This window comes from Ctenopharyngodon idella, chromosome 21, assembly GCF_019924925.1.
Source record: "Ctenopharyngodon idella isolate HZGC_01 chromosome 21, HZGC01, whole genome shotgun sequence".
Taxonomy (NCBI): domain Eukaryota; kingdom Metazoa; phylum Chordata; class Actinopteri; order Cypriniformes; family Xenocyprididae; genus Ctenopharyngodon; species Ctenopharyngodon idella.
Genome location: NC_067240.1, coordinates 17636249 through 17870954, shown reverse-complemented (window position 1 = coordinate 17870954; position 234706 = coordinate 17636249). Strand labels below are relative to the sequence as shown.

Sequence of the window (234706 nt, the reverse complement as noted above, 5' to 3'; positions counted from 1 at the left end):
ACGTCTGGGGGTTTTGGGGGTGTTGGAGTGCTGAAATAGTACGTACAGGGTGGAAATCAACCTGCGGAAAATTGTTTTACCCACGGCAACAACTTAAAAGTAGCCCAATTCCCGCGGACTTGGTAACACTGCATAAATGAATCACCCCCGTAGCAGATCTATACAGGTGGAGCTGGGGAAGGTGGCTAATACAATGGGAATCAATTAGCTGTGCCCTAGGGAATGATGTAATTGCAAGTAGATTGGGTTAGGGATTTATGAGCCTGCACCATCTAGAGTTTCATGACAGAACTTTGTAATGAATCCCACTTCAGTAAAAACTGTCTGTGATAACTGAGTCATTAAAAAATACTGAAGCTAAAAGTAGCTAAAATAGCTGTAGTAAATGTGGTATATTTAAAAAAAAAAAAAAAAAAGTTATGAATACTTTAAAAATGATCGTGACAATTCTTACTATCTAAATATTATTTTAATTAATAACTCATTACTAAAACTGTGATAATTTGGTATATATTAAAAAAATGAACGATTTTGCAAAAATGATTATAGTAAATATAGATATAGCTTGGTTTAACCTTTTTGTTGTTGTTGTTGTTTTCCTAGCAGGGTTATGGACAGTCAACCAAAATTGCAATGGTAACCATTGTATCAGCCATAATACAATGATATAATTTATTGCTGCTATTGGTACTTAACATAAAACTGTGATATTAAACAAAAATTGCATAAAAAGCCAATAAACAAAATCACAGAAAGAATGGACAGAACTAACAGTATTTGTAAATTTTGAGAAATAAAACAGTTAAATAACAGCTAAGGCTGATAGTTATGTGAGAATATGATCATCACATTAATAGTAGGCTATTTATCCTGTTATGTTGACGATAATAGCCTATTAGTTGATTGAAAGTCAGTTCTCAAATGGACAACTTTTTGGTGCATCTAATGTAACATTCAAACGCCAATAGCTTTATTTGGTATTCTGTGGTGTTAAAAGATATATAATTTCATTTTCTACTTTTTTTTTCACATTCACGTGTAAATCTTAAATCAAAATTCAGATTTATGAGAATGGCCAAAAGGCACTGTACATGCCCCAGAGCGACACTGACCAAGTTGAACCAGCTTAATCGGTGCAACAAGCAGCCAACTTTGAACTGACACTGTGGAAAGACATTAATGCGGCTTTTTCCTTACTGATGAAAAACACAGCTGCAGGGAACTCCCATTGGTTCAGAGGGCTGAACTGTTTTTGCATTTCTAGAGTTATGCAATACCTCATTCTTCCCATAGAGGTCAGGGCAGGCTAAAGTTATGCAAGCACAAACTCAGTTGCTGCGTTTCAAGCCACGTTCACCACAGTACAGTAATATTCATATACCACATTTAAGATGATTTGTACTCTGTATTGCTGATTAGAGCATACATGTGCGTGTAAGTACAGTTTATTAGAAATTTGTCTTTTTCTATAAAATGTGCTACAAACACCAGCTAACATCGAAAGCTGCAGAAGTAGCCTACCAAACAGTAGTCGTTTTTGGTTATGAGGTAAGTCAGTAAAAATGGCATTTGGACGGGTGTCGCGGGCTGATATTGAGAAATCAAGTTTGAATATGCGCAAGCAATATACACGTGTAATAATGAAATATTATTACAATTTAAATTACTGTTTACAATTTTAGCAAAGCTGAATTTTCAGCATCATTACCTCAGTCTTCAGTGTCGCATGATCCTTCAGAAATCATTTTAATATGCGGATTTGCTGCTCAAGAAACATTTCTTAATATCAGTGTTGAAAAAACAGTTGTGCTGCTTAATATTTTTGTAGAAACTATTTTTTTCAGGATTCTTTCTAAACAGGATTCTTTCTGAACATGAATAAATTATATATATATAAATGTAATTTTCAGGTTGTTTCTCACACATTTATGTTGTTATTGTTTTAGAGCCTGAGAGTTCGTCGCATGGAAAAGAGTTGTATTCTTCAAAACATACCCTTTAGTGTTCCATAGCAGGAAGTCATACCGGTTTGGAAAGACATCTGAATGAGTAGGCTAAATGATGACTGAATATTCCTTTAAAAGGTTAGTTCACCCAAAAATGAATATTATGTTATGAATATTAATTACTCACCTTCATGTTGTTTATCTCTTTATTTACAAAATATCAATCTCCAATGCACGGTCACGAGATCACCACGATGCATTCGTGTTGTGCAGACGCGAGACCAGACGTTGTTGCGTGAATGTGCGTTGGAGATTAATATTTTGTAAATAAAGTGGTAGGTTTTTTTTGCGCAAACAAAAAGCACTCTATAAAATTGAGGTTAAACCATTGGAGTCACATGGATTACTTGAATGATGTCTTTACTACCTTTCTGGGGCTTGAAAGTGGTAGTTGCATAGGCAGTCAATGGAGGGACAGAAAGCTCTCAGATTTCATTAAAAAGATCTTCAATTGTGTTTTGAAGATGAACGAATGTCTTACGGGTTTGTACGACATAAGGGTGAGTAATTAATGATAGAATTTTCATTTTTGGGTGAACTAACCCTTTAATTTGTGCTAAGACAGAGCAACATTGATAAGCATAAATTGTGTGACTTCAGAATAATCATATACCATATCTAAATCACTTCTGGATTTATGACTCGTGCGAAAGCGTACATTTTCTGTTAATACATATCAGTGAATGGCTTACTTATAGTTACCTCTGCATATTAAACTTTGAAATAAGTGAAAGTAACAGAAAAATAGGCACACTAACATTCTACAGTTCACCCCAAAATAAAAATTTTGTCATTAATTACTCAGCCTCATGTCATTCCATCTCATCTCTTAAGACTTTCGTTCATCTTCGGAACACAAATGAAGATATTTTTGATGAAATCTGAGAGATGTCTGTCTCTCTATTGACTGCCTTTGAAACCACCACTTTGATGCTTTAAAAAGTTCATAAAGATGTCGTAGAACTAATCCATATGAATTGAGCGGTTTAGTCAAAATTTTCTGAAGAGGCTTGATCGCTTTTTATGATGAAAAGATTTAATTTAGGTTTTTACTCACATGTAAACATTGATCAGCGCACATAAGCAGAAGTTCAGCCGAACATGAATGACGCACAAGAACAAACCTCTTCTAGAAGCTCAAACGTGCCGCGTAACACACGAGAATAAACCTCATTGGTTACACAGCACATTTCACATTTGAGCTTCCAGAAGAGGTTTGTCTCGCTCGATTCATGTGGATTAGTTTTCCGATCTCTTTATGATCTTTTTGAAGCATTAAAGTAGTTGCAAAGGCAGTCAGTGGGGAGACAGAAACTCTCAGATTTCATCAAAAAGATCTTCATTTGTGTTCCGAAGATGAACGAAAGTCTTACAGGTTTGGAACGACATGAGGGTGAGTAATTAATGGCATAATTTTAATTTTGGGTTGAACTAACCCTTTAAGTACGCAATATAGCCAGATAACCACTAGATGGTGATCTTTCATTGTATGTTTTTCTCATACGTTCTTTCTCTGAATGACTAGAGAAAGCTAGATTCCTTCTTTCCTACATCATTATGCATCTGTTCTTTGTTTCATAGTCATTTTCGTGGTTGACACTTAAACATGTGCTGTTGGGCTGATGTTTTGTGTTTAGGAATCCCTGATGAGATCCAAACATTTTTACATTGTACCCTAGTGGATCTGCCTCATCAGCATCTCCTGTGAAAACATGAGTATTAGACCACACCTGTTCCTCTGATGACAGTACTAGTCATTTGGCTCTTGAGTTTCTCCTCCCCTAATTCACTTTTGCCTGTCAGTGTTGAGATGGATCTCTGTGCAGCAGGGCTCAGATGGAGCTCACTTGCTCTTATACTACAGTGTCAAAGGCAGAGAGATAGCACAAGCTTTTCACTGTCATCCTTTCAGGGACAACCATATGCTCTTGAACACAGAGGGAGACTCAAAGAAGTGTGTTCCAATATCCAACACGTTAAATGAAAAGGGCAAGAAACAGTCTAGAGGATACAAGAGATGCATTAAACAACAATGCAACTATGAAAAACAAATGACGCATTAGTGAAACAGATGATCCAGAATGATGGGAAGCTTGTTGTGCTGAGGCGGCGGTGGGAGGTGAGCATGTGAAGGAGTGCTGGGCTGTGCCTCGGGGCAGAGAGGACAGAGCGCCACTGCGGTGTTTGTTTGGAAATCTCACACAGCTCGCAACATTCCTGAGCGTCTGCGAAACCGGACATCTTTCTCTGTTCGCTCTCTGGCATTTCTTTTTTCGGACAGTCTTCTGGGGCACTCCTGCGGTGCTAGTAATATATGCAGCTGGTCTGGAGTGGGAAGCAGTGGGCAGCGTAAAACTAATACTTACCCCCCCTCTCTCTCACACACACCCACAGAGAGAACGCAACAAAGATCTGAGTGTGGCCATAGCCCCGGGGCAAGCGCGCCCACCACCACTCTCCTGTGTCACGCATTGCTGCTCCCTGACATAGCAGTAGCACTCATTCTTTTTCAGCCAATGTTCAGCCAAACAGGCAGCTCGGTATTTTCCATTTGGCCATCACTTTTAGGACACACATTTAGTAACTTATTTAACACGTGGTAAAAGCTTAAATTTTATATCGTTGAATAAAACTTGAAAATATACTGAGCTTGTGTTCACCACAGACCTTATTTCAAACATTTAACCAAAAACCTATTAAAAAAAAACCATTGACTTCAGGACGATGGAACCAGAAGTGCTAAAATGCTAACTCCTTTTTGTGTTTTGGCCTACAAAAATACGTAATCCCTGCACCACGCTATAGCAAACCACAACCATTCAATGATTCAATCAATTCCCCATGGACAAAATCAAGTCCTGTCCTATGTTTTGTTCTTGATTGAAAGGCCGTTTTTTTCATTTTGCAAACTTTAAAGGTAGGGTAGGCAATTTCAGAGAGGCTAGTAATAGCAAGTTATAGCTTTGAAAGCGTGAGATCCCACCCTTGCTTCAGAGCGCTCTCCAAAGCCACGCCTCCTTAAAAATACATGAGCAGAGTGTAAACTCAAATGCAAATGGCTGCAGATTAATTTCGGCGTTAATAGTGTAGACATAGATGCACATAAATCTGAGTCTGAGGCTAGTAATAGCAAGCTATAGCTTTGAAAGCATGAGATCCTTCAAGCCACGCCTCCTCCAAAACACATGAACGCACACAGCCAGGGCAGAGTCTGCAAAGCGACACGAGAGACGGTGTTAAAGTACCTCATGTTAGCACATAACATTACAATAATAATGAATGTAAATGGCTGCAGATTAATTTCGGCGTTGATAGTGTAGATATAGATAAATCTGAGTCTGAGGACGTGAACAGCTCTGGGTAAAACGTCATAGGTTGCCATCTCGTAATTACGTTTACATCAACGCAGCATAAGCTCGTTGTTTTAAGTTAAGGAGGAACTGTAAAAGCCAGCTGCTGTTTGTTTGCGGCGCTTAGTGACTTTCTGTGTACAACTCTGTGTAGCTTTATGGAACGTGTGATGTATGCATGATCAGGGTGCGCGGAGGTATGGGAATAAATATGTTGACAGCCAGCTAGGACATCGTTTCATTGCATGTGGACCGAATGCATTGATTGATTGAATATTTATTGGTCCTGAGACTTCCACAGAAGATATATGTACATGTTTAATATTTAAACCACTTCTATTATTGATTGCTATCAGGATGTGAAGAGTTTCGACCAGTATAACAATAAGTTTTTTGCTTACCCTACCTTTAAGTGTGTAAGTTGAGTAATAAAATGCTGTTGTTACTCTTGTTAATAATCAACTGTGTGTGAACATAACCGTATCAATTTAACAGGATAATATTCCGCTGCTGAACAGGGCCAGTGTCATTTGATGTCTAATAATCTAGATTCTAGAACAAATAAAAGTGTGCTTTAGTCATATCCAAGCAAATGTTTAATAATTTAAAGGCTTATTCTTGGCTTGGAATTGAATTAGGGGTGAATTCAGGTTGATTAGGACACTTTTTGCCATTGAGATGACTGGGGAAAAGTGTCTGAATCAACCCTATAGGTTTAAAAAAAAAAATACAAAATTGACATTTTTGTAAATTTACTTTTTAAGAATTGAAGAATATTTTGTAAATAAAGTGGTAATTTTTTTTTTTAATTCTTTTTTTTCTGCGCAAACTGGCATCGCTTCATAAAATTGAGGTTAACCACTGAAGTCACATGGAGTACTTTAATGATGTCTTTACCACTTTGCTTGAAAGTGGTAGTTGCGTAGGCTGTCAATGGAGGGACAGAAAGCTCTCAGATTTCATTAATAAATATCTTCATTTGTGTTCTGAAGATGAACAAAAGTCTTACGAGTTTGGAACAACATGAGGGTGAGTAATTAATGACAGAATTTTCATTTTTGGGTGAACTAACCCTTTAATGTTTAATGCATTTCATTTTGTTCATGACAAATTTTACATACTTTTATCTTCTCTTTGTAATTTTATGTCACTATAGTACAAGATTGTCCTATTCAAATCTATGTGATAAACAAGTTAAAGCTAAAAGTAAGATCAAAAGTAATCCCAAAAGTTGTCAGATTATATTACCTAAATGTAAGACATTTACCAACCGTTTTTCCACAGTTCTGAAACAGTAATATACCATAAAAACAAAGCATTCTGGGTCATATTTGTCATTTTCGAGAAAGTAGCCTATAGGTTGTTTTTACAGTATATTACTGTTTCAAAACTGTGGAAAACGGTATTTTACTGTTTAACTTTGTTTCGTTTTTTTACAGCTATTTTTTAGAGCGTAAGTGTTTTGATTAAAACTTCTTTACAGCTGACGGTTTCCTCGCGTTATTATAGGTCACGTAAATACTTTGGGTTGCACGAGGAACAAAAAATCCTATAAAAATAATTTGCCTACGCTAGCGTTGTACACACTTATATGTTAATAAATTGAATTTCAGTAACCAATGTCGGACGGTCGGATAATATTTTCTGTCCCCTCCCCCTCTTTTGGACCTGTTTCTGGAGGACTTGAGAGTTGGCGGAGCTCAGGCACAGAAAGCGGTCAGGCACTTCGACATGGAAGTGATTTTCAAAAGCGAAAGGAGGACGAACGGATTGACGTCTGCTTAATGTAAGATACGGTGAGGCCAGGCACTTTGCCAGAGCCATAGAGACACTCAGGGGATTACGAAGCAATGCGTGTCCAATTTATTCACGCCAGCCCGTCAGTGAGGGACTGGATGCGTCCATTGTGCGCTTATCTCTCTGACGAAACCCGTGCGTGTCAGCCCACGACCACGAAAATATGTCAGCAGTGAAACAAAAGCTAATTGTCAAACTTAGACAACCCGTGTAACGCAGCACAAACCTGGATTAGAAAACAGTGGCCTCTGTACATGCTAGATATTTTTTTCTGAACTGAGAAGAATCTGTATTGTTGATGTTCTGTATTTTTGACAGCTAATAATGAGAACTGTTTCTTATGTCAAAACTTTTTCCTTTGCAACATCTTATTAAATAGGCTAAATGAGATTTAATATTAACATAATAAATTAGACATTAATTTTAACATTAATATTTTGGTTAATGACATTTTAGCATTTCACAGAGTTATTGCTGTGCTAGTGTTGTGTTTTCACACAACTTGTAGCCTATATGTCAGTAGTACTGTGTCAGACAGTTCCCATGTAATCACTATAGATTTACCAGAGCTTTTTTCATTTTTGTCATTTCTTTCTTGGCAAAAGAGATTTACCAAAATGCTTTTATGGGAACGTTACCATGGCATCACCACACAGTTGCTATGGCATTACCAGAGTGTTACTATACCAAGATGTTTTGAATGTTACCCAAAGACATTGGGTCTCTCAACGGTCTCCACAAGAGATTGTCTTGTAGATCAATTCATAGCCTGTTTATCTTGGTGATAATATGCATGCAGTTGCTGCAGTGCACTGAAATACCAAGAATATATGTGACTGGTATTCTTTATTAGCTTTTTTCCTTTGTCTTGTCGTTAAAGTAGTCCATATTTACATATAATTATTTGAAGAGTATTGTATGTTTTATATAAAGAAAAAATAGCCTGCATTTAAATGAAATTCCAGAATCGTCAGCAAGCTGACTATCTAGATAGCACAATTAATATGGTTGTCAATAAATGGGATGCTAAATTTAGGCTTTAATAAGATTTTCCCAATAAATAGGCTAGAATAAACCTGGTGTCCTCCATGATTCCTGTTCTTTCCGAGAACAAGGCATTTGAATGCGACAAGCTCGTAATCACGACTTCAGAGGAAATTTCCAATAGCACATGAAGGCAGCATTAAAGACTTTATACACTATAGCTACACTATATAACATGAGATCTTCTACGAATGCCATCGACATTCAATCAATGTTGAAAATGCAGCAATGTCTAAAAGCAACAACAATGGAAATCTGGGATCCAAAATCAAGTATTTTGAAACAAATAAAAATTATGATTAAAATGAATAAGAAATGTGCAAGATTTTGAATAGGTCACTAACCAAATAAGCAAATTGTGTCACTGATCATGTGAACCATTTTTGGATGGTCAGATGTTCTTAAAAGGATAGTTGGAATGTCGATAACCAATCACTTGATAGGCCCCATTGACTTCCATAGGATTTTTTTTCCATATATATAGAAGTCATTGGGGCCCATCAACTATTTATTTACCGACATTCTTCAAAATATCTTCTTTTGTGTTCAGAAGAAGAAAGAAATTCATACATGTTTGGAACAACTTGAGGGTGAGTGAATGATGACAACATTTTTAGCGCAAGATTCTCTTTGGAACATTTCAAATCATGCTGGAGAATGATCATCAGGTTTTACACAAAACTACGAAGTTCATGCAAGTGACCGCCCGCTCTAAGCGGGACTCGAACCCGGGTCCACTGCCATGAGAGTCGGGCCCTCTAACAAGAAGGCTAAAGACTGCAGTCACTAGTGTCAGTCCTATGGAGCAGCTTGAGATCAGGGGAGTGAGGTTTACATGCACAGCTCTTACTAGCTGGCCTCCTTTACACAAGCTCAAGTGATGCTGTCATTAAAGCAAAAGAGATGTAGGGTGAATTAAGGGTGATTGGGACATGAGGTCAAATGAGACAGTATAACTTTACAGAGATTATTTTCTCACCTATTAATGAAAATAAAAACTTTTTTGTTGAGCCTTAGCTGTGCGACCACAATCAAAAAGAGATGCCCTCATTAGTGTGACATGTCGGTGGGCGGGGCAGGCATCAAACAATTTTGTCCCATCCACCCAACACAATTTGGGTGGATGGGACAGCTTTGGTGAAGTAATACACCATATTCACGTTCCCATCAAAAGTGGTGCAGGTTAAATTTGTCAGACAGTTTATTGGGGATGGAGCCACCCAACATTTCATTCATATGTTACCAAAAAAGGAAAAAAAAAAAAAACAACCTTTTTTTACTTTGTTTACTTGATTTTTAAATATTTTCAATGACTTTTGGACTTCAAGCCTTCTTTTACCTCAATTTCATGTGTTGTACTATATGAATTGTGGATGGAGAGAGTATAAACAGAAATAATCATGAGAATAAACAGAAATAATCATGTGCTCTTAATAATGATGAACTGAAAAAGGAATGAAAGTATGAACTTGTGCAGTAAATATGCTTACACGAACCTAAATCTGTGTGTTGTCCCAATCACCCAAATGTTTCCCCAAAAAAGATTTTGGCTCAGTTTATATAAAAAATTATGTTACGCATTCTTTCATTATTATATAACATTGTTTCCTACTCAAATGGCTAGGTAACATCTTCAGTATTACAGAAATGTATCGTATGTTTGGCTGATTTTTTAATTTATGGAAACTTGGCAAGAAACCTTACACAAGGTGGAAATCACCCTTAATACGCCCTACTAAATATTAATAAATTCTGAAATTCATGTTAACTTTTAAAATTAAACCTTACATTCAAATTATGAAAATATTGTAATTTCTAACAGGAAAAAAAATAATAATAATTTATAAAGATGCAAAAATGGATGCCTTTTAATAATGGTCTCAGACTCTTGGACTCAACTGTAGCCTATTTATATTAAAGTATTGGCACACTTGCTAATATAAACCTGTAACTGCAGCCAAACCACATAGTGGCGTGTCGTTTGGCTAGCTTTGACAGCTGAGGAAAAACAATATCCTTTTAATGCTGATGAATATGATAAAATATCCTTGCGTCAGGAGTAAACTGTCTTTGATGCGCCTTCAGTGAAGTGAAGGTTTTAGTAAAGGCGATATTTGTGTGTGAGAGAGGCGAGTATTGGTAGCACATCCCCTCCCCATTCTCTCGCTCGCTCACTCTTTCTCTCTCTCGCTCGCACGCGCGTTATTTTCCAGCTCGGAGCCTCAAACCCGCGCGGCTCGATCGATTCGCATTGATTGTCCCTGACGAGCTGCTCCACTTTCTAGCCAATGTCAGCCCGTCTGCGATCGGGAAGGAGAGAAATGAAGGAAAATCTCTGCCGCCCTGGCGGTGTCATTTCCACACACTTCGGTTGGCCGCCTGCCAGCAGACAGGACATTCAAAAGAAGCGGAGTGGACTGAGCGAAACCAGGAGCCGAACGACCACAGCTGACCCCTGTTTACCATAGCAGACCTCTCAATTCATAGCGGAATAACGTGTGTTCTGCGTCACTAATGTGCACGGACATTTAAAAAAGCGTTCTTTAATGTTGTTATTAATGTGTTATTAATGTTGTTATTCATATGTTTGCATTTCATTTTCACACTCTCATGGGTCAAGGATAAAAATGTCCGAGTTTATAAAAAAGGAAATACTTTTAAAAACTTCTAGTTCTAAAAATTTCAAATTGTAAAAATCTTTTTTAGAAATGCAATTTTTGTATACATGTTGGTTTCACATTTTTTTTGAATGTTCATCCCACTTTCTATAAAATTATTTAATATTTTAAATTATTCATTAATAATAGTATCTATAAAAATGTCAGGTGGTGTAATCCTTGAAAAGTACCTAACTGAACACACTACAACATATATATATATATATATATATATATATATATAAAATTGATTAATCACGATTAATCACATCTAACATAAAAGTTTGTGTGTGTGTGTGTGTGTGTATATAAAGTGCTTTCAAATCGATTAATCACATATATCACACATATATATTTACATTGTGATGCGATTTATCGATTTATTTCTAACATATCTAAAATATTAGATAAAAATCATGAGATTTCTGAATTTTTTTTAAACTGAATGACACTGACAGTCATGATGGGTCTAAATGAATCCTTTATTTTTTATGATTTTATGATTTTTTATGATATATGAAGTGCTGTTAAATCGATTAATCGCATCTAACATAAAAGTTTGTATATAGGCCATATATATATATATATATATATATATACACACACACACACACACACACACACACACACATATATTTACATTGCAATGTGATTAATCGATTTGACAGCACTAATATATATATATATATATATATATATATACTAATATATATATATATATATATATGAATGTTTCTAATATATCTAAAATATTTGATAAAAATCATGAGATTTCTGAAAATGTAAAAAAAAAAAGTTGAATGACACTGACAGTCATGATGGGTCTAAATGGGTCCTTTATTTTTTATGATTTTCTTGTCACATGACAACAAAATGGCTTTGTGCATGTTGGTTATGTCACACTGACTTTGATTTGATGTTTTTTTTAAAAATATTAATAATGCAACAATGCTTAATTTTAAATAAATAATATTGAAAGATTATGTAAGACTACGTACAATATTTTTATTTTCAAGAATTTCACATTTTTTTCCTTATTTGCAATCACAGTTTAAGCCTTAACATCAAAATCATAAAAATGACTTTTAATTCACAAATTATAAACATGTTAATCATAGAAGAGTCTTTTTTAACTTTTGAAAAAAACAAACAAACAAAAAAAAAACTGAAATGCATTTTAAATGCTTTTTTTTTTTTTTTTTTTTTTAATAACCTCAGATCTGGACAAAAATGAGCATCAAGTCATTGACCCACAATGCATAAAATTAAAATGGCAGCCAATAAGGTGTGACTAGTCTAGTATCGCTGAAGAATTTGCTCTACTGATACTAAATCTTAATTCATATAAAATATATATTAATATTATATTATTTGCATAACAAAGTTTCAAAAAGTGCAAAACACGATTAAAACTTTTATACTTTATTATTCCATACTAATTTATTCCTTTGAGTAATACAAAAATATCTCAAAATGAAAATAAATAGTAGGATTACAAAGTCATGCAGTCACCACGTGCATCCTTCTGACATTGTTTGATGGTAAATATGAATGTGTTGAAGGGAAGTTCAGTCTTAAAGCGGTATGACGACATATCAACTTTTGCTCCTAGAGAAAAAAAATCACAGGCAGCACAGTGCATAGGGAGCCAGAGCCGACACAAATCTCCGTCAGCAACATCAACCCTCAAATCTTTCACAATGTACGAGCACATTGAAAAACACCCAACACTTTACGCTTCGACATTTAAAACGTCGCCAAAAAGAGGCGCTGCGTAACGCGAAATGTCTTTGTTTATCTGTGTATTTTCTCCGTCTCAGCGTCGCCGAAAGTCCAGTTCGGTTTTTACGTGAAGCTCCAAAAATCTATGAAATGTGTTTGCATGTTCTTCTGGATGTAGAGGTGGGATTGCGAGAATCGAAAGGTTGGTGAGCCCACACGCTCAGCTTCCCAGAAAGTACGTTTAGCAATAATTCACTATTCTCTTCCTCACGCGCTCGGCTCGGTCGAAGGCTACATGATTTCTGGAAGTGGAGAATAAGCTTTTTCTCCCTTCTTTTTGCCATCAATCTCAACGACAGGCTTGGAGAAGGGGCGCTCGGACAGTGGAAGCCCTCCCCTCTGCTCGGATCTGCCTTGGTAGGTGCGAATAAAAAAGGGGCCAGTGTTTGCAAATATGCAGATACATCGAAAGGGGGGGAATCATACTTTGTTGAAGTCTGCTCAAAGTTGGGATGTCATCTTCCTAACGATCTTGTTGGCTGGGAGAACGGGAGAATGATTGTACCGTACATTGTCAGTCGTGCTGCTGCAGACCGTACACTGGCACCGCAGAGACCCAGGTTTCAGATCATTGAGTCTAGACAAAAGGTATTTTTGTGCTGCTTTAATGTCAAATTAAATTAAGAACCGACACATATTTTTAGGGACTGGACAATATTGACTCGTTCCCGCAGATTTTTTGCTTCATTTTCTTATGGAAACACGATCACGCTTCCCAGGAAGTAATATTGCTTTGATTCTTTAGAACGCAAGTATCACATTTAATCAATTGACAGAATATATACATTGTAATCGTATTTAAATGCTATGGTGGGCTGTACAAACTTAACGCTCTCTTGAATAATTTGCTAGTAAAATTATGATTCCGATGACGTTTATGATAGTTGTTCCAGCATGTAACGACAGGTGGTATTGTAGTTATAGTGATGCGTAATGTTATAGACGCGGAACTTTTGGTCTTGCAGCAGCAGCAGCACACCTGTGCTATTACTAAAACGCGGTGGTCGTTATTATGACGGTTTATTGTAAAATAAAAAGGGCTTTTTAAATGTATTTCAGTTTGCTTGTTTAGTCGCTCGTGATTCGTGGTGATTAGTGCAACTCATCGCGGTGGGATTGGGCAAAAATGTGCGCTTCATTGTTCAATGAGAGGATATTATCTGGCTGATGTCGCCGCGGAGAGCGCGCGGGGATTTACTGCTGCAGTCCGCGGCCGACAGCGCGCGGCGCTCATGCACGCACTGTTTGTGTGATTGCCAGTCATTAACTTTCACTATGACGCAAAGAGTTGGGAGAAGTTTTCAAGCGCATTTAACTTTGAGCTATGGAAATGCTCAGGATGCCGCTCGACACATCTGGTTGAGCGAGCTCTGAAAACATGAATTATTGTCAACGTCCTCTGGATCTAGTGCTAGTGTGTAGTGCTTGCGTGTGAGAGCGTGCATGCGTGAGTGAGTGAGTGTATGTGTGTGTGTAATCGTGAAGCGGTGTGAGGAAGAAAGACAGCGGCAGGGGGAGATAGGGGTGTGCGTGTCTTGAGGGAGATGTTACGTTCGACTCCGCATTACCTGAATTACTCGATATATGCCTGCGTGACGTTGCGAAGTAATCTCACAGTTATTTTTTTAGAGACTTCATTTTCTTAGTGGCAATAGATTATCAATTACTTTAAAAGTGTCTTGAAAATTAATTTTACAAATGTTAGAAGTTTAGTGTTCTTGATTGGCTGACTGTAAAACGTTTTTTTTTTTTTTTTTTAAAGTAAACTGGTAACAAATAAATTAGACGAACACATTATGTTACAGATTAAGTCATATATATATATATATATATATATATATATATATATATATATATATATATATGCGCATGCTAGGGATGTCAATTTACATAAATTCTATAATGGATAGTTGTTTAAATTAACGATCAATTAAACGATTAAACAAACTCTTAAGGGGGCGTTTACACGACAACGATATGGTTAAAACGGAGAAGTTTTTCCTTTGAGTTTTCCGCGTACAGACGACACCATTGTCAAAATTCCCATTCATACTAATCCGTGAAAACGACTAAAAACGCTGTATGCTGCTGGCAGGCCATTAGATGGCGATGAAACGTTACAGACGGAACGTGTAATGCGCATGTGCATGACGTAATCGTTTTCACAGATTCGCGTTTTTGTTGTTTACACGGAGACCGTTTTCAAAAACGTGCACTTTGAAGCCCGTTTTTAAAAGTTTGCATTTTCAGGCCACCAAAACGCCATTGGCATGTAAATGAACGGCCAAAACGCATAAAAAGTTTTCCGTTTTTAGTTGAAAATAGTGTAGTGTAGTTATCATGTTACTTAATAACCTCTTGTTTGACCAACACAAAATAGGTGTTGTTTTAAAGCTTAGAAGCTTGGCTTTACAGGAATATGACCATCACTTAACAAGTGCTTTTAAATTTGCTGACATATTAGAGCCTGTCCACACAGAGATGCATTTAGATGTATACGTAAAAATTTTGTATTGTATCAGCGTTTTGTCCAGACGGATCCGGCATTTTGGGAGCATGAAACCTCTATTTTTTTAAACCGGGTCCCAAAGTAGATAAATCTGAAAAGGATACCTGTGCATTTTCTTGTGTACAGCCAATCCGTATATTTATATATATATAAACGATAATGTCATCACCCCACGTTTCAACCCTAGTCAGACACTGCTACGTCACGTAACAGCAACAACAACAATATTGGACTACAGCTTGTGTTCGTGCCGCAGAAGCTACTGAGCCTATTAGTAAAGTAAAACTTTATTACTAAGATTTACTAAAGTTTGTATACAGCGCGCAAGGTTTATGCATGCTCCAAGTCTTTTTCTACGTTTTTAGTGTATCTCTGTGGCAGAATTACAGCGCCACATACTGGTCTGGCATGTATACTACATCATTTTGAGTCAGTTTCAGTGGTTTGTACGCATATATTTTTTTTTGAGGCGAGGAAAAAAAAAGATCGGATAGGGAAAGCTCTGGCTTCTGTGGATGTGGCCTTAGTGGGTTTTTTCATAGCGTGAAAAAATAACTACATGAAAATGTGATCTGTAAATAATCGTATATAACAGATAAGACTTGTCACATTGTTGAAAAGTCTCCACTAGCAGAATACAACAAGTATATTTGTTTCAGTAAGAGACCAAACTATACCCAAGTATTTGCAGGAAACAGTAAACAATATACACATTATGGTTTGCGGCACGTTTTTGTTCCGAACTTCGCAAAACATTAAGAAACCATAGTAGATCACATATCGTTTTTATAGCAGGTTGTCTCGAACAAGCCCAGGCACATCATAAGACAATGTGTAGATAATGACATGACATGACTTGCTGCTTAGCTAAAGCTATAGGACTTCTGGGATTTGATTGCGTTGTGATCATGGCGCAGTGTTTTCCAGTGTCACTTGTAAGTTCAACTAAATCTTGGTGCGGTGGGTGAATATAGTAGGTAGGGACGATGTGTGGAGTCCAATCGGACTCTGTTTTACTGCTCAGATTGACAGGTTTTGATTTACCATGTGTCATAGATTAGGATTAGGAGCGCACAGCTGAAACAGCGCTGGAAGGTCATCACTCATCCACCAGGATCTTATTAGGCCTACTTGTTGTTTATTCTTTGTACTTTTATTGTGACGTTTACACAAGTAGTTCTTATGTTTAGTAAATTCACTTGTTTGGAAGGTTTTTTGGACCCTTGGTTAAGTATGTTTTGAAATAAATGGCTAGCCTACCAAATCCATTGCATGGCTTGAAGAAATGAATGAATTTAGAATCCATAACTACGCCATGCTTGCTTAATATTTCCTCGTGTGTCTGCTGCACGTGTTTTGCACATGAGCCACACACACCTCAAAACTATGCACTCTAATGATGACCTTGCTTAATCAACCATCACTAACTTTTATCGATTAAGTTATTATTGGAAATTAATCGATCATCGATTAATTGTTAGTATCCCTGATATACACTGAAATATAAAATATAAAATTTTAACTACTCAGCATTGGTGATTAGTGACATTTGTGACTGCATTAGTGTCAGATTGTGTATATATATATATATATATGGGGTGTAATGGTACACGACATGAATACAGTCGGTCACAGGCAGTCCACACTCCAATCCAGAAGGGGGCGCATGTGGTAATGCAACGCTGTTTGCTACCAGTAAAATGCGCAGAATCTCTCAATCAGTGTTTCTAAAAGAGGGAATAAAACAGCTTAAGAATAATATCTCGTAGCATTACATTTACCTCAGGCATTTAATGTCGACAGTGTTAGTTCGCTTGAGAAATGAACTCTAGAGAAGAGCATTTCGTATATACACTATATTAGCCTATTCATTATATTCACTTAACCTGTTAGTAGTGTCTTGATTATTAATATAAATAAATAAATAAATTGTCATGAAAACCACAGTTTAATTAAAAAAAGCAATTTTATGTTTAGTTTTCTCCCCCCCTGCTGTACCGAACCCGTACCGTACCATGACTTCAAAAACGTAGTACATACCGAACCGCCATGTTTGTGTACCGTTACACCCCTAATATACATATATATATATATATATATATATATATATATATATATATATATATATATAAAACTAGAGAAACTAAAAGCAATTATTTTCACAGTGGAACAATTGTTTAAAAACAGTCGATGGTCAGGGCCGCTTATATCCTGTCAGTCAAAAGGGGGTGGAAAAAACGTGTCAGACTGCAATTCATACTGTGTGTGAAGAAAAATACTGTTGTGTTGAATTTAAGTTAACAAGGCAAAAACGCATTAACGGTCAAAAATAGTAACATAAAAGCAGGCTCTATTTGACCCTATGAATCACCCATATTCAAGCCAGGGTTGCCAGATTCGCAGTTTTTCCCTACACCAAACATTATTTGTAGTGCACCCTCCCATCCAATAATTGGAAAAAACTTTGTTCTTTGTTACTTCTGATAAGAAACAAAGTCTCAGCTTTCAAATTCTGTCCATTTTATCACACAAGTCTTTTATAGCATTATATAAGTTATAGCATGAAAAAACATGAATAAACATCAAAAGATATGTTGAAAGATACAGTACAACTTACCGAATCATATCTCATGTAATCGCTCAATTTGTGTTTCAACCGCAGAAAGACGCCAATAGAACAGCTTGTGATCAATATGTCATGTAACATTCTATTTACCTCAGGAAAGTTATCCAGCATTCACAGTTTGTTAGTTAGCTATCAAAAAACACTAGAGAGGAACTTATTTACTGTTAATTATATATGTATGTTTGAATAAATTTGCCATGAAGGCAAGTGTTTATGAAAACTACCTTATGTGCGACTGAGTTCTATACAAACATTTCCATTTTTAAATGTAAATATTATTTCTGAAAATAAATACCAGTTGAATATAATTCATTTTAACCTCTAATATTATAGTAATATACCAAATGAAAGGGTTCCCTGTGTAATTTTTCAGCATTAGTTGGGAGAGTTTTTTTTTTAAATCGGTATCAGCAGATATCATTCTTAATAATCGGCTATCGTATCGGCTGAGAAATTTAGCATCGGTGCCTCTCTATTTAAAACATAAAACTCTTGTTCACTGCAGGATTGTATGGTTGGTATTGAATAGGCGGAGGACCAATTAGTTGCGTGTTTGTCCCTAGGGAGGAGGCACGAGGTCTCTTTGTAAACAGCTTCACATGACATATTACCATTAGAGGCCTTTCAAACCTAAATATGCATATATTAATACATTTTGTCAGTAAACATGAATGTTTAATAGTCTGCTGAGGAGACATACTGAATGTTTCTTCCAGTTCATTCATTCATTCATTCATCTAAAATGAATGTCAGTGTGTTCTAAGACACATTGCAACTGTCACATATGAACAGTAATTGATGAATACAGCAAATGGAAATTAGAGGAGAAACTATGCCTATGATTTAAAGATTTTAAGGATTTACAGGAAGCAAAGTTTAATATTTCCAAACCATCTTCTCAAATTGCTGTTTGGGTGTAATTAGCCATTACTAGACTTCCTTCCTTTTAATGTAGCAATATCAGTCATAAAATTCTCCAGACACGTCTTTATGTAGCTATTATCCTGTGCTTTAGTACATTAATGATTCTGCTGAATATGTGTGTAGCAGCTATCATAGCCGCACTACTTTTATACTTTTTGACACTCAGGGTATTGTAGTTTTCCAAATCAATATTATCAGATTAACTTAAAACATTTCAGACACATTTTTGCCTTTGGCATGTTGATATTTTAGCAATTATTATTCTTAGTGTCCTTTTGACTCCAAGGACATTGAGAAAGGAAGAGCCCACAATTGTTGCTCTATTCCATCGTGTCATTGTGTGACAAATTGGTTCAATTGATCAGCACATTAGCACAGTTTCAGTCGCTCAAAATTTATGAGCTCCGAAAGTATTAGCATCTGCAGTGATTGATCATATCCTGTAACATTATACCAATAACAACATTGATGTCTTGCTAGTCACATAGAGTGTCCAAAAGTGGTCTAGTTAGTGTTTAGCTAGTTATACAATAGTTTAACTCTAGTGCTAATTGCTAGCATCAACACTTTAGCTGTCATTATAGCAGAACTAAAACGGCAACAGTGTCTGTTTCTCTCAACTTTGTGTGCTTTTTCCACGCTGTCTGGTCGGTGTTGCCTTTCCTGTTCAGCTGTAAGTTTCTTGACCTCTCAACCTCTGTTTGAAAACGAATCCTCTCTTGTCAGTCCAATTCACCAAGGTCATTGCTCATTCTTCCCCTTTGATCAAAGAATAATATCCTCAAAGGCTAATATCTTACATTTGTGATACATTGGACGTGAAACAAAATAGGATATTGTAGTTAACTTAATGACAGCTTTAGGAAAGAGCTATTTATATTCCTTCCTCACTTCTTAATGGTTTCATTTCTGTTTTTAGATCATATGAGGTAACGCTGCTGATTGCCGTTACAGCACAGTCCCGTTTTGTCCTTTGTCACCCCTAACCAGTCAGACATTATTGATTATGAAGAGTAAAGAGGCGCTCTGGAGAGCTGAACTGATCAAACTGGTGTATTTTGGCCATCTCTGACACCAATTTATTATATTACTTTCAGTTTCAGGATGGAACAAAAATGTGTTTGTTACATTCATATCTGCAATTCGTGGGAAACGACTGACAGAAGCAACCAATGAATGATTAATCAGCTGAACTGATTCTGACCATATGACAGATGAGATCGGTCTGTGAATGATGGTCATGTTTAAGACAGTTTGTTCTCAGTCTGATTATTCTTTCAGTTGGTTTATTTATTGACTCATCTGACTTCATGCCTTTTTCTCTAATATTTTGGAGCTTTGACATTCCATATTAGCTATAAATGGGTCATTATGTTTCCTCTACTGAGCTGCTGATTACATGGTTAAGGGTCTGATTACACAAGCTCTATTTGAATGAATACAAAGCATTACAATCATTCATAACCATGTTTTTGAATAGGGCTAGGTTAATTGCGTTGGGCTCTGGCTTGCCGTCTTTACAGCGGTGAGTGAGGCATTGTGCTGCCGCAAAGAAAAGAATGCGGTGTGTGGCCTGAGGTACGGTGCGCACCTCTTAAACCCCAGCACATAATCAGGTACATTAAAAGTTTTCAACACCTCAGCTGAGCCTGAACTGCACGACATCTGCGTCAGCATACTGCTGTACTGTTGAGTCATCTGCCCGTTTATTTGAAGACAAACCCCAAGAAAAGGACAAATATTTTCACAACTTCATCAACGACGTTTGGATATTTGTAATTTGATTGGCTTCTACTTTGGACCGTAACTACCACAAAATCAGAGGAACACATCCCACCCAATATTCAGATCAGTAAATAAATATAGTTCTTACAATGTATCTTAAAAGACCCGATATGATAAAGGGACAAGTGATTAAAGTCTTCCATGTAAATCTTTTTGTTTTTGTCCTAACCAAAGAAGACTGATAGGACATTTAGTCAATTACTTCTAATTTGGGATGCATCTGTTTTGGCCAAAAGTCATCCTTATTGGTCTGATTAGTAAAAATGATAATATATAAGACGATAAATTATAGCCAGACGACCATAGGACCCCACATTACCTACCTAATTTTGAAAAACAAATAGGCTATATGTTTACTCAGAGCCTATAAGCTTGTTTCCACCACAGAATAAAAATTGTGACTTTTTATCTCACAATTCTCAGAATTGTGTGATATAAACTCACAATTGTGAGTTATAAAGTCAGAATTGCATGATATAAAGTCGCACTTGAGTGTTATAAAGTCAGAATTGCGAATGATTTTTTCCTCAGAATTGGATTTTTTTATAACTCGAAACTGCGAGTTTTTATCTCACAATTCTGAGAGAAGTCAGAATTGCGAGACATAAACTCACAGTTGCAAGAAAAAAGTCAGAATTGTGAGATATAAACTCACAATTCTGATTTTCTTAGTTCTCATTTCTGACTATAACTCACAATTGCTAGAAAAAAGTCTCAGAATTGCGAGAAAAAAGTCAAAATTGCGAGGTATAAACTTACAATTGCAAAAAAAGTCAGAATTGTGAGAAAAAAAGTCAGAATTGCAAGATATAAACTCACAATTGAATGAAAAAAAGTTTATATCCTGCATTTCTGACTTTATAACTCGCAATTGTGAGTTTATATCTCACAATTCTGACTTTATAACCCGAAATTGTGAGTTTATATCTCACAATTCTGACTTTATAACTCGAAATTGTGAGTTTATATCTCACAATTCTGACTTTATAGCTCACAATTGCAAAAAAAAAAGTCAGAATTGTGAGATATAAATAATTGCAAAAAAAAGTCAGAATTGCGAGAAAAAAGTCAGAATTGCAAGATATAAACTCACAATTGAATGAAAAAAGTCAGAATTGCGAGTTTATAGCCGGCAATTCTGACTTTATAGCTCGCAATTGCAAAAAAAAAAGTCTGAATTGCGAGAAAAAAGTCAGAATTGCAAGATATAAACTCACAATTGAATGAAAAAAAGTTTATATCCTGCATTTCTGACTTTATAACTCGCAATTGTGAGTTTATATCTCACAATTCTGACTTTATAACCCGAAATTGTGAGTTTATATCTCACAATTCTGACTTTATAACTCGAAATTGTGAGTTTATATCTCACAATTCTGACTTTATAGCTCACAATTGCAAAAAAAAAAGTCAGAATTGTGAGATATAAATAATTGCAAAAAAAAGTCAGAATTGCGAGAAAAAAGTCAGAATTGCAAGATATAAACTCACAATTGAATGAAAGAAGTCAGAATTGCGAGTTTATAGCCGGCAATTCTGACTTTATAGCTCGCAATTGCAAAAAAAAAAGTCTGAATTGCGAGAAAAAAGTCAGAATTGCAAGATATAAACTCACAATTGAATGAAAAAAGTTATATCCCGCAATTCTGACTTTATAACTCGCAATTGTGAGTTTATATCTCACAATTCTAAGAAAAGAAGTTGGAATTTCAAGATAAAAAGTCGCAATTTTTATTCCGTGGTGGAAACAACTTCCATAATTATTTTTATATTTAGCACACAGGCTTTTTTGTTTTGTTTTATATTGTTTCATGTTTTACATAGGCATATATCATTTCTTTTCTTTGTTTGTAAAATGATTGTGGGATAAGAAAGACAGCTTTCTGCAGTTGCACTATTTTTAAAATGAAAAGAATTTAGGTTTGTCATAAACAACTGGACTTTTATGGTGAGCATTTCTTTTTGTATTCAGTCTCACAAAAGGAAAATTTATATATAATATCTGCCAATAAGTAGTTTATCAGCTTCAAAATATAAATATTATCTGTTATAAGTGTCGGATAAAAGTCACACATTGTGCATCCCTATTTATTTATGTGGCGTTACACTGAGTAACTTAGCCTATTATGAAATATAATTGGCCCAAAATGTAGCTTCACAACTGTGAATTAAACATGAAATATGTTATGAGTTTGTGTCACATCACACAACAGACAAATTGCTGATTATTTTAAGTCCTTACTATTATATGCAAGCGTACTGGACATTGAAACAGCATAGCTAGTGAACAGCAATTATATGTGGCAGAAAAAAATTACACTGTCAAGGAGGAATGAAGAAAATGTTGCAATGACAATAATTTGACTTAATTTGAAAAATCTGTGACTTAATTAGACAAAAATGTTGGAAGAGCGTGAAGTTCTTGTGTTTGACAGAATGTGGGATGAGTTGATAAAATCAGAGGGTCTGAAGAGGCATGATTTGACGTGAGTCCTCAGTGAATACTGTGACACAGGTGCAGAGAAGCTGCAAGATAGTTTAACTTAAAGGTGGACCTGATGTTGAAGAGGTTACAATGATTGACAGGAACCGATGTGGAGGCAGCGACAGACAAATTCACTTATTTCAGCTTTTACGAGACATCAGCAAACACAGGTCATGTGTTACGGGAGCAGACAGTGTGTGATGCTTAGTAACCATCACACACTGTGTTTGCATTTTATTTGCTGTGAGATCAATGGTAGCATATTACAGTCGATAGCATCCGGTTCACTGGGAAGCCGTGTGACTGAATTTACTCGTAACGGAAAAAAACTTCTCAAAACAGGAGGAAGCAAATCGATTAATTTATGTCCAGTGGGCTTATTTGCTTAGTCATTTTGTGGGCCCATTTCCATCACCCTAATGGTTACTTTGGGAACAGTAATTAAGCAAGTAGTGCTAACATTGAGCCACCTGTCCCTTGCCTTTTTCTTATCCCATCTGACTGACCGCACTGCTTCTTTCGCACACGTTGTCATTCTTAAGACTTTTTCAGAAAATTGCACTACGGTTCAAAAGTTTGGGCTCAGTATGTTTTAATGTTTTTTAAACAGTATCTTATGCTCACCAAGGCTGCATTTATTTGATCAAAAATGTAGTAAAAACTTTTTAATATATACAGTATTGTGCAAAAGTCTAGGGCCACCAACAGCTTTGTTGTTTTCATAATATTTTAATGACCATCCATATTTATTTTTCACTCTCTTTATTACGATACAAACAGAAAATACAGGAAATATGTACACAAAATGTAAAAAGAAAAAATCTGAACAAAATTGTTTCTTTAGGCAAAAATTTATATTCAGTGTACACACAGTATTAAGTGTGACCTCCTGGACTTCTTCCATTTTCTCAAAGAAGAAAATCTGAGAAACTTCCCATCAGATTTTGAAAGTTTTCTTGGCCTTCCAGTCCTTTTCCGTTCCATTTAGGTTTAAGAGAGCCAGGTTCCTGCTATTGCTCAAGTGTAAGGGGAGGTCACTAAATACTTGCCACTTTAGCCTATAGAAGCTGTTTTTTCTGATGTTTTAATAGTGCATACAAATTTACTGTATTTTTTGGTTATATTCTAATAAAGAGTCTGCGAAATAATTATATATGGTCATTATATCATTGCTAAAACACCATCTAATGGTGGCCTAAGACTTTTGCACAGTATGGGTCATTGACGAATAAGGTTTTTAAAAGTGTAAAAAAAAAACCCTAATGGAGATATAATTAATTTTGAAGTTTTATTAAGTGTTAACAATGAGATTATGTGGTTTTTATAATCAGTTAACACTGCTTTTGTCATCTTTTTTTACTAGATGGACAAAATTTGTCACCAAAAAAGTCATTCGGTTTAATCAAAATTTCGGTTTTACTGAATGATACTTTTAGTTATACCGAATGACGATATTTTCAAACAATGCTAACAGGCTGATATCTAGCTAGCTAGCTGGCAAAAGGACAGTCAAACATTTTATATTTAGTATAAGTTTTTAAAATATTACAACATTTTCCATGTTTTATAGCGGTTGTACCGAATGACCTGATGTTTCGGGACATGCGTATGAGCAAGTAAAAACATGAATTTTTCAAATAGTTAAGAGAGACTTACTTTGCTTCACGACCATGTGGTCCTTTGCAGGTGTCTGAATGATGTCACATCCTGTCACATGATATTGACCGCATGACTTGATCCAGTATGGTCCCTTTATATTGGTTACTCTGAATGACATCAATGAAATTCATTTTTCCGGACATTCTCATAACAAAGCAACGACTTCTACACATAATTTTAATACCATTTTGCACTATGTTAATATATGATGTTATAAAATCATGCCAGAATAAAAATATATATACATTTATTACATTTTAAGATATTTTAATCACAAATGAAATGGCTGTATTGGCCTTTGTACGGTTAAACCGAATGACCTTTTGACACTTCAAAATCTTTAAAATACGTTTATATGTAGCAAAATATAATTAAAACCTTTGGGATTCAATAAAAGAGATCTAGTTGTACTACCTTACATAATTTGGATGGCATATCTTTGTTTTTTATTATTATTAAGGCCTTTGGACAAAAAAAATGACCCGTCACGTCATTGACCCATATAAAAAATATTTTAAAATATAATTACAATTTACAAGAACTGTTTAATATTTCAATATATTTAAAATGTAATTTAATTCTGTGATGGAAAAGCCGAATTTTCAGCAGTCTTCTTCAGTCTTACTCCAGATCCTTCAGAAATCATTCTAATATGCTGATTTGGTGCTTAAGAAATATTTCTTATTATTATCAATGTTGAAAACAGTTGTGCTGCTTAATATATTTGTGAAAACTGATACTTTTTTTTTTTTTTTTTTTTTTTTTTACAGGATTCTTTGATGAATAGAAAGTTTTAAAAAAGCAGCATTTATTTGAAATAGATATCTTTTGTAACAATGCAAATGTCTTTGCTATCACTTTTGATCAATTTGATGCATCCTATAAATAAAAAAATAAACTTTTGAATGGTAGTGTACACTGGTCTGGCCGTCTGGGATTACAGCATATCATAACATAGAAACAAAACAATAACACAGATAGGAGTGTATATTATCATGGGGACGGACTACGAAGTGCTGCTAGGATAACGCTTGGTGTGTGGTAGTGTGTGGCCAACTGTTGGCTTGGTGCAGCAACCATAAGAGTGGAACGGATTTGAGATTTGCCATATTGCCATTCCAAGCCAGGATAAAAGAGAAACCACGGGCTGTCCATCGCAAGCAGGCATGGTCGGTTAGAGACATGTTTTTCTCCTTAGCTTTGGATGGGAAATGAGTCATTGCTGCTAATACTGAATAAAAACGCTGCTATGTAATTTCAGTGCTTTTGGGACGTGAAGGTCGGGTGCTTCCATAGTCCCAGCAAGAGATGTGTGTGGCGGGGAAGGTTTGGCAGGCGTGAGGTAAGGCAGCCTGGTGCAGTGTGGCCCCTGGTTTGGGAAGGAGAACGAGAGGAGAGACAGAGAGAGAGAGAGAGAAAGAGGCTGGCTGTGGTCCGCTGGCGCCACAGACCCCTGAGCTGGGGAGAATGCGGGGGCTGCGCTCCTGCCTTTGAAGCTTTACCTCCCACTAATTCTGGCCTTCCAATTTCCACACACTGCGTAGATCCCCTCCACCACCCCCTATCCTCTCCTCTCTCCCTCCCTGTCCCTTTGTTTCCCTTATAAGGACTGGCCCGGCCATTTCCTCAGCTTTTCTCAGTGGGGTTGTGTGTGTGTGGGTGTTTGTGGATGTCTCTGTTGTGGACGGGGGGCGGCCAATAAAAAACAAGAGTTGAGTTTTTGGTGTTTGGATTCTGTCATGAGGTAAATTTCTGTGTCTGGAAGTTCAACAACGTTCTGTCATGTTTCATATTTCACAGTGTGACTGACAACAGGTCTCTTTGGATTATGTTACACCAAAAAAGCATTTTTTCAAGTTTGATAATGTGATTTTTGAAGTAAATTTCTGTAAAAAAAAAAAACATTCCAACTGATTAAGTGGAAAGTAATAAATTCCTTTGTGCCATCTTAAAATATGTTAATACATTTGAATTAAGCTGAGATAAACACTCTAGGATATAATTAGGTCATCAGGGAGGTAACAAAGTTGACAGTTGTACTTTTTTTTTTCTTGACATTACAAGCCTTGCACTCAAGGTCATTAACTATATTATAAAAAAATAAAACATGGTTGACATTTTAAGATGGGCACCTACTCTCAAATGTACCAAAACACAAGCTATAGTGCTAAAAAGAGGAGACATTGTCCTTGGAAAGTTCCCTTCTTGAAAGGATGAAGGTTTTTGTTTTGTTTTTTTGGATTTATAAAATAGTTCATTAGTTTAAAAGACAAAAAAAAAAAAAATGATGGTAACAGGGTTGAAGCATAACATGGGGGCTAAAAACTAAAATCGAAACACTATACAGAGAGAACAAAAACAAAATAGCTTTTAATTCTATTTATTTTGATCAAAAATATGGATATTTGCTAATACATCAAGAAGTGGGGTCATGCAGAAAAACAAAGTAAAAATTATGGATTTTGTCTGTTTAGAGAAATATCTACATTAGCACATTGTAAAAAAACAGAGTACTTCATGTGCTTGGCCCTTCAATATGAGTAGTACAGTATTCACTCCCACTATTACTGCAATGAATGAAAGAACAGACGTGATCAGGTTTATGTTTGCACAGGTGACATCGCACTTTTAGAAGTTATGTTATTGACTTTATTCATTAGAAAACTATACTGAAGTTTGACTTGCATTTGCCAAAGACATATTGATTTATTCTCACAAAAGTTGATGTTATTCATTTTCTCTAATACATGTGCTGATAAAGGGAAGTTAAAGGTGCAGTAGGTGATCTGGGAAAAGCTAACTTTTCATTGAAAGCATATGCTCCCATACGATCCAAAGCCACGCCTCCTCCAAAACACATGAAGGCACAAACACACAGCTGCTCTCGGCCAAGCGTCACAAGAGACGGCGTTACACTACCTCATGTCTCAAAGCAAAAAACATTACAATAATAATGAACGTAAACAACTTAGAGAGCTTGTAACTGACTGCTGCAGATTCATTTCAGTGTTGATACTGTTGACATGGGAATGCATAATTCCGGGTCTGAGGACATGAACAGCTCCAGTTAGAACGTCACGGGTTGCCATCTCTTAATTGACCATTCGCAAAGACCCGCCCCCTTTAGTTACTGTTGCTACGTCCGACATGCCACGCCTCTCTCACGCCACACATCATGTTCTCACGCAGTGAAAAATACATTGCGGAGCAAAGAGGACACTGACAATGCATCAACAGACAAGACAGAGCAGGTTACTTTTGATATGAAACAAAGTCTCAAATTTCAAATTTTGTAATTTTCAAAGAAATTTAAACAGTAAATACCATTTTGTGGCTCTTTAATGTGTCGTGACAGATCGCTGTAGCGCCTCATTTCAAGCGGCTCTTGAACCAATCATCTCTTCCTACTAGTTAATTTGTAGCATCAAATAAACATGAATGAACATCAGAAGGAATGTTGTTTCAACCGCGGAAAGACGTCAATACACAGCATATTTCAAGTTCAAATCCACCGACGTTAATCTACTAACTCCCCTGACTGTTTTGTCAGACAAAATGGCGGATTCAGAGTTACGATTGGTCAGATCGCCTGTCAATCACACTCCCGGCGAAGGGTCAATTACTGTAGTTATGGTGTAAAAGAAGCATAAGCTTGTTGTTTTGATTCAGTAGGAACTGTAAAAGATGGCTGCTGTTTGTTTGTGGTGCTCCTTGACTGACGTCTGTCTACATAAACTCTACATAGCATGAAACGCCCTGATGACATGAGGTCTGCGCGAACAGGGTGTGCGAGGGTATGTAAAAACATATGCTGACAGACAGGTGGGACATCATATTATATCATTCAGAACGAATATAATAATTGGATGAACATTTTATGGTCCTCTGCCTTCCACAGACGATATATATTTTTAAAAATACATTTAGACCGTTTTACATAGTGATTGCTAACAGGATATGAGGAGACTTTAACCAGCATAACAAAAAAAATTTCTGTAGAGAATCACCTATTGCACCTTTAATAGGTTCATTTAAGCTTACTGTTCAGTATGTTGTATGCCAGTATGTCTGATGTCTGAGCTATGACTATGTCACATCTTTTACAGAAACAGTGAGTCTTGCTTTTCTTAAAAGCTAATTGTGAAACAATGATTTCATGGTTTAGTTTTTTACTTTTTTATTATTCAAAGTGCTTTTTATCACATCATCTGGCCTTGCTACCGTTCATTTCTGTCTCATTTTTGCTTTTACTCCTTCTACATAGCATTTGAAGATAAATGTACATATTGATTTCTCAGGCACAGCAGGGGCATCAGTACAGCACTCAATAAAATGTTGGAGCCATGCGAAAGAAAGGTCCAAATCGCAGCTCACTGTTCACAGCCACTGTTTTTTTTGTTGTCAAGGTCACTTTTAAGCATCAGAATGCTTTCAACATCTTTCTGTCTCTCTTTCCTTCTGTCTTTCTGTCTTAGTTTACAGGTTGCCGGCGGAAAGATGTGGATGAGGGCTGAAGTCTAGAGCTGAGGGCATCGGGGTCTGCCTGCCATTGGCCGGCCATTTCGCCCGTTACGGGGAGGCACCACCCTCACCTGGGTACTGAGCGGATCGCGAGACCTGCCTGGCTCCTCCCTCGGCAGCCCCCGTCCCCTCCCCAACCCCGCCCCCCCTCCCACGCTCACACCCCGGGGCTGGACCATGTCTGGCAGACAGCCGGAGGGCAGCCGGACACCCAAGGCCCAGGACCAGGACACGGACCAGGACTGCGGGGAGGACAGCCCCGTCATCGAACGCCGCAACCGGAGCGGCATCATCAGCGAGCCCCTCAGCAAGAGCCTGAAGAGGTCTCGCACCCTCTCGCAGTACACCGCCGCGTGCCCCCAGACCACCAACGGACTGAAACACAACGGCCAGGCAAAGAGCCACGCGGCCAAGCCCCAACCCGCCCAGCAGCAGCCGCAGCAGCCTTCCGCCTCGGCCTTGGTGCCGAGCAAGCTGGATCGGACCCTCGAGCAGGTGTTGGAGGGACAGAACGGCCTGTTGCACTTTGCCCAGGCAGCTGCGCTGCTTAAGCGGGCGGGCATGGAGCACATGCTGCTGCCAGGGGGAATGGGAGTGGGCGTGGGCGGGGGCGAGGTTGGGACGGTTGACCTGGAGGGGGCGTCGGTGGCCGACACGGTTGGGGGTCACACAGACTTCCCGTACGGCGTGGGCGGCGGCTTCCCCTTCAACCCGGGGCTGTTCATCATGACGCCAGCCGGAGTCTTCCTGGCTGACAGCGCACTGCACATGGCCGGCTTGACGGAGTACCCAGTGCAAAGCGAGCTAGCCTCCGCCATCAGCTCCGGAAAGAAGAAAAGGAAACGCTGTGGGATGTGTCCACCTTGCCGGCGCAGGATTAACTGCGAGCAGTGCAGCAGTTGCCGGAACCGCAAGACGGGCCACCAGATCTGCAAGTTCCGCAAGTGCGAGGAGCTCAAGAAGAAACCGTCTGCTGCACTGGAGGTAAACGATACTGAGACTCTGTGAGCTTTATAAATCCCTTTAGTTGCTTTTGTTCACTAATATTACAGAGGGAATGTTTTGTGGCCAGAAAGCATAATAAGATTGGTTGCTTCAAATTCGGGTGAACTTTGTACTCAGTGGCGATGTTGAGAGAGCCTCTGCTGAGGGTTAGGCTGGGAGATGAGGCTTTGGGGTGACAGGTGGCACTGACAGTAGAGGGGGAGGGAGATACGGCCAGACATGCACCATGGGGTTTGTTCTAATCTGCCCCCCACTGCGGCATCACGTCACTCTTCCCACATCATGCCTCTGTGACACTACTAGGACACTCCTCAGAGACATGACGCCCTCCAGTATGACTGCTTTTATAGGTCCCTGCATTCATTAGACTGGTTTTATAGAGTGATGCGGTTTGAAAGATGCTACTTTTGCTAAGATCAAGAATCGTATCGAGGTGGTTTCATCAACCCGTTGGTATGTTTAAGGATGTAGCGGTGGGCATGATGTAGACGTATTTGTGTATGTGTTTTTATGTGCGACGTAATCCATCTGGCTACAGGGCTGTCATCTGGAGCACCAGGTGTCAGTGACGAACAGCCCACCCCCTACACTCTTTTATCAGTGGGGGCTGATGGTCCTCCAAACTTCTTGCTGAGGTCATTCCGAGTTATTCGGATTGTACAAATGCCCACATTTCAATAGTGTTTGAAGTCATTATGAAATCAAAATGAAGCCCATTTACATAATGCACATTCCTGGTCTGATTGTGAATGATCAGTGTATGCTATTCCAAAGAAAAAATAGGAACACTTTGCAATACGGTTCAATTTATCAACATTATTTAATGCATTTGGTATAACGAACTAACAATAACAATTTTACAGCATCCATTAGTTACACCAGTTTATATCCAACAATGTTCATTTATAAATATGCTATTGTTCATTGTTATAATTTTTTGCATGTTAAAAATGTATTAGTATGTAACACATGTACATTAACCTAGATTTAAAAATGCTATAAACGTATTTTTCATTGTTAGTTCATGTTAGCGATTGCATTAATTAACCTTTACTTAATGAACCTCATTGTAAAGTGTTTCATATTTGATACTTTTTTTTTTTTTAAATGGTCTCTTATGCTCACCAAGGCTGCATTTATCAAAAGTACAGTAAAAAAATAAACCAGCAATATTGTGAAATATTACAATTTAAAACAAAATAACTGTTTTGTTTTGTTTTTTATTTTAAAAAATCTTAAAATGTAATTTATTCCTGTGATAGGAAAGCAGTCATTACTCCATTCTTCAGTGTCACATGATTCTTCAGAAATCATTCGAATATGCTGAATTGGTGCTCAAGAAACATTCTTATTATTATCAATGTGGAAAATAGTTGTGCTGCCTAATATTTTTGTGGAAACCATGATACATTTTTTTTATTATTCTTTGATGAATATAAAGTTCAAAAGAACAGCATTTATTTGAAATAGAAATCTTTTATTTTACATTATAAATGTATTACTGTCACTTTTGATTTAATTTACTTTTAATTTTAATGTATTAATAGAAGCACATCACAAAGCTTTACATTAATATATTAATATTTCAATATCTCACTGTTTTCACCGGTTACGTTTTTTTTTAATGTAATTAAAAAAGATTTCCACAAATTAAGCAATTCATAAAAGTTCATAAACATTCTGAAATACATCAGTAGTTTAAATTTTATTGGTAGAGTTTGAAAAGAATTGATCTGTTGAGACACAGCTTGACTTAGACGTGTATCCTTGTACTGTCTGGTTGGGGGGAAAAAAACATCTATTCATTTGTGTCTCCAGTTTTATAATATTTCTCTCCTTGCGTTCTCATGTTTGATGTTTTTGTGCCTAATATGTATTAGGCTCTCTTTTAGTTAAAAAAGGGACAAATGATTAAATTAGTTTAAAAGTACTCATGCTTCCTTTCAGTTGATGTTTGCTAGGTAGAGGTTTTGGATTTGTCCATTTGATGTCTTCCACAGAAATAAAACCTTTAAATCAATATTTTTTGGTTGTTTTGTTTGCTGATTACAGACTCATCATTGAAACACCATCCGTAAGAATAATAATGGCAGGGTGATGCTGTGTTGCTAACGTTTTAGTCATTAAAAATGGTCTGATAATTCCACGCCACGTCTGCTCCCCCAGCTGTCCAGTCAGTATGGAGTCAAACAAGGTCACGTCTGATGGCTTCTCAGGGAGCCCCTGTGATTAAAATGTGTCTAAAACATAAAGCGCTGCCGGTTTATGGTTTCTTAAATAGATGTTAATTTGAGCGCCTACCATGATGGGAATAGTTTTGCGCTAAGCATCTGAGATGTGCTACACCTGCTGTTTTATTGCTACTAGATGGAGTTGAAACAGCACTGTGGAAACCAAATCAAGTACAATGTATTGATTTCTTTTTTGAAAGTGAATTTGTGAATACAAGTTAAATTGCTAGATGTTGTGTGTTGTTGACCACAGATTATTGCTACGTTAGAGTCTTTTGGCTAGTTTTGCATGTTTGCTAAATAGAAAAGGTTGTCTGATTGTTTGAGTTTTAATTTTTGAAAGTGAATTTGTGAATACAAATTATATAATTAGCTGTTGTGTTGTTGGTTAGTCTAGAAAGTTAGTCTAGCTAGTTAAGTAAGTTAAGAAGTCTGGTGGGGACACTAGTACACCAGCACTGCATGATGTAATATGTTTTGTATGCTGGTGAACTGGTGTCCCCACCAGACTTATTAACTAGCTTAACCAGCAGATTTACCTGGTCAGTCAGCGTCATTCTGGGGTGCGTTTCCCATACAACAATGTAACTCGCTGCTTCACTACCATAGTACAATGCATCGTTGAACAAATCAAGCTAGTCACGACTATCCCTGCGTTCCATTCAGAAGGGCTCATCCCTATGCCCTAATCCCTTCAAAGGGTTTACCCTCCGGAGTGAGAGCTTCGAAGGGATGAAGGGTGTAGGGGTCCAAAAACTGTTTTTTGGAACACACTTCTGCGTCATCTTAGCGAGACAATCAAGGAGACGCCTTTGTCGCACATTTTGTACGCTGGTTGACCCCCCTCATCTGAACGATGAGTTGGTTGTGCAAGCTTGGCCTTTTGTTTAACGTTAGTTTATTTTTTTTTTTTTGGTTTATCGCACCATTGTATATTGTGTCTATGTATTTTAAACATTTGAATGGACTGATAAAGGTAGCTGTAAAGTATTTTTGTTGAAGTACAATGTCGTTTTGACCATAATAATGTACCAAATCTAAGTCGTATAAATATTACAGTAGTATAGAAAAGTACTATACATACATTTATAGGTAAAATCGAACTCTGAGCCTCCTGTACCCATTCTGTGATGTCAAACAACTTCCCTGTGCAAAGGATAATGGGGGCCCGAAGTGTCCATCAGTTGTACCCTTCGAAATCCTTCATTCCGAAGGGCCCTTTGAAGTGGCCAGTTTTGAGCACATAAAACAAGAAACTACGCTTCTAACCACAGCTCGAGAGCTGTCGTCCCAACCACACAAGTTTGCAATGCAGTTTGCGAATGTTCATTTGAACTATGGTTTCGGGAAACACCAAATTGCTGACTATGTTAGTAACGACAGAAGTTGCGATGTTAGTTGGCTAACGATGCTTTTGGGAAACGCAACCCAGGCTGACTTTCACCAGTACAATTTTGCCATTTGACAGTTTAGGGTATGTTTACACGACAACAATGTACTAAAAACGTACAGATGGCAACATTATCAAAACTATCCCTGTTCACACGGAGCCGCGCAAACGTCTAAAACCTCTGTATTTCGCATGCCAGACAAGTAGTTGGCGATGTGACTTTGTAAAGAAAGACTACGCGCCTGCGCATACGCATTCCTTTACAGAGCACTCGCCTCGCGCATACCTATCCACCTTATTTTTTACAGTTTTTTGCACTTTGAAATTCTTCTCATTATTTCCCTATAGCGGCTAATAAATCGGAAGTCTCGCACATTCACAGAAAACACCTTATTTCCACATTGAAAAATAGACTAAAAACATAATACACATGTGCATGCCATCACCGTTTTCACAGATTCACGTTTTTCCAGTTTACTCTGAGATGACAACGGTATCGTTTTCAAAAACTTTTCAAGTTTTCGGTTTTTAGTTGGAAACGATGTTGTGTAAACAGCCCATTAAAATCCCATCATCATTGTTTAGATCATGAAATCCAGTCTATCAGCATCTTAACTAACTTAACCAGCAAGACTAACTTGGCCAACCAGCTTCATGCAGGCTGACCAGTAAGGTTTTACAGTTTAGATCTAGCTCTTATCATCTCATTAGCTTTAATTACAACATGAAATCAATTAACTAGCTTAAACAGACTAGACTAACTTCCAGCTTCAAGTAGGCCATCCAGTTTCACCAGTAAAGTTTTGGCATTTAGACCGCTTAGCATGTCCACCATTAATTAGAACATGAAATCCTACCCATCATCACAATGGGATTCATAACTAATTTAACCAACTAGACTATTTTGGCAGACCAGTTTCACCAGTAACTTTTTCCTGTTGCCTGCACTTGCTTTGAACTTCTATTCAAGTTTGTGTTTGACAGTTGTATTTTATTGGTGTGTGTATATGGCAAAGTAACTGCATGTGCTTTGTGTGTGTTTGAGAGAGAGGGTACAGATAGGGAGTGATCTTGCAGTACTGGGTGTTTTGCAGCTTTCACGGTGCATTGCTGGCATCTCAGAGAGAGCCATAAAAACAGAAGGGAGAGTGAGGGGGGAGGTAGTGTGCAGACCGTCAAGGCCTTTGCCACCTCACACCTCACTGACTGGAGATGTGGGGAATTATTTTAGGAAGCCTGCGTCTGAATGGAAATAAAAGAAGCACGAGAGAATTAGGAGCGTGAGGCTCACTGGACCAACATTCACATTCAAGATCTCAGAGCTGTGTGTGAGGCTGCGTGACTTTGTTCATTTCAGCTGTGTTAATACATGTAAATGAGTTAGCTTGTTGGTATTTGTTAGCTATTTGTGAGGATACTGCAAGGAATTGTTCTTAAATTAAATATTTTGTTCTTTTATATTTTGTACCTTGAAAAGTGTATTTTATATATATATATATATATATATATATATATATATACATATATATATATACATACACATATATATATATACATACATACATATATATATATACATATATATATATATATATATATATATATACATGTGTGTTCTGTCAGTTTGTTTATATATAATTTTTTTAAACTTTAAACATTTTCTTCTGCATATGAATGTTAGCTTCTAGCACTGAAAGAAGGTTGAGTCTGTGGACAAAATTAGTTAAAAAAATTAAGATAGAATAGATTATTATTTATTTATTTACTTATTTATTTATTATAAAGTTACAAAAAGTTTCATTTAGGGCAAAGTCCCTTTCAAGGAAAGTCTGTTCACTCGGCGGCCATATTTCCAACGCCTCCGGGCAGCTATTTCGGGCATCCAAGACCAAGTCCTATCTACTTGAATGGGGGAATCCTGAAATCTCATAAACTGCTTGCCGAACATATTTCAAACCAGCAACAAAATCTGACTTGAACTGTTCCATAAATGTTGTTTCTTATGCTCAAATAGCGTTAAAAAATCTTATTTTTCAGGCTAGACGAGCCAATGCGCATGTGCAGTCCTAAGCGCGAGTCTCAGGTTTCTATGGGAATCTGAGCTTCTAACAGCAGCTGCAGTGACGCGATGACTTTATCAATCAGCGATTGGCTCTTTTACTTAGGCCTCGTTTACACTAGTGCGTTTTTTTCATTTTAAAACGCATACGTTTTGCTACGGTTACACTTGTTGTTTACACTACGCAGGTGTTTTCGAACCTCGAAAACGGAGCCTTTGAAAACGCTGCAGACCCCATTTTAGTTTGAAAACGCTGGGGTTGCGTTTCAGTATAAACGGATCAAAACGGAGACTTTTGAAAAGATGGCATGGCTGCCCATGTTTGCTCTGCGTATCCTTGACGACCGTGTAAACAATAACATGGAGACTGAACTGCAATCTTTGCTGGCTTTGTTGTCATTTTTAGCAGCCATTGTGCAGTTAAACTCTGCATTTTTTTTAACACTGCAGCTGCCTACATGCGCAAGAGGCAATTGTTTACTCTTGTACGCGCATTCTCAGTGTGCTTGAACGGTCATGTGACATGTGTTTTCGGCTGTGTAGTGTAGACGCAGATCGTTTCTGAAATGCCAGATGAGGATCGTTTTCATTTTAAAACGCCATTTTAAAACGAAAACGCACTAATGTAAATAGGGCCTTAGAAGGCGGGACATATTCCGGCATATTGCGCGTTGCAATTTCTCCCATTCATAGCTAATAGGAGTGAACCATCTTTCTATATCTATAGTCTTTGTTTAGGGTTAGTTTGTACTGTTAAAAGTGTTAATATATTAAAAATATCTAATCCTATCAATGACTTCTAATGTACTCAAGTTGATTCAATGACACAAAATAGCCTAATATTTTTGACTCAAATCTACTTATATATTTATTTTTGCCTTTATTATGATAGGATAGTATAGAGTGGACAGGAAGCGAGGTGAGAGAGATAGAGGGGGACAGGATCCGGAAATGTCCACGAGCCGGGACTCGAACTCGGGTCACCTGAAGCACAACAGCGCTATGTTTGCTAAACCTGACCAAATCTCCCAAAACCTCCTTTTGGGGATGTCCTCATTTGTAAAAACAGTATAAAAGTCAAGTAAATAAAATGAATTGTATAAATGTAGAAAGTTTCTGTTAGGGTTAGTGTTAGGGTGTGTATTTATAGCATTATATAAAAACAATAGAAGTCTATGCAATGCCATTTAGATGTGTGTGTGCTTGTGTGTGTGTGTCTCACGACAGTCGTATTAGAGAGTGAAGGGTTGATTTGAGATGATGTTGATATCAGTTCTCTGAAAGGGGGAGATGGTCTCGTCTTGGTATGTGCACACAGAGAGAAGCTGTCACCCTGCACCTCTATCTGACACCCCGACACACACACTTTCACACACTCACTCACACACACAGCCTATACATGACCAAAGGGCTGCATAGGCACACACATAAAGACATGGAAAGCAACAGGCAAATTTTGGGCTTTCTGAAAACGGGTCAAAATCTTATATCACTGTATGAGAAATTCAGTATTTCACATTATTAGTTTAGGTCTGAATATAGTTGTTTTTGGAGTAAATTCAACAAAATGGTATATGTATATTAAATAACTAGTGGTAATGCTTATTTGAGTGAAATAAACTTTTTAATAATGAATGATACTTTGATGGAAGTAAAATATTAATTTAACCTTCAATCTGCAATTTTTAGCTCAGGCTATCGAACGGAAACATTGAAACTGTTCTCTCTTGTCCCCTCAGGTCAGTAATACAGCGCCAGTGTATCACTGACCTGTGGAAACTGAACCCTCAGCAGATTGGAGCGGTAACTTATTCATAGGAAAATCAATAAACACAGATTAAGTTGGTGGATCTTTTGGTTGACACCTTGCAGGAATGATGACCTTGGAAACGCATGCTACAGAGGGTTAAAGGTTGTAGGTCAGGCGTCATAGTGGTCATCTGTGAGCTAGGCTTCTGAAAGAGGATTGGGTGTTAGGGTCACTTCTAGTGGGGTAGTCACAAGCTAAAGGTCACAACCAGTGAATTCTCAGGGGCTTGTGTGCAAGACACACCCTCAATGTTGTGTTTGAATTTCACATGTGGTCAGCAGTGGGCTTGTTGGATCATTTCGAAGTGAGTTTTTACTCAAATTTAGGCCTCAAAATTAAGCAGGAGCAGGAAATGCAACATAAAACAAAGAGAATATTAAAGGGTTAGTTCAGCCAAAAATGAAATTTCTGTCATTACTTACCTTCATGTCGTTCTTCATGTCGTAAGACCTTCGATCATCTTCAGAACACAAATTAAGGTATTTTGGATGAAATCTAAGGTTTTTTTTTTTATCTCCCATAGAAAACAACAAAATTACCACATTCAAGGTCCAGAAAAGTAGTAAAAACATCGTTAAAATAGTCCATGTGACTGCAGTGGTTCAACCTTAATGTTATGAAGTGACGAGAATACTTTTTGTGCGCAAAAACATACAAAAACAATGACTTTATTCAACAATATCTTCTCTCCACTGTCAGTTTCTTACACTGTTCACGCAGTGCAACGCTTCCGTGTTTACGTCCGAACTCCAGCTCAGTACTGGCCGACACTGTTCACGTGAGCACCACGACACATGCGTGTAATGCTGACGCAGGAGCCGGCCAATACTGAGTCGGCGTTTTGATATAGAACACGGAAGAGCTGCAATGTGCCTTCAACGTAAACTGCGTAGGAGACTGACAGGGGAGATATGAAATTGTTGAATAAAGTTATTTTTGTTTTGTTTTTGCGCACAAAAAGTATTCTCATCGCTTCAAAACATAAAGGTTGAACCACTGTAGTCACGTTGACTATTTTAACAATGTCTTTACTACTTTTCTGGACCTTGTATGTGGTAATTTTGTTGCTTTCTATGGGAGATAAAAAAAAACCTCTCGGACTTAATCAAAAATATCTTAATTTGTGTTCTGAAGATGAACGAAGGTCTAGTTAACTAATATTAAAAAAATAAAATCTTGTAGTAAATTGTTACCAGTTTTTTTCCACTTGCTCTGCTAATATTTTAATGCCACAAATATGATACATATATATTTTTAGAAGCATATTTTTTTGTCAGAAAATAATATTATGTATTTATTTTTAGTTAAAAACTGTAACTGTCACAAATATAAACTGATTAAAACAACTTTGTTGGAAAATTATGGCATTTGATTTCAAAACATTTATTATTTAAAAGTTATTAAATTGATTGCATTAAAATGATCAAAAAAGTGGAAGTTAAGACATTTATAATAAGGTTTTTATTTCAGATAAATGCTGGTCTTATGAACTTTCTATTTATCAAATAATTCTGAAAAATATGTATCACAGTTTCCATAAAAATATTAAGCAGCCCAACTGATTTCAACATTGATTATAATAAGAAATGTTTCTTGAGCACCAAATCAGAATATTAGAATAATTTCTGAGGGATCATGTGACACTGAAGAAATGAGAAATGATGCTGAAAATACAGATTTGCCATGTTTCAAACTCTCTATTTTGTATCCCAGAAAGCCTCAGTGAGGTTAAGATACTGCCAGTGCCTTGCTGTGACACTCAAATAAGTATAAAGATACATAGCACACATAAATACTGGGCAAAATTATAACTATTATTATTAATATACTTTTGTATTGAATGAAACATTACATCTTGGATATGTTTTTCACTGAGCTTGTTGCAATGCATTGTGGGATTGTCTTCTCCATAAAGAAAAAATGGTCACAGTTTATGTTAGGTGTCTTTAAATACTATGTACTTAATTGTGTCCATGTTGTTTTGAAAAACACTGTGCTGCTATTGAAGTGGAAATGGGTAAGATTAGGGACAGGTTTGGTGGTATGGGTAGGTTTAAGGGTGGGTTGAGGGGTAAGGAAAAGGTCAACAGTGATGTAATTATATGCAGGTATTTTTTAAATATAAGTACAATGTAAAAACATATATGTACACCGTAAGTGCATTGTATCAAATGATTAATATAAATGTTAGTACATAGTAGTTAAAGACACCTAATATAATGGGACTGAAAAATTGCCTTCCATTTTGGTGTTTGACATGTTATATTCTTATTCAGCCACAAGAGGTTATTGTATTTACTGTACTCTGACAGTAAATAAGGATAATAACACACCCTTTAAAGTAAAGAAAAAGACTTCTAATGTTGTCTCATCCAAGAAATACTTTAAATACTCTGGCATCCTTGATTTACAACATGATATTAGGAAGTGCTAAACCATTAAAGCATTCAGAGTTAACATCTGCCCAGCTGTTGTCGTGGGAGCACTCTAGTTTAGTCCGTTAAGTCTGGCCCATATATTTCTACGTGTTCAAGTGTTCAAACGTTGTCCGTCTTAGTTTGTCTCATCCAGGAACACTTGAATGATATTGAGTTTGAGTGTGTGGGCTGGTGCACATGTGATCATGTGAGCGGGGATGTGTTTGCCGCCCATGGCTCGGACTATTGCTGGCGAACATGTGAGATTCTGTGCCGCAGTAGCATTACGCTGTTGTTGCTACGTCTCTCCAGCAATGCCTGAGCTTCAGCCCCCTTCAACCTCAACGTCGCCTCACAAGGCTTCTTGCTTTTCCTCAGCTGGCCTGGTCTCAGCGCCCACCTGAGTCCCGCTGCAGATGCCAAACCGACAGACGTGCAGCACAGAAAGAATACAGATAGAGAGAGATATATAAAGAGGCCATAGCGAGAGCAGTGTGGTGGGCGCTCGACGTGACTGCGTGGTGACTAAATAATGAATGTGGCGTATCGGGTTTCACGTGGAGCCAGGGCCATGGCCCATGGCTGGAGAGGAGGAGGGGGCAGGAAAGACAGAACAAGGAAGGAAAGGGGGAGAAGGAGGAATTAGATGAATCACACGGCCGCAGTGGAGAGCGAAAGGATGAGAAACAACCAATATCTGTGTATTTCTGTATTTTCAACTGGAGCTATTTTCAACTATTTCCTAAAATTTAGCTGCAAGCAGCAATTAATAGGGTTCAAGCATTTTAAGGGCTTTAAGCACGTGTGAAAAAAGATTTTTTGTTTTATTTAGCAAGCCTGTAACCATCTCGATCGTACATGGAAAAGAGCATTTACAGCCAATACAGGCAATTTACCATAGGAAATATATGGTTTTTAAAGCTTTTTAACTGTTATCAAGGTTGCACCAAAAACCTAGGACTAGTTTGCCAAAGTTGGTTTTTCAAATAATCTCCAATATTTAATGAACAATTCGTTTGACAGAGGCAAAGTTGCTCAGAATGAGGAGTTATACCATGCGGTACGAATTTTGTGGGCGATACATGATTGTTTGCGCACGTGAAAAACGCAAAGGTGCCCCCCGGTGGCCGATTTCTTTCACATTTCTCACAGTCCTCTAGGCCAAGCGAGTTTTGTTCTGATCGGCCTCTGTTAACCTTGTCTGATAGCTGCTCAAAATGGCCGATGGCAGACATGTTTTTTGAGATACGTCAGTGTCCTCATAGACAATCATGGCAACTTGGACAAAGACACTGCATGCCAATTTTCGAGTCGATCGGACTAACAGTGAAGTAGTTATAGCCATTTTCGTGTTTTTGTTTTGCTGTTATAGTGCCACCAAGTGGCCAGTCCCTGAATCATTTTTCACGTGACCACAGACTGAGTTTGGTGAAAATATCTCATTCCGTTCACGAGTTATAGCCATTTTCGAAAAAGTGGCTCCAGCCACTTTGAACGTTTTCGAAATTTCAACTTTTTTTTGATAATTATTGACAATGAGACTCCGGAGAATCTCGCTGCACTGGTTTGGTTCCGTTCGGGCCAAAAACCTAGGAATAGGTCTTTTTTTTTTAGGACAGTCACAAATTCGATCATCAAAATGTAGTACCTACTCAGTACACGATTTCAGAAGCACTTTGTGAGACACAATCTGCTAAATGCTAGTTAGATGCAGGTGGTATTAGGAGGCGGGGCATTCTCGTTCTAGAGAGCATTTGATTGGACAAAAATCTGTGTAGTGTAGGATGAGTCATCAATATTTTTGTTCTGTTTTCTTGACTAACGCTGCATCCGAAATCGTGTACTATTAGGTACTACTTTTAGAATTTGTATTTACTTCACGACCGTTAAAAAAGTATGCCCGCCTACTACATCAGCCATGTTGTTACTGTCACGTGACCTGTCAGCGTCAGTTGCATCATTCACTTCCATTCATAAATCCTCTCCCGTGGCCTTATGTGATAGTAAAGTGTCCATCGAATGCACACTTCAGAATTTCGGCGGAAATAGTAGGTCATACGCATACTGTTTTTCCGAATACTATGTATTCGGACATACTATGGCGTACTGTTTTTTGCATACTCTATAGTAGGGAAGTATTCGATTTTGGACACAGCAAGTTTTTATTGCGTATATTGTACACTAGCATATAGTTGGCTTCAAAAATAACACATGGACTAAAAGCCACAAGACACCAATACATTCCACTGGGGCTTTAACATATCTATGTCTGTATGTGTTTTTCATCCAAACCACACACTACTAAATGCGCCCATTTCTGTCCCCCCCACCCCCCATTTCTCTTTTTCTTTCTCTAAGAAGGTGATGCTGCCGACGGGCGCGGCGTTCCGGTGGTTCCAGTAGGACTGTGACCTCTGACCTCCACCCAAAGCTCTGCCATCAAGTGCAATGCCAACTCTCGCTTGGATCATCTCGGGCACCAACACTGGCTGACAAAAACAAACTATGTGAAAAAAAAAAGAGAAATACAAGACAACTATGAAAAAAAACTTCATCACAAGATACAGTACAATAAAACAACAATACAAAAGAATCAAACGAGTAATGGATGCACCTACTTATTCCTTGAACCAAAAATTAAACATAAATAAAAATATCTATGGCAACTTTCATTCCCTTTTATATGTTTCCATTTTGGTACCTTTTTGTCCCTTTTCCAGCAGATTTTTTCTGTGGCTTAGACATGGAACTGTTCATTGACAAACAGAAATGGCGGACTCAGTGTGGACAATCAACAAAATTTCTGTGTTTGGTGTTAATGTTGTTCACGTGTGGAAAGATACAGTACTTGTGTAGAGAATGTAAATTTTACGGCTATATTTTAAAATTAGTGGCTAATGGCAAGCACTATTGTAATTTAGGACCATTGTTCTTACTGAAAAACTGTATTTTATGATTGTTTCTTTTTTTTTTTTTTTAAGTTTGATTTCAATTTATAGTTTCGAAAACTGATCAATGTTTGTCTTTCAAGGGAAAAGTAAATATTCCAAAATCTACAAATCCAGTTTTCTGAATGAACAAATATGCATTATCAAAAACCCTAATCTGATGACAACGTAATTGGAAGATAACATTTTCATTGTTTCTGTAGCGTTGTTACTACTGGATGCTCCAAACTTAAAATATTTCATTTTGTTTTACTGTATACTGGCAGCCTTTTGTCATATTATGCCAGATTACATCATATCACGTCACGTAATATCACGTTGAATCACGTTCCACGTGATGTTACGCTATATTCCGGATCGTCACATTATTGTTTTCTCAGTGTACAAGTCTGAATTTTTACAGAGCCCTCCACAGCACTTGCTCGGCTCACTTGAACGCACTGAAAGATTTAACTTTTTTTTTGTTTTGTTTTCATGACAATGCCGGTAGCTACATCTTTTAAAAAAAAAGCAGCAATGTTTGTATTGGATTAGAACTATGGGCTGGTTTTGTGAATAAAAACAAATGCATGTATTTGTGTCGAAAATTTACAGCTCTGACGTCTGTCTGTTTGCATGTTTTATAAGAAACCGCAACAAACTTACAAAAAAAAAAAAAAATTATAACAATATGAAAATGTTCGCAGAATCCTCTAGGTTGTTCCCTTTTCCATTCAAACAGTAAAATAAAAAGCAATGGGACAAGATATGTCATTTTGAGATGCGATAAAGCTGTTTTATCAAGAGTCTTTGATTTCTTCATCTTCTTCTATGTGATGTCTGAAACTCTTTGCTGTATAACAATGACAGTGAAGAACAATGCGCTACTGGGTTTGTCTGTGGCCCACTGATCCTAATATCACTTGCATTCCTTCGTACGGTACAGTCTGACGTTTAAAGGCAAAAAACACAATTAAAAGACAATGAATTATTGATACTCAGCCAACGTCTCTGACCGACAGTCTGTGAAAGCTAATCAGCAGTAAGGTAAATGGAAAGTTAAGGCTGTTTTGGCAAGGCGCAAGCACCTTTTGAGTTTTTTGTGCTGCAGATCACCACACAAAAGGATACATGGGACGACTGCCTCATTCATATTGATTTTTGGGCTTTATATGGGTATAAACATTCAAAGATGGACACCTGATAGCTATAAAATTACTTATTATCTATGCCTGTTGACATGGCAAACTTTAAAGTAGAGCATATAGTACACTGTAAGAAAAAAAAAATCTGTAGAAAAACAGAAAAGGTACTGTTAAAGGGTTAGTTCACCCAAAAATGAAAATTCTGTCTTTAATTACTCACCCTCATGTCGTTCCACACCCATAAGACCTCTTCAGACCTCTGTTCATCTTCAGAACACAAATTAACTCATAACACAAATACTTTTTGTGCGCCAAAAACAAAATAACGACTTTTTTCAACAATATCTAGTGATGGGTGATTTCAAAACACAGCTTCATGAAGCTTTGAAGCTTTATGAATCTTTTGTTTCGAATCAGTGGTTCGGAGCGTGTATCAAACTTCCAAAATCACGTGAACCATTGAAATTTCAAAACGTTTTGAAACACTTATGACATAACGAAGCCTCATTTACTGAAATCACGTGCCTTTGTCAGTTTGATATGTGCTCCGAACCACTGATTCAAAACAAAAGATTCGTAAAGCTTCGAAGCTTCATGAAGCAGTGTTTTGAAATCGGCCATCACTAGATATTATTGAATAAAGTCATTTTTTGGCACACAAAAAGTATTCTCGTCGCTTCATAACATTAAGGTTGAACCACTGTAGTCACATGAACTGTTTTAAATATGTCTTTCGGATTTTATGAAAAATATCTTAGTTTGTGTTTGTGTTCTGAAGATGAATGAAGGTCTTACGGGTGTGGAACGACATGAGGGTGAGTAATTAATGACAGAATTTAAATTTTTGGGTGAACTAACCCTTTAATTTTCTGTTAATAATACTGATGGATATTATACTGTATATGGATCCTGTGATAGGCGTATTCCAATAGATGGACGTGGATCAGCTGAGAGTCAGCTGATGTGAGTGTGACCTGCCAGAACTAACGCTATGCTTGATTATTATGGGTGTAGGAACAATTTGAAAAAGCGTTCTAAGACTATTTCTTTCCTTAAGCACAAAGTTTTTAATATTTATTTGCATTTTTATTATTGTACTGGAATGAAGAGTGTTCAGATGAGATACCACATTAGCACTCCATATATTGCCTATGACCAGGACCACCTCTGACTAAAGGGAAGTATAATACTTAATGTAGCAAACTTTTTAACGATTGGTAAGGGGAGTGAAATAGCCTCAAATAGCTTCTGCAGCAGCCGAGTTAATTGCCGATTTTAAGGGGGGGCTGAGATGAAAGACGGCAGACCGAAGCCCCCCTAAATAGGGTCAAGCGATGCCCATGGGACACACTGAGTAATGAGACTTTGAAAAGTAATGATTAACTCTGAATAAATGCAGAAATTGCAATCATCATTACACCCCGGCATACAACAAACACCTTTGGCCTACCACAAATATGAACTAATAAAACAAAATAGTGAACATTAATGACTAAGTAAGACAGGTGGAAGTAAAAGTATGCGAACACAAGAGTAAAGCGTTGTGCTGTAGGAGTGAGGTGGAGGTACCAGCTGCAGGCCTGGAGAGCTGGATAGAGTCCTCAGTGCCGTAATGAGCCCAGGTCTGTGGTGCAGTCATCAGAGCAGGATCTGTAATGAGCCACAGTCTCGGGTGGAGGCCCAGTTTGGTGGGGTTTGTGTTAAAGTGTGTATGTCTGCGTGTGTTTATGTGAGAGAGACTGAAAGAAGTAGAGCTCGAAAGAGAGAGAGAATGTTCCCAGCTCCCCCCTGGTGACAGCGATGGGCCAGTGCCATGGCCGCGGCGCTGGGAGGAAGCTGAGGCTCTGCATTATTAATGTGCGCCGCGGCGTCCTCGCCTCTTCCCAGCCGCACAGCTCACTGCCCGTCCTGCCATCACAGAGGGAGAGAGAAAAAGAGAGAGAGAAAGAGAGAGAGGTGTGCATGGGGGGGGTGTAGATAAAGAGAGCAAGAGAGGGGTGGTAGTGTGGTTGTGCCTGTTAGTGAATGCATGTGTGTGTGTGTGTGTGTGTGTTGGGCTGAAGAAACAATATTTTTTGTCTTTTGGTCAGTGTGAATATATATATGCCCGTGAGAGAACATAGTTTTCAGCCAATATATCTACAGGCACAAAAAAAAAAAAAACCCAGAATGTATATCTACGTGTGCTGAATAGACATTTTTCTGTTTAAAACTGAGCACATCATATCAGACTTTACGGGGGGAAAAGTGTTATCCGCATTGCATTCCAACAACACTGACATGTTGCTAGTAAAGTTACTCATTTCTGTTAGTATAAAGCTTCTTATAGATGCAAATTAAATACTAAATGAGGCGGAAAAAGTGACTTCGTCAAAGTGTTATAAGCAATGAACCAAATCAAAAAGCTACGAGGTGAATTATAACCAAAGTCCCTTTAAGACAAGTCATTTCACTCGGCGGCCATCTTTGAAATGCCTATCGGGCATCCAAGTGCAGCTCCTATCTTTTTGAATGGGGAAGCATCAAATTCTCCAAAGCTGTTTGCCAAGCTTTCGATTAAATTTCATATTTGTAATCACCAATGAATTCTTACAACAACTGTCTCATAATTTGTTTTCTAAACGCTCGAATCATGACAAAAAACGGTATTTTTTTAGGCTGGATGAAGCTAATGCGCATGCGCAGACCTAAATGCGCATCTCTTGCGCCTAATTTCGGAGGCGCGCGTCTGACTGTTTCTATAGAAACCGGAGCTTCTAACGGCCGCTGCAGTGACGCGATGACTTTACCAGTCGGCGTTTGGCTCTTATTTAAAAGGCGGGACTTATTCCGCCATATTGCGCGTTGCACTTTCTCCCATTCAAAACAATACGAGTTGACACGTCTTCTGTTATTCTATAGTCTTTGTTATAACATTACAAACTTTTATTTGAAGCAAAGAAAATCTGACAAAAAGACAAGAGTACAAGACTGTGCACTTAGCTGAGGTGAGGGAAAGAATGATACCATGAAGCATTGCAACTAAAAATGATATATAAAACTATTCATTGATTATATCGAAACAATATATTTTATTGCAAAACATACATGTGTATACAAATATTTAGGTATTTTGACAACATAGCAAGACCGACTCCATTACGTCATTCATGATGCTTCTGTTGCACTCTATTTAGATCTGCCTCCATCCAATCAACAACCCATGTGGATATACGTCACTACAGAGAAGAAAAAATCTGTCTCTACTTCCTTTACAACGCAACTTAAAAGAGGTATAATGTTTGAATCTGCAACACTGTTCATACAAGGTTAGTTAGCCCCAGGTTTAGGCCCTAATATATTGTATCTGGAGAAAGCTAGCTGTTAGCATCCGTTAGCATTCCCATTCATTTCAATGGCAGTTGACATTTATGCATTGGACAGATGCTTTGAAAGGTATGGTACAGTACATCCAAGGTATACAGTACATGCATTCAGACCCATGTTTTATACGTACTCGTTACACAAACTATGAACCATGTTGCCCTGAAGCCATGTTGAATGATCAATCTCAGCACATTTCATGTTACATTTTTAATATCCCTCCAAAAAAAATGTTCACTGGTGAAACATTGAGTATAATATAATGAATTTAATGGCAAAAAAGTCAGAATACATGGCTACTTTTGAACAGCTGTCAATGGAGAAACATATTTTTGCTTGTGTAATGGTGTATCCTGCTAAAAAAGCTGGTCTTAGCTGGTTTTGCAGTTTTGAGTATCAGAGTCCCTTTCAAGGAAAGTCTGTTAACTCGGTGGCCATATTTGCAACGCCTCCGGGCAGATACATTCAAGACCAAGTCCTATCTAGTTGAATGGGGGAGTCCTGAAATCTCAGAAACTGCTCAGAAACTGTTGCTGCTTTTTGAGATTTCAGGATTCTCAAGTATACTGAGGAAGCTCAAGCATGCTTGCTTGACATGCAAGAACCAATGAGGATCATTCTCATGTGTTACGCAGCACATTTAAGCCCTTTATGAACTTTTTGAAGCGACAGTGGCTGTCAATGGAGGGACAGAAAGCTCTCAGATTTTTTAAAAATATCTTCATTTGTGTTTTGAAGATGATGAATGAAAGACTTACGGGTTTGGAACGACATATAGGTGAGTAAATGATGACAGAATTGTCATTATTGGGTGAACTAACCCTTTAAGTGATTTGCTTTTGTAAGTGATAGGCAGAATTCCTGTCCTACAGTCACCATATGGAACCTTGCGATTTCATCCATTAGTTTGTTTCATAGTTAGGTTGCGATCAGTAGTAGAATAGGTTAGCATTAGATGTTGCAGTGGTGTGCATGTAGGAGTATAGAGCTAAAGGTGAGTATGTGGTTGCTCATGAAGCTGTAGATGCTCCAGAAAGGTTGAAGGCTTCTGGGAAGGTTCTTCGAGCATATTGTGGGCATTCGTGATATGTCAGCGAGGTTGTGGTGGGTAAACTAGTACTGGACATTTTGGTGGACGGTGAGGTATAGGGTTAATCACGCTTCTGTGGAGTGGAAGGTCAGGATGCCGAGCAGACCTGTCACAGTGGGAGAATCCTAGAATCTTATCACCGCCACACAGACATGCAATGCGCTGATCTGCTCACCCTCACGGCCAACACGCGTGTGCCCTTCCCCCAGCCCCACGCTCGCTTCTTCGCGTCGGCCTGAGCCAAGACAACAGCGACAGCCAGCAGAGCCCAATAACCCTGCTGGACCGCTTTGCTGGAGACGTTCTGCGCTACATACAGGCAAACAAGAACGGGCAGAATATCAAAGCCTAATGCATAATCGGTAATTGATTCCAAGATCACTAATGTAAATTGGATCATTTCATGTACACACCATTTTCTAACACTTCGGAAGGTGCTATATCTAAGATTTTATCTCAAATGTGAAAGTTGCATCACTAGCAGCACCAAAGGACGAAATAAGCCTACAAATGGTTTACTTCTCTCTGCATAGTAATCTGGGATAAAAGAAAGTATATTCACTTAACTGAACCAAACATAAATATATTAATTTCTTCAATAATACATTTAAAATGCAGTTCACACATACAATTAATGAAATACATCTCTTCCTTGTTGGGCATTTTTTTAAATTGTGTATTATGTCAGTAGAATGTCAGGGTTTGATATAACTGTCCTAATATAATAAATGAAGTATGACGTTCTTGGATTTTTTTTTGTTTTAATAGTCTTTTTAATACCAAAAATTAAAATTCTGTCATTTATTACTGACCCTCATGTCGTTCCACACCCGTAAGACCTTCGTTCATCTTCAGAACACAATTTAAGATATTTTTGATGAAATCTGAGAGGTATATATGACTTGTCGATAGACAGCAATATAACCAACACTTTCAAGGTCCAGAAAGGCACTAAAGACATAGTTAAAATAGTCGACATGACTGCAGTGGTTCAACCTTAATGTTATAAAGCGACGAGAATACATTTTGAGCGCAAAAACAAAACAAAAATAACGACTTTATTTAACAATATCTTCTCTTCTGTGTCATTCTCATATGCTGTTTACGTTCTATGTCCAAACGCTGACTCGTTATTGGCCGGCTCCTGCGTCAGCATCACATGCATGCTTCGTGCTGCTCACGTGATCAGCTTTGGCCAATACTGAGCCGGCATTCGGACGTAAACACAGAAGCCTTCACTGTGCCTACTGTGGCAACTGCGTAAGGATAATGACAGGGAAGAGAAGAGATTGTTGAATAAAGTCGTAATTTTTGTTTTGTTTTTGCGCACAAAATGTATTCTTGTTGCTTCATAAAATCACGTTGACTGTTTTAACAATGTTTTTATTACCTTTCTGGACCTTGAAAGTTCCGGTTAAATTTCTGTCTATTGACGAGTCATATACCTTTTAGATTTGATCAAAAATATCTTAATTTGTGTTCCCAAGTTTTACGGGTGTGGAACGACATGAGGGTGAGGAATTAATGACAGAAATTTTATTTTTGGGTGAACTAACCCTTTAAAAAGAATCAAAACAGATTACAACTATTAATATGTGAATCTTTTGTCTGCAAATTCAATATTATGTAACATCATGAGATGCAATTCCCAAAACGCAATATTTATGAATGAATCATTTGTAAACAATTTTCTTAGTATTTTTACTGTACAAATTTATAATCATTTATAATTCAAGATAAATTTCTCTGAGAACATTTTGAAAGATATTGTCTTTTTTATGAAAAATGTATCAAAATGAAATTAGTTTATGCTTACAATAAGAACTGACCAACATAAATATGAGACTGACCACTGTGGTTTTTATTTTGAACATTTACTCATTACTCTGTAACCGAATTAGGGTGCGGATCTCAGCAGCGACCTTACCCGGCTTTTCTCCTCAGGGTGTGGAAGAGTGAGAGGAAGAGATGCTCCAGCTCTGTGGGAGGCAGAACGCCTGAGGGTCTGGGCCTGTGGCTCACGGTGAGGCGTGAATGAGCAAACCCAATGAGCTGCTGCAGTGGAGGAAGACACGTCACCATCGCTGTGGAGATCTCCACCTTAACCGACCCTCACAACTGTACATAATAATACACCTCCAAACCATAACACACAGTATCTGCCAGCTGTTTCATAAATTGGTGAGTTTCTCCTTGAAACACGGCACCAGAATATGTTCACATCTTGAGCTGACACATGTCCCCTCAGACAGGTACCTGTCTCGTAAACAGTGACAGGTGGGCATTGTTTTATTACAGTACATACATGAGACATGTATTGCCTAGGGTGCATATGGTAGATATATGTATACATACTATATGGGCTAGTGTATGAACATTCAATAAAATATGATTGACACATTTCTACCCACCTACTACTCTGTAGGGAATACTAGCATGAACGAAGCCACTGCAGTGAAGAACATTGCACGACAACTTATCTACTATTATTTTATAGGGATAGTTCACCCATGAATTAAAATTCTGTTATCGTTTACTCACCCTCATGTCATTACAAACCTGCATGTCTTTCTTTCTTCCACAGCGTTTCCATTGCTGTATGGAAAAGATGCACTGCTGTTCTCCATACAATGATCAGGAGCTGTCAAGCAAAGTAAAATAAAAATCATTTAAATAACTGAAATTATTTATTTATTTGTATTTTTAATTTTCATTGTATTTTACATAATAGCCAATCAATTGTTGTAGTGTGATAATTGTTGATATGTCCCAAAAAGCAGACAAAATGGTTCTGGATATCAGTGTTAATTGTACATAAAAATATAAGTCATCTCTATTACACACTAATTAACTTTGTAGAAGCACTCATACGAGAACATGTCAGTATGTTTTTAATTTCAATATCAAATAAAGCAGAAAAAAAAAATAAAACCTCTCTCTTTCCCTGTCACTTTCCAACTCTGTTTTTTTTTTTTCTTTTTCTCAAGCGTAGAGCTCGCATTAACAGAATCTCGGATAAATGCAACTTGAGAATCTCAGTTAAATAAATGGTACCTCTCACGCGCTCACACTCTCCCACCATCAACCCCCCCAACACACTCACACAATCACACACAAGTACACACAAACGCACACACGCGCACGCAAGCACACCCGCAGAAACAGATTAAGCTCAAATCAATGGCTGGAGCTGAAGCGGAGGAGAGATTTCACCCTGGCTTCTCGTTAAGGCCTGGCTGAGGCGCGGAGGCTCGGGGGAGTGTTATTACCAGGGTGATGGTTGATAAGACGCTCGTTCCTCCACGCCGCGTCCCGCGGGACAGATACATCGCGCAGCCATGGAAACCGTAAGGCTAGGTGTTATGCTATAATTGGGCCGGTGCTTTTAACAGCACAGCCACACAGCCAGGTATGCCAGCGTCTTCAAATGAGAAATTATACCATGGTGTGTGGAGGAAGAGGAAGAGGGAGCGAGAGAGTGAGCAAGCGGAAGCGTAAAAGCCTTGGACCTTCACCTTTTATAATACCGCAGCTTCTTTCTTTATTTCCCTCTCTCTCTCTCGCTCTCTCTCCCCGTCGGTAACTCTCCACATATAGCCTACATGAGTAGTTGTCAGCTGGGATACATTTAAAGGAGTGAAATGTTTTTTTTACGCTCCAATCAACAAGATTAGAACATAAAAATATTTTAAAGGGTTAGTTCACCCAAAAATAAAAATTCTGTCATTCCACACCCGTAAGACCTTCATTCATCTTCAGAGCAAAAATTAAGATATTTTTGATGAAATCCAATGGCTCAGTGAGGCCTGCATTGAAAGCAAGTTAATTTACACTTTCAAGTGCCCAGAAAGGTACTAAAGTTATATTTAAAACATGTGACTACATGTTCATGTGACTAGTGGTTTAGAGCGCATATCAAACTGCCAAAGTCACGTGAACCATTGAAATTTCCAAACACTTATGACGTAACGAAGCCTCGTTTACTGAAATCACGTGACTTTGGCGCTCCGAACCACTGATTCGAAACAAAAGATTCGTAAAGCTTCATGAAGCAGTGTTTTGAAATCATCCATCACTAGATATTGTTGAATGAAGTCGTTATTTTGTTGTTTTTTTGGCGCACAAAAAGTATTCTTGTCGCTTCATTAAGGTTGAACCACTGTAGTCACATGAACTGTTTTAAATATAACTTTAGTACCTTTCTGGGCATTTGAAAGTATTAATTATCTTGCTGTCAATGGAGGCCTTACTGAGGCCTCCATTTTTTTTTTTATCAAAAATATCTTAATTTGTGTTCTGAAGATGAACGAAGGTCTTACAGGTGTGGAACGACATGAGGGTGAGTAATTAATGATTTATTCATTATTCATATTATTATTAATGATAATTTTAATTTTTGGGTGAACTAACCCTTTAAAATGAGTTTAAAACCATCTGTTAAAGTCACATCGAGGTCAGTATTTACCGGTCATGACGTAAATTTGTAGGCCAACTCAGTGGGCAGGAGTCATGACTGTCAATATCTAATGTGACATTGGCTGTGTCCGAAAGCTAGGCAGCTTTTTCGCAGTCCTATCAGGCAATGACTTTGCAGGCAACTTTAGACATTAAAGTAGGCTACCTCAGGAAACTGATCTTGGACATGCTTCTAAGGCAGCATAACTGTCAAATGATCTACAAAAAAAGAAGGATTTTTTTATTTTTTAGCTCAACTATCACAAAATCAAATGCACATGATTGCGGGATATCATAGGGAAGTGAAGGATATACATCTATGCTGCCTTCAAAAACGATCAGATGAAGCTATCTCGGTAGACAGGATGTGACACGGAGTCAGACGTCCCTTGTTGCCTTCCTTCCTTCATATAGGCTATTGCCTGTGGTGTGGAGGCAGCCTTTTTCAGCTTTTGGACACAGCCATTGTTCTCCGAAGGTGGCCGAAAACTTGTTTGAGTGTTATTTTTACATTTCTTCATTTATTAATTTTAATACATACTCGAAAAATAGCACATGGTTAACACTATTTCCTGCTTTCTATGTACACAACAAGTATGTGAGTTTATATGCTTGATAAATGAAGTGTAATTAAGCGGACAACTGTTATAGTCGTTATGTTGCAATTTGTTTGCAACTTATGTTTTTGACGCACAAAAAAATTTCAAAATTCACAGCCACAGTTTGAGCCAGATGCCTCAGCTGCTCGCCACCAACTGTGCAAACTAAAGGCATAATAGGAAATGATGTCACAGATTTAACGCTCATTGCCTTGGAATGACCATTGTGGTTTAGTTTTTTCTAAAAAAAAAACTTTGCATAATGAATTCTAATAAATGAATGCAGCATGGATTTATTTGCATTGTCCTCAACAAATAACATCTTCAATTTCATTAAACTTTAAATTAAATAAATTAATTCTAATAATATTTTTTTTTCTAAAGAACATGCCGCCTTTTAATGACAAGCAACCTATTGCAATTTACCGTGGGCATTTATAACCAACTAACATAACAAACATATAATAAACACACATGCATGTGTTCTGTGTTGTTTACATAGACTTTGAAAGCTCCAGGAGGGACTTGCAGGGGATGAGCGGAGAGGTAGGTGCAGGGTGCAGAAATAGTGGAGAGCAGAAGAGAGGAGAGGGGGAAGAGTTTCGACGGGCAGCCGCTCACTCTGCAGGCGCTGTTGATTACGATCAATTTCCCTCGTATCGACGCACGCTCTGGCCCTGAGCGCTAGTCCCTCCTGCTTTTTACATGCTACGTGCTTTGTGTACCATGACACTTCTCTCTCTTCTTCCTCACTCACTCACTCTTTCTTTCTTTCTCACCCTTCCTTGCCTTCAGTTCTTTTCACCACGGCCTTTGGAGCGAGACGCACCTATGACTCATACCGAATGTGAAGCTAGGAGGTCTCTTAGGATGGCAAAGTGTGAGCAGCGCAATTAAAAACAAACAAACAAACAACAGCAGCCTGTCTCAAACATGCGTTTCCTGGTTTCCGAAATAAGTGCTAGGTTGTCGGGTGCAGCTCGGCAGCTGTTGGGATGCTGGGATGGTGTTGTCGGATTGGAGGCCGTGCGCAAGCAGACGGACGGTGGGTAGCCGTAATGGAAGGGAAAAAAGTGCTCTACTGCAAGAGTGAGACCGCAGGCAGGCAGAGTGCGAGAGGGCGCACCCCTCAACGCTCTATCTCTCCGCTCTTGGCAGCCTCCATCCAAATTAATTGCATCTCCGAGAGAACGAGAGATGGGAGAGAGAGAGAGGGCGAGCAAGATGGCCCTACCGCTAGGCTGGTATTGCTGTGGGGGAATCATTTAAAATTCTACCTCCCGTGTGGTTCCTGGTTTCCAGTTTAATGACCCCCACCCCTCTTGCTCTTACTATCTGCACCCCTCCCTCTGTTTCTTTCCGTCTTTCCGCTCGCAGCCCTCACCTCCCTAGTTGCCTCGTTCCCTTGTCCGTTCTCTCTCTGCCTCTCAGGCATCTACAGAGGACTCTCCCCCCACAACGCAGACGGCTGCCGCAGTTCCACGTAACGCCCCGCTCGCCAATTACCAATCTGACATCCTTTCCGTTCCCCCAGGGATTGCGACTCCACACCTGTTGTCACAGGCGACAAACGAACCCTTCCGCTGATTTCCGAGAGCCACGTGACTGACGCAGCAGCGTGTTCGAGCGAAGTGGAAGCACAAAATCGACTTGATTTCTTTCCAGAATGATTTGAATCAAGCAGCGCCGAGGACAGAGAGAACATCAGGGGTTTTCTATATCAGGACGCCCCGTGAATACCCATTGACATTTACACAGAGTTTGGCAACCGTGTGACTCACCTGTGACTATAAGGTATAGCATGGAAGAAGAGAAGAAAAGAGGAGACAAGAAGAGAAGAGGGAAAAGAGACCTAGAAGCAGGGGAGATGGGAATGGGGAGGTTGTACGCTTTGGGTCGTGGCCCACCTTGACAGTCACCGGGGTCTGGGACCATCTGGCCTGCGTGTGTGCAAGCGTGTGTGTATGTACGTGTCCTGCCAGGTCTCTGGGCTCCTGTCACCTGCATCAGTGGAGGATAGCAGGAAGGAAGTGCTCTCATTCAGCCAAAAGAGAAAGCGAGAGAGAAATTGGGTGCTGAGCGCCAACCAATAAGACTAAGGACGCAACCCATTGCATACAAAGGAAAAGCCTCTATAGCACCAATGTACAAGGTTAGCATGAGGCATGCGAGGTTGTTTTTTATTTCATTCTGGTTGGGTGCGGTATGTTCTGGCTCCCCTGGTCTCTCCCCTGTTTGGTCAATAGCAGCGCACAGGCTGTGGATCGATGTGGGGTCAATAGCTCTCAGACGCCTGCCTCTTTGTGCCCGTGCTGATTTAGCTAGCATCCAGCCCTCTTTCTTACAAACTAGTTTTTACTTTATGAGCGTCTCACTTAAATACGTCGGCGGCCTGAAATTAGAGATGTGGCAGTAAATCTGTGACGTCCGGAGCTTGGTTCGTTCCTTTCTACCATCTCTCTCTCTCTCTCTCGCCAAACACACATTAAAAGCTTTGAAAGCATTGACTGCTGCCTGAATCCTCTTGCATCACAACACAAACTCTAACTTAACTCCCTTGTGATTGTGTGTGTGTGTATGTGAGAGAGAGAGAGAGAGAGGGAGGGATTGTGTAAGTACTGTTAAGGGTACGTAGAATTGATATATTCGCAAGATCTTATCTCTCATCTGTTTCTACTCTCCTTTCTTCACCTTTCCACACATCTGCGTCCAGGCCAAAGTTCTGCTCCACCACAAACCTGAGAGTCTGCTTTCACCGTTGGTTTATATTTCATAGCTATGTTGTTGTGGGCCACATGGATCAATGGTTAGGGTGTGTGTTTATGTTACATGGGAGTCAGACAGTAAATCATTGATTGCAATGAAGGTAAATAAAATGCATGGATGGAGAACCTATAAATATATCCTGGATAGTTTTGCAAGTTTCACCACTGAATACACCAGGTCGGACTAGCATGAATTTCTAGGGTGGCAGGTACTGCTCTAGTTGGCTGTTTTCTAGCAAAACCTGGCTGGTAAACCTGGTTTATCTTGCTGGCCCTGTTGAAAAAAACAGCATATGCTGGTAAGGTATGTTTTGAAGCATGGTAGCTGGTTTGAGCTGGTTTATGCTGGTCCTTAGTTAGTCATGAGCTGGTTTAAGCTGGTCCCGAGCTGGAGCTAGTTGCTTAGGGTTAGCTTAAATCAGCTCATGACCAGCTAAGGACCAACTAAGGACCAGCTTAAACCAGCTCAAACCAGCTGCCATGCTTCAAAACATACCTAACCAGCAAATGCTGGTTATTTCAGCAGGGGGTGCAGATAGTTAAAGCAAGTAACCTTACTGTCTCCTGGCGGAGACAACAGAATCCCATCAATCTTTGCAAAGAGGACATATTTATGTATTTTATTCTCAAGGTGTGAAAGGTCACTTTGATGTGAGGGGAGGTGTTTGCATTAGCATGCTAGCAATTGACCAAAATGCTGATTGATCTGTAAATATCACACTTCATTGACATATTGGTCTGTGGCCATTTTGTGTCTAAGGTTACAACACCCTCTTCTTTATCTTTCTGACACACAAATACACACATACACAGGCTATTTCAAACACATAAAGAGACCTAAGTGTCCTCGTCTTGCGCGTCAATGTTCCAGATCTCGCTTTCCCTCCGAAGCTAGCGCCGTGATGGAGAGGCTCCTAGCGAGCGGAGCAGCATTATGGTAATTGTCATTACCGAGGCTGGAGCGGATGCGTGACTGACGCCATTAGAGAGAGTGCAATTACAGTAGGGTTTGGCGACCTTGCTGACTGGAGGAGGTCAGGGCTTCTCATTAGAGCGGCGTGGAAGGCAGCCCAGTGTCTCCAGCCTGCCAATCAATACCAGCGCTCCCCTGGCCTGAACTAATCACAGACCTGCCGCCCAGACCCACCCTCTCAAAGAGAGCCCAGGATGAGGAACGTTGATGATGTGATACACACACACACATACACATTGACGTTCACAGCTAAACATCCATGTATAGATCTGTTCAAAGAATCTGAGCGTCGGTTCTGATTTTCAAGGCTGGGCGTCGCTTGAAATTTGACACTGTGATCCGTCCCTGAAACTAGAGTGTGTTAGCTAAGATTGGTCACACAACATATCTGCAAAGCACTGGAGCCAGATGTTCAGACTGCCAAAACCTATCTATCTATCTTGTATCTGATATGTGTGATGTCAGTGATCTACATTTTGCTGTCTGTGTGAGTGTGTATGTACATGTAGCGTCATGTGTAGCATCACCTGTGTCCAACATTCTGATGTAATGTGCAGTTACTGCAGTGTGTGAGTAATGTGTTTGTGTGCACTAGAATATACTGAATAATCATGTGTTTGATGTAGTTTGTAGATTCTTATGCTTTGAGGTGAATGTGCGTGTGTCTGTGTGTGCGGGGCAGGCAAGCTCTGAGTTAGTCGTCCTCAGAGACAGGGAATGAGAGGGGGTGGGTTGGTATTGTTGGGCCGGAGGGCTCCAGGCTCCAGCACATTTCCGCACCGTTCGCACTCCACTGCCTCAGTCACCAGCCGTGCCTATTAAATCAAGGGCCCCACTCTACAAAGACTGCCAATTATGCCCGGCCGAGCCGCCATTCTGCCTCTCTTCCTCTCTCCCTCTCTCTCCATTTCTCTATTTTCCCTTCCGCAGTCGCTTTTCTGGTTAAAAGCCCAATGTGGAAAACCTGATCCCATCTCCACCAGTTCCATTATACTCTGTTACTGGTGAAGTCGAGGTGAAAACGTGAAATGGTGTAACAGAGAGAGTTTCATCTGAGCTGGATTATAAATGTCTTTAAGACAGCTGATTTGCCAGGGTGTCTGAGCCAATTCCCATGACCGATTCCTAAAGCTTAAAACAAAAAGTTTTGGAATAGTGTATATAATCCCCCCTGTCCTAACTCTCAAAGTTCCACTAGCATTCACCCCAGATCACCCTTTATATGTCCAGGCGTGAGATAAATTTTAGGCTTGTGCAGACTGATAGCTACACCCAAAGAGTTGTGATATACCTGGAGGAAGCTATTTGTTAGTATTCCCATTAATCTCAATGACTCAGTGGCTATTAACATTCTCAGGTGATCCGATCACAAGTGGTCAGTAGACAGAGACCTTGCTTTTTACCTGGAATTAACATGTATCTCAAATAAGTCTCCTGTGACCACTGTGTTTGTATTTCATCGCTTACTAAATGAGCGCGTTACTGCATGTTTTAAAGCATGAAGAAACAAATATACATACATTTTAATATTGCCACTTAAAATCTCATTGCATGCACATTATATCAGCATAACACATATACTATGATGTATAAATAATTAATTTAGATTATAATGGACTATCTAATTTTCTTAATCACTTTATTTTTTTCTAGTAAAAATATTTTTAAACAATCTTTTACACAAGATAAATTTACTTGGGAAGTAAAATTACATAAAATATGAATATATCATATGCATCTTATATCTAGAATTAAGATTATTTTTCTTATCCTTTTAGTATTTTTTTTGTTTTAAGCATAAACCTAGTTAGATTTATTCTTAAAACAAGAACAAATGTCAATATAATAACAATGATTTTAATATTCTGACTTGTACTGTCACCCATTTTGTTGCTTTAGTATAGTTAGTTATTTAGTTAGAGATGAGACATCAGTCAAATACTATCTGGGGTTATGTTCAAAAGTTTTTAATGTCATTCTGCATAGTTTTCTTTCAGAAATATTTTTTGAGAATCGGTGCCAGCAATATAGTGTCACATTTAAATCCACATTTTCATCTTAAGGATCAGTTATGTAAACACGGTGGCTGACTCAAGTAACTAATACTATCATGCGTTTTTGCCCTTTGAATTGCCGATAAAATGAAGTAGATGTTTATGCAGGGCTGAGAATGTGTTTTACAGTTTTTGAGGAACGAACTTTGAAACTTTGAAACCACTTATAATTTAACATAGTACAGTTAACCTGCTCTTGTGTTAAATCAGTCAGGTAAATAATGAGTTGCAAACAGAAAGTAGCAAACATTGAAGTAAGAATGTAAGGAGGATCTTTTTTCCTAGAGCACTTCCCATAATGTTTAGGTATTAAGTCAGTAGGTGGAAAGTAGGCGGTTCAAACACATTCGACCACATGAGTGTCTACACTACGAAAGCAATCCGGTCGAATACGTTTTCGACTACCTCTGGAAGTGGTCGAAAGTGGACAAGCTCAAAACATTTTAGGCAATGTTTACACCTGTATTTAGCGTCATCCACTTTTGACCTAATCAACCAAAACGCATATTAATACCAGGTGTAAACAGGGCCTCTATTTAATTCCTGTCTCTAAGAAGCCCCTCCTTCCTAAAAGCACAATATGCTCTGATTGGTTGGCTGGACCAGTGTGTTGTGATTGGGCTACCGCTTCAAACGTGTTTTGGAAACGCCCCTTATCATAACCACGAGTTTCAACATGCTGCCAGGCCCGGTTCCAGAATCAAATCACTGAGGGTGCTTCTGAAATCACTGAGGGTGCTCTAGTAGTAAAGTGCAGATGTAGGCTAAGCAACGGCTCCACTGCTCCACCATAGCAGTGTACAGTGTGACATTTAAGATTATTTACAGTACAAGTCAATACTTTTACCAACAATTGGAATAGAATTTCAAAAATATTTTGCTACGAATACTTTTCTATTAATCTATTAGTCTGCCTTTACATTGCTTTAATGCGTTACTATTTTAACGTCATGTTTCTGTCCCGTGCAGAGTGAATCCAGCATTTATATGTAAGTCACTTCCAAAACTTTGTAGCATGCAACTGGCCATTGGTCCTCTTAGCAGCATGAAAAACAATGTAACAATGTGAGGCTGTAGCCTCAAAAGCGAGCCAAGACCGCTACAATCGCTGTTGCTTCGTCAGTTCATCGCGATCTCACAAAGTTCCATTATAATCAGTGAAGCTGCCAACAATGCACAATAAATCTCTTACTTACATTGTGTCTACACTTTGTTTGTTAACAAGAGGTGTCGCGAGCCTGCATAACTCAGCACTGAATAAAAACTCTGGCGTTTTGAGCGGTAAGTGGATTCTGACTAACTTAAACACCTCTGATTGGCCATTGCGTTCAAGAGATCAACAGCTATGTCCGTGATTGGCTACATTGCTCACCGCTGCAAAAACACATTGTAAATAGATACATTTGATGTTCTCCAGAGCGTAAACACAAATATGCACTGGAGCGTTTGCCAAATCTGTTTCGCTAATATAGTATTACAATATCAACTGAGGGTGCTCTTGTTCGCATTTAAGGGTGCTTAGCACCCCCGTAGAATTGGGCCTGCAAGCTACTAATGCAACCCATACAGGCCTTGCCCCTTTTTTGGCGTATGCCTTAGCTTGGAATTATTTAAATGAGGGATATTGTGATGTTTACATTCCCGGAAGAAAACTCAAGACTACAATTGAGGCGTTTCAGGGAGTTCAGAAACAATGCTTACTGATATAGAGAATAAGTCCCTTTGGAGTGGACTTTGTGCTTTGTAACTTAGCAGATTGTTTTCATGCTCAAACAGCAACATTACACACTAAAGAAAAAAAAAAAGACATAAAACATGGACAGAAACTGAAAGGAACTGATTCCTTTGAACAGGATAAACAGATTCTTTAAAATGAATCTGAATCAGAAATTGGAAATTTTTAGAACTGTGTGTTTGATTATTGCTGAAAAATGTAGTTAAGTTTGCAGCTTTGCTACTTATAGCTAGTTACTCCCTAGCATTGCTGTTTTAAGATTTCACTGCAACTATGCGTGTCTATGCATGTATAGGCATGTGTTTTTGGGGAGGTGGTTGGTCTCTGACAAGGTTGCCTTTTAAAGTGACCCGAGGCAAAGCTGTTGTTTTCTTCAACGCCTTCTCCCTGTGGACATCCCGAGTCCTTAAGAGACCCAGATACCAGGCAAACACCCTGACACAATCTCCCCACACTGTCTTTGTTTTCCCATAAACTCTCGACAACTTCCAAAAGCAGAGTAGATGAAGACCAAGTTAAAAGGAACATTTTTACATGAACCGCAGGTGATCTTAGAAGCAAATCCGAGTGATCATATTCTGTATTTCTTTCTATATACTGCTGTCTGTGCACAGAGGCATACATTTCACGGCTGCAGAGCTTTCCAAGTGTGCGTCTCTCTCTTCTCCTCTGCCTGCTGAGATACACAACTGAACCCCAATGGATAAGAGTGGTGAGATAGTGGAGCTGTGTCAGTGTGTGTGTGTATGTGCCACACGACCGGGGTGACGGCCGCTTGTTTACCGGCCTCATTATGTCAGCTCGCTTCCTCAGAGGCTGTGGCAGGTCACGCCAAGGCCTTCTGTCCACCTACACACACACACACACACACACACACGCACACACACACAATCAAGTATTGCAGCAATGGGGTGAAGGACAATGCAAACAATTATTTGGGATTGGACATCTCAGACAGACCACTGAAGTGGCCACTACCATTGAGCCTTCATTAAAATATGTTCATAATCTACGTCTCTTATGCACTCGTAACACACAGTCTTGTTAGGAATTTTTACAAAACTGTGAATCGCTAAACTTTATGTTGTTTTCTATGCATGATATAAGTAGTCGAGAATGCTCTTTGTACATTTGCATGTATCGCCAATGCTATTTCCCCTTTCTTTCCAATTATAGGGAGATACGCTCACATTACCTGTCAGGACAGTTGGGGCAGCACCAATAATTGGGCCAGTACTGAACTTCCAAAAGTTGTCGGACTTGCAAAAAGCACATATAACTAATGTAAACTACTATTATTAAGTAGCTTAAAGTTAGCACATCAGTTCATTAAGGGTTATTTATTCCCAAGCACAATTCGATGTTTAAATCAAACACATAATTCACTGGGATAATGGGTGCTGGTGTTGTTAAATAGCATTGCGCATAGATTATATGCGGGAAATATGTGTGCGTATGCATGTTACCTGTGTGTGTTCTCCATCTCTGCAGTCCTCACATCCATAATCCCTTTTATTGAAATCCGTGTCACCTGCTGCCTGCGTAGTCCAGCACCCTGAAGCGCCAGCCGGCTGGCACTATGATGGGCTCTGTGATGAGAGAGAGAGAGAGAGAGAGAGAGAGAGAGGAGATTATCAAGTCTAGCTTACTTTGATTGCATTCAATATGCAGAAGACATTACAAAAACAAATTAATCATAAATTTCTCCAAGTGCATTTTACAAGATCATTAACAATCAGATTCCATTATAAAAATGCATCTAAGATCAATTAGATCATCGATGCTGGATAAACAAGCTAAGCCGGTTCAGCTGCTGACCTTTTTGCTAGTTACTAGTATAAGGCATGTTTTGGGCCTTTTCTTGCTGGTTTTGGCTGGTCAATCTCATAGGTGGAGTGAGTGTAAGGCCAGAGAAAGCTGTGTGGGTGTGTGTGTGTGTATGTATATATATATATATATATATATATATATATATATATATATATATATACAGATAGGTAGATAGATAGATAGATAGATAATGTTCTAGGATCAGTTTCCTCACCCCAAATATAAATCATATTTACTAGAGAGAAGACAAATACTGCCGGCTGTGGACAACTTTATAATTTGCTGAGTGCAATTATTAGATTATACTGTATATGTGTAATTATGGTTAATGCAAGAACAACTAGCTTAAAGGGTTAGCTCACCCAAAAATGAAAATTCTGTCATTAATCACTCACCCTCATTTCGTTCCACACCCGTAAGACCTTCATTCATCTTCGGAACACAAATTAAGATATTTTTGATGAAATCCGATGGCTCAGTGAGGCCTGCGTAGCCAGCAAGTTAATTAACACTTTCAAAACACTTTCAAACAGTTCATGTGACTACAGTGGTTCAATCTTAATGTTATGAAGAGACAAGAATACTTTTTGTGCGCCAAAAAAACAAAATAACGACTTTATTCAATAATATCTAGTGATGGGCAATTTCAAAACACTGCTTCATGAAGCTTCGAAGCTTTACTAATCTTGTTTTGAATCAGTGGTTCGGAGCGTGACAGTCACGTGATCTCAGTAAATGAGGCTTTCGTTACGTCATAAGTGTTTCAAAATTTAAATGGTTCGCGTGACTTTGGCAGTTTGATACACGTTACGAACCACTGATTCGAAATAAAAGATTCGTAAAGCTTCGAATCTTCATGAAGCAGTGTTTTGAAATCGCCCATCATATTGTTGAATAAAGTCATTATTTTGTTTTTTTTTGCCGCACAAAAAGTATTCTTGTCACTTCATAACATTAAGGTTGAACCAATGTAGTCACATGAACTGTTTTAATATGTCTTTAGTACCTTTCTGGGCATTGAAAGTGTTAGTTTGAAGTAAAAGTATAATTTTAATGTCTGCTTCCATACATTCAGATTCGAATTGCAGTATCGCATCCTGTTTGCAACCATAATTCAAAATTGAATTTAAATCCAGGGAGTGAATTGAAATTTTAAAGCATTCTCAATTCAACTGTGAATGGTGAACAACTCTGGTCACATTTAATTTGATGTGATTAAAAAATAGAAGTACATTCTTTTCAGTGTGTTGTACCATTGTTTACTTTGGTGTCAAACCGACAAAACACTGAAAATACGTCTTACAAATACAAATACAAAACAATTCCAGTGGACACTTTTCATATTTTGAAAAACATAGGTTGTCAAGATTACATATGACCTTAGACCAGGCTGTACATTTATCCCTCACAGCCTTGTTTAAACACCTCGCCAAATGAAATATGCCATACTAAGGTTTGCTAAAATGAGTTTGGGAATTTTAAGCTAGTTCAAACACTTTTCATATCTGTAAACATAAATTGTTGATATAGATCCACTACTTTGTTTTGTAACACACCGCTTCACTACAGATTAGGGATTATTTTTGTATTATTCTCTTGTGTTTAATTGTTAGAATAAGAATCTAACTTGATCCTGTCTGGTTCTGGTTTCCAGCCTCAGGGTACATGGGCGTCAGTGGGCGGCCATTTTGTGATGTGAGCTGAGGAGAAGAGCATGTCCTGCGCTCCCTCATGGATCAGCTCAGATGTTTTCTCTCCCTCTGCTGTGCACCTGGGAGTGAGGGCCATGCGTATCTGCCGAGAAAGAGAAAGAGAGAGCGAGGGGAGGTGGGGGGTAAGAGGAGAGATAGATATATCCCCGTTCAAGTCTGTGACACATTAATTATTAACAAACTCACAGTAAATGCGTAAACTCTCCCTCTCCTGTCCTCTCATCCCTCTCTCCTCCTCTGCTCACCGTCTAGTCTTCAGTCATCCAGTTCCTTCAGCGCTCTGTTTCCAACAAACACCTTTCCCTCTTTTTCTTTTTCTCTTCTGCATACAGCCATCCTCTCTAAACCTGTTTTTTTCAGTGAGTTTTCTCTCGTTCTTTTTTCTTCTTTTAGTGAAGTGCAGTGTGCTGCTCGTAAAATGAAGTGGAGCATGTCGATTGGGGGGGTGGAGGACGCGGGAGGGTGGGTGACAGCGGTGTCAGGCACAAGGCCCCAAGAGAAAGATGGAAACTCAGAAAAAAAGAGAGAGAAATGGATGGCATGAGATGGGCTCTGTGACTAGTTTCAGGTGTAGAGCTTAGAACAGGAAGCTGAAAACTCAACATGAGACGGACTTTGCAACACATTTTCAACAGGATAATCAGCGAGAGGGCTGGATATAATATTATCCATTGCTAATTGATTAGATTGTGACAAGTTAAGTACCAGAATGGATTTAGGTGGTTGGAGTGGAGTGTATAAAAAATGACATAAAATGGTGTAGTCAGCCAAAAAGTAACATTATTTGCAAAAATTGTAACTTTAGGGGAATGGCAGCTTGTCACGAAGGCCCTCAAAAACAAAGTTGTACACATAAAGGGATAGTTCACCCAAAAAATGAAAATTCTGTCATTAATTACTCACCCTCATGTCGTTTCAAACCCTTAAGACTTTCGTTCATCTTCGGAACGCAAATGAAGATCTTTCTGATAAAATCTGAGAGATTTCTGTCCTTCTAGACAGGTTATGCAATTGCAATTTTGACGCTTCAAAAAGTTCATAAAGAGATTGTAAAACTAATCCATATGAATTAAGTGGTTTAGTCCAAATTTTCGAAAGAATTTTTCTGAATTTGCATAAAACACACGAGAATGAAACCCAATGGTTACGCAGCACGTTTGAGGTTTGGTTGAGCTTCTGTTAATGTTCGCTGATCAATGTTTACATGTGAATAAAATCTGTTTATCATAAAATGTGACTGAGTCTCTTCAGAAAATTTGAACAAAATCATTCAATTCATATGGATTAGTTTTCCAATCTCTTTATGAACCTTTTGAAGTGTCAAAGTGGTAGTTGCGTAGCTGTCTATGGAGGGACAATCTCTCAAATTTCATCAAAAAGATCTTCATTTGAGTTCAGAAGATGAACGAAAGTCATATCTAGCACCAAAAGGTGCATATTAGCATCTTAGAGCAGTAATATGTACTCTTAAGGTACTTCTATGCCCCTGAGAGGGCAGGACAAGGTTTTATATTCTGATGAAAAGTCATGAAGCCATCTTTATTTCATATAATATATATTATTGTTCACCATTGCCATGAAATGGAAGTTGTGATTGTCTTTTCTTCCCATTGTGACGTTTAGTAGAGTGAAACGGCTTCTCGAACAAGAAAAAAAAAAAGTAGGACGGGACATTTTGTCTATCAGGAATTGTTTGGATTGTTGCTGTTTGCAGGTTTGTTAATAGACTGCATTAGTGCCTGCCCACTTTTTCAGCCGCGTTGGTTCTGTAAGTATTTTTTCCATTCATTTTCCCCATAGGGATTTTTTTTTAAAAGTCTTTGGGGTCATGAATTGAGAAATCAGCTTTTCCTTGAGCTTTTGATATATAAGAAGTCATCATACTATAAGAATATCCTGTAAGTTTCAGAACTGAAAACTTCCTTGTTAGTCGAATAAAAGGCCCAGGTCCAGCGAACGACTTATCCTGGAATCTGCCTATGAAACGCCACCTCCGCAGAAGAAATCAACGCCTCCTTCATCATTGCAATGTTAGCCCCGCCCACTGGCGTGTTAGTGAGATGAGGAGGAGAGAAGAGCGATACAGGACTAAAAATAACCTAATGCTAGGAATATGGTTATTTATTTTCAAAAATGTGAATGTCTCAGTCTCATTTTGATGAAAGATTATTAGGGGACATGAATTAAAAAAAAAAAAAAAATAATGATGATGCACACAAATCCATAAACCTAAAACAATTTATGCTTAAAACAAGAAAAATAATTTGCCAATGTGGTACAGAAAAATTAAGTTATGAGAACCAAATTCTGAGCTTCTGAAATGAATGTATCTTGTTGTAAGGATTTTTTTTTTAAACTACAAAACAGTTATTTATTCTGGTCATTTTTCTTGTCTCAAATCTCATTGTTTTAAGGAAAATCTCCCAAAATTCTTAGATTTTACTGAAATTTGACCATTTTTCTGTCTGTATAGGCTGTGAAATAAGATTCGTGTCTAAAAAGTAACATTCCAGTAACTTTCTAAACACAAAAACCAACACATATACATTCACACAGACTTCAGTCCTCGATTAACTTCTACCACACTGTAACCTCTCCCTACTTTGCTTTACTTGGACCCTGTCATGAATGTAGTCTCCATGGACACTGTCTCCATGGGCATGGTCTCTACGGACAAAAATCTCAACACACTGCTTTGTGTATGTGAGATTGTGAGTTTGCAGGTGTGTGTGCGTGTGTGTGCAGAGTGGTATCCCCAGACCAACACTGTAGCTTTCATCAGCGCGCCCTTGAGTGGGCCTGCTTTCACAAGAGCAGACTTACAGGACACAGACTCCCCGCAAATGGAAAAACCCGCTGCTGCTGGGACAGGAAGTCCAGAAGCTGCAGTGGTGAGGTCATCCCTTCACTCCCGGACTGGGACGACCGTTAGAGACTGATCAGCGACCACAGAGTTGAAGGACATAGACACACCCTTCAGATGTAAACTGTGTGTGAGAAAAAACAAGCTTTCGGCGGTCTTCATGCCATCACCTGGACAGCAGTAATGGAAAACAAGCACAAACCATTTGTTTTTCATTTGCGCGAAACTATTTTTGCTCTCCGACACACACCCACTCAGAAACACGCACGCCGTTGACACACATCGAGAGGACAGCTGCAGTGAGCGTGGAACAGAGGACAGTGTCTCTGGCCCTTCGGTCTACCTCACCATGGCAACACTTCCTCCTGCGCAGACATCGCAGCTGGACCAGATCTACACACACATACACACAAACTAACGCAGTTTAAAGCCACTTAACTGGCCTATTTTCAGAACCTATGCGACATAAAACTAATGTCATGATCTCGGCAATTGTATAACCCTCTGAGGGACAGCAGGAAGTTTAGCTTGTTGGTTTAGTGCCTTGAGAAATTCTTATTCCTACCACCACATCAATTCAAGTTTGAAGTACCACTTTCATTTTTTTGTCACAGCCACAGAGACTTCAAAAATAGCTATAGAACAGAATGAAACAAAGCACAGGGGTCTGAGTTGAACTACTTCTAACATCACACAGCACTTTATGAATATGGTGCTCATGGCATGAGATGCTGAAAAAACAAAGATATGCAATGCAATGCAATGGCCAAAATATGTGCGAAAATTCTACCAAACTTGATAGCAAAATGGATTGCTATTTACTATCAATATATATTGATATATGCTATTAATTTTATTAATTAATCTGTATATTACCAGTATAAACCTGAGTCAGTGTGACTTTTTGCTTATGTCACATTTTCACACACCTGCATATTTATTTTATAAATTGCAGACACCAGGGAGCAGTGTGTGCGAGATTCACACATATTAGAGAGAGAGAGAGAGAGAGGGGGGGGGGGGGTGGAGTGTGGAAGTGGGTCATCTGTAACATAAGTTTCCCACACGAGTCCAGCCTTCATATCTTCTCTTCAACTCCAGACATTTCTCCTCCGTCTTCCTGATTCTGTCAACTTATCCTTGGTACTCATAGTTCCTAAATGAAATGCAAACATTTGGTGAGCAACAATTAGCATTACAGCGTTTTCAACACAGAGCAATCGTTCGAAATGGTGCGGTCACATTAATGAAATTTCGTGAAATTTTCAGTGCAAAAAACTAAACAAAAAACGTACATTAACCATTGTCATACTGTAGTGCTGTATAAAGCACAGCTTACACAGAAGTCACTTTCAAACTAAGAAGCCTCCTGTTGATCATTGTGGCGAAATTGATTGACCAACTTGATCCCAATGTGAAATTTGCATGGGGAAATCTTTTGCCCTCTTGTGAAATTCCCAATCGCTTGAATTCCTGATGAAATTATTGTATTTTGCCTGCAAAAATGTCCAGAACAATGGCAATGGTAAGTACCTTAAAGGATTAGTTCACTTTCAAATGAAAATTACCCCAAGTTTTACTCACCTTCAAGCCATCCTAGATGTATATGACTTTCTTCTTTCTGATGAACACAATTGGAGATATATTAATAAATATCCTGATGCATCTGAGCTTTATAATGGCAGTGAACAGGGATCACGAGTATGAGCTGAAGAAAGTGCCTCCATCCACATCCATCCATCATAAACATACTCCACACGGCTCCGGGGGGTTAATAAAGTCCTTCTGTGTTAAAAAAAAAAAAAAAAAAAAAATCCATATTTAACAAGTTATGAAGTAAAATATCTAGCTTCCGCCACCTTCCGTATTTCAAATTAGTTCAAAACGCTTATGCTACATCCTACGCCTTCCTAAGCGATGCCAGTTCCGTTTTTTCCTTAAGTTGAATACAGAAGGCGGTCTGGCGGAAGCTAGATATTTTACTTCATAACTTGTTAAATATGGATTTTTTTTTTTTTTTTTTTACACAAACGCATCATTTTGCTTCAGAAGGCCTTTATTAACCTCCCGGAGCCATGTGGAGTACAAGTTTATGATGGATGGATGTGGATGGAGACACTGGCTTGAGGGTGAGTAAAGCTTGGGGTAATTTTCATTTGAAAGTGAACTAATCCTTTAAGACCAGGAATATATATTATGATAAATAAGATGCAATTCAAATTGACTTTAAATGCATAATATAAGTCACTTCCTATATTTTCTAGTGCAAACTTGCTCTTGTTTAGATGCATAAAAACATCTTTTGAAGAAATATTTGACATCAAAAATACAAATAGCATACTACCTTGTTTTATATAATGGAAACCATGTATCAAAAAACATTGGAATACCATAGAATTCTTTTAAGTTCCTTAAGTTGACTTTTTGATTTCATATATTGTAGTAACCAAACAATACCATGGTATATACAGTATCAAAATACCAAGGTACTCCCATCTTGTATTGCAATTAACTAAGTTTTTGTAAGTGTAATACCAAACCGTAAAGGTCACCTTAAATGAAAGCAGATAATAGTAAATTATAAAAGAACAAACAGTGGCAGTGTTTGCTAGCATCCTGATAGCATGTAATTATTCCAGCAGGTATGAGGAAAACTGTTAATGTTATCTGCCTCATTGCACTTTTAAGTGTTTTTTAAACTGTCCCTGCCGTACACAAGCTGAGATGAAGGGAGAATCATCTACACCTCGCACACACACAAACCCACACAAACAGGGTCTCTCCCCCTGCCCACTTCCTCTGCAGCCCATGGTGTTTCCGTTGGGGTGAGAGAGTGCCAGCTCCGTCCCCCCCTGCTCCCCAGTGGGGTCCTGCCTCCTGGCATCTGTCAGGGCAGCTGTCTCTCTGCTCATACCGTGCCCGTCCTCCACGCAGCACTGCACGCTACAGACACACACACAGGTTTACTCAGAGCAGTGATTATATCGCACACACAAGCACAAGCTAACACACACAGTTTACTTTAGGCAGACGTAGATATTTTTTTTCTCAAATAAACTCAGCCATGCTCGGAATGATGGGAGTGACATCTGCAAAACTGACATACAAATTAATTTACATAAATAGTACAATACGTGACAGTGCTGCAGGACCATGTGTCAGGTAAGAGCAACATAAACACGACAGCTTTAGCCACTGATTTGGCTGGAAATAATGACACGCAGGTGAAAACACACAGTGGTGGCTGATTGCAATCTCTTAGCACACACACAAACACATGAAGACAGCTAAGAATCACATCATGAGGTGAAGCTACAACCAAAAAACAGCCTAACAATCAGTGGAAACCTGAAAATTTCAGCTGGTGTGAGTGTGGTTTTGTTTATGTGCTAGAGAGAGTGTGTGTATCCAGGTGTGCAAGCACCACAGGAGGTAAAAATGAGAATGTGAGGTTCGCAGGTGTTAGCGAACACACCGTCAAGCCCTGTAAACACTCACACATATGTAAATGAGAACAAAGGATAGGACAATAACTAAACATAAACAGCTTTACAGCACTTAAAGTTATCTACTACAAATCTCAGTGACTCAAACACATTTAATGAAGTTTCTTGGTCACTTTTGTGAACACACACACACACACACACACACACACACACACACACACACATACACACCTCCTGTTAATAGGGAGGGGGCAGCCAGCATGGATGCGGCCCTGATTAATTGGGCGCGACACAGGGAAGTGGGTCTGGAAACTACCTGGCAATTTCCTGCAACCCCCCTTCTCTCTCTCCCACTGTCCGTCTCTCTTGCTCTCTCTCTCTCTGGAGTGAAGAGAGTGGGCAGGTGGGCTGCTGGGAGGAGTGGCGGCAGCTCTGCGTTGATATTCCACTGGCGTCCAGCTTGCCCGTCGCCCTACATAGCAGGCGCTCCCTCTGGCAATGCCTGGCTTGGCTCTAGGCTCTGAGCTCCGCACACTGCGGCTCCAACACACGTGCACACACACACACACACCGCTTAGAAATACACATGAAGAAATATGCTAACCTTCAGCCACGCTCATTCACATGCACACTACAAAGAGAAAACAGGCCAGTGCTGACCAGAGCCAGCCAAAGACGGAGATATTTCATTGTGCTGTGAATGCTGCAGTGGGTATGAGCTCCGGCTGGCACCTCTCTTCTTGCTCTGGCCAGTGTGCTAGACAGATAGAGAAAAAGAGAGAGAGCGTACCATCGTGTCTATACTGCAAGCAAACAGCGCATCGAAAGTGGATCGCTCCCATTATAATCAACAAAGCTGTTGCGTGCTAGCAGGGTAGCTTCGTTGATTATAATGGGAGCGATCTAGTTTTGTCGCGTAGCTTTCAACAGTCAAGGGAGAGAGAAATGAAACAGAGGAAGGGGAGAAGAGAGATATATTTTCCCTTTTCTGAACACTGTAACTGTGTGAATTACCCTACGGAACAGGACGGAGGCTGCCTTAATGAAAGCACAGGAAGAGGGCAGCAGCTGGTGGCGTGTGTTTGAGCCGTGAGGATAAGACCCTCGCGCAGGGCTCGCCAGGGTCTTTCTACAGAACCACTCGCACACACACAGGCACACACCCGGAGAGACTGAGCTTCTTTGTCCGATTTGCTGCCGCCCATGCTGGAAAAGGGCCCGGGCCGCAGGGGCCTGCCTGCCTGCCCAGGAGCCAACAGCACTGCCTCAGCCACAACTACAGCCGAGCTCAAATCAGACCTCGCTCTTTCCTCCACAGCCCCAACACCACCACAGCTTGAAATGACGACAACAACCACAAAAACAAGAGAAGAACAATGTCAGTAAAGGGAAAGAAGATGAGGTTTAGCTGATCTGTAAGCTTAATCTGCGTACTGGTGTATTCGGTGAGGTAAAATGTTAGTTTGCGTTGTCTCAAATTGACAAAATCTCAATATCTCCATTAAGACAAGAGCAGAAATTAGTTCACAGGGATGTTACAGACAGATGTGGGGCAGTTTGGTTCCCTGCAGGCCACAGCTGGAGAGAAATCTTTCAAGTTTTCAGCCAGCTTGGTCTCGCAACATAACAGCATAAAATGTCTGAGAATCCAGAGAGGGTGTGACATGTCACAGCATGTGTGTGTGGCATGCTCATATCAGTCTGTATCTGCACACATGTGCCGCATGTTTCTTGAAGCCATGAGCGGCGTGGAGATAACGGTGAGATGAAGGAGAGGAGGGTGAGGAAGAGAGGGAGGATTTGGGGGATGGGGGCTGGAGTAGGTCTTAGGGGCACCAGGCAGGCATAGATCCAATTACTGCCCCCCCACACTGAGTCCTTTGTGTGTGTGTCCCTACTGATAAATGAAGCTCTGAGGCTCAGCTGGGCTCACGCTCAACAGCAATATACCAGCATGCATTGCAGCTTCTGCAGAAGGATCGGGGTTGCAGTACAAGCCCAGTTCACATGACCCATATGTGTGCGCACATGTTTGTGTACTCTTGGTGTTGCAATGGGATTTAGATGCATTCTTGAGAAGTGACATCACAGGAGAAGCATGAAGGACCTGCGACTTTGATAACATCAAAAATCACCCCAACTCATAATAGTTATCTGTTCGAAGGATTAGTTCACTTTCAAATGAAAAATAGCCCAAGCTTTACTCACCCTCAAGCCATCCTAGGTGTATATGACTTTCTTCTTTCTGATGAACACAATCAGAGTTATATTAATAAATATCCTGATGCATCCAGGCTTTATAATGGCAGTGAACGGGACCAACAAGTATGAAGCTCAAGAAAGTGCAGCCATCCATTATAAGCCCGGAACACACCAAGCTGACGGTCGGCCGCCGGGCAGTTTTTGTTCGTCGGCCGACTGTTTTCTCAGTGTGTTCCGCACTGTCGGCTGAAGTTGGTCCTCGTCGGCTTTTTTTCGGCCGATTCGACATGTTGATCGTCGGTCAGTCAGGCCATCTGATCATTCTGATTGGCGGTTCAGCTACTGCCACCTGCTGGTACGGAAAGGCATTTCTTCTTACGCAGGCGCACAACGGACGTGCTACTTGGCCGTTGGGTGTCGAGCGTCGGTTTGGTGTGTCAGGGCAACTTTGGACCAAGAAGCTGCCGACGTGAGCCAACCTCGCAGTCTGCTTTCGTCGCCACTAGTTCGTCGGCATCGGCTTGGTGTGTTCTGGGCTATAAACGTACTCCACACGGCTCCGGGAGGTTAATAAAGGCCTTCTGAAGCGAAGCGATGCGTTTGTGTAAGAAAATATCCATATTTAACAAGTTATAAAGTAAAATATCTAGCTTCCGCCTTACGTATTCAACTTAGAAAGGAAGTGTAATGCCTCTCGCAGTTCAAAACGCTTATGCTATGTCCTACGCCTTCCGTATTCAACTTCAGAAAAAAATCGTTGTTGTTTTATTCTTCCTAAGTTGAATATGGAAGGCGATCTGGTGGAAGCTAGATATTTTACTTTATAACTTGTTAAATATAGATATTTTTCTTACACAAAAACACACCCGGAGCTGTGTGAAGTATGTTTATAATGGATGGATGCACTTTCTTGAGCTTCATACTCATTGATCCCGATCACTGCCATTATAAAGCCTGGATGCATCAGGATATTTATTAATATTACTCCGATTGTGTTAATCAGAAAGAAGAAAGTCATATACACCTAGGATGGCTTGTGGGTGAGTAAAGCTTGGGGTAATTTTCATTTTAAAGTGAACTAATCCTTTAAGTAAGTTGCATTTGGGCATTTCTGGGATTTTCAAGTCTCTAGCGCATGCCAGTAATAACAAACTTGGTAATAGCTGAGGTTCTCTTTAGTGGTAAACTGTGATAATGAGCAATTTGTTTATGTCTCACTGTGCACTTCATTGTGACTGAAGTTCACTCTGATGTATAATAATGAGTTGTGGCATGTTGTCACCCTTTCAACCTGTTTAGTTTTTAATCCGTCACCAATGTGACACACACTTTTCCTCAGTGTGATGCCCACTGATGCATAGTCTTTTGTACCCTTAACTCCTCTCCAGCATACAACTCTTGCTGGCCAGTGGCATCTCTTAATAACGCCAGCCCTCGTCCCACTAGTGACGCCACCCCCCTGAGAGCCCCAAGTCTCCCTCAAAGTCCGAACCACAATCTCCTGGCAACAGTGCAAGCCTTCTACATCTAACACCTCCGGTCTCCTGGCAACCGTCTTCATAGTCCTGGTCACAAGCAGTGGAGCCTGTGCTACAAGCTGTGTGGCCACAGATGTTGATGGCGCCCCCTTGAGATTGGGGGTGTCATCACAGGTGTGGAGGTTAGAGGAATGACCACATTGTGAAGGAAGAGTTATGGACTGAGTTTATTCCAACCAAAAGAGTGGAGGCCAATCATATAATCATACTCCACCTCCTACCCTTCCAAGCGTCATCCTCCACCAACCCCACGGAAGTCTGTCTCTTAGCAACGCTGACTGCGTGCACTCCAGGAGGGATCCGGAAGTCCACATGCTCAAGCAGTGCCGTTCTTGGAGAGCATGTCAAAGCACCCCCTCCAAATCTTTCTTTTTTCTCTCTCTCTCCCTTTCCCTCTCTTTGGTCTACTCCAACTGGCTCCCACGCACAGATTTGGAACGGCTCCTGCACGCAGAGCCTGGGATGAAAATAACAAGGCCACAAAAATCTTCCGCTTTACAGAGTTTCTCTCTTTCTGCCACCTATCATTTCTCTGTTATGAGTAATGGGCTAATGACCTCAAGACAGCTCAGGACTTGAGGACAATTCTGAGTTGCAAATATGTAAATCTCAACTTTAGAATAACTCCAGATTGTCTTGGTATTGAGGACTGCTCATTTTGCCCCAAATTGCCCCAATCTCTTGCAATCTCTCCTCCCTCTTTTCACCTTTGCATTGCAACACTATTATTGCAAGTCCATTTAAAATGACTGCAACTGCAGTCAGGTGTCTCTACACCGAGAAGGTTAGATGTTTTGCTTGGAACAATTTCTGTGGTAAATATTTATGGCTTTGCTTTTGCCAACAGCCTTAAAGTTGGATTGGGTATCAGTTGGTTTGGGTATCAGCGAGAACTAGCAAAAACAACCCCAATCGAGAACTACCGGCTTGCTCTCCAGAGCCTAGACCAGCTCATTAAGGTTGGCATCACACTTCTCTACAGTTCCGTGAGTCTGCTGAAGCCCCCCAACTTCCCCACCCACACTCTCTCCCCAGAATTCCCACTGCAGTTCTCCAGCCTCTCCTCAGGACTCCAGAGAATTCTGCTTTCTCACTAGTCGGTGGCGTTCAGTTGGTGAGCAGCTCCAGCCCACCTTCCGCACATCAGAGAACCTCTGTGAAATCCTAATCCCTAGAGCAGGGTGAAACACAGGCCTGGCTTGCCTGACCTCTTTGGTTGCCATGGATACAGTGCACTATAAATAAAACAGAGGGTTTTTTAAAGCAGTTTGGCAGGGCTGTGCAGACTGGTGGGGTTCATTCTACACCCCAAACCCTCCCCCCCCCCCCCCAACCCTGTTTCCCACCTCTACTGCTAAAATTCAAAACTACTATCAGTTGGAGTTTTTGGTTATTCTTGCTTAATATGTGTTGAGTCCAAACCTGAGGAAAAGCAAAACTGACAGAGGGAGAGAGATAGGGAAGGCAAACAAAAACTGCTCTTGAACTGGCCCTCACGCATGGAGGAAGCCAAGTTGTTTGTGGGTGCCATTTTTGGGAGCATTTAAATCTGTCGAGTGTAAACAGACGGAGCTGTCCTAACGGAGGCCCGTTAAAAAAAGGAGGCCCATTTTCTTCAAAGTGGCGACACAGAGGCGTTGAGAGACGAGGGAGGCTGCATGTTTGTGCACTGAATCAGGGCTGCGCTGCAGATTTTTGTCTGGCGAGGCGAATCTCGGGAGGCTAGGAAATAATTTGGTCACGGCTGTGGGAGGTTGCTGGGGGGGTGGGGTGGTGGGGCAGGGTTTCGACCGTTTCGCTGCGGTGAGAACACGCTTGACACTTCATTCCTTTCCAGTTAATGCGGCTGGACTGCAGGAGTTTAACCCTCTGTCTGCCTGGGCTTGGAGCTGGCCAGAGTCACTGCATGTGACCAAAGATCTCCACTGTACATTGAGAACTAGTCTGACAACAAAGTGCTGGCAGACCAACCTGTGGAAAATCATAAATATTAGTTTATATTTGGTAAAAGTTACTTAATACAGAATAGAAGTGAATGAAAACCCCTATAAAATGTTAAGTAAATGAGTGAATATCAAAAATGGTCACCTTACTGAATGCTATGTATCTCCATATCTTTGACAGACCTCTTCTTGTCTTATTCTTAATCTTTTGGGACCTTCTTATCTGCTCCGAGGCACAAGTTTAACACGCAGTGACCATGTCCAAGCAGCATGTCAATAGACAAACATCCCTGTGACTTCCTGCATGCAGCCTCTCATGTGACAGAGGCGAGACTGAGCCTGTGGCAAAAACAAAGGCTCGCTCTACTTTCCAAACAAACTAACCCTGCCTCTGCTGCAGGTGGACTCACTGGCTCACATACTGGCCATCAACCCAGATATTCCGTGGGTGTGTTTTTTTGTTTGTGTGTGGAGCGGGAGAGCAGGGAGTTAATGCGGCAGGCCTGTGGCGGTCCTCCTGCCCTCAGCCAGATTAATCATGCAGCAGACCCCGTTCCCTCTGCCTGGGGGCCGAACCATGCCCGCATGCTCTCCCTATCACATGGCCCAGGCCCCCTCTCTTCTCCTCAACACAGCTCCTCTGGGGTGGGGGGGAAGTGTAACGCCCCAGAACGCCACGCTTTGCTTCCTTTCCTCTCTTTCTTTCTCCTTTTTCCTTCTGTGGGCATCAGGAGATAGAAAAACAGAAGCGTCCATCTCATCTTCCCTCCACCACAGCGGCAACAACGGCCTCTTTTTATTGCTCATCGTAGGACCTTGTCAGTGGGGGCCAGGCTTTGCGGTGGTGGAGAAGGGTGGGGGGTTGGGTTCTGTTTGCCAGGGGCCTCCCGCACTTGCCTTGAAACAACTCACCGATGTCTCTGTGCATAGGAGAACAGCCGATGCTATTGTTGCTTCCACTGTTGCAGGACTGGGCACCAGCTTTCATTTGTCTGTGTCTTTTGAATGCTTAGCGAGCTAGTGTGCCTTCACACAGGGACGATGACGCATTTAAAGATCTAAATGATGTCACGCACTAGGAAAGAAGAAATCTTGTGTAGCTCTCAACATCTACTACAAAAACACTTGTGCTTGAAATATTACTCAGGGATGTAGGATAACTGTAATTATGTGATAACATGTCTCCTCACATTTTTGAACTATCACAAACAATATTTCAAAAGTTTTGTTTTATAATGGTCATCATGTGGGGGGTACTTAAAACAAAAACCTTAAACTAGTGCTGTCAAAATTAGCGTGTTAACGTATGCAATGAATTTTTTCAGTTTTAATGCATTAAAAATATTTAACACAATTAATGCAGCATCCGTTTGGCTAGAATTACATTATATGATAATGCTCTTATTCACGCAAATGCTTTTAAACCATTCAAGCGCCACAAGACAAATGAGAACGCGCTGTCTGTGAATGTCGTGTCTGTATGATGCCAATATCGAGTTCTCTTTCGCGCTTGAACAAACAATAACACGTAATTATGCCAAAATGCCCATTTTGTCAAGTATCCTCATTAGAGCAGTCTTATGAGTTAAATAACATCTTAAAGGGTTAGTTCACCCAAAAATGAAAATTATATCATTTATTACTCACCCTCATGTTGTTACACATCCGTAAGACATTCGTTCATCTTCGGAACACAAATCAAGATATTTTTGATGAAATCAGAGAGTTTTTTTGTATTATCCTCCATAGAAAGCAACGTAATTACCACATTCAAGGTAGTAAAGACATTGTTAAAATAGTTAACGTGACTACAGTGGTGACTATGGCGACTCAGTATTGGTCGGCTCCTGCGTCAGCATCACACGCATGCGTCGTGGTGCTCATGTGAACAGCGTTGGCCAATAATGAGCCTGCGTTCTGATGTAGAACACGGAAGCTCTGCACTGTCTATTCAACATAAACAGTGCAGGAGACTGTCAGGGGAGAGACGAAAGTCGTTATTTTTGTTTTGTTCTTACGCACAAAAAAATATTGTTGTTGCTTCATAACATTAAGTTGAACCACTGTAGTCACGTTGACCGTTGACTATTTTAACGATGTCTTTACTACTTTTCTGGACCTTGAATGTGATAATTATGTTGCTTTCTATGGGGGATAAAAAAAAATTGATTTCATCAAAAAGATCTTAATTTGTGTTCTGAAGATGAATGAAGGTCTTACAGGTGTGGAACGACATGAGGGTGAGTAATTAATGACAGAAATTTTATTTTTGGGTGAACTAACCCTTTAAATTAACTTAAAGAGTTAAAACGAGATGCGCGTCAGATCTGCATCATGTTCGGCAGCGGCAGGTCTTAAAGTCACAGCAGCCTAATAAACCAGTTGCTGTGATGTCTGTCATTAATGTTAACGAAAGAACAAAAAGGTAACTTTAATAAGGATTAATCTATAATTAATTCATAATTTATGCATTGAAGACTGTAAAGTGTTTGATATCTTTATTCAATTTCTGTATATTTCTTAAGACAAGTAGGAAGGCCACAGGTAAATATGACATTTATTATAATGGGTTTATGTGAAGATTGTTTTAAGTGAACTTAAAACAAAGTTATTTTTTAAAAAGCCTAATAAATGTTGAAATTGATAGCTTTTAGTTATACTGTAATGTTGAAGGTCTATAATTGTTTAAAAAAAAAAAAAAAAAAAAAATCAATTTCATAGAGACATCAGTACCAGTATCAGTACTGGCCTTCATTTATAAAAAAGACCCATTAAACAAATATTTAAAATATACTGTCTTTAAGTTGTTTCTACATTAATTTGGAGAGTAACTGTGAAATTATTACAATATAAAAATATTAAAAACTCCAATGTTTTTAATCACAATTATTATTTTTTTAATCAGTTGACAGCACTACTTAAAACAAAAACCAAGACCAAGCAGAGGCACTTGGCAGCCAGTTACAATGGCAAAGGACTGAATGAAAGCTCAGATAGTAAGCAGTAGTACTTGCCTCTATTCTAAATCACTGTTGTTAGGTCTTACAGCAAACAATGTCACCCAATTATATATATGAGCCAAGCTTATTTATAACACTATGCAGTTTTCAGAATTCCTGTGCGCCTGATGTTATTGCTACTAGCTCATAAATGTTCTGAACAACTAATTATGCATTAAAAAGTAAAAAAGGGTGCATCTTAAACAACACAAATCTCATATTAAGGTGTTACATTAAAAACAAATCTTACAATATTAAACAAGAACACCTTGTGTAATGCAAACGCTGTTATGACTCTCTTACAATTAATTTGCTATAAACCATTTTATTGGGCTTATCAGCCTTCCTTATTTCTCTCACTGTTTTTTTGTGATCAGCAAGCAGAGGGCATCCAAGAGAAGAGCTCACTCTACAACCAGACAATCAAAAGCAGCTAAAAAGTGTGCAATATTTACAATCTACAATATATGATTTGTAAGCAGTCAACTCTTTCATGAATGATGCACAATTCATTGCACAAAAACAATTATATATTCTCATGTGCATTGAAAAGGATATGAAATGTTCTTGGCTACATGACTTGACCTCAGATGACTCCAGTAAATGCTTGTCATAAGCACATGTTGAACATAAACACAGCCTGAATCCTGTCAAGCCACTGAGGATAAAATTGTAACCAGAAGCAGAAGGGGGTTTGATCATTTTATTACAGAGGCAATATCCCACACTTATCCTGAATGTGTGGACAGGACATTCAAGCCTTACACAGAGTAATTATATAAACTCTTCCAGATCACATGTAAAAAAACCCAGAATTAAGTGCAAGCAAATGTGACTGCGAAAAAACAGTTTACATGAAGGTGACCGCTGCCCTACTGACCTGATTACCAAAGACGGAAAATTTAATTATAAGACCATCAACCTCCAAATAAAGGTCTGGCTAGGATAAAACAAAAACAACAACTAAAACATAAGAAACAAGCAACAGAGTACTGATAGACCAATATATCAGCCAGGCTGATTAATTAGCCAATATTTGGCACTGTTTCGCATAGTGTCAGTTCCAAAATGTAGCTTTGTCAGTGAATTTTATAGTATTTTTAGTGAATTGAGTAAATATTGTGTAAAATGCGTATTTATTTCAATTCAGAAACTTTCTGTGCCTCCCAATTGCTATAATTAAATTGTAATTTACAGTAAATATGGACATTATATTAGCCACCCTGCCCTCTGATACCAAAAAAAAAAAAAAAAAACTGATATCATTTGACCACTTATACAGACATCTGACTTTTTCCTCACTAAAACATGACAGCCTTCATACAAAATGTTAAGTATATAACAGATGGAATGACTAACTTTGGTTTAGCATGATTTGTTTTGTTTTTTTGGAGTTAACTCAATCTTCTACTGTTAATCAAGATTTCATGTGACCCTTTAAAACAAAAAGGCACTTGTAAATATGCAGTTTAGTATTACAGCCAGGTCAACATTATTGCTGAATGTTCAAGCGATATGACTGGTGTTTCATTCCTGCTGAAAATTCATACAAATCACTCATGCCACGTAAAAAATTAAAATAAACAAAAACATCAATATTGAAAAAAAAAAAGCATGACCTTGCATTAATTTGGTAACTAAAATATTCAAATTCCTGAGAGAGGCTAAGCACCCGCACCCTTCAATGTAGCCAATGACAAAGACCCCTGGCTAGGTGTCCTGATTGCGGCACGGGGGTTGGTCCCTTGTTGATTACCTGAGAGAGGGTGAGGGGCGGAGTCTCAAGTGGTTAGGCTTTTCCGGGATTGGAGGTTTGTTGGCACGGGGTGGCATTTGGGAGGGCGGAGACTCACTGGACACACTGAAAGTTTTCATGAGCTGAGCAACCCGTCCTCGTCCCAAACAGTTCTCCTCAGCTACCTCAGACCCCACATCCACAGATAATGCCCGTTTAGAGGCGGCAACCACTCGGAAATCACCTGTAAATGGAGTAAGAGTGATGAGACAAGGACTTTTGACCTTCAAGGTCTGTTTTTGTAGGTGACAACTTCTAACATTTGTCCTCTCCCACACCACATCTCTCTTTTACCCTTTCCCTCACTCAGTTTTTCACTTCTTCTCTTCTGCCCTTTTTCAGCCTCTTTTCAGTGTCTCTGGCTCTTTTTTCCTGGGCTGCAGACTGCCAGACCGGAGGTCGTCGGCGCAGGAAGTAGAGCAGGGACGCAGCTGGGTGTAGTTGGTGTGTGTGTGTGCGTTTGTGTACACGGTTATGGGTGCGTAAGAGTGTGCGTATGTGTGCGGTTGTACTGTGTGTGTGTGTGTGTGTGTGTGTGTGTGTGTGTGTGTGTAATTGAGAGATGGAGGGATGGAAGATGAGGAGAGGAGGGCCGCAGGGATGGCGGCGGAGAGCAGACAGACGCTGCTCAGACACCAGAAGGCTTGAGGAGCTGCTTATTTTTAGCCACGTCCCCAGGGGACACAGATGTGTGAGTGCGTTCGCTCTCTTTCGCTCGCTCTCACAAACACATATACCCCTTCTCCTTTACACACTATGACACACATTTTACCCCCTCACAAACTTTCTCCTAAAAACAGACACTCACACACCCTGGTCAAAGACACAAACCCACATGTGGCTGTGTCAGTGGAAATGTCCCAGTATTGAATCACAAAACATCAGCTTTAACGCAGACCAAGAGAAACTGAATTGGTCTAATTTTAAGACCTTGGTTTTTTTTTGCTGTTTTCTTATCTTTCTCTTTTTAACCATGTATTATTTGGGTAGATCTCATGAAAACTTGCTTTTGACAAAAAAAAAAAAAAAAAAGAAAAAAAAAAAGTTAAATAAATAATGTTAAAGGTAAAAATGTAATTATAATAAAGGCAGTACAACTAATACTTATAAAAACTTGACTGTTTGAAATCATACATATTTCTTTACAGTAATCAGAATATTTTTTTTTTTTGGATATCAGTAATAATTTTGGGTCAACCTGCTTATTCATCTGGAAAATAATGTCTTATTAATAATGTAATGTAATAATGTATATATAAATAAAACAGTATATTATTACATTTCTATTTAACTATTAAAAGTAAAAATATAAAAGTATATTATTAATAATACTAATAATGCAAACAATATCTTCAATCTTCAAAAAACATTTTTTATATATAGATATATAATTTATTAATTTTATATTATGTAATTATATTTATAATTATGTAATTATTATTATATATAATATAATTAAATATATTATTAAATTTATTATTAAATTACTATTTAACTATTAAAAGTAAAAATATAAAAGTATATTATTAATACTAATAATGCAAACAAAATCTTCAAAAAAGCATATATATATATAAATATTTATTAATTTATTATTATTTTATATATATATATATATATATATATATATATATATATATATATATATATATATATATATATATATATATACACACACACACATATACACACACATATACATATATACACACACACACACAATATATTATTAAATTACTATTCCATAAAAAGTAAAAATATAAAAGTATATTATTAATACTAATGCAAACAATATCTTCAAAAAAGCATGTGCACACACACACACGTGTGTATAATTATATATATATATATATATATATATATATATATATAAATAAATAAATAAAATGAAAACATACATAAATAAAAGTTTAAAATGCAAAATTTAATTATTTTTTTTTATTTGGGGTAAAATATGACCCAGTTTCATGAGATTCACTTACTAAGTCACTTGCTTCTCAAGTTCTGCCCTGTCTTCCTCTTTCTGCCTACCCTCCCTGTCCCTCTCCCTCCCTCCTTCCCCGTGGCCCCTGACCTGTGGTTCCTGTGTTAATGTCCTCTCGCCGCACTGCGTGGGCCTGCCACTGATTGTCTCACTGTGTTGTGTGGTCGCCACGGAAACCCTGGATAGGCTCCAGCGACTGAGGCGGACACACATGTGTGCACGGCACTCTTACACATACACACTCTCAGAGTCACACTCGTGATCTAAAGCTGTTTGTTCCACCGCATTTTCCACGCCCCACTAGTAGTCCGTTCTGTGTCCTACAAACACACACATGTGTGTTTGAGTGCATGTCCGTGACTGTCTCGTTCACACACACACACACACACACACACACACACACACACACACACACACACAGGCTCCCCGCTGTTAGCTGACACCAGCGTAACGACTACGCCTCTCTCTCTCTCTCATCGCTCGCCGCCGTTTGCCGTTTTCCATCCTCCCATAACCCCTCTGAACCTGAGACCCTTTCACAGAGCTATCACCCCTCCTAAAAAGCTGAAACCAAACTCTCAGTCCAGACTGGCCAAAACTGCCCCCGCTGGCCTCACCACGCGATCACTTGTGACAAAGCCTGTAAGCACCTGATTGCAATGAACCGAACAGCAAAACTGCTCTCCGTTTGCCCCATCAATAACTGCTGTGCGTGTCTCTGAAAGCAGGGATGTTTTCAATTTCACAGTCACCATATGCAGACAGAACAGATGAGCCACACTGACAGCCCAGCTCCGCTTAAAAGCACGCTATCTCTTTAAATGCCCCCACCTCTGTGAATGGGGGGGGGGGAGAGTTAGAAGTGGGGCAGAGGGCAGAATTCCGGAGCAGCACGTCTGTGCGCTGAGCCAGGCCGCGGGGGGGTCACGGCTGCCAGGGGGAGGTGGGGAGGGGGGTTGAGCGGAGCGGAGGCTGGGGGCCCTGTCACTTATCAGCTCCGGCCGAGCGTCGCCCAGGGCCAGAGTCGGGAAGCAGCGCTGGAATGTGTGTCCTTCCCTCTGAAGGTGAAGAGAAGGGACACGCACACACACACACACACACACACACACGTGTGCGTGCATGCAGAGACGGAACGAGCAGCTGTGGGAAGCTGTTGCTTTCACGCACATGCCAGGATGAAAACGCTACTCACACACATTCCCGTGACTTACGCGCTCTCAAGCCCACTACAAAGTTAAACACTCACACAAATTAAACATGCCCGCATAGTTGAACACAAACGCATATCCTAGAGATTTTTATTTTTACAAGAAACAAAACAGAAGAATATGTAGTGTGGATGATCTTAAGTTACATTCTAGATCAAAATGTGCTCGTTTACCTTACCTGGCCTAGGTAATTGTAGGGGCAGTGAGAGCTTTAGGGGAGATTATACGCTGCATTTCACTTATATGCCCAGCAGGGGGCGTCAACAGAAACCGCAGAAGTGAACTGCGTGTAATTCCTAGTAATACACACTGGATGGCGTAAGTTGAGCTTTTTGAGTGAGTCATAACATCTGTTGAGGTGGTTCACACCACCAGGAAAGCGTTCAGAACAAATGCTCATTAAAAAAAAACCAAGGAGATTATCAGGATATTATTTTTGGGATGAACCAGAAGAGCGAATGAGAAGCCAAAGAAAAATCAGACACTAGATTTCAGAGACACTTGTTTCTGCCTTTCAGCTGCTCTATTTCTACTGTTACAAAGACAGCCATGCCAGATCATAAAGACTCCAGTAACATGTCTATTCAGAGAAATGTTCTTATGCAAAAGCAAATGGATGAATCTTGAGATGGCTGAAAAGAAATGTCTATATAATAATAATAATAATAATAATAATAATAATAATAAAAAAGGATATTTTGCATTAAAAAAAAAAAATTAGTAGTATGAAAATAAATGGTTTACAATTAAGAACAAATTCCCTCCCGTACTCATTACTGTAATGCATCCTTATTTTCAATGATAATTCTCATTCCCTGTTCTGTAAGGAAATGAAGACTGCATTACAGTAAAACAACACTGTTAGACAAGGAGTTGTTTTTAATTAAAAACATATTTAAAAGGCCATGTATTCTCTCTCTCTCTATATATATTTTTTTATATTCTAGTTTATTTTATGAGAATAGAAAATTATGAGAAAATTTATGAGAAAATTTTAGTCTATTTAATGAGAATATGAATTTTTTTTTGCATTATTGTAATGACTATTGAGGAGAAAAATATGCTTAATTGTCATGAAAACAATCAATGTAAAGATCTTAATGGTCCTACAATAAGCTGTTTTTTCCCAGCAAAATAAAATTCATTTATTTTATTTATTTATTTTTATTTATTTTGAGGTGAAATATGACCTTGAAATTTTCTTGAGAGGTTCTTTTGGGAATCACCAAAATACAAAAACGTTTAAAAAGAGTTTTTGCCACATTTAAAGGGATAGTTCACCCAAAAATGAAAATTGTCATCATTTACTCGCCCTCAAGTTGTTCCAAACCTGTATGAATTTCTTTCTTCTGCTGAAGAAAATGGGTAACCAAACAGTTGATGGGCCCCACTGACCTCTATTTTTCCATACTATGGAAGTCAATGGGGCCCATCAACTGTTTGGTTATATTCTTCACAATATCATTTGTGTTTAGCAAAAGAAAGAAATTCATGCATGTTTGGAACGACATGAGGGTGAGTAAATAATGACAATTTTCGTTTTTGGGTGAACTATCCCTTTAACCCTCTGTAACTTTTTGAAAATTAACATTAAATGAAATATCTCACTGAATCTGTCAGGGAAAACCAGCAATACAATGATACATAAGTGCGATACAAGTGTTAAATATACCATGTTTATGTTCAGATTAGCACAAGATAGATCAGCATAAATTTCCCCTGACTAATGAATTATACATTCTTTCTCTCAAGAAATATAAATGAAAATAATTCACACACAAAAACATATGGGAGACTGGAAGGATACATAAACACCAGACTCTCACCTCTGTTGATCTGTGGTTTGGGGGTGTCTTGGGGATGGAGTCTGGAGGTGTCAGGTAGCTGATTGGTCGTCTTGTCCTCTGTATCTGTATACGCAGGTCTGCTGAGAGCCGAGGGTGTCAGGAGGCAAGATCTCGTGTGGGCCCGATAGCAAATTGAGGACAAGAGTGCTGAGTCATCCTCCGAGTGTCCTGACTCAGCCTCCTCTCTGGACTCCTGAGGCTGATGGGATACCTGCAACAGAAACAAATAAACCATTTATAAAAGTAGCGCAAGTTGGACTGAGGATCCAGCTACAGTTTTAAATGGAGCACTATGTTTTTGTCCAAAACATTCAATAGGGGAAAGGGAGAACAAAACACAAATTAGATCTTGTTAATATCTTGATAATTTCTTGTTGACTGCTATGAGATTAAATCGAGCAAATGGAAACTTTATCTAAAGTCTTGCGCTTCTCAGATTTTTCTCCTGAGAAACAGCAATTTCACATGTCGCCTTTAAAGTTTCCGAAAAGAGTTGTCACAAACTGTGAGCAGGGATTTCAGTTTCTCTCATCAAATGACCTGGTCTATGGTATTCACATTAGGTCAACAAGCATCTCATTTGTCTCATATTTCTCCAAAGGAATTTTAGGCGGAATATCCAAGACAAAGCAGATAAACCAATGAGTTTCTCACAACTCTCCCGAGCTATGGAATATGAAGCTCTGAACAATAACATAACATTAACAACTTTAAGACAACACCAAACAAATGGTATTTGGTAAAACTCAAACATTTGTTTAATTTAATCTAATTGTAGGCTATTGTACACCTCTGGTATAAATGAGATCTCTTGCCCTTAATATAAATGTAAAGATGGCTTCAGGCTGTTCATTTGACATTTCTTATCTTTAGGCAATAAAATAAAATAAAATAAAATAAAATAAAATAAAATAAAATAAAATAAAATAAAATAAAATAAAATAAAATAAAATAAAATAAAATAAAATAAAATAAAATAAAATAAAATAAAATAAAATAAAATAAAATAAAATAAAATAAAATAAAATAAAATAAAATAAAATAAAATAAAATAAAATAAAATAAAATAAAATAAAATAAAATAGCCTGAAGTGAAAAAGTAATAAAAAATAAAATAAAACCATTAAATAAAACAAAATATTTAATTTAATTTTATTTTAGGCTATTTTAGGCTTACTCTTACTCTAAATAAAACAAACATATCTAATTTTAATTAATTTAATTTAATTAAGGCTACTGTACACCTCTAGTATAAATGAGATCTCTTGACATTAATATAATGTAAAGATTCAGGCTGTTCATTTGACATTTCTTACCTTTAGGGAAAAATAAAATAAAATAAAATAAAAATCTCAAATTAAAAAGTAAATAGCCCAAAAATTACCTAAAAAAAAAAAAAAAAAAAAAAAAAAAAATTATATATATATATATATATATATATATATATATATATATATATATATAAAATAAACTAAAAAAACTAAACTAAAATAGTACAATAAAAAAAATAAAATAGATTATAATATAAAATAAAATTGCCTAAAGTGAAATAAAATAAAATATAAAATAAAACCATCAAATAAAACAAAATAGCTGTGGAGTGGTCAAAGACAGCAGATATTGCAGGCCTGGACAGTAACAAGCACAGACCGTGTTTAGTGTTTACACACGCATACGACGGAACAAGAAACATGTGATGTGTTAGGACTTGCCCTGCCCAGGGGTTTGTGGATATTGAAGAATAAATCTGTGGTGAAAAGAGAGAGGAAAATGGGAAAAAAAAAAAAAGAGGGAAAGAGAGGTCCCTGCCCAAACCCTAAGGGACAGTCCCACAATCCCATCCATCTGTGACTGACAGGCGTGCCGTCTCGCCCGCTTTAATTCCCTGATCAACTTTATCAACCATCTGCTCTTGAAGAACTCAGGGACCCAAATCAGCCCCTGGGCTCTCTCAGGTCCTCCTGCAGAGCACACACACACACTGCCTGTCCTCATGCTCTCTGACACACAGGACACATACTGAGAGCAATACTCCATTATCTCCTTCAGCGTTCCCTCTCCGTCTGAATTTCAAATGACCTAAAATATATACCTCACATTATATAATACTTTTTAAAAATCTTAATCGATTACAGGCTTGCATATGTTTTATATTTTAATGAGTTTTACTCCTCTTTGTGTAGGAATGATATAAAAAAAAAATAAAAAAAAATTGAAGGGACACTAATGATCAGGTTGCTCATGAATATTAATTACAGGACATGAAACTTGGACAAAAGTAGTTTTAGATTCAAGCTTGCACACTCGTCTAAGCGTATGTCATGTTCAGCTGTTGGGGGGTGGAAGGGTCAAGAGCCTGAAACAGGTGTGATCGAAGTGGCAGAGAACGACAGCTGAGGGTAAAAGGATCTCAAGATGAGAGCACAAGGACAGCTGCTCTGACCTCCAGCCCCCCTCTACCCAGGGCAGTGTGCCTGAAGAGACCACAGACAGTCTGGGGAGGACATTCCTTTGCACCGACACCATGTTTACACTGCAAGCGGGTGACATGACAAAATTAGAATGTGTCCGTGTCAGTGTATATATACACTGACCCATTTTTATTTACGATATTATCAGGATTTTTTAACATCACAAATTATATTATCAGCAAAACGAAATTAATAGAAAAATTTATTCAATAAAAAAAAAAAAAAAAAAAAAAGTAAATAAAGGTATAATTATAATTTCTTACTATTAGTGCATAATGGTGCAATAAATATTTTAAACTAATTTTTACGGAATATTGCAGTATTATTATAAATTATTTATTTGTGCACATTTTTTTTTTTTTTTTTTTAATTCATATGCCCTCAATCTTTAATCAAGTCATGCCCTACATTTTTTCTTTTTCGAGAAAGCAGGCAGAAAAATCATCCCAATCTGCTGATTCTCTCTGTGTTAAATGGCAGCAGTATCAATGAACAGTGGCCTTTAGATCCTGGGACTTTCCAGCAGCCTCTGGTGTAAATGAGATCTCTGTGATCATATAGCATATCACATCAGGCCAATGAGCTTGTGATTATGAAAAATGACTCATAATTGTGAACTGTGTCAATTTCCTGTACCAAAACTTTTATACCTGCTTCAATCCAAGAGAAAAGAAGGAAGTATGGGGTGTGTGTGTATTTTAGATTGTATTTCGACGAGTCATAATTATAATTTGACTAGTCAGAATGATACTTAAAGATATCTGCAATTAAGTTACATTATTAACATGTGTCATTAACATTTTGTCCTTATCGACACAAACTCATTACCGCAGCAATGATTTATTTTATTTAATAATCAGAGTTTTGCTTGCAAAAATTATTTCAACACTTCAGTAGAGATGATTTACACATGTCATAAAAAGCAAAATATTTTATCTTTGGTGTGTATGAAAACAATTGATGATATTTAAGGTTAGTGTCAATTTTCCATGGCACAAAGAAAATCATAAAAACCCCTAACTAAAAAAAAAAAAAAAAAAAAAAAAAAAGTATAACAGTATTTACAAAAACTGATAAATATTGAAAGTAACTATGTACACTACCGTTCAAAAGTATCGGTAAGATTTTTAATGTTTTTAAAAGAGCTGCTCAAATATACACACACACACACACATATATATATAATATGTATATATGTGTGTGTGTGTGTGTATTTATTTATTTATTTATTTATTTATTTTATTTATTTATATATATATATATATATATATATATATATATATATATATATATATGTGTGTCTTTAAAACCAACTCTACTAAACTTAAACTAATACATACTACTATACTAAACATATATGACACATGGTACTTACATTATCTAAAGGTGCTGATGGCTTTTCTTCATTTACTGGCATCTACAAGATTAGGAGAAGGCATTTTGAAAATGTTAAAAAAAAATATATATATATATTTCACTCATTTTTAAGTATGTGACAAAACATCTCACTCATTGTTGAACATGATGCAATACCAAAACACACCTGTGGAGGCGGCAGAGTCCTTAACTCCTTGTCACTGTTGTCCTGTGAAAACAAGAAGACTTTAGACTGAGCAAAACTCTTCCATACTTCTACATGTAATTTTAGCTTTGCAAACTCAGAAGTTGACATAATAATGATACTAGCCTGTCTACACAATCTATTCAAAATCTGAAAGCCCTCAGATGGGTTTCGGCTGGTGTTTCTGTGACTATCGTGCAGCCCTTCACTAACTGGCAACAGTGAACCACATGTGTTGAGGTACAAGGACAGATGTTTGTGTTTAGCAAGTAGAGGATCGTAGTGTGGTGATACTGGCCAGCACATCTCCTCCCAGGAGTGTGTTCGCTGCGCACGTTGTTGCCATGGAAACCCTAGTGCGAACCCCCCACCCACCCACCTTAGTATACCAGGAAAGAGGTGGCAGGCGAGATCTCAAAAATCTGGATAGACAATTTAAAAAAACAAAAAAAACAAACACACTTCTGGGGCTGAGATCCTGACCATGATATATAATAATACACACACAAAACATTAATTAATTAAAGATGACATCACTGCATTTTCAGACTGTATCCTAACCTACATACAAGTGACCAAAATAAATTAAAAAAAAATCCACAGATTTCTAAAGTATTGTTATGGGTGGCTCCGCCCACTCTGAATTCTAGATGGTCCAAAAGCATGCTCTTTATAATGGTGCATTAAATATCAATTCAAATAGGTTTTATTTACATAGCACAGCAATTTCTTGTTCAAATTTACATGGTTGGAAACTTGTCGCATTATTCTTGGTAAGAACACATAAGTTGGACTGTCTGTTGGTTCAAAATCTCATGGATGCCAACTTGCCACACATAGACGGACATATCGATACATGAGCAGAGAGATGGAGCCATAAAGAGCCAAGCAATGAGTGCGTTGTTGTGCCTGAGAGATGGAGAGGTGGGTGGGTGCATGTGGGAGGTTTTTTTTTTTTAAAAGGATGAAAAGGAATAATGGAGGAGAAGGGAATGAAAAAAGGAGGAAAGGGGAAAGGAAGGCACAAAAAGAGGGAGAGATGGAGGTTGTGATTTATTTGGCTGTTGAACGATGACTCTCCCTGTGGAGAAAGTCCGTCTCACTGCCCCTCGGCTGTGTCCGAGATTAATGGCGGCAACAGGGAGGTCACCTACACACACTTGTACACACAGCCATATGAATACACAGTGGCACCAATTTAAGAGTTGAGCAAGTGTGGAGGTAAACAAACAAGCGCACGTGAACACACCTTAAAGTTCAGCTGAACTCCTGAATGTGCTTTGGGAGGAAGGTTTTCTCGTCCTGATCGTACAGGTTCTGCTGATGTTCGGTTTGTCAAGTTGCTCTTCAAAGTGCCGGGGTGGTTGCTTGAATACATGACAAGACACGTGGAAGCACAATGAATGAATCAACGCCCTTCACAAGCAAACAAGTTTTCATTATAACACACTGTTGAGATAGAATTTCTATGAAAAGTTCATACACAGTTTTGCTCATAAGTTTACAAACCCTTTGTCTCATGTTTATAGACTTCTTGCAGATTCTGTTTTACATTTGTTTAGAAAAATAAATTAGAGGAACAAAATCCTCTTAAAAAAATAAATTATATAAATTTATTTACACTACTGTTCAAAAGTTTGGGGTCAGTAACATTTTTTTCTTTGAAAGAAATGATTATATTTATTCGGAAAGGATGCATTACATTGATCAAAAGTGAAAAAGATTCTATTATTAATAAATGCTGTTTATTTTGAACTTTGTATTTAATTTTTTTGTGGAAACAAATATAAGCAGAACAACGGTTTTTAACATTGATGATAATAAGAAATGTTTCTTGAGCAGCAAATCATCATATCAGAAAGATTTCTGAAAGATCATGTGACACTGAAGACCGGAGTAATTATGCTGAAAATTCAGCTTTGTGTCAAGCATAAATTACATTTTAAAATATATTAACATAAATAAGTTTTATAAAATTGTATTAATATTTCACAATGTTTTTACTGTATTTTTTGCTCAAATATACACAGCCTTGTTAAGCATAAGAGACTTCTTGCAAATAATAAAATAAAATCTTACTGACCACAAACTTTTGAACAGTATTGTGAATTATATTTAAGACAAACTGCATTATTGGGTAGTAAAATCCTTTTTAAAATCATATTTCAGATTCTGCAAGGTGTATGTAAACTGAGCAGATCTTTGTTTCGGCATTATATACCATCAAACTAAACTCTACATGTGTTCAAATTCCATGGGCTTGAGGTCCAAAAATCATATTTGAGGCAGTTTCACCTGGACCTTTATGCATTAAAAATAATTTCTTTTTATTCTAGGTGTACATCCAGTGTTTTTGTCAGTGTTTAAGCTGAAGTTGTGTCCATACTGTGAATTGTTGAGGACGCTGGCCGTTTTTCTCTCTCCAAACCCTGAACAGATGATCTTGGAGGATTTGAGTTCATCCATCTCTCCGATGACAATGACCTGTACGTCTCCATCTCGTCCCAGCAGCCAACTGACACTCTTGCTATTAGCTTACAAAGGGAAAGAAAACAGAGAGAATCTTAGTAGTTTGCACAATTAAGCCTAGTTGAAACAACAAGCCTAGCTGAATAATTATCATTTACATATTTAAATGTACTATTATACTTCATAATTTATGCATTATGTTTTCTGAATGCACTCAACCATAAGATTAATTTTGTATAAAAGAAGTAGCATTGAAAAACAGTTTAAGGCTACTTATTGGATCTATAAAATGATCCACCTACTAAACATCGTATTTTAATCAACACATTCCTTTATGATTTTTCTATATAAACTACTTGCCAAGTCTTTCCTAAAGAACAAATGGTGCAACCAATTTAAATTCAGAGTTAGTTACAAAAGACTTATAAGAGAGAAAAAAAAAGAAAAAAAAAAAAAAAAAAAAAAAAAAAAGGTTTGACAGCAAATAAGGAAAACCCTCCCATGATGAACTGGTTCTTCTTGCAGGCCTTGTGGTAAAACAACAAGATTCCAGTTTAACAGCCTGACTGACACGCACGTGATCCCAATCAAGACAAAATAAACGTCAAATCAAACAGGCTAGAATTGCCGTAAGAGCTAAAATGACCATGTGAAATGATGAGCAAATGAGCACAAACCAAAGTAGAAATAACAACCAATAGTTTTGGTTTTACCAAACGTCTCAGGTTGGCCAAACAGTTTCAGTGACTGATAAATGTTTTTTATCTTTGATGACTGCAGACTCACAATTCCTGCCAGTGACTCATTGACTTTGGGGCCAGGTTAAAACTAATGTTAGTTACAAAATTTTAAATGAGACCAATACATTTTAGGCATTCAGAGCATTAAAGGAAAAGGGTAATTTATTCTCCAAATTTGAATAGCAGTCAACAAACTGCTGTCCTTTTTTATTAATATTAGTAGTAGTAGTCAGTCTCAAGTCTGAGTCCAAGACCATTTTTCAGGTGGATTTGGACTTGGACTCAAATGAGCTGGTCTTGACTGGTCATAAAAAAAATATGGTCTTGGATTCGGACGAGTGAAACAACACTGGTAGTAGTATTATATATATATATATATATATATGTTTTTTATATCCACATTGGCCTCAAAGGAGGTGATGACAACAAAACAGCATCTTATATTCGAGGTCAAGTCTATGCGGCAGTTAAATAATAAGACCTTTTTACTCAAAACCTTATAGTTAGATGCTCTAGCCCTGATCTCTCCTACAACATACACTATTGTTCAGTTTGGGGTCTGTAAGATTTTTAAAAATGTTTTTGAAAGAAGTCTCTTATGCTCACTAAAGCTTCATGCATTTATTTGATCATAAATACAGTAAAAACAGTAATATTGTGAAATATTATTACAGCTTAAAAGAACCATTTTGTATTTCAAAATATATTGAAATGTAGTTTATTCCTGTGATGGCAAAGCTGAATTTTCAGCATCATTACTCCAGTCATCAGTGTCACATGATCCTTCAGAAATCATTATAATATGCTAATTTGGTGCTCAAGAAACATTTCTTATTATTAATGTTGAAAACATTTATGCTGCTTAATATTTTATGGAAACAGTGATATTTTTTTACTGGATCATTTGATGAATAGTAAGCATTTATTTGAAATCGAAGTCTTTTACAGCGTCTTTACGGTCACTTTTGATCAAATTAACACATTGTTGCTGAATAAAAATGTTAATTGCTTTCTTTCAAAAAGAAAAAGAAAAGAAAATCATACTGACTTTTCAATGGTAGAGTAAAAAGTATGAAAACTATGAAAAATGTTATAAAACTATCAGGAAAAAAAACAAGGCAAAACATAAACATCATAACATGACCTGGTTACAACTATTGATAATCAGCTATACGATCTGTGTCTCCTCCCCACGTTCTCCCTTTCTCTTCCTCCTCAGTGTGTTTTGAGTGCATATGTTTCCTGTATACTTCCTGCTTTGTTGGCAGTCCTCTGTGTGAGGGAATGGAACTTGACCTGGCTGAAATTTCCTTTCTTGCTCTAAAAACTGGGTCAGTAACAGAAGTGTTTCCTCTGTCTTGTGTAGCCAGCTCACACAATGCAAAGTTCAGGATGCCCCCAGAGACTCTCTTTATTGTGTTGTTTATTACAGCATACTGTTTGATAGAAACTTGAATGACTTTTAGATATTTTAACCAAGTCTATAGGACAGAGTTTGCACAGCGGCAGTCAAGATGTTGTATCAGTATGTCTTGGGGAAACCATTGACCTGCAAGAACAGCTGCCGTTGTCTCAAGGAGATAGAGGACTCTCTGTTCTCCTCTGAGGTCTGAAACTCAGGAACCTGATAATAACTGCTTTGTTATTGGCCAAAGACAACTTCCTCTTGCACTTACGCACGTCAACCTAAATTGTTTCAGTGTTCTGCACATTATTTACTGGTGAACATCTGTATGAACCCAAGAAAATGACTATACTGTGGCCTCAAAAAGTTTTTAGACACTTAAAGGGATAGTTCACCTAAAAATGAAAATTATCCCATGATTTACTCACCCTCAAGCCATCCTAGGTGTATATTCTTCTTTCAGATGAATATAATCGGAGATATATTTAAAAATATCCTGGCTCTTTCAAGCTTTATAATGGTAGTGAACGGGTGCCATGTTTTGAAGCCCCAAAAAAATGTATCCATCCATCATAAATATAATCCATACGGCTCCAGGGGGTTAATAAAGGCCTTATGAAGTGAAGCAATGGGTTTTTTGTAAGAAAAATATACATATTTAAAACTTTATAAACTAAAATAACTACCTTCCGCCAGACAACCGTGCACATACTGCGCAAGTCAACTTGCGTTCAAAACACGCCCCCCGTTCACAGAGCCAGGATATTTTTAAATATCTCAGATTGTGTTTGTCTTAAAGACGATAGTTATACATACACCTAGGATGGCTTGAGGGTGAGTAAATCATGAGAATTTTCATTTTTGGGTGAACTATCCCTTTAAGCCTCACTTCAAATATTACAATACAATGAATGTTTAAAGTTTTACCTCATTGACTAATCAGGTTGAGGAAGATCTGTCATCTGTGATCTTTTTAGTTGACATGAAAGTTCTGTCTCTTCCAGTAACAAAGCTGATATGCCAGATTCCATTAGCTCTCTGTATGTCTAACCAGTTTAAACTGGGGTGTTACTTTAGCTAAGCAATGTAAAGTTTCATTTTTCATTCTTTTGTTTGCTTTTTCACAGCTCTCTAGCTATTTTGCTGTTTTCCAGATACCCTCTATCTCTCAGATGCATTCCTCTCATATCTCAGCTGTTTACTCCTCCCTCTTAGCCGGTTTTAGACAGTTGCCCTCTTCACGGAAGTTTTGTATCTGTGACGTCTGAGACCCTAAGAAGCAGTGAAATTCGAGGGGAAAACCCCAATGTTGTACATAGTTTTTAAGCAGATGTTCACAGTGTTTCAGGATCACACTGAGGATATCCTTTAACAAATATCAGCTGTTGATATTGGTCATGCAAATTTTCCATTGACTTCTGCTCAGTCAAAAGATTGTAAACTTGTCTTGTGTCTGTCAGTGACATAGATGTTCCCAGTGGAATCATCAATTAAACATATTTACTCTTGTGTTTCAAAGCACTTTCTGTTGTCCAAACAGCTGCGTCCACCTCTACAAGCCTATTCGGATATCACAAGACGTGTTCCCATGAAGAGCAGAAAAGTGGTGAACCGTGTTCTATCAGCTCAGCTATTCTGTCCTGTCTGAGTCATGTGCCACATTAAGATTCTGACCATATTAAGTCATTTAAAGCAAGCAATAAAAAGCAAGAGCAGACTGGCCCGCTATGATGTTTTCAGCTTTCTGTGGCAAACAGATGTGGGAACAGTAAACGCACTGATTAAAGATCTGCACTAGCAATTCAAAGGTCCCACATTCAAACCTCAAGATGCCTTGATCTAGATTCTAGACAGATACTGATGAATTGCCGTATGATCATGTTGCTTAATAAGATAGTTCACCCAAAAATGGAATATTTAAAACTTGCATAAATTCAGACTTCAACTAGCTTCTAGCAGATGACCGTACACAATGCGCAAGTCAACTTATGCCAAATGAGTAACCTCTGACGCAATGTAAGACGCAGGATGTAGGAGTAGTGCGAACTTAGACACCTCTCGCAGTTTAAACAAATAGAGCTGGGCAACAAACTCAAGCTCCTCTTTTATATTGAAATTCTCTGACATTTCTCTTTAAAAATTATCATTTTAGACTAATTCGTGACCGGTGTTTTGTTTTGCTCTATCCTCTGAGCTTCCGCGTTCGTCAATATATCATGCGCCGGGTCAGAGTTTACTCTTCCACAACAAATCGATGTGTATGGCTGTTGGTCCGAAGCTAGTTATAATAGTTAATAAACTTTTAAATATGGATATTTTACTTACAAAAACCCATAGCTTTGCTTCAGAAGGTCCCCCTGGAGCAATATGGATTATATTTATGATGGATGGATGCATTTTTTTGGCTTCAAAATGTGGCCCACCCTTCACTACCATTATAAACCTTGGAAAAGGATATTTTTAAGAATATCTCTGATTGTGTTCGTCTGAAAGACGATAGGACGATAGTCATATGCACCTAGGATGGTTTCAGGGTGAGTAAATATGGGATAATTTTCATTTTTGGCTGAACTTTAACTTCAGGAAGACTGTCCCTCGAATAAGTGAACTGTATGTCTCTTGCAGAAGTGCCATAGCCAGTCAGAAAGGGGCAAGTCTAAAACTATTATCTGAGTATTTTTTTTAAAGTTTTATAAAATGTTGTAATCACTACCCACACTATGTTTTTTTTTTTTCCTGTGGAACAAAACATTTTTCTTCCATTTAATAAAAATGCATGCTGATTAAGGGCTGTCAAGTTTTGTTTTTGAATAATAATAATAATAATAATAATAATAATAATAATAATAACAACTAATATTTACTATAATTTTAATAAATTGACATTATTACTATAATATAAAAATCTAAACTTAAGAAATTAAGGATAACTAGTTGTTATTTTTTCTTTTTTTTATGGTTATTAATAAATGTGCTTATAATCTTATCCAGGAGTAGATATTCAGAGAAAACATTGTAGCACTGTTTAAAGATAATCAAATCTACAATATGATTTTGAGAACTAATTCTATTACAAATTTGTAAATGTAATTAATTGTATTAAACGTTCTCAGGGAACTTGCTTCCATAAGACGCACGGATCACATAACACATCAATTTTAGATTGAATCGGCGCAACATAAACCCAATGCCCACCTGTCTTTGGTTTGGGCTTGAGTGGTTCCCTCTCCAGCTTCTCCTCACGCTCTTTCCAGCGTCGCACCTGTTCTTCACGCATCTTCAGGAAGAGCGTCTTCTTCTGCTCATCGTTCAGAGCATCCAGCACATCCGGGTCGATGTACATGTCATTCAAGATCTGCTGCAGCATGGCCGTGTGTGTGGTGCACCTCAATAGATCCTGAGATTCAGCAACAGTCCTTCAGAATGAGGATGCCTCTGGTAAAGACGATAAAGCCCAGCTCGGTCCGTTTACCACACACACGCTCTCATCACTGATCAACAGCCATCAAGTGGACACGCTGTCACAAGGAATAACAGATTACAACATCTGGAAGCAATGTGATCTCTTTAATAGTTTGTTTGTTCTTTCTCTTCCTGTGCAGTTTTAGACTTTTTGTGTGTTATGTTAAAGAGAACAGTGTGCCAATAAAGGTTCTGATCTTTCTTTCTTTCTTTCCTTACTTTGAAAGAGGGTGCATGGAAACATTTAAATAAAATTAGGGCCGTCAAATGATTAATCGCATCCAAAATGCAAGTTTGTCTTCACATAATATACGTCTGTGTACTGTGTATTTTTATTATGTATATATAAATACACACATACATGTATATGCGACCCTGGACCACAAAACCAGTCATAAGTAGCACGGGTATATTTGTAGCAATAGCCAACAATACATTGTATCGGTCAAAATTATCGATTTTTCTTTTATGCCAAAAATCATTAGGATATTAGGTAAAGATCATGTTCCATGAAGATATTTTGTAAATTTCAAAAAAAAAAAAAAAAAAAAAAAATCAAATTATTTTTGTCAGTGGATATGTATAGCTAGGGACTTCATTTGGACAACTTTGAAAGAGATTTTCTCAATATTTAGATTTTTTGCATCCGCAGATTCCAGCTTTTCAAATAGTTGTCCAAATATTGTCCTCTCCTAACAAATTATTTATTATTATTTATTCAGCTTTCAGATGATGTATAAATCTCCTAATATTTACTTGTGTGTGTGTGTGTGTGTGTGTAATATTAATATTATATATATATATATATATATATATATATATATATAAATAAAACAGTATATATAAATATTTTATACATGAATATAATTTGTTAAATATATACATGCATGTTTGTGTATTTACATATACATAATAAAAATACACTGTCAACTTAGTTTTAAAATAATAATATTAGTATTATTAAAAAGAATATTTTAAATAACAATCAGCTTTAATATAATGCTGATATCACATTTTTTTACACATCAAAATACATTTGTATTTTAGTAAGGGGGACTCAGACACATGGTTTCCCATCTCTTTTTAGGCCTGACTGGTGGATTCCTCAGGAACGAAAGTTGACTTCTGTTGTCAGCAGCTCCCCCTTCCTTTCACAATATACTTCTGCTCTATTTTAACATTGTCTTATTTTGGCCACAACTGAACTAGCATGCCATGACCTCTTTAAGAAAGACAGCAGACGTCTACCACTACAAAGAGTCTGAGATCCCATTATAGACAAGGGGAAAAAAGTGCCACAACAACAGCAACTGTGACTGAGACAAAACACTTGATGTCTTCCAGCCTACATATTTAATAGTCTGCAGTTAATGTCTAGAAACGTAGAGAAATATGGTGGCAAACGGAAAAGAAGTTGGAAAGAGAAGAAAAAAAGCCTGTGTGAAGTAAAATGTACTCACAGCTGGGTGCGGACGCTCCACGGCAGACTTTAGTAAGAGGGAGAGTGAGTGCTTCTTGCCTTTGTGTGTGACTTAGCTGGTGACATCACAGCATTCCATGGTCTCTCTCTCTCTCTCTCTCTTTCTTTTCTTTTGCTCTCTCTCATAAATGAACGTTACACACTGTCCCTTGCCTTCGCACAAACACACACTTCCTTTCTGTTCCTGTAACTCTTAGGCTGGAGGGAAACTCAGGAAGCAGACCTCAGCTGTTGGCACCGCAAACGAAGTAGCAGCATCCTGTTTAACAGAGACGGGAGAGATTTTGGGAGAGAGGAGGAGGGGCAGCTAAAAGGAGAAGAAGAGAAATGACACATAACTTAACTCCTGAGCAAAGGAATTTACACACACAGAAAAAAAAGTCCATCTTCCCATTACTCAGCGTCCTTTCAATGCCAAAAATAAGAAACCACTTATGCAGAAAAATAACACGCTTCCCCCTCTGAAATTTTACCAGTGATTCCACATACTTCTAAATCAGCAGAACTTCCACTTAAGTTATTTCCTTAAAAAAAGCTTTGTTTACTGTAAATTAACATATAGGAAGGAGACTGATTTACAAGCTAAAAGACTTTGTTCATTTAAAAATATAAAATAGACATCAACATCGTTCATGAACAAGACATCGTCGACGACACTAAACTTTCAAATACGCAGCAGATGTTTACTCTAATCACACACCAGAGGGCGCCCGAGTGTTTGTTATCTGTACCGATTTCATTACTGTAAACTGACCCACATGATAAAATACTATAGTAATTTAGAGTAAATACTATAGTGCTTTTGAACCATACTATAGTAAATTGTGGTATACTGTATATATTATAGTATTTACAACACTTTGTTAATGAATGCTACAGCATACTGTAGTATTAACTATAGTGAACTGATAAAATGTAATAAATACTGTAGTATACTTTAGTTTTTACTACAGTAAACTAGTGTATTGTAGCATAATATACCCTATAGTTGTAGAAAATTTAGTACAGTATTGGGTAAAGTAATTTGTTTATATTAGTATAGTTGTTATATTACCACAGCAACTATAGAAGTACCACAACAAATGAATTCAAGTACTTTACTATAGTATGGTTCAAAAACACTATAGTATAAATTACTATAGTATTTTTTTCATGTGGGGTGTAGAGGGCACAGTGATACCTTCGGTTAATTTAAATAACAACAATAATAATAATAATAAAATAGATTATTTGTTTGGTCACACAAACTTCCAGTCATATTTGAAATTAATCCAGCCACTCTGGAATTTAGGAATTTTCCTTGGTTTTAATTTCATTCTTCTCTCTCAGTTCTTATTGGGTGTCTTTCATCTCCAAGTGTGTACCCTAAATAAGATTTTCTTCGGGGAAAAAAAGGCAAGCTGCATCTGCTTCGTCACTGTTTCAATCCTCAAGTTTAATCAACAGCGCCATCTACTGGTTTTCGAGGAACAGTCTGTTCTGAATGGACAATGTTGATTTAAAAGGATAGTTCACCAAAAAAAAAAAAAAAGAAAAAAAAAAGGGAAATTCTGTCATAATTGACTCACCCTCATGTCGTACTAAACTTCTGTAGAACACAGAAGGAGAAATTCTGAAGAATCAATACACAGCTCTTTCAAAACAAGAACAATTCATAAGGACTATGATGTCAAGATATTAAAAATAAAATTGTGGTAGTAGTAACACCTAAAAAAAAATTATTTCACTCCCTAATATATCCCACCTACTAAAAGGCCACCTTCTTCCATTGCTCCGTGGTCCAGTTCTGATGCTCACGTGCTCACTGATGGTGCTTTCGGCGGTGGACAGGGGTCAGCATGGGCACCCTGACTGGCCTGCAGCTATGCAGCCCCATACACAACAAACTGTGATGCACTGTGTATTCTGACACCTTTCTATCAGAACCAGCATTAACTTCTTGAGAAGTTTGAGCTACATCTGTTGGATCGGACCACACGGGTCAGCCTTCACTCCCCACGTGGATCAATGAGCATTGACCGCCCATGACCCTGTCGCCGGTTCACCACTGTTCCTTCCTTGGACCTCTTTTGATAGATACTGACGACTGCAGACCGGGAACACCCCACAAGAGCTGCAGTTTTGGAGATGCTTTGACCCAGTCGTCTAGCAATCACAATTTGGCCCTTGTCAAACTCGCTCAAATCCTTACGCTTGCCCATTTTTCCTGCTTCTAACACATCAACTTTGAGGACAAAATGTTCACTTGCTGCCTAATATATCCCACCCACTAACAGGTGCCGTGATGAAGAGATAACCAGTGTTATTCACTTCACCTGTCAGTGGTCATAATGTTATGCCTGATCGGTGTATATATATATATTATACACATACACATATATATATATATATATATATATATATACACACATACACACACACATATATATATTTATTTTACACAATGTTCTTTGAAATGTTCTCATTGAAATGTTCTCACTTATGATTCAGCTTAGATATTAATGTTTTTGACTGCTGGACTGTTATTTTCAAGGTCAACCACCCATCCCTTTGAAATGGTATCTGAGTGGAATTCACTGAAACTTGTGGAATCCATTTGTATAGTAAAATATTACTGTATTTTCAGCAGCAAATTACTCATATTACTAGAATAATAAAACGAATATTGAATAGCTCCAAAAAACATACCAAATATGTGCTGTTTACATATCAACAAATAATCAGACTTAAAAACAATCAATAAATAATATCAATTTTAATTTTAATATAAACAAATTAACAGGGACAATTGGATCTATAAATCTGAATCTTTTAAGGAAAATGTTGGAATAATGACAAAAGTGAAAATAGTTTATTAAAACGTCTGGCCAAATCAGCTTATTATAATTTATTGACAATATTCAGCCAACAGATGGCGCATCTCTCAGATGAGAAAAACTCAATGACTGTCAAAGGGACTTTATTAGCTGTCTAAAAGAGACATTCAGGCGGTGCATTCAAATGTTCAGTCCATCCAGTGTGCAAACTATAATTCAGACTTCTTCACATTGTTGATCTGCTCCTTAAGACACTTGAGACTGAAGCACAGACATTATTTGCTGTTTCTAAGTACAGATGTTTAGAAACATGACACATATGCTAGTTGTAGATTCTTCACATTTGTTTAGAGTAGTTCACACAGAATTTGAGTGTCAGCTACATGAAAACTTAAGAGACTAAACAGAGACTATGGCTAGGCTCAGTATGAAGAAGCAACTGATTAAAGGCTTGACTAAAACAGACAAGGCTTGTGCTCAGGACAGATAACCCAAAACTGGCTTCTTGATGAAAGAACCACACCTAACACAGAAGTAGGTCACTACTGACTCATATGAGGCACTTGGACTAGTGCTAAACATTTAGACACTTTGAAATGAATGAGAACCACAATGAAAACAAACAGAACTTCAAATGTCCTGAGAAGTGTTTGAAATCGCACTGTTTTCTGTGTTATTTTATTATTAGCCTATTTTTATGTTTATTAATATTAAAAATTTGATTTATTTTATATTTTTCGATTTCATTTTAAATTTAGGTTTTAGTAATCATTCAGTTTTTTTTTTTCTCTAAATATCAGTTTTAGTCATTTTATTAGGCTACTTTAACTTATTTTATTTCAGTTACTCTCATTTTTGTTTAAGGTTTCATCAAATACATTTTATTTGAGCTCTATTTAAATTACATTATAGTTAAAGGTGCAATGTGTACATTTTAGGAGAATCTGTTGACAGAATTTCAATATAATATACATAACTACGTTTTCAGTGGTGTATAAAGAACTTACGGAACCGTTATGTTTTTATTACCTTAGAATGAGCCTATCTACATACACCGCGGGTCACCTTACATGTTAAGTCGCCATTTCTACAGTAGCCCTAAAGGGACAAATTGCTCTATAGAGCACTTTTGATTGACTAGCTACACTTTCCTATCTCAGACGACGACGTATTTGTCCTGTGTTGGCCACCGTAGCTTCTCTATATTGCAATTCGCAACCTCACCGCTAGATGCCGCTAAAATTTACACACTGCACCTTTAATAACGCCACTGCTATAAACTATCTGACATGTAATTTCTTTTCTTGCTCTTTTAGTGTCTCATCCGTTTCTTGTGTCTTTTACCTGTTGCTTGTTCTTCTAAGCAATGTTTTTTGGAGATTCCTAGGCCTCTAGTTAGCTCTCAAAGTTTTTACGTTCACCATGAAATTAAAAATGGTCTACATTCGCAGTAACCATTTAAGTCGTAAGATGACAAATGCTCGCATTATAATCACTTTCGCATTCTACTCTCTCTCGAATAAATACATTATCATCGCTGAAGCTGTCCATTTCATGGGTGTTACAATTGCCATAGAGCGTCGCCATATCTAGCAAATTAAAACAATTCCAAATTAGAGATTCCACTTGCCACCGCGTCCGCGAAAAGAGGTAAAACTTAAAACAAATCTGAGACTGCGCCATATAAACAGAAACATTTGACGGTCTAGTTTTATTTACACTTAATTGTGGCAACAGTTTCATTTTTTTTAAGCTAAATTGTGTAGCCCTACCAAATATCAATGGTGTTTATGCAATACCTACCTTGGGAAAAACTCTGTTCGCATTCCTTTTCATCTCAGTCGCACTTGCTCAGCAGGTGCAGGGCGCGAAAAATAAGTGTTATGAAAGCTGAGTTTTGCGACCCGGGTTTTTAAACCAATCACCTGAACCTTAATACCATGTGACTCACCTCTAGCGAGCTGGTGACGTCAAGGCAACGCTGATTAGCTTATGGCACCACAAAAACCTGCTGACCTCCAAGGTTAGCTAAAACCGTTAAAACCGGTTAATACCCAAAGAAGAAGAAGAAGAAGAAGAAGAAGAAGGTTAGCTAAAAATGCAAAACGCGGCAATCCTGATGCTGGTCTTATGTGGAACGGCTTTTTATTAGTGTGGAATGGACGTATCATAAATGGACGGTCTGGGTACTTATCTTCAATATATTTGTTCGGGAGCTGTTTTATAAATGAGGTTAAGGACAACTTTGTTTCAGGTAAGTTTCATTTTACAGCATTTCACTTTTTTTGTTATGATAATATATAAACATACAAAATTATTTACAGTATTGGTTTGTTGTTAATAGTTTTCTTCTGGAAACAGTATAAACATCACACACACCAAAACATGGAAAACATCTAGGCCTATTGTAAAATGAAATAAATGGCAGTCAGTGGAGAAAGATGCTTTTTGTAGCTTTATGGTTATTATGGTACAAACAGTGATGGGTAGTAACTGATTACATGTAATCTGGATTATGTAATCAGATTCCAAAAATTAAGTACTTGTAATTATATTAGATTACATTTTAAAATACTTGTAATCAGACTACAGTTACTTTTCTGTTGATTACATATTATTCTCACAATGGCAAATTATTCATATTTCATTGATTCTACTTCTTTGCTATATTTTAAATATTCATTTCTATAAATGTCTTCTGCTTATATATGTTCAGAAGCTCTTCCAGATTTGTGTAATTGCACACACAGACCAGCCACTAGTCATGTGACTATCACTGAAAACTAAGAGCCACACAGCATTTGATCTCTGCAGATATCATTTCACTTCTATGAAGTGTTTTCTTATCATTGCATATCTAATCAACTCCTGACGAACACATTAATTATTATTTGAATCATCACTCAGTGAGTCATTTAACCACGTATTACTGTCTCTGGAAGGCTTTTGTCTTTGAAACACATTAAAATGTACAAATTCATGTCATTTAAAATTTACATGCAATGCAGGGATTCCCCAACATTTTTTGTCAGCTGAACCTCTTTGCCCTAATATATTTACTTGAAGTAAGCCCTGAGATTTTAAGTTGTCAATAATAAAATTAAGCCAATAATAACAATTTCATGGTTCTCTGAAATTGGTCACATGACAGGTAAATGTAAAATGTTTTTTTAAAAAAAAAAGGTAAAATGTTAAAAATCTTTTTTTAGTATTTTGGGTTTTTTTTTATTTATTTTAAAATTATTCGTTGATTATATTTATTAATTATGAATTAATTACTTAGTAGCTTTTCATTAAACTAATGAACCCCTGCAGTTCCTTCATGAACCACAGTCTGGGAAAGCCTGATGTAATGTAATATTTAATGTACTTCATGTTGTTAACATGAACAAAGAATGAAATCAATTTTCTTTCTTTTTGTATTTTTATATCAATGGTACAACATTATCCTATTCAAATCAATGTGATAAATGAGTCAGGTCAAAAGTAATCTAAAAAGTAATCAAAAAGTAGTCAGAATACATTACCTAAAATGAGTAATATAGATTACATTACAATTTTTGTAATGGAATCTAGAATAAGTAACTGACTAACATTTGTAAGTGATCTTCCCAGCACTAAATATATAAAGATGTTGATACACAAGATAAGTAGCACCAGTATGTTGCCATGTGCTAAAGTAAAATATACAGTTTGGCTGTCATTTATAAAAATACTTGACTGCTCAATGTTTGAGAGCTGTGTAGTAAAAATTAATTATTTCAACAAAATCAATATTTATCTGGCACAAAACAAGGAGGCTTTCACTTAGAGTGAACTTAGAACTTGATTAATCTCAGTAACATCTTTTCACCAATACGAGTTAATAAGTCACTACTTTTAGATTTTTAGAATCCTTTTTTTTTTTTTTTTTTTTTGACTGTACTGTACATAATTTATGTTGTAGAACAAAACTATAAAGTCTCTTCAAGTCATTTTTACCACAAAACTTTTTTTTTTTTTTTTTTTTCATTTGAAAATGCTAGGTAAAAAGGTGATGTATGTATTCAATGGTGTTTTCAGAAGAATGAAAGGTGGAAAGAGTTCAGAAAACCAGTCATTATTTTGGCAGTTCCATTCATCGGTGCAGAAATCACACATTTCACCTTTAATGGTTCATTGCTATAAAAAAGAAAAACTACTTTGTTCCTGCAAGGTCAGACAAAGACACTAATTAGTTTATTAAGTGGTGAAAGCCAGCTGCTCCCTTTTCACAGGGAACAGAAATGCTGCTATTAAAGGGTTCAAATGATTAATAACCTGGGTGCTACTGCATGTGTATTGCTTATTGTGGATGCACTTGTGTGAATTTTATGTTCCTTGAATATCTTCAAGGAAAAGTGTGCAACCCATATAAAAAAAAAAAAAAAAATGCATATTTTTGTTGAATAGTTAATTGTATTACTGAAATGTGGTGAAGCAGTTACATTCTCCATTAAGAAACGGGATGTGTACCCTTCTGTTATATCAGTCTGACAATATGGGAATCCTAATCTAAAACAATAAATAAAGAGATGTGTCATACAACCGTCCTGACAGTTATGCGTCTGTTAGATCTTAAGTGACGTGCTGCTGTATCTTGTCTCTCCAGTACAGTAGAAAGCATTGTAGTATAGGGGAAATGAAATGATGAATAATAAATGAAGGGTAGCAAAAAGAAATGTCAGGATGTTAACTGTAACAGGATGAGTGACAGACTGTTTTACAGTGACAGGATGCACTAACTAAACGACGATTAATTAATTGGGCATCAAGACACAATTATATGACATGTTCTATTACTTGCATAATCTTATGCACCCTAAAAGTATGTACTTTCCTAAAGGAAGTGCATTGTATAAGTAGATGAATAGGGATGCAGCCTTGGTAGGTGTCATTGCCATCATGCCTTGATGGTACATTGTTAATTTGATGACAGCATCACCTACTGGTCAAAATTTCATAAATATATGAATGCGTCTCAATCAGCTCCCTAGGTTGTATATTGTGTACACTAATTCAGGCACTGGTAAGGACAGTAAGAGTCTTGGCTCACTACACATCGGGACACTGATGGCTGTATTTTCGGCGACATGACAACCTCCTCATTGTGCAATGTCACTACTGGTAGAGCACAGATATCTTTCTGACATTGTTTATTTAATGTTGGCTACAATATGATAAATACTTTGATTGTTAAATGTACCTGCAACATTTAATCCATAAATGAATTATAAATGTTAGCTAGGCCTAGATTGTTTAGTACCTGTCTAGCGATGTATATTTATGCAAAAATATAATTAAAGGTTTGTTTTCTAAAACATCTATCGCATGTCATGATGTGTGTTCAGTTGGCTTGTACGTTTTATGTTTTGTGCTTCAGAATTTCCATTAAGGGTACATAGTGAGCATCAATGCTTCCTGGTATTCATGGTGCATTGTGGGACTATTTATAACGTTTCAGTGCACTGGAAGGATTTTGCGATTGAGACAGCCCTGAAAATATCTCCCTGATCAATGTCCTGACTACTGAACTAGGGAGCTGATTGAGACGCACCCATTGTAAATACAGTGTACACCTGTCCTAAGTCTAACCTTTTTACATTTCTGAGGGCATTTGTAATAGAGCAATTATTAACAACTCTGCTGGTAAAGATGCCAAAAAAAAATATATATATATATATTGTGGCTGTATCTTGGAATCTGGAAATGTTTTTGTGCGCTGACAAACATTTTATGTATCATTGTCACATTACATCATTGCAATGCCCTGAGAATGTCAAATAAATCTGGTTAAAATCTATAAAGTTTTAAATAACGGTTAATTAGAAGGTCTTTTCCTCAATTCACTGCTGGGCTGTGACCAAAACAATCTACGTGATCATAAAAAGTGCATACCATTATTGTGCTTAGCCTTGTAATTGCTGCTTGCAGTTATACTTATTACAACCCGAATTCTGGAAATGTTGGGACGTTTTTTAAATTTGAATAAAATGAAAACTAAAAGACTTTCAAATCACATGAGGCAATATTTTATTCACAATAGAACATAGATAACATAACAAATGTTTAAACTGAGAAATGTTACACTTTTATCCACTAAATGAGCTCATTTCAAATTTGATGCCTGCTACAGGTCTCAAAAAAGTTGGCACGGGGACAACACATGGTGAAAAAGAATGAAATTTTGAAAAGATTCAGCTGGGAGAACATCTAGCAACTAATTAAGTTAATTGATATCAGTACTGTAACATGATTAGCTATAAAAGGGATGTCTTCTCTCAGGCAATCTGTGAAAGAGTGCGTAAAAAGATTGTGGAATACTTTAAAAACAATGTTCCTCAATGTCAAATTGCAAAGGCTTTGCAAATCTCATCATCTACAGTGCATAACATCATAAAAAGATTCAGAGAAACTGGAGAAACTTCGTGCGTAAGGAACAAGGCTGAAGACCTTTATTGGATGCCCGTGGTCTTCGGGCCCTCAGATGACACTGCATCACTCATCGGCATGATTGTGTTAATGACATTACTAAATGGGCCCAGGAATACTTCCAAAAGCCACTGTCGGTAAACACAATCCGCCGTGCCATCTGCAGATGCTAACTAAAGCTCTATCATGCAAAAAGGAAACCATATGTGAACATTGTCCAGAAGCGCCATCGTGTCCTGTGGACCAAGGCTCATTTAAAATGGACTGTTTCAAAGTGGAAAAGTGTTCTATGGTCAGACGAGTCCAAATTTGACATTCTTGTTGGAAATCACGGACGCCGTGTCCTCCGGGCTAAAGAGGAGGGAGACCTTTCAGCGTGTTATCAGCATTCAGTTCAAAAGCCAGCATCTCTGATGGTATGGGGGTGCATAAGTGTATATGGTATGGGCAGCTTGCATGTTTTGGAAGGCACTATGAATGCTGAAAGGTATATAAAGGTTCAGGGAAGGCCTTGTGTATTTCAGCAGGACAATGCAAAACCACATACTGCAGCTATTACAACAGCATGGCTTCGTCGTAGAAGAGTCTGGGTGCTGAATTGGCCTGCCTGCAGTCCAGATCTTTCACCTATAGAGAACATTTGGCGCATCATTAAACGAAAGACAACCATGAACTCTTCAGCAGCTGGAAACCTATATCAGGCAAGAATGGGACCGAATTCCAACACCAGAACTCCAGAAACTCATAACCTCGATGCCCAGACATCTTCAAACTGTTTTGAAAAGAAGAGGAGATGCTACACCATGGTAAAGATGCCCCCGTCCCAACTATTTTGAGACCTGTAGCAGGCATCAAAGTTGAAATGAGCTCATTTTGTGCGTACAATTGTAAAATTCCTCAGTTTAAACATTTGTTATGTTATCTATGTTCTATTGTGAATAAAATATTGGCTCATGTGATTTGAAAGTCTTTTAGTTTTCATTTTATTCAAATTAAAAATACGTCCCAACATTTCCGGAATTCGGGTTGTATAATTGTTAAAGTTGTATTTTGTTTTGTTTGTTTTATGATTGCCCAACCAGACTTTTCATAATTTGTTTAATCAACAGAAGCAGTTGTTTTCCATATTTTCTCAAGATTGAAACTTACTTTATGTGGGGGAATGCAATGAGAAGTGATTTACAAAATAAAAACCTTTTCCAATGTTCCAATAAAAATGTTAATGTAAAACTGTAAATCAAATTCCGTTCCATCACAAGGACAATGGAAATGTGTTCATAATTTAGTCTTTCTGGATTTAATGCTTTTGATTCTATGTAGCGTAACCTTATGCAACTCTAGGGCCATTTCACATGAAGATTATTACATGTAAGTTCAAAACCAAACTATTCCAGCACTTTTTTAAAAATTAAATTCAAGACATTCCTGCAGCACAGCAACATGCTAATAATAATAGTAATGAAGAAACATAAATAAAACGGTAACACTTTACAATAAGGTTCATTAGTTAACTACATTAATAATGAACTGCACTTATACAGCATTTATTAATCTTAATGTTAATTTCAACATTTACTAATACATTATTAAAATCTTTTTAACATTAGTTAACGCACTGTGAACTAACATAAACAAACAATGAACAGCTGGATTTTTATTAACTTATGTTAACGAAGATTTGTTAATACAGTAACAAATGTATTGCTCATGGTTAGTTCATGTTAATTAATACATTAACTAATGCTTACCTAATGAACCTTAGTGTACAGTGTTACCATAAAACTAAATGAAATAAAACTAAATCATTGGTTTGTTTAGCAAGAACATCTGGGTAACACTTTACAATAAGTTTCATTAGTTAACCTGAACTAATAATAAACTGCACTTCTAGCATTTATTAATCTTTGTTAATGTTATTTTCAACATTTACTAATACATTAATAAAAACAATAGTCGTATTTGTTAACATTAGTTAATGCACTGTGAACTAACTTGAACAAACAATGAACAGCTAGATTTTTATTAACTAACGTTAACAAAGATTAACAAATATAACAAATGTATTGCTCATGGTTAGTTTATGTTAGTTAATACATTAACTAATGTTAACAGATGAACCTTATTGTAAAGTGTTACCGAAATCTGTTATACCAAACAGAGATCAGACATCCCAAGAATCTCCAATATTTTGTGAACTTATATGAAGATTTAGTATAAGGCACAATGACAATTATTGAAAATAAACTTTTTTTAAGATACTGTACATTCAACAGAATGACTTTTGATCTGCAGCTTAAACAGTATCAATTAAAAAAACAATATCTAATATTATTTTGGTTGTTATTCTAAGAAAGACCCCTTCAGTCATACTGTAGTATTCTACCTCATTCTCAGCAGTATTGTTCTGAAAAATATAAGATGATAAAAGATTTGGATACGATCACACATCCATAGAAATTGTAGTGGTATTGTTAGTGCACATTACATTGGTTAACCACTGGAACCAACCAACAGTACCCATAAAGGAAAAGGAGATTGCATCAAATGGCATTATGACATGTTATTACAGATTGGTTAGCCTGCATGCTTCAGCTCATAATGCTGTTCCTTCAAAAGTGCTACATCAACTGTGTGTACACAGAAAAAAAACTTCATTGAAGTCAGAGCCACATTATCAACCACTATCTCAGCTGTTTCACACGAGAAAAAGAAACACAGAAACATTGGTATTGAACATTCTTTTCGTGAGAGGTGGGTAAATTAACATTTCTTTTTATTTTTTTTTAATTTGTAAAATGTACATAAATTATATTTGACTCATAAACGCCGAATGAGTAATTCGGTGAACCTCTTTGCAAAGGGAAGGAACATAAGTTAAGAGATAAAGAAAGAGAAAAATAACGTCACAAGGCATTCCTTGTTGAGATAATTTTCAAACAAACATTGGTCAAACATTTTTCTCCAGCTGGGAAAGCAATGTGCTACTGAAGACAGAAGAGGTCATCACACACCTTCATCATTAGAATCATCCCATGTATGTATTTGAAGGAAAATTAAGGATACATATTCATTGCCCCTAACCCAAAGGCCTTCACGCCCCCATTGTTTCATGTGACCGTTCCTGTAACCCCCAACCCTTCCAAGTCAAGAGTAACAGAGACGAAACGGGGTGGCAATTATGACATGAACGTTCACAAAAAGTGCAGACAGGATATATAACTGCTATGTGTTCACTTCACCTCGGTGAAGCTTGTTCATTGAGAATGGTTTCTTTTCCAGATACAGACCTTTTTTAAGTGCAGATAAAGGCTTTAAAGAAATAAAGACCTTTTAAAGAAATAAACGTGGAATTCAGCCACATGCTTTTCAAATATTAATCATATATTTAATTGATATACATATATTGCCAACATTGGCACGTTCAATATTGCACACAGTAATGAAATATAGCACTGGGAAGAGAGAAAAAAAAAAAAAAAGTTTCCAAAATGACAAATTACGTGAAGCAACACTGAAAAGTTGGGGGGAAAAAATCCTGGCCACACCCCTACACTAGGCTTTCGGTCTGTGACAAAGACACATTACTGCCAAACTACAGAAAGTTTACCTCACAACAAAAGAGTTTGTTGAGAGCCGCTAAACATTTTGCCTGGCACAAAGAATTTGAAAGGAAACTAAGGGCTTTCGTCAAGGTGGGGAAAAACGCCTAGGTGATTTCGGAGTCGCACGTTGTGATCAGAACCTGCAAATGATGATTCGCTTCTCAACTGAAAAGACCGTGAGTTATGCAATAGCATACAGGAGGGCCAGGGCCAAACAAAACCAGACGAGAAAAGAAAAAAGAAGGAGGGGAGGGGGGGGGGGGGGAAACCAAACGAAGCACCAACCAGTGTATAAGCATGCGGAGTCTGTAAGGCACCAGGTTGTTTAATGCTGAAGAGTATGCTCCCCAACAAGTTTCATTAAAGTCAGGGTCTCCCAACACAAGTCCTCAAGGGCCCCCATGGAAAAAAGAGCTTTCGTTCCAATAGACTTGACGTCTGATCAAACAAGCGTTGATATATTATCTTATGTACACGTAATTCTCGAACAACTCATTCCTTGAAAGAAAAACGAGTATTAATTCGACTACCTGACCAAACGTTACTGACTTTATGGACATTGAAACCATTACAGAAAAGAGTCCTTGAGGACAAACATTGAGAAATCCACCTCAATGTGGCTGTGTACAGGTTAACATGCAACTACAGCATTCCTTGGCGCCACTCATCCTCTCATTGGTAGACTAATATATATTTCTATATATATATATATTTATATATATTTTTAAACCCTTTAACAGATTGTTTGTCAAATCCCCACTAAAAACGTGGGTTGTTTTCTTCTCCATTGAAATATATCTGATTCACAAAATCATACTTTGTATGTTTTTCTACATGAGCATTTTCATACGATTCTTTGTATGTTTGTATCGAGGGGTCCGGTTTCGTTTACAAAAATGTTTGAGAGCTCTTTCTCTTCTGTTGTCATTGCTCTTACTTGTCGAGTACCTTTTTTATACACTGCATGACAACAAGACACAAATACATAGCATATCATCTGCATGACAATAACTTCAATTAAAAAAATACACTGGTAATACTCCTCAGAATGTTTGCGAAGAGGTCAACTGCCACCTCCAGACACACAACGACCTCTCTGCTGACCTCTGTACCTCTATCAATCAACAGGTTGATTTATTTTTTGTTTTCTTCCCCCCCATCCGGGTTCCTATAGCTAGCTCTCAGGTGATGCTTGGAATATCTAGTAGTAGCATGGCTACCACGACAACCTCTTCAAAATTTGGATTAAAAACAAAAACAAAACTAAAACATCTGATTTGTGCTGAAGTCATTAGCATAAAGGAACCGTTTCCTCGTAATCTCGGCAATAACTCCATTGCAAACACTTCTATAATATCTTGGAACGTGTAAAAAAGTTCTCGGTTAATAAGGGAAAGAAACACTCAGTTCTGTTGTCGTCAAGTAAGAAACACAGTTCATATATAATGTTATTACTTGGTTTAGCAGCCGCTTACTGGTATTAATGGTGGGTAAGTGGATGTCATCCAGCGATGGGTTTACTGTCAGTCTGTGGAGGTTTGTATTTTGTGGGTAGTGCTCCCTTGGAGTTAAACAGTTACTTATCTTTTATGTATCTTTCTGTATCTTTTTTTTCTCTTTTTTTTTTTTTACAGCAAAGTACGTATAATTTCTCTTTAGGTTATTCGGATTATTTTTTGCATGTTTCCCTCCACTATCAATCCTCGTCCCCGTCGTCGCCGTGCATCTCCTCTTGCTGCTGCTGCTGAAGCTCGCATGCCCTTTTTTCCCGCTGTTTCTCTTGAATCTTTTTCATTTCGTCTGCGTATTTACAGAAAGTGCTGCCGAATTTCGACCACACTTTGTAGGGCACTGTGATAGAGTTGCGATAGGTGGGCTTGACCTCGCTTACCCTCATGAACACCCCGTACTTATTGGAGCCCACGTCAAAGAAAAAGCGCTTGTTGTCCACAGTTAACGAGGTTCCCTCGGGCAGTTCCGCCGGCTCGTCCTCCACTCCGTAGTCGTCGATGAGTTTGGCAAGAGCGTCGCGAAACTCGATAAGTCCCTGGGCTGGAAGAGCGATGGTCTGGCCTTGCGTGGATCCCAAACCGGGCCCCCGGTTGACGGTCTGCCTGATCCTCAGAAAGCGGCCCCTCTGGTTCTCCTTCAGATCCATGTAGTACTTCCGATTCTCCCGGACCAGAAACTCACTCTTCAGCGCCCGCCGCGGCTCGTCCTGCGCCACGTCCGGATTGCTCGGCCCTAACTGGGCATAGTGCTCGATGAAGTCTCCCAGGTAGTCGCGGAACTCGACAGCCACAGACATTGAGAGAGTGAGGCGGCTCTTGTTTCCCCCGGCCCCGACTTCTGCTATCTTCAAGAAGCGGCCTTTCGCGTTTTGCTTTACGTCTAAATAGAAGCGCTTGTTCTGGATGTCAACCCGCTTCGAAGCGAGCTCCTGCGTCTCGTGCTGCAGCCCGGAAGCCGAGCCCGCCCCTCCTGTCACTGGGTGCATGGAACCGACACCCGGGCCCGTGGCTGCTCCTCCCTGCTCACTTCCACTGTCTCTGTCCGCCATGATGCTGCCTGCCTTCTCCCTCTGTCTTACTGCAAGCCTACTGCCAAGCAGCCACGCCACCGCTCTCGCGAGATCTGAGTGAGGAGAGAAGACGAGCGCTGTTCAGACCAGTGCAGATTCCGAATAAATTCATCGTACACAAGGTCTAACGCTGCAGCCGTAGTCTCTGATCACACACTAGCCTATGTCTGTCCTTAAAGATGATGATAATAAATTCACTTCAGAGCGAAACTTAAATTATAATTGCGTTCCGAGTGTGTGCTGCCTTACTGTGTATCTTAATATATAGGATATATTTGACAGCCGTCGATTTAGCTTATTTTATAAACCCCTTTTTTATACACCCTTTGCTGAGGTGTTAGTACTCCTCTAGTTTTTATAATTATTATTATTATTATTATTATTATTATTGCTATATTAAGCGTATTGGCTAAGCGTATTGAGTTAAAATCAAAGGGAGATTATGCCGAATTTTCTACATCTGAAGTGATAGAAATTGATCTAATTCTTTAAAATATTGCTTATGGATCTCGCTGGAATTTACGAATATTTAATAAGAACTTTTGCAGGATATAAACTGGACAACATAATGGACTTTTAAGAGCGGTTGTACTTGGATAGACTGTCATTTATTTGTCAATCATCCAGTTCGGCTTTTTGTCATGGCAAAAATAAAAATAGATTATTGGAAATATATATTTTAAGATGCATTCGTATTGATGCAATATGCTTTAAAATGCTATATGATTTTGAACTAGATTCAAGCTTTTGAGGTGGTTGGATTTTAAAGGCATATGTTATGACATTTATTACATGTTCTGTAGGTTTATGTTACATATTTTTTCTTCAATATAGCCTATTATTTAACCTATACGTTGCTGTATACATTTATACCAGATGAAAATCATTTATTATAATCAACTATAACATACCCGAATTTTTGTTGTTTTGTGGTTGTTCACCTTTTATTTCATTATAGAAAACATGTCCTTTAAAATAATAATAATAATAATAATAATAATAATCCGAGGTTTCTAATTAAATAAACCTCCTTCGCCTGCATGGGAAATCAAGGCAGTTGGCGTGAACTGTCTTTTGCGGTTATATTGTTTTAAAGGCCTGTTAGAAGAAAACAATGTTAAGGTTTAATTTTAGTAGCCTATGAATTAATATAGCCTATATATGTTTTCTAATTTACATTGATATGGTTGTGATAGATGCTTTCTTACCAAAGCGGTTTACAGGAATAGCCTAGGCTATGTATGTGTTGTATGACGGTTAAGCAGTAGAATATATCTCGAGCTACTAAAACTATATACATTTAATAAAAACACTAACACAATCTATGCAGTTTGTCCAAATGCAGCTGTATCGTTTCTCAGATATTATATAGTAGCAGAGCTTTTACAAAAATATTTATTTCGTATATGCATATGGAATTGAGTAATGTATTTCAGACATTAGTTTATATATATATATATATATATATATATATAAATACTAAACTAAACGAGTATAATAATATTATTTAGGCTACTACAATATCTAAAATGCAACTATTATGTTAATCTAAAATCTAAAGGCCTTGTTCTTTTCTTCCGCACAAAACACTTTCATATGATTATTTTTTAAAATGTTTGGCAATGTAAAACATAATTAAATGATGCATTCGTTTCTAAACATGTTTTTAAATCAAATTGTTTAATAAAGTAAATGAGTTTTGTCACGATTTTTATCAGTTATTTGATTATTTGCGTGTATTCCGGTAGCTGTTGTAATATTGCCCATATATTCAAGCTCAAAGATATTTTACAAAAACATCAAACCAAAGTAGAAACTGGATAATTACGCAAATATTTTGAATTAACTTTCTTTAACTGAATTGAAAGTTCTTTAATTTAATTGAAATTACAAGTATCAACCCTAGAAAGTGATGACCTTTTTTGTATGCGTTTAATATTTTTTACCCTGCAAGAATGCTCGATTCTCTTTAATAATTTAGTTTATAAAACATTTAAACAATTCATCTCTAAAATAATTAATCAGCGTGTTCGTTAACAATAAGTAAAACTATAGACTTATTTCGGTTTCGACAAGCAGAACGTGTTTCTGAGGCGAGACTGTACAATGGAATATTCTTATAATATTTTTACTTTCACAAATATGCTGTGCACGTATAAATATCACGTCATCTAAAATAAACAATTTTCTTGTATTTTTATATTAGTTTAATCTTAAAGTAACAGCTATGACAAAAATGCAATCTATAAAAGTCTTCATATAAGAAAGAACCAAAAGTTAAAATATACAATTTCCTAACTGAAAAGTCTGCAATGTAACAACGTAGATTAAAATGAGAAATACAGAAATAATCTCCTTTTAAAGAAATACAATTTAAATAAATATACTCACTGATGTATACCTTGGAAAAATAAGTGAATATATAGGCTATATATAAGAAGGGCAACATTCAGATTATCCCAACAATATTTTGTAAAACTTTACAACAAATTAACATGAACTAACAATGAACCATACTTCTACAGCATTTATTAATCTTGGTTAAATGTTAATCTCAACATTTACACATTATTAAAATCAAAAGTTGTATCTGTTCACATTATTAATGCAATGTGAACTAACATGAACATGAACATTTTTATTAACATTAACAAAGGGTAATAAATGCTGTAAAGCTCACTATTAGTTCATGCTTGTTCATGCATGAACATTAATAAATTAGTCACTGTAAAGTGTTACCAAAAGCCTACTATTATTATAAATGTCCAGTTGAGAGAACCTTGACATGCAGACATTTGTATGTTTGTGAGGAAGGTAATAAACAGATAAAAAGATGCATTTACATGCAATTTTCCTCAGTCCAGAAATAAAACAATAAAGAACATGCAGCGGTTATGCACGCCTTGAGAAAGAAAATCTAAAATACTGAAAAGAAGTGACATTCATAAATGCAATATTTAGATAGAATATACATTACAAGACAATTTATTTTTCAGTGTTTAATGTTTCTTTCTAAATTCCGAGCACACGCCGAACAAACAGCATTCATAGACATCCGGCCTGCAGTTAGAAAAAAAATTATTTGTATTCAGTTGCTTACACATATGCATATCTATTCTAGCATATAATGCTTTAATAAATAAAGTGCATGTAATTATTTTTTATCATGCGAAGATATTTTAATATACAATAAAATAAATATATTATAAATAAAAAGCATGTAAATATTATTAAAAGGAAATTAGGTAACACTTTGTTTTACAGTGTCATTGTTACATGCGGTTACTATAGTAATAATAACTATACATTATGCATAATTACATGCAACTAACCCAAAACCAAACCAAACCCTAATCCTAGCCCTATAGTAAGTACATGTAGTTACTTAATATTACTCAGCACTTAAATGTGTAATTAATGTAACAAAGACAAGTGTAACCGAAAATGATATTACCTCATGGCTAACCATTAAAAAAGTAACTTTGTGTGGCCTGTTGCTTACTAGAATGAAGTACTGCTTAACTCGTTATCCTTAATTGAAACTTAACATTTCTGTCATTTGAAACTTCTAATGCAAGTATAAACTCGTTTTCATGGGCCTAACAAAAGTGACAGTGCGTAAAAAAGACAGTGAGTGAAGGAAAGAGGGACTCCAATTCATAAGCGTTACTCATAGGTGTGCTTGTTTTTGGTCGAAGGTGAACTCTGTAAGCTTGAACTCATAACGGTATGTCACACTAAATGGCATTGGATTTGCCGCAACAGACTTGAGTCTGTCAGCCTCGCAGTCTGTCAGCACTGTAAACAGTTAACGAGTTTGCGCAAGCAGTCTGTGATATCTGCCCACGACTGCGAACATTAATTCCGTGGTTGTTATACTGACCAAAAAAAAACAAAAAAAAAAAAAAAAACAGTATACCGCGGAATACCATGACATATGATTGTAAAGTGCAGTGCTGTTGCCAAAGTCGCAGACCTCATAACGAGCGACGTGTCTCGGCATATCTTACCCCGCTCAGTCTGCAGGCAGAGCGTTAGCCCCTGTGCAAGCCCTTCGCAGTTGAACACTGTCAAAAACAAAGATGAAAACCTGTAAGCCCTGAAGGCCTACTGTAAACACTGTCGCGGTGCTGCTTCACCGATGCGCCGTTCACAAGATGGAACGAAAGAGCGAGTCGTGGCATGGAGACGGACGCACGCACGAGCTCAACGCTGTGCGCGTGGAGTCTGATGTCAGCACGCTCAGCTGGGAAAAAGCAAGTTCTTGCGCCTCGCACTGTTGCTTTAGCGATATTGCAGCTGGAGATGCAATTTAAGCTGTCAAACTTGTTCAGATGTTGGAGAATACTTCATATACATCTCATATGAGATTTATTTTACATATTCTGGGTAGAGTCGGTGAGTGCTGCAAGTGTTGTAAAATCGAAAATTAGTGTCATGATAGCCTTTTTACTGGGTTGTTATATGGGGGGGGGGGGTGCTTTATTGTACTTGTGGTGCATCAATGAACTATTCCTCTGATAGCACACATACATCTCAGAGACGTCTATTTGATGTGTGTGTTTACATCTGGAAGACGTATTTTTTTAGTGTTTGCTCATCTGCAATACGTCTATAGGACGTATTGCACGTAGTTTCCTGTCAGATGTCAAATAGACGTTTAGAAGATGTTTATGATTTAGAATGTATGTAAAACTGACATCTTAAAGACGTCTATCAGATGTTTGTAAACAGCAGATGCTTTCCAGATTAAGTGATCTTTAAGAGACATCTTGCAAATGTGCTATCTGGGTAAAGACTATTTTTATTTTTAAGGGTGTAGCAAGTGGAGATGTTTATGTTTATGTTTGGAAGTGTTTATCATGCTTTATATGATCAAACGATTTAAAAAGATAGGTGGATGCATGTAGCCTGCGCGTGTCATGTTGAGTCTTTATTCATGTCTTAGTTGTAAGTAGTGTTTTTACAGTATAAAGGCTTATAAATAATTTCGTTAAACTGATATTTAGCTATGTAGGCTAACTTTGTTTGGTCGTTGGGAGGTCGAGGGCAGCGCTGTTTCAGAACCATGGACAGTAACCGCCGAGTCCGTCACGCGCATCGCTGCGTTTCTAATGATCTATCGGGTTTGAAATTTGTCTTTGGGCAGTTGGTAGTGTGCCTGTGTAAAATGTCTCTTTCATGAACCTACAAGTAATATAGATACTTGTAACTCCACTTCCACATTTCTCAACCACAAGAAGTGATCTAGAAGTGTTTGAGTGTTGATTTTATTCCACGAAAATGGTGCCGTTTGTGTCGAACTTTAGAGCTGTTATTATAGGCATTTTCTTTAACATATCAACAAAAATATCTTTCGCTCTTGCTGTATTATTACTTGCAAATATTCTTTTGACTGAAATACATAGAGCCATAGACTATAAAAGCTGTTTTTGTGTTATAGCATTGATGTTATTAAAATTTAAAGTCCCTATGTTATGTTAATTCTCACAAGTCCCCGTTTATAAAAAATAATGTACTAAGTAAACACTTTCTTTCAAGATGTGCGGTGCCCTTTAAGGACAAGCGTCTCCTCTTTCAGACCAGTTTATCTTCTGTTACTTTATATTTGTCTGTGTTTTTATGAAAATCGTGAATGGTCAACACTATTACAATTTTATAGTAAATATCTGATTATATAAAAACGTGGTATTTGTAGGAGTATTGGCATTAAACTTTCAGTGTCATGACCCCTTAAAGGGGTTCTATCTATATCAGCATCAGTTTTGCCAATTTAGTTATTTTGTCACTAGATTTAACGACCCCCTCGCCCCTTTTGAGACTTTTTCATTAAAAAAAAGGACAAATCTAGCAACTTCTTGGACAAACCATATCTAGATTTTTATCTCACTCACTGATCTATATTTATGTAAATCAGTGAAATCGCCATTATGACGTCATCTAGTGACATTTAGCGATCAGATTTAGCTACTTTCGACTGAAAGCAGTTGGCAACACTGATCACCATAATGATATTTTTACTAATTTAATTTGAAAAAATGTATACATCTTTAACGCTTAAAGACATTCTTAGTCTGATAGAATGTATACAATATTTTATATTTACATTTCATGTATCTTAAATTCACTTGACAGCATAGTTCAGTTTATTAAAATTTTGTCTTGGAAAAAAAGCAATAAGCATCCTATGAGTAGTAAGAACTTAGCAAGAGGCAATTTATGAACTATCGCTACTGTACATGGAGCAAAACTCTAACACTAAGTTACTCCAATGGACCTGGTCCTACTACCAAGTGTACTGTTCGTTCATTTACAACTGAGTAATAACGATTTGCGCTATTTCTGACCCATGATTCGCAGTTGTGGCTCTGGCGTCCTGTGCGCACAGAACAGCAGATGTCGCCCTTAGTGAATTTGGAGCTACGCTCCTTTGCAGATCCACAGGTTCAGCCTTCATTTAGTTCAGGATTTATGTTATTTTATATATCGTTCCTAACCGGTGAAATTCTAACATTGGTCCTTATCAACTCCTTTTAAACATTCTGTGTCTCGTTCTAACATTCATATCCACCATCACAGTATGTCTATAAATGCTTTGCCATTTTGTGCGTTTGATGCAGTCTGCTGCTTCATTCGTGATGTTCCTTCATTTCATTTGTTAAAAATGTTCTCATTCGGCCAGGCATCAGCAATGCAACGAATACCAGACGTAGCCTATGGATTTGATGCAACGCCTCACTATATATATTTTTTTTTCTCTGAGGCAGAGCGGCGAATGTGACCTGAATGCAGGGCATGATTTAGTAATGGAATGAGACGCAAAACTCATCCAAAGCTCATTCATTCGCACTGTTAGCCATCGCACTCAGAGCAGCGCAAACCTCTGCGGTGCTGTAACGATTTACAGGAAGATTTGAGGCGGGCGCTTCCCTGCACCATACATTTAGGTGTGTGTGTGTGTTTTTTTTTTTTTTTTTATTCGATGAGGATTGGCGATGGGAGAGATCATGGATTGACTAGATTTTTCTCGGGGTGTCGGAGACTAAAGACGCACACGCCGGCGCATGGGCGTTCGTTTCAGCACCCCAGCCGTGAATCTGCCGTTTGTGCGGGGAGTCTTGCCCTGATAGATCGGGGTGGCGGACAGAGACGGGGCGCGAGGGCTACGGCAAACGCGTTTTATCGCTACGAAAGTGGATTCTTACAACGTTTGTGCTGAGGGGATATCGAAAGTAGCCCTAATAGTTTACTGCAGCATTTCACATTCGACTGCAGTGGAAGATACACAGCAACAGTGGCGAGTAGGGCGCGCTCACCACTGCAATTTCGGGGCAAAGATTGACTGGCGGCGTCTTGCGGATACCTGTTCGTGTCTTTGGAGGAGGCAGCGTCCACGACTTTCCCTGCATTTTAGGATGCGCTTCGGCAGAATGCAGTTGAGGGATCTGTATTAACCCAGCAGCATTACGCCGTTTCCGGTTCCCAGCTGGTGTTTCCCGATTGCAAATCTATCGGAAAAAAGCAGCGGATCCCGATGGCATGGACACTTACGCAAGGTCTGCCGCGCCGCCGTGCTACTGGAGCCTATTCGCAGTCTCTTCAGCCTTCAACCCAGCTCCACCGCCATCGCCCCGCAGCCCTGCCGCAACGCGACCACCGACCATCGAGCCAAAGCAGGCGGCATGAGGAGGCTTGATTCGGTACACTTATCCATGCTGCTCATCGGGGTCTCCTTCGCCTGCTACTCCCCGAGTCTGAATTCCCTGCAGGACCAGGCTTACAGATCCGCCGTGGTGATTGAGGGCAAGGTGCAGTCCGCGCCTCAGAACGTCTCAGCGGAGCCGTACAGTGTGAATGTCAAAGTCCTGGACGTGTGGCCGCGGAACAGCGGGGGTCTGGAGCGGGAGCAGCTCGTCACCGTGGGGGAATTTGGCTCGGAGGCTCCGTGCGCCAAAGTGAAGAAGAATCACAAGTATATATTTTTCATGGACCCAACTGATGAACCCTTGGTTTTTAAAGCGTCGTTTGCGCCTTTAGATACAAGTGGAAAGAACCTGAAAAAAGATGTTGGGAGGATCTTGTGTGAAGACTGCGGTAAGTTTATGCCCACAAAACGCTTGTGCAGGGGCTTGCAAATTGACATTGGCCGTCGGCTTCGGTTGTATGCTTATGTGTGGTGCGGATGACATCCAAATGTTTGGTGTAAGTAACAGATGGGGGCTTGTGGGGGCGTCTCTGCAGCAATATTGGGCAGGAATAAAACGCTTAAAGGTTTTTCATGGTATCATCAGACATATGCAAAGACATACGCTGTAGGCACACGCGCGCGCTCGTTGCTCATTTGTAGGATCCACAATTCTTTCCTTTAAGACAAAATAAACTGAGATGGCGTAACCATTAGACAGGGCCCATAGCCAATTAAGGCTTGTATGTTCGGAAATGAAAAGGTGTTTAAGGTCAGAATGACTCACAATGTCTTCAAACGTGAAGCTACAGTTCGTTGCTCTGTTGGGAATAGAAAGTTGCTGGTCTGCGCTTGTGTAATGGGCCTTCAGAACAACTGCACTGGGAGTGGAGGGAACTCAGGACGCAGGGAATATCTTCCAGCCCACAGAAACTGTTTTGTGTCACCTGTTTGCGCGCCGCAAATCTTTTTATAATAAGATACTAGGTTCATCCCATCATTTTTCTTTTTGACGGGATATTCCTCGAAAGCACATTATATAGGCTACTTAGGATTCCAAGCGGCAACTGAAATCTCACTCTGACAGTTAAAGAAAAAAAACACTGCATCTTTTCTGAGTGTTGTAATATAACTAGAAGGTGTTACCACTCTGTTAGTAAATGAGTAACAGGAGAGCGTGTTTTCCACAGGCCTACTGTCTGAGGGCTCCTATACTTATAACGCGTTTAGATGGTCGCTGTCCAGGGTGCTGTACAGGGTCAAAAAACGATAATGGAAATATGCTAATGGAAAGCCATTTTTCAGAAGTATTCTTCAACTAGTGTCTGTTTATGTTACTAGTGCTTATGTTAATTATAAGTAACTACTTATAATTTACTAGTTCTTACTTATAAACTACTTTTACTAGTTCTTATTCTTACTAATCACCGTTCCAATGTGACAAGTAACACTTTCATTGTTATGGGTAACAAATTGCAAAATTCTGTCTAAATGCTGGGTTAAAAATAACCCAAGTTGGGTTAAAAATGGACAAACCCAGCCACTGGGTTGTTTTAACCCAGTGGTTAGGTTAAATGTTTGCCCAACCTGCTGGGTAGTTTTATTTAACTCAACTATTGTTTAAAAATTATTGTATTCCTTGCTTAAAATGAACCCAAAATAGGTTGGAAATTAACATTTAATAATATTTGTAATAAATGAACATTTATTAATAAGTTCACCTTTTGATTATTTTTGTTGTCTCTAGTAATTATGTCTGATTTTTTTTTTTTTTTTTTTTTTTTAATTTCCAACCTATTTTGGGTTCATTTTAAGCCAGCCATATAGTAATTTTTAATCAATAGTTGCGTTAAACAAAACGACCCAGCAGGTTGGGTCAAACATTTAACCCAACCGCTGGGTTTTTCCATATTTAACCCAGCATATTTAACCTTTTTTTAGAGTGTAGTGAATCTTATGGTGATTCAGATATCAATTGTTTACTTCCAAATATGTATTCCAATTGTTGCTGGTACCTATTCCAGTTTTACTATTAACTCTAATACTTATTTTTTAGTTACATGTAACAATTCAAACATTTACCAGTATTAATTACAGTTTTACTAGTACAATTTGAACACAAACTAGCACCTATTTATTAGACATTAGTGGTATTCAAGTTGATAGTAACATGATAATCACACTATTTAGATACATATTATTTAGAATGTTCATTATATATGACAACTAAAAACATCAATAACTAGATAGATTAGAATCTAAAGTGTCTCATTAATAGGCACTAGTACCTAATAAATATAAATCATGGAATAGATGCTAGTAACCATTGGGATAGTTACTATTAAGTCTAGAATGGGTACCAGCAACAAATGGAATACACGAGTTGAAAGTGTATAGCTGAGATATTGAATGCAATGAAGATAGCAATGAAAAAGTACAAGTATCTAAGTTAATGGTTTACTTAGTAGTAATTATGTAAGTACAAAGAAATAAATGTTAACTTTTGCTATAATATGCTTTTATAAGCTGAATGTGCTAGCATATTGTAGCACACAGAGGCCTTAAATAAACTATCGTTTTGATTTTTTCTAAGCACATCGATAAATTCTAAAGAATCTTGTCCATTGGTTTCTTTTCCAAGATCAACGAGTGCTCACTAGATGACTTTGCAGTTTCTTCTCTCAAGTTGCCAGGGGAGGTTTCATGAATCTAACCTCTGCATTGAACTAACTTGTGTGATGCAACAAAAACATTTACACCATTTGCTTTGCGATGAAACCGCAGCCCGCCATTCACTTACAGAAAGTGTTCATCACACTTAAAGTGACCATACATGTTTGACAGTGATGGTCACGATTTGACTCTCTATCTTTCTGGACAGAGTACGGTTCGTACAGCAAGGCACAAGTCCTTCTCAAGCTTTTCAAATATGTCAGATCTGACGGGTGCCTCAAGTTTTGTGGTTAAAAATATGTTTCTTCTTCTGTCCCTAATGACTCAGCCTAGATTGAAAGCCTGTAAATGCAGGTATTTTGAAGGTTTTTTTTTCACCCCCCCACAGATTTTCTTGTCTTTTTGTAGAGGGAGACCTACATATCACCCATGAGGAGTGACTAGCCGTTTTGTGGTGTGTTTCTCCTCCAAAATGTGTTTTGCAAAATTATGATTTGAAAATGATGATAGGGAAGTTTGTAGTATTTGATGCTCCTCTTTATGTGCATGTGATCCTGATTTTCCCTTCTCCCTGTGTGGAGGTCACAGCTGCATCGAGGTGGCGGTCCAGAATATGCCAGTGACTCAATATCATTGATCCGAAAGAGCTCTCGGGCAAAACTGCATGACACAGGACAAGAATAACAGCTGGTGATTGACATGCACAGAGGGAAGGACTTATTTCGTAGATGCATATGAAGGATTTTTGGCCAGACCAAATGCGGAGATCCTGTTGTAACAAAATCCCAGTGTATTTCTCATTCTGACTGACATGGATAATTTACCTCAGTAAAATAGCTCATGATTTAAAAGGCTGTAACAAGAGAACTGCCTGAGGAGATTTAGTTATGATTAGCCACATATCTCAGCTACAAGCTGGATTCGGCTCTGAGAAGGAAATTGATGACTGCTGTCTTATTGCTGGAACTCATGGTGGGTTGGCGCCCTGTTAAATAGGATGGTGGCCATATCAAAGCAGTAGTTTTATAAACTTGGTCATATTTAGGATACTCAAGTGGGATTATGCACTCTCTCCAGCATGGCCCACTTTTCCATAGCTCCAAGAAAAGGAATCTCTCTCTGCAACTCGCCCACACATATTCCCTTCAGACAAACAGGCCTTAGCTCAGAATGTGTTTCATGAGCTGGACACAAGCGTACGGTAAAAACCAGCCTGTTTTGTTGCATTTGAATTGTAAAACAAACCAATATTGACATGCTTTAGTCAGTGGTTGCGTTAGACTTTCTCATTGTCTGCCATTTTGACGGACAGGGTCAAAATGATCATCTTTACATGGGTTGTGCAACAGCACGGCTCTTCAGCTTGGATGAATCTAATGTTTTGAGGAGATTGTGTGGCTGTCAGTCACCGCAACGGTGGATATGTACAGGTACTTCGGAATCACAGATCGTAGTTTTGGAAGTACGACCAAAATAAGAATTTTCACCGGAAAACGTCATCTGAACAAGTAAGTAACAAACCTGCCACTTTTGTTCAGACCAACTGAGAAAAAAAAGCAATAGCCTACAAAAAATCATGCTACCAATGGTGATTAAATCTAACGATCGCTTAGCTCATGTCACATCAAACCATGCAAATTATTATTTTTGTTATATTTTGTTCTCAAATTGTTAATGTTAACAACATCAGCATTGTGTGACTATGTCTATTTAGTGTGTATTAGCATTACCTGTAGATTTAAATTTCTGTACAGTCTAATCTCTAATTGTCCATTTGTCATACCATACAATCCGCCATCAAAATGATAAGTTTAATTATTCCATCTGCTGTGAGAAAAGGCTATGGGCCAGATTTACTAACAGCTTGTGCCAGCGCAAACCCACTTTTGGTGTTAAAAAACTACTGTTGGGATTTACTAAAGACATGCTGTGCAAAATTAGCGCTGAAAAGGCGTGGACTGAGTTATTTTTGCGGCTGACCGTATTGCATATGCATTTGTAGGAGTTTCCCTTTCAGACGCAAAATTTATGGGAGGAGAGTATTTAAGTGAATCATGCAATGCGATTTACTAATGTTTGCACTAGTCAGTTTACTGGTATTTGCGCCATTATTTAATGCCCCAAAAAAGCATGTCTTAACTAGACGTGCCGATATTCGGTAATGCGATATATCACGATAATGAATATGCACGATATTGTTATCGTGGGCACTTCAAAATACCATAAATAATAATTTATTACCACTTATTAAAATTTTTATAATGCATTTAAGAATACTTTCCCCATCAACCGTATAAAATGCACAACACCGCTGTATTCTGGACACGCACTCAGATGTAAACAAGCCCAACGTGCACGAGAAGCACATGGCGGAACGAGTGAAGGAGACACGCTAAATGAAAGTGCACGTTCACGCTCTGACAGCAGAGGGCGCTGATGGAACAGCAGAATGCAGCGGTTAACTGAAACAGACTCAAAACGATGTAGTATGCATGCCAGGTCAGTATGTGGCGCTGTAATTCTGCCACAGAGATACACTAAAAACAGAGAAGATGACTTGGAGCATGTGCATAAACCTTGCACGCTGTATACAACTTTAGTAAAGCTTAGAAATAAAGCTTTATTTTAGTGAAGCTAATAGGCTCAGTAGCTTCTGCAGCACGAACACAAGCATGTAGTCCACTGTTGTTGTTGTTGTTGTTGCTATTTTGTGCTGTTAGCGGTGTCTGACTGGGGTCGACACGTGGGGTGGTGATGACATCATTGTTTCACAAAATATACGGATTGGCTGTACACAAGAAAATGCATGGGCGTCGTTTTCAGATTTATCCACTCTGGGACCCGGTTTAAAAAAAATAACGGTTTCATCTTCTGAAAACGCCGGATCCGTCTGGACGAAACGCCTACGTATATGATACAAAAGTTTTGTGTATACAGCTAAACTCGTCTCCGTGTGGACGGGCCCTAAATGATCCGCCACCTGCAGCATCCTCACATGCCATATAGCCTACTAGCTGGGACTCGTTCTTTACGTAAACAGTCGTGACATAATGACGCAAAGACGAATGGCTGCATGCTCGAATTTCCCGTGGAAACCTACCAGTACCTACCTCCAGCACGCAAACAATTAAAAAAAAAAAAAAAGCAGTTTAGTACGTGAGGATGCCAAGGAATAATTCTGTGTAAAAGCAGGCTACGTCAAATAATTATTACAGTAAGTTAGGCTCCACTGTGTAACAAGCAAATTAAAATGATACACATTTATTATTCACAATATGGAAATAAAACATAGTTCATTAAGAGCATGACTCAAACATGCCATTAATGGGCTTATTCAAGTCCTCTTTTGTTATTTTTATCCATTCCGCATCTCCCACATATGTGTATTGTTGCAAGTTATGTGTCACTACTCTGCTTTATTAATTTATCCAGTGTAAAACCCGGACACCGCCACACAAATGTGGCTTTTTGTTAATGACTGTCATACAGGATTTAACGCAGAGTAACAGCTGTCACAGGCAATTCTAGTTGCATTTTTTTTTTTATTTCCTTAAATTATCCTCTGACTATATTCTGGATCACCATCTAGTGGTGAAAATTTTTTTTGGCCCGATGCCAAAGTTAATTGCCGACCCCTGGTCTAGGTAGTTCATGTTAGCTCAAGTCAGACAACTTTAGATTTTAATAATGTATTAGTAAATGTTGAAATTACCATTAAGACTAACAAATGCTTTAGAAGTATTTTTCTTTGTTAGTTTTCATGCAGTTAATGAGTTAACAAATATTAACAAATGGAGCCTTATTTTAAATTAAATTTGAAAAATTTCTCACTTTAGTCATGTCTTTATTTAAAACATGTGCCATGGTTTATATCACAAGACTTCACCATGTACAAGCCCTTGTTTAAAGCAGCCAGGTGTATTTTGTCCCCTGGTAGTCAGGTTGTGTTTTCCTCTAAGCACAATATTAGCTATTTCAGGCCTGGAACATACAATATGAACCAGACATATTCAGCTTCTGAAATGCAATTTAAGACACACAATAAGTACCCTGTCTTGTACATTTGCAGTTGCATATTAGGTTTTCAGGCAGACTGTCTAGTACTTTTCTAGGTAAAGGGAAAAAAACAAAGCAATCAATTCATAATAACATAATTCATAGTTAATGATTCTACACCACAAATTTGTCCCATATTCTTGGTTTAAGAACCTGTCCATGTGCAGGCCCGTACTGTCCATCCCTTTGAGCGCCGGCTGTTGAATGACTGCTGTGAGTGACTCTCGGGTGAAAGCAGCGGTGTGGATCGACTGACTGAAAGTGGAATACCGAAGATGGGCTTCCCATTGATCCTGGTCACGCATGATGATGAATGTTTTTGTAGGTTGCTCTGCATCCTCCCTCTGAAGACAGATTCATACACTGTGGCCCTCTTCATCACTGTGTAGGGCTGACAGGAGACGTATGAAGCAGGGCCTCCAGAGTGTCAGCTGTACGCTAGGACACATGTTGTTACCTAGACTTAATTACTGCATGATAATCGATGTCAGCTCTCAGTCCTGCTCTCTGTATCTGCATATTTCAGCAGATCATTTCAGTTTTGGCATTTTTAACCAGTATGGAACCAGATGATGTAGGATTTGTGCCATATTGCAAAGAGTATTTTCTGATTATGAATTTGCGGAATATCCATTTTTGATATTTTGGAAGTATATAATATAGAATGTTTCCTTTTTTTTTTTCAAGCTGTGTTCACACTGTGCAGTTTTGGCCACAATTTAGCCATCTGAGTCAAATTCTGTGAAACCTAAAAGATTCCTCGGATCCTAGGCCAAAATCTGAAGTCTTTGATCATTAGTTTGACATGTTCACCAACACCCAAATATTACATCTGACAAAATTCTGGCACTGTCAGAAGATTTGATGCACAGTCCTGCAGAGTGGCTTCTCCTACGACAACCGTCAAATCAAAAACCAATAGAGCAGTGGTTCCTAACCACATTCCTGGAGGACGCCCAACACTGCACATCTTGCATGTCCTTTGTCTGACACACCCATTTCAGGTCTTGGAGTCTCTACTAATAAGTTGATGACTTGAATCAGGTGTGTTTGATTAAGGAGACATTCAAAATGTGCAGTGTTGGGGGGCCTCCAGCAACATGGTTGGGAACCACTGCAATAGAGGGTATGCACGTGACGTCACCGTCGGGCCGGAGTGCCACTGAGTGGCAAAAAGACAGTAGCAGAATTGGTTTTTAGCGTGAATGCTAAAAACCGGGGTATATTTTTTACAGACTTTCGAAAGCTACAGAAAAGAGAATCAAAAGAGAATCACTGCAATTCACAGAAACAACTGGACTCCAGGCAGAGAAACATGGGTTTGCAGTCATCATTTTGTGTCAGTGTTGAATTTTAAGGTAAAATCATACCCTATATTGTATTGTTATATATTGTGTTGACAACTCATCAATTAAATATTTACCATCTTATAATCTGCACAATTGGATATTTTAAATGAACACTTAAAAAAAAACTATATAAGCTATAGGGCTGTATGATACGATGGTATATAAAACACTAATATAAGTGATCACTCAGATTTAGACCTACCTATATTGTATTTATTTATTCCCGGTGTTGAAATCAGGCACATATAAATGTCAGGAAATGCGGTTCCTGGCTGCATGTCAATATCCATGGATCACTAGATCTTTGGTAAGTTGTAAGGAACACTATATTGAGTCCAACCTTTAATTTAAACTGAAAATCGTTTGTTTTACTCGCGTTTTCGCAGTTTCCCCTATTAAATCCAGTCATGCAGCAGGCTCTTTTGCCACTCAGTCCGGCTGAGGGGCGTGTTCTGGTGGGAAAGTGATGTCAATGCATACCCTCTATGGACCTTATGTAGCTCCGCCCCTTTTCAGCACTGCGCTCGTAGTGTTCTGTCTTCAGGTTTGTATTTCTACACCATGAAGGTAAGATCTTAAGGATTTATGAATGAACAGCTCGTTTGAAAATCTTCCTGGTCTACTGACATTTGTTATGATATCCGTTTCAAACATTACAAAGATTTGAAAGATTCCAGATCTTCTAATCGTGATAACTGATCTCTTGCTAATTTGGTTCTTCAAACGAATTTGCGGATTTGATTAAAATATCTGGATTAAGTTGTCTGAGATTACTGCGTGTTCTTGTGTTCATTGGAAAGGGCTGATATATCCAGGAGCATGTTTACGTTATTGGGGGCCCTAAGCAAATCTCCGGGAGGGGCCTCGCAATCAAATTATTGCCATTATTTCACAATTTCTAGTATTTGTACAGGCTTTACATTTTTATTTCATTGTTGAAATCAGCAATTCATTTAATGTTTCTTAAGGGTCAAGAATTTTTCTAAAGGCACAGGCTGCAGACAACTTTTTTTTTATTTTTTAAACTAAGTTATCTACATCTCCTGCGCTGCATCAAGTCACTCCCAGCTGTCACCGTTCAAATTAATGCTTGTCTTAGACTAAGTGTATGTAAGACTCCAATAAAATGATTAGGTAATTATTCAGTGGTGTCATTTCACCAAAAGCCAGGGTATGGCAGACCCTGATGACCTCTTCCAATTTTACTCCCTCGACGTGACAGTCCCACTTTCTTCACACAACTTTTTCCAGCACTTCAAAGCTCAAGAGTCTGAATATTATTCAATTTAAGTGTTATTTTTTATTACTAAAAACATTTTTGTTCATCCTACAAAGATTGTCCTCATCTGTAAAACAAAGTCAATCAATCAACAACCACAGCCAATCAGAACACAGTGTGGGCGGGCTCTCGCGGCATTTGAAAGATTCAACTTGATGGCACTCACAAGGAAATGGATAAGTACATAATGAAATTCACAAATATACACCATTTAAACATTATTAAAAATACACACTGAGCTACTAAAACAGTCTTTGTCAAAGAATACACTTGTTTGTTCACAGTTTGATTCCAGTTGTTTAATTTCAAGATTTTAGGTGAATTATCCATTGTTGCTTTTACTACAGCTACATAGCTGGAAGCACTAAATGATATTCAAAGTCACGTAACACGCTTTTAACATTAAACAAAACACATGAACATTACCTGAGATTAACACTGCCATACTTCAGCCGCGACTCCGCAAAAAATAGAAACCATTTCTAAAATAGAATAGTAGCGTGTCACCGTCGCGGCTGGTTAGGACAACCGGTAACTTAAACACCTCTGATTGGTCATTATTTTCAACAGAAATCCCTGCGATTGGCTACAATACTCAACGCTGCAAAATCACGTTATGAATAGACACATTGGCAGCGCCATTGATCTTACACGACACAAATTTAACAACCAGATCGCTTTAATTTACTTACTTTTTTGTTTTATTTAAAAATACAAATTATATGTTACACATAGTAATATAACTCCGTTATATTCTCTGTAAATTCTGCATGCAATGAATAAAATTATATAAGTTGCATTGACTTGTCCATGCAGCCAAGGCATGGCAGTCGCCATCAGACCCATACCCTGCCATACCCAATTGACGCCCCTTAATTATTCCCTAACGAATAATTCTCTTAATGAGTAAAGCTGGCTGTGTCTATATTATGATGTTACGTTTTTAACGCGTCTTGACTGCCGTACATTTTGACATGAATGCGTCATATAAATCATTGTAAATTAATTATAAATCGTGCAGTTCACTCGACTTATGTTTGACTCCTACCTGCTTGAAAGTGTTAAGGATGAGGGATCATTTTTTGCTGATTTGCATGGCCGCGGTAACCCCTGCTGGTAGATATTGCAACTACACCTAATGGAACTTAAAGCATCATTCTCCATTGATGGGTAATCAAAGGTATGTATTCAAACTAAAGACATTTTTAAAAAAAATTATCAAATGAATATTTAAGTTTTTTTTTTAATTCAAAATTAAAAAAAATAAATGACAATTTATTCATTATAATATAGAAAATATTTTACCAGTGCTCTGGATTTTTTAAGCTCTAAAAGTCATGAAGCCATAATTGACTATTATTTATTTGTTTGTCTGTTTTAAATTATGCCATGTTGCAGTGCTAATTATAAAGTATTTATTCGTTCCTTCATGAGCAAAGATTTGGGGCCAGATTTACTAACGGCTTGCGCCAACGCAAACCCTTTTTTTGGCATTAAAAAAAAAATTATGTAAGGATTTACTAAAGATACACAGTGAAAATGCGTGGACAGGGTTATTTTTGCGCGTGACCTTATTGCATATGCATTTGTAGGAGTTTCCCTTTAAAAAAATTATGGGAGGAGAGTATTTAAAGGAATCTTGCAAGGTGATTTACTAAGGTTTGCGCTAGTCAATTTACTGATATTTGTGTCATTATTTAATGCCCAAAAAAGCATGTCTTAAACCAGACGCTAATTTGCGCTGCTCTTGGTAGTTTGTGTTGGTCATTATTTAAATGATGCGTCTGTGTTCTTTAATTTGCGCATTGTCAGCAGATCACGCCCATAACTTTCCACCCCCATCACTTTTTTGGAATTGCGCTTTCACGTTAATTTGCCCTGTTTAGTAAATCTGGCCCTTTGAAGTCATGAACCTTTGCAGAGTCCAAGCAAGTGCCAGTGAGATGAACAGGAATGCTAACTTTATTACAGAACTTGTTGCTTGAGTGCTACTCAGACAACCAACCTTCAATGGATGCATTATATAGACCTTATGTAGCCCCGCCCCTTTTCAGTGCTGTGCTCGTTGTGTTCTGTCTTCAGGTTTGTGTTTCCACAGCAAGTGTGGCTGAAGTGTGTAAATACAATGCAGCCTGGGTGAGCATAAGAGACTTCCTTGATTCAAAAACCTTTAAAAAATCTTACCGACGCCAAACTTTTGAACAGTAGTGTATATAAATTATTTGAAAAATGCTGCATTTTTCGTAACATAAATGCCACTGTTTGCTTTTTTCTACCAATGCAATTACTTTTCTTTTCTTATCTTTTTTTTTGTGAAAGTGTGGCTGAAGTCTAAATAGCTTTTGGACCACTTTAACTTTAAATAGATCATCTCTACATATATTAGGATAGCAAAAGTAGCCTAAATGTAAACAGGTAATGATCTGAATGCCATTTATCTTTATTGTGGACTTTAGTTATTAGTATTTTCCATAGCTTTGGTTGTCAAATCCCTGAACATTAGATTCAGACATTTAGTTATTTTTTGTAAGTTGTTTTGCATTCTGTTAAAGTTTGAGTGTTTTCAATCAATTCAGAGTGGGTACTTTAGCTTTTTAAAATTGCAGTCATTTTTTTGGGTTACTGTATCCATTGTTCATAATGATGGCTTACCTTCAATGCTTTGATTTCACAATAGAAGCTGATAAACTTAACATGACCATGAATAGTGATCATACTGCAAATGGGTGCAAGGTTAGTTATATATTATGGTGCTATGTATGGGAAAATGGGTGCTATATATTGTGGTTAATCTTTCAATGGGCTACTTTCTTATAATTAAAGTTTTTAATGCACAGGGAATAAATGAATCCCATAATAAAGAACAACCTCCATTAACGCAAGTGGTGCATCATTTTGCTGAAAATGCTGACTTGCATGAGGGTTAACTCTTCTGCAGTCCTTACCCACGAAGGTAATAATTTCTGGCTTTAAACACAGTATCTGTGACAAAAGTGACCTTGCTGGGTTACAGTAGTGGCAGAGCTGTCCATCGTGTGATAAATTCAAAGAGCTCTGAAAATAGGCCCACAGGGATTGGATTGTCTGCAGAGTGTTGCGAAGGGAAAGAGGCGGCAGGGACAAGCCTGTGTAATACCTTGTAATTGACAAGCTGTAAATCTGAGTAAGGGTGTTTTAGGCTCCGGCTGTAAAGGCAGTTGAGTGTGAGCCGTGTGTTTTTATTGGAACTCAATGTACTGGTGCTTTGTGACCATTTGAGAGAGAAACTGTACACCCTTTATGAGTTAACTGCATATTTATATAGGCAATGAGAACATGTTCTGCAAATTACGTTTAAGAACCTAGTACATGCTTCTTTACCCATATGGGTAATAAATACCAGCGAGATGTTATGCGTGGGCAGAGCAAAATATCTGGAGTCAGGTGTAGGATGAGTGTGTTTAGCATTTTACATTCTCTAAGAAGTAGTTATGTATGAAGGAAACACTCAAAGGTAATAATAAATGGTTTACTGGAAGTTACAGTATTTGAATGCTGCAAAAACAGTGCCTTACTTTCTACACTTGTGATTTTAAAACATATACTTGTTATGCTATGTTTAAAAAAAGATATGATATATAATAGAATGGATCTTTGCTCACTGTTTGTCTCTTTTTGGCTGTCTGGGGTTTTTCCACAGAAGAAGGCATCATATTCACCACTTAGAGGCAGTATATGAACAGGTTTCTGACTGCCCCAAAATATTACAAACAGGCCCAAGAGTTTGCACCCTGCAGATGTGGTGTGACTATGGTGTTACTCTCATCAGGTCTGACATTAACACACTAGGAAATCGTGGCTAATCACAAATGTTTAAACTGCTCTAATACACAAATGAATCTTGTGCTTCATCGTCTTGCCACAGAAAATAACATTTAAACTCCTCGGAAACATTTGGCATGTGTCATATGTGAAAAGACACGTCTGTAAGTCATTAGAGGTCTAAGCAGTGAAGCTGTTGGAACCCTGTTCTGTTTGCTCTGAATTTCTTCTTTGTTATTTGTCTGCTCTAAAACCAGAGACTGTAAACCGCAGAGACTCAGAATGGACCCAGTTCCCTCCCAATACTCATCAATTGCGTATCAGGCAATTGTTCTGATAATAGGTGATGCCATAATAAACAAATATACATTTCTGCTAATAAACCTGTATCTGTGTCTATATAATTTTTTTCTGATTTTTTTTTTAGCCCCAGGCTGTTTAATACACAGATTTGGCAAAAGTACGGAGCACCTAAAGGGACACAGTGATGGAAAAAATAGAAGTTGGAAGGAAAAAATATTTCACTTGCAAAACCTTTGTGTTCCCCCGAGAAACCTTGCATTTGCTCACAAATTTTTTTTATTTTTTGTGTTCAAAGTTTCTTGGGGGGAACCCAAACATTTTGGGAGCGAACGCAAAGTTTCACAGGGAAACTCAAACATTTTGGGAGCGAACGCAAAGTTTCACAGGGAAACTCAAACATTTTGGGAGCAAATGCAAAGTTTCACGGGGAAGGCAAACATTTTGGGAGAGAACGCAAAGTTTCTCGGGGGAACGCAAACATTTTAGGAGCGAACGCAAACATTTTGGGAGCGAACGCAAAGTTTCTCGGGGGAACGCAAACATTTTAGGAGCGAACGCAAACATTTTGGGAGCAAACGCAAAGTTTCTCGGGGGAACGCAAACATTTTGGGAGCAAACGCAAAGTTTCTCGGGGGAACGCAAACATTTTGGGAGCAAACGCAAAGTTTCTCGGGGGAACGCAAACATTTTAGGAGCGAACGCAAACATTTTGGGAGCGAACGCAAAGTTTCTCGGGGGAACGCAAACATTTTAGGAGCGAACGCAAACATTTTGGGAGCGAACGCAAAGTTTCTTGGGGGAACGCAAACATTTTGGGAGCGAATGCAAAGTTTCACAGGGAAACTCAAACATTTTGGGAGCACATGCAAAGTTTCACAGGGAAGGCAAACATTTTGGGAGCGAACGCAAACATTTTGGAAGCGAATGCAAAGTTTTTTGGGGGAACGCAAATATTTTGGGAGCAAACGCAAAGTTTCTCGGGGGAAGAAAGCAAAAGCATTGACATAATTTTTTTCTTCCATTTCATTTTTCCCTCCCCCTTCACAATGTCCCTCTAGGGGCTCTATACAAAATTTGGGGTTTTAAAAATATGTTTTTGAAAGAAGCCTCTTATGCTCACCAAAGCTGCATTTAAACAAAAATACAGTATAACACTAATGTTGTGAAATATTCTTACAGTTTAAAGGGATAGTTCACCCAAAAATGAAAATTTGATGTTTATCTGCTTACCCCCAGTGCATCCAAGATGTAGGTGACTTTGTTTCTTCAGTAGAACACAAATGATGATTTTTAACTCCAACCGTTGTGGTCTGTCAGTCGTATAATGCACGTCAATGGGAACTCCATCTATAAGAATCAAAAAAACATGCACAGACAAATCCAAATTAAACCCTGCGGCTCGTAACGACACATTGATGTCCTATGACACGAAACGATCAGTTTGTGTGAGAAACCGAACAGTGTTTATATATTTTTTTTTTTACCTCTAATACACCACTATGTCCAACTGCCTTGAGCATCAGGTTGGTGAGGTCTAAAAACGCGCTCTGATGACGGAAGTGATCTCTCGCGTGTATATGTCAATGAGTGCGAGCGATCACTTCCGGCATCAGAGTGCATTCAGACCTCACACACCGGATGCCGTGCGTGCGCTCAAGGCAGTTGGACATAGTGGTGTATTAGAGGTAAAAAATTATATAAATACTGTTCGGTTTCTCACACAAACTGATCGTTTCGTGTCTTAGGACGTCAATGTGTCGTCACGAGCCGCAGGGTTTAATTTGGATTTGTCTGTGCATGTTTTTTTGACTCTTATTGATGGAGTTCCCATTGGCATGCATTATACAAGTGACAGACCGCAACGGTTGGAGTTAAAAATCATCATTTGTGTTCTACTGAAGAAACAAAGTCACCTACATCTTGGATGCACTGGGGGTAAGCAGATAAACATCAAATTTTCATTTTTGGGTGAACTATCCCTTTAAAAGAACTGTTATATATATATATATAAAAATGTGATTTACTCCTATGAAGGCAAAGCTGAATTTTCAGCATGAAATTGGTATAGTCTAGAGAGACACCTGACAAAAAATATTTAATATTTATTTTGGTTTGATGAATTATTCTGGCACTGCATTTTCGGGCGTTGTTTATAATGAATCTACATTGTGAGCCAAATCGATGTTGAAATTTTCCACCTAAACAACTGAATTTCTTCTTTAGAATTTTGCAATTGTGGTAATTTGCTGTAATTTTCCAGTCTGCTTGGACTTGATTGTTTTATGTGCACTTGGCTTTAATATTCTTAATCCTTTGTTCAGGTTAATTCGGCTTAATCAGTCGAGCTGGCAGGTTGATGATGAAAAAAGACTTGTAGATGGCATGAAAACTGAGTTTGAACTGACATCACTATTAGAGGAAGCAGCGATCATGGGAGGTGATCTGGCAAATATTAGTTTTAACTGAACTTGTGGCCCCTTTTTTACAAGACCTTCACAGGGAAAATAAACTGACAGGCTGCTCAAATGTTTAGCTGGGAGTATTTGGGTGGAGGTTCGTCAGGAGTAGACATTTTTGTGTTAGTCTTTGCTGTTTGCTATTAAAATGTTTTCTCTTGCCTTCTATTCAGCTGAAAAAATTAGAAATTGGTTCAAGAATGAAACTTTCAGACTATAGGATCACACTTCTGGATGAACAAACCCTCTTGGAAAGCATTGCTGGTATCACTGCACACATAACCAACGGACTTAAACTGTAAATTCCTCAATGTATTATTTAGTCATTTCCCACCCTGTTGGCATGTTTCTTTCCTTATTTTCTGTTGTGGGGAATTTCCCATTTTATCCCTTGTATTGGATTGATTACTCTTTGGAAAGGTAGTTGTGCTTGTTTATGCATGAGATATTTAGCAATATTATAGAGGCTACAAAGTGTAGACTAAACCCAGCTGTCCATTTACTCTGCTGTTTACTGAACTAAATGCAAACTGGGCTCTCAGATCAGGGACCCACATGCTCAATCTCTCATTCTATTCACATCATCTCCACTAAAAGTCATGTTTGGTAGATCCCTGCCTCGAGTGCATTTCCCTCTGTAGTAAATAATGTATCTGGTGCACATGTAATGTAAGCGCACATGAGGCAAGGGAAGGATGTCATGACAGGTGAGGCCTTCACAGTGCACGAACATCCTCATATGCTGTATGGGGCCAATGACATGATGCTTTTTTCTATCCAATAATTTATTAAATATATATTACTTTCTGTATTAAATTGGTTTTGGTATTTTATAGGGATGAAGTTAAAAATGGCATCATTAAAAGAATTACATTTTTAAAAGAAAACATTATTTAGTAGTTTTATGGGTTAGTTCATCCAAAAATGAAAATTCTGTCATTAATTACTCACCCTCATGTCATTCCAAACCTGTAAGATTTTCATTCATCTTCGGAACACAAATTAAGTTTTTTGTTTTGTTTTGTTTTTTGTTTTTTTATGAAATCTGAGAGCTTTCTGTCCCTCCATAGACAGCTAAGCAAATAACAGATCGGAAAACTAATCCATATGAATTGAGTGGTTTAGTCCAAATTTTCTGAAGAGACACAATCACTTTATAAGCTGAACACAGATTGAATTTAGGCTTTTATTCACATATGAACATTCATCAACTCGCACATTAGTTGTAGTAAATGGAAGCTCAATCATGTTTGCTCGATAATCGAGAACCAATGAGATTCATTGTCGTGTGTTACGCAGCACGTTTAAGCTTAATTCATATGGATTAGTTTTCCGATCTCTCTGTGAACTTTTTGAAGCGTCTAAGTGTCAGTTGCGTAGCTGTCGTAGCTGTTTTTCATCAAAAAGATCTTCATTTGTGTTCTGAAGATGAACGAAAGTCTTCAGAAAGATTTTTAAAGGATTAGTCCACTTTCAAATAAAAAATTCCTGATAATTTACTCACCCCCATGTCATCCAAGATGTCCATGTCCTTCTTTCTTCAGTCGAAAAGAAATTAAGGTTTTTGATGAAAACACTCCAGGATTTTTCTCCTTATAGTGGACTTCAGTGGTCTCCAAACGGTTGAAGGTCAAAATTACAGTTTCAGTGCAGCTTCAAAGGGCTTTAAACGATACCAGACAAGGAATAAGGGTCTTATCTAGCGAAACGATCGGTCATTTTCTAAAAAGAAAATCAAAACATATATGCTTTATAGGCACAAATGATCACATCACAAGTGCTTCCACCAGAACGCGATTCCGGATTCTTCAAAAAGCTTACGCTAAATGTCCTACGCCTTCCCTATTCAACTTACGGAAAAAACGGAACTGGCGCCGCGTTCGTTCCGTAAGTTGAATAAGGAAGGCGTAGGACATCTTGGATGACATGGGGGTGAGTAAATTATCAGGAAATTTTTATTTGAAAATGAACTATTCCTTTAATGACATATATAGCTTTTAATTTTTATTTCAGTTTAGTACATGAAGTTAAACTAAATGAAAATGAGAAATAGTTATAATAGTTAAATTTTTTTAGATTTTATTTTATTTCTGTTAATGCTTATTTTATTTCAAGTAACAAACATGTGATTTTTCTTTTAAGGGTTCCAGTTTTAATTTTAAATATATTAACCCTTGGTCTAAATCTTTCTTCCTTTTTAAAGATGTGTCCATTTCTTTACAATGGACTCTTTTATTTCATTGACTCTGGCCCCAAACACAGCTCCTCTCTGATCTGAGGGTGAAAAACATTCAGTATGGTGTACTCCTCTGTCATCATCCAAACACACAGCCTTCCAATAAGGCACAGCAAGACGAAAAAGGAGTGGAGATGTAGATGGAGAGGAGTATACAAGATGTAAATGAGAGAGAAAGAGAGAGAGAGATTGTAGCTGAAGGGGAAAAAAAAAATGCCCCTCTGCTTTCCACCTAGAAGCTGCTCATCAACTATTCATCAGTAAGTCTCTGCACTATCCTACCGCAGTATGGCATGTGTACAATCCTGCCACTCAGGACTTGTGCGTAGTAGTGCACACTCGTGCACACCCGGGAGGTGACCTCCTGCTGCACTTGCACTTCTCCTTTCCTGGGCTCAGACCGCATGTATGCTACTCCGCACGACTCTGCGGGACACTGCAGCATCTTTTAACTTGTCATTTCCAGAAGCCTATTGATATGATGCCACGGTTGCTAAAGAAACGGGGTGTGTTTCTGTAAACAATCCCTTGAATAGCTGGTGCTTGAAAGCACTTTTTGTGTTGCATGCAAACTGTTAGGAATATTTGTATGCTTTTGCATATCGTAGTGCACATATTCATACATTTGACATTTGACAGCATCAATCATGTAGGTAGACATATTTCACTGATCTTTAATTTTGTCCTTTCTTCTGGATGCCATGGTGCAGTGGTTAACACGCTTGCTACTGTTGAGCTCATGGGTAATTACAGGTTTGTGGTGTTGTATCTTTTTGCATTATATTTGCCCGCTTTCTCCACCAAAAAATCCTGTCATTCTTTATTGTAATTTTTCCCATTCAGATCTCCCATTTAGTTTTCCCATTTAGGTCTTCGTGAAACAACCTATAGAACAAGCCAAGGGACAAAATTAGTCATCAGCAGACCTACATCTGCCATAACGCAATATCTCATATTAGATTAATATACATATTAGACCTAACAAAAGGGGGAATATACAGCCACAAAAAAGGGTTAATTTTTTATGCTTTTTTTCACTGCTGTGTGGCTACTTATCAACACTGTTTTTTGAGTTATGACGTTCAACCAACAAGCTACACTGAGTTAGAGGAACATAATAATTTGTAGCATAAACACAAATTAAGTTGATTTATTAAAAAAAAAAAAAAAAAAAAACAAATCACTTTAACTACCAGAGTTGTAGCCCTGGAACCAGTTAATCTTATCTATTTCAGTTCAAATCAACAGCTATCATAGCACATGTTAACATAACTTATTTAACATGTATATTTAATGAACAAGTAAGATATTACTTGTCACTGGCATTAGTGCGCTAATTGCTTATAGAGTCAATGTAGTGTTTACCTTCATAGTCTACTCTTCAGCATAATGGTAACCAAAAAAACTTCAACATTACTGAAAATCTTTTAAATGTCAAACATAACGGCATTAAACACTATAACAGGTCTTTCTCTTCACTAAAAACAAATAAATTAACACTTCTTAATTTCAAAATTTATTCTCCTATATCCTATGCAAAGCATGCTGGGAACTAGAAATCCACTGCCTAATTTCTGAAGTTATCAAGACAATTTCATTAAGTTACTACAACTTAATTTTAAAAAAAAGACAAAGCAGAAATTTGAGTTTAAATTACAGACAATATTAAGTTTATGTAATGATCAGCATTATTATGTCAACAGAGCTCTACAAAATAATGTTTGCAACTTAAAAATTCTAACTTAATGTTTTAATTAAACCTTTTAAGTTGCAACCATGCATTTATTTAAGCTGTGGTAACAGGTCCCCTGAATTACATTTTGGATTGGTATTTACTTTAATGCTCCTGTATGCATGCTGCAATCCTTCCTAATATGTGTCCGAAATAAAGCAGCCAGTGCCTGTGACAGGAATTTGACAAATGAAAGATTCGGGAACAAAGGAGCATGGGAAGGGCGTCCGTGTGTTTGTATGCGAGTGCCAGGTAGTTGAAAAGAGGGTCTGCCGACACTCCTGTTGCGAGCCTTGCGCTCCACTTGAGGGACGTGTCCGGCCATGTTTTCTGCACACTCCATGCACATCGAACGCCAGTGTTTGCTTCCTCAGGTATGTCGTAGGAGTGGATTGATGTGTGTCTTAACATGAAAAGGCTTAAAAACGAATGAATAGTTGTTCTTTTGCTTGTGTTAAGAGGTGGACAGAGAAGGATTTTGCTGTGTGTGATGGGGCAGTAGCTGTCCATGGGGAGAGAGTTTGATAAATGCAGGGACCTGCATGTGATTGAAACCAGATCAGAGAACCATTTATCAGGCCTTATTAATCTAAAGCCTAGCCCATGCAATGACACATTTTACATTACAGCAAAAATAGAAACGGTACAATAAGAGACAATGATCATAAAGTTTGTTTGGAAAAGATTTTACTTGAAATGGTGATGAATTGTTGCCTTTGATATCATTATATAGATAAAAAGACTTTTGTAATCAGATCGGTTTACATGAACTTCCAGGAGTACATCCTTAAAATTAATTTGTTTGTTGGTGATGTGTGTTTTCCTGTATGAGTTGAGGAATAAGTGAAGAGATTTTTTGCATGTAAACTCTGTGACCTGACAGAGAGAGGGGAAATCAAGTTTACAGAGTTTTAGTGTCCATACTACATTAAACTACTATATATAATGTTGAATATAATGAATAATAATGCAATGGGGGGATATTTGTGGGTCCTGATAATGCCAAATGTCTTATGTTACCAGTAAAAAGTGGCCTACATTAATTTAAATATATCTAGTCAGTGACAGATTGCAAGCATATTCGTCTAAAATAATTCTGTATTTTCAGCTTCAGAATCATTAATATTTTTATTCTGGTGCCACCATTGTCCTGTGCATTAGATTACCAGCAACAGTACATTTTTACCATATGTCTTGGAGTATCGCAATAGTATCGTATCGTTAGTTCAGTATCGTGATATGTATTGAATCGTGACATGAGGGTATCGTTACACCCCTAATAGCTACCATAATTTCAAACAAAATACCATACCTACTTGCTAACTTGCTACAGTTAATGTTACTAATGTAAAACCAAAATAAATGTATGTGTGATCTCTTTCAAGCAGTATAAAATGCTTTCTGAATCTTTCTGTCTGTTTATTTATTTTATAAGGCCTAGTTTATTTGAATAGGGACATACAAAAGCCAAAAGCTGAAAAAATATGCATTGCACATAGAGAGTATAGAATATACTAATTTACATCTCGGGTCCTTAGAGAGGCTTTTCTAAGAAAACCGACCCTGCATACCTTGATTTAAAACTTTTGACTAATGTAGTATACCATACATACATACATAAACATACCTAAATAACACTAAATGCCTATTTTAACGATAAATATGCCTTATTGTGCAAACATTTAAAAATCTGTTTTATATATGATAAATTTATACAATTTGTAAAACTAAGCATATTCCATTTTTTTTTTAAGTTTGGCTTTTTCTCCATTATTTTTAGACCTTGAATATACAACATCTTAAGTTCTAAAGGCATTTGTTTGAATCCAAACTGTAATTTGCAAAAATAAATACAAGACAAAATCATTGCATGCATTAAAAGATGAGCTGTCTGATTTGTGATATGCTGTCTAATAAGTTTAAAGATTAATCCTTACCATTTAAAAAAAATATATCAAATTTAAGTTGTGAATCTAAAACAAACCCTAAAAACTTAAACTCATCTACCTCCTCTGTTTCTTCGCTATGTACCCTTTCTTTTTTCTTTTTGTTTTCTATTAAAAGTGTTTTCTTAACATTTAAAGTGAGATGATTTTCCGGTTCATTTAAAATTGTGGCAACTTTGGCAGATGACTTATCAGATGTGTAAATTACGGTATCATCTGCATTAAGTTCAACATCTGGGCAACAACACAGCAAATTATTTATAAACAAACAAAAAATCAACGGGCCTAATATTGAGCCTTGAGATAAGCCCATTTTGTTGTTCATGAACGACTTTTCATCCTCAATTTTACACATTGCTCTCTTAGATTTAGATGCAAGGCAAACCACTCAATTGTATGTTTGCTGAAACTGAATGCACTTAATTTAGATACAAGAATAATAGTATGGTTACATGACAGTAGTGAAATTGTTCATGACTTTTAGGAAAAAAATGAATTCTCCTGTGCTGCATGTATACACAGTTAACATTGTTAGTAGACAAATTAAACTAGTGAATGCGAAACATGCAGTCTAAGAGAGTATAGAGCCAAACATGCTTATAGTTTAAGAAACACCCTTAAATTCTCATGTTGCTGACAGTTTGACTGTAGAAACGTGTACTAACAATAACTATAAAATGCGACCCTGGTATTTTGGTGGAAACTATGGTTGCCATGGCAATTTTTCACAAGGGCCTACCAGGTCACAGGGTTTATCATGCTAGAATCTCTTCAGCGACGTTTTTGTAGAATCTGCTGTTTATGTGGAATAATTAATCCAGTTATTATGAGGGCTTTGGGAGGAAATGTGACATGGATGCTTTTTCTTTCACACTAGTCACAGCATGTCAACAACACTCATATTCCCTAGTGGTTTTTATCGTGTTGTTTTGGCTCTGTAGCTCTCATTTCAGTTTTTCTCTCTCTTTCACTTTTTTTTCTTCATATTCATAGTTTTTTTTTTTTTTTTTTTTTTTTTTAGCACCCTTTCTTTCCACAAACTCCGGATTTGTGAAGTGAGAGTCACCTGTGTGCCACTGTGCAGAGCAAGAGGTGAACTCGATGCAGTTGGCTGGAACTGTTCCCAGAATACGTTGTCATTGGACAAGTTGCCAGGAAGAAAGTAGATGCATACAGGGTGATCTGCCTTCTCTCCTTGTTTCAAGATTCTCTCTGGCATTATTGATGCTTGGAAAGCTGTTTCTCTCTCTAAAGCAATGCTGGGTTTATCTGAAGTGGAAAAAAAAAGAAAAGAAAAAAGACATTCCAGTGATTGAAACAGACTTCGATTGAGATATTGCCTCTGTATTGATTTACCTCCAGTAGATCTTGAGCAATGGCTTGAGCCAAGTATCTGGGCAAAGGTTGTACATGTTCAGAGTGTCAGTGGAGATACAGCTTACCGTAAGTCTTGCTTTCATTCCTGTCTTATATTAATCTCTGGCTATGTTGCTGATGTCATGTTGAGTGGCCCAGACTCAGGAGTTCAGGAGTGTGTCTATCTCCTCGTGCAAACACATGCGCTTTCCGTCTGGTCTCTCTCATATTGTTGTTGAAAGATAGTTAGGACTGCAAAAATCATTTTCTTAATCAGTATTTTTGTCTTGTTTTCCAGTACAAATATCTAAACATCCTTAAAACAGTTCATTGACACAAAGTTACATAAGTTTTTCGGGGAATTTATCTAGGTTTATGCTTAAAGGGGTCCTTGATTATGATTTCACTTTTTTTTTTTAACTTTAGTTAGTGTGTAATGTTGCTGTTTGAGCATAAACAACATCTGCAAAGTTACAATGCTCAATGTTTAATGCAAAGGGATTTTCTTTTGCAGAAATTGCTTTTACAACAAGCTTCGTCCCGAGTTGGTGACATCACAAACTCCAAAATTTACATAAACCCTGCCCTCGGGAACACGCAACAAATGGGTGAGGCCATGTTGGGCTGCTTTAGAGAAGAGGAAGAGTTGTTGTAGTAAAGTGTTGTTACCATGCGGATATTTTACGCCGGACTGCTTCACAAATGAGGGTCAATTCAACGCTGGATTTGCACAAAAGATTAACATGATGGCACTTGCTAGTCAATGAGTTGAATCAACTCCACAGCAACTACATAAATTTATCCACTAACCATTCAGAAACATCCAGTTGCATTCTAAAAGTTGTAACTTCTTCCTTAGTCTCTCCATCAGTGTCCGACTCCGGTTTGAACAATAAAAGGCTGAACACCGTCACTGATAATCGTCATTTTGGCTGCGTGAGATTCTCCAGCTTTGTTGTTGTTGAGCAACCGAAGCACAAGCTGTTAAAGCTCCGCCCTCTTCTGGAAAGGGGGCTGGGAGCAGCAGCTCATTGGCATTTAAAGGTACGGAGCCCCGCACATGACATGCAAGAAAAAAAAATTAAATCATGCCCACGATTTACTAATTCGTGCGCACGATTTACTAATACGTTCCCTCGATTTACTAAAACGAGGGAACGTGCACACGAGTTAGTCTACTATTTCTTTTTTTTTTTTTTTTTTTTTCCTGCATGTCATGTCCGGGGCTCCGTATAAAGGGACACACAAAAACGACATGTTTTTGCTCAAACCCAAATAGGGGCAAATTTGACAAGCTATAATAAATGATCTGTGGGATATTTTGAGCTGAAACTTCACAGACACATTCTGGGGACACCAGAGACTTATATTACATCTTGTAAAAGGGGCCTTATAGGTCCCCTTTAATAAGAAGAAAAAATATCAACATTGCAGACAGAGTAAGAAAAATAAATGTTTCTCATTATATTATTTAATTTATATTATTTTAATTTTTATTATTACAATTTTTATTATTTTTATAATAGATATTTTTAATGGCAAAAGGATTTTTATTTTATTTTACAGTGGAGAGCAAGCAAACTTTAATTTTATTCCCTTGCAAAAAAATTGTTTTTTTTTTTTAGACGCTTCTCTTTGTGAGTGCAATGTGTATGTGTGTCCATATTTGCTAATATTTTTATTCTCTGGATGCTGTGGAATGCAAATCCTCTCCCCCTCGTAGTCCATCAGAGAGGAGAAGTGAGCCAAGGTCAGGGACATTTAGGGCTGAACGCTCCATATCCAACAAACAAAATTGTTCTGCACACAACCTCCATTGGCCCAGCATTCCCAAACGTTCCCTCGCAGTCTGTCGTGTTTCCATGAATTATGCTTTTTCTCGGCTGCATCTCAGTTTTTCCTGGGCATCAGCTTTTATCTAGCTTGCTGTATGTTGTATGTCTTATGTCCAGTTCAATTTTGTCTTGCAATTTTATTTATTTCCAATCACTTTAATTATTCTGCCCAGACAGCGAAGAATCGTTCAAGACGATGACTGATGAGGGACTGTTCTTCGAGTCCGAATGAGTCAATGCGCTTCTGGCATGCAGTGCTGCTGTCGTTGAAACAGCAGGGAGCGTATCTGTGACCGGGCTGTCTGCCTGTCGCACTGAGACGGCACAGTTGCACTCCGGGTTTCCTGTAATCCCTCCCTCCAAAAGAGCCAGAGCATGGAGGGGCCGTCCTGCCACTCGTACCCGGGGGCCACACACTTGATCTCTCACCAGCTCTCCCCTCAAATTATCTGAGGCCCCTCCGAAAGAAAATCTCAAGCCGTTGGTTTTTAACCAGCCGAGCCCCAGAGGACGCTTGCCGCTAGCACAACTCTGTGTTTTTCAGGAAGGCTCTGCTACACTGAAAGAGAAATTGAGAGATAAGCTGGGCCCTTGATAAGACGCAGCTCTTCTCGTAGAAGCGAAAACAGAAATGCAAATGATTGGTGTGTGTGGTACGTTTGGGGGGGACATGTGTTTTTTTGGCAAGCATAGGGACTTTTGGCTTCCTCACTGTGACATGTTTGTGCTCTGCTCTGAGTACATTCTCCAGATAAAGGACGAGCTGAGAGCACACAAGGAATTTGATTTGATTTGAAGAATGCGGAGCTGGGAGCGGACGTGTGTGTCTTTGTGTGCGGAGGGGTATTGATAAGAACTGGACCCTTTCCCATGAGCCTCCGTTTCTTCTCTCCTTCCTATCGAATCCTAGCAAATGTCACTATGCCAGTTGCCTTTTTTATAAACTAGACCTGGAAGGCCAAAAAAAAGCATGTTTGTACACTTGCATGTTTACGTTCTACTGAAAGGGCATGTATACATTTGTGTCATTTGACTGTTGTTTTGGGTGGCTATGCATTGGGCCTTTCTGAAGGCTGACCAGCATGCATATGTGTTTGTGTTAACGCTGCAACGTGATGTGGGCGCTTGTTTGTTAAACTGCGTGAGAGTGTGTGGGAGTGTGTTTGTCTGTTCTCCTGAAACTGAGAGAAAAAGAGAGCAAAAACATGGATGGAGTATATCTCTCCCTGACACTATCTCAAAAAACAATCTGTCGCACACCCGGGTGAGACTCTAATGTATCATCCAAAGACTGCGGTATATCTGAGTGCCACATGTTGAAGAGACTTGAATAACTGTCATACGGGGTGGAGACAAAAGCCTACCACAAATCAAAAATATTTACAAATCAGACTATTGTTGGCATACAGTAAGAGTATAGAGCTAGAAAATTTTTGTGGTTAGTATTCTGTAGCCCAGATCATGTGGTGTAGGAGAAATTTGATGAGAAATATTTTAGGTGAAACTGAGATCTCATTTTTTTGAATGCTGAAATTGGCAAAAATCAGAGCGTAGATTGATACATTGGCAAAGGGATCAAAAATTAAAAACAAGACTGTTAAAAAGAAAATTGTCATTGTTTACTTACCTTTATGTCTTTCCAAACCTGTATGACTTTCTTTCTTATGTGAAACACAAAAGAAGAATGTTTTGAAATAACTGTTTTTGTCTATACAATGAAAGTTGGTCTACAACAACATTGGACCCCACCGAATTTCATTGTATGAACAATGGACACAAAATTTAGACTGTACATCTACATCCCTCAAAGCCTTGTTTTTGATTGCGTCAAATTAAATATTGAAAATACCCCGACTAAGGTCTAGGATTATGATCCTGATCAACAATGATGGTACAAACAGAGGATGAGCCACAATATTATGACATGCATCTATGAAGATCCTGGATTAGGTTAGTAAACCTTAAAAAATATGTGCAAAGTTGTGTGTGCAAGATGTGTGACTTCATTCCATTTGGCTTTACCTGTATTTGTTTTTACTGTCATAGCTCTTAGCAGACATGTGAATCCCTCTGTGATCCGATGCACCTCGGTTAGCGTAAGCTGTGAAAAGGCATCTCACGGCACTTTCCAGGGCTAAATTTCACCCTATTGGCTGCCGTGTTGCTATGCGTAACGCTATATGCCCTGTCCTTTTTGGTGAGATGAATCTTTGATACGTTGAGCACTCATCAGGGATACGCTCTGATGGGGATGCTTACCAGTCACCCTTTCTGCCATCCTTTCATTCATAAATCATTCAAACATTGGCTGGATTGATTTGCCAAGTTGCAGTGTGTCGAAGGCAGGGTATACAGTAGGGGCGGGGCTAAACTGTGGCAGCTCTGATTGACAGCTGCGTGATGGGACAACCTGACAGCTTAAAAAGTGAGCAGTTGGAATGTCACTCTGCCTGAGAAGCATGCTTTCTCTTGCTGTTTTCTAACTGCTGCCTGCTTCTCTCGCCGCAGTGTTTCCCTGCGGACTAAGCAGAGGCTACCTCATGGACGTCTCTGTTTTCATGTGGTGCAATGTCTCTCTCTCTATCTCTATCGCCTCTCTTGTTCTGAATGGTTTCCATGGTGACAGCTGTGCACAGTGGAAACGGTGCAGGGCTGAATTCACATCATCTCACCATTAACCACCTGAAAGTACACGCATGCACACAGGGGTCAAGCTTCTTTACATGCAGTGCAGAAAGCTTACGCACATAACCACTTGTACTGAAACATATGCAGGTTGCCTGTGAACAATCTTCAGTCTCTGTCGCACGCAATGCTTGCAATCACTCACACTCATTCTGCCTTTCCATTCACACGTCTTATTGCTTGTGGTCACAAACACAGATGGTTGTTTACTACAACACATATGGCTGTGCGGTTAGAAGTTCAATGGCTCATATGCCTGAGATTTGACCACTGCAGTGGTACAAGAGGGTCTTCCTGACTTTGATTGGTCAAGCTTTTGTAAGTGCCCCGAGACATCCCTGTCTTGGACCCCACACTCTGCCTATGTGTAGACAAGGGCAACCTGGAACCACAGATCCTTCCTTTACCATCACGGATGTGTGTGATTTTTCGATCAGATATACCTTCAAAGAGATTGACTAGAGGTTCAACCCTTTTCCGACCCTTAAGGAGTTCAACATTAGAAACATGCCCTGCTCCCAGGCACCAGGCCTGGGCACTATAATCGTTCACAGATGATCTACATACAGACTAGTTTAAGCTGTCTTTAAAATTTAAGAGGGCCTGATTGTGCACATCTGCATATAATGATATTGTACACAGGTCTTCTTTAGAATAAGTACCTTATCATGGATGACAATCCTAATTGCGTTAGGTGGTACCTTGATGGACAGAACCATCAGGATTGTCATCTGTTGGGCATTTCAGCAGTGCGTCGAAATCGACAGTACATCTATGATTTCTCCACTTTATCCTCGCCTCTCTACACCCCCCCCCCTCCGGTGCACTTGATTGACCTCTCAGTCAAGTCAACAGGCGAGTGTTAAACGCAGGGATCTGCATCCCCTTACCTCCCACTCAGATCCACCATCTCCCCACACACATACCGTGCCCTAGGAGAAACATGCTGATTTAAACAACCAGATGGGTGTTTAAAACCATTAGGTCTCAAAAGATAAACTCACCAAGCTTGTGAAATGCCAGCAGTGTCTCGGGGCGGTATATATGTGTGATGGTGTGCAGGTACTGCGGGTGGCTGGTAGAGGGGGAGGTGGGCTACACTTATCTGCTATGATCTTTGAGGAAGTAAAGGGGGGGGTGCAGCAAATTGCATAAATGGGGCCTGGTGAGGGTACGGGAATGGGAGCGATCCAGGAGAATCCAATCCAGCACTTTTAAGGGGGTGGCTCCACATTCTCTTTATTTACTCTTAATGTCAGGCATCCCCACCCACCCGATCAGAGCAGTGAGTGCCTTGGGGCAACCCAAGTTGAGAAACAGCAGATGCTTTTTAATGGAGGAAAAGAGGAATATTTCGGAGCCAAGAGAGAGGGAAAGAGAGTGGGAGACGGATGGGAAGAGAGCTAATGACAGAATAGAACAGGGAAAGCTTGACAGTGCCCCATTTTTGAGAACTATCTCCTGTATCTATTGTTTTTGTTTGAATGGTTGTCATTATGGCGAGCAATCCGTCCATACAAATGCTTGTCACACCACAGTCTTTTATTCCACCTTGAGCTGGAGGGTTTCGTGCTTATCGCCAGGTGGGTGGTTCACAGCAAAAATAAAGCAGAGCAAGTCGCTGATACACCCGATTTTTTTTCTCTTTCTTCTCCTTTTGTTCTGCAACTCCTTGTAACAGCATATTGCAACACAGCACTGGTGGTATTGTATCTCGCGAATGTCAGCCCCACCCACCAGAAATGCTCAATACCTATGTAATAAATGTAACGCATTCAATATGTAGTACGGCAGGGCATATCTAACACAGGAGACTTACTGCATTTCAAGGAGAAACTAATCTTTTAAGGGAGTTCCTCTTTGAAAGAACATCACCTGTATTTGGATACCCGTAGATCTCACACTTTTGCATGTATATGTACACACACATAGGTGCCAGAGAGGAGAGTGCAGGTCGGGTGACAAGTCCCATCACGCCTGGCAACGAGGGGAGGGTGACCCACACATCCCGCTCAGTGTCATTACTGTTGACAGATTCACTCACCACAAGGAGGTTGTCATGAGGGAAGCACTTCCACTCACACACACACTGTTTATGCCTACAACGTGGCCCTTTGATCTTCTCTAATGAAGGCCTGCACTGCATGGTCAGATGCGTTGGGACATGTCAGTTATCACCCCCTGCCCCACCGCACACACACACACACAATCCCATCAGCCGAATGATGACATGGCTGTGAGGAGGGTAGAGTCACGAGAGGCCCCGTGGCGAGGTCCTGATATCACAGCAAGTTCTGTGACTCACTTCGTATGGCACGTAATCCTACACCTCCCCTGTCATGATTTCATTCTCATCACCCTCTTCCTATCATTCTAGTTTCTGCCGATCCTGCATGTGCGCTAGCACAACCCCCAACTGTTTACCTTTCATGTTGATGAAACGTTGCTCTGTGGAATTATGAAATGCCTCTATTTTTGGGATCAAGGTACAGGTTCCTTTATGGGTGTTTTTAGATAATGGGATACTTTTGTTAAAGTCTGATGTGGAGAGGTTTGTTTACAGAATGACATCATGTCAGACAGATGTTGGTCTTGATGCATCTTGTGCGATTAGAATGGTGATACGAGTTTGTTTGAGGAAACCCTTATGAAGACACTTTTGATACTATATCTTGCGTCTCTTATCTGAACTTTGGTGCCTTGCTTAGAGGCACAACAATACCACATGCAGTCACAGGGATTTGAACCTGTAACACTGATGCCGCAGGCTTTAATGGAGTCAGGGCTTAGCACTCAATCTAAAATATTAAATCTTAAGTGTATTGTCATTGTTTGAAATTTGCATTCCAAATGGGACCTGACATGATATAACCTGTATGTTATAAAGCTTATAATTCATAGGAAACTTGTCAGCATTAGTCACACGGGACAAGACAGAGAACTGAATTAATTGTTCTGTGAAGTGTATTTCTTTTTCTACACATCAGAGTTAGCCTGTGCTTTTCTACCATCAGTGCTCTTGATCATCTTTCATTCCAGTGCTGGTGTCATATAAACGTCAGTTGAACTGTTTTTCCTGTTTAGCTCTATATTCCTCCCTAGTAATATTTTTTTGGAATAGGGTATGATGGCCTCTGATATTTTCATCTCAAGAATCATGTGACTGGCTTACAGTCAACCAGTGCCCCAAGCTTTTTCGATGGACCCTTTAAAACTGTCCATGTGGGACTGCTAGATTTATTCCAGATTTATTCCCATAACTGTAGTTTATATTCCTGCACCTTTCTTTCTTTTATGTTTCCTTCCTGTCTTCATACCTTCCTGTCTGTCTATCCTTTCTACCTTCCTGTCGGTCTTCTTCCTGTCTTTCCTTATTTCTTTCATTATTCTGTCCATCATTTCTTTTTCCCTGTCTTCCTTCCGGTCTTTCTTTTTTCTTAACCTTACTGTATTTTTTATTTTTTCCTTCATTCCTGTCTGTCTGTACGCTCCCTGTTTCATTTTTCTTCCCTTTCTCCCTTCTTTCCTGTCTTTCTTTTTTCCTAACCTTTTTCCCCCTTCCTTCCTGTCTGTCTTTTTGTCTTCTTCTTGTGTTTCCTTCCTTCCTTGCCTTTCTCTTTTCCTAACCTTTCTGTATTTGTCTTCTTTCCTGTCTGTCTCCTTCCTTCCTTCCTTCCTTCCTTCCTTCCTTCCTTCCTTCCTTCCTTCCTACCTACCTACCTTCCTTCCTTCCTTGTTTATTTGTTCGTTCCTTCCTTCCTTCCTTCCTTCCTTCCTTCCTTCCTTCCTTCATTCTTGTCTTTCTCTTTTACTAACCTTACTGTATTTGTCTTCTTTCCTGTCTGTCTCCTTCCTTCCTTCCTTCCTTCCTTCCTTCCTTCCTTCCTTCCTTACTTCCTTCCTTGTTTATTTGTTCCTTCCTTCCTTCCTTCCTTCATTCTTGTCTTTCTCTTTTACTAACCTTACTGTATTTGTCTTCTTTCCTGTCTGTCCGTCTCCTTCCTTCCTTCCTTCCTTCCTTCCTGTCTTTCTCTTTTCCTATAACCTTACTGAATTTGTCTTCTTGTCTTTTTCATTCCTTCCTTGTTTATTTTTCCTTTTTTTTCTTCCTTCCTTCCTTCCTTCCTTCCTTCCTTCCTTCCTTCCTGCCTTCCTTCCTACCTACCTACCTTCCTTCCTTCCTTCCTTCCTTCCTTGTTTATTTGTTCCTTCCTTCCTTCCTTCCTTCCTTCCTTACTTCCTTCCTTGTTTATTTGTTCCTTCCTTCCTTCCTTCCTTCCTTCCTTCCTTCCTTCCTTCCTTCATTCATTCTTGTCTTTCTCTTTTACTAACCTTACTGTATTTGTCTTCTTTCCTGTCTGTCCGTCTCCTTCCTTCCTTCCTTCCTTCCTGTCTTTCTCTTTTCCTATAACCTTACTGAATTTGTCTTCTTGTCTTTTTCATTCCTTCCTTGTTTATTTTTCCTCTTTCTTTCTTTCTTTCTTTCTTTCTTTCTTTCTTTCTTTCTTTCTTTCTTTCTTTCTTTCTTTCTTTCTTTCTTTTTCTTTCTTTCTTTCCTGTCTGTTTGTTTTCTTCCTTCCTTCCTTCCTTCCTTCCTTCCTTCCTTCTTGTCTTTCTCTTTTCCTATAACCTTAATATATTTGTCTACTGTACTGTCTCTGTCTGTATGTATGTTTTTCTTCTTTCTTTCTTTTTCTTTCTTTTAATATTCAATATCTCCCTCTCTTGTACCTCCTGCGTAGGCATTGGAGGTGTAACACTGTGGCCTTGTTTTTTCTGTGCTCTCACAAGGTTTCCACTCTGTGGTTGCGTGCTCACTGTTGGGATTCCTGACGACACTCTAGCGGGGAGAGACACTATCAGGAACGTGTTGTGACTCGTTTACAGTAGAGGATGGGAAACTGAGAGCAGAGAGAGAGAGAAAGAACAGGAGAGGTAGAGAGGGACATTGTGGGGTATAAAAGGAAAGAGAGAGAGAACAGTAAGATTGTTTTGTGTCATGTCACGCATACATTATTTTAATGAGAATCTAAAATGTTGGAATTGTGTGATTTTGACCTTTTTTTTGTTGCGGTGTCACTAAATGCTTTTGGCTAGATCTCTATACGGGTGGTAGAGCAGTGTGTGGGGGAGAGATCAGCCAGGGGTCAGTGTTACAGATCAGCTGAGGTGTGGATTCTGCAATCTGCTTTCCTGCTGCTCTGAAACTCAGGGAGAGAGGTGGAAAGGGATAGGGCCAGGAGGTGAAGGTTAGCTGAGAAGGCCTGATCATGTGGTGTCTCCAAGCACCAGCTCCAGGGCCTGGAAGACACTGAAAGATCCATCCAGGCATGGAACAGTTAATTGCTTGACAGCAATGGGAAATGCCTCCCTTTGCTCCCTCCCTTTCTTCCCCTCCCCTCCCCTTCTCTCTCCCTCCCTCTCTCTCTCTCTCTCCTCTACTGTCTTCCACTCTATTTTCCTGTATGATGTGAGAGAGTGAGTGTATATAGGAGACCAAACGCTCTGACAAGTTCAGAGTTTCAAGTGCGCCAGTCACACTCCCCATAGGACTATTTGTATTTTCTTTCCATTGTGGATTTACATTTTCCTCTCTTGTTTTGGTACTGACACAATGTCAGAAGGTAAGAAGAAGGAAAAGCTTGAGAAAAAAAGGGGAGGAAAGAAAGGACGAAAGGAGAGAAAAGATCCTTTAGAAGGTAAATAAAAAACATACGTAAGGTGTGTGTGTGTGTGTGTGTGTGTGTGTGTGCATGTTGCAGGAGCGGGTTTGTGGAGTGTAAGACATGTGAAAAAATCTATTCCCTTGTCTTGCTGCATATGTTTGTCACACAGGTGAACATCTTAAAGCAGTCAACATGTAGCAGCATATCTAGCCTTTGTGGCATAAGTGCGCAATTGTTGTATTAATGTGTGTTTTGCGTGCAAGCCAGTTCTCCATTCAGTTTGGCGTGGCTGATAAACTCCTACTCCTGTTTTCCTATTTCACGAGCGGTGGCGGCTTTTCCCAGCACTCTCACCTACACCGCTTACCTGATTTCGGCATATTCTCGCCTAATGAGTTGCATTGTTACTGAGATTCAGCCAAATTGTGGGCTGCCTCTCATGGTATTGAGCCCGTTCCTCAAGTACTTGCAAAGGGCTTGTTCTTATTTCTGCACTGGTGCTGACTCTCTACACTTCTGCAAGTGGCTGCCACACATTTTCTCCATTGGATTGCACTTCAGGGAGATGGTCGTTGCTGTGAAACCTTTCAAACGTCATGGCTTAGATTTTCTTGAATGGGGGCTGAAGAGTGTGAGCTCCTTCTCTTTCAGTCTGCGCTGCTGCAAGTCATAGCTTGTCACTGCAGTCTGACCCTGAGGTCGAGGAGGGAGACACAGCAGGAGAGAGGCAAATCCCTTATTGCCTGGTCACATACCCCTCTATGCTAGTTTATGATGGGATGATTCACACTTCTAATGGAAGACTCCCGTCTTTCTCCTGTTCCCAGAAGCGTTATGCCCATTCAGAGGGGCATATGTCTTAAAGTTTTGAGTCAGGTGTATTGAATGCAATTCTCTGATAATTAAGTTGCATGATTAATGGAAAAAAATGTGTTTGTTTAAAACGCTGCGACAGAAGTCACCCATTCACATGTCTAAATATATTAAATCCATTAGAATTTACTCTGAACCTCAAAAATTCTGCCATAATTTGCACATCTGCCCACACTTGAAACACATACTGTTTAGCAGTGCAGTAAAACAGGAGCTATTAGATTTTGCCAAAGCTGCTATTTCCCATCCAACCAATGTGCATTAACACTGGCTGTCAGTTTGAGTTAAATTTTGTTTAGATTGTATATTAGGCTGGGAACTTGGGTCCCCCTATACGCTAATCAAAAGCTACACCACTAGAATAGCGCTTCTTATACTCACAAGTACAACTACTAAGTGTTTAAAAAGTGATTTTTTTTTTCTCCCTCACATTGAGGTGAGGAACTGCTACAGTTCAAATGGCAGGTCCCTTCAGAGTTATTTTGAGTGCTTGGTAGATTCACCTGGATATTAAACTCTACAATTACATTAGCGGGTGAGGACAAGGAGGCATAGTATTGTGCTGTCTTTCTCTCTCCCACACCTTCCCCCCACCTTTTAATTCATTTACAGACATGTAAAAGTCTTTCAGTGTCTGATCCCTTCAGGATGGTGTTCCGTACCCTGTGTGCCCCGAGGCTTGATTTGAGGGGGACTCTGAAAGAGAGAGTATTGTGTTCCCCAGCTTTTATGTGGTCCTACTTTCTGACGTTTGACACGCTTGACCTCCCAATACTAACACAGGTGTAATTTAACATAGTGTGCTTGTGCTTGTGTAAGACATAACATTGTATAGATGGTGTTTTTTTTTCATCCTGTCTGTGGTCGCAGATATACGTCAAAGTGTCTGTCATGTGGTACAGAAGAACAGTGTCTTAGAGCGATACTAATCACCTGTGCTGTGTCTACGGAAACAAAGCACAGCTGTGAATAAAAAAAAAAAGTGCCCAGGAGTTTTATACAGTGCCTCTTGAGAGAGAAGACATTTGTGTTAACCCTGTGTGTAGTTGTGTTATTCTAGTTTGGTTTACACTACACCTTCTTGATAAATTTATCCAGGTCCTGATTTAGCTCAGTTTTGAATTTGAAATGACATGAAAGCAAAGCGGGATTCATGACTGACTCAACAAAGTACTTACAGAATCAGAGAATACAGAGTAGATAATTCTGAGAAATGGCGTGCTTTACACTGTGATCTATTTAAAAAAAAAACAATCAAAAGGATTTTAAACTATATACACATTTTTGAAGTGATTGATTGTGTTAACATGCGGTTATATTTGGCATACGCTGTACGAAACTGATTGCCAAGACCACACATGCATATGGCTTTCTGTCATTGTGACTAACTGAATCATTTCTGTCTGAGTGATAAACCACATTTAGTTTATACACAAGAATATCTGGAAATTGTTCAATGTTCCTGGATATGTTGAAACAGATATTCTGTTCAGTTTTGTGATCATGCACTTTACATATTGGTTGGGTTTTATTTAGTCTGTTGAATAACTGTGGCTAGATAGGAACTGCTGAGACCTGAATATGTTCCACATTTGCCTCTCAAATTTTGATGGTCTCTTTAGATTTTCTGTGATAATTTTCAAGTTGTACTTATCTTGTTCATATTAATAAGTGTTTGAATAAGGAAGAGGAAACCATTAAGGGGATTTTATGTGGTGAATCATATATTTACATATACCTATTCTGGATATCATAGCAGTGTATCCAATCTGATCGGCAACATTAAGGCGGCACATTGGCCAAGGAGGCTTCATGACGGTTGAATCTCACAGCTCGTCAAGCCGTGAGAGATAGCGCAGCATTTCCTCAGGCTATGGATATTTACTGTTTCTCCAAAACAGGCTTTGCCTTTAGTAACAATGCATACATGTGAATTGTGTGTGTGGGTGAGAGCTGAAACACGCTACTTGTTCAAAAGGTATATCCCCATGTAAATAAATATGCTGGATTTGTTAGGAGGGTATATCCTCATGATGGGATGTTTTGCATTGTTTATTTGTGTATCAGTTTTAGCATGCAGAAGTGTTTCCATTTCTAAAATGGATGAGGAAGTGTTTCAGGATCATGTTTGGCACAAAAGAAATACCTTCATTAACTGAGTTGTAAAGTAAGCCCTGAATTTTGTTACAGCTTATGTTTGGCAAATGAGTGTGTGGTATTTCAGTGCAAAAACAACTTTATTCACTAACCACATGAAATCCAATTTTAACAGCTCTTAAGCCCAGGATACACTGCACGATTTTTGCAATCCTTTAAGATCATTACAAATCACACTGTGCGACACGGATCCAATTGAACTCGGGCACGACATGCATGTAAACTGTACGATGATGACACCTATTGACTCGTAGGCTACGATGCAAGTTTCTTTCGAAGAATAAAACGTCATAAGCATGCGCTAGTGGTTAACAAAAATACCATGTTGAATCACACTTTGGCAGTTGTAGTTTTTATGTGTGTTGAAAATAAAAAGGAAGCGGCGAAAGAAGAAGGGAAAAGAGCTTGAGGGAAGCAGTTTTAAGTTTTAGCGCCATGTTGCGTTGATTTCATGTCGCATTTTCATTGGCTGGTCAGTAGATGTAGGTCGTAGCAGCAAACACACTGTGCGTTGATCATGCTGAATTTCTGACACTGTCAGAAAGTGATCGTAGGCTATCTTTGGTCGCAAGACCGGGAAAACGGCTGTCTTTGAACCTCTCTCACTGTACGACATAGGACCACCGATTAAGAGCCACGATCACAGAAATCGTCATGATTATTTCACGATGGCAATCTTTCGTCTGGGACAGCCAAAAATCGTGCAGTGTATCCCGGGCTTTAAATGCATTACATTTATGTAATTTTGCCTTTTTTATGTAAAACTCTATATATAAAGCACTATTTGATTGGTGCAATAAATGTCATACTATTACCACCCCCAGAAAGCATACAATAAATCAAATTTTATTACATTATTGTTTATATTTTCTGTTGATTTTTGCAATGATGGAGCATTATAACCAGTCATGTATACAGCCACAACTACGCTGTCTGCATTTCAAATCACATATTTAAAGGGTTAGGTCACCCAAAAATGAAAATTCTGTCATTAATTACTCACCCTCATGTCGTCACAAACCCGTAAGACCTTTGTTCATCTTCAGGACACAAATTAAGATATTTTTGATGAAATCCGAGGGTTTTTGAACCACACATAGGCAGCAACGTCATTGCACCTTTTGAGGTCCAGAAAGGTATTAAAGACATTGTTAAAATAGTCCATGTGACTACACTGTAAAAAAATATTTTCATGATTTGTTATCACAACATTTTTTTCCTTTGTCAAATCAACTTAAATAATTAATGTGGTTCAGATAACATTTTGAGTTTCTGTTGATTAAACCAATCGCCTTCATTGTAGTAACTCAAAATTTTAATTTCAATGTACTCAAAATTTTAAGGCAACCAGGTAACTTACTTTTTTAAGTTAATCAGTGTACAGTGGTTCAACCTTAATGTTAAAAATTGAGGAGAATACTTTTTGTGCGCAAAAACAAAACAAAAATAACGACTTTATGTAACAATTTGAACTGTTGTCATTCGCAGTTGACGTAGTGATTGCAGTGCAGGCTTCTGTGTTTACGTCCGAACCACTGTAGTCACATGGACTATTTTAACGGTGTCTTTAATACCTTTATGGACCTCAAAAGGTGAAATGACGTTGCTAGCTATGTGTGGTTCAGAAACTCTCGGATTTCATCAAAAATATCTTAATTCGAGTTTGAGATGACATGAGGTGAGTAATTGGTGACAGAAATTTCATTTATGGGTGAACTAACCCTTGATCACAGAGGTGGAGGGATGCTGTACAGTACTGATAAAGTATGCCAGATTGCGGTAGTGTGCTGCATCCTCTACAGCATGTACCTCAGAAAAGATCTCATGCCATGCAATTTTCACCAGTAAATTTTTGCATAAAATATTTACATAATTCCTTTACTCAATCAGGTACGCAAAAAACAGACAGTTCCTTATAGTCAGTTCCCCCTAGAATATTTACAGTATGATAGCATTTTAATTTTGCATTGTTATATCAAAACAAAAATAAGCAGCCAGATTCCATTGCACAAGCATATTTGCTTTTTTTTTCCTGGTTGTGAAATATTTCTTGATGAACCAGGTTTTATGTGGCTACTTGCCATACCAAGCACATGCTTGCTTAATTGCAGCTGAGGTTGCAACTCTACTTCAAATGTTGTTTCAAAATGTTATGTAAGCCTGTTGTTTAATACACTCACTTTGCCTAAAACTTAGAAAGAGAGAATACGGTACACTTGATTATATTATTTCAAATTTGCGGATAGGCCTAATTATGTTATTTCACAAAAATGAAATCAATTGCAATAAAGAGAAGTCTTATTAAACTTGCTGCTGCAGGACACTAAAACAATGCTTAAAACTGGCAAAACTCCAGTAAATTATTTTCTGTTATCCCTCTCAACAGGAACACAACAGCTATAGACACAAACTGAGATCTTTAAGAACACACACATGCCACACACCCGCATGTAAAACATACACCTCCAGCACGATTCTGCACCTTACTCTGACAGCTATTGCGTGAGGAATTTTCTTGGAATACGGAAACTATGTATCCAAACAAGATATGTGTCATAACACGAAAGTGAAAATAAACGTTCGATTCCATGGAAACAGCGGGAAGGTGAAAGAACTGCGATTTGTGCCATGGCTAGATAGCAAAGATTGTATGGTTTATACATGTTTTCATAATCCTTCCCATTCTCCTGACTGCAGAATGATTTCGGCAGCTTAAACTGAGCTTTGGCACTGTCCCTCAGGTTATGCATTTCCAAGCCATTTCTGAATTACAGGCAGGGCCACCAAGACAGTGTCATGTGTCTCGTAAAAGTGTGACAGTTGTGTTAAAGCTCTGATGAAATACGCTACCTGAGGGGTGGTATGGGGAAATAATCTACATGCTTAGGAAGCGCAAACAAACATTCCCACCACAGTAGCAGAAGCCGCATTGCTCTTAAATAAGCAATAAACTCTAAGAATTAATGGTTTTCCATCTCTGCTGGTTATTATTCAGTCTGTGTAGTGCTTTATTCTTCCTTAAATTGAGACATGATAATGCTTGATATATCACGCACATTTGGCATTAGTTATGACTTGCCATTTAAGTGTGATTTGACAGTTTTCAGTGCCAAGTTTAATAAACCACATGCTTTTGTTTGATCTTCTTTATGAGTTTGAATAGTCTAGAATGACTCTGTCATGGAGTATGACTATATAAAGCTCTGAGTATTATTCTGGAGTCGGGAAAACATGGAACGTACAAATCAGACGCCCCACCCTTCTTATCTGAACACGGGCAAGTATCACCCTGCATGTACAAAAGCAACTCGGAACAAGATGCCTCATGTTAGTCATTCTCCATAGAACCCTCACATACATGTCATATGCTTAAACGTGACATTCTCGACCCCCGATTCGACCCCAATGCACCCTACTGAGCCAGTATGCGTCAGTCACTCACGCTTTCTTCAATAAAGTCTCAGTGACGACGTTGGGCAGCATGTAATGCAAAACACAGACTTATTGGAAGTGAATTCATCATAGACTGTGTTGCACAACACAGTCACTCCAAAGGCATGCTGAGTAATGATGCAGGTGCCCTGAGTTTGGGGTGAGAAAAAGCTACAATTTAACAATACAAAAAAAGAAAAAAGATCAGGCCATTGCTTACTCATCCAGCTTCGAGATGAACGATAAGATCTGTTTGGCTCCTATCACAAAGTTTTCACGTGACTTTGTGTTGGGTATCATAAAATCAAATTCCTACGAAGTTTTTTTTTTTCTGAGTCAGTGTTGATGTTTGTTTCTTTATTAAACATCTTTTCTGTTTAATTAAAGGAAAACTATGCTTATTGAATTCAAGGGGGTTTCAGGCGATTAAATCACTACGGTTTCATTCAGCACAAATATACAGGGAGATTACAGTGTCTTTAAATATTTGTATAAAGAATTGCGATGCTGGCGCACTGTATCTCATCAGTCTAATGGCCTCTGAGGGGTAACGACAGCAGTGAGTTTTAAACGGTGTGGAGCAGAACTACATCGGACACTTGGTGGTTTTTCTGAGAGAATGCTCATCACTAGAGACTGTCATGGGAAACCTGAGATGTTATTCAACTGACAGTACAATCCAAACATTGTGCCAGAGACTGTCATGTTGCTCTGAGGTACGCAACATCAGAACAGACCGCACCATTCAGCCATGAAAGCAGACGTTCGGATAAAACAGCTGCCTTTACTGGGACGGGGAATTGGGACAGTAGTTCCAAAATTAGGATGACTGCTGATTATTTTAGCAACTTCTGTCAAGATTCTAATTGATGTTAATGCTTGTGTATTCTCATCTGTTTATTTTTTGATGCTTGGCATCTTTTGCAATAATGGCTGAAGACTTTTAATTAGGTATTGATTTTGCGCGTTGTCAATTAATGAAGAGGCAGCCATTGTAAAAGTGTACTTGCCTATATGGATTCACTTTGGGGAGGTCCAGAGAGATACACAGACTCCTGCCCCAGCCTTGGGGCAGCATGTGCCCTTCTCTCATCCAGGACAGTAGGGTACGGCCAAACAGCAGCGCCCAGTTCTGCCCTTGGGTTGTGGAACCGCAACTCTTTGAAGCCGCATGATTGCTGTCTGAGACTACATTAATCCCATAATGTATTTCCTGAGTGACTTATGCATGGCAGCGTCTGGGCATGTGGCGGCCCACATGTAGCAACTTCATCTCCTCTCAGTGCTGTTGTCCTCCATTTTGTTGGTGTTTTGACTGTTGTCTGAGATTGAGTGTCTCTTTATGAAGGAGCTGTCATCAGTGGCTTGTTACATAATTTCAAAAGACGTGTATAAAGACAAGCTAAGTCTCCCAGCTTAATTCCATTTTCTTCTCAAACATTGATCTTCAATAAAAGCCTTTGTGAAAAAAGCATGTTGAACACTGTTGACTTCAAGGGGTTTGATTGGGATTACGTCTGTGATTGCGTGTATTTCGTTGCTTATCGTGAGTTCAGCTATTTAATAAATTCTATAAGATGTAGTCAACAAATCATAATTTCTTGGGTTTCCTTCTTATGAGGAAGGAAAGAACTCAGTCGTGAGACAATACTGTTGATTAGCTATGCTAAACACAAACTAGCTAACTTTAGCTACTTAAGGGAACACTTTTTTTAAACGTATAACTAATTATTTTTAATCAGAGCAATGTTTTGGTGCAAAACAATGCATGATCAAACAAATAAACGGGTATAAACTAGAATACACACTATTTTATGTAACTAAGTTAAAAACATAGAAACGGAAGTTGAGCCTAGTAGTGTCGCTAACATAGTTAGCTACTCACCAAAACATGAATCACATTGTTGATGTTTTTTAGGGTCTACACATATGTTGTCAAATGTATGAAAGTGAAGAGCAGCTCAAAATGCAGGGTTGTGAGTGTTGTAAATGTGCTGCATTGATCCCTGAGAGCAGATAGAGCTCAGCGCTGGACTGCCTCACGCTGCCAGTGTCTCTGGTGACATCATCTGGCCAGCTAAGAGACTTTTCTGGATTTTTCTCGCTCTGCATCCCTCCCTTTCTTTTCTGCTCCATCACTGCATCAACCCTATTGGTGTTATAAATAAGAAAGTACTGTAACACAATATTCTTTCTTTCTGTTGTTCAGCTGCTGCTCCTACACTGAAGCTTATGAAGAATTCTGTGTCAGTGGACGAAGGAAGCAAGCTGATTGTGAAGTGTGAGGCCTCCGGCAACCCCGCCCCGGAGTATAAGTGGTACAAAGATGGCGCTGAACTGAGGAAGAGCAAAGAGATCAGAATCAGGAACAGCAAGTGAGTCAGCATGTCCACTAGCCCACACCAGCAGAAGCCAACCTCCACTTCTAGAAGTATATCAGAAGTTCTCAAAGTAGATTGTGACCTTCTCGTGAGACAAGAGCTTTATAGAGACTGTCTGTGTTCTTGTAATTAAAGTGAAGTGTTTAAGCATGCATGTCTATTATATTGTTATTAACATGATTAAAGAAAGAGGTCACCACAAATGAAAACAACATCATTAGTTTAAAATGACCTTAGCTGGTTTAAGTTGGTCGTGCCTTATCTTGTGGGCAAGCTAGTCTCCTAACCTTGAGGGTCCAGAACCTCACTAAAACCTCTCTAAATTACTTAAGATCATATCATTCCAAAATTATATAATGGCACAAGTAAAAAATGAATCATAATAAAAAAAATATAATAATATATAATTATAATTTCTTTAACACAAGTAGTAAAAATCTTTGTAGTAACTTTGAAGTAATCTTTGAAGTAACACATCCATCAAAGCTTGAATAAAGACTGCATTCGAGAACACAAGATTTTTAGTGAATAATGACTTCAATTTCTGTCTGTCATATTCTGTCTGTCAATTCATATGGAGTATACATTTATGATCCTTTATGGGGTTTTTTTTTTGTCTTTTTATTTATTTATTTGCTTGTTTGTTTATTTATTTACTTTTTTTTTGGAGCTTGACAAGCATGATCACTATGATCTATCATAGGCTACTTTCAGACTGTCAGTCCAAATCAGATTTTTGTGCATATCCGATTGAAATCCAATCAGATTTAGCAAGTGTGAGTGGCCAAAAATCACATGAAATGTAATTTTTATAAATCCGTTTTGAGCTACATTCATATGTGGTTTGAAATCGCATTTCTGGAAATCTGTTTCAGTCTGACTGCTCTGATCAGATTCCGCGTGGTTTGTGACTTTCTCACGCCACGTAACATGCTCAAAGTCGCTGTAGAAACAAGGTTGTGTTGTTGCAAAGTGCCGGACGAGCAGAATCACAATATATAACGGAGACAAATTTTGAATCCGGTGGAGACGACGGCACGGAATAAATCCACACCAGCCTCCTACATTTCTGCCACTGCCTCAGAACACGAAGTAGTCCAGTGCGCGGCGGCTATGCATTGTCATGTTGTAAATAAGACAACATCTGTATTGCAAATCCCATGCATGCTGTGGTTGTTGTTGCTGTTTTTGGTGTATACCTACCAACGCAACATCATTGTCATAGAAACCAATGCAGATATTCCAGAAAACAAAAGAGCGGCATGGACACACAAATCTGATCTGGGGTGCATTCATAAATTACAGACATGGAATCCGAGGACTAATTCTCATTTTTTCCAGATTCAATCATAGGCTTGTTCTTACGTACCAGAGCATGTACGCAAATACGCACTCTTCAAAAACGGTGAAGACATTCTGTAGTTTCAAATATATTACTTCTGTCTCTATGACAAAAAATGATGGAGTATTTTAAGTCTGTTTTGCTGCAATGTGAAAAAAATCCTGCAAAACACGCCGATGCGTTTCCCGACTCCATAGGGTTAAAATCTCTTGACAAACTAAAATATGTAAATGACATTTGTATATATTCAAAATCAAATATATACATTATACTTAATGTCAGCTTGCTTATTTTGCTCAAGATAACGATTTATTAAGTCCACATGTCATAAAAACAAGAAACTATGCTTCTAACCACAGTTCGAGAGCTGTCGTCCCAACCACACAAGTTTGCGATGCATTTTGCGAATGTTCCTCTGAACTATGGTTTCGAAAAACCAAACCTTTCCAACCAATTCTTTGAACTTGCGATGTTCCGTCGTTGACTGTGTGATTGATTGCGTGATTGATTGTAGACAGTCAATAATTTTAGATCAGATTCCAATCGGATATACAAATAATCGGATTTGGACTGACAGTGTGAACATAGTCATATAGAACAGGGGTGCCCAATCCTGTTCCTGTAGATTTACCTACCTGCAGAGTTCAGATGTAACCTTGGTCAAACACACCTGTCTGTAATTATCAAGTGCTCCTGCTTCACCTGTGTTTGATCAGGGTTGGAGCTGAACTTTGCAGGAAGGTAGATCTCCAGGAACAGAATTGGGCACCCGCAAATATAGAATATAATTATGATAGTTCGGTAAATTCAGTACAGAAAGTAAATAATGATTTTTTTTTAAAAAAATTTTCCGGAATTTCGGATAGATCAATGCACTGTAGGCTATGTGATTTGGCTTGAAAATTATCTTCACAGAACAGACAACATAAAGAAATGATTTAAGGGGTAAAGGAGAACTTTGTTCAACTTCATTGATTCATTGGTCATGTTTTTCCACAAAAAAAAAAACAAAAAAAAAACAACCTGTGGCAGTGCTACACCGATGTGAAACTCCCTTATAACAAACCAGGACACTGGGAGTCTCAGAGTGCCATATGGCTCTTTTCTATCTCCGTTCATAGAATTAAATTTATATATAGGTTTTCTCTAGAGAGTTTCTCCCGCTTCCATATTTATAGTGAAATCTTTCTTTACGGTTATTTCTGTCTGTCTTCTTTTTTAAGGAGAAACTCCAGAGTTCAGATCGGCAGTGCAAAGCTGGAGGATTCTGGGAATTACACATGTGTGGCAGAGAATAGTCTGGGGAAGGAAAACGGCACCAGTACAGTGCACGTAAAAAGCAGTAAGTACAAACTTTTTGTTTAAAGTTGTAGATCAACAAGACAAGACAAGAGTGTGTCTTTGCTGATGGGCTGCCATCGTTTATGGTGAATACCAAATATATATTGCTGATAATGTGTTGTGATGAGAGATGAAGACGTGTACGTGAAGATCACAACATGGGCAGAATTCTCAAAAACAGCCGTGTGTGTGTTTACGTCAGGCTTTTGCGCATATCTGTAAGTGCATAGTTGGCTGCTTCCAAGCTGAGATTACTCCAGGTATCTCACCCCTGATATAAAATCTAGTTTAAGCTGGTAGTTGGGTTTTGAAGCATGGTAGCTAGTTTCTAGCTGGCCTTAAATGGTTATTAGCAGGTCGAGCACCCACCTTGTTCTCAAAACCAGCTTGACCACCTTAACCTGGTATGAAAAACTGTCTGATTTGTTGCTGATTCACGATGGTCTACTAGCTTAATGACTAGCTAAAAACCAGCTGCTATCATGGTGGTCATGTTGCAAAAACTCAGTTAAGCTGAATTTTGCAGCAGGAATGACTTAAACATCACATCCCTAAACTTGTAGTGCATTTTGAAGTTGCGTGTGGAAGTTTACAGCAGCAGGAGGGTTGGGAAAGGTGCGTGCATACGTGTGTTTGTGTATGTTTCACTCTGATTGTTTGTCGGCATGTCAGGCGCCCCAGAACAAGTCTCACAGTGTCACGGCAGCCAACTTGCGCGCACGCACAGATACGAGGAAGTTGGAGGCAAGACCAAGCCCATGAGAGGTGGTGTGGCCCCAGGCTCGGGGAGGGGCCTGCCCCCAATTCAATCCTCAGAAAGTGAAAAAAAAAAAAAAAGAGATCAACAACCTGAATGAGGCCACCACCAATGAAGTGCTCAAGTGCTCATGAGAAAAACATAAATCTAACAGCTTAGGAAATACCTTCAACTGATTGTATGATACACTGTTTTCCCAGCCTCCTACATTCTGACTGTGCAGAAAAGGGCGATTCTAGGATTTCTGTCTCAGGGGAGCTCGAGCCCCACCTGAGCAGGAGCTGATGTGACTCTGGGGAATATTTCTTGCCTTAAGCGCAAGAGGTCACAAGTTCAACTTATACTCAACTGAGTATAATTAATAATAATAATTATAATATAATTAGTAATTATAAACTAATTTTAAAATAAACATAAAAATTACTTTGTGTCAGTGGATGTATATCTATGAAACCCTTTTTTGCCTCAGAGTAAACTATAAAAAAGATAATTGTATTATTAAATAAGATAAATAAGATGTCACAATTACGAGGAAAAAAAGTTGCAAGATGTAAAGTTGCATTTATGAGAAACAAAGTCACAATTGTGAGACAAAAATTGTGATAGTGAGATATAAAGCTGAATTGCAAGACATGAAGCCACATTGGCTATGTATCCATCCAAAGTTGCGAATTTAACTTTTGCGTAAAATTGGAATATCGCATAAAACATTTGCGAATAAAGCGTTTCTATCCAGTGAGTCGAAGAGAACAAAATCGTTACTTCCTGATAAACTTACACTAAATATCAGAAGAACCAATACAGCATTTCAGATGCTGTACAAAAAGATCGGTTATGCCGTCCCATGGAAACATAGCTATTGTGAGATATAAAGTTGCAATTGCAAGAAATAAGGTTGCAGTTGTGGGACTGACCAGTACATTTGTTAAGCTTCATTCACACTGCCAGCAACTTTGTTGCTGCATGTCGCCAGTGGCTGGTGGTGAGGTCGCTAGTGGACGTTCCCACTACTGGTTATGATGTTCCCGATCTTAAGTACTATCAAGTTTTGAGCTTGTAGTACTCATGCATGTTGATTGCTCCTAACTTGAGGTACTGAGTTAGTTAACTCATACGTTTTTGATAGCAATTAACATAAAATATTTAGGTCATTAAATTTTTTATTTTGAGTTCTTGGTAATCAAATGAGTTACTGTAACCCCTAATAAGTTGTCAGAACTCAAAAAAGTTGAATGCAATTTTTTTAAGTTAAGAAACTTTAGTTTAAGATTTTTATTGTTCTTAACTTTAAATATTTGAGTACACTAATTTATACATTTAACTTAAAATGATCAGGTTATCTCAACGTAAATATTTTGCTAGCTATAGCAAACTAATTCAGGAAATGTCAACTTGCTAATTCGCTAACATGTTAAAAATAGTATGACATAGCACTTGCTGAATGACTACAGCAACTTAAAACATGTAACTAACTCTCCAAAAACCCACATTAACAGAAACTCTTCTAAATTAGCATAACAAAACATTTATCACTACTAAATCTTCCTTACCATTAATCTTTCGCTAAAATATAACACTTAATTTTATCATTTATTCTCCCCTTTCGAGTGCCATGGGCAAAGCATGCTGGGAAATAAAAATTCTCAGCCCAGTTTCAGTTAAACTTAAGTTAATCTAAATTAAGTTAATCTAAATTAAATTAAAGAAATGAGTTCATACAACTCAAAACAATGAAACAGTTCGGTTCAGTTTACTTGAAATATGTCATTGCTTTGAACTCAAAAGAAAAAGAAAGTTCTAAATACTCATAGCAGTTCATTTAACTGAACTAATCTGTTTAATTTAAGTTTGTCCTACTCAAACCAATTATGTATTTTGAGCGTTAGGGTTTACAGTGATAAAATGCTTAATATTAAAGATGAACGAGAAACAGCGAGTGCTCTTTGCCATCATCGCTATTCATTTGCATCGAAAGCACAAGCGCCGCTCTTTCTGGAATCTATACAAAATCATTTAGGCTCGGAGTCAGCACGGCAAGCACCACCATATGTACACATGGACGTATCATAAATTATAGGTGAATTCAGGTTGATTGGGACACTTTTTCCCTGTCTTCTCAATGGCAAAATGTGTCCCAATCAACCTGAATTCACCCAAGGAAAGTTGCCGATAGCTAAACTAGCTTTTCCTCCGTCATGCCACTGACATTCCACTACAGTACAGGATTTAGTGATGGATCACGTGCTCTCCACTGACTTCACTCCTATTTGGTTGTCGCTCCCAAAACTCGCTCTTCATTTGCATAAAGTTAAACATATCTTAACCTTATTACATCGCTGGAGACACCTACATCCAGTCGCCAAAGGTCACTGTCGCTCATGTCGCCGGAAATCGCCAGCTCTCAATTGAAATGAATGGGATCATATCACTTTGTCGCTGCGTCGCTGGCAGTGTGAATGAAGCTTTACAGTATTATTAATCTTTGTTAATGTTAGTTAATAAAAATACAACTGTTCATTGTTAGTTCATGTTAGCTCATGTCCATTAAACAATATTAACAGATAGAACTTTTGATTTAAATAATGTATTAGTAAATGTTGAAATTTAATAGGATTTATAAATGTTTTTAGAAGTATTTTTCATTGTTAGTTCATGTTAACTAATGTTAACTCACAATCGTCTCACAGTGACTTTATAAAAGTCACAATCTGACTTAATATCTAAAAGTCACAACTAAGAAATTCTCAACTTTTTTATGCGAGGCAGAAACAGACAATCAGTGTCAAATTTAGTAATTTTTTTGTATTTGGTATTTGTATATGATTTCAATGGAAATGCAGAATATTTGGGAAAGAAACCCCAAATCAGGTCTAGAAACTCTTAAGGAGCAGATTATGGGAAGTGCTTGTACTGTTTGCATGATACTCAGTTGAGGAGGACACAGACCTTTCATTTATTCCAGTCACTGACGAGATTGATTTCTTCCTGAGGTCATCAGTAGAACAGCTACTGTTGAGAAAAGCTACGCTGTTTGGGGGCCTGCGGCAGCTGTACGCATTGGCGCTATCTGTGAATCCGCCTATGAAGAAGAGCGAGAGATGGAGAGGTCGATAGGGAAAAGAAGCATTAGGTTGGGGAGGTGGTGTAAGGGAAGGAAACAGAGAGCAAAGGAAGACAAAGATGGAGGGAAAGCAGAAGACGGAAAAGAGCCAGATGCTTTGCAGAGGCAGCTTTTTCAAAGCAATTTTATAATTGGAAATTTTTAATTTTATAATATTTAAGTTGTAGATCGTTGACTCTGTCCAGGCATTCAGCCAATCGTGTGCTGCCTCTCACTCTATCAGCCAATCAAATTGCCGGACTCCCAGGCGAATTTTTGTCACTGCTGCACTGGTGGTATGACACAGGAAATTAATCTCTCTTTTCATAAAGGCTGTTTTTCATCACACACCTCCCTTTTAAACAACTCTAGTAAACACACACATGCATATTTTGGCTCTTCCAGCAGGACGTTTAACAAGATAAGTGAGCTGAGTAATTGGACTCATTAATTATAGCTGATCTGGGCTGAAGTTTAATGCCGTTCAGGGGAGGTGAACTGAGGGTGTCCAGAGACCCTGTGACCTTGGGACTATAATTAATGAAGACAAACAACAGACGATTTTAGAGCCCACCCCCTTTCCCAGGGGGTAGCTTGGCTGTATGGTTGCCTCCGAAACACTGCTGCTTCTGTCTGCATAGCAGACCCATGATAGCTCTCAGTTCGACACCACAGCACCGTCACCCTTCACTGCCTGCTGCTCCTGTGTGTTTGTCTATACGTCCGTGCTGAAGGTGACTCTGGTTTATCAAAGCATTGTGGAGTCACAGGTCACCGGACGGGTGAAGCGGGACATGAAAAGGTCAGAAGGTTACACGCTCTTCTCCTGTGGACGAATATTTAGTGGGCAAACAATCAGCCCATGCAGACAGCAGTATTAGTGTTACAAATGTACTGCTGCACCAAAACATGCTCAAGCCATCCACTGTTATCTCATTCCATATTAAACAATGGCATGTAGCTTAATGCTCATAAGCTGAACCTCTTCATTTCCTTTGCAGAATCGCTAACAATTTGACCTTAAAGCTGCAGTCTGTATTTTTTTTGGTTAAAATTTATCCAAAATCAATTTTCGAGTTCAAAACTAAAGTTTGTGTTAAAAACTATCTCCTTACCTTAGCCCGATTCACAACGGTAAGCTTGTAATAATGTTTTATAATAAAATCGGTGCTGGTGGGTTTCTGGGGGAAATTCGAGCACGCCGCCATTCTGTCATTACTTCACGTCTGTTTACATAAAGAACAAGTCCCAGCTAGTAGGCTATATGGCAGTGGTCGGCAATAGGCGGCCTGCGGGCCAAAACTGGCCGGCCAGCAATAATAGCTGGCCCGCACACGCAGCCTTATTATTTTGATAGCGGCTGGTTCTGAAATAGATCTTCGTCTCGTGGTGCCATCTAATATTATCACCGTGTCTACACCAGACACGACTTTTTTCGCACCGCATCCAGTGTAGAAAATATTACTAATTATAATGGGTTCTATTATCTTTTGACGCGTCGCGCCGCTCGCGTCTGGTGTTGACACGGTGTTTTATTCTTTGCAAACAGCGACAACTTCATTGCAGATAAGACACACCGGCTTTGCATTCACAAAACTAGGTAGGGTGAACGCATAGTTGTCTTTCCATCCTTCTTTGTATGCCCTGTTTTTGCTGTCAACTTTCCTCTTTAGACTCTTTGATAGTGCCATTTTTCTCTCACCAGCTAACTTAAATGTTAACATCAGTCTGCACACGACGTAATAATGTACCTCCATCACGCAAACAATTTAAAAAAATAAATAAATGCAGTTTAGTACGTGAGGATGCCAAGGAATAATTCTGTGTAAAAGTAGGCTATGTCAAATAATTATTACAATAAGTTAGGCTACATTGTGTAACAAGCAAATTTAAATGATACACATTTATTATTCACAATATGGAAAGAGAAAATTAAAAATAGTTCGTTAAGAGCATGACTCAAACATGCCATTAATGGGCTTATTCAAGTGAATGAAGATACTTGCCAGGTCACTACTCTGCTTTAATTAATTTATCCAGTGTAAAACCTGGACACCACCACACAAATGTGTTTTTTTGTTAATGACTGTCCTACTACAGGATTTAACACAGAATAACAGCTCAATATCAGTTACAAAACATCACTGTAACAGTCTGTCACAGTTAAAAGAAATTAATTGATGAAAAATGCAACTAGAATTGCCTATGTTCTAGCCCGCCATCTAGTGGCAATTTTTTTATTTTTTTTTGGCCCAATGCCAAACTTAATTGCAGACCCCTGCTATAGACCTTATTTACCAGAGAAACAAGCGCGCCGCCATCTTTAGAATATTGTCTTTGAACTGAGAAAAATTAGCTGGTGAAGTGGATTAACCTGTTGTAGAGTTAATGAAAGTTATCATGAGCATTGTTATGTTTAAATCAGATGTCTTAACAAATGTCAGTAGACCGGGAAGATTTTAAAATGAGCAGTTCTTTCATAAATACATAAGATCGCTGTGGAAATACAAGCCGGAAGTCAAAAGACGAGCGCAGCACTGAAAAGGGGCGGGGCTACATAAGGTCTATATGGCATGTGGAGGATGCTGTAGGCAGAGGATCATTTATAGCCTTTTCTCACAGCAGCTGCAATAATTAAACTTATCATTTTGATTACTTACTTGTTCAGATGACATTTTCCGGTGAAAATTCTCATTTTAGTCATACTTCCAAGACGTAGAATCTGTGATTCCTAAGTACAGTATCCACAGATTCCACACCGGTGTGTTGACTGACAGCAAACATTAGATTCATCTGTGGTGAGGAGCCGTGCCGAAGCACAACCCACGTAAAGATGATAATTCCGCAAATAACTGCAATTGCAGGTTTCAAACAGAGATGGCGACAAAGAGGCAAAACTTACAGACTGCAGCTTTAAAATGGTTTTCACAACCCATTTTATTTGGATAATCTAATGTATTTAAGGAATGAAATAGGACTTCCAATGAGAAAAATGTAGGGTGGGATTTGTATGTAAATGTAATGGCATAAATAATAATATTAATAATATTAAGCATTATTATTGTTGTTATAATTAATAATAATAATACTATTTTATATATTATTGTTATATAATCAGTTACTTAATATGACTTAATACGAAATTTTGTTGGTATTGCTTGTAAAATGTGTAACATTGCAACAAGTGTTACAATAAGAATAATAATATATTTCATTAATACTAATACTAATAAGTTATACAAATGAACTTAATTTGGAATTTTGGTGGTGCTGCTTGTAAAATGTGTAACATTGCAACAAGTGTTACAATAATAATAATATTGTTATATATTACTTTTATATAACTAATAATACAGGTACTAATAAGTTATAGCCTACAAATAAGCTTATCTTGGAATTTTAGGGGTACCACTTCTAAAATTGTGTAGTCACATGGACTTTTAACGATGTCTTTGGTACCTTTCTGGGCCTTGAAAGGTACAATGACGTTGCTGCCTATGTGTGGTTCAGAAACCCTCGGATTTCATCAAAAATATCTTAATTTGTGTTCTGAAGATGAATGACGGTCTTACGGGTTTGGCATGACATGAGGCTGAGTAATTAATGACAGAAATTTCATTTTTGGGTGAACTAACCCTTTTTAAGAAAGTAAATAGAGTACAGTTTGACTTTGTTCACTTTCTTGTGTAAGGGAAGTTTTAAGATTAGTTTCGTCATCATATTGCATTTATATTTGATTTAAAAAGCTGCTCTTATTAAATCTACGAAACCCTAAACATCTGCTAAGTAAGTGCTTTAGGATTTCAAAATCACATATTTTGAAATTGGATTCTCTGTTATTCCAGACCTCCAGGGCTAGAGACGAGTCGAGGTGATTCCTCCCTTAGATCTCATCTGTGTTGACTGCTGGACTCATTTAGGGAGGGTTTGGTGCGGTCTTCCTGCTTCAATGTGCACATGATGCCTGTTTCTCAGGCTGTGCGTGTCACTTCTATAGAAAACTTCATAACAGGGACTTAATTTGCATAATACCTCCGGCAGTTGCACACATGGATCTTATTTTCAATTTTGACCTCTTGGTTCTAATTCGAGCCAAATGAAAATAGAGTAATATTCAATTGCACACAATCAGATCATATTCAGTCTTGTCAGAATCAAAGATATCATTTTCTGTAGAAAAATGGGATGATGTGAAATCCAGACTGTGGTAGTATAGATATGAGGATATTCCTGCACCAAATGGCTCAAGTCTTTCTGTCCATCACATAAAAATCACGTCCCTAGGGGGCGCTGCTTACAGCCGCAGAGTGAAAGAGTGGGACAGAGGGAAAGCGTGAGGTGAGAGGAATGTGTTTGATGGAAAACGCAGCTGGGCGGCCGATTGTTCCAAACTCATCAGTCATGCTGGGGCCCACCAGCAGCAATCTCTCTCTCCCTCTCTCTCAGCCGCTTTCCCGCTCTCTCACACCAGTGTGAAGCTCCTCACAAAACTTCACACACACAACACCTGCCTCTGTGATGAAAGCCAATCCATTTCTGCTTAACTTGACTTATATAAACCATTACTTGTCTTTAATCTAGGATTTTAACCCCAGGCATTGGCTAAGCGCCACCGTCAAACTGGGGATAAGCACATTGCCCTGTCTTTTTCAGGTCTGCCATTTCTTACTTGTCCACTGTAAAGCAGCGTTCTATATAACCACCCGACCTCTCTTTCTCGTTCTGTTGCAAAAAAACGGGCCCTTCGTTTTCTCCTCAAGCTCAAATGACAAGATTAACTGGACTTAAAGGATGCTAGAAATCTCTTTGGGACGTTGGCAGTGGCTTTGCTAGGATGTCAAGTACCTGTAAGGGAACTGAAGACATTGATCGTTGTGGGTGTGTGGTACGGGCCGTGTCGACCATCAGTCAGGGAGAGTCATGGCAAGCGCACTGTATTTACAGTCCAACACGAACAACTGGTGACAGCAGCCCTAATTCAGCACAAATAGGGTGGCTTTACATAACACATCAACAAACAGAAGACTGCCAAGAGCCCAAATAGCTCTGCTGAGTTTTCTTTGAGGACTGAGAATGAATCTCGCGAAACCTGTCTTGGAATATGTCCCGCTCATGTTTCATGAAATTTGAATTGAATTTGAAAAATTAATTTTTTTATTTTTTAGATATTGACTGATTTTACAATTCTGCTCGTTAAAAGTAAGTAATCTATATTACATATATTATATTGTAGAGCTGAGCAATTAATTCATAAAATTACCAGTATGGTCATAATATATCGTGCGTTTCTGATTTTGTTTGTTTTTTATTGCATTGTGATATTATTTTTACGATAATTAAGATGACACCTGGCCCTTTAGTATTTCTACAGTATTACATTTTTGGTAACACTTTATTTTGCAGTGTCTTTGTTGCCTGTTTCATGTATAACAGTAAACTATCAGTAATTGAACGCAACTAATCCTAAACCCAAATCCTAACTCTAACTCTATAGTTAGTATATGTTAGTTATTATTATTACTCAGTAATTACACTGTAACAAGGACACCTTACAACATTTTTTAAACTATCACATTAACACATTACAAGAATATGAGGTCGATGTGTTTTATGTCTTAAAGGCACATATGTAACTTTGCACTGTTAGAGGTCACCTATTCAAAACAAAGGCATAGCTTAATGACGTCGAGATTGAGTGCGGAATCATGGGAGATGTCTTCTTCACCTCACAGCCAGGGGAAAAGAATCCGACAGGACTCGGGAAGAAATCATATTCATGGATGAGATTATTAATGTTGCTGTAGTATGAAGCAGAGCAGGGCCGAGTGCTGTGGGAGCTGAACGAGGCCGCTGGAGCGATTTGCTAATGAGAGACGAGCGCGACACACGGCTCGGAACTTTTATTATGCCGCAGTCGCCGCTTCCGCTTGTTCCGGTCAAGCGTATGTGGGGTAAAGCAGTGCTGTTTTATCATATTAGATACATTTGACTGTGTTGAAAATGATGTTATAACATTACTCTATGCGTTCGCTCGGCGGCTGCTATGAGACATTTGTTGCACACTGCAGTAAGATTTAAACATTCTTGGGAACATTTGGGATAATATAAGTACACAAGTCAAAAAATATATAACACTGTTACAGTAGTTTTTGGATATTTTAATCAAAAATCTTACATATTGTGCCTTTAAATTATGAAGAGAATGCAAAAAAAATTAAATTCCTAAATTAGGCTTAATTTTAACGTGATAAGCAATTGAATATAATATAATTTAATTGAAATATAATTGTTTTTCCCCTTTGATTTTTGGGTGTTTTTTTTTTTTTTTTGTGAAATTCACCTGCATGGATGTTACCAAATATTCAAGATAGTAAAATCCAAGAATTGTCTTTAAAAAACCCACATTAATCAACTACAAATTTGATTATTGGAAGATTGTGTCCCCCTCAGTGTTCACGATGCTTATGGCCCTGTGTATGCGTGTACTGTAGGTGAGTTTTGCATGCGCCAGGGAGCGTGTTTTGGATTATGAAGCGTTGCCCATTAGGAGCCGTGTGTGACCTTTGACTCGGGGGTCAGATTCTTTAGGCCTGTGTGCTGTGTTTGAGGCATTCTACCTGTCCACATAAGGAATACATATATTTCCCATTCCCGCTTCCTTCTTTTAAAGGTGCTGCTCTTTGTAGTCATCTGCCACAGCTGTCCCTCCCACTCCCCCCATGCCACATGTTGCTGGTGGTCTTGCCCACAGTATTCATTACTTCATTAAGTGTGTTTGGGTGGGGAGAGCCCCTCTGTTTTCCCCATCAGACCGGATGCTGGTATATATGTGGGTGTGTGAATGTGTGCTCCAGTGGGGTGGATTTGCTGCAGCTGGCTGTGACCATCAGAGCTGGTGCAAGAGGGGCAGTGGGCTGGTGCTGCTGTTTCTGGGTGGGGTCATCCCGGATCTGAAGCCCTACATCTAGCGATCGCTTTCTGTCTGCCAGCTCGCCCCAAGAACCGCAATGCCACAATTTCACGCCCGGTAGTGTGTGAGGGCGGCCTTTTTGTGAGTCCTGACAACTGGCCTCAAGGTATGTGTGTGTGCAGGGCGGTTTGAGAAGTGTGTAATGGAGATTTCGTACCGGACACGTTAGCCCTATGAGCGCTTGCAGAGGAAGCACGAGCCGGAAGGGATCGAGCAGGATTTGGATGAGCCTCCGATGGACCCAGATGTGTCTGTCTATCCGCTGCCTGTCCTTCTGGTCTCTCTTTGTCAGGGGCAGAGCGTTGGGCTTGTATCAGGGACTGGAGGTGAGCGTTTCCCTGTGCCGCAGCCTCCCCCGCGCCGTCCTCCAAGGCCCTGCTGCAGGGGAGCATGCGGAGGAAGAGCCCTGCTCCTCGTGCCCGTTCTGCTGCTTCTGCTACTGGGACTCGGAGCCTGTTTGCTACTGCTCCGCCGAGCTTTGATTCAGGGAGCTGGTCGTAGCAAGGACCCCGACTGGCTGGATCTTCTCAGGGGAGAGGATGAGGAGGAGGGGCTCCGCACAGATGATGCTCCACGGATGCACGGCAGTCCCGTCTCATCCTTTCGATGGTTCCCCGAGTCTCTGCCCACCCTCACCCCGGGCACAGCCTCCTCCGAGCCTACCTCCAGACCGACGAGCACCCTTGCCCATGCCCTCACGCCGCCCAGCAGCTCCCCACCCCCTTTGGGTAAGTGGCCCGACTCTTGCTTGTTTACACATGCGCCCTGTTGTGCAATCGCGAGAAATAGCGCTCTTTGATTTCTCAGAGTCATCTCTGAAATGATTGTGGAGGACAAGACCAGACACATCAGCTATGCTGCAAGAAGCAGGCAATAGAGGAGAAAAATAAAGACCTGTTAATGAAAAGGAAAAAATACAGGACATAGTTCACTCTAGGCTTCTGTTATTCTTGCTTGTATTCTTTTTGTTTCTGTTTTGGTGGACTGAGGGTAAAGAGTTCTGAAGATAGGGTTCGTGACTCTTAAACAGTGGTTTTTGTGCATTATGATATGAGTCATTTTAATTTTGGCCTCCTGTCAAAACAGCGACTGGAAAGACTTCGACACGTGTCTCATGCTTTTTTAAGCTCCCTTTGAACTTCTAAGTATGTATATGCAAATACTGTATGTAAATTTTTTACCTGCTTGTTCTCATGCATGATTTGTCTTAAGGGGTAAATATTGGGTTCTTATTCTAAGGACTGGAGTTTGTTTTCCACTGACTGGTCCAATGTCTCTTTTTACAAAGATTTAAGTAAACATCCAAATACCGGATCACTATAGCAATCACACTTGAGGGAAAGCTCTGTTTCCTAACAGGCTAGCCTTTTGTTGAACATGAAGAGTCAAACATGAAGAGTCTCAAGTCCATGCTGAAGGTCTTAAAGAGATAATAGATTACACAGGGCTCTTAAAGCACTGAAGAATGCACCCACACCACAGCTGTATTCTACATTCACCGCACACATGTATTTGTTTTACTACACATGGAACACTCACAGAGTATTATGTAAAATAGCACATAGGATTATGTGTTACCTATAGGGATTATACAGTATGTTAGCTTGTGTGGACCGTAATATGAACTAGCTGTGCCTATCCTTAGGTTATGAATCCTTAGGTTAAATTGTCAAGTAAACTTTTTATTTTAATATTAAAAATATGAGAAATCCTCTAACTTGTGAACGGGAAGTATATATGAATAAATAAAAGTATATATACAAAACATAATTGCGAATTGGTTCACTACATAAATCATAAAATTAAGTAGTGAACATTATTTTACATACACATACACACACACATATATGTATATATGCGTCACATATATATATGTGTCATTGACGAATTAGGTTTTTAAAAGTGTAAAACAACATAATGGAGATATAATTAATTTTGAAGTTTTATTAAGTGTTAACAATGAGATTATGTGGTTTTATAATCAATTAACACTGCTTTTGTCATTTTTGTCGTTGTCAAATTTGTCACCAAAAAAGTCATTCGGTTTAACCAAAATTTCGGTTTTACCGAATGACACTTTTGGTTATATCGAATGACGATATTTTCAAACAAATCTAACAGGCTGATATCAAGCAAAAGGACAATCAAACATTTTATATTTAGTACAAAGTTTTTAAAACATTACTACATTTTCCATGTTTTATAGCGGTTGTACCAAATGACCTGATGTTTCAGGACATGCGTAAAAAAACATGAATTTTTCAAATAGTTAAAAGAGAGTTAATTACTTTGCTTCATGACCATGTGGTCCTTTGCAGGTGTCTAAATAATGTCACATCCTGTCACATGATATTGACTGCATGACTTGATCCAAAATGGTCCCTTTATATTGGTTACTCCGAATGACATCAGTGAAATTCATTTTTCAGGACATTCTTTCTCATAACAAAGCAACAACTTCTACACATGTATAATAATTTTCTTTGTTTATTATTTTATTTTATTGCTCTATATTTGCACTTGCCCTTGAGCACACAATCATGCATACTTGTCCACAGATAAAATAACATCATTTCCACAGTTCAGCGCCAGTCTGCGACACAATCAAAACACCACTGACATCTGAACTCTTGTGCCCTGCAGTGCACCAAAGCTGTTGCTACAAAACTGATAGTGTGATAGCAGTTTTTTCTTTACTTGCTCTAGGCCATATGATTTTGTTTAGAGGCTTTTAATAAATGCAGTGGTGCACATATAAATGTGAAATTGAGAAGACCTCTCTGAAAGGCTTTGGCAACCCCTTTAAACAAAAGGGATGCACATAATGGTTTCGCATAATGGAAAGCACTCAAAAGCTGTAAGATTGCATGCTGTATAAATTGACCTCTTTGCAGTGATGGGATTCTGCTCCCAGCTGTAACAAGAGACATCTCCTGGCATAGGGGGTTGACCATGGCTTCACTATCATAATCTCTCAAGCATCGTTTGTCAGCTGCTGGAGCTTTTTGAACTTTTCCTTTGGCTCTCAAACTACCAAAGGGTGTACCAGCAATGTGGATGTAATTTGAACTAGTGGATATTATTTGTTTAGTCCTGAAATAACCCTCACATTCTGTTAAGTTGATTTGGTTGTTTTATGTTTAGGGTCCCAGAGATCCTAGTGATTTATGTGTAAAATAATAATAGTAATTTTGGAATTAACCTCTTATTTTCGCTTTAAAGGCCTGGTTTCACGGACAGGGCTTAGATTAAACCAGGATTAGGCCTTAGTTCATTTAGGACATTTAAGTAGCTTTTATAAACATGCCCTAGAAAAAAAACTTTTATTTTTTTAATTACTGGTGTGCATCTTGAGACAAAACAATAGTACTGACATATTTTAAGATATGTCTGTACAAGTTGCTTTCAGTTTATACAGCTCAAACATGCATGCTAGTCTGGGACTAGTCTTAAGACCTTCGTTCATCTTCGGAACACAAATTATTTTTGAACACAATATATTTTTTGATGAAATCTGAGAGCTCCCCCCGTTACCACTTTCAAGGCCCAGAAAGGTAGTAAAGATATCGTTAAAATAGTCCATGTGACTACAGTGGTTCAACCTTAATGTTATGAAGCAACAGGAATACGTTTTGTGCAAAAAAAAAAAAAAAAAAAAACGACTTTATTCAACAATTTCTTCTCTTCCGTGTCGGCCTGTGATGCTGTTCACATTGTAAACACAGTGCAGCACTTCCGGGTTCTACGTCAGAACGCCAGCTCATTATTGGCCGGCTCCTGCGCTAGCATCACTGTGTCGTTGTGCTCACATGAACAGATTTTCATCAAAAATATCTTCATTTGTGTTCCGAAAATGAACGAAAGTTTGGAACAACTTGAGGGTGAGTAATTCATTTTTGGGTGAACTAACTCTTTAATCTTTTAATATGACCTTCTGACATAATCAAAACTCATTTGACAGATAATGGATCACAAATGTGATTTATCCATATAAAGTAGAGAATCAGATGTTTTATATCTTCGACCTCCAAGACCCCAAAAACATTTTTCGTTGAATTTATGATTAGAAACATATATTCACAAGATTTGGAAAGTCATCAACCTGATATTTTATTGTTAAGTATATTTTTTAAGCTATTAAGATATTGAATCTCTGAGTCTGCAAACAGAACATGAGGGTTAAGCCTGCAAATGAATACAAGGGGCACCTGTCGGACATCCCTACACTTATGGAATTACTCGGACTTGGTGAATGTGTCTCCAGAAGAAAAAATAAAACACTCTCAGCAAAGGGACCTCTCCTTTCATTTTTACGACTTTCCTAGAACCCTTTTGGAGAGTGCAGAAAGATAGACATGTTTATGAAGCCTTCCAGATGGCCCCGTTTTGCCCCCACCCAGGCCCTCTTTTCAGTTCCTTGGCCATGAAGGATTAATCAAACTCAGGGCTAAGCTTGCTGACCAAACCCTTGGGTTTTCAAGCAGGAGAAAGTGACTTCTCACAGGAGCTGTAGTGAAAGTTGCTTAGTGCGTGCCATTTAAGAACTTTAGCATGTCAGGGATAGAAACGTAACCTAGCCAGTGAACACGAGGCTTGAAAAATGACCTGGCGCTGTAGTTGAATGTAAAAAAAGGGGTGAGTGTGACATTGGATAAAAAGCAATTGTCAAGGACTGTAGTGAAACTGACCTTGTTATCTCGGAATGCTTTGTTGATCATTTAGCGTGAACTGTGGCGTGAACATGGCTAGCCTACGTCTGGTTTAGCTTAGCAGCAATACTAACTAAGAATAGGAAACTGACTTATTTTCTTTTCTTTTTGTTTATACTAAGTGGTCAAGGATTTGTTAGTTAGCATGCCATGCTAACAGATGACAAACTTCATCTGTTTGTATCAAATCTTCACAGCCATTCAGAATTACATGTTTGATATGACTATCTTCTTTCAGTTGAACACTATCTGAGATATATTTAAAAATATCTTTAGTCCTCCAAGGTTTATAATGGTTGTGAATGGGGGCCACATTTTGAAATCAAAAATAATACATCCATCCATAAAAAAAATAAAAAGTAATCCATACGACTCCAGGGGGTTAATAAAGGCCTTCTGAAGCGAAGTGATTAGTTTTTGTAAGAAAAATATCCATATTTAAAACTTTATAAATTCAAATAACTAGCTTCTGGTGGACAAATGTACGCAGAATGTGCAAGTCAACTTGCGCCAAATGAGTAACCCTCTGACGCGATGTATGATGCAGGATGTATGAGTATTGTAAGCTTAGACGCCTCTCGCGGTTCAAACAAATAGGGCTGTGCAACAAATTTAAGCTCCTCTTCTCTTATATCGAAATCCTCTGACATTTCTCTTTTGTTTTGCTCCGCGCCTCCGCATTGTCATTATGTTGTGCGTCAGGTACTCTTCCGCTGCAAGTCGACTTGCGCATTCTGTGTACTGTCGTCCACCAAAAGCTAGTTATTTGAATATATAGTTTTAAATATGGATATTTTTCTTACAAAACATATCGCTTCGCTTCAGAATTCCTTTTATTAACCCCCTGGCGTTGTATGGATTACTTTTTTTATGGATGGATGCATTATTTTTTACTTCAAAACGTTTATCTTATTCACTTATTCACTACCATTATAAACCTTGGAGGACTAAGGTTATTTTTAAATATATCTCTGATTGTGTTCCTATGGAAGAAGATAGTCATATACACCTGGGATGGCTTGAGGGTGAGTAAATCATGGGATAATTTTTTTATTTTTGGGTGAACTATCCCTTTAAACCACCTTCCCATCCATTCTCTCTCTTCTCTCTAAAACATTCTCTCTCTCTCCCCCCTCCACCTCATCTCCCTGGCACATGCAGTCTCAGCAGGTATTTCTCGAGTTTTCCCAGATCTCCAGCGGACAGCTGATGGTAACCTCAGAAACAAGAGGGAATATTGTACAGGCATGTAACTGTCAGAGCTCAATTACTGCTGGATGGAGATTTTTGAAGTGTATCACTAGACCAGAGGCATAAACATGACAGACATCGTCAGAATTACCCCACAGGCTGCTGACATGCAAATCTTACTGCAGCTTTGGAAGAAACGTCATAGTAACATTCTTCTTTTTAATCTGACTGTCAGAGAACACTTGGAAACTTTCAGTTTGGAAATGTCCAAATTTGTGTAATGCATAAAACAAGGAGGAAATTTAAATGAATAGCATACTGCTGTCCAGTTTTGAGAATGTTTTGCATGCACCAGAATGCTTACTTGCTTTTGCATCATGCACAGCGAAATTCGTGAATTGAATATCGTCTTAATATAGCTAGCTTCGCAGTGCACCCCTGTTCACCCTCAAGGGGATAAGCAGAGTCGACTGTAAAGAATACAAACATGCCCGTACCTAAAGCTCTGGGAGGGTGTGCCGATGTTTTAAAGGCCGAGCTGAATGTTCGAGCCTCTGGATGTGGTCTTTATGAGGCTCTGAGGGCAGCTCTCATAGGAACACTGACTTAATATCTATGGGCTCCATCTTTCCATCCAGGGAAGCTGAGTCTTGTTGAGTGTGCTGTGTCATTAGTCCTCTAGTGGGGTTAACAGGCACTGAGACATGCTAAAACTCTCAGCGGGCATGGAGGGGCGGAACGGGGGTGGCAGGGAACGTGCGCCTCCCAGCAACCAGCTGGATCCCGGCCAGCCCGTATGCATGTTATTGAAAGGAGTGTTATTATAGTTACATGTTGCTGTTGTTTCCTCTATTTCTCTTGAATGCCACACAGCTGAGTGAAGGTCGAAATATAAACATTTAAAAATGCTGCAAGATGAGTTTTCTTGAAGCCTCAGTGCTCAGATGTGTGGCCCTATCCAAACGGGGGGAAAAAACCCTTGACCAATGGCATGTTTTTGGAGGCGGTGCTATTTGTTTGACTGACCAATGGCAAATGTGTTCGGGGAAACCTGTTTGAAAACAGTCAATATTGTTACAGTTCTCTTGTAAGTGATGCTAGTTGTGCAGAAACTGCACATTTTGAAAAGCAAAAAGTAAAAATAAATAAAAATATAAAATGAATGCTTTTTTAATAAATCATGGGGGAGTTTTGAATTTAATATTTTCAGCATTTGAGAACGGTTACCGTGAAATAAAAACTGTAAATTATAACAAGTAAAAAAAAAACGTATTAGCTCAGTAAACATTGGACGTTTACTCAATTATGCAAGACAGTCACAGCCAAATTTTACTAATTTTCCACACCGCCTGCTGTATTTATTTCAACTAACTGCCACAAGATGTTTTGTAAGCCAAAGCCACACAATTTGTTTATTACTTGTACACAAATACACAACCTGACTAGACATGCAGTTTCATGAACATGAAAGTGGACAAGAAAGTTCAAAAACTCTCTGCCTTTGAAATCCAAACCACAATGGTGCTCTGATTTCCCTTATGTGATTTGATGTGGTAACATTAGTACCTTTAGATCATGTTTGATATCAGGATGGGCCCCGATACGCATAAAGTGCATTTCCACATCTGCTAACGTTTCTCTTTTCTTGGCCTGACTACAGCCGGGTGTTCCACATGTGTGTGTCAGGTTGCCATGGTCTTACGATGAGGCAAGAAGAGGAACAAGATGGCACATTTTGTTCTGAGCTGAATTTCTGACCTATTTTGTCTAAGAACTGAGGCTTCACTGAGGACAATTTCCTTAAAATTTTTAGAAATATCTTTGAATTTGAAACAAGAGAGTCTTCGATCAGGTCCGAATTCAATTTAAAAAATTTAAAAAAATCTATCCAAGTTTTTAGTCTTGAAATCTTACACTAAAAAAATCTTTTAAAAAACAACAACAACAAAAAAACAGTCAACATTGATAATAAGAATAATGTTTCTTGAGCAGCAATTCAGCATAGATTAGATGAATATGATTTCTGAAGGATCATGTGACACTGAAGACTGGTGTAGTGATGCTGAAAATTCAGATTTTTTTGTTTTTTACAAAAAAATATTGAAATAGTAATAATATTCCACAATATTACACTTTTTACTGTATTTTTCATCAAATTTTTCTTACAAAAACCCATCGCCTCGCTTCACAAGGCCTTTATTAACAGCCATATGGATTATATTTATGATGGATGGATGCATTTATCTTTGGCTTCAAAACGTGATCCCCTATTCACTACCATTATAAATCTTCGGAGAGCAAGGATATTTTTAAATATATCTCCGATTGTGTTCATCTGAAAGAAGATAGTCATATACACCTAGGATGGCTTGAGGGTGAGTAAATCATGGGATAATTTTCATTTTTGGTTGAACTATCCCTTTAAACCTCAAAAAGGAAGTTTAGGGATTTTGAAAAAATTTAAACAAACAAACACTGTGATAAAAAGGAATAGGAAATGTATAAGATTCTCCACTGCTTCTAGATCACTAATCAAATAATTAAAAATAAATTTGTGATCATGTGAACTCATTTCTTGTTCTTGCTTCCATTGAAGCACAAAATGGGATTTTCTCAAATCATGCTGGAGAACATGGAAAGCCATGACTCATTCCAATAATGTTAGGTCCCACCCTCATGCTTAGCCAATTGATTCACCATACTGCCTGACATGTTCATGAGTCTATGTTTGTGTAATCTGCTAGAGGAATAAACGCTTGGTTGGAGGTCTGCAGTGTAGTGTCTCAAACATGAAACAAGACAAATATGCCTGGTTGTTTTCGACCTAGATTGATGTACCACATGTTGTCAGTTACCTCAGACCATCATTTCATCTTGTCCCTCATTGTGTATAAATGAATAGGAAACACATTTCCAATAAAAAATACCTATAAAGGAAATAATCAGTGGTGATCAGAATGCCACACATGCAGTCTATAGTATGTGGAAAAATCTCTCTATGGGTCAGTGATGTAACTTTCATTTTTGTCTGGATCCATTTATTTAAAAATACCATTAAAATTGCAATTCACATACAATGACTTGGATACATGTCTTCTGTAATGATTTTTAAATTAAAATTTATTTTTATATATTATTTTTGGGAGCATAAAGGTACCTTTATTCACTTAAATGTATACTTATATATGTGTGTATGGGTCAATGACGTGACGGGTCATTTTTTTTGTCCAAAGGCTTTGATAATAATAAAAAACAAAGATATGACATCCAAATTATGTAAGGTAGTACAACTAGATCTCTTTTATTGAATCCAAAAGGTTTTAATTATATTTTGCCACATATAAAGGTATTTTAAAAATTTTGAAGTGTCAAAAGGTCATTTGGTTTAACCGTCCAAAGGCCAATACAGCCATTTCATTTGTGATTAAAATATCTTAAAATGTAATAAATGTATATTTTTTTTTATTCTGGCATGATTTTATAACATCATATATCAACACAGTGCAAAATGGTATTAAAATTATGTGTAGAAGTCGTTGCTTTGTTATGAGAAAGAATGTCCGGAAAAATGAATTTCATTGATGTCATTCGGAGTAACCAATATAAAGGGACCATACTGGATCAAGTCAGTGCGGTCAGTATCATGTGACAGGATGTGACATCATTCAGACGTCTGCAAAGCACCACATGATCGTGAAGAAAATTAACTAACTCTCTTTTGACTATTTGAAAAATTTATGTTTTCACTTGCTCATATGCATGTCCCGAAACATCAGGTCATTCGGTGCAACCGCTATAAAATATGGAAAATGTTGTAATATTTTAAAAACTTGTACTAAATATAAAATGTTTGATTGTCCTTTTGCCAGCTAGCTAGCTAGATATCAGCCTGTTAGCATTTTTTGAAAATATCATCATTCAGTATAACCAAAAGTATAATTCGGTAAAACCGAAATTTTGGTTAAACCGAATGACTTTTTTGGTGACAAATTTTGTCCATCTTGTAAAAAATGACAAAAGCAGTGTTAACTGATTATAAAAACCACATAGTCTTATTGTTAACACTTAATAAAACTTCAAAATAAATTATATCGCCATTATGTTTGCTTTTTTACACTTTTAAAAACCTTATTCGTCAATATATATATATATATATATATATATATGGGTCACTGTGTATATATATATATATATATATATATATATATATATATACACACACACATACAGTATATATATGTGTGTGTATATACATTTTTTTAGCATAAAATGACACTTTTTGATCCTTTATATTGCAAAAAGTGTAAAACTGCATACAATGCTTTGAATACATCTCTTCTTCAATGAACATGTTTTTAAATTAAATTTATTTATAAATATAACTTTTTGACCCTTTATACTAATTTGTTACTTGCAAAAGCTACCTTTGCATGGGCATCAAAGCAGAGAGATGCTTTTTAGCTCCCAAATGGTGTAGTAACGTTATCTACCAGCAGGGGCTAAATGAGTCACGCTAGCCAGCTAAACTAACAACATTAGTTTGGATATCACAATATTTCTTTAATTACATAAATAATGGTGGGCTTGATGTGGTGAAGTGATGCCATAAAAACTGCTGGGAGAGTCATTTTTCTTTTTCGTTGTGATTAGCAAGATTAAATAAGCATGTTCCTTCAAAACATTTGCTTTGAACGCCGTTTCAGCTTGACAAAGATGCTCCACTGTGCTGTGCTAAACAAAAACCATTGCGTGTTTGAAAAATCATCAAGTGGGTGGTGATGACATGAGTGTTTGTAGGCATGTTCAGTTTAACAGCAGTGAGAAACGGCATAGGTATGCGTATAATGTGGCTGCGGGAAGCAGTTTGCCCTGTCAGTCTTCACGTTTCTGCTTTTGATTACAAATTCAATAAACATGTTCTTGCATCCCAATGTACACCCATTAAACTGGTACCGAAGGTCAACAAACTGCTGTCAAACTGGCCGTAATGTGATTTCACCACACACAATTTTCTCCAGGCCTCTCATTTTTTTCTTACTCATGAGGTGCAGTTTTCCCAAAACATGTTGAATGCTGCTTCGATAATACGGCGGGATTACAGATCCATTCCAGACCTGTGAATCAGCCGGAGCAGGTGGCGGTGGGGGGTTGAGATAGGGGGTTCCAGAGTTTACTGAAATACTTATCTTTGCCTATCGAACGTCTCGAACCTTAGCAAAGATGTACAGAGTGATTTGCAATGGAAAGCAAAGAGGCATTGTTCTGAATGACTGTTATTGTAGGGAATGAGACATAAACTGAAATGTGATAAATGATCAGTAACATGTAATGAATGTTATCTGAGAAGATGGCATGTGTGTTTTTGGTTCTTACACAATCACATGGTTGTTCTCTTTATTGTTTACTAAGCACTCACTGTTTACTAAACTCTGTCTTTTTTTTTTTTTTTTTTTTTTTCGGGTGGCATGCCCTATTGATGTCTTAAGATGTTTGTGTCTTTGTTTCCTGCAGTAACCACAACGTTATCTCCGGGTTCGGGCCACGCCAGAAAATGCAACGACACAGAGAAGGCATACTGTGTGAATGGCGGTGACTGTTACTACATACATGGTATAAATCAGTTTTCCTGCAAGTGAGTTTCTCTACTGTTCCTTTTCTTTCATGTCAGTCTATTTATACTCCTGGTGGATTCAAATCAAATCAAAGGGCTTACACATGTGGTATATTTGCTCTTAATGTATATGGGTGCTTCTTAAATTATGGGCACTTTAGGTCCTGTGAAAAAACAAACAAACAAACAAACAAACAGGGTTTATTTTATTTTATTTTATTATTATTATTATTATTTTTATTTTACTTTTTTTTTTTTTTTTTGAACCAATGCCATTTCCACCATTGTGTTTGATTAATTTTGTGGTGGACTTTTTTTTTTTTTTTTTTCTGCAATTTTACCTCTCATTTAAATTTCTTCTTTTTTTATGCTTTAATATTTTTTTATGGTGGATATTTTACATTGGCTTTTCGTTTATAAGATTGAAAGTCAAGGGTAAAACAATTGAAATCTATATATAAAAAGGCAGCAAAACCATTGTGTTTGATTAATTTTGTGGTGGATTTTTTAAAAATAAAATGGCCGACTTTATCTAGCTAATTTCCGAATTAGCATTTTATGGAACCTAAATAAAGTCAATAAAATAATATAAAATTGTTTTAAGTTTTGCAATACTTCTTGGATGTGACAAAATAATAATTCCACACTTCTTTCCTACATTATTTAAAATTACAGCTTGAAAATTATACATAATAAAAAAATATCCTATTCATAACCAATATTGTTGGTTGTTATAGAGATGACACCACAACAAAGAGACACAATTTTTAACAAAAAAATAGATAATTAATTTTTAAAAAATTATTTCAAAATATATATATATATTTTTTTTATTTGTTTGTTTTTTTCATAAGTTTAACTTTTATTTAAATGTCTTCTTTTGTTATGCTTTAATATTTTTTATGGTGAATATTTTACATTGGCTTTTCATTTATAAGATTAAAAGTCAAGGGTGAAACAATCGAAATCTATAAATATAAAAGGCAACAAAAACATAAAAATAGTTTAATAGGCCCAAAAAATTCAAATAAAATTGGTTATTTTTAATAAAAATCACCCCACTGGGAATGATTGAAGAAACACCCATACATTCAGTGATGTTCTTCTATAACTTGCCTTCTTTCTGTTCTTCATAATATTTCTTCATAAGTGAGAGATTAAGAGCTGCACGCTAAGTGAAGTAAGAATCCCTAGTTCTTGGAGTTCCTTGTCTTTTTCCAGCAATGGCCAAATGGTATCCATCAATCCTTTTCTCCTTAAACTCGCTCTCATTCTCTCCATCTATCGCATCTGTCTTCGGTCGTGTCCCTCTTGTGTTGGGGGTACAGTGGGTTTACTCACTGGTGCAGATGTTGATGAGTGCGATATGACTGTGATGTGCTTGGGAATCTGAAAAAAAACCCCCAAAAAAACAGGCCTCTTGTCCTGCTCTGGTGGCCCACGTTTAGCGTGCTGGAGCGATGTGCATCAAACCATTGTGAAATGCCATGTCATGCTGGTTTAGTGCTGGAACAAATATTTATGAGAGCCAGAGGCCTCCCACAAGGTAAATAAGTCTGTTTGCTTACATTTCAATCACAGGGGAAAAGGACACCGATTTACACAGACGCTTTTAAATCGGGGATGCTCAGGACGTCTTGTTATGGGCTGAAAAAAATATTTTCACCCGCATTATCAAAACAAGACCAGGGCGATTAAGTAGCTGTGAAGGGCAAGACAACAAACAAGGATACAGAAACACATGGAACGAGTTTGTGTGTAATATGGAGCTATGTATGTGATCAGGTCTTATAGCAGCGAAACATAAGGTGCTGTTTCTCTTTTACTACTTCTTTTAAATCAATTTCAGACCGCATGTTGCGCTATGTTATGAGTGCACCTGCTGCTATTTGCAGCCCAGATGCACGCCATGCGTCCCTGGAATACTGCTTGGCAAGCAAAGGGCCAGGACATGGCTCCAACAGCCATTCAATAAGTTGTGTACAAACTGGAAGGAGCAATAACTCAATTGCTGCAGCTAATTCACTCACGGGTGAGGCACAGGTCCAGAAAAGTCGGATAATGCAGTCAAGGCCCGCTGGGAATTGTTGCCCCAAAGCTATCTCATTCAATATAGGCCAGGCTTCCATAGGAATTACTCACCGGCTGAACAAGTCTAGCCATACAAGCTACCTCATATTTATGCCTGCCTCTTTTTCTTTGAATACAAAGTTCCATACACACATATGGAGTGAAGGAAGAAGTAATAAATGACCCAGGCCAAAATTATTTTCTTGCTGGGATGATGTGGAGTGGGGGTGTGGGGGAGTATTTCATGGCCTGCCAAGCTACGGCAGCCCCACATCGACATCCCTGTCATGTTTACATAAGACAGGGACAGATGACAGAACTGAGGAGGAGAGAGAAATGCCAGTGGAGATTCATGGCCCACCGCTGAGGGGGCCCCAGACTGCGGTACCAGTAGTATTCGGCTCTGTTTTTTCACTGCCCCTGACACCTTCTTGTGCTGAGCATCAAGGATCAAGTTTTGATCTTAAGACTGTACGTTACTGAGTTTGTTTTTAGTGGCCATCTCTAACTAATATTATTTACAGTGTTGGGGAAAGTTACCTTTAAAAGTAATGCGTTCCAATATTGCATTACTCTCTAAAAAACAACTAATTGCGTTACTTAGTTACTTTTTATGAAAAGTAATCCATTACTTTACTTTTGCTTACCTGGGCTGGGCTTACTTGTTTGTTTTTTAATAAAAACAAAAAAAGCTCTATTTTTGGCAAATGTAAAGGCTCTTTCATGCCAAAAGTGAAATGAATAAGCCTCAGGATTCACGCCTGTACAGTAGAGGGCGCAGCTCAAACAAACAAGCCTTTCAGCTGTGCTGCCATTCTGGATCGCAGAAGAATAGGACGCAGGAGAAGTAGTAAATGAGTAAATGTATGCTCACATTTAGTCTAGAACTAGTCTAGAATAAGCATCATGTTCTCACACAGCGCACACAATAGCTGTCCGTCAATAAATAGGAAAACAAAGTAACTTGCGATACTTATTTGAAAAAGTAACCCAGATATTTTGTTGTAAATATAAAAATAATGCGTTACTTTACTAGTTACTTAAAAAAGTAATTAGGGCCCAAGCACCGATGGTGTGAGGACCCTATTGTAATTGCTTGGTCAATTATTCTTCTTCTCTGAAATGAATAGCATTTTTGAGGGCCTAAACATGCTTGAAAACTCATGAAACTTTGCACACATGTCAGAAGTGGTGAAAATTTACGTCTGATATGGGGTTTAGAATTGGGTGTGGAAAAATGGCTCGATAGCACCACCTACAAAATTTCAATTAAGCACCCTTCGTGCTACGTTTCACATACAGTTATGAAATTCGGTAGACAGATGTAACAGCCCAATACCTACAAAAAAGCCCATGGTGCAAAATCTGTAAACCCAACAGGAAGTGAGATATTTTGAATTTTCTCAGCAAAATTTTTGCAGTTTTTGCCATTTCCATACGTTATAGAGCTTTAATCAGATCAACATCATATTTGGTCAGTCTAATCTAAAGGCCTTTGAGACGTTAAATTGCGAAGATCTAGAGTTTTCGCCGAAGGACGTGTCCGTGACGTCCTGACAAAGTTCGATGTTTCACCATGAAACAGGAAGTTGTTGTAACTTGGGCATACAATGTCTGATCTGCCCCAAACTTCACATGTTTTATTCGAGTCCTGGCCTGAAGACATCTACATGGCAATGTTCAGTTATAGTCATAGCGCCACCTGCGGGCAACAGGAAATTTCGTTTTACACTGTGATTAACTCCTCGTAGAGAATTAAACCAGAAGCACATCATATGTTGTCAGTCTAATCTTAAGACGTTAGCGGTGATAAATATCAAAGATCTTGAGTTTTCGTTGAAGGGCGTGTCCGTGGCGGCCTGACAAAGTCTGATGTTTCGCCATGAAAGATGAAGCCGTTGTAACTCAGGCATACTGTGTCCGATCTGCCCCAAACTTCACATGCGTGATAAGAGTCCTGGTCTAAAGACATCTATATGCCAATATTCAGTTCATGTTCAAAATGACTTTTGCCAAACGACACATGAAAACCCGCAACACATGGTAGACACGCGTTTGTGCAGATCAGAATGTCTCTTTCACACTGTATGAAGCAACAGACAACCGAATCCAGTGCAGTTCTGTTCATACGGCGCGGGTTTTCTGAGAATGTGTGTCCTGAAAATTTACAGCTTGGTGTTCGGTTATAGAATGAAGTTGTCACTCCCATAAATAACTGAACTGTGTGTGAACGTAACCGCATTAAGGACCCAAATACAGGACTCACAACCGTATTCTGCTGCTGTGTGAACGTGGCTTTTAAGTCTCTTTTTAAAATGGTTATTTTGACCCGTCCCACTTCTGAGGTCTTGATCTTCTTGACTGTATCCAGCAATTCAAATCATAAAAGTGCAAAAAAAATTAAAAAAAATCCTTAACTATTTGGAACTCAAGAAGAACATTATTTGGGCATTACTCGTCTGCAGCACAATGATAAAACAAGTAAATAATCTGGTTATATTCTGAATTTTAAGAAATTGTTTTGTTGATTGCTTTCATTAAGCTCAAACTTTAACCCTACAGGTTACTGTAAGAGAAAATATTACATTTTTTTTCTTTAATTAATTGGAAATCTAAGTTTACCACTAATTACTATTAAGTACTTTTGGTCCAAACTAGCTCGCCTGTTCTGTGACAGCTTAATTTAGGCTAAATTTGCCCCATTCTACTATCTATCTATATATATATATATATATATATATATATATATATATATTTGATTAAAAGGTATTTAATTTGTATTTAATCTTTATTGCTATAAAAATACAAAATTAGGGTTTTAAACTGTATTTTCCATATCCCAAATTTTGTTAACCGATAAAACCTCATATAAAATGAACAGAAAATAAAACCTCTAATGTAATATTTGGTTTGACCTCCTGAGGTTGACGATCAACAAGTTAAGTGCTTCCTTTCACTGACAATTTGTTGAAAAAAACACAAACTTCATTTTTTAAGAGCTTCAGGCACTTTTGTGTACTCTGTTCGTGGAAAGCGCCATTAAACTTTCCAAATATTAGTGCATGAAAACAGCTGCTTCGAAAGAGTTTTTTTCAGCAGTACTTTACTTCAGACCAGATGCGTCCTTCATTATGTAACACAATGAAGATCAAGAGATCAGGCTTTATTTTCATGAGAATGTCGTTTAGGTATGACGTGTGTGCTGGATAAATTCTACATTATTTGATTCATTCTGACAAATTCGCCGGCAGGATAGAAATGATGCAAAGCCTTCTGGGTCAGAACGGGCTCTTTCAGGCGGTGCTGGTCCTCTCATTTTACAGAGTTACAGTGACCTGATTGAGGGCAACAGGATGCAAAAGAAAGGCCCTTTTTGCTCTTCTTGCTTTTTTTCTCTCTCAGAGCTTTAGTACAAAGCCCTTCACATGACTTATGGCAGCTTTACCAAGTGAAACATCAGCTACAGCCTTACAGTAAAGCATTAATGAAATATTTGACTGAATAGTTAGCTAAAGAATATTTGCCAGCGGTGCTGGGTAGAGACTGATGTGTATTTAAAACAGGATTAGATGATGTTATAACTAGCAGACTGAGGGAGCTATTTTTAGGCCTCAGGGGGGTTTTTTTTCTCTTTTTTCCCCCAATTCTTTCTGTTACACAGTGTATTGCAATGTAAATGTGAATATGGGTTGTCACTAAATTAGGGTGTGTTCACACTTTTCAGGTTTGATTAAAATGAATTGTTAGTGCAGTTTTGATATACCATCCAAACTTTTCAAACTGAAAAGGTGAGTCTTGGTGTGGTTCGACTGAAATTTGAATGCATCATGGACCAAAGACATCTAAACGAAACCAAAAACAGGACGTGATATCACAAGATGCTCAAGCATACCTGTTTTTTATCGTTGTAGTAGTTACATTGCCCATTGAATCACCGTCTCTTGCAGCAGATTTTCGTTCAACGGAGGAATTCCTGCTGCTGTTTTGACTCCTTTACACATATTCTAAGCTCTTTGTGGGTTCTCAGCTGGTAAAAGTACTATCATATGTACTCGCATACAGTGAGCGTGTTTATCCAAAAACACAGTTTTGTTTTCAATGTTCCGTAAGTTCCATCACAAAATCTGTCATAAAAGCCTTTTTTTGTTGTTGTTGTTTTGTTTTGTATCTTTAGGTTTGGTCTTAAAAATGACAGTGTGAATGCTAAGCGAACTAGGACTAGATGTGTCATTTTCTTTTCTCTTTTCTTGTCAAAAGAACCAAGAGAACCGAACTACAAGTGTGAACACAACATTAAAGAGCTCTTTCTACCTGATCTGTCTCTTAAAAATTGCGTTCATTGCTCTAATTTAGATTTTACCCCATTAACTATATTTTTTAAACGTTTTTGACGAAACATTTTTATGTGTGAAACCTTGTTCAAAACAGTTTTTCTAGTGAAAATGCTTGAACATCCTTAAAACTAGATTAATGTACTTGAGAAGCAAAAATTGTTTTAAATCTCCATATCTACAGTACTTGACAAAGGTTTGGAAACGTTAAAAAAAAATAGTTTTTGAAAGAAGTCTCTTATGCTCACCAAGGCTGCATTTATTTAATCAAAAATACAGTGAAAACAGTAATATTGAGAAATATTATTACAAATCAAAAGAACCGTTTTCTATTTGGATATATTTTATAATGTAATTTATTTCTCTGATGGCAACGCTGAATTTTCAGCATCATTACTCCAGTCTTCAGTGTCACATGATCCTTTAGAAATCATTCTAATATGCTGATTTGCTGCTCAGGTAACATTTATTATTATTATTAATTATCAATTGAAAAAAGTTGTGTATTCAAATAATATATCTTGAATTATGCTTATTTTTCCTCCAACCATTAGCACCATTTTACACACAAACCTATATATATATATATATATATATACAGTGTGCATATATATACAATTCAGCCACCTGGAACTAGATTCTTGGAACTGGTATCTGTGTTCCTGACATCTAGGCTTGTTTGTAATATCATGATGTTTATCTTCTTCAGGTTTACTTCTACAGCCCAGTTCTGGCAAAAATTCGCTTTTTCTATTTCTCTCTAACCGCCTTTGTAGATTTTCATTAAACAGAGTCTATCGGCTCCTGCTGCCAGTGAGAGAGCGAATGAAAAATGCATGTCCAAAACTGAAGAGGGGGCACATGGGGGTTGAGGTGGGGGTTAAGTAAGGACAGCATTTGAAGAAAAGAGAATGATGTAACGATCTACAAGAAATAAAGCGTCAGGGAGAATAGAGAGTTTGAAAACACCTACTAAGTTTTTATTATCTTTATATTATTATTTTTTATCACTATTCTACACATTTTAGAACAGTAATAAATCTATTATTAATAATAAATAAATAAATATATTATTATAATAAGTGACTTATTATGCCCCTTTTCACAAGATGTAATATAAGTCTCTCGTGTCCCCAGAATGTGTCTGTGAAGTGTCAGCTTAAAATACCACACAGATCATTTATCATAGCTTGACAAATTTGCCCCACTTGGGTGTGAGCAAAAACACGCCGTTTTTGTGTGTCCCTTTAAATGCAAATGAGCTGCTGCTCCCAGCCCGCTTTCCAGAAGAGGGCGGAGCTTTAACAGCTTGTGCTTCAGTTGCTCAACAACAACAAAGCTGGACAATCTCACGCAGCTAAAATGACAATTGTCAGTAACAGTGTTCAGCCTTATATTGTTCAAACCGGACTCGGACACTGATGGAGAGACTCAGTAAGTTACAACTTTTAGAATGCATCTGGATGTTTCTGAATGGTTAGTGGATAAATTTATGTAGTTGCTGTGGAGTTGATTCAGCGTAAAATGATCACATGGTAACAACACTCTACTACAACAACTCTCCCTCTTCTCTAAAGCAGCCCAACATGGCCTCACACCCTTTGTTGCGTATTCCTGGGGGCAGGGGTTATGTAAATTTTGCGGTTTGTGATGTCATCAACCCAGTAAGGAGCTCATTGTAGTCCCTACCAGCCGTTTGTTGTAGTCATTAAAAGGCGATTTCTATAAAAAAAAAAAAATTCCCTTTGCATTGAACATTGAGCGTCGTAACTTTGCAGATGTTGTTTGTGCTCAAACAGCAACATTACACACTAACTAAAGTTGAAAAGTGAAATCATAATCAAGGACCCCTTTAAAGTCAATGTATCCTGTAATGCTTTTCAAATATTTAAATATATGTGCGTGTGTGTTTATTAGTAATAATGATAAATATAAATAATAATACCAATGCATCCTGGGATGCTTTTTAAATGTTTAAAAAATTAATTGTTTTTGTAAAAAAAAGTTTAGCTGCTTTTCTTTCATGAATGAAAGTGGAACTAATTTATTTCCGTTTTTTATTGTAAAACATTTGGTTTTGTAAAGAAATATGAAAGCACGATTTTTTGTTTTTTTTGAAGATCATGTCAAATGTCAGAAGTTTTGACTTCGCATATCAAATCTGCATTTCGACCAACCTGAAAATATCACCACATTGCCGCAATTCTTCAAGGTAAAGACACAAGGACAAGTCTGAGTGTCCTGTGTGCTTTAAGCAAAAAATGAACGTAAGCAGACATAATAGGATCTGTTCTTAATTTGGAGAAAGGAATGAATGAAGTTGAGGAGTTAAAATCCCAGAGGTACTCTCCTGACTGAGAGACACACGTGTGCACACGCGACGGTCCGTCCCTCTGGCGCTCTCCAGCAGGATAACATTGTTTCCATGACCTTTGACCCCCCACAGCGGCGTACGTTACTTAAAGCATGTCGACGCTCCGGTACAAGGGTACATACCCCAGCTTCTCTCCCTCCTGCGTTTCCCTAAAGACTACAACAGATTGTGGTCTCTCACCATCTCGCTGTTATTCCCAGGGTCTCCGTAGTTAAAACTGCAGTGTTTTACCGCATGCCAGGTGGTGACATGGTTCTGTAGCAGCACAGTGAAGAGGTTACGGCCTGAACCTTGGCTCATTTTACACTCTATAAACTCGCCAACAACTTCGTGTGTGTGCTGCATGTATTGTGTCATGCGTAATGCCTCACATACTACTTCAAAAGGGCTTTTTTAACTTTTACAGGGGCTTTGTGTGTATGCGTGCCCGCTAAGTGCTGCTTTAAGCATAGATCTCACTAAATGTTGTTAGATTTAAGCTGAAAGCAAGATAAAACTATTTGTCAGCAGGGTAAGAAGTCATGTTCTGTGAAAACAAAGTTTTGTAAATGGAGTTGTTGAACAGCCACGCATTCACTCCTGCCTCAGGCGGTCCATCTTGGGATGTGCAGGGGGGCGGCATTCATCAGAAGATAATACTCGCTCACGGTTTCTGTTTGTCTTGAAAATTGAAGCTGGCCATTCATCAGTGATCACTGACTAGAGCAGTTACCGAGTTAGAGGAATTAACACTGTGAAAACATTACCCCCATATCGCTCATTGCGCACTGATGAGGCGTAATCTGTTTACTGGAATAACATGAATAAGCATAATTGGCCAATCAAATCCATGAATGAGAGCCATGTCATAATCAGGCGACCATATTAGAGACGTGCTGCTTATAGACTCAGATACAGCTTCAGCTGTCGGTGTTTGCAGAAAATATAGTTGGTTCATACCAGGCTTTAGTCTGGACTGCAAAATAATTTTCAGTCAATTTTATTTCTTGTTTTCCAGACAACAAGATCAATTTACTTGAGAAGCAAATATATGTTGGGTAAAAAGAAATGTAATTAATTCACCTAAAAAAATTGTGAAATATGTTTGTTAGACTAGCTTTCAAAGAACATATCTTGAATTAAACTGAGTTAAATATATCCTGAATTACATGTTTTTGTTTTAAGCATACACTGTAAAAAAAAAAAAGTTGGTTTAACTTTAAGTTACCTGGTTGCCTTAAAATCTTGAGTTGAATTGAATTTAAAAATTTTAGTTAATACAATGAAGGCAATTGATTTAATCAACAGAAACTCAAAATATTATGTTATCTGAACCACATTATCTAAGTTGATTTGACAAAAGAAATAATGTTGTGATAACAAATCATGAAAATAATTTCTTAAAATGTAACTCTAAAGCTCAGGGTGTACTTCGGCCGTCCGCGTTCGTGCAACGTACGCATGACGTAATTTCATAAAAACCCGTCTGCATGCAGCCCAAATTTCGAGACCGCACGGACGGTGCGCGTGCAACAGGGCATGCGCAAGCAGGACAGAATAGTCCACTAGGTGGCAATACGCACAGTACTGAGCACAATGTGCAGTCATCGAATAAGAGTGTGTAAAGAGCGATTCAAAAACATAGTATCTTCTGAACTATGTTGCAATGGTGGATGCACTATTTTTTTTTCTCCGATCCTGCCCAGCAAATGTCCCATTGATGAGACAATGTCTGGTATAAGAGTATAGAAAAAAATGTACTGCGTATGTGTCGAACTCAGTCATCCGCGCTTATCCGTGGTTAGTATACTTTGAAAGATGCGCGAGACACGTCCAGGCGCGGAAAGTGAAGTATACCCGGGGCTTAACACAGTTTAGTGAGGTTTATGCTTAAAGATTAAAAAACTTGCCAATGTGGTTAGAAAATTAAACTCAAGATATACACTACCATTCAAAAGTTTGGGGTCAGTTACTTTACATTTTTTAAAAAAAGAAATTAATACTTTTATTCAGCAAGGATGCATAAAATTGATTGAAAGTGAAGACTTTTACATCATTATAAAAATACTCTATTTTAAATAAATGTTGTTTCAAACTTTCTATTCAAAAGAAAAATGTATCATGGTTTCCAAAGAAATAATAAGCGGCCGTTTTTAAAATAGATAATATTAAGAAATATTTCTTGAGCATCCAATCAGCATATTAGAATGATTTCTGAAGGATCATGTGACACTGAAGACTGGAGTAATGATGCTGAAAATTCAACTTTTGCATCACAGGAATAAATTACATAAATTAAAATATATTCAAATAAAAAGTTGTTTTTAATTTGTAATAAAATGTCACTATATTACTGTTTTTACTGTATTTTTCATCAAATAAATGCAGCCTTAATTGGTGAGAATGAGAGACTTCTTTCAAAAACATTAAACATCAAACTACGGTAGTGTAAATTCATGGTATTCTCTGAGAAAAAAAAAAAGATATATATATTAGACACTAAAATGATCTTGTTTTGGTTGATAGCTGATTCTCCAGCAATTATTTGTTTAGGAAGAGCACTTTCTGAATTATTTTTGTCTTGTTTTCTAAATATCTGCCCTTCAAATGATTGTGTGGACGTATTTCTGATATTTCTGTGCATAATATCTTCTGTGTATGATATGTGTGTGTTTGGTGTATATCTGTGTTTCATCACCTCTCCTTCCCCCAGATGTCCGGACGGATACTTCGGCCAGCGGTGCTTGCAGACAGAGCCCAAGCGGTTATACATGCCCAAACCTAATAAAAGTATGTTGACTTGAGATGCACAGCAGCGAACAGAGGACCAGCTGTCACTGAGTTACTACTGTTGTCTCTCCTTTACCTCCTTCCGCATCCCAAGGCTTGCTGGCTTAAGTCTGTCCTGAATTAGACACAGTGGTGCCTCAGTGGGATCCTCTGCTTCTGCTGTACATAATTATGCTGTTGTCCTAATGTTCTCTCTGCTTTCTTTTCCCCCCTCCTCTCTCTCTTGCTTTCACCCTCTCCTCTTTCTCTTGCATTTTTTTCTCTCTGCTCGACACTCTCTCCCTCTCTCTCTATGGTTTTGTCTCTTTCCATCAGGTGTCCAAATGACTTTACTGGTGATCGCTGTCAAACCTACGTTATGGCCAGTTTCTACCGTATGTCCATTTCTTCTTCTGTCTGTCTGTCTGTCTGTCTGTCAGTCTGGTTTGCATGCTGAAACTGGAGTTGTGGAATGTGGTTCTGTAATGGATTTTAATCTACTTCTTGTTCTAACAAATGCATTTTTTTATAACAATTATTGAGTTTTATTTGATCCATTGTGTCATTCACTACCTGCGTCATCATTACATTATCTCTTAACATGATCAATGATGCATGATTTCAAGTATGATTGCATGTTCTTTATGAAATTGAAACCATAACTTAGTCATAATCATAATGGCAATAAAACACCCCAAAGATGCTGCATCATTCCTTAACATATACAACAGAAATACAGTTACTGTCAATTTACTAACCATAAACACATGCTATAGAGAACATAATATGTCACAAACGTGTGACTGGTCAGCTAATAATTTAGATATAAAAATTGCACAATATCGATTTTTTTTTTTTTTTTTTAAATGTCCATAATAACAAAAAATAAGCATTCATATTAAGGATGCACAATACATCAGTTGTATATATCACTAACAATGTTGGTTATTGGTTGTCATTAGAGATATTTTATTTAATTTATTTATCAGTATCTGTTAATATTGGATATATATTGGCTGATATTAGCTCTATTTTTACATTTAGATGCTTGGATTTAGATTACATTTACCTTTGCAGTCATCTAACACTCACTTAAAGCAAAGACTATAGAATAACACAAGACGCGTCACTCGTATTGTTTTGAATGGGAGAAAGTGCAACGCGCAATATGGCGGAATAAGTCCCGCCTTCTAAATGAGAGCCAATCACCGATTGGTAAAGTCATCGCGTCACTGCAGCGGCCGTTAGAATCGCCGGCTCCTATAGAAACAGTCAGACACGCGCCTCCGAAATGAGGCACAAGGGACGCGCATTTAGGACTGCGCATGCGCATTAGCTGGATCCAGCCTGGAAAATACAGTTTTTTTTGTCATGATTCGAGCGTTTAGAAACAAAGTAGACAGTTGTCAGATTTCATTGGTGATTTCAAATATGAAATTTAATCGAAAGCTTGGCAAACAGCTTTGGAGAATTTGATGTTCAAAACTGCACTTGAATGCCCAAGAGGCGTTTCAAAGATGGCCGCCGAGTGAAATGACTTGTCTTAAAGGGACTTTGCTTAAAGTTAATCTTTAAAAACACAAGTAATTTAAATGTAATCATTAGTAAATCTCAAAATGAATATCCGTTTGTCATGCTGTATGTTATAACATTGTGACACCTTCACATGTAGCATTTAAAATTAGCAATTTTAGTTTGGTGTTTTATTAGAATTTAGTGTATTATAGGATTTTAATCACACTAAAAAAAAAACCTCAGTTAATAGCAAAATTTCCATTAAACTGAATTGAATAATCCTTTCACCATGTCCTAACCACACGCGACGCGACACCGTGACACGTGATAAAAGGTATCTTTCCATGTCAATCTGAGTTTCTGTCCTAACTAGCTACGACGGTGACGCGCGATTCAATTTTAGAAACGGTTTCTATTTTTCTGTGACGTCGCGGCTGGAACAACACAAAGTATGGCAATTAATAATCTCAGGTACAGTTTATGTGCTTTTTTAATGTTAAAAGCGTGTAATGTGACTTTGAATATCATTTACTGTTCTTAGCTTTGTAGCCGTACTAAAAGCAATGATAATTCACCTCGGATCAAAATTAAGCAAATGGAAACGAACAAACAAGTGTATTCTAAGACAAAGATTGTTTTAGCAACTCAATATGTATTTTTAATAATGTTTAAATTGTGTAATATTTGTGAATTTGATTATGTACTTAACCCTTTTTGAGTGCCATCAAGTTTAATCTCTGGTGCCTTGCACTTGCCGCAAATTCCGCAAGAGGCACACGCTGTTCTGATTGGCTGTGGTTTTTTTTTGTCACATCTCGTAGTCGCATCGCGTCTGGTGTGGACAGACAAATTGCTAGTCGCTGGAATCTTATCGTATTATGTATTTTAATTGAATAATTGAACAATCCTTAATCAATTATTCAATTAAAATGCATAAGGTTTGTTCAATTTAATGGAATTTTACTATTTATTAAATTGTGTAAATCTTAAAAAACGCTTAAACATTTTTTGACTGCAGTTATATAACATGAAAGTAATTATCGGCTTGAATTTGAATATTGATGCATCACTAATTCCTATGGTTCAAACAGTGGCGCATAAGGCTAGCAACGCTAAGGTTTTTTTTTTTTTGATTCTCGGTGAATATATCAACGGTTGATCCTTGAATGCAATATAAGCTGCTTTCAAATGCATATAAATGATTTTTCTACTAAACTGTATATTAGATGTATTTCAAATTATTATTGAGTTCTGCAATTTCATAATTAGTTTGAGCATTCATATCAGATCAAATGAAATGGGCTGTACAAGTTTGACAACAACCTCAGTTTTCTGCATGATCACGGTGCGTTATAGATTTAGTAATAGCCTATGCTGCCATTGTTAGTTCAAAGTTTAAAAAAAAAAAATACAATGACAGATTTTTGTATCATTTGTAGTAATTTCCATACAATACATCGTTCTGTAGTTTCACAAAAGAGTGCAGTGTAAAACAAGAACGCTTTGCAATGTACCGCCATTGTTTCCCTCGCACAATCCCGTCACAAATCCCCTCACACTCCACAGTTCATAAATCCACCCCTTAATTATGCTGTGAAATTAAACAGCTCCACTTCCCCGAGGTGACACATTTTAACCGTATAAGGCTACACCTCGGCGTCTCCACCGATCATGTCCATCAACTTCAGAATAACACATAGATTAGAGGGAGGCGCAGGGATAGCTACACCTGACAGCTCATGCCTGTGAGCTATTGGCTCCTGCTTGAGTCTGCATAGTGCATATAATCAAGCCTTTGTGCTCTCGAAAGTGTTGCTATGCTTCCGCTGTTTACATTTTACCATGACCTTAATCTCAACATATATTTATTAGTTTTTAAAAAGACAGGACGCACAGTACAACATGAAAGATTGATGTCAAAATTAAGCACAGAAGGAAAGCCTACAAAGTTGCATGTAGAACGGAATAGACTTCCACACTGTATAAAAGGAATAATTTATGAGGTATACTCAAAGTGGTGGAAAACAAGAAAAATTATAATTTGACACATGCACTATAACCTGTGTCATGTAATGTCATGTCATGATTTATAAACCTGGAGTTGTTACCTGTATCAGGACAGCAGATCAAGTCTTTGCACGCGTGGATTGTTAGCTTTTCCACAGTCAACAACCAGGCTTCCTTTGCGTACTTTGTAGCGCTGTTCAGTTTGGGAGGTCTGGAAATGAGTGTCTGTCAACATTAGATGTTGAAACAATGCAAGTACTGAGGGTTTTAGACCCGAGGAAATGTAAATAGCATAAATGTAGCACAATAGGTGCGTGTACATACAAGCAGGTTGAGGAAAAAATGGCTTTGGCACCAGGGAGCATGGGTAAAAGAGAGAAATGAAGGTGTCTCCCATCTTAGTGCATTGTAGGAATATTCCAACACAGAGAACATGTGACAAAATGTCTATTTCATAATTTCTACATGCAATGCCCAGCTGTAATTACCAGTTTGCAGGTTGTGCATGAGGGCAGACATGTCCTCAGAGCTGTCGTCCCTGAGAGAAAGTGATTTTCTGTCACTTTCTGTTCAACTCGCTGTTGAGAGAATTGTAATCGCTCTACCAATTAGAGTCATAGTAGAGAGCTAAAATGTTAGCTGATCTCTGGTAGAAGCATTGCAACACCTCAGGGGCTTTTAGACTAGGATCCCTGGGAAATTTTTACAGAGAATCATTTATTTATTTATCCATTTTTTATATTACATGTCATCTGTATAAATATATATGTCATTTTTATAATTACACTGGAATAGTTCACCATAAAATAAAACTGACTCACACTCATTACATGCTAATGCTAACATAAAAGAAGAAATTTTAAAGAATGTCCAAGCTGATTTTTACCATAATAGCAAATTGAACATGTGCAGCTGAACTCCATAAATAACTAAAAGTAATTTGCAAAGTATAAATGAGGCGCCTGGAATCATTTTATGTGTTTTCTTGGTTTGTTTATTTTTTGCATTTTATATATATATACATATACACCGATCAGGCATAACATTATGACCACTGACAAGTGAAGTGAATAACACTGATGATCTCTTCATCACGGCACCTGTTAGTGGGTGGGATATATTAGGCAGCAAGTGAACGTTTTGTAGTCAAAGTTGATGTGTTAGAAGCAGGAAAAATGGGCAAGTGTAAGAATTTGAGCGAGTTTGACAAGGGCCAAATTGTGATGGCTAGACGACTGGGTCAGAGCATCTCCAAAACTGCAGCTCTAGTGGGGTGTTCCCGGTCTGCAGTCATCAGTATCTATCAAAAGAGGTCCAAGGAAGGAACAGTGGTGAACTGGCGACAGGGTCATGGCTAATTGATGCACGTGGGGAGCGAAGGCTAGCCCGTGTGGTCCGATCCAACAGACGAGCTACTGTATCTCAGATTGCTCAAGAAGTTAATGCTGGTTCTGATAGAAAGGTGTCAGAATACACAGTGCATCGCAGTTTGTTGCGTATGGGGCTGCATAGCCGCAGACCAGTCAGGGTGCCCATGCTGACCCCTGTCCACCACTGAAAGTGCCAACAGTGGGCATGTGAGCATCAGAACTGGACCACGGAGCAGTGGAAGAAGGTGGCCTGGTCTGATGAATCACGTTTTCTTTTACATCACGTGGATGGCCGGGTGTAACCTGGGGAACACATGGCACCAGGATGCACTATGGGAAGAAGGCAAGCTGACTGAGGCAGTGTGATGCTTTGGGCAATGTTCTGCTGGGAAACCTTGGGTCCTGCCATCCATGTGGATGTAACTTTGACATGTACCACCTACTTAAGCATTGTTGCGGACCATATACACCCTTTCATGGAAACGGTATTCCCTGGTGGCTGTGGCCTCTTTCAGCAGGATAATGCGCCCTGCCACAAAGCAAAAATGGTTCAGGAATGGTTTGAGGAGCACAACAACGAGTTTGAGGTGTTGACTTGGCCTCCAAATTCCCCAGATCTCAATCCAATGGAGCATCTGTGGGATGTGCTGAACAAACAAGTCCGATCCATGGAGGACCCACCTCACAACTTATAAGACTTGAAGGATCTGCTGCTAACATCTTGGATACCGCAGATACCACAGCACACCTTCAGGGGTCTAGTGGAGTCCATGCCTCGACGGGGACCAACCCAACACAATATTAGGAAGGTGGTCATAATGTTATGCCGATCGATGTGTGTGTGTATGTGTATGTGTGTATATATATATATATATATATATATATATTGCATTAAATAGTAAAAAAGAAGAAGCTCAGTCATCTGTTCCAGATGACTGTTCCAACTGTGAAAGTATGTTGTCATGACAACAGTGGGAATTTCCTGCAGCTAATATTAGGCAGGTGAGCTGCCCAGAAAAGTGCTCGTCGCTCATCCATTAATTCAAATAATCTAATTATCCTGATCCCAGGGCCCTTTGTGTGAGAACATATTTTGATGCCATTATCAGCTACAGTACATCACCAGTTATGACAAGCAAACTTCCGCAATTAAAGCCACGATGACTGCATTTTCTGTTTCTGAATAGACAACTAAACAAAATAACATGTAATTTACTAGAGGTTTTGACAAAATGTTAATTGCTGCAGTCTATTTAAAATGTTTATTTAATCTGACTGAATCATTTAAAAAAAAAAAAAAACAGATTGAATGAATGATTCAATGACTCACTCATAAACACCTGTTTCATTACTAGATGAATCAGCGTTTTTGAATGAATCTCTCTATAAACTTTTATCCCAGTACTTCAGTGATAATATGAATATTTGTAACACAGAAATAACGATACTGTACCTATAGGCTTCATGACAACTGCTTTCTCTCAGCAGCAGCAGCGCCAATGCAGATTTGAATGTTCCGGTGTGATTTTTGTCAAAGTTTTTAATAGACACAGGCGAATCACTGTCATTCAGAAATGAGATCGCTTTGTGTTTGAATCGAGTTCGTGATCTTTTAATGATTAATCAAGCAGTTCTAATAGGCTATAAAAACACCTAAATTGATTTGATATTTGCTGCATAGCGCATGTTTTACTAATATACACATCCCAGAGTGTAAATAGCATCTTGTCATTAACAATTAACATAAACATGCATCAAATTGTTTTTATGAATAATATCAGCTGTCTGTGTGCCCCACAGGTAAGACACATCAGAGATATTTTAATTGTACAGCTCGAACACTTGAATGTATATCAGTTTACTTGCATTCTTGCATACTTGCTTTTTTTTGTAGTATAATTATATTAATGAAAGAGATGAAATAACACCCCTAAAATAACATAAATGAAAGTGTCTAACAATGTGCCCTGACATTACCCCACAATGACATGAATTCATAAAATAAAATCTACTAACCTAGCTGCTCGTTTTAAAATCTCAGATCCTAATCCATGCAATAAATACCGAAACAAACTACTAGTTTGATGATTTAATTATAATTCTTTTTTATTACTCGCAATTTTCTCTTACCCATTAATCCAAGTCTGTCTTCTAGAAACTCATATTTCAGATGTGCTCTAACCTGCATTATCTAACCACTTATACTCTTTCACATTTTAGTGTCTGCATGATGTGTCCACAATGTGACTTTCAAAATGCCCATATGTGTTCCTGTGTATGGTGGGATATCTCTCTCTTAAATCTTGTTCTTGTTTTTCCTCTCTGTTTTTGTTTTTGTTCTTCAATATCAACTCTTTGCACTGGCAGAGTCTCTTGGGATTGAATTTATGGGTATGGACCAATCCTTCATTCCGATTTCCAGATTGAACTGTGTAGCTCTCATTCCATTTGACACACCTCCATAGCCTCTCTCTGATGGACTCTAAAGCAAATGAACAAATTGATTAACAAATAAATCTGTCAATCAGCCGTTGCTCTGTATAGTAGCCCCTCTTACCAAGAGTCAGCATGGAAATCATTATCTGCAGCCCTCATCTCGTCACAGTGGGATTTTAAGGCTTTGTTCAGACAGGCAGAAAAAATCGGATCCGACTCAAATCCGTTTTGGAAAAAAACAACATGAATCTAATGTTTGTAAACATCCATATGTGGTCTGAAATCCGATTAAAATCAGATTTTTTGGAATGTGTTTCAGTCTGAACGATCATATAAGAGTTCAGAGTTTTTTCTGTCATTCATGACATGACACAACATCATACAAATTGTACAATATTGAATGGAATTTGAATTAGCTCTTTCCTCATTTAATGAACTATGTGACATTTACTATACAGAAATGAGTGAACAAATCAGTGGTTTTGGGCACAGTATGTGCATCAAATGCCTCTTAGTTGTTAGAAAAGAATGTCTTTGGCAGCCGATACACATATAGATGATATTAACTGTCACTTTTTGAACAATTGGATCCAATTTCATCCCTTGCAAAAAATTCCAAAAAATCAGAATTGGATTTGCTTGCAATGTGAACAAAGTCTAAGAAGCTTCAGTCAGCTCACTCTGTTTTACCAATTTAAAATTAGTCGTAAATTTTCTAGCAGTCCAAGAAATGTTGCCAAAACAGTTTTACTGTGAGCATTTAACAGCGTGCGTAGTTAGTTCAAGTTTTACGTAGGACTTTAGACAACCATATATTTTGTTGAATTGGTTGGAACGACATAAAGAGTCGGCAAATGAGTCCGTTTTTTTGTCATCATCATGAAGATGTACACAGATTTCTTCGTGTATGCAGCTAGTCTCAGGTCCTTAAGGAGTTAGCAGTATGCGGGGGTGATTTGCGTAAACCTCTGTCAGTTTTACACACCAACCTGGTATTTACTCAACAGTAAACATAACAAGTGTGTAGCTTCAAGTGAATTTATGTGCACTGGAGTAGTACAAACATTGAATTTAATTATGTTATACCTGGAAAGCCTTGGCTCACATTGATTCAAGTGTTCAGTTTCCCTTACACACGCACTTTTAGGATTTCTCGTTTTTTTTCCCAGTAAAAATATGTAACATTAAGACTTTCAGAGAATATAATTTTGTAATTTTTAAAACATTTTTTAGACAGATTATACTTTACACAGTTTTGTTTCTCAGTGTATCCTGGAATAAATAATTTTTGCAGTGTAATTTTTGACATCAGGGATTGTACAGCTATATTTCCAAAACTTTTACATAAAATCTGGTCATGTCCAGCTGTAACTTCTCCAGATGGTATTTTACTGTACAGTTGATCATGGTGACTTGACTTTCAACCCAATATGGATGAGTGCTGCAGATAAGAGTTCCCTTTTCTCAAACAAAACAGTTCCTTTTCTTTCATTTTCTCCCCTTATTCTAATCTAAGTTCTTCTCCCTGTTCCTGGCCTCTTTCCTGTTGTCTTTGCTGAATTATTTTTTCCCTTTATTTCTATCCTTGCACGCCATTCTTCTGCTTCACCGGTGCGATTTCTGCAGCTGTATTTGATAATGGTTCAAATTAAATGCAGTTTCTCTCTGTTTTCTGTTCTTAATTTTGCCAGGCTTGAACAAACTCAGTCTTAGTGCCCTAGCATGCCAAACTGCATTAGTACCATAATTAGGTTGTTTATATGACCTCTCCCAATCGTCTGTTCTTTGCTTACAAAAACAGCCTCTGTTTTTCCTTGAAAATGATCCATTTTACGGTATGTGTAAACTACGCTCTCTATGAAGTCACGTTGTGTGCTTAAATCACATACTCAGCTCTGTTCCTACTAGCACAGATGAGGTCCTTCAGAAATAATGTTCTCCTCCTCGCTCTGAGCGAACGACAGCTGGATTATTTCATTATTGATTATGAAATATTTCTCCTCAAACTAGCCCCCATCCCTCTCTGACACACATTCTCTTCCTTTTGGAAGGTCTGTGAGACCAAACCAAGGCCCATTTCCAAGGAAAAGGCAGAAGGCTGGACATAGTCTGTGGTTTGATATTTGAAAAACATGTCCTTTTGAATTGTACACAACATTCGGTTTTAAAAGAAGTTATGCTTGTTCTACAGCATGTGTGGCATAATGTTGATTACCACCAAAGATAATTCGACTCATCCCTTGTTTTCTTAAAAATGCAAAAGTTGAGGTTGCAGTGAGGCACTTACAATGGAAGTAAATGGGGCCAACTTAAAAGCAGAAGCTTTTGAGCTGTAAAACTGTTTAAATCAGTCCTACATTAAGTTTATGGATTTTTTTTCAATCTAAAATTGTGTTAACATGCATAATGTTTATATCTTGGGACTATACTATTGAAACTGTGTATTTTAATGTTTAAAAAAAATGGAAGTGCCTCACTGTAGAAATTTTTGCCTTTTTTTATGAAAAGGAAAATTGCAATATTATAGCATAAATGCTGTCAAATGAGCTTAACTTGTACTGTATCCAAAATATTCATTTAAAGCTTGCTAAGAATCCTTGCTTTAATTGGTTATGAATACATAAACTATAACTGACCAAGCCAAACAAAGACCCTGATGATTATATTATACCTCCATGTAATTGCCTCTTAAACCAATTTGCCTTGTATATTCATCCACGTTTCAATTGTCCTCTTGATATGCTGTTTGAGCTTGTAAATTGAGCTGAATGACGATGCCCCCCAGTGGAGGAAGGCATCCATGGACTCTCAGAAATCATCAGTGCCTATTGGGAGATTGTTCTCAGACAGACCGTTTTCCTCACGTCCACGATAATGATACGCATTATTCCTCGCGCAAGCAGTTTCCACTGCTGAGCTGGTCCATTAAAGCCCATGTTGAGGCCTGAGCCTTGTTCCCATCTCACGATTAATCCTCATATCCACGCTGTTAATGAGAGCGTACGGGATCTGAGTCATGCTAAATGCCCGATAGGAAGAACATGTTAATCCGGCCCGTACATGATATATCTCAGATTTCAACACTATGAAATGAAAGAGGATCACCGCAGCAGTAGGAACTGTTTACGAGAGAGTTTAGCAACAGTTGTAGTTTTAATTGAGACTGATTGTTGTTCTCTGGTTGTGTGTGACAATGTGCAGAGGCAGAGGAGCTCTATCAGAAGAGAGTCCTGACAATCACCGGCATCTGTGTGGCTCTTTTGGTGGTGGGCATAGTCTGTGTGGTGGCCTACTGCAAAACCAAGTAAGTATGAGGCAAAACGCAGCGATATATACTTATTTTAGAAATGAAATTCTTAATGTGCTGCTGTAGCAGTAATAAATAATGGTGCCCAAAGTCATTTTTTGACCTACAGTCAAACCAAAAATTAATCAGATATTTTTGATATTATTGATATATTTTTACTAGTGGGTGCCGGATACTATAGTTCATTTACGTAAGTGAGGATAGCAAAATAAACAGTGACATATTATACCCAAAAATTCTTCATACAGTGGACTACCAGTAAAATTGATGATAAATTTGGAACCAAAAATTATTGGGCACTGACACTTTGACCTGACCATGTTTTGCTTAAGTGTTATCTGACGTAATTAAGATGATTTTTTTTTGACAGTTTAAATCTAAGATCTAGTCATATTTTTTTTAATATAGTGAATAAACTGTAATAATGAATGAAATGTTCAAGTTGTCTGAATACATTTTGGTTTGACTGTAGACTGGCCTCAAAAAGATTCTTTTTCAAAATGTATACATTTCAGTTGTGTGACAAATTTCTATCAACACTGAAATCACATGTTATGAATTAAGATTAATTCAAGTATTTAATTAAAATCAACTAAAAGTATGAACTTGTATGAAATTTTGGGGTCGGTAAGTAACTTATGCTCTCCAAGTTTGCATTTATTTGATGATAAAAAAAATTAAAAAAAAAAAAAAAAAATACAGTTAAAAATAATACTATTAAACAATATTAGAATTCAAAATAATGGTTTTCTATTTTTTTATATTTTATAAATGTTATTTATTCCTGTGATGCTGACATTTTCAGCATCGTTACTCCAGTTTTCATGTCACATGATCCTTCAGAAATCATTGTAATATGCTGATTTTCTGCTCAAAAACATTTCTTATTATCAATGTTGAAAACAGTTATGCTGCTTAATATTTTTGTGGAAACTGCGATGAATAGAAATTATTTTTTGATGAATAGAAAGTTCAAAAGAACATCATTTATTTTAAAACAAATATTTTGTAACATTATAAATGTCTTTACTGAAATTTTAGATACATTTTTTGCTTCTTTGCTGAATTAATCTATTCATTTAAATAAAATAAAAAATCTTACTGACCGCAAACTTTTGAACAGTAGTGTATCGGTGTTAGCGGCTTTGGTGCGCAATATTGTTTTTATTAATTTCTGCGTTTTACTCAGCAATGTTAAGTTGACTGAACAAACACTTGTTAAGTAAAGCTGACAATACTCATTTTTAGTAGAAACAACTCTGTTAAATTAAGTTCATGTAATTACATGTGTTTTTTAAGTAATGTGAACAAGGATGGTTTGAGTGAAACTAACAACAGTGAAAGTTCATTTTTTTGAGTGAAAACAAAATTAATGTTTTAAACAATATGGTTTGGTAAATGGTAAAGCTACATTTGCTTTGGCATTAACTAATTTTATACAGAATTAAACATAATTAAGTAAATGCATTTTAAATCTTTTGCTAGGAAGGTTTTTGAGTGTATTTGGACTCTAAAGACTTTAAAAAATGAATAAATGTATTTTACATTACATAAAATATAAATTCAGGTGGAATTTAATTAAAAGAAAGAGAGCACTTTTCAGACTTAAAAAAAAAAAAAGGTCTAGCTTCATTTGTTTGCAGATGCCAATCAGTTTAATATTTTATTATCTAATGAAATGACATTTTTTTTAGTATGGCCAAATACATTTTGGTGCTACTATACAGTACAGTAAATAAATAAACATAACTTTGCTTAAAATCAGCATTAAATCCAGCAGCAGGATCGAGCGTTAGTTCCATAGTGAGCTTTTAAATGTGACATGATGATTGTGACTCTGAGCCGATGTCTGAGTGAGTGACACTGCCTCACTGTAGCCTCCCCCCCAGGAAACAGAGGAAGAAGATGCACAATCATCTGAGGCAGAACATTTATGTGGATCATCCCAACCGAAACCTGGCCAATGGACCCAATCACCCAGGCCCAGGTCCTGAGGAGATACCCATGGTAGATGTACGTCACTCTTCTTAATAAAATCAGATTGGTTGTGATGTAATATCTTCTGTCAGTAACAAAAGGGCTTTTTTTTTCTTTCCCAATTGCAGTATATCTCCAAAAATGTACCGGCAACTGAGAGAGTCATTAGACACGGAGCAGAGGCACCTTTTCCTGGCAGCCGGCAGTCTTCCAGATCCCACAACTCCTCCACCCGGGCTCATTCCTCCACTCACAGGTACATTCCTGACAACGTGGAATGTTTGACGACAAATGAGCAGAGGATTTGTGTGTGTGGACTCATCATAGCCAGGGGTCATGCCCCATGTCATACGTCTGTTTTCATCCCATTCAGCATTTTTCCCCCTTCCATTCACCCACTAGATGTGGAATCCGAGGCAGACAGCCATTATTCACCCCTTTTAGAATCAAGCCACAGGTGTGAGTGAGTGAGTGCAGAGAAACTCAGAGGTTATCACCCCACAGGGCTCCAACTTCACGCTTTTCACTCAGACTGATTCTTATACACATATGGGTTAAACCAGTGGTTCTCAGTTTGTTCTGTCATGACCCCTTTGAAAACGAGAACAACCTTTGTGTGCGCCATTTTCACTTTTCACATTTTCACTTTCCGTAATCAGCCAACCGTATTGTTGCCAACTGTGTACTTGTTGAATAAAGTGGAATTATTTGGCAGATGGTAATTTCTCAAAAAGCAAATGAGGTTTTATTGAGAAAAAAAGCTACAATCTTTCTGCCAGTTTTTCAGTTATGTATTGATAACGTTGACAAAAAACAAAAAACAGAAAACTATGCTTTGTCAGTTTTCACTGTTGTGAATAATGAATAGCCTAAAACTTAAAAAAAAAAAAAAAAAGAATGAACTTACTGTCAGTGGATTTACTTTATCTTTTGTAAAGTTTGTGTTGCCTTTTGCATAATTTATTCACCACCCTTGCAGTGTTTTTATCATTAACTAAAACATTTTTGTTAATTGAAATAAAGCTGAAATAAAATAAAATGTAAATATTAGATGAAAAACTTAAACTAAATAAAAATGAGAAATATTGCCTGGCAGCTATATGAAATAAGCTGAAATAAAAATAACATTTACATTTATGCATTCGGCAGACGCTTTTATCCAAAGCGACTTACACTCTTAAAATTAACGCAAGAGTTTGAGTTTAACCTTGAGTGAATTTACATTCCACTGACAAGCTACATTGAGTTAGAGGAACTTAATAATTTGTAGCAAAAACACAATTTTTTTTAGTTGATTAAATTATTAAATTTAAGCTGGAACCAATTAATCTTATCTATTTTAGTTCAAATCAACAGCTCTCATAGCACATGCTAACACAACTTATTTAACAAGCAAGATATTACTTGTCACTGGCATTAGCGCAGTCATTGCTTATAGAGTCAATGTAGTTTTTACCTTCATGTGTCTACTCTTCAGCACAATGGTAACCACAAAAACTTCAACATTACAGAAACTTTATATTACAAACGATTTTAAGTTGATGTAATGATCAACATTATTATGTCAACAGAACTCAACAAAATAATGTTTGCAACTTAAAAGGTTTAATTAAAACAGTAAATTAGAATTAGAATTTTTAACTTGCAACTATGCATTTATTTAAAGGGTTAGTTCACCCAAAAATGAAAATAATGTAATTTATTACTCACCCTCGTGTCGTTTCAAACCCGTAAGACCTTCGTTCATCTTCAGAACACAAATTAAGATCTTTTTGATGAAGTCTGAGAGGTTTCTGTTCCTCCATAGAGATCCAACGCAACTACTACTCCAAGGTCCAAAAAGGTAGTAATGACATTATTAAAGTACTCCATGTTACTCCAGTGGCTTAAACTCAGTTTTATGAAGCGACGCAAGTGCTTTGTTTGCACAAAAAAACATAATTTACTATAATTTACTTAATCAAAAATATCTTAATTTGTGTTCTGAAGATGAACGAAGGTCTTACAGATGCGGAAGGACACGAGGGTGAGTAATTAATGACAGAATTTTCATTTTTGCGTTAACTAACCCTTTAAGTAGTGGTAACGGGTCCCCTGAATTACTTTTTAGAGTGTACATTGCATTCCTTGTACACATTTTCTTATTAGTGACATGAGAGGATTGTGTCCAACTGTCCAGCTCCAAAAAGTACCATGAAAGTAGTCCATATGACTGAGTCGCTACTGTATATTCTAAGTCTTGTGAAGACGAAGGAAATCTAAGAACTAAGAACAAGCCTCCCGTCCCCCCACACTTTGAGAACCACTGGGTTAAACTTCTTGTGCGCTTTTTCTGTCCTGCTTTCTTTCTTTACTTCCCTTTTCTTTCATTCTTTTTTCTCTCTTTCTGTCTTTCTCAGACATGAAGGGAGAACGTGGAGTCTGGAGCGAACAGACAGCGTCCTCTCCGACTGTCCTTCCGGCATGATGTCGTCCTCAGTGGGGACCAGTAAATGCAACAGTCCTGCGTGCATGGAGGCGCGGGCCAGACGTGCCGCACACTGTGGCTTTACTGAGCCCCACCGGCCGGCCCTGCAGTACGGCGACTCTTTCGACTCGCTTGGGGACTCTCCGCATAGCGACAGGTGCGCAGGAGCGCCCCCCTCTCAGCAGCCATGGCACTGGGAACCATTTTAGTGTGTGCAGTAAGACACTGCATTTCAGTGCATTGTCTCCTTTACCCCCGGAGACTGGCATGGGTGGCGTGAAAGATTCAATAGCAAATTTCACTGCACGTACCATCAGGGTTTGGGGTGTTTGGGAGGGTTTGTTGTGGTCTGTCCTATAATCATTTGATAAATGTAATGAAAAATGGGTAAATGTTGAAAAATATATTTCAGAATATTTATATATTCAGAATACTCTTATTACATATTAAAATGAGATTATATATATATATATATATTATATATATATACACACAAAAAATATTAAAATGTTATATACTGCGTGTATATATATATATATATATTTAATTGCATATTAAAATATTTATTTATAATATTAAAATGGTATATATATTTCATTATATAATATAAAAAGATTATATACTCATATATATATATATATATATATATCATACATTTTATATATGTATGTAATAAAAATGTACAAAAATAAAAGTATAAATACATTTAAATTACAATTATATTGTATATTAGTATTTTTATAATATGAATATTTTTATAAATATAACATAAACATGCAAATATTTTGTTTCTTGTGCTGCGTCAGTCACTAGCGCATCTGATCAAAAACTCTCCCAATAAGAAAGCTGACCCCTCAAAACTCACTGTATAAATCACACACTGCGTACCATGACGAATATAATACTAAAATTCATTGCGCAAATCGTGCAGATGCTCTGGCCCAGCTGAAAGTGTCAGAGAGGGAGTCAGGGTCAAGCGAAGCTTCGCTGCTCCAGATACGCAGTATTTGTATCAAGGCAGAGAGAATCTAGCCCACGGCCAGCTGTATTTACAGTTATCTCTCGCCTGCGAAACGCCCACACCACCATGTAAGGGCCAAAACGGGAGAATTTATACCGTGAGGGGTTCATTAAGTCAACAAGAGCCGAACAACACGTTATCTCAGGGGTGAAACAGGTCTCTGGTGTTCTGCTCTGTGCTATTTCCCTCTCTACCTTCTCTCCTCCTCTGCAGCTGACTGAGCTGTTGTGCATACGGCTATCTGCCCTCAGGCTCTGAAAAACTGTGACCGAGCAGCCAGTGTTAATTTATCTGTTCCAGTTTGACTGTGGCCTCCTCTCTCAGGGCAGGCTCACTTTAATTCACACAGCACAGGCCAAAGGAACAAACGTAGATAGGGCCTTTTTTTCTGTCAAAGCCATCAGGGAAAATTACCCGCTTACATGATTAACTGTAGCATGATACACGCTAACGGAAGGGAACTCGTAAGGCAAACTTTGTCATCAATCTGGTGGCATGCTGCAGTAACAATGCTAAGCCTAGACTGGGAGGTTTGACGGAGCCTCATTTGTTCCTGTGGCATGCATGTCTGCAGTCATTTGCTATTGAGCTTTCAGCCGCCGCGTCTTAGTGTGCATACTATTATTTTTCTAGTGCCATAGCAAGGTGGGCGTAAATTGCAAAAATACAAGACAGGAGCACTGCGAATGAGCAGCGAACACAGAACAGGGATCCCACACCTTTAGACCAGTGAATTTACCATGATGTTCATACTGCAGTATGAATTTTAATCATTTTAGAGAGGTTGCACTCAAAAAAGCAATTTCTAGTCAGCAGTTCAAAAAAAATATATATTTATATATATTCAGAAATGTCCATAACTTTTTAGGATTTAATGAATTCCATGATTTTTCCAGGCCTGAAAATCACAATTTTAAAAATCCAGGTTTTCAATGACCGTGGGAACTCTGAAAGAGGTTCTCAACCTTGAGGTCGCCCATATGGGATCAGGCGCAGAAGATTTCTACGAACTGTATATAACTTATTTGTGATATTTAATCTTTTTAGCATACGTTTAATATTCAGTAATTAGACCTATTGAATATATTCTTCTATGCTTAAAATATGAAATATTACTTTTTGTTTTAACTTTTCGTTCAAATGTATGGAGCCCCGCACGTGACATGCAGACAAAAATATACAGTATATATCGTGGCCACAAATAAAAAATTTGGTAAACGGTGGGAACAAATTATTATATTGTGCATATGATTTACTTAAAACGAAGGAACGAATTAGTAAAATGTGCTGCAGTGTTAAAGGAGCAGTGTGTAAATTTTAGCAGCATCTAGCGGTGAGGTTGCGAACTGCAACCAACGGCGCTCACCCCACCCTTTCGAAGCAAAATAGAGAAGCTACGGTGGCCGTCTGGCCGACACAAGTCAAAGACGTCATCGTCTGAGACAGCAGAGAGTACGTTAGCCAGTCAAGCAATGAGCTTTCTTCTTACTTCTAACAAAGAACGGTCTCTGCTTCTAATAAACCAGATGACTACTACTACTACTACTACTACTAGTACTACTCTGCGTATTCGACATAGTGACGATGCAAGCTGCCTCTAAAAACATGAACGATTTAGAAGAAGAACAACATAGTGATGAAACGCGCTCTGTAGAGTGTTTGTCCGTTTAGGGCTGCTGTAGAAACATGGTGGCGCAAAATGACGACTTGACAGAGGGGGGGACCCGCGGTGTATGTAGATGTAAATGGCTCATTCTAAGGTAATAAAAACATTCGGTTCATTATGTAAGGTCTTTATACACCACTGAAAACATAGTTATGTATATTATATTGCATTTCTGTCAATAGATCCTCCCAAATTTTACACACTGAACCTTTAATTCGTGGCCATGATATACATATTTTTCCCCGCATATCATGTGTGGGGCTCCGTACTACGATATTAAAAATAAAATATAGAAATTGTATACATTATCGTTCAAAAGTTTGAGGTCAGTAAGATTTTTTTTAAAGAATACAATAATTTTATTCAGCATGGATGCATTAAACTGATCAAAAGTGACAGTAAAGTCTTTTACTTTGTTACAAAAAATGTATATTTCAAATAAATGTTTTTTTTTTTTTTTTTTTTTTTACTTTCTATTCATAAAAGAATCCTGAAAAAAAATGTATCATGGTTTCCACAAAAATATTAAGCAGTTTTCAACATTAATAATAAGAAATGTTTCTTTAGCAGCAAATCAGCATATTAGAATGATTTCTGAAGGATCATGTGACACTGAAGACTGGAGTAATGATGCTGAAAATTCAGCTTTGACATCACAGGAATAAATTACATTTTAAAATATTAAAAGTAAAATATTAAATTGTAATAATATTACTATTTTATTGTATTTTTTTATCAAATAAATGCAGCCTTGGTGACCATAAGACCACTTCTTTAAAAAAAAAATAAATAAAAATATATCTTAGAGATTTCAAACTTTTGAATGGTAGTATCCAGTATATTATTTATAGATCCAACTTGGATGGACAGCAGAGAAGAAATGCCCAGGGAAAAGGCATTTAGTCTTAAGAACGTGATTTGCCATTCGCGAGATCCTAAAGTTTAATTCTGTTTGGGTGAATGTCAGAACTGTAAAAGGTTGAGAACCCCTGAATGCAGCTTTTATCTCGGTGGTGGGTCCCTTCACATTTATCTGTACTTAAAACGTTTGACTAATGTGCATATCTGTTCCACACAACCTTCTTTTCTCCTGCTCTTCTTCCTCTCTCTGTCTCTCTCTCTCTCTCCCTGTCCTTCTCTCACCACAGGTACGTGTCAGCGCTGACCACGCCAGCTCGCCTGTCTCCCGTGGACTTCCATTACTCACTGCCCCCGCAGGTGCCTACCTTCCAGATCACGTCTCCCAACGCCAGCCACGCCATGTCTCTGCCCCCCGCCGCACACGCTCCCTACCCGCCGGAGGAGGACCAGCCGCTGCTGCGACGCTACCAGGTGCCGCTGCACGAGGCGCGGGGCCACGAGCCCTACCGGCAGCAGCAGCGCGGCAGCTACCTGCGAGACAGCACGGGCAGCCTTCCCTCCAGCCCCTACCGGCTGGCTCACGAGGAAGAGTACGAAAGCACCCAGGAGTACCTCTCCTCGATGGAGCAACCAAAGAGAAGCAGTCGGCGTTGGCGCAGGTCCAGACTCAATGGCCACGTAGCGCCACGTGGCTACCAACCGTCCCGAGACTTGGGCTCGCGCAGCTGCCTGTCGGACAGTGATTCGGAAGAGGAGGAAGGTGAGAGCACGCCATTCCTCAGTATGCAGAACATGAACGCCGCCGAGCCCTCCGCCCTCTACAGGCCCGTGCCCGACACGCGGACTTCTCACGCCCAGAGCGGGCGGCACGGGCCTCGTGCCAACACACAGACCAGACTGACGCACTCGCGCTCCAAACTGGACAATGCACCCCACTAGAGAGACCACCACCTATCCACAAAAACCGATCTACTATAGACATGCACCTATAAGAAATATTTTTATTTTATATAACTGACAGATATTATAAACAAATGAAATATTTATTTTCATTTTAGCAAAAGTTGTCTACTAGTTAACAGCAAAGACTTTTTTTATAGGGAAAACTCTATTTATATGTACATTTTGATTTACAGCATAAAAAAGATGTGCCAATTTTTTCACAACTTAAAAAAAAAAAATAGAGTAATATTGTGGTGCCTTTTGCTGTATGCTGATGCCAGAGGGCCAGTGGAGTTTTTTGTAGCCTTTCTTATACGGACGCCTCATTTTTTATACTCGTTTACTCTTTTGTTGTCTCTTTTTGGCCTTTTTTTCTTTCCTTTCCTTTCAAGGTTGTGTTTTTTGGGAGCTGACCCTCATTTGAACTGTGACATCCCCCCTCCACCGTCATGCAATATAAACCACTCTAACATAAGGTGTATGTTTACATGAATTTGATCCACAGAGATGTTTTATGATCATGTTGCTTTGCCAACAGGAAATCAATGACAAATGTAATCTGGGGTTCGGAAAAAAAGTAGTGTGTGTGTGTGAGCGTGTGAATGTGAATGACCAAACGCGAGAGGCCTCGAAATGACTGTGGCTCTGAGAAATATGCTGCTGTTGTCTAGAGTTACGCATGTGGGCACCTGATGTCGTCTTACAGATGCACTGCCTTGACTTGCTTTGCATCCCTACAGGGTAAGGTTTGTCACACGGGAGCCTTCTTTTTCCAAAGGAGATTGTGGGTTAAATGTGAGGGGGCCGTGGGCCGGGCTGTCAGTGCTAATAGCTTTTGACAGATAACAAAGAAATAAAGAACATATAGTCTCTCCCACTCAGCCCACTTTCCCGTCACTCAGTCGAGTCGCCCTCATTATCAGCACATCCATCCGGTTAGAGTGGCCAGCGGGAGAGATAGACGGGAGGAATGGAAGGCCTCACAGCGTCTCAGGACTTCATTCCACTCCACATCTTCCTCTAGCGCAGGACTGAAGAGAGACTGACACCAGGCTGATGGATGCATCCACTCCATCGTTTGGTCCTGGTACTTTGGGACAGCAAGAGTAAAGGGGCTGTTCACACGGGACACATTCTTGTGCTGTTTTTTTAATTTTTGCTTTGTTTGATGCATTCCATTTGACATCAGATGTGGGATATTCCTACTTTATATTTCCGAAGTGTGATCATAAATGCCCAACACTTGAAATATGATGCATAAAGAAACAAAATTGCAATTTATATAGATATAATATATATAGATTAATTTGAGGATGGGATGAACTTATTTACATTTCGCAACAATGGGTTGAGTTATGAGACTTCGGTTTAATTCTGTGCAGCTTTTAACTGTTTTTAATATTAGAATGTGTCCTGTGTGAACGGCCCTGAAAAGTTTCTGTGCAGGATACACAATAATGTACACACACAAACACAGTCTCAAATGACAAGACAAATAGCTGTGAAAATTATTAGGGGTCATTAAAATGCCAAAATATGCAAACTTTATATTCTACTTGCGTTCTAATGCGTTTCATTTTTAGTGTTTAATGTGGAGGCTGTTTGTTCACCGTTTTTTTTTTTTTTTAACTTCAGGTCATTTTTTTCATTAGGTCCATGTATTTCATAATTATTTAATATATTCACAGTTACTCTAAGACACCAAATAGTGCAGGTCATTGTAATTATTATTTTATCATTACTTTTCATATACGACTCCATTTTAAAGCACTCATTGGGCCCAAAGCAAACTAGAAACAGCTGCACTGACTAACTCTGTTTGGATGGAAACGCTCCTACATTAACAACTAGTCAGTGTCAATAAGCCTGAGATGAAGTGTACTAAAATCAGCTGTTTTTTTTTAATTCTTCACCTTCTACAAAGAGTGTCCACAGTCAGCATCAGATTTCCACCTTGTTGAGAAGATGTAAAGAATAATAGTGTTGAGGTAGATGAACTCCATTGGGTTAGGCACAGAAAATCGACACCAAATAATGGAGGAAGATTAGAACTAGACAGATATGTGCTAAATATGTTTTCCGTGCACTTCTTCCATAAAGGAGATGAGTTGTGATTATTTTGGTGAAAAAAAAAAAAAAAAAAAAAAAACAATAATATACAAGTTAAATCCTAATAAAAGGGGTTTAATGCTGTATTATGACAGCACAACGAAATATCTTTTTTTTTTTTTTTTTAAATGAAGGGATGTTTTGTTTGAAGTTTGAGCAGAAATACTTTAGATCCCCTACCTTTCTTCCTTACATTTTGGGTCTTATTTGTATGTTTGAGAAATGCCAAAAAGACAGTGCTCTGGTTAGTTTAATGTGATATCTCTACTCAACCTCTTGACGGTAATGTCTTGCCAGTTTATTTCTATTTTTTCGTTTCCCCCCGCTTGAAACGTCTAAACACCTCCTCACCTCTGCATGTCCTTGTGGTCAAGGTTAGATGGGTGCATGGTACAAGCAGCAGATGATTTGTTTTCCTCAAGTCAGTGGAAGTGTTTTTTTTTTTTTTAACATTCAGCAATAAAGGAATCTTTTGCCCCACCATTTCCATTCTTGGAAAATGCTAGAGGATTTTAAAAAGTGAGACAAACACACGCGGCTGTCATAGATTGTAAAAATAAAATGAAAACACCTGTTCATATGAGAAAATAAACCTTTCTTGGTATCATTTTGGCACATGCCCATATCTGACCTGTTGTCTGTCTCGTCTGTTCAGAGTCATCCTGCCTGTCACTAAATTATGCCTCCCGTATACCTGAGCATGAAATGATGCAATACCAGCCACATACACCTTAAGTGCAGAAGGCGAGCGCTCGCTATCCAAGCGTCCTGCAGAAACGATAAAATGACTGACACAGGGCAAGTCACTGGGTCCTCATTATACATCTAGTCCACAAACACCTTCCATTTTATGAGCATACAGGCACCTAGTAGAAGGGACCCTAGCCTCTGCTATAGTATTCATCACCCTTTGCGACACACCTGGCTCAACACCGCATCCCCAGGGGGGAGCGCGTTCGGGAAAAGAACAGCAGGCAATGCGTGTTCTCTTCTGATGCAAACAAATCTATCTCCGCCTCCCTGTACAGGCTCCAAATTAGCTGTACCATCTGGGGATGCAGCCGCCACTCTCCATGGACTACACCCTTCCTGGACAGCATGTCCGCCCTGCAATTTAGGCAACCGGGGGACACAGACTGCCTTGATGGAGAGAAGATTTGACTCGGCCCATAAGAGGAGATGCTCGGCCAGCCTCTGCAGCGTGCGAGATCAGACGCCACTTTGGCCGTTGATATACACCACTACCGTCGTGTTGTCCATACGGATGAGAAAGTGGCACTCCAAATATATGGGAGAAAAAAAAAGCGCAGAGCTCTAAGTGGTTTATATGCCATGACTTCTGCACACTTGTCCATGTGCCAAAGGTTGGTCTGCCATCACACAGGGCTCCTCAGCCGGTTGACAATGCATCCGTTGTGACCACCAACCTTCCTACCATTTTGCCCATCGAGGCTCTGCGGTCACATATCCCACTGTCGAACCAGGGGGCTAAAGTACTCACGCAGGTGTGAGTCACCAAAATGTGCATCCAGCAGGTCCACCACTCGCTGCGTGGCACACAGGCTTTCAGCCACAGCTGAAGGGCTCTCATATATAGAAGGCCCAGGTGACAAACAGCTGCAGCTGCTGCCATCAACCCCAACGATTGCTGAAAATGCTTCAGAGGCAAGGACCTCCCCAGCTTGATCATCGCGAGGGCCCTGGTCATCACCCGCATGCGCTTTTGAGACAGGCATGCTCGCATTGAATGAGAGTCCAAGTCTATTCCCAAGAACGAAATGGTTCTTGGGGTTGAGCCTCAAACACCTGAGGTGGTCGAGAAGTCTGCATTTGTGACTGAGAAGCACATCCTGAGAATGATTAACCAGTCATCCAAGTTTAGATTGCGAATGCCACTCAAGTGAAGTGGGAAGTGGGATAACGCTGCATTCACACACTTTGTGAAATTGGAAGGTGCCTAAGCTAACCTGAAGGGTAGGACTTTGAACTAAAAAGCCATGCCTTTAAAAGCGAATCTCAGGAAGAGCCTGTGGTGAGGGGCTATCTGTATATAAAAATAAGCATCCTTTAGACCCACTGACACAAAACAGTCCCTGGGTCCCTGTCATCTTGAAAAAAAGATTTGACAGCACATTGTTTGACAGTCTCAAATCCAGAATCGGATGCAACCTGCCATCTTTTTTCAGGACCAGAAAATATTGACTGTAAAACCCGCTCTCCTTTAGCTTTGGGGGGTACTACCTCTGCTGCCTGCTTGGCAAGAAACAAATGGATCTATGTCCAGAGCACTGGTGCCATCTGGTCTGATACTGCTGACATCACCAAACCGGCAAAGCCGGGTGGTCTGCATGCAAGATGAAGCGTATAGACTTTTTCTATCATACTTACCACCCAAAGTGACACAACTGGCAGAGTGCACCACGTATTCCGTGAACAGTGAGAGGAGGAAAAGAGCTCTGATATTGATGCATGTTTAGTTTTGTTTTTATTGTAGTGTTTATTACAGGCAATTACATAACATTCAAACACTCGGGGCTGTTGCCAGTAACATGCAGGGAGACAGATGAACAGCCACTCTGACATGCCACCTTCCCAAACACCTGCTCATTGCTCGCAGTGGGTAGCGTCTTTCTCCTCATGCTACATACACCTGTCAGGAATGCAGCAGGGACTCTGCCAGAGGCTTGCTGGGTTGTGGTCCCATCTGCTTAAGGAATCGCCTCTATATCTTGGGTCTCACCACTGGCTCAGGCTCTTTCCAAAGAGCTGAGGAAGCAGTGGTAGTGTGCCTGTCATACCGCTGAGACGGGTGCTAGGTGGATGGCTGAGCTGAGCAGCTCCAGCGTGTCTGGGCAGGAAGTAGCTCATGGCCTTGGACTGCTTTTGAGCTTCCAAGAAGTTCTCTGAAAACGTGCCCACGGCATCACCAAAGAGACCTTGGGGACTCACAGGGGCATCTAACAGAGCCGTTTTTCATCTCTGTGAGAGTGAGCCACAAGTGGCAGTTCAAAATCACTATGCTTTCCATGCTGCAGCCCACAGCTTGGGCCTTCCTCTTTTCAGCACAGACAGCCAAGTCTGTCGCCAAACATAACTTCCTGAATACCTCCAGGTCCGGGCCTTCCTCGTCCATCTTCTTAAGCAGCTTGGCCTGGAACACTTGCAGCATCACCACTGTAGGGTGGAAGCTGCCTGTCCTTCCACGACAAAAGCCTTCTCTGCTAAGTTGGCCGTAGTCTAGCATGGCTTGGAAGGAAGCAATGCTTTGGAATTCCAGCCCCGGGCTGAAGGGCAGAGGTGGGTCGCAATGGCTTCCTTGATAGGCAGCAGCTTGGCAAGCCTTAGCGCTTGGCTCCGTGGATGGTTAAGAGAAGAGAAGTTCTTCTCAGAATGTGGGATGCGCCATGACCGAGAGATCTCATCATGCAGGGAAAAAAGGTGTCGGTCTCTGGGGGGCCCCATCTTTCTCCGAGGTCATTGTGGACATTGAATTGTCTTCCGAGGTGCCAAATGAGATTCACTCATAGGTTCCGTCGGAGGGATGAAGACTGTCCTCAGTGTAAGAGAGTGTAAGAGACTCTAGGGGTCGCTGCACAAGTGGGCGTTGAGCTGGCGTGAGGTGAATAGGTTCCCCACACGTGTTACATTCCTTTAGGGCCTTCTTTCTCATTACCGGAACGCTGAAGGTGATTAGCGAAAAAGAGTGTCATCCTCTTGAAGGCCAGAGGTGGGTAGTAACGAAGTACATTTACTTCGTTACATTTACTTGAGTTTTTTTGGGTTTTTTTTTGAAAATTTGTACTTTTTAGAGTAGATTTAAATGTGGGTACTTTTACTTTGAGTACATTTCTATTGAAAAATCTGTACTTCACTACGTTGGGCGACGTTCCTCTCGTTACTTTATTTTAATGCAATATTGTACATGTTAAGAAATGTGTAGGTTATTCCAAGCGCGCTCTCTTTTTTTCATGAATGATGCCCCATTCACAAATGAATCACTCTTTTGAGTCAATTCTGTTCAAAGACTTGATCAAACAAGTTGGCAAAACTGTCTAAACTGGTTCGCGAATCAGTTTGAATGATTTGTTCAGTTCCCTGCATGCAATGAATCGTCTGAAGCGGGTTCTCACTCGGAGTGTTGGATGAAGTGGCAGTGGACCTACAGTCAATTAAAAGCAAATCTGCAAATGCGTCCTATTGTTTGCCAGTGATGAAGATCTTTATTAGTTGAACTGCGTATGCTGTCTGTGAACAATTCCACAGGTATCGATTTCATTTGATTTCTATTCATACAGCCAATAGCCTACATTTTACAACCAAGCAGATTATTACACCACGATAACAAAGGATATAGCATTTCTTTACCGTTTTTTTTTTTGGGACATATATCTTAATTTATTCACTAAATAAGCTACCATTGATCAGAGAGTATGAAATGAACACCCGCCGTCCCGCTGTAATTTGTGGGTAGCCTATTGCGCAATGGCAGCGCAGGCGACCTGTTCCTCTTGAAAATTTACCCCTTTGCGTAGACTAAAAGTTAATCAGTTTACACACGCCTGCAGAAATATACATTTGATTATATTTTGGAGAACAGACGGAAGAAGATCCGTCAATGTGCATTTGATCATTGTTTGTGTTCAGATGTTCAGCGGTTATGGGCGCGAACACATGTAAAGAGTTTTCTCTCTTTCCAGTTTTTCCACCTCTGTTGAAGGCATAGATCAAAGGTGAGAGTTGTATTCGAAGGAGCTTGAAGGAGAAAGACTTTGAGGTAATGATGGTCCAGCACTGTGTTTTAGCAGATGCTCCGCCCTATAGCAGCTAATGAATTGGAAGTCTCGCACATTCACAGGAAATTTGCATTGAAAAATAAGGTGGATAAAGGCATACAACCATGTTTAGCATTTATAGGTAAAGTTACAGTTTTTGTGGGTTTTGTTTAACATAGGCTAGAGGAATTAAAGTCCTCTAGAGGAGAAATTTTATATATGTTCACATTGCCCATGTCTATAGATGACTACAGTGAAACAACGTGCTTTATGGATTATTATAACCTGTGGCATTACGGCACGGACAGACGGAGGAGGCTGAGGAACAAGGACAGAGCTCTCACAACAGCTTGCACCTCCAGCTGCAAACATCTGAGTTTCAGTGTCGAAGAGGCGATTCTTTGTGTCTTGTAAGACATTTCCAAGACATTCATCTGGGACCCATCATCGCCAACACTTCCCCTCAATGACCCTGATCAGCTCTCAGTTTTTATGTGTTTCTGCTCTCTCTGGTCAATCCTGACATGCCTAAACATGAAACATATGCCTCACTATATTGTTGAGTAACTGCCAAGTAAACTTGAATGCACCAGTCCATGGTAACTTAATTGTAGGTGGGCTGCGGCCTACCTGTTTTAAGTTTCACGCTTACAACTTTAAGAGGTAATTACTTGCCTGATTCTACACGGCAAATGCAGTAAAACAGGCTGAGTATGTTATCTCTAACCGTCATATACAGGTATGTGGACCACTGTAGTTACTGGGAGCAGTCAAGTATTGCTTAGTTCATGCTGCTAATGTCTTGGGACTACAATGTAAAAAAAACTGAATGTAATCTAGATTTTGCTTCAGACACCTCTAGTTTTTCTAATGATAAAATAGCTGAATTTAAAAGCTCAATGCATCTAGTATTTGGCAAGCTTCAAGAAAGTGATATGTTACAGACTTGCAAAGGATTTTTCCATGAATGCTGCGATTCAGATGATTTTGGCACCTGATGTCCAAAGTTCTTGAGCATTTGTGGCCTGTTCACACACGAATCTTTGTCAGGAAAATTCTGCATGATAAACATTTTGATTTTAATCTGTGCCTGTGTCTGCTCCAATCAATACAAACATTCACGTGATGTCAATAACGCTTTTCCATTGCACTGCGAAGAAAACTGGCCAACCGATAAGATTTGCGCTTTTGGTCACATGCCCAGAGCCGGTGCCATTATATAAAACTATGACTTGGTAAAACTACAGCCGTCTTTACTTTTTTTTAATACTTTTTATCTTATTATTGATCTGAACAGACTAATCAAATGTGGATATAGCACTAAATTTTCTTGACAAACGTATTTCTTGGCGAGAACAGGCTTTGAGGTGGTCGCTGGTCTCCAATCTGACTAAAATGGTCAAGCTAGTGCTTTTTTTGGTGCAATTTCATATGAATTCATTTGATCTGAATGAAAATGACTTGTAGATAAAACATCACCATGGACTGTAGGTCCACACCTAAACCCAATCCTCAACATGGCATGAGCAAATCATACGAAAACATTTTCGTATTCCTACTAATGCACCAAATCTTATACGAATTGTCATGAGAGTGTTTGGTTTTAGTGCATTCTGGGTAAGTGAACACTGGAAAAACCGAATGATGTATATTGACTGGAGGACATACATCACCTTGTTTCTGGAGCCAAAGGCAGTTCTCAAATTTTATACATATCTGTCTTTCCTCCGTCATGGAAGCAACAACATTGAAAATCTGGTTATATGTCCTTGGGAACGTTTCTCACTAACTGAATGGGCAGTGAATCACTGAAATAGACTGCTGTTGCCATAGGCTCCATTCTTTAGTTGTTCACATCAGGATAAAAGTATAAATCATGGTGATAAATGGTCTGCCTCTGAGTTTTATTTAAGTCAGAGACATGGTTCCTCCACTACAAGGGAAGATTTCATATGATGTCTAACCATTCAAAGGAGTGAAAGAACATCCTGTGCATGTTTGGAGCGGCTGTTGTAGTTTTTCTCCTCTCTGGTGAGCTCTGATTTTAAGATGAAGGTGTGGAAAAGTGAATATTAGTCTCTAGATGATAACCTGATATGAGAGGCGTTTGGGTCATAAACTCTCCAAATGTTGCCTCACCTTCAAAATGTGCTAATCGCCTCCCAGATGATTTGGCATCATTGTCTGTTCCCATCTACTGATTGCCAAACGCTGGATAGCCAAAGGATGATCTCATTAATTTCGGATATGGCATCAAAACTTTTCAGACGCATTAATTGGAAAATTTACTTCATAATACAAATTACTAGGGATGCACCGATACCGGTACCAGTATCGGTATCGGGCCGATACCAAGCTCGTGTACTTGTACTCGTACTCGTAAAAATTCCCCCGATACCAAAGACCGATACCTCACGTGACGTAACTGACAGAATTTTCCACGCACAGAGACACCGGCAGCAGCAGCAGAAACAATGTCAGCCTCAGAGGTGTGGAAATACTTCAAAATTAATGATGACAACCCACACATTGCGAACTGCATGCTTTCAATCGCAATTCGTTATCGATTAGTGAAGGTGGGATAGGCGGAATCGCGCTGAATGACACAGACCAGAAGCGCTCTCTCTTTCTCGCGCACGATCCCAGTTATCTCAGACAGCGTGCGATCAGTTCTCCTCACGCCTGAATGGTCAAATTCACACATAGTTGTCAAAATGTCCATCGTGTGGAGTATCTCTCGTAAATACAGTCGGTTATGGCTTAAGTCGACGTAAACATTTGGGTGAAAACAGGATATGTGTCAGTATCCATGGATTCAGTCTTAAAGGGACCGTAGCCTATATTTGTCATTAATGTTAATAAAACAACAAAAGAGGTTAAATAAATGTATACATGGCAAATAAACCTACTGTATCTGAAAAACAAGTTTATTTAATTTGTATCTCTATAGTATGTGTTGTATTGTTTGTAATTTGTTTGTAAATTTCTTTTTATATAACAACAGTTATATATATTGGTAATTATGCCCTTTGAAGGTTATTGGACACTGTGAAATTTCTGTTCTTTAAGTTTGTGACAAGCACATAAAAATTATTACTTTTTTCATTAGAATAATAATAAAGAAACTGTCCTACATTCATTAGTCTCACTGTGTTGTGCTTGGAAAACTGCAACATCACCAAAAAGAGAGAGAGAGAGAGAGAGAGAAATTAATAGATGTGTAGGCATCGGTATGGGCGAGTACCAGTATCGGTACTCATACTCGGTCCTTAAAAAATGGTATCTGTGCATCCCTACAAATTATGATGTATAGTTGAGGAATGTGCTTAGATTTCATTTATGGCTTTATAACAAGAACAAATTGAATTAACACTACAATGTCATTATAGTTTAGCAGAATATATATGTCCGGTTGCAAGAGGCTGTTAAATTACAGCAAATGAAACCTAAAATTAAATCAAACAATGTAATCAAAACAATGAAACTTTTCCATCAGTACATTAAAGTGCTTTGCTACATGTGCATATACAAACATTTATGATCAATCTGCTAGTAAAACAAATGTCACTGCTCAAAGAAAAAAAACAGCTTAATCCAGTTTAAGTTGGTTTTCAGGTCTTCCCTGGTTTATGCTGGTCTAAATGCCCTTGTAAAAAAAAGAAGTGCACTTATATTGAATGTGCATTTGTAGTGTACCTAAAATTTAAAAGTTAATTTTAAGATTTTGAAAAAAAAAAAAAAAAAAGTGTACTTGCAGATAATTATATAATTAAAAGGCCACTGAAAGGGTTAGTTCACCCAAAAATAAAAATTCTGTCATTAATTTCTCACCCTTATGTCGTTCCACACCCGTAAGACCTTCGTTCATCTTCGGAATACAAATTAAGATATTTTTCATAAAATCTGATGGCTCAGTGAGGCCTGCATTGGCAGCAAGACAATTAACACTTTCAATGCCTAGAAAGCTACTAAAGACATATTTAAAACAGTTCATGTGACTACACTGGTTTAACCTTAATGTTATGAAGCGACGAGAATACTTTTTGTGCGCCAAAAAAACAAAATAATGACTTTATTCAACAATATCTAGTGATGGGCGATTGCAAAACACTGCTTCATGAAGCTTCGAAGCTTTACAAATCTTGTGTTTCAGCGGCGTTCACAAGCCCCTGCCCCTTTGATCGCGAAAGTGAAAGTGCCCTTTGCGTTTGCATTGCGGTGCCCCCGCGTTCCTATTTCTCCCCCCCCGGAACGCGACTTCTACCGCGGGAGAACGCCCTCGCAGAGGTCTGTGCATGCCACTGTTGTGTTTCGAATCAGTGGTTCGGAAAGCGTATCAAACTGCCAAAGTCACGCCTCCCAGTGGTGAACCATTGAAATTCCGAAACACTTATGATGTAACGAAGCCTCGTTTACTAAAATCATGTGACTTTGGAAGTTTAATACGCACTCCGAACCACTGATTCGAAACAAAAAATTTGTAACGTTTCGAAGCTTCATGAAGCAGTCTCCCAGAGAGCGGGTGCATATGCTGAAATGAGTTGTCCTTCGCTGCTAATGCACTTAAACGGTTTAAAACCACTTTTTTAAAACAATGCTTAAACTCTCATGCAAATTGCAAGCTTTCGTGACCGTGCAGCATAGCAACCTCACGCGACATAGACGATCGTCCAAAATCTCTACCAGCTAACAAATTTCTACCGGCTAATCGTGTCTACCAATATATCGCCCACCCCTACTTATTGTGCTTAATACACTTTAACATCGAGCACGTCTCTAATTCGCGATCGCCTTCTGAGAGAGGCAGGTTTCATGCGCGCACTTTGGAAGTGTGCCAGTCAGCATGAGCGCTGCACCGAGTTCCTTTTCAGGACATATTGCGCTTAACTCTTTTAACATCAAGCACGTCCCGCTCTTTATATTCTCATTCATGCATTTCATCACTCTGAAGTGTCAATAGTGCAATATATTTACATACTATGATATATACGATATAGCAAAATCTCTAATGATAGACATTTTAATTTGTGGTAATGATATATCATCATATCGCACATCCCTACTGAAGCATATGTAAATGGTGGCTGGATGCATATGGCTGGTGTCCAGAAGCCCTCTAAAACCATAAAATAGACCAGCATAACCAGGCCAGCTAAGACCAGCAAACCTGCTTTGGCTGCTTTGAACTTTTTCTCTATGAACACAAGATCCTACTACATTTGCATGTAATCTGCACCACTACTATGTGGATGTGTAAATATTTCCATGAGTTACACAAGGCTTTCAAAACCTGAAAACTTGATACTATCGATCCAGAACTGGAAAGTTAACGTGACCAGACTTGATGTGCAAAAAGAAATGAAGAAAACATCCAATTACATAAAATGAGGAAATAGTCCACAAGAAAATAAATACTCCGTCATCTGGCAAGGTATCTAAACTGAATGTTGCAACAGGCACAGGCATGATGCCTCCAAAACAGACAGAGGTCAACAAAATCTGTGAACCGGACCTACCAACTTCTTTCTAACCCGAACTCAGAATAACAAGACACAGCTCAGTGCATGTGAAGAGTCAGGCGTCTCCCAAAAAGTTTAACACAAAGACCACACACATCATTTCCTCCTGTCCACTCCTATTGGCTAAAGGTTCTGGGGAGAGGACGGTCTGGGTCAATCACATGATTCTTGTTTTTGTTATTCAAAAATATACTGCATTCAGATTTATTTGTTATTTGATAAGCATGCTTTAATTTCTGAATTTAAATTCATTATGATTTTTTTAAATACATGTCAGGGTGATATGAAGAAAAAAACTCAATAAAGGAATTAAATTCTTGAAAAGAAAACTGTATTAAATAGTTTGGCATAAAGATTTAAAAATACATATTTTAATCCAAATATATCAGATAAATTGACTTTTATGACAAGGCTAGGTTGTAAAATGTCCTGTAATGTGACTCCCCAAAAATTTAATAATCTTTATGAAATAATAATTCAAGGTATAATATTTTACATTTAAAATAATGATTAGTGTTGTCACGATACTGGAATTTCTAACTTCGATATGATACCTTGAAAAATATCGATATTCGATATCTTTTTCGATACCACGGGGAAAACTGCCATACTGTCATACAGATAATTTGTTATTGTCTCATAATTTTTTGATAATTTGGGTAATTTTGTTGTAATAGCTTACACATGGCACATTTTTAAATGATTGAACTACATTTACAAAAAAAG

General features: G+C 38.3%; 4 protein-coding genes and 1 long non-coding RNA gene across 17 annotated transcripts; 3 read left to right on the top strand and 2 right to left on the bottom strand.

Moving 5' to 3' along the window:
* The first annotated feature begins 12493 nt into the window (after positions 1-12493).
* On the top strand, positions 12494-43790 carry cxxc5a (CXXC finger protein 5a). Of its 4 annotated transcripts, none has more exons than XM_051878126.1 (3): positions 12494-12993; positions 29100-30129; positions 42416-43790. In XM_051878126.1, exons 2-3 carry the CDS (start codon positions 29323-29325, stop codon positions 42458-42460), a joined length of 852 nt encoding a protein of 283 aa, XP_051734086.1. In that variant the 5' UTR covers positions 12494-12993; positions 29100-29322; the 3' UTR covers positions 42461-43790. The 4 variants fall into 4 exon arrangements, with proteins under 4 accessions (XP_051734086.1, XP_051734089.1, XP_051734090.1 ...); XM_051878129.1 differs by having other exon boundaries at positions 12494-12997; XM_051878130.1 differs by having other exon boundaries at positions 12495-12993; positions 42419-43790.
* A 3188-nt stretch (positions 43791-46978) lies between these two features.
* On the top strand, positions 46979-51917 carry LOC127503875 (uncharacterized). Its single transcript, XR_007927240.1, has 4 exons — positions 46979-47116; positions 47306-47401; positions 50527-50763; positions 51167-51917. It is a non-coding gene; the product is annotated as an uncharacterized LOC127503875 (long non-coding RNA).
* A 28468-nt stretch (positions 51918-80385) lies between these two features.
* zgc:100829 (uncharacterized protein LOC445149 homolog) lies at positions 80386-104861 on the bottom strand. Of its 2 annotated transcripts, none has more exons than XM_051876898.1 (9): positions 104738-104861; positions 100099-100377; positions 98372-98694; positions 92949-93096; positions 91812-91929; positions 90545-90586; positions 90377-90418; positions 86510-86741; positions 80386-81675 (listed from the first exon to the last, which is right to left on the bottom strand). In XM_051876898.1, the coding sequence occupies exons 3-9, from the start codon at positions 98541-98543 to the stop codon at positions 81449-81451; spliced, it is 981 nt and encodes a 326-aa protein (XP_051732858.1). In that variant the 5' UTR covers positions 98544-98694; positions 100099-100377; positions 104738-104861; the 3' UTR covers positions 80386-81448. The 2 variants fall into 2 exon arrangements, with proteins under 2 accessions (XP_051732858.1, XP_051732857.1); XM_051876897.1 differs by having other exon boundaries at positions 100099-100425; positions 104738-104847.
* Positions 104862-112140: 7279 nt separating this feature from the next.
* Positions 112141-119769, bottom strand: puraa (purine-rich element binding protein Aa). The gene is made up of 2 exons (XM_051876899.1): positions 119578-119769; positions 112141-115620 (listed from the first exon to the last, which is right to left on the bottom strand). The coding sequence occupies exon 2, from the start codon at positions 115544-115546 to the stop codon at positions 114683-114685; it is 864 nt and encodes a 287-aa protein (XP_051732859.1). The 5' UTR covers positions 115547-115620; positions 119578-119769; the 3' UTR covers positions 112141-114682.
* Positions 119770-121629: 1860 nt separating this feature from the next.
* Positions 121630-224314, top strand: nrg2a (neuregulin 2a). 9 transcript variants are annotated; one of them, XM_051876887.1, is made up of 11 exons: positions 121630-123661; positions 165296-165461; positions 168033-168151; positions 190389-190509; positions 202348-202406; positions 209271-209294; positions 212541-212643; positions 214524-214659; positions 214752-214879; positions 217023-217247; positions 220926-224314. In XM_051876887.1, exons 1-11 carry the CDS (start codon positions 123250-123252, stop codon positions 221575-221577), a joined length of 2145 nt encoding a protein of 714 aa, XP_051732847.1. In that variant the 5' UTR covers positions 121630-123249; the 3' UTR covers positions 221578-224314. The 9 variants fall into 9 exon arrangements, with proteins under 9 accessions (XP_051732847.1, XP_051732848.1, XP_051732849.1 ...); XM_051876889.1 differs by having other exon boundaries at positions 121643-123661; positions 214536-214659; XM_051876896.1 differs by lacking the exon at positions 121630-123661 and adding an exon at positions 145826-146525.
* The last annotated feature ends 10392 nt before the right edge of the window (positions 224315-234706 follow it).

Excerpts from the sequence above, each read along its gene's own strand:
- cxxc5a (XM_051878126.1), top strand. The coding sequence starts at position 29,323 with ATGTCTGGCAGACAGCCGGAGGGCAGCCGGACACCCAAGGCCCAGGAC. Across the intron at positions 30,130-42,415 it reads AACCGTCTGCTGCACTGGAG|AAGGTGATGCTGCCGACGGG; the intron begins GTAAACGATACT and ends TCTTTCTCTAAG.
- zgc:100829 (XM_051876898.1), bottom strand. The coding sequence starts at position 98,543 with ATGCTGCAGCAGATCTTGAATGACATGTACATCGACCCGGATGTGCTG. Across the intron at positions 90,419-90,544 it reads GGACTCTGCCGCCTCCACAG|ATGCCAGTAAATGAAGAAAA; the intron begins GTGTGTTTTGGT and ends CTAATCTTGTAG. Across the intron at positions 86,742-90,376 it reads CATCAGCACCTTTAGATAAT|GTATCCCATCAGCCTCAGGA; the intron begins GTAAGTACCATG and ends TTTCTGTTGCAG.
- puraa (XM_051876899.1), bottom strand. The coding sequence starts at position 115,546 with ATGGCGGACAGAGACAGTGGAAGTGAGCAGGGAGGAGCAGCCACGGGC.
- nrg2a (XM_051876887.1), top strand. The coding sequence starts at position 123,250 with ATGAGGAGGCTTGATTCGGTACACTTATCCATGCTGCTCATCGGGGTC. Across the intron at positions 168,152-190,388 it reads TACAGTGCACGTAAAAAGCA|TAACCACAACGTTATCTCCG; the intron begins GTAAGTACAAAC and ends TGTTTCCTGCAG. Across the intron at positions 202,407-209,270 it reads CGTTATGGCCAGTTTCTACC|AGTCTCTTGGGATTGAATTT; the intron begins GTATGTCCATTT and ends TTGCACTGGCAG.